This window comes from Odocoileus virginianus, chromosome 7, assembly GCF_023699985.2.
Source record: "Odocoileus virginianus isolate 20LAN1187 ecotype Illinois chromosome 7, Ovbor_1.2, whole genome shotgun sequence".
Classification (NCBI taxonomy): Eukaryota; Metazoa; Chordata; class Mammalia; order Artiodactyla; family Cervidae; genus Odocoileus; species Odocoileus virginianus.
In genome coordinates, this window is record NC_069680.1 from 58,132,271 (window position 1) to 58,352,902 (window position 220,632).

Here is a 220,632-nt window from a genome sequence, read left to right on the forward strand (position 1 = left end):
AAAGAACATCATGTGAAATGCTGGGCTGGTTGAAGCACAAGCTGAGATCAAGATTTCAGGGAGAAATATCAATAACCTCAGATTTGCAGATGATACCACCCTTATGGCAGAAAATGAAGAGGAACTAAAAGAGCCTCTTGATGAAGGTGAAAGAGGAGAGTGAAAAAGCTGGTTTAAAACTCAACATTCAAACAAATGAAGATCATGGCATCCAGTCCCATCACTTCATGGCAAGTAGATGGGGGAAACAATGGAAACAATGACAGACTTTATTTCCTTGGGCTCCAAAATCACTTTAGACGGTGACTAAAGCCATGAAATCAAAAGACACTTGCTCCTTAGAAGAAAAGCTATGACCAACCTAGGCAGCGTATTAAAATGCAGAGGCATTACTTTACCAAGAAAGTTTCCTATAGTCAAAGCTATGGTTTTTGCAGTAGTAATGTATGGATGTGAGAGTTGGACTGTAAAGAAGGCTGAATGCCAAAGAATTGGTGCTTTTGAAATTTGTGGTGTTGAGGAAGACTCTTGAGAGTACCTTGGACTGCAAGGAGATCCAGCCAGTCAGTCCTAAAGGAAATCAGTCCTGAATATTCATTGGAAGGACTGATGCTGAAGCTGAAGCTCCAATACTTTCGCCACTGAAGCAAAGAATTGACTCATTAGAAAGGTCCCTGACGCTGGGAAAAATTGAAGGCAGGAGGTAAGGAGACAACTGAGGACAAGATGGCTGGATGGCATTCCCGACTCAAGGGACATGAGTTTGAGCAAGCTCTGGGAGTGGGTTAAGGACAGGGAAGCCTGGCGTGCTGCGGTCCATGGGGCCACAAAGCGTCAGACACGACTGAGTGACTGAACACGACCAATAGCAACAATACCAATATGAATCCTGGTTAGATTTGTTCTTTTTACTTTGAAATTGTTTATGTTTCTCTCTTGTAGTGTGATCTTCTAAGTGCCACCATCTGTATCACTTATTTTGTCTACTTTATAAGGTTGTCTCTTGCATTGTCCACTGTGTAACCATCTTCATGTACATAAATATTTATATATGTATATAGATATCTGTGTCTATGTATATCTATAATAGATATTTACATCTGTATGTACTAGATATTTATGTCTTTATGTACATAGATACTTATATTTCTCTTTATGTAGATATTTATGTCTCTATGTAACCAGGCATTTATATCTCTATGTATCTAGACATTTATATATCTATATATCTACCTAGAATTTAGATTTTTATGTACCTAAACATTTATATCTCTATGTACCTAGACATTTATATCCATGTACACTTATTATAAACAAATAAATTTGTTTATAAATGTGTTTATAAACAAATAAAATAAACAAATAAAATGTGTTACGAGTTTAACAGGGCCCGGAGAAATGGGAACGCTCCTACAAAGAGAATCAGACCTGACGTGACGACTGAACAGCAACAAAGTAGGAATACATTCGATTCAACAGGAGCCAATAAAGCACTGTCACTGCTACAACAACATGAAATAAAGGTTAATTTAAACAAGAATGCTCAGGGGACTTCCCTGCAGTCCACTGGTTAAGATTCTGTGCTTTCCTGGATGAAATATGCAAAAAATTCCCATTGAAATTATACTTTTTTCAGGAAAATGTACTTACATATTCCTATCTAAGGCAAGGTTGTGAAAAACACAGAGAAAACTGCCTTAGGAAATCACATTTGTTTCATCTAAAATAAGACACAAATGGACTTATCTATGAAGCAGAAAGAGACTCACAATTCCAGAAACTAATGGATGCATATGGGGATTTGGTTGTAGGTGTCGCCAGATTGGGGAAGAAATTAAGAGATAAAGATCACTATGTATAATGTAAGAAAAATAATAGGATATAGTATTCAGCAGAGAGGAATATAGCCATGATTTTGTAATAACTTTAAATGGCACATATTCCATTAAAACATTGAATCACTGTGTTGTATCTCAAAGCAAATATAGTCATGTGAATCAACTGTACCTCAATTGAAAAAGAGTGAATGGATAGCTACAAGCACAAGAAGTAATCAGAATGAAGGTTAGCAAAATAAAAATGGGAAAATTTTAGGAATAGAAACTCCCATCAAGAAATTAATTTGGATTAATTAATTACTAAAAATGTCCATTGGTTCATCCACTAGAAAGAACAATATGAAGGATCTTTAAAAACCAAATATGGAAGTGCCCTAGGAAACAGCAATCATATGCCTGAACATAGAGTCAGGGAAAAGCAATGTTTTTGAAAACAAGGGTACCCATGCCATCCCTACTAGACTGGTTGCCATAGCAGGGACACTGTGACAACCTAAGTGTACAACACAAGAATGAATAAAGAAAATAGGCTATATACACACGATGGTATATTAATTAGCCATAATGAAGAATGAAGCAATGCCGCGCTCAGGCTCAGGCAAGAAGGCAGAGATGATCATTTCAAGTGAAGTAAGAGAGCTGCAGTCCATGGGGTCTCTAGGAGTAGGACACGACCGAGCGACTTCACTTTCACTCTTCACTTCCATGCATTGGAGAAGGAAATGGCAGCCCACTCCAGTGTTCTTGCCTGGAGAATCCCAGGGACGGGAGCCTGGTGGGCTGCCGTCTGTGGGGTCACACAGAGTCGGACACGACTGAAGAGACTTAGCAGCAGCAGCAGCAGGAGAGACAGGGAGGACAGACAGAGTCTGATGGCACTTCTGGGTGGAATCCAAAAATGCGTACACAGGAGCTCTTTGAGCCAAGATAAACAGTTCGCGGACTTAGAAAAACCTCTTCTCACTTACTACTCGTAGAGAAGAAAGGTGTTGGGCACATAGAAGTGAGCTACTTGACTAACATGTGCACATGTTAGAAAATAAGCCTCCAGGATCCCCTGGGTAACCCCGGGAATGAGCCTCCACTTTCTCTGATAATCGATAAAGGAGCAGCCCCGGAAAGACAACATATACACAGCTGTGTCTGAGCGAATTAAGTGGCTATGAATTAAAAAAAAAAAAAAACCCACTTCCTTGTAATTCACCTATACACTCAAGTTCAACTAACTGGATAAACACACTAAGTATGGAAACACATGCTGACTCTATTCCCCTCATCCCACGGTTACCTCGTCTGGGGTCACATCTCTGGAGACAGTGCAGGCCCCGAGACTGGATTATTGTTGGGCTCAGGGTCCACGATGTTCCCGCAATGCCTCTGGGTCTCTGCAGGAGCCCTCAATCTCTAGATACAGGCGAAGTAAATTAAAAGATTTGAATTTATGTAGACACCCATATATGTATCCAATAGATGATCGAAAACTATCTACTGAATTTTACTGAACACACTGTGCTGAACACGCTGCAATCACCTAGATGGGAACAAGGTCTTGTAAGAGAATAGATAAATGCTCACACGTTAATGAATCAAGTTCCCGCACACCTGAAACACACATAAAAATCAGAAATCACCTCTATTCCAAGAAAAAAACTCACACAAAAATGGGGGCGCGCGGCGCGGGGGAGGGCGGGGAGTGTGAGGCTGAATAATGCTGCCGCCTTGTGACCATTTTCTGTAACAATAGCTTGAAAAGGTGTGCTGATGGACATTGAGTATCCTCAAGGCCAAATGGTCTGTATGTCAAAAACAGCTGATTTCAACAAAAGTCCTAGGGGTGGTCGTCAGAAAAGAATTTAAAACAGGGCCCAGTTACAAGAAGCTTAATCAACAGGGAACCTGAACTCACCCTTGAAAAGAAATCACATGAAAAGAGGTCAGTCTCCCTAAATAATAGAAATGCAAATCGAAACCACAGGAAGGAATCACCTCGCAGCACTCAGAATGGCCATTGTCCAAAACTTAACAAACACTAACTGATGGAGAAGGTGTGGAGAAAAGGGAATATTCCGCCCCTGATGCTGGGGATATACACTGGTGAGAGACACTCTGAAGGAGCATGCGAGGGCTGTTAAAACAAAGAAAATGAGAATGAGGTTAGAACACTAACACCATACATGAAATTAACACCAGATAATAAATATCTAAAGCCAGGAGGGATTGTATGAAAGTCTTAAGGAAAATATAGGCAGGAAATGTGATGATATAAACTACAAGGTCTATTTGGGTTTGCATGACATCACTGCAAGGTCTTTTGGAATCCATCCCCTAGAGCAATGAGAAATAAACCAAAACTAGCAAAACGTGACCTACTTCAATTTCAAAGCAGGTGCCCAGCAAAGGAAACCTTAAGGAATGAAGAAGGCAGCCCAGAATGCAAAGAAATATTTGCAAACCAAGATATCCACAAGCAATTCATCTCTGAAACCAACAAACAGCTCACAATTTGGTAATATTTAAATAAAGTTTGTTCCGTGAAAATATTGAATTGGTATGTTGTATCGCAACACAAATACTGTACTTCAATTACAGAAAAATATTTGATGTATAGCTACAAACACAAAAGAAAAAAGAAGAAAAAAGGATCAAAATGAAAATGGAAAATTTTATGCAATAGAAAAACCAAATGAGAGGTTACTTTGGATGAGATTATTAAAAATCACATAAACTAGATTTACCAGTTTAATCTTTGCTGCAAAAAGAACTAAGTAGTTAAAACAGGCCAATGAATCTACCAACAAGATAAATATGGACAAGAAAGCCATGCAAAAGTCACATTTTACCAGGTTCATGTTCTGAAAATGAGTACCATTATAAGATACACAAAAATTTGGATGATTTTTTCAAAAACGATTCAAAAGGTGTTAACTCTGAAGATGTATTTCCCATATTTTTATCTGTGCCCCAAATTTCCAGCCTGAAATATGAAGAATTTCACATTTTGGGCCAGAAACTCTGTGCCCCAAGTTTCTCAGCTGAAATATGGAAAAGTTCGTATTTCAGGCAAGAAACTCTGTGCCCCAAGTTTGTAGGCTAAAATATGGAAAATTTCATATTTCCATATCCTCCAGCCAAAATTTAAAAATAGGGACTTCCCTGGTGGTCCAGTGGTTAAGAACTCTCCTTCCAATGCAGGGAACAAGGGTTCAATCCCAGGTTGGGGAGCTAAGACGCCACATGTGCAGAGCAACCAAGCCTGCTCACCACAAAAAAAAAGGAGCCTGTGCAGTCAAAATGGAGAATGAGAAAGCAATAATCTGACCGTGATTATCTCGCCTTGTCCAGGGAGGTCAGAAGTCTGTCTTGGACACGTTGGGAGATCATTGTCTAAGTTTCTACTACCTGCCTAGCCCAGTAAGTGTTAAGGGAGGGGAAGACTGGAAGAAATAAAGGAAGAAGCCCATATTTAGGGTCAAGGTCTTCAAACTGCAGTACTGGGAGAATTTCCAGGGGTATGTGCTATGCAGAATTTTTAAGAAATTCTATTCCCAGACCTTCAACTGTACCCTTTCCACGGCATGACTCAGGCTACCCTTTCCCATCCCCTTTCACAACAGCATTTCTCATAAATTAAAGAGAAAAGCCTCCTCACATCCATCCTGAATACTACTGTAGTGTAACAGTATCCCAAATGTGAGAACTTCTAAGATGCCATACACATAGACAATTGGAAATGGCCTCACTCATGTTTAATCAAGATGCCATATATCCTCCTTAGCTTCCAGCCTTCCTCAGATTAAACATATCTCTATTAATATACATCATTGGTTTATAAATGAGGTGTTCCAGTCTTGGAATGCTCTAAAATAAGCGTGGGCAATGGGTGTGGTGATGATTCTTGTTTAACAACCTCTTTTTTTAATCCCCCCAACTATTGTCCAAGTATGCACTGCTCATAACGGAAAGTCTGGCAAAGCAAAGAAAGCTTCAGTAAGAAATAGTGAAAGGCTTAAAATAGCTTTTCTCATGAATTTAAGCTTAAAAATTCTCATCTCTTTAACAGCACTAATCCTAAGTATATGTCATTAGCTGGAAAGAAAACAAAATTGAGTAACTGAAGCAGTACAGGTTAATAAGTTAAGTAAGTTCAGTCACTCAGTCGTGTCCAACTCTTTGCAACCCCATGGACTTCCCTAGGCCTCCCTGTCCATCACCAACTCCCGGAGTCTACTCAAAGTCATGTCCATTGAGTCAATGATGCCATCCAACCATCTCATCCTCTCTCATCCCCTTCTCCTCTCGCCTTCAATCTCTCCCAGCATTAGGGTCTTTTCCAATCAATCGGTTCGTCGCATCAAGTGGCCAAAGTATATTGGAGTTTCAGCTTCAGCATCAGTCCTTCTAATGAATATTGGACTGATTTCTTTTCGGATGGACTGGTTGGATCCCCTTGCAGTCCAAGGGACTCTCAAGAGTCTTCTCCAACACCACAGTTCAAAAGCATCAATTCTTCGGCGCTCAACTTTCTTTATAGTCCAACTTCACATCCATACATGACCACTGGAAAAACCATAGCTTTGACTAGATGGACCTTTGTTGGTAAAGTAATGTCTCTACTTTTTAATTTTCTGTCTAGGTTGTCATAGCTTTTCTTCCAAGGAGCAAGCGCCTTTTAATTTCATGGCTTCAGTCACAATCTTCAGTGATTTTTGGAGCCCACGAAAATAAAGTTTGTCACTGTTTCCATTGTTTCCCCATCTATTTGCCATGAAGTGATGGGATCAGATGCCATGAACTTAGTTTTCTGAATGTTGAGTTTTAAGCCAACTTTTTCAATCTCCTCTTTCACTTTCATCAAGAGGCTCTTTAGTTCTTCTTCACTTTCTGCCATAAGGGTTGTGTCATCTGCATATCTAAGATTCCAGCCTGTGCTTCATCCAGCCTGGCATTTCACATGATATACCCTGCATATAAGTTAAATAAGCAGGGTGACAATATACAGCCTTGACCTACTCCTTTCCCAATTTGGAATCAGTCTGTTGTTTCACGTCCAGTTCTAACTGTTGCTTCTTGACCTGCATACAGATTTCTCAAGAGGCAGGTCAGGTATTCCCATCTCTTTCAGAATTTTCCACAATTTATTGTGACCCACACAGTCAAAAGCTTTGGCATAGTCAATAAAGCAGAAGTAGATGTTTTTCTAGGAACTCTCTTGCTTTTTCGATGATCCAGTGGATGTTGGCAATTTGATCTTTGGTTCCTCTGCCTTTTCTAAATCCAGCTTGAACATCTGGAAGTTCACAGTTCACGTGTTGCTGAAGCCTGGCTTGGAGAATTTTGAGCATTACTTTACCAGTGTGTGAGATGAGTGCACCTGTGCGGTAGTTTGAGCATTCTTTGGCATTGCCTTTCTTTGGGATTGGAATGAAAACTGACCTTTTCCAGTCCCATGGCCACTGCTGAGTTTTCCAGATTTGTTGGCATATTGAATGCAGCACTTTCACAGCATCATCTTTTAAGATTTGAAATAGCTCAACTGGAATTCCATCACCTCCACTAGCTTTGTTCATAGTGATGTTTCCTAAGACCCACTTGACTTCACACTCCAGGATGTCTGACTCTAGGTGAGTGATCACACCATTGTGGTTATCTGGGTCGTGAAGATCTTTTTCTGTACAGTTCTTCTGTGTATTCTTGCCACCTCTTCTTAATATCTTCTGCTTCTGTTAGGTCCATACCATTTCTGTCCTTTATTGAGCCCATCTTTACATGAAATATTCCCTTGGTCTCTCTAATTTTCTTGAAATGATCTCTTGTCTTTCCCATTCTATTGTTTTCCTCTATTTCTTTGCATTGATCTCTGGGGAAGGCTTTCTTATCTCTCCTTGCCATTCTTTGGAATTCTGCATTCAAATGGGTATATCTAAATATAACCAGAAAGTTTCCTAAGAGTACCAAATTTTTCAAAAGTTTTTGACACCAGATTAAAACCCATAGATAAATATCATTAGTAATTTCTTTTAGATTTTGTGTGGATTATTAAATACCACAATTATAGCATCTTAATAAATCACATCCCAAATATTTATTATGTTAGTACAGGTTATATGTTTGTTTTCTTTGTTGCATAAAAAGTTACCATTGTTACCTAAAAACTGTGTTAGCCTCTTGGTGAGTGTTGAGTCAAAAGACACATCCAGCCAAAGAGCAGAAGGAAGGATTTCTTACTTGCAGCAAGCAAGAACATCCGGGGTCTCTCCCACAGCAGCATTTCCCTGAATCAGCAAAATTGGAGAATTTTTAAGCTAAGGGTATATCCATATTCATGAAGTGATTTGGGCTGGTGTGTGCATATACATGAAAGGGCTTGAGCAGAATCCAGCATAGAATTGAGGCAAGAGTTGCTAGAGTCCAATCACAAGGGTCAGATTGAAATCACAAGGGTCAGAAAATGTCAACATCATTGCTCCTTATATTTAGACCAGTTTGGGGTCTCAGCATCCTCTGGCTGGGTGGGGACCAAAGTTCCTGCAGAACCTGAAGTTCTCAATGGTGGCTCTAGTGGTAAAGAACCTGCCTGCTAACACAGGAGATGTAAGAGACGCAGGTTTGATTCCTGAGTCAGGAAGATCCCCTGCAGGAGGGCACGGCCACCCACTCCAGTGTTCTTGCCTGGAGAATCCCATGAACAGAGGAGCCTGGCAGGCGGCATCCCATAGGGTCACACGGAGTCGGACATGGCTGAAGCGACTTAGCATGTATACAGGCTTGAAGAGGAAGCACTGCATTTTATTGCTCACATATTGTTTCTTGACTGCTTGTCCTTTGTTCTTTCATTCCTTCACTTCTCTTTAGATCATTAATTACTGAGACCTGTAAAAGGGCAAGCAATGTGGCCAAGCTTGGATCACAAAATGGCTTAGGCAAAAAATGGCTTCTCGTGTCAAGAAAGCCGCGCCTAGTTCTCTTTCTTAGGGGACCTCCTATCCTATCTGCTTATATCAGATAAGTGTAAGCTTATAAGGTCAAAGAACATACATTTATTATTGCAGTTTCCACGAGTCCTGGCAGGGTTTAACTGACTATTACTCAGGTACTCAAAGGCTGCAATCAAGGTGTAATCTGGGGGTCTGATCTCATCTGAGGCTAGGAAATCCTCTTCCAAATTGCTAGTGGTTGCCAGAATTTAGCTTGTTGTAGTGCAACTATTTCCCTCAGACTGGTACTTGAACCCATGTGCTGGGACTTGAACCTGGCCAAAACCCACAGTCTTCCAACTGAGATCACAGACCTGTTTTCAGGACCTAATGAAGCTTAGGTTCTTGATGTCTAATTGGAGAAAGAATTCAGTGAGAGACAAAGTAACAGGTAAGAAGTGGATTTATTCAGAGAGAAATACACTCCGCAGAGTGTGGACCATTGGAGAGGGTGAGTGCAGCAGCCTCAGAATGTAGCATGGTTAGCTCTTATGGGCTGGGAATTTCACAGACTTCTGAGTGGGAGGGTTATTGGGCTTCCCTGATAGCTTAGTTGGTAAAGAATCCACCTGCAATGCAGGAGACCCTGGTTCGATTCCTGTGTTGGAAAGATCCACTGGAGAAGGGATAGGCTACCCACTCCAGTATTCTTGGGCTTCCCTTGTGGCTCAGCTGGTAAAGAATCTGTACACAATGTGGGAGAATTGGATTAGATCCTTGGGTTGGAAAGACCCCTTGGAGAAGGGAAAGAAGATCCCCATTCCACTATTCTGGCCTAGAGAATGCTGTGGACTCTCAAAGAGTAAGACACAACTGAGCAGCTTTCACTTTCATGAGTGGGAGTATTATTCCAACTATTTTGGGGAAGGGGTAAAGATTTCCAGGAATTAGGCCACCACTCAGTTTTTGGTCTTTTGATGGTAACTTGAAACTGTCATGGGTTTCCCTGGTGGCTCAGAGGGTAAAGCGTCTGCCTGCAATGCGGGAGACTTGGGTTTGATCCCTGGGTCAGGAAGATCCCCTGGAGAAGGAAATGGCAACCCACTCCAGTTTTCTTGCCTGGAAAATCCCATGGACGGAGGAAACTGGTAGGCCACAGCCCATGGGGTCCCAAAGAGTTGGACACGACTGAGCGACTTAGATTTTGCTTTGCAGAAACGGTCTTGGTGCCTCTGGGTGTGTCATTTAGCTTGCTGATTGAGGATCAAGGTCTATTTGAAGGTCTTGTCTGCCATCTTGGACTCCTTAGATTGTAATTGGTTTATGTTGTGTCCTCAGCCTATGTCATTCTTTCAAAAGTTGCGCCCTGCCCACTTCCCTCTTGTTTCAGTAGGACTGAGGTCCCAGCTCTCTTGCTGGCTGTCAGCTGGGGTCCACTCTCGTCTCTAGGGGCCCCTGCAACTCCTCGCCAGGTGGTCCTCTCATAAGCACTCCCACAAACATGGGGACCTTACTTCTTCAAAGCCAGAAAGTGAATTTTACTAGTCAGCAAAAACAGGCTTATAGAATGTAACCTAATCAAGGGAGTAGCTACCCTACCATTTTCCCAGGCCCCACCCAAACGCCAGAGGAGGGGATGATAGGTGTGTACACCAAGACTGGAATCATAAGGGATATTCTCTTTTTTTTTTTTAATTTTTTTTAAGGCAACAATAACTGGAGTGGGTTGCTGTTTCCTTCTTCAGTCCCTTTTATTTTTAAAACAGTTTATTTATTTATTTGACTATGCTTGGTCTTAGTTGTGGCATGAGGGATCTAGTTCCCTGACCAGGAATCGAGCGCAAGTCCCCTGCACTGGGAGTATGGCGTCTCTGCCGCTGGACCACCAGGAAAGTCCCTTCAGGGACATTTTTTTTTTTTTCCATTTATTTTTATTAGTTGGAGGCTAATTACTTTACAACATTGCAGTGGTTTTTGTCATACACTGAAATGAATTAGCCATGGATTTACATGTATTCCCCATCCCGGTCCCCCCTCCCACCTCCCTCTCCACCCGATCCCTCTGGGTCTTCCCAGTGCCTCAAGGGACATTTTAGAATTCTGCCTATCACACCATTTTTAACTTATTTCTATTTTTAAAATGTTTGAATTTTCTGCCTTCTATTGCCAAAAACAAACTTATATTTTAGTGGCTGGAGCAGCTGATTGATTAATTTTCAGTATTAGATAGCTTTCTCTTTTTGCTAAGTATATAGGAAAAAGGCAATGATGGTGTCCAGAAAAATTAGTGGAATAATTTCATCTTTAATTAATGGATGAAATTAAAGGCAGTTTCATCTTTAAATAATGGAACAGTTTCATCTTTACTTCATTAATCATAAATAAATAATTTTTATTTAATTATTCCTAAAAAATACCAGAGACAAATATGTACACATACATTTGCTTAGAAATGCCACATCTCTTATCATACCTCTAACTTTATAAATAGCATAATTTTAGCTGTAAATTATATTGCATTATTGCAAATTAAATTATAAAAGCCTTAAATTTAGGATCATGTTTTATCACTTATAATTCTAAAAGATTATTTTATATTAGAACTAAGGTGATTTAATCTTATTTGACTGTTTTTACTGACCTATTTTATGTGGTATAGCCTTATAAGTTTTTTTCTTTTTCAAACTTATCATATGTGAATCAATAACTGACTTGAACCCACAAAGTCAGGGGAGTAATCCTGCTTCAGAAACTAACGTGCTCCTAAGGCAGGGTTTTGACTACCCAAAAATTTTATCACTTGCCTGGAGGTAATTAATCTTCATGGTAACTTAATCTTCATGGTAATTTTCCTTACACAAGAAAATGATGAGTTAACTGTGACTTTAATTACCTGCCTTATTTTACCACTATTATCACAGATTAATATGGTTTATTAATTTAATTATTTGGTAGAGTTGCAGTCCACCTTGCTAATATTTTAATTATAATTACAACAAATGCCGTATTTTTTAATGCCACCTAACACAAAAAGTTTTCTCATGTAAATTCTATAAATAATTACTGAATGCCTTCTATCTGAATGATAAGCAATATATTCCCCAAGTTCCATATGGTCAGGAACTACATGGAATTATGTATTTCTATATATATTCTATATATTTCTATATTCAGGAACTATATATTTCTTGCCCGTGTTTATATCCCATTATGTATCACATTGCCCAACATGTAGTAAATACTTCATAGTATTGATTGAAAGATTGGTTGAAGACTAAATACAAAGATAACCTCAATATCCTTAAAAAGCTTGATACCAAATGGGTGAAATAATACAAATGTATAAATAACTATGATAGAGATAGATTTATGAAATAGAAAATATCACATAATGGGTTCTAGAGAGATATACTCTAAAATGAAGATAAGATTTCAAGTAGAAGTAATATTTATGGTGAAGTGGATTGAAAAATAGACCTCTAAGATTTTTTTTTTACTGAGCTGGGTCTTCTTTGTTGCGCGCTGGCTTTCTCCAGCTGCAGGGAGCAAGGCCGCTCTCACTGCAGAGCATGGGCTTCTTATTGCGGTGGCGTCTCTTGTTGCAGGACACAGCCTTTAGGACTCACAGACTTCAGTGGTCGCAGCAGAACTTAGCTGCTAAATAGCATGTGGAATCTTTCTGGATCAGGAATCGAACCTGTGTCCCCTACATTGGCAGGAGGAGTCTTAGCTACTGGACCACCAGCAAAGTCCAGCCTCAATAAAGTTTTAACTCAAACATATTTGTTGTTATTTGAACTGATAAAAATAGGTAGAAACATCAAAAAGTTCGGTGAAATATCAGAGGCAGCATACAAGAAATGTTAAATGTCAGAGGTGTTTCCAAGAAAACATCACCTGGTTTCTTGTCGATTTTTGAATTCTCTAGAAACTGGCCCAATAATTATAGCACACTCTGGTTACATTAGAGGACTTCACTGTGTCTTTGAAGATGAGCCAGTGCCCCCTCTGGCAACCCACAAGAGAAGTGCAAATCTCCTGTATCAGTATTTCCTCAGAAGTGTGTGTGTGTGTCCCTACTCAGTCATGCCCAACTCTTTGCTACCCCATAGGTTGTAGCCCACCAGGCTCCTCTGTTCATGGAATTTTCCAGACAAGAACACTGGAGTGGGTTGCCTTTTCCTTCTCCAGGGGATCTTCCCAACCCAGGGATCAAACCCACATCTTTTGTGTCTCCTTCATTGACAGGCTTCATTGCAGCATGCAGGATCTTGAGTTGTGGCTTGTGGGATCTAGTTCCCTGACTAGGAATTAAACACGGGCCCCCTGCACTGGGAGCAAGGAGATTTAGTGTCTGGACCACCAGAGACTTTTAGTAGTATGTGAGTTGCTCTTATAAAAATGTGACTAAATATTTGTTTATTCATTTACTTCTATTGAGATGTAGTTGACACATAAAATTATATTAATTTTGAGTATGCGATGTAATGATTTGATATATGTATATACAGTTGACCTTTGAACAACATAGGTTTGAACTGTGTGGATCCACTTCTGCATGGGTCTTTTTCAGTAAACATGTACTACAATACTATATAATCTGAGGTTGGTTTAATCTGCAGCTGCTGAATTATAGAAATGGAGGGCCAACTATAAAGTGGATTTTCAACGGTAGGGGTCAGTACCCCAACCTCAAGTTGTTCAAGGGCTGACTGTATTGTAAAATCATCATCACAATAAGTCTAGTTAACCTCCATTACCACACATAGTCACAACTTTTTTTTCTTGTGATGAGAATTTTTAAATTCTACTCTCTTCCTGCTGCTAAGTCACTTCAGTCGTGTCCAACTCCGTGCGATCCCATAGACGGCAGCCCACCAGGCTCCTCCATCCTTGGGATTCTCCAGGCAAGAACACTGGAGTGGGTTGCCATTTCCTTCTCCAATGCATGAAAGTGAAAAGTGAAAGTGAAGTCGCTCAGTTGTGTCTGACTCTTCACGACCCCATGGACTGCAGCCTATCAGGCTCCTCCGTCCTTGGGATTCTCCAGGCAAGAATGCTGGAGTAGGGTGCCATTGCCTTCTCTGTCTACTCTCTTAGCAACCTTTAAATAAAGAACACACTGTCAGGAAGTTCTGGTTCAAGATTGCGGAATAAAAGGATATGTGCTCATCTCTTCTGCAAGAGCACCAAAGTCACAACTAGCTGTTGAACAACCATCGACAGGAGGATGCTGGAACCTACAAAAAAAAAAAAGATATTTCACATCCAAAGATAAAGAAGAAGTCCCAATGAGATGTTAGGAGGGGCACAAATATGACAAAATCAAATCCCATACCCACTGGGTGGACAACCCATAATCTGGATAACAATAGAAGGTTCTAGGCAGCACATCAGACCTCCCAACCTGGGGATCTGGAAAAGGGACTGGGGATCCCCAGGAAACATGACTTTGAAGGCCAGTGGGATTTGATTACAGGGCTTCCACAGGACTGGGGGAAACAGAGACTCCACTCTTGGAGGGCACAAACAAAATCTTGTGTGCACCAAGAGCCAGGGGAAAGGAGCAGTGACCCCACACGAAACTGAACAGGCCTAACTTCTAGGATTGGGGGTTTTCTGGGGAGATGTAGGTCACTCTCCTGTGGAAATGTGGGTCAGTAGTGGCTTTCCATGAGGATGGGGATGTTGGTAGCAGCAGTCCTAGAAGACGCCCGTAAGTCCTCTTGGAGGTGCCATTAACCTTACTAGTTTTCATTCCAATTCCAAAGAAGGGCAATACCAAAGAATGTTCAAACTACTGCACAACTTCACTCATTTCACATGCTAACAAAGTAATGCTCAAAATTCTCCAACCTAGGCTTCAACAGTACGTGAACTGAGAACTTCCAGATGTTCAAGCTGGATTTAGAAAAGGCAGAGGAACCAGAGATTAAATTACCAGCATCTGTTGGATAATAGGAAAAGCAAAAGAATTTCAGAAAAATATCTGCTTCATTGACTATGCTAAAACCTTTGACTGTGTGAATCACAACAAACTGTGGAAAATTCTTAAAGAGATGGGAATACCAGACAACTTTACCTGCCTTCTGTGAAACCGGTATGCAGGTCAAGAAGAAACAGTTAGAACCAGACATGGAACAATGGACTGGTTCCAAATCAGGGAAGGAGTATATTGTCAAGACTATATATTGTCACCCTGCTTATTTAATTTATATACAGAGTACATCATATGAAATGCCCGTCTGGATGAAGCACAAGCTGGAATCAAGATTGTAGGGAGAAGTATCAATAACCTCAGATTTGAAGATGACACTACCCTTATTGCAGAAAGTGAAGAGGAACTAAAAGAGCCTCTTGATGAAGGTGAAAGAGGAGAGTGAAAAAGCTGGTTTAAAACTCAACATTCAAAAAATGAAGATCATTGCCTCCAGTCCCATCATTTCATGGCAAATATATGGTGAAACAATGGAAACAGTGACAGAATTTATTTTCTTGGGCTCCAAAATCACTGCAGATGGCATCTGCAACCATGAAATCAAAAGACACTTGCTCCTTGGAAGAAAAGCTATGACAACCTAGACAGCATATTAAAAATCAGAGACGTTACTTTACTGACAAAGGTCTGATTAATCAAAGCTATGGTTTTTCCAGTGGTCATGTATTGATATGAGAGTTGGACCATAAAGAAGGCTGAACACTGATGAGTTGATGCTTTTAAACTGTGGTGATGGAGAAGACTCTTGAGAGTCCCTTGGATGCAAGGAAAGCAAATCAGTCAATCCTAAAGGAAATCAATCCTGAATATTCATTAGAAGGACTGATGCTAAGGCTGAAGCACCAATACTTTGGCCACCTGATGGGAAGACTCATTAAAGAAGACCCTGATGCTGGGAAAGATTGAAGGCAGGAGGAGAAGGGGACTATAGAGGACAAGATGGTTGGATGGCGTCACTGACTCAATTGACGTGAGTCTGAGCAAGCTCCAGGAGATGGTGAAGGACAGGGAAGCCTGATGTGCTGCAGTCCATGGGGCGGCAAAGAGTCAGACAGACTGAGCCACTGGACAACCAGAACAACAGGGTTGAGTTGCTTCAGGCCAAACCACTAACTAGGGCTTCCCTAGTAGCTCAGATGGTAAAGCATTTGCCTGCAATGCAGGAGACCCGAGTTCGATCCCTGGGTTGGGAAGATCCCCTGGAGAAGGAAGTGGCAACCCACTCCAGTATCCTTGCCTGGAAAATCCCATGGACAGAAGAGCCTGGTGGGCTGTACAGTCCATGGGGGTCACAAAGAGCTGGACATGACAGACATGACTGAGCAACTAACACACAGAACACACAAACAGCTAACAGGGAGGGCAACCCCACCCATGAGCACATAATTGGATTAGTCTTATTGAGCCCTGCCTACCAGAACAAGACCCAGATGTTCCCACCATCATAGTCCCTCCCATCAGAAAACTTATACAAGCCACTTAGCCTCATCCATCAGAAGGCAGACAGAAGAAGCAAGAAGAACCACAGTCCTCCAGTGGCTAGAACCAAAACCACATCACAGCAAGCTATCCAGGGTGAAAAAGTAGGTTTTGTCCCAGATGAATGGGCAAGATAAAACCCCAGAAAAACAACCCAAAGAAGTGGAGATATGCTCTCTTCCAGAAAAAGAGTTCGGAATAATGATAGAGATGATCCAGGATCTCAGAAACAGAATGGAGATGATGCAAGAAATGTTTACCAAAAACCTAGAAGAACTAAAGAACAAATAAAGATGAAAAATACACTAGAAGGAATCAACAGCAGAATAACTAATGCAGAATAATTGATAAGTGACCTGGAGGACAGAATGGTGGAAATCACTGCAGCAGAACAGAATATTAAGAAAAGAATGAAAAAAAAGAAAATGAAGACTCCCTAAGAGATCTGTGGGACAACATTAAACACACCAACATTTGCATTATAGGGGTCCCATAAGGGAAAAAAAGGAAAAGGATCCAAGAAAATATTTGAGCACATCGTAGCTGAAACCCTCCCTAACATGGGAAAGGAAATAGCCAACTCCAGGAAGTACAGAGAGTCCCAGGCAGGATAAACCCAAGGAGAAACACACTTGAGACACACAGTAATCAAAATGGTGAAAATTAAAAATAAAGATAAAATATTAAAGCAACAAGGGAAAAATGACAAATAACATACAAGGAAACTCCCATAGGGTTATCTGCTGATTTCTCAACAGAAATTCTACAAGCCAGAAGGAAATGGCATGATATATTTCAAGTGATGGAAGGGAAGAACCTACAACCAAGAAAGTATACCCCACCCAGCAAGAACTCTCCTTCAGATATGCTGAAGAAATCAAAAGTTTTCAGCCAAATGAAAGTTAAGAGAACTCATCACCAGAAAACCAGCTTTACAACAAATACTAGATGAACTTTTCTAGTCAGGAAACACAAAAGAAAGAAAAGACTTACAGAAAATAAACCCAAAACAATTATGAAAATGGTAATAGAATCATGTACTGTACTTTACTTAGTTGCTCAATCATGTCCAACTCTTGGTGACCGCATGGGCTGTAGCCCACCAGGCTCCTCTGTCCATGGGGATTCTCCAGGCAAGAATTACTGGAGTGGATTGCCATGCCCTCCTCCAGGGCATCTTCCCAACCCAGGGATCAAATCCAGGTCTCCCACATTGCAAGGGGATTCTTTACCATCTGAGCTACCAGGGAAGCCCTCATATATACATATCGATAATTACCTTAACTCTAAATGGATTAAATGCACCAACCAAAAGACTGGCTGGCTGGATGAGACATAGACTGACTGGATGAATGAGAACATGTGCATATTTGCACTTTCATTTACCACATCACTCTAATTAACCCCCCAGATTGTATGTAATTATTTTATATTGTTAGGTTAATCATGTTTACATTATGACTTGTAATTGCAATTAATTTTAATTTTTAGTCTGGCAATTGATTGTAAAAACTGATAAACATCTTTTACTGTTGTGATTATGTAATTGTTATTCAATTAATGCCCTAGTTTCATGATTGGTCAACAGAAAATAATAGAATTCTGTATCACCAAAACTACCATTTAATACAAAAACCTGTAATCACTTTTTAAATTCCAGATGCATATCAGAGTTATCTCGGAATTTTTTGAAAAATACAAATGCCTAGATATTGCTGTTCTTCTCTAAAGCTCCAGATGTATTTTAATGAGCAGCCATGTTAAAAGCAACTGGACTATATGATGATCTTTTAATTTTATCTAGTTTGTTTCATTTTTTCTATTTCGTATTCAGTGCTCCCATTTCATTTAATTTATGTTTTTCAATTTCTGTCTTTTTTTGTTGCTGTTACTGTTCTTTCTCTAGCTTTTATCAAGAGTTGTAGAAAAGTTTTTGTATTCATATATATAGTGTGTATAATATTTATTTTAGAAAATTTATCGACTTTTGCCTAGCTAAAAAAATTTATGATATTTTGATTCTGCTTGTTTGACTTAGTTTGAATAGTATGCTAGATTTCTAATTTATAGTCACTCAAAAGTTTGATAAAGTTCCATGTATTTTGGCTTTACTACTAAAAGTCTAGAAAATTTATTATTTTAGTGATTAAAAAAAATTTTTTTAATGAGGCCTGAAACTTCTAACCCAATTATGATAATATAAAGAAATACTATGGTGGGGGGGGAAATACAGGAAATTAACAAGTGGTATAATATTGGTTAAAGTACAAATTTTGTTCAAATTTCACAAAATTTTACACTAATGCCTATTATTTGTTTTCATACCTTATTCGAGACTCCACATTGCATTTAATTGCATTGAGCAGCTTCAGTTGTATGCAACAAATTCTGATAAATTCTCTTTTCATTTTTACTCTATTACAAATATTTTCTAATTTTCCTTGTTCTGGCTTCTTAGGTACACCTATCATTTAAAACTGAACATTTTATTTCCAAATACATGGGATTTTGTTTAAACTATCTTCAATATTGATTTCTCATATTGATACTAATTTCTCACTTAAATGCTTTCTTCTCTGCAATCACCCTCTATGTTTTTTTCAGTCTAACTTAACTGAGACTTTTGATGGCTAAGTTGAAGATCTGTCTTGGTAAATGCCACATTGCACTTGAAAATATGTGCGTTATTTTCAAATATCTTTTGATATTGATTTCTAACATAATTCCACAGTGATAAGAGAACAGACTCTGTGTAATCTCAATACCTTTAGACCAGGAAATTTTTGCACCTTGCTTTATGTCCCTGGATATGTTCCAGTTTCCACTAGTTTACAGTGTTCGGGAATTTGAATTTGTATCATACGTACTCTTGTGTGAAAATTGTAAAAATCTTAATTATGCTGAATTGGTTCACAGTGCTTTTCAGGTCCACCATATTCTTCTACTTCTCTGTATGTTCATTCTATTAATTTTTGAGAGTTTGACACTGAATCTCTATATTATTAAACTTTTGTTTAATTTTTCTCCTGTTAATCTGTCTCATGTCAATTTAATTGTTAGACCAGCCTGAAGAACATAGAAGGGTAGAGGAAAGTTCTTCTTCCCAACACTAACTATAGTCACCATTGCTATATATTACATCCCCAGAATTTATTTACTTAAAACTAAAAGTTTGCTAATTTTGACCATTTTTAAAAGATTAAAAAGATTGAAGGCAGGAGGAGAAGGGGACGACAGAGGATAAGATGGTTGGATGGCATCACTGACTCAATGGATATGAGTTTGAGCAAGCTCCAGGAGTTGGTGATGGACAGGGAGGCCTGGCGTGCTGCAGTCCATGGGGTCAGAAAGAGTCAGACACTGAGCGACTGAACTGAACTGAGATTATGTGGCTGCTTTTAGCAATCTATTTTATATGTTTTTATAGTAATTTATAAAGTGTTACATAGTTTATATAGCTTATAAAATGTTATGATAATAGTTGTCACATTACACATTAACATAATTTTTACTTGAGAAATGAAGACTTTTTCTAACAGAAAGTAAATCTAATTTTGCTGATTAGGTTGATGATGAACACTAGCTTAGATTTGCACTTCCCAAGTGGCGCTAGTGATAAAGAACCCACCTGCCACTGCAGGAGATGTAAGAGATGCAGGTTCCATCCCTGGGTCAGGAAAGACCCTGGAGGAGGGCACCGCAACCCACTCCAGTCTTCTTGCCTGGAGAATCCACGGACAGAGGAGCCTCGTGAGCTATTGTCCATAGGGTCACAGAGTCAGACACGACTGAAGTGATGAGCAAGCACGAACACTTCCCAGCAGTAGCCACTATCCACACGTAGCTATTGAGCTGTTTCCATGTGACTAAGGTAACTGAGGAATTAAATTTTTAATTTTTAATGTGAAATCTAAAGCAATGTAAATGTTATGATAAAAAATGTGTTGAACTTAATAATATTTAATATTCTAGCTTTTATTAGATTAAACAAAGCACCTCTAATAGAACAAAACTGGGTACAGTTGGTCTCAGACATGGATAAGTCTTGCTAACCTGCTCATAAAATGAGATGAATGAATGATCACTAAGTAACAAACCCTTTAGAAAGTCAGTGAAAGTGAAAGTCGCTCAGTCATGTCCGACTCTTTGTGACCACAAGGACTATACAGTCCATGGAATTCTCTAGGCCAGAATACTGCAGTGGGTAGCTTATCTCTTTTCCAGGGGATCTTCCAGACCCAGGAATCAAACCGGAATCTCCTGCATTGCAGGCAGATTCTTTACCAGCTGAGCTACCAGGGAAACCTTTAGAATGTCAGGTAGTTTCTGATTCTTTCCTTCCAAAAACCTGAGAAATTAATGCTGCAGGGCTCTTGGGCATGGAGGCCTTTTTTGTCTTCCTTTCCTTGTGGGCTAGATTCCAGCCTCCAGGACTTTCTCTGAGTTTCAAAGAGCAGAACAGCTGTTAATCAAAGGAAGCGAGGCCAGGAAACCACCTGAAACAAGATTAAAGGGGACAGAGAGGCTCATCAACATTAGAAAGTGGACCACCTAAAACCCTGCACACACCCTAATCTTGTCAGCAACCGCACCCTCTTGAAACTTTGCAGAAGGAATGAAGACTGTTACTGCCCTGATCCTTATCAGTTCCCCTGCCTGACTATATATATAACCTCTCCCTACTCACCTAGACAGTGTTGAAAAACAGGGATATTATTCTGGCTGACAACGGTTTGTATGGTCAAGGCTATGGTCTTCCCAGTGGTCACATACTATTGTGAGAGCTGGACTGTGAAGAAGGCAGAACGCCAAAGAATTGATGCCTTTGAACTGTGGTGTTGGAGAAGACTCCTGAAAGTCCCTTGGACTGCAAGGAGATCAAACTAGTCAACCCTAAAGGAAATCAACCCTGAATATTCATTGGAATATTGGATGCTTAAGCTGAAGCTCCAGTATTTTGGTCATCTGATGCAAACGGCTGATTCATTGGAAAAGTCCCTGATGCTGGGAAAGATTGAAGGCAGAAGGAGAAGAGGGCATCAGAGGATGAGATGTCTGGATAGCATTACCTATGCAATGGACGTGAACTTGGGTAAACTTCGGGAGATGGTGAGAGACAGGGAGGGCTGGCGTGCTGCAATCCATGGGGTCACAAAGAGTCGGACATGACTGGGTGACTGAACAACACAACTCATCAGGGACCGGGACACAGTTCTTGAGGCAGTAGACTAAGCGTTCCTCCTTAGACTGGCAAGGTAATAAAGCCACTCTTTTCTTCTCCTCCATAACTCTGTCTCCATATTTCTGTTTGGCCTTGGTGCACAGAGAGCCCGGATTTTGGCACAAAACTATTCAAATTGACAAATCTTAAATCATTAAAAATAATTTTTGAAAATAGAAAATTATGTGATTTTTGGCATATAACTAGAAAAAAGTTCAAAGAATGGGTTACATAGCAACAACAGAATTCCTTGCATTTACATCTACTTATATAGATGGAGAAGGTGTTTCAGGGATGATTGAAACTGAACTTGTCCCACTCTAGTAATAACTGATATTCAATCACAGATATTAAAATAACTTTCTTAATTTAAAGCTCCCATTCATGTCATTAAGATATACTCTTGATTTTTTTTCTTAATAATTATGTATCAGAATAATATTACTGTTATTTTGACAAGTTATATAATATTGATAATGTTATCAGCAACTCAATCCAGAAGAAAGGCTTTTAACAATCAGAGGAATTTTTTAAAATAAATTTCAATGTAGATATATATTTTTATAATACAGAAGTATGATATGTGATCCATAAAAGACTTTTCAAGACTTCTGGTATTGACTCAGATAGAGTAAACTCTCTCCACCCTACCTTTCCCAGTGATTACAACTAAAAACTCTGGACAAAAATACAGAAAGCAACTACTTGAGTACTCTTTTTTTGTTTAATATGTATCTATTTGGCTGCATCAGGTTTTAGTTACAGCATGAAAACTGTTGGTTGTGGCATGTGGAATCTAGTTCCCTGACCAGGGATTGAACCCAGGCCCCCTGCATTGGGAGCACAGAGTCTTAGCCACTGTACCACCAGGCAAGACTCTTGAGGACTCTTTAAAAAGTAAATAGTAGCAGGCAGCTTGGGGAGAGACCCGAAAGGTGAAGAAGAGCATATAAAGGAGGGAGTTTCTCATGTTTTTAATGTTTCATCTCCTGGCTTTGACTCAAGGACAGCCACAGCACTTAACTAACTTCTAGAGAAATCCTGTATTTCTGGTTAGAAGGCCAGGAAAGGGTATTCCTAAAAGCAGGAGAATGTGGAGCAAGTAGAGGAATTATTGTCCTTTCTCCTCTTCTCCTGGCCCTACCGCAAGCACGGTCCCAGTCACAGAGCTACACTATGGTGGCAAGAGCACAGAAATTTAAAATCCCAATAAGAAACTTGTCCTTTAAGTCAGAAAAACTGAGATAAAGGAATCTAAAAAGTGTTAGGGAAATGCCTTTTCTTTTTTTCCCGCTCTTTTATTTCACTCCTTTGCCCCCAAAGTTAGCCCTAATCATGTAGAACTGTGTGGCAGCCTGGTGTTCCAAGAAAAAAACAATTTTAAAAACTCATCTTTCTAGCCACAAAACAGAAAATGTGGACTTGCCTAGTGGTCCAGTGGTTAAGACTCTGCATTTCCACTATAGGGGGCACATATTCAATTCCTAGTTGATCCAAGGTTGGGAAACTAAGATCCCTCATGCTACATGGTGGGGCCAAAAGAAAAAAAACAAACCAGAAAATGTGACCCTGGTTGCTGAAGAGGGTGGGGGAAATCTGGAGAAGAGAGAGCTGGAGAAGGAAATCCTCTATTCTGATCAGTAAAAGTAATAAACTTCTGGCCAGAATGACCAAAAAAAATGAAACAGAGAAGACACAAGTTACCAACAGCAGAAATGAAAGAGGATAAATTACTGTAGACCCTACAGACATCTAAAAGACAATTGCACTTCAAAGATTTTGTGTTTTTTACACATTGAAGATTTGTGGTTAGCATTTTTTGGCAGTAAATATTTTTAAAGTAAGATCTGTACTTGTTTTTTCTTTTGGCTGCATTACAAAGCATGCAGGATCTTAGTTCCCCGACCTGAGAGTGAACCCATACTCCCTGCAGTGAAAGTGTGGAGTCTTAACTACTGGACTGCCAGGTAATTCCCAGTTATCTGTTTTAAACATAGCAGTGTATACGTGTCAGTCCCAAACTCCCAATCTCTTCCTTCCGGCCACCACCCTGGTAACCGTAAGTTTGTTCTCTGTTAGCCTGTTTCTGTTTTGTACATAAGTTCATTTGTAAGCTTTATTTTTTAAGATTCCACATGTAAGTGATATCATATGATATTTGTCTTTCTCTTTCTGACTTGTTTCAACTTGGTATGATAATTTCCAGGTCCATCCATATTGCTGCAAATGGCATCATTTCATTCTTCTAATGGCTGGGTAATATTCCATTGTATGTATGTACCACATCTTCTTTATCCATCTCTCCATGGACGTTTAGGTTGCATCCAAGTCTTGGTTACTGTAAACTGTACTGCAGTAAACATTGGGGTGCATGTATCCTTTCGAGCCATGTTTTCTCCAGATATATGCTCAGGAATGGGATTACTAGATCATATGATAGCTCTATTTTTAGCTTTTTAAGGAACCTCCATACTGTTCTCCATAGTGGCTGTACAAAATTTATATTCCCACCAACAGTGTCAGAGGCTTCCCTTTTCTCCACACCATTTCCAGCATTTATGGTTTGTATAGACTTCTTTTTTTTTTTAATAATAACTTTTTTCCTTCTAACTTTAGTCTTTTTATTATTTGCCAATTCAAGTTGTTGTTGTTTAGTCGCTAAGTTGTGTCTGACTCTTTTGTAACCCTGTAGAGTGTAGTCTGTTGGGCTCCTCTGTCCTTGGGATTTCCCAGGCAAGAATACTGGAGTGGGTTGCCATTCCCTTCTCCATGTATAGACTTCTTGATGATGGCCATTCTGACCAGTGTAAAGTGATACTTCACTACACTTTTGATTTGCTCTTTTCTGATAATTAGTGACGTTGAGCATCTTTTCATATGCATTTTGGCCATCTGTATGTCTTCTTTGGAGAAATGCCTATTTAGATCTTCTGCCCATTTATTGATTGGGTTATTTGTTTCATTGCTATTGAGCTGCATGAGCTGTTTGTAAATTTTGGAGATTTTTTTCCATTTCAGTTATTTCTTTGTTCTTTTCTGTTTGGTCTTTCTTCAGTTCTAGTTCTTTGTTAAGCAGTTCTTTTATTTCTTGATCTGTACCTCTATTCTTCCCCCCAGAACTTAGATCATTTTTACTATCATTACTCGAATTCTTTTTCCAGTAGCTTGCCTATCTTCACCTTTGTCAGCTGTTGTTCTGGACCTTTAACTTGTTCCTTCAACTAGGACATATTCTTCTGCCATCTCATTTTTTCTAATTTTCTGTGATTGTAGTTTCTGTTCCATAGCCTGCAGGGTTGCATAGGCTGCAGTTCTTGCTCCTGCTGTCTTCCCCCTGGTGGATGAGGCTGGCAATGAGGCTTGTGCAGGCTTCCTGGTGGGAGGGACTTCTCCCTGACCTCTGATGGGTAGAGCTAGCTCTTGTCCCTCTAGTGGGTGGAGCCATGTCAAGGGTGTGTTTAGCGGACAGCTGTGTGCCCAGGAAGACTCTAAGCAGTCCATCTGCTGATGGGTAGGCCTGTCTTTCACCTGAGGAATCCCAGCACTGGAGCCCATATACTGTTGAGTGGGGCCAGATCCTTTCAAGAAAATGGCATCATGGCAGCGTCCAGGAGATCTCACGCCAATGAGTGCTCCCCAGAACTACCACCACCAATGTCTTTGTCCCCACAGTGAGCCACAGCTGTCCCCAGCTTCACCTCCACCAGAGACTCTCCACTACTAGCAAGTAGGTCTGACTCAGTTCTTACAAGGTCACTGCTTTTTTCCCTGGATTCTGGTGTACACAAGACCTTGCATGTACCCTCCAGGAGTGGAAATTCTCTTTCCCCCAGTCCTGTGGAATCCTTGTCATCAAACCCCACTGGACTTCAAAACCAGATTCTCTGGGGGCTCCTCTTCCCTTTGTCAGATCCTTAGACTGGGGAGCCCGACATGGGCTCCAAATTTGACTTCTATGGGAAAACTTCTGTGGCATAATTATTTTCTAGTTCGTAGGTTACCCACCCAGCAGGTATGAGATTTGACTTTATTGTGATTGCACCCCTCCTACCATCATGTTGTGGCTTCTTCTTTGTCCTTGGATGTAGGGTATCTTTTTGGTAGATTTCAGCCTTTTTTGGTTTTTTTTTTTGTTTTTTGTCAATGGTTGTTAAGCAGTTAGTTGTGATTTTGGTGTTTTCATGAAAGGAAGTGAGCTCATACTCTGCCATCTTGTCTCCATTTCCCTTGCAGCCTTTAAAAATTGGCTGCACTCTTATTTGTGGCATGTGGGATCTAGTTCCCTGACCAGGTACTGAACCTGTGCCCTTTGTATTGGGAGTGTGGAGTCTTAACCACTGGATTACCAGAGAAATCTCTCCTTCATAGCCTTTTAAAGTTTACCTGTAATAGGTTTTCAGTTGGTAGATGATGATTCAGTTTCCCACATGTTGCTTTGACACAATTCTGTGATTCAGTATATATCAGATACATATATGTAGTGTTCCAAATGGACCACTGAGGGATTTTTTTTTGACTCATTAGCATATTCCAAATGGTACTGGAGCTACTGAGATGGATTTTAAAGTAACTATTGACAGCTATATATTCATTGTCATTTTGTTACTTGTTTTCTGGCTGTTTTTATAGTTCTCTGTTCTTTTCTTATTCTCTCGGTTTCATTTCTTCTGGTTTGATGATTTTGTTTAGTAGTATGCTTGTTCCTTTCATTCTAGTTTTTGTGTATCTATTGTAGGCCTTTTTTTTTTTTTTTTAACGACACCATGTGGCTTTTGGCTTAGTTAGGTCCCCAACCAGGGATTGAACACGGGCCCTTGAGAGTGAAAGCATGGAGTCCTTTCCAGAGAACCACCAGGAAATTTCCTCTATTGTCAGATTTTCCTTTGTGGTTACCATGAGGTTCATCTATATTATCCTGTAACCATATATCTACTTATTTTAAACTGGGAGTCACTTAATTTCACACACTTAATTTTACACACTGTAAAAGATCTATATTTTTTTACTCCCCTCCTCTGTGTTTTGTTTTTGATGTCATATTTTACATCTTCATGTCTGTCCCTTAACTATTATAGTTACAGTTGATTTAAAAAAAATTTTTTTTGTTTTAATATTGGTACTAGCTTAAGTGGTTGATCCTCACCCTTTACTATATATTTGCCTTTACTATTGGGAGTCTTCCTTTCCAATAGATTATTAATCCTTGTAGCCTTTTCTTTTCCACTTTTAAACATTTCTTTTTGAGTTCCTTTAGTATTGGTGAACTCTTTTAGTTTTTGCTTTTCAGAGAAGTTCTTTATCTCTCCTTCAGTTGTAACTTATACTCTTGCATGGTAGAGTTGTAGCTTTTTCCCTTTCAGCACTTTAAAATAAAATCATGCCAGTCATTTCTGGCCTGCAAAGTTTTTTGCAGAGGAATCAGCTGATAATCTAATGGGTTATACATGATTCTTTGTTCTTTTCTTTCTGTGTTTACAATTCTTTCTTTCTCTTTAACTTTTGCCATTTTAAATTATGATATGCCTTGGTATGGGTCTGTTTGGGTTCATCTTGTTTGAGAGCCCCTCTGCCTCCTGTATCTGGATACCTGTTTCCTTCTTTAAGTTCTGGAAGTTTTCAACTATAATTTCATCAAATACATCATCTGTAATGTGAATATTGATATGTTCAATGTTGTGTGTGTGTGTGTTTGTTTTTTTTTTTTGACCACACAGCACATGGCACATGGGATCTTTTTTCCCAGACCAGGGATCGAACCCATGTCCCTGCATTGGAAGTGAAGGGTCTTAATCAATGGACCACCATGGAAGTCCCTGTTTGATGTTGTTCTGGAGGTCCCACTAACTGGTCTCATTTTAAAAATTCATTTTTCATGTTGCTGTTCCGATTGGGTGAGTTCCTTCATAAGTGGGCTTCCAGATCACTAGTGCATTCTTCTATATCACCTACTTTGCTCTTAATTCCTTTTGATTTCATTTATTGTGTTCTTCAGTTGTGATTGGTTCTTTTTTATATTTTCTAGTTCCTTGTCAAAATTCTCAGTGTGTTCATCCACTCTTCCCTATTGAGTTAGCTCTATTATTGCTAATGCTTTGAACTCCCTCTTCGGTAAATTACTTTTCTCTATTTCATTAGTTGTTTTTTCAGGGGTTTTCTCTCATTTTTCATTTGAAAGAAATTCCCCTGCCTCCTCATTTCTCTTAACTTTCTCTGCACCTGTGACATTAAGTGAAACAGTTACTTATCCTGGTCTTGAAAGAGTGTCCGTGTGTGAGAGCACACCTCCACAATGTGGTTATGCCCAGTAGCTTTGTTGGGAGAGTATATCTGACATGAACACGAGTCATGTCTTCCTCCACGGTGTCCTAGCAGCTATCATCTTAGTGGTAGGTAGGACTAGAGATGGAGGGGCCAGAGCAAGGGCAAGGTGTTTTTGGGGGTTCCTCCTCTGCTCAGTGGCCAGCACCAGCCTCCTGGGGGGTGGGAGTAAGGCTCAAGTTGCTGGAGTAAGAGCCTGGAGGCTTGGATACATGTTTGTTTTTTCCCCTCTAAATGTGTGCTCTCCCCACTCCCAACACTGATACTCTTAGCCCAGAAGGAAGCAGTGCTAGAGCAAGAGGGACCGAGCAGGTGCTTGGCTTGGGTTGGAACCAAGCGAGGGTGGTCCCGGCACCAGTCGGAGTTCTAGACCATTCCCGAACTGCTGCCACCACAAGTGCCAGCGATGTCTGCCCTCACCTGGCTCAGGTTCCTCGTAGGCCTGAGCCGGCTGTCCCCTACAAGTGCATGCTCTTCTTCTCTGCGGCAGTCTTGGTCCTGGAGTGGAGCTGTATTGTGGAGCCAATGGGGGTGGAGCTGGCACTCGACTCAGCCTAGGTCAAGTGCTAGCAGTTGCGGGAAACAGGCCAGAGCCCCAGGCAGTTTCAATCTGTTTGCACTGTCTTATTTCGGGAGTAAACAAGTGAGTGCACACTCTTCGTGAGCGGAGTCGAGGTTTCTTACAGCACTGTTGTAGTCCCACTTGTTTTTTAACCAGCTAAGGAGACTCAATCCACCCAATGTCATACCCCAGGGTAGGGTGCCCAGTATTTGGTTCAAACTTCTTACTCCCCAGGGAGGAACTCTGAGTAGATATAATTCCCCTCCTCTTCTGTGTCCACTCCAAGGGTGCAGGTCCCAACCCAATTGCTTTTTCTCCCACTCATCCAATTCTGCATGGATCTTTCTTACAGCTTTGGTTTTACAGGGGTCTTTCTACTGCCTCCAGTTTGCTTTTAGTGAGAATCGCTCCATATACAGATATATTTTTTATGTATTCGTGGAGGGAGGTAAACTCCAGGTCCTCCTACTCTCATGTTTGTCTCCTCCTACTTCACATTTCAGCGAACTAAAATGGACTGGAATGGTGTGAATTTAACTCAAATGAACATTATATCTACTACTGTGGGCAGGAATCCCGTAGAAGAAATGGAGTAGCCATCATAGTCAACAAAAGAGTCCAAAATGCAGTACTTTGATGCAATCTCAAAAAGGACAGAATGATCTTTGTTTGTTTCCAAGGCAAACCATTCAATATCATGATAATCCAAGTCTACGCCCCGACCAGTAACACTGAAGAAGCTGAAGTTGAACGGTTCTATGAAGACCTACAAGACCATTTAGAACCAACACCCCAAAAAGATGTCCTTTTCATTATAGGGGACTGGAATGCAAAACTAGGAAAGTCAAGAAACACCTGGACTAACAGGCAAATCTGGCCTTGGAGTACAGAACGAAGCAGAGCAAAGGCTCACAGAGTTTTGCCAAGAGAACGCTCTGGTCATAGCAAACACCCTCTTCCAACAATACAAGAGAAGACTCTATACATGGACATCACCAGATGGCCAACAATGAAATCAGATTGATCATATTCTTTGCAGCCAAAGATAGAGAAGTTCTATACAGTCAGCAAAAGCAAGACCAGGAGCTGACTGTGGCTCAGATCATGAACTCCTTATTGCCAAATTCAGACTTAAATTGAAGAAAGTAGGGAAAACCACTAGACCATTCATGTATGACCTAAAACAAATCCCTTATGATTATACAGTGGAAGTGAGAAATAGATTTAAGGGACTAGATCTTATAGACAGAGTGCTTGATGAACCATGGATGAAGGTTTGTGACATTGTACAGGAGACAGGGAGCAAGACCATCCCCAAGAAAAAGAAATGCAAAAGAGTAAAATGGCTGTCTGAGGAGGCCTTACAAATAGCTGTGAAAAGAAGAGAAGTGAAAAGCAAAGGAGAAAAGAGAAGATATACCCATTTGAATGCAGAGTTCCAAAGAATGGCAAGGAGAGACAAGAAAGCCTTTCTCAGCGATCAGTGCAAAGAAATAGAAGAAAATAATAGAATGGGAAAGACTGGAGATCTCTTCAAGAAAATTAGAGATACCAAGGGAACATTTCATGCAAAGATGGGCTCAATAAAGGACAGAAATGGTATGGACCTAACAGAAGCAGAAGATATTAAGAAGAGGTGGCAAGAATATACAGAAGAACTGTACAAAAAAGATCTTCACGACCCATATAATCACGATGGTGTGATTACTCACCTAGAGCCAGACATCCTGGAGTGTGAAGTCAAGTGGGCCTTAGGAAACATCAGTATGAACAAAGTTAGTGGAGGTGATGGAATCCCAGTTGAGCTATTTCAAATCCTAAAAGATGATGCTGTGAAAGTGCTGCACTCAATATGCCAACAAATCTAGAAAACTCAGCAGTGGCCACAGGACTGGAAAAGGTCAGTTTTCATTCCAATCCCAAAGAAAGGCAATGCCAAAGAATGCTCAAACTACTGCACAGGTGCAATCATCTCACACGCTAGCAAAGTAATGCTCAAAATTCTCCAAGCCAGACTTCAGCAATACGTGAACCGTAAACTTCCAGATGTTCAAGCTGGATTTAGAAAAGGCAGAGGAACCAGAGATTAAATTGCCAACATCTGCTGGATCATCAAAAAAGCAAGAGAGTTCCAGAAAAACATCTACGTCTGCTTTATTGACTATACCAAAGCCTTTGACTGTGTGGATTACAATAAACTGTGGGAAATGCTTAAAGAGATGGGAATATCAGACCACCTGACCTGCCTCTTGAGAAATCTGTATGCAGGTCAGGAAGCAACAGAACTGGACGTAGAACAGACTGGTTCCAAACAGGAAAAGGAGTACGTCAAGGCTGTATATTGTCACCCTGCTTATTTAACTTATATGCAGAGTACATCATGAGAAACTCAGCTGGATGAAGCACAAGCTGGAATCAAGATTGCTGAGGGAAATATCAATTACCTCAGATATGCAGATGATACCACCCTTATGGCAGAAAGTGAAGAAGAACTAGAGAGCCTCTTAAAGGAAGTGAAAAAGTTGTCTTAAAGCTCAACATTCAGAAAACTAAGATCATGGCATCCAGTCCCATCACTTCATGGCAAATAGGTGGGGAAACAGTGACTGACTTTATTTGGGGGGCTCCAAAATCACTGCAGATGGTAACTGAAGCCATGAAATTAAAAGACGCTTACTCCTTGGAAGGAAAGTTATAACCAACCTAGACAGCATATTAAAAAGCAGAGACATTACGTTGCCAACAAAGGTCCGTCTAGTCAAGGCTATGGTTTTTCCAGTGGTCATGTATGGATGTGAGAGTTGGACTATAAAGAAAGCTGAGCGCCGAAGAATTGATGCTTCTGAACTATGGTGTTGGAGACTCTTGAGAGTTCCTTGGATTGCAAGGAGATCCAACCAGCCCATCGTAAAGGAGATTAGTCCTGGGTGTTCACTGGAAGGACTGATGTTGAAGCTGAAACTCCAATACTTTGGCCACCTGATGCGAAGAGCTGACTCATTTGAAAAGACTCTGATGTTGGGAAAAACTGAGGGCAGGAGGAGAATGCGATGACAGAATGAGATGGTTGGATGGCATCACCAACTCAACGGACATGAGTTTGGATAAACTCCTGGAGTTGGTGATGGCCAGGGAGGCCTGGCGTGCTGAAGTCCATGGGGTTGCAAAGAGTCGGACATGACAGAGTGACTGAACTGAACTCTACATTTCAATGCTGACCATTGCCTTTTTGCCCTCAATTCCATTCTGTCACCCCAAATGATACAGCTTCTCAGGCTTCCTTGTGTGTAGGCACATGACAAAAGGCCAGAACTGTGCACTAAGTGACATTCTGGCTGGATAATTCTTTGTTGTGAGGGATTGTCCTCTGCCGTGTAGGCTGTTGAACAGTATCACGGGCGTCTAGCTGTTGAATGTCATTAGTACATTCTCCCTCAGAGTTGTGACAACCGAAAATGTCTCCAGTTGTCAAATATCCCCTGGAGGAAAGGGGGTCAAAATCATTTCAGAACCTTTATACTAAATCATCATATTGTTGTTGGAAGCCAGGCTACATTACCAAACTGTTTATTTGATTTGGTTTGGAAGTCCAACACAGCTTCCCAAGTGGTGTTTGATAAGGTGCAGAATGCTAAATTCTTTAGAGAAGTATAATACTTAGGCTATAACTCAATCAAAAGACAAAAGAAGATGCTGTGAAAGAATAACATCTGCTAAACTTGTGGTTATAGGTAGGAAATTTTAAAAAGTCATGTAAGACAAGAAAGTCAGCCAACTGTAAGTCAGGCCTTACAGAATAGGATGGGCTTTTTGTGGCCACCAGAACCCAGAGTCTAGCCCTCAGGCTGTAGTTTCAAAAAGTGGTTACTCTTTTGCTATTATATTTTTTTAAAATGTTCATTCTAATACATAATATTTTGGCAAGAAATATTTACCGAGGTGTCCTCAACCCTGCCAATAATTTCCACCCCCAATTCATCAAGGATGTTAAAATGTTGGCATTGTGATATGTACATTTCCATACTTTTTCCAAACCTCCACAGTGATACTTGTATACAGCTTTCTATAGTGGTGTTCTATTTGTTGTTGTTATTTGCTAAGTCACATCCAACTCTTTTGCAACCACGTGGACTGTAGCCTGCCAGGATCCTCCATCTGTGGGATTTTCAGGCAAGAATACTAGAGTGAGTTGCCATTTCCTTGTCCATGGAAACTTCCTGACCCAAGGATCAAACCGATGTCTCCTGCTTGGCAGGCAAATTCTTCATCATTAAGCCATCAGGGAAGCCCAGGTATTATATAGAGGTTTTTAAATAATAAAAGGTATACTTATTAAGTAATAAAAGTGGATCATAATATGCACATTTTTGTGCAACTTACTTTTGTTATTCCCAGTGTATCAGATAAACATTTCTCAAGAACCACCATTACAGATCTTTTTAAGGATTGCATAATATGCTACAGTATGTATACATCATAATTTAATCAACAGGTTTTCTATTGAAGACATCTGGATGTGTTTCTGGACTTTTTTCCCAACAACATGAATGCCATAATAAGTATTCTTGTATTCATAGACTTAGATATTCACACCAAAAACAAATAAATAAATAAAAGCTAAGGATTACTAGGACGAGAAAACAAGTTAAAAATCTTCAAAATCTTCTTAGTAATTAGTGTCTGAAGTCTATGACAGCCTTAGTATGATATATTTTGTTTTCCTCTCCTGTTCTAAACACAGAAATCCTAACACACTTGTAGTCTCCTGAGTGACAGGAGCATCTTTTCTTATTTCTAAGAAGGCCCTTCCACCACTTCTGAGTTTATGCTAATGAGGTAGCATAAAGTAGGTCTTAGGGTGGGACCCCCAAGACAGCTTTGAGATGGGGCTGGTCACCAGAAGGACCAAGTAACTAGAGAGTGGGAACTCTTCAGCTCTACTCCTGACCTCGAGTGAGGGGCAGGGTGTGCTGGAGACTTTAAGTTCTATAAAAACTCTTGAACAAGAAGCTTCAGATGGCTTCCAAGTTGGTGAACACAGTGAAGCGCAGGGAGGTTGGTGCACCCCAATTCCACATGGACTTTTGCTCAGCATCTTTGTGGACTTTGCCCTGTGTATCTCTTTATCTGGCTGTTCATATGTCTCCTTTGTAAGGATACAAAAGTTAATGCTTTCTTTGTAGATATAAGTAATGTGTCTTATTGGGTTCTGTGAGCCACCGGAGGAAATTATTGAACTTTAGGAGAGTTTCATGGGAACTCCAAATTCAAAGCCTGTTGGTCAGAAATCTATAACATCTTGGACTTGTGACTGGCATCTGAACTGGGGACAGTCCTGTGAGACTGAGACCTTCACCAGCTCCCAGTATTTAATGTCAAAAATGATTTGAATTGCTGAATATCCAGTTATTGTTTGAAGAATCAGAGATTTGGTTGTTGGTGTTGGGAAACACCACATAGGCCAGTACACCATGCTCATCCTCTTGAACAAGATATCAGAAATCTCATATGTTTTACTAACATTCTCATGTGAACTATGCTGGCCCCAAACTGATTTAGATTGCCTTTTTTTTTTTTTAAGGCACCTTTGTCACCTATCACCATTTTTTTCCCTTTTATTTTTAAAAAAATATTATTTGACTGCACCAGGTCTTAGCTGCACATGTGGAATCTGGTTCCCAGACCAGGGATCAAACCTGGGCCCCCTACATTGGGAGCTTGGAGTCTTAGCCACTGGGCAGGGAAGTCCCTGCCCAACACCTTTCATTCAACAATTCTTTTCCCATGTGGCAGGTTTCCTTTAGATTCTTCATTTAGTCTGTTGTTCAATAAATATATGTGCTAGCTCTCCACTAGATAGCTGATGATACAGAGGTGAGCCAGATAAACAAATTCCCTGCTGTAGTTGGGGGAGACAGTCAATAAAACACATAGAGAAAAATAAGTTAACAAATAAAATAGGGGAATGTGCTCTCTAATGTACTGAATAAGGAGTAGAGAGGATTTGTTCTAGGAAAGGAGGCGCAGGCAAAAAGTATGACAAATACGTGGCAGGCATGTGTGTACTTATTTCAAGTGATTCCAGTGTTATTTTATACATATCTATAAGCTAATGCATGCATCTGGTCTCACTTCCACACACCTTTTTTTTTTTAAACAAACAGCACTATCCTGCACACACTGTTTTACATCTTGCCCAATGCAGCTTGGAGATCATTCCATATGAGAATGTAAAGAGCTTTCCTCATTCTAAAAAAAGAAGCTTTGTAATATGAAAAGCACTATTTAGAGAATTATAATGCCAAAAATACTAATAAGAAGGTCAACGCTAGATTCATAGGAAATCTGAAAAACTGAACGTGAATTTCCAGCTTTAGGAACAGAGAATGAGCTGAATTTCATGCAAGTAATTTTCAACTACTGGTAAGGCCAGAAGAGGTGAGTTTGTTTTGTTTTGTAATACAACTTCTGTCTCTTGCTTATCCTACTGGCCATGTCTGTGCCATCTGATCTTTCAGTACACAAGTAATCACAGTGATCACACAGTATTTCATGACCACCATCAAGTGTCTTTGAGGTACAACATATACAAATGAATGAAGTAATAAGATGTTTATAAGCTTACAAATGTCTTGTTTTAAAAATCTGGAAGTTCTGTTTCTATTTTGATAGAATATTGACTTCAACATTTTATATATTATATCCTACCAACATAGTTGAGAAGCAATTTGAAATATTTTATGAGATAAGACAGATAAAGTGGAGACAGAATAGGATCAAGTATGAAAGCCAGGAAGGATGAGGTGTCTACCTAATTAAGCACTAAAAGGAGTGTAGGAGGGAAGAAAAGACCACAGGATTTGTTCACACACTGATTACAGGGCATCACTCTGAAGGAACACTTCAGTGATTTCAAGCCTTTTAGCATGAAAGAGATCATCACTTTCAGAAATGAAACCACCAGCTGTAGAGACTGTCAGTTTAACTCGAGGTACAAAGACTTTTGGGTTTAGATGGGACCTTCCAGTTACATTTTCAAAATTAGAACTGTTTGTTTTTAAAGGATGAAACACCTTAAGTTGCTTTCTTAAGTTCAAACAGTAATTGTCACTGTATAGACAGGACCCACTTAAAGCTTACGGACTGATAAACTATAAACTCACTACCCCTTAAGGGGGTAGAAGTGCTATGTTTCAGAGACAGATGCCTACGAAGTCCTTAGTTAAGGCTAGATGTGGAGTGAGAGTCCTAAAATTTCAGGAAAAGTGAACAGTAGAGGGACTTCAAGTAGGAAAGGAATTAATATTTTTAGCTACTATGTACACTCTTCACTTTACATCTGGCTATCTTTAATTCTCATCACAACCCTACAAAGTAGTTATTAACCATTTTACAGATGAAGATCTTGGGTTCAGAAAAGCTAAACTTCTCATGCTAAAAGGATCTCAAATTCTTACCCAAATCTACATGTTTGTAGCGGCCAAGTCATGCTCAGCCCAGTTATCTTCATACCACTCCACTTGACCCCATATACTCATTTTATGAAACCTATAGGAGGGAAATCACACATTTGGGGCCAAGCTGGGACCACAAAGCAGGTAGGCTGATCATCCCTCGGCCTCAAAGGTCTTTGCAGGGCGCACACATGCCTTTAAGGGACAACCTACACCACCCTACAAGGGATGGAGAGAGAAAGAAAGAGCAATAGTCTAAAGACAAAAGCAAAGAGAAAAGGAGCCAAAGAGAAGCTGTGCGGATGGGGTGTGGAGGATGACAAGTGAACCGTGCTGTCGCCTCTATTTCTCCAGCTGGTGAAGAATCCACCTGCAGTGCGGGAGACCTAGGTTCGATCCCTGGGTTGGGAAGATCACCTGGAGAAGGGAAAGGCTACTCATGCCAGTATTCTAGCCTAGAGAATGCCATGGACCTTATAGTCCATGGGGGTCACAGACAGGCGGACACGACTGAGCGAATTTCACTTCAGTAGTCCGTTAACAAACTGACCGATCACACATTTCGGGAAGTTTAGCCTTGGCCAGCTTCATTCCTTAACTCCTTTCAGGAACTTAGTATTAATCCTTAGCATAAGTCCAGAAAAGACAAAGACAGTCGAGCAAAGTGTGCTCTTCAGGCAGAAGTGGAAACTGGCGCTGCGAACCAAAACTTGAACCACCCCGCGGGCACTGATTTGAAGACTCTGAAAGACAAGTTTGGCTGCGAGACGCGCCTGCCTCCAAGGGGTGGGGCCGCAGCACCCAGGGCGGGGTTTCCTCCAGGCCCACGCCGCCTCCGCCGGCCACGTGACCCGCGGTGTTGTGGTCCGGCCCGCGTGGGTGGCGGGAGCTGCGGGAGGGCGGGGGCGAGGAGGGGCGCGTCACGTGACGGGGTTTAAATCTCCCGCAGCCCGAGCGGCGGGGGCGCCAGTGCCGCGAGTCGAGCGGGAGCAGAAGAGGCGAGGGAGGAGGGCCAGAGAGGCGGTTGAAAGATGGCGGACGAGGCGGCCCTCGCCCTTCAGCCCGGCGGCTCCCCCTCGGCAGTGGCGGCTGAGAGGGAGGCCCCGTCGCCGCCTGCTGGGGAGCCGCTCCGCAAGAGGCCGCGAAGAGACGGCTCCGGCGTCGGGCGGGGCCCGGGCGAGCCCGCTGGGACGGCCCCCGAGCGGGAACTGCCGGCGGCGGCCGGCGGCTGCCCGGCGGCGGCAGCGGCGCTGTGGCGGGAGGCCCAGGTGGCGGCGGCGGCGGCGGCCGGAGAAGGAGACAATGGGCCGGGCTTACAGGGCCTATCCCGGGAGGCGCCACCGGCCGACGACTTCTACGACGACGACGACGACGAGGGCGAGGAGGAGGAAGAGGCGGCGGCGGCTATTGGGTACCGAGGTGCGCCGGGCGCGGGCGGCTGGGACTGCGCATCCCCCCTCCTCCTCCCGGGGCCCCTCCTGGCGTCGGGTGGTGGAGTCTCGGGCGGCTTGGGGGTTCGGGCCTGACTCTGCGGCGTCCCCCTGCCGACCTGGGCCTTCTTCAGCCGCGCGCCTGCGGGGCTGAGGGCCGGGCTGCCGGAGCGGCCCGCGGACTCGCTCCCTTCCCTGCTCTCTACCTCCCCCCTTCCTCCCCGCGGCCCGCCCCAGCGGCCTCGCGTTTTGCGCAGCCGCGGGGCGGGCTACCCTCGCAGTCGGTTTTAAAATAAGTTTCTCTCCCCTCCTACCCCTTTAGCGTATTGCTTTTGTTAAATGTCCTTCGCTTCTCCGCCCCTCCCCGTCCCGCACACTTCAACCTGCAACTTTTTGACTGTACCTTGCGCCAGCCTTTTGCGGTTGCCGTGGCAAACTGACACCTGCGAAATTTCTTGGGGTTTTTTGCAGGGACTTTATTTTTAAACTTGTTTTAAAGAGTTGTTTATAAAGACATTACCCTTCTGTGGTGCAATTAATAGTGGGCGTAGGAGAGTAATAGTGTTTTAGACTACTTTGCCGTGAATAGTGTTTTTCCTCTAACCGTGTTCTTACAGTGGTTTTTACATGAACTGTCTTCGTGTGTGTATATGTCACCCTGAAACACGAATTGACATTTTTCTGACATGCTAAAGTAGGTGTGATAGTTGTGTGTCTTGTCATTCTTCAGTGTTTTCAGTTTTTATCTAGACAGATGTGCCTCTCTATTATTTGTACCAATAAATCCAATCAGTGGACCCTTTGACCATATGTAAAGATAACATGTGCCTTAGGGACTGGATTAGAAAAACGACACTGTTTTCAAGAAACATAGTTTAATAAGGGAAACAAATAATGCAAAGGTACCTTTGTAGATTTAACGTTATATAAGAGAAGTGCAAGTTGCCATAGCTTTGTTTGCATGACTCTTTGGGTAAATTTTTATTTGGTAAGTTTTATGAACCATTATTTGTGATCGATAAATTCAAGTAAGGTTGCTACTTTTTGTGTTTTGATTAAGAATTAATTTATTTCTAGATTTTGATGAAACTTAAGCTTCTGAGCAGAATCCCCAGAGGATATACTGTTCCTGTGAACGGTGTGAGTTGATCCAGTAGACATTTTTTAGCGGGGCAGTATGAGTAAATGTTAAGTGCTTTATTCACTGGAAATTGCTGCATAACAATAATTATAGAGCTTCATAATTTTAGATGCAGATTGTTTCCGCAACCTTGAGTTACCTTTGGTTTCTTTTGCAGATAACCTTCTGTTTGGTGATGAAATCATCACCAACGGTTTTCATTCGTGTGAAAGTGACGAAGATGATAGAGCCTCGCATGCGAGTTCTAGTGACTGGACTCCAAGACCTCGGATAGGTATGGTTTCACAGTTTAAGAACTGTCTTTTCTTTGGTATTTTCTTTTTATGTCAACGAAAAATATATTTCTTTCTTCCCTTATTGTCTTGTGATGAGGTTCTTAGGTGTTTACTGAGATTTAATGTCAGCTTGGTTTTAGGGAAAGTCTAGTACTTTGTTCTCTACTGTTTTTATTAAACAGCATGGGCCCATGGAAGCTGGCCTGTGTTATTTCTCAAAAACCAGGTCCTTTCCACTTGTACCCTCCATGTGGAATGGTCATCCTCCAAAGTATCTTGCTTGCTTCTTCATATCCTTCTATAATTTTTCTTCTTAACTCTTACCACTTGACAATTTCTGTATGTAACTTTTATTGCTGTATTAGAATATAAAGTCCCTGGGGGCCAGCGATTTCTGACTGGTTTGTATACTATTTAGTCAGTGCCTGGAAAAGTTTTCCCTCAGTAAATATTAAGTATTTTGATGAAATGGAAAAGTATTTTGAAGTAGAGAACACTATGAGGTTTTTATATCAAAGTAGTGACATGACTGTCTCAAAATATTCTTTTCCTTGACATGCTCTTTTTCCAGAAATGCCTTGACTATTTAAAGATAGTGGTGATTAGTTTCTCTTCAGTGTTTATATTGACTGTATTTTTGGTTTTCTTAAGCTAGGAACTGATTAAGAATTTAGGGCAAAGAATTATTAAAGCTCAGAACATTAGCATTGTACATATCATTGCAGAGACTGGTTAAGATGAAATTGAAATTGTTACTGGGAAAATTTTAAAGACAGTAGTTAAGTATAGATTTCATTTTTTCTGTGTTTTTAATGATAAATAGGGTGGGCTTTCATGATGGGTAAGATCTTTATTGATTTGCAGAGCTCTTTTGTACGTCTGTTGTATTTAAGTTATACTTGTTTAGGTTTTAACCAGAGAAATCTAGTTCTAGTAGTAAATTCACTTGACTCTTGCACGTGTTGTTGTTTAGTCAGTAAGTTGCATCTGATTCCACCTCATGAACTGTAGCTGGCCAGGTTCCTCTGTCCCTGGGATTATCCAGGCAATAATGCTGGATTGGGTTGCCATTTCATTTTCCAGGGGATCTTCTCTACCCAGGGATGGAACTAGGGCCTCCTGCATTGAAGGTCGATGGATTCTTTACCACTGAGCCACCGGAGAATCCCTTTAAAATATATACCTGGCATTTTATAGCTCAGGGGACAGGATATATAGCATTGGCTCTGAGTCTCAGCTCCTCATTTCATTGGGATATATAACATTAGCTTTGAAGATGTTCTGAATGAAACACCTTTGCAGTGCTTTTTTTTTTTTACTTTACAAAACAGCCGTAAGGATTGCTAATTAACTACTTCAGAAAATAAATGAGATTTTGAATGACTTGGAGTGGATTGATCTAGTTCTTTTCCCTTTTAATATAGGTCCATATACTTTTGTTCAGCAACATCTCATGATTGGCACAGATCCTCGGACAATTCTTAAAGATTTACTACCAGAAACAATTCCTCCACCTGAATTGGATGATATGACACTGTGGCAGATTGTTATTAATATCCTTTCAGAACCACCAAAAAGGAAAAAAAGGAAAGATATTAATACAATTGAAGATGCTGTGAAATTACTGCAAGAGTGCAAAAAAATTATAGTTCTAACTGGAGCTGGGGTATGTAAGATGGATGAGAATACTAGTAAAAGCAGGAAGGTGTGTATTTTCTCTTCAGCCTTGTCCTAGCCAGAAACACATTTCTGGTATAGAATTTATCCTTATATGATAATGGGCATTTGTGTTTGGAAACTGCTAAAAAGTGAGTGCAGCAGCAGTTACTAAATTGGTTCAGGATTTTTTAAACTTCTTAGTAACCTTAAAAAAGATGCCCTTCTGTTTATTGACACAGTAGGTAAGTGGGATTAAGGTAAGATTTTTACGTGCTTTATTATACCCAACTCCTAAAGAAGATGCAGGGAATTCTGCGTGTGTTACAGTGTCAGGGCCTAATGATAAAAATTGGTTATTTGCTCAGCCTTCATGGAGAAACTAGGAACCTAATGTGTATGTATTGGTAAGTGGAGAACTTAGTGTAGGAAAGGTAACAGATTCCTACCTCTCCTCCATCTTTTTTTTCCCCCAGTTACATAGAAGTTTTTTTTAACGTGAGATAGGGCACCATAAACAGAAGTGGAATACAGACAGCAGATTTTTATAAAAAGCACCATGTTTGACTTACAAAGGATTATTTCTCTAATGTACAGCTAGCTTCAATTGATTGAAAATAACGATAATACAATGGAAAAAAGGCAAAGACCATAGACAAACAAGATGGTTTGCAAATGATTGTAAAAGAGGCTCAATATCAGTACTCAGTGAATGCAAATTAAGTATTAGTGAGTTTTCACTTTTTTACCCATCAGCTTACTAAATTTTAAATGTTGATAATACTGTTACAGTGTGGAGCATTGTAAGCATTCTTATATATCGTCTCTCATCCATTTTAAATTAAGATGATGTGATTGTGGTGGCTTGACATTTTCCATTTGCCCCACTTTCCGTCTCAATTAACTAGTTACTTAGGCTATTTCATATTGTGTGTTGAATACAGAATATGTTACATGGAACTGACAGAACAGTTTTTGGAGTAAAGTTGAGTCCTACTTTCTGACCTGTTGAGTTCAGGGAGAGTGTTATTTAACATTAGATGATCGTGACAAATAGGTATGTTTTGCTTCCCCAATGTGACTTAGGCGTTTGTTTTTGCCCTGAGACCAAAATGGAGTAAACACAGGCAAAATTGTGAAATAGGTAACTTCTGAAATCCAAATTTGAAATTGTCAGTTTATTTGTAGAAAAAGCACAGAATCTAAATTTGTTCTTCAAAATTTTAAATTGCAGTATTGTACAGCATAGTTTTTTAAGGGAAATTAAGAAATTTAGTGTTTTTGAAGTAATAGAACCCTGATTTAGATGAGGGATTTTTTTTTTGGAAATACTTGACTGATTGAAACTCTTTCCCACTTTCTAGTTAAAATAATTTGAAATGGTTTACTTCCTTCCCAATCAAGTTGGAATTGCTTTAATTTGTTGGTTAAATGCTTATAAAGGTTTAAAGTTAGCCTTACCCCCTTATGAATTACCCACTTATGAATTCCTTACCCCCTTATGAAGGGAATATTGGTGGACTTAATTACACTGGTTTTCTGAGTATTTTATTTCTATTAGAAATTAAACTAAGGCAGTATCTGTATTCCCCAAAAGTTTCAAACTAAAAATATTTTCAGCTCTTCCCTAATTGTGTGATAAGAGGACTAGTAATTATTAAGGTAGCAGTAGAAGATTTAATTGTGCAAATTATGCCATGCGTATTTCAGGTTTCTGTTTCTTGTGGAATACCTGACTTCAGGTCAAGAGATGGTATTTATGCTCGCCTTGCAATAGACTTTCCAGACCTTCCAGATCCTCAAGCAATGTTTGATATTGAATATTTCAGAAAAGATCCAAGACCATTCTTCAAGTTTGCAAAGGTACTACGAACTTTTCTAGCTGTTTCTTTGTCCTCCTGTCATGAAAAATTATTTTGAATGGCTGTCTAGTAAATTGAATGCTAGTACTGTGGTGGAGTGAAATCACTGATATCAAAATCATTTTAGTCAGAAATCCCTTCTTCCCCATAGGGACTGTCATTTGCCTTTCTTCATTTTATGATTGTGCTTATTTTCAAAGAAGAGGCTATTTCATATTTCTCCGGTTTGCACTTCACTTTACATTGTCCTTTACATTGTCCAGGCTTTTTTTAGAGGTTAGTAGATCATATAAATGGAGAAGGCAATGGCAGCCCACTCCAGTACTCTTGCCTGGAGAATCCCATGGACGGAGGAGCCAGGTGGGCTGCAGTCCCTGGGGTTGCTAAGAGTCGGACACGACTGAGCAACTTCACTTTCACTTTCATGCATTGGAGAAGGAAATGGCAACCCACTCCAGTGTTGTTGCCTGGAGAATCCCAGGGATTGGGGAGCCTGATGGGCTGCCATCTATGGGGTCGCACAGAGTCGGACACGACTGAAGCTACTTAGCAGCAGCAGCAGATCATATAAAAGTAATACCACTGTTTTGATATTGAATTTTTTTTTTAATATTTATTTGGCTCTGCAGGGTCTTAGTTGTGGCATGAAGGATCTTCCTTCGATCTTTAGTTGCAGCACACAAACTCTTAGTTGTGGCATGTGGGATCTAGTTCCCTGATCAGGGATCGAACACCAGCCCTCTTCATTGGGAACGCAGAGTCTTAGCCACTGAACCACCAGGGAGATTCCCTGTTTTGATATTGAGTATTTTTTATGGATCACAAAGATTATAACATCTGCTCAGTATGTTTTATAGTGTGAGGAGATATGCCTGTGATTGGGGTAGAGAAGGCTCTTAGATTGCATTTTAGTCAGGGTTGATTCTGCGCTAGAGTAGGTAGAGCTGCTCTGTCCAGTTCAGAAGCCATTTGCCATGTGGGGCTATTGAGTACCTAAGTGTTCTGTACTGAGATATTATGTTAGCAAGTGTGGGAGGCATACCAGGTTTTGGAAACCTAGTATGAAAAACATACAAAATATTTTATTATATATAATGATTATATGTGTAAATAGCAATACTTTGGTATTGGGTTATAAATTGTGAAAATTTCACATTGTTAATGTGGTTACTAGAAAATCTGAATCGTGTATATGATTCAGATGTTTTTATTTGGCAGCTCTGGAGTTTAAAGTTTGACATCACAGTCATCCCTTGGTATCTGAGGTGGGGATTGGTTTAAGATTCCCTCAGATACCAAAATCTGAGGATGCTTAAGTCCTTTATATACAGTGGTATTTGCACACAGTCTATGCACATCCTCACTGTATGCTTTATTTAAGCGTTTCACCTCTCAGTTTTGGGGAGGCTGGGGCTACGCTGGGTCTTCATTGCTGCTCAAGGGCTTTCTATAGTTGTGCCGAGCAGGGACTACTCCGTGATGCACAGGCTTCTCATTGCTGCTCCTGTTGCAGAGCACAGGCTCTAGGGTGTTTTAGCTTCAGTAGTTGCACCTCATGGGTTTAGTTGCCCCAGCAGCATGTGGGATCTTCCTGGACCAGGGATCGAGTCTATGTCCCCTGTATTGGCCAGTGGACTTTTAGCCACTGGACCCCACCAGGGAAGCCCTTATCTCTGTATCCTTAACCTTCACAGATACTGTGAGCTTTTTTGTTTTTACAAATTTGAGGCATAATGGTAACCCTACATCAAGCAGATCTGTAGGTGTCATTTTTCCAATTGCACTTGCTTACATATGTCTCTGTGTCACCCACTGGTAATTCACAGTATTTGACTTTTTCATTATTTGTTAAAGTGGCCTGGAATCAGTGATCTTTGTTATTACCAAGGATGTAGTGATGGTTAGCATTCTTTTTAGCAATAAAATGTTTTTATTTAAGGAATGTACATTTTTTTGAGATATAATGCTATTGCACACTTAATGAATTACAGTATAGTATAAACATAACTTTCTATGAATGGGGAAACCAAAAAAATTCATTTAACTGACTTGATTGGGTTACTTGCTTTTTTGCTGTGGTCTGGAACCAAACTCATGGTGTCTCTGAGTTATGCTTGCATGATGTTAATAGTTGCGGTGCAGTAAATTCAAAATTTGGTAAATTGTTATTGCTAAACTTCAGTATACTTGAAAGGGTCTTTTGTATTACTGATTATTCTTTAATGGGCATAGAAATGAAATGGAATTGAATCTTAATTAAAGGATGACCTCAACTACTTTCAAATCATGTGGTGTGTTTATATAACTATAGGAAAACCTCTGCCAATTTAGAATACATGTGTTAGCTTAAATTGATGGACTATCTTAAATAATTTTGTTTTGTGCAAGTGTGCTTATAAACAGGAATTAGAATAAGATGGGGATATTACATTGGAATTTCTTAGAAAACTATTTACTTGCTAAAACTGAAAACTGAATTTGAAAACTTTCTGCAGGCTACTAAGGGAAATTTGAATCTTGCCAATAATCAACTTGAAACTTAGAAAACTTTTGAACTTCATATATCAGTAGTGATGATGGTCTGTCCTTTAGAATAGACTTCTGGTTCACAGTGAACTGAGCAAATAATGTAAAGTTAGTTTCTATTCGTTTTTCTTTGTTACAAGAATGTGACTTTGTGAAGATTTACTGTTTTTTATCTACTGGTGCTAGGGGTACTGCTGCAAGACTTTTTTTCTGACCTCACTCTGTGACCTTTGGGATCTTAGTTCGCTGACCAGGGGTGGAACTCATGCCTCCTGCAGTCTGCTGGGGGAGCGCAGAGTCCTAACCACCAGTTCCCCAAGGGGACTGCACAGGAATGAACTCTTTAAGAAAGCCATCAAGTAACTAGAAATTACTCTGATCTGGTATCTGAGTATAAGAGCTTGATTTACTGGTGCATGTATTTAATGCTTACAAGATTTTTGCTGTAAATTCTGTGTTCTGAGAGGAAACAAAAAACATGTCCAGACTAACTTCCCAGGTTTTTCAAAACCCTGTCACTTAAGTGTATATTAAATTGCCTAGTGAAGGTAGTAATCTCACACTTGGGGAAACTATGGTAACTGAGAATACAAATAGCAAGGTGAGAAAGAATGTAACCTTTGTTTAATGTACATAATGAATATTCAGTTTTAGCTTAAACTGGTTTTAGTAGGATATTCTTGTTCATTTATTTTTGGTGCTTTGACAGGGACTTGAACCTCAGATTAAAAATCTGATGCTCTACCAGCTGAGGTCTCCAGTCTATTTAAACTGGCTTTGATGTATAAGAATATACAGAAGCAATTAAGTATTACTCTTACAAAGACAGGTTATAAAAATGCACATGATAGAAATCTAGACAGGGCAAAAGAGAAAATAAGATCTGAATTGGGGCAAAAATGCTGCTGTGCCGTGCTCCGTCGCTGAGTCTTATCCAACTCTCTGTGACCCCGTGGACTGTAGCCCACCAGGCTCCTCTGTCCATGAGATTTCTCAGGCAAGAATACTGGAGTGGGTTGCCATTTCCTACTACAGGGGATCCTCCCCATCCAGGAATCAAACCTGTGTCTCCTGCATTGGCAGATTCTGCCACTGAGCCACCTGGGAAGCCCAGAGTAAAAATGGCAGTGTTAATTTGTGACAGTGTACAGATTTTATGGTGCCTGGGAGAAGAAAAAGTTGGGAGAGGCAGCATGTGTCACTTCTCTGTGAAAGCTGGAGCTAAACAAATGAATTAATCTTTATAACTTCTACTTACATAAGATTGTTGTTCAGTTCTCACATTAAAAACTACCAAAAGAAAAGCATCTAGTTGCTGAAGTACCGCTTAAAATGAATGGTAATAGGTAAGAGAGATTGAGTTAGAGTCTAAAAATGAATAAATAGGAAAAAGCTGAAGGACAAATAAGAAAGGACAAAGAATGAAGGACAGTGTTCAGAAATTAAGAATGGGGAGGATATGTAAATCTTGTAATATTTTACTAGATTCCAAAAAGAATACATGAGTAAAATACTCAGAATCTAAAATTTTCTACCAGTTTCTCTACTATGCAGAAAGTTAAAAAAGATGGTTACTTTCTAGTTGTGAGAGAAAATGAATTTAAGTTGATGTGTAGTTGATTTAAAATGGGTTTCAGGTGTATAGCACAGTGATCCAGTTGTATAACCTTTTTTTTTCCAGATTATTTACATTATAGGTTGTTATAAAATATTGAGTATAGTTCCCTGTGCTATACAGTAGGTCTTCATAGGCTCCCTATTTTTATTTATTTATTTGTGGCTGTCCTGGGTTTTGTTGCAGCAGGCAGGGGCTGCTCTTCCATTGTGGCACAAGGGCTGCTCGTGGCTCCCCCTGTCGCAGAGCAGAGCGCTGTAGCGCGTGCAGGCTCGGGAGCGCTGGTTCAGTAGCTGCGGTGCACGGGCTTAGTTGTTCCACAGCATGTGGGCTCTTCCCAGACCAGGAGTCAAACCCATGTCCTCTGCATTGGCAGGCAGATTGTGAACACTGGACTGCCAGGGAAGCCCCGGTTATCTATTTTATATACAGGAGCGAGCATATGTTAACCCCAGACTCCTCGTTTATAACCCCGTCTCCCCTTTGGTAACCACAAGTTTGTTTTCTGTGTCTTTGGGGTATTTCTGTTTAGTAAGTAAGTTAATTTGTTATTTTTATTTTTTAAAAGAAGTGATGTTTGATATTTGTCTCTCTGTCTGGCTTCACTTTAGTATGATAATCTCTGGGTCCATCCATTTTGGTGCAAATGACATTATTTCATTCTTTTTTATGGCTAAATAATATTCCACTGTATATATTTACCACATCTTTATCAGTCATCTGTTGATGGACGGTTAGGTTGTCTCCACGTCTTGGCTGTTGTAAATAATGCTACAGAACATTGAGATTTCATGTATCTGTTTGAATTACAGTTTTCTCTGGATATATGCCCAGGAGTGGGTTGTAGGATCACATGTCCGCTCTCTTAGGTTTTTAAGGAAACTCCATAGTGCTTGTACCAATTTACACCAACAGTGTAGGGGGGTTCCTTTTGAAAGAAAATGAATTTAATAATAAAGCCATGAAAAAAGGAAATATGGTGAATTTAGACCTTTTTGGAAGGAAAGTTTCTCTAGATATATCAAGCCATTGATTGTATATAGTGAAGAAGAAACAGATTTCTTCTAGACTGGGACCTCCAAGTAACAGGAGAGGTGTATGAAAGAGGTTATTGGTTCATTAGAGCAGTTTCTCAACCTGTTGGCAATTTGGGATGGATAATTCTTTGCAGTGAGTACTGTGCACTGTGAGATATTTAGCAGCAACCAATGGCCTCTTCCTATTAAATACCATTAGCACCTTCTCATCAGTGTTGACGATCAAAAATGTGTCCAGATGTTGCCAGACGTCTCCTGCAAAATTGCTCCCCGTTTGAGCCACTACTGTATCAACAGTGTGCCTAGCTATGGCACCACTTTGAATTCTTCTATCTGAGAACAATTAAGGCCAACATTAAAGCTATATATTCTTGTTTTGAACCATCGTCTTCTTGCATAAGGGCTTAAATTGATAATGAATTGTGGCCATGGTTCTCAGGAGTCCATGAAAACCAATCCTCCTATATGAGTGGCAGTTATAAAGATTAATTCATTTATCAGGGGCTAATAAATATGAGTGATTTTTATTAAGAGTTAGTGAAGGTGAAACTGAGGTTGTATAGAATAACTTTTTGTTTTTTAAAGGACTGTTTTCAAAGATATAGTTGCTCTCCAATACTGAGTACGGTGAATGTCCTTTCCCCTCAAGGGATAAAATTCAAGGAAAGGAGAGGGATAAATAACGAACTTCAAAAAATGTATATTTATTCAGTAAATTGTCACTTTATTGATAGGTACAAATATACCAGATTATGTAGTTACAAGGTTAAGGAATCTTAAAACCAGCTCATTTGTAGTGTTTTCCATTCAGTAAACTTTCTGTCAGATACTTGGAATACTTGATAACAATCACAGTGTTAGTCAGGTGGTTCATCATAGGCTCCATCTCTTGTAACTCATCTGGCAGGTGTTCATTTTGGATGTTTCCTGCTTTCTGTTACTAAAAATGTACTGCTGATTGTCCTTTTGGATAGGTTTCTAATGTTCTAAATTTCCTGAAAGCAAAATTGCTAATAGTTCTGGGTGGATAAAATGTACTCCCATCAGAAGTGTATTGGAAAGCTAAATTAGCATGCCCATGCCCTTTCCCCCACAGAAAAAGCCTCCCATGATACATTAGTATTGTTGGTTGTTTTTTTTTCTTTGTTTTTTTTTAAGAATGTCTGTGTGTTGTGTGTATGGTTTGAAAAGACTGAAAATGTAGAAAACATGTTAGTTGGCCTCTCCCTTCAGTTTTCCTATCTTTAATCTTTCTTAAAGGTTACCATGGTAAAATGTTTCACTGGGTTTCCTTCTAGGGAAAAAAAGAGTAAACCTGTTTGTGTGTGTAGGGGGGAGAAATGTTATTGTAAGTTTCTAATAATACTTTAAAAATGACTACCAACAAAATCACACTCTTTTCTCTGTATTGCTTTTTCCCCCACTTTCTTGGAAATAGTTTCATAATGGCTCTTAGATATACCTCATTTTAAAGAAAAGTCTGCATAGTGTTGTTTGGTAGTTGAACCACAGTATATCTTTAATCATCTGTTAATGGCTGAGTTTTTGTTATTAATACTAGGATAGATGACTGCTTCTTACTACTTGCCATGTGTATATCTTTGAATCGCTGTTGTTCTTAGTAATTTTTTTTTCTACTGAGATTGTTTTCTTCATACTGATTTGTGAGAATTTTTTTTTTTTCTTTGCAATGTAGAGCTTGTGGGATCTTAGTTTCCTGACCAGGGGTTGAACCTGGGCCATAGCAGTAAAAGTTGTGTGGAGTCCTAAACACTGGACTGCCAGGAAATTCCCAAGAACATGCATTTGTTAAAGTTATTTATTTTTGCTTGCACTGGGCCTTTGGTGCGTTCCTCAGACTTTCTGGAGCTGCAGCAAGTAGGGGCTGCTCTTCGTCCCAACGCGCTGGCTTCTCTGTTGGCAGAGCGCACGCTGCGGGTGCCTCGGCCTCAGTGCCTGCAGCGCACAGGCTCAGTAGTTGTGCGCCGGCTTCGTTGCTCTGTGCCATTTGAAATCTCCCTGGTGTAGGGATGAACCCATGTGCCTTGCATTGGCAAGTGGATTCTTATCCACTGTGCCATCAAGAAAGTTGTGAGAACATACGTTCTTGAAGAGTGTTGGTGGGTGATTAGAATTCGTCTCTAGTAATCCCATGCGGGGTGTGCAATGTGAAATATACTTAACTAGATTAGTCTCAGTAGACTGATTTTCAGTACCTAATAGAAATGGTACTTCACCTGAAGAAAAAACAGGGAACATGAAGTTGAGGAGTCAGAAATTGCATAGTGGCTAAGAGCTGCACTTTGGCATCAAAACTGGGTTTGAATGATAGTTCTGCTACTTACTGGCTTTTGTGACTTTTGGTGTTACTTCTGTGCTTTGGTTTTCTCACTTGCAAGATGGGGATGTATATGTCTAGAAAGGAGGATCAACAGATTTTTTCTGTACAGGTCTTGGTAGTAAATGTAACCTGCTTTGTGGGCCACATGGGAACTCTGTCATACTGTGTTCTTTTCCTTTACAGTCCTTGAAAATGTAAAATTCCAGTCCTCAGCCCAGTCTGCAGCATTATTATAAAGTGCTCCTGTTATACCTGGGACATAACATTACGTATTAATGAATAGCTTCACTAATTGAAATTCTCTTAATGTTATGTTAGTACAGGGGCCAGCAAACTACAGCCTGAGTCCAGATGGGGCCCACTGCCTGTTTATTTACAACTATGAGCTAAAACTTTTAAATGGATATGAAAAAGAATTAAAAAATTACATCATGTGAACGTTATATGAAATTCTGGTGTCAAGTCTCACTGGGACACAGCCGTGCTCCTTCATGGACACGTCCCTGTGGCTGCTTAAATGCTACAGTGGAGGACTTGGGTGGCTGTAATACGTACCATGGAGACAGGAGGCCAGATGGCCTGCAGAACCTTAGATACTTGGCATCTGGTGTCCCAGTGTGGAAAAAGTGGAGGAAACCAGCTTTTTAATGGGGGAAAAAGTAGTTAGATTTGTCAGGTGACTGATTTACAAGTTTTTGACTAGGATAAAGATCCTGAGTAGTCTATAATTTTGTGGAATGAGTGGAAGAAGACTAGGGATTATGAAGATTTTTCATTACTATGATGATTTGGTTTCACTTACTTTTTGGGACCTTGGAAAATTTAGATTCTAGTTTCTTAACAACTCTTCCTACTACCAATTGAAATTGTGGCATCTCAAACTTTGGTGAATCCTTCTACTTTCAAGGGGCTGCAGTTAACACCCCTGCCTTTGACTGGATTCTCATTCATGTTGGTAGAAATTGTGAGAAGCAAACAAGCAGAGAGCATCTGGAGAAAAACCATTATTCCTACATGAAAACTCACTATGGCGAAAACGAAGCTTTAGTTTTGGTCACTTTGGTTGCTTGTGGCCAATTACTGGATTGTTTGCACATTTCTGGACATAGCTTATAAAAGCAGCTTGTCATTTTAATAGCATTTCAAGCATTTGGTCCCAGCTCTGCTTCCAGTCTATTGTAAATGGATTCCTATGGCAATAACAGTGGTCCAACTGACGTGACTGGTTCCTTAATAGGACTTAAGGAGGTTCAGATTTAGGATGGCCTGTCTTAGAACAGATCTGGAATGTCACAATTCCAACAGGAAGAATTAATGTGTATTTTATCTGAAAGTTGTATTTCCTGCCAGCCAATTAGGTTTTTTTAATTTGTTTTTTTTGGTCTGTGCTGGATCTTCATTGCTGCCTGCAGGCTTTCTCTGGTTGTGGCAAGCGGAGGCTGCTCTTTATGGTGCCGCTCACTGGTGGCTTCTCTTGTTTGGGAGCACAAACTCTTGGGTGCTCAGGCCTCAGTAAGTTGTGGCATGTGAGCTCAGTAGTTGCGGCTGTCAGACTTCTAGAGCACCGGCTCAATAGTTGCAGTGCATGGGCTTAGTTGTCACACGGCATCTGGAATCTTCCTGGACCAGGGATTGAACCCACGTCTTCTACATTGGCAGGTGGATTCTTTATCACTGAGCCACCAGAGAAGCCCTCGATTGGATTTTTAACAAATTTTCCTTGTTAAGGGGTTGGTTGGGAGCTTAGACATTTAAATTGTAATTTCTTAACAACTTTTTGTACTGTCTGTTGAAATAGTGGCATCTCAAACTTTGGTGAGTCCTTATGCAGGGGTAGTTCTGTTAAAACAGTCCTTTCAGAGTAAATTTTTCCCATTATTTCAGATTATATCCCTTAGTTGGAATGCAGTACTTAAATCTAGTGATTCAGACATGGTCCATTGCATATTTGGAAGAAAATAGATAAAGTTTCAAATAACCATTAAACGTAAGCTTACAAAATAAAATAAACCTTTCATAAATTACTCCGAACTACAGGAATTGATTTGTAAGTCTAAGTACGGAATTACCCTGAATTGTTAGTGGGTTGGACATGAAGGGAAACTGGAGTACAGAGCTGAATCTAGTATCTCACAAATTTTTGTATTTTTTTTAACAGTTCTAGTTTATTAATTCTTTCATGACAAGTCTGCACAGTCACCACAGATAGGTCACTGCAGAAGCCTTACTCCTCTCTGCCAGCGCCAGCATTGGCCTCTGCAGTCTCCCTGACTTTTCTTCATTCTGTCCTAGCCTGCCGTTCGCTGTCTTCTTGAGATGTTTTTCTCCTCCTCCAGGCCATGTCTTGCAAGCCTGTGTTTGGGCTCATTCTTAATCCCATAATCCCAGGAATTGAAAATCATGCCAAAGCCATTTGTCTTGCCATCACCAAAATGGGTTCTGAATCCAAATACAAGGGTGACATCTGGTATGGTCTTGTACATTTTGGCTGGTGGTTTGTTTTTTTTTTTTCCTGAATTTCTGTCTTGGGTACTATTCCCTACCCATGGTGAAGATCATCGATGACCATTTGTTTCTACTGAAATAATCAGTTGGTCATAAACTTTCTACTCAGGATAGTGACTGTGTCGTTCATCATCTTCAAGCAGTCAGGGAGGAGAAGAGCTAGTGTCTCACAGGATCTTTTAAAAAGGGTGGGTAGTAAGGCACATGCAACTCCATTCTGTGGGGTGGAGTCCTGGTACTCTTGCCGCTGCTCAGCCTTGCTCTGAAGGTAGGCAGCCGTCTGTTCTTGCTGTTAGCACTTCCCTGACTACTGTTCTGTCCAATGCCTAGAATATTGTATTTGTTAAAAAAAATCCTAACAGCTATTTCTGGAGGGGAGATTCATAAGGTGCTGGTGTTAGAACAAAGTAATCTGATGAGAAAACAGTGGTTAATAGAGCATAACCTAGTTGTCCAAACATAATGTGACGTAATTTTTTCATAAACATTAGCTTTAATAAACTCTTCACTTGTTACTTCTCTCTATATGCATTGTCTTTTTGAATTGCAGAGTTGTTCATGAACTTTATGATAAAAATTTGGGAGGCAGAATTCTTGGGTTTTGTGTATGTAACATTTTCAGCAGCATATGGTCATGTATGTGATAGACCTTATTATGAGATTTATAATGAGATTTATAATGAGACATGCCAGTTATTCTCACCTAAAGGGTATCTTGGTAGATTGTTTTTTAAACTTGAAATATTAAGTAGGTTAAAAGTTAAAGTCATGTAGAATCTTTACTATTAAACTTTTTGTATAATATCAGAATCGAAGACTCCAACCCCCTTCCCAGTTTTATAGCTTGTTTCTATCCTTCCTGACTTGTTTAAATGAAAGTATCTATGCTTTGCATATATTTCCCATTTTTGCTTCTTTACAAAACAACAAAAACAAAACTATACACATTGGTGACTAACTTGACTTTTTTCACATGTCATGGGCCATCTTGCAGGTCACTCCCTCATTCAATTTAATGGCTGCACAATCCACTCTTCTGGATGTACCATATTTCTACAGCCAGTCCTCTGTTGGTGGACATATGGTTGTATCCAGTTTTTTGCTAGCACTTTAATAGGTTAGAGGCGGTAATGAATGGTAAGGAAGTAGTAGAAGTACTACTACAATTAAAAAGTAGAGAAGAAACTTCCTTTGCCATATTTACTTACTAAATGAAATTTAATAAAAACACTGTCAAAAGTTGAGAGGACCAAAATTGATACTTTTTTTTCTGATCTTTTTGCCATGTGTATATCTGAATTCTTTGTTTTTAAAGAAGAAACAGCATTGAAGCATTATTTGGGGGGAAAAACACACACACAAAATCCAGCAACTCAGCATTCATGAGCAGCCCTAGACTATGCCAGTATGTGCCTGTGCAGTGGAAGGAAAGCAAGTTTGGTAAGGAATTAAAACTTTAGCTTTAAACTTCCAACAGGTTGATATTTATAATGAATGATGAATCAAAAGTTTTAAATATTATGTTGACAGTGCCTTTTTTAGTTTTAAAAAAGAAGTCACCATATCTTTGGTATTTTTTACTTCAATATAAACTTTTCCCCTTTTCCTTTACCAAAAAAAAATCTGAATTTGCAGCCAACAAAAATTAGATATATATTAAGGTATGTATTCTTTTATTAAAATAACATTTATAAGAGATGTTTGCAGGTCGATTTTTATCCTTTTCGAGAGGCCATGTTCACTAATTGCTGAGTTTTATTTGTATTATAGAAACAATCCTTTTGTGTGTGTTGCATCCATCTAGATGCTTTGAGATTGTCATGTATTGTTTTCTAATTATCATTGGTAGTTTTTTGTTGTTGTTAAACCTAAACCTGTGACATTGGTTAACACTTAATGTTTTTTCTGGCTTTTGCATTATCTAGGAAATATATCCTGGACAATTCCAACCATCTCTTTGTCACAAATTCATAGCCTTGTCCGATAAGGAAGGAAAACTACTTCGCAACTATACTCAGAACATAGATACACTGGAGCAGGTTGCAGGAATCCAAAGGATAATTCAGTGTCATGGTTAGTAAACTTCAGAATTGCTTTTCCCGTTATATTAGTTTTGTAGGGAAAATTAGGATTAGTAAGTAGGCTGTCATTTAGGAATGGAGATTAAGCCTTATCATTTAATCATGTTACCTGATCAGGTGCAGATAAGGAAAGTAGACTGCAAAAATACGAAACCTGAAATACTGGCCTCAACTCTTAATTGTATCAAATGTCAAATATTAATTTGGATTTCAAAAGATGTAGCAGTTGTGTACATTCAAGTTTCAAATAGTGTGCTTAGTCATGTGCGACCCTTTGCAACTCTGGATTGTAGCCCACCAGGCTCCTCTCTGTCCATGGGATTTTTCAGGCAAGAATACTGGAGTGGGTTGTCATCTCCTTCTCTAGAGGATCTTCCTAACCTAGAGATCGAACCCACATTTCCTGCATTGCAGGTGGATTCTTTACCCACTGAGCCATCAGGGAAGCCTATTACATTCTTTTAAATAACCTTTTTTTATTACAAAAGTGATATTATGGATGAAAAAAACATGGCGTCTTGAGGAAATCAAGGGAACTGTTGATTTGGTCAGATGTACAGAATTCAGAAATTTGAAGACTTTAAAACAAGTTTGAATAGACTTTTATTGTATCTAAACTGTTCCTGAAACAAAACTGTTAAGCTAATACAATGGAAACCTTCCAAATCTGCAGTTTTAGTCCTGGAGGAGTTGGTTATTTTATTAAAAGAGTAGCTTTAGGGGAAGGGTCATTATATAAACATCTCTTTTGTGGAACCTCTTAAAATTTCTAAAGTCTCCAGCTTTTCTAGTATCAGATTTAATTATAACTTATTTAAGAAATGGAAAAATTTCTTTCATAAAACATGTATTTGTTGGTTGTTTTTAGGTTCCTTTGCAACAGCATCTTGCCTGATTTGTAAATATAAAGTTGACTGTGAAGCTGTACGAGGAGATATTTTCAATCAGGTAATTTATCACCCATATCTTAGGATTTGTGCTTGTCTCTGATCTGTTTCTTTCACCTCAATCCTTTTTTTCCCCCTTGAAAGTATTTATGTGGTACAGAAACATCCATGACTATGGGGGATTACAGAGAAGTACCTAAAAACCTTTCATTACCTTAAGTTGAAAACATCACTTCATAATCTTTTTAAAAAAATACTTATTTGACTGCGGCAGGTCTTAGTTGTGGATCTTTGTCCAGGATATTTATTGCAGCATGTGGGATTTTCCCTGGACAGAGGTGGAACCTGGGCCCCTGCGGTGGGAGGGCAGAGTCTTTGCCACTGGACCATCAAAGTCGTCCCCATAATCTGTTTTGAATGATGAAATTGACTTCCTAAACATTACAAAATATTTCATGTATGCTCATTACCAAAAAAATTTTAAGAAGATAATAGAGAATAAAAACCATCCAGAAATAAAACTCAGTGTGCTTAGCTGTATTATAAAATCATAAAATTATGAGAAGATGACATATTAGAAGGGAATTGTATTTTACAAACTCACTACTTTTTAAAATTTTACTTTGGCTGCGCGCAGACCTTGTCTAGTTGCAGTGAGCGGGGCTCCTGCTTGTGAAGTGCGGGCTCCTCACTGGTGACGACTCTTCCTGAATGGCCGCGTGTGCCTCGGTGCCCCGCGGCCTGTGATCTTCCTGGACCAGGAATCAAACCCATGTCCTCTGTGCTGACAGGTGGATTCCTAACCACCTGACCACCAGGAAGTCCCAAACTTTTATTTTATTTTATTTTATTTTATTTTTTTCCCATTTATTTTTATTAGTTGGAGGCTAATTACTTTACATCATTGCAGTGGTTTTTGTCATACATTGAAATGAATTAGCCATGGATTTACATGTATTCCCCATCCCGGTCCCCCCTCCCACCTCCCTCTCCACCCGATCCCTCTGGGTCTTCCCAGTGCACCAGGCCCGAGCACTTGTCTCATGCACCCAACCTGGGCTGGTGATCTGTTTCACCCTAGATAATATACATGTTTCGATGCTATTCTCTTGAAACATCCCACCCTCGCCTTCTCCCACAGAGTCCACAAGTCTGTTCTATACATCTGAGTCTCTTTTTCTGTTTTGCATATAGGGTTATCGTTACCATCTTTCTAAATTCCATATATATGTGTTAGTATACTGTAATGGTCTTTATCTTTCTGGCTTACTTCGCTCTGTATAATGGGCTCCAGTTTCATCCATCTCACTAGAACTGATTCAGACAAATTCTTTTTAATGGCTGAGTAATATTCCATGGTGTATATGTACCACAGCTTCCTCATCCATTCGTCTGCTGATGGGCATCTAGGTTGCTTCCATGTCCTGGCTATTATAAACAGTGCTGTGATGAACATTGGGGTGCACGTGTTTCTTTCAGATCTGGTTTCCTTGGTGTGTATGCCCAGAAGTGGGATTGCTGGGTCATATGGCAGTTCTATTTCCAGCTTTTTAAGAAATCTCCACACTTGTTTTCCATAGTGGCTGTACTAGTTTGCATTCCCACCAACAGTGTAAGAGGGTTCCCTTTTCTCCACACCCTCTCCAGCATTTATTGCTTGTAGACTTTTGGATAGCAGCCATCCTGACTGGCGTGTAATGGTACCTCATTGTGGTTTTGATTTGCATTTCTCTGATAATGAGTGATGTTGAGCATCTTTTCATGTGTTTTTGTGCCATCTGTATGTCTTCTTTGGAGAAATGTCTGTTGAGTTCTTTGGCCCATTTTTTGATTGGGTCATTTATTTTTCTGGAGTTGAGCTGGAGGAGTTGCTTGTATATTTTTGAGATTAATCCTTTGTCTGTTGCTTCGTTTGCTATTATTTTCTCCCAATCTGAGGGCTGTCTTTTCACCTTGCTTATAGTTTCCTTTGTTGTGCAAAAGCTTTTAAGTTTCATTAGGTCCCATTTGTTTATTTTTGCTTTTGTTTCTAAAATTCTGGGATGTGGGTCATAGAGAATCCTGCTGTGATTTATGTTGGAGAGTGTTTTGCCTATGTTCTCCTCTAGGAGTTTTATAGTTTCTGGTCTTACTTTTAGATCTTTAATCCATTTTGAGTTTATTTTTGTGTATGGTGTTAGAAAGTGTTCTAGTTTCATTCTTTTACAGGTGGTTGACCAGTTTTCCCAGCACCACTTGTTAAAGAGGTTGTCTTTTCTCCATTGTATATCCTTGCCTCCTTTGTCAAAGATAAGGTGACCATAGGTTCGTGGATTTATCTCTGGGCTTTCTATTCTGTTCCATTGATCTATATTTCTGTCTTTGTGCCAGTACCATACTGTCTTGATGACTGTGGCTTTGTAGTATAGTCTGAAGTCAGGCAGGTTGATTCCTCCAGTTCCATTCTTCTTTCTCAAGGTTACTTTGGCTATTCGAGGTTTTTTGTATTTCCATACAAATTGTGAAATTATTTGTTCTAGTTCTGTGAAAAATACTGTTGGTAGTTTGATAGGGATTGCATTGAATCTATAGATTGCTTTGGGTAGTATAGCCATTTTGACAATATTGATTCTTCCAATCCATGAACACGGTATATTTCTCCATCTGTTTGTGTCCTCTTTGATTTCTTTCATCAGTGTTTTATAGTTTTCTATGTATAGGTCTTTTGTTTCTTTAGGTAGATATACTCCTAAGTATTTTATTCTTTTTGTTGCAATGGTGAATGGTATTGTTTCCTTAATTTCTCTTTCTGTTTTCTCATTGCCAAACTTTTATTTTTTTAAATGTTAAGACTCATGTACATGTATACACATGTTGCTTTTTCCTCTTAATTTTCTTTAATGTCAAATGTGAATCTATACAGATATTAGCAGCAGATAATAGCACAACTGTATTTCATTGTATGTTAGTGAAATAAGTGGGGGGGTCATTTATAGTTGGTGTTTAGGTTTTATCCAGTTTTTCTGTTTTGATAAATTTGAAATGATTTCTTGCTAAGTGTGGAAATGTTCACTATTCTAACTTGGACTTGGCTTTCTCTTTCCGTCCTCAACCAAAACCTGGAACACATAGGTAGTTCCTCGATGTCCTAGATGCCCAGCTGATGAACCGCTTGCTATCATGAAACCAGAGATTGTCTTTTTTGGTGAAAATTTACCAGAACAGTTTCATAGAGCCATGAAGTATGACAAAGATGAAGTTGATCTTCTCATTGTTATTGGATCTTCCCTGAAAGTAAGACCAGTAGCACTAATTCCAAGTAAGTTGGTAATGATTTCTAGAGATCCATTTCTGTATATTTTGCCATGTGTTGTGGGTATGTAGAGTGTACCCCAGTGGTCTGTTTTTCATTAAGAGTGGTAAAGAGCCAAACTTTAGTTTTTAAAGGTGACATATTCTTGTTCATGAAGATTGTTTAATATGAAATTTCAATGGGAATAGAGGGTTTTCAAAACAGAAGTAATAACAAAGGGAAATACTTCAAAGTAACTTTTCAATGGGATGTGTTTTTAATGCAGTAGGAGTTCACATCAACTAATTTACATATACATGGGAAACATGAAAAATAATCTATTTTAATCTTAATTTGAGCCTGTTGCTAATGTTTCACATTCTACAGCTGTTCAGATGTACAGCTTGATATTGTGTAAGTACTCATGTAAGATAGAATTTTGGGACTCAAAATGATTGTTTTTGTAAGAACAGTCATAAGCATTATATGTAGATCAGCTCTAACCAGAAGGGTGTTCATATGTATAAAAATGCTCAAATACAACTGAATTCCCTGTTGAAATATTCTCAGGAATATTTTTTTAACCCATGCTCCTATGCTACATTTTTTCTCCCTCTAGTGAGCAAGTAAGGGGGAGGAGGATAGAGGGGCTAATTCAGTGGCATCACTTGTGCCATAAAAGTGAGGGAAGGGGCAGAGGAGAGAATATCAAACCCTTAACGAGAGAATTAGACCCTCACACCAGCAAATAGGCAGCTACCGTAAACTGCTGCTTTAATAGAAACTATTCATGTAGATTATAGGACAGTTTGTAACTAAAAAGAAAATTTAATGTCTAAGCTTAGTTTTGAGTTATTTTTTTCTATTTAAACATAGAGCAAGAACTTCTGACAGACTTTCTGTAGGATAGTATAATGTGTTGGTGATACTAGGCAAAAGTGGAGAGTAGACTGATATAAACTTTTACTCTTTATATCAGAAGCCATTTAAGTAGAGAAAATTCTCACCTACTAAGAGCCAAGAACTTTGCATATTATGTCACTTACTCCTCACTGCAATCTTGTGGAGCAGTAGTTAACCTATTATACAGACGAGGAAACTGAACACAGAATGTAGACGTTTCAGGCAGTTGCCCAGAGGTAATCAAGTGATAGAAGAAATTTTGCTGCTCATTTATTGACTTAATAGTGTGATGGTATATAATAGCTTGATTAGAGTTGCGTGTCTTTTTTTGGTATTGGAGAGCATTAGATTTTCTTTTGGCTTGCAGGAACTTATTTCCCTGAGCAGGAATAGGACCCTGGCCATGGCAGTGAAAGCAGAGTCCTAACCACTGAACTTGCCAGGAAATTCCCTGTTAAGATTTTACATATTGTGTTTGTTTTGGTTTTATAAGTGCACCTCCCTTCTTTTCTCTAATTCTTTATTTTGTCACTCTAATCTTAGGTTCCATACCCCATGAAGTGCCTCAGATATTAATTAATAGGGAACCTTTGCCTCATCTGCATTTTGATGTAGAGCTTCTTGGAGACTGTGACGTAATTATCAATGAACTGTGTCATAGGTTAGGTGGTGAATATGCCAAACTTTGCTGTAACCCTGTGAAGCTTTCAGAAATTACCGAAAAACCTCCTCGAATACAAAAAGAGTTGGCACATTTGTCAGAATTGCCACCCACACCCCTCAATATTTCAGAAGGCTCAAGTTCACCCGAAAGAACTTCACCACCAGATTCTTCAGTGATTATCACTCTTTTAGACCAAGAAACAAAGAGTAAGGTTGAAGATCCAGATGTGTCTGAAATAAAAGACTGTGTCACAGAAAAATCACAGGAAGTACAGACTTCTACTAGGAGCACTGAAAGTGTTAATGACCAGTTGGAGAGTCCAGATTTGAAGAATGCGGTCTCCAGTAGTGGTGAGAAAAATGAAAGAACTTCAGGTGCTGAAACAGTGAGAAAATGCTGGCCGGCTAGACTTGCAAAGGAGCAGATTAGTAAACGCCTTGATGGTAAGAAAGGTTGTTGGGCCGTTTTGAGGGTATAACTATTATTTTTTTTTGTAAATTTATTTATTTTCATTGGAGGCTAATTACTTTCCAATATTGTAGTGGTTTTTGCCATACATTCACATGAATCAGCCATGGGTGTACTCGTGTCCCACATCCTGAACCCCCCTCCCACCTCCCTCCCCATCCCATCCCTCTGGGTCATCCCAGTGATCAGCCCCGAGCACCCTGTCTCATGCATCAAACCTGGACTGGCGATCTGTTTCACATATGGTAATATACATGTTTCAGTGCTATTCTCTCACATCATCCAACCCTCGCTTTCTCTCAGAGTCCAAAAGTCTGTTCTTTACATGAATCTCTCTTGTGGTCTTGTGTATAGGGTCATCGTTACCATCTTTCTAAATTCCATATATCTGTGTTACTATACTGTATTGGTGTTTTTCTTTCTGACTGACTTCACTCTGTATAATAGGCTCCAGTTTCAATGGAATATTTGCAGGAAGTGAGCAATTTTGGCAACCTAGTTAGTGTGAACTTCATGCAGCTAAATTTTAATAGCTGATTGTGTTTAGAGAAACTGAAGTTGAGGTTTTAAGCTAGAAAAAGATAAACAGTATCTTCAGTAATATGGGGAAGAAATGGTATCCAACAGTGTCCTGTACCTTGAGTTTCCCTAGGAGTGAGAAGTTACGCATTTAATTGGGGACTACTGAGTGCTCCGCTGTTTCTGCTAAGAGCTTTAGATGGTGAAAATGATCAAGATTTGGTGCTTACTGAGGGTCAGTGATTTGACATATTTTCTGATTTCAGTATCTGATTTCAGTTAGGCAGGAAACTGTTACTTCTCAGGTACAGGTGGGAAAATGAGGACCAGTGAGGTTAAATCCCCTAAGGACACAACTCAAGTGTAGGAGAGCCGGGTAGAGTCCAGCTTCTGTTAGCCTGTTGTCTCAGATCTAGGGAAACAGCTGGCTCTTCTCCACTGACTGTCAGAAATAGCATCCGCTCTGTTTTGACTCACGGAAAGTCCTTACCAGTTTGTTATCAACATAGGTGGAATCACTTTCTAACTTTTAAAACCACTTACGCACAAGTATTAACCTATGGTGAAAAACCCTAATTAAGACAGAAAATTGTGCTCTTAGATGCAACAATTTTGTACTGCTTAAAACACTCTCTCACCATACATTGTGAAAACTGGCAAGAAATTTTAGACAAATGTATTACATGTTCATTTGCCATAAATAAATTTTAGTTCAGTTGAATAAGCCTTTGGGTATTTTCCAAACTAGGACTGCAGCAAGTTCTGGAAACACTCATCCAAGCAACTGATATTTGTGTATAATTACAAAAATGGGTGAATGGGAAAAAAATAGGTGAGAATTTTAAAAGGTAGATGCTGCTTAGTGGGCACTAGGTTATAGAAGGCTTTAACTGTAAGTTGGTGAAGTCTTCCATGGGGAAAATTAGAAAAAGTATAGAAGAATACTTAGCTTGTCAATGTGGCAAAAGTCAGAAGTAGAAAAATTGCTGTTGATTGAGTCAGCTAAGTCTGTCGTATACACAGTCTGCTTGTGTGTTGGTCCTTTGTGTCTCGACTCGTTTTTGATCCCATGGACCTGTAGCCTGCCAGGCCCCTCTGCCCATTGCATTCTCCAGGCAGGAACACTAGAGTGAGTTGTCATTTCCTTCTCCAAACTCTGCTTAGGCACTCACAATATTCTTTGGCTCTTTTTTGACAGATGGGTCAAACGTATAAAATTCTGCCCCAGAAACTGGTATACCTTGGTTTTATTCGGCTAATTTAGACCTTTAAAGATACAGGCTTCGGAATTTGATCTACCTCTCATAGCATTGTGAGCATTTGAAAAGATAACTGATGTAAAGAATGTAAAACTTAATTTTTAACTGTTTAAACCAAACAACTGGAGTTTACTCATTTTAGTTTGTTGTGAGGTCAGGGCTGAAAAGGAGGAAGTTGGAGCATGTAAGAAATAAAATGTGAATATCTTTTTTTTTTTTTTTTTTAAATGTGAATATCTTAAAGGTAAGATTGCCAAGAGGACAAAAACAGGTGCAGGGTACTTGGATGGAGAAATGGATTGTTCAGTTCTTCAGGGGGCCGGAGCAGAATGAACTGGTTTTTAATAAACCTGTAAAAGGGCAGGACACAGCCATGTGCTGGGACTGCTTAGAAGACTGGCTTCTAGGATGTGATTCAGAGGAGATGGTCCTGTTAGAATCACTAGATGTTGTCTGTCAGCAGCTAGAATGCAGGTACTCAAGTCCCTTCTCCAATCACTGACACAATGTGGTTTTCACACTGCAAAACATGCAGAGTGAGAACTGGGTCAAGGCAGGGTCTTGATGGGGAATACATGTAAATCCATGGCTGATTCATGTCAATGTATGGCAAAAACCACTACAATATTGTAAAGTAATTAGCTTTCAACTAATAAAAATAAATGAAAAAAATATATATTTAAACCAAAAAAAAAAAAACCTTGGAAGTCATTTTGAAGAGAAACTTAAGTATATATTACTCCAGATGAACCCTGTAGTAGTCAGCTTTTGTGAATCAGTCTGGGCTCTTAAGAGGAACACCCTTGACCTGGGAGAGAGTCACTCTCTGCTTAGAAGAGAGAGGGGAAGGCTCCTCACCATGAGAGGTCAAATCTTATACTGCGAATGCTAATTTGGGAGGGCTTTACAAAAGAAAGCTTAATAGTACTTCTCACACTTTAACATGATAGGACTCAGAAAAATAGCTTCTGATTCAGAGGGTGGGTGGTAGCTGGATACTTCATCTCACCAAATCTCAAAGGAGTTGGTTAAGTAAGCTTCGTTGAACATGGCTCTCTACAATTTTTTTTTTCATACTTACCTCATAGGGTCTGAAAATTACTTCATACCCAGATGAGGAGATTGAGGCACAGAGATAACACTTCCAATTTGCGAAGTTTATGAGTGGCAGAACTAAGATTTCTACCCAGGACTGAGTGCCTTTATAGCTTGGTTTTGAGAAACTGTATATAATAATAGCCTCTAGTAGTGATACTCAGGTAAAAGTTTAGAACCTACACTTATCTAAACAGCACAATCAGACTAAGTCTTAGAAAACTGGAAATAACCCATTTCTCTCCTATTACTGTATTTCAGATAATCAGTATCTGTTTATACCACCAAACCGTTATATTTTCCATGGCGCTGAGGTGTATTCAGACTCTGAAGATGATGTCTTATCCTCTAGTTCTTGCGGCAGTAACAGTGATAGTGGAACATGCCAGAGTCCAAGTTTAGAAGAACCCATGGAGGATGAAAGTGAGAATGAAGAATTTTACAATGGTTTGGAAGATGATGTTGATGAGAGCGCTGGAGGAACTGTATTTGAAGCTGATGGAGGTGATCAAGAGGCAGTTAATGAAGCTATATCCGTGAAACAGGAAGCAACATGCATTAACTATCCATCAAACAAATCATAATGTAGTAATTGTCCAGGTACAGAAATTGTTCCACCAGCATTAGGATCTTTAGCATGTCAAGTTGAATGTTTACTTGTGAACTCAATAGAGCAAAGAAACCAGAAAGGTATAATATTTATAGACTGGTAAAACAGATTTCCCCCCAATGGGTAATTTTTAACTCCTTATTTCTGTGCTTATACACTCAAACACTAACTTTTTTTTTTTAAACAAAGGTACGCAAGTATCTTTAGTCAGCTATTGGACTAGACTTTCTGTTAAAGGTTCATTTGTATGATACATCGACATGTATATATAATTTTGTTTTTGCCTAGTGAGTTTCAACATTTCAGAGTTTTCAAAAAGCCATTGGAATGTTAAAGGGAACAGCTTATCTAGACCAAAGAATGGTATTTTCACACTTTTCTTTGTAACATTGAATGGTTTGAAATCCTCAAATCTCTGTTCTGCTAAACGTTTGATTCTTTATTAGCACAATTACCTATTTTTAAACACTGGCATTTTCCAAAACTTGTGGCAGCTAACTTTTTAAAAATCTCATGACATGCAATGTGAGAAGGAAGTCAACAATATGTGGGAGAGCACTCAGTTGTCTTTGCTTTCTTAAAATGAGACTTGGTGCTAACAGTTTCAGAAGTGTATCGTTCAAATGAAGATGGCTTTTGTACTTCCTGTGGACATGTAGTAATGTCTATATTGGCTCATAAAACCAACTTAAAAAATATATGCTTTGGAAATGTTTCAGTTGCTTTAGAAACAATAGTACCTGCCTGGGTCCCCTTAGTTTTGAGAATATTTGCCATTGTTGTTTAAATACCTATCACTGTGGTAGAGCTTGCATTGATCCTTTCCACAAGTATTAAACTGCCAATGTGAATCTGCAAAGCCTTTATGAATCAATATAAATGGTACTTCAACTGGGGAGAGTGTAATATTTTGGACTGTTGCCTTTTTTCCCCATTAATGAGAGCAACAGACCCCGATTACGGTTCCAAAGCCAGTGAGTACATGTTTCCTGTTGGGAGGACTTGGTGTAGGAAACACCAAACATACTAGCCTAGTATTATGGAGATGAACGTGATGTAACTTGTTAATAGCAGAATAGTTAATGAAACTAGTTCCTATAATATATTTAAAAGCTTAGCCTGCCTTAAAACTAGAGAACAACTTTTTCAGCTGCAGAAGCTTCTAGCCTTTCAACAAAAGTTCATACTTTATAAAATTGCACAGTAATGATTAATTTTCCAGGCCTTTCCCCAACATTGCTTTCAAATAAAGAATTTTTATGTTGCTTTAGTATTTATTACAGTTTAACAAGGGTTTGAAATACAGCTGTTCTTTAAGCTTAAAATACCCAGCTTAGGACCATTACTGCCAGAGAAAAAAAATTTTATTGAATGACCATTTCCCTACCTAAAAGATGTTTCAATCTGAATTTATTTGACTACACTAAAGAATGCAGTATAATATTTAGTTTTCCATTTGCATGATCTGTGTTTGTGCTATAGATGATATTTTAAATTGAAAAATTTGTTTTAAATTATTTTTACAGTGAAGACTGTTTTCAGCTCTTTTTATATTGTACATAGTCTTTTATGTAATCTACTGGCATATGTTTTGTAGACTGTTTAATGACTGGATATCTTCCTCAAACTTTTGAAATACAAAACCAGTGTTTTATACTTGTACACTGTTTTAAAAGTCTATTAAAATTGTCATTTGACTTTTTTCTGTTAGCTTACATTGTTTAAGGTAAAAACTTTAAAAATTGTGCAGCTTTTATACAGCTTTGAGGGCTATTAGATGCTACATTTTTTTTTAGTTTATATACAACAGTTAATACTAAAATAGTACTAAAAGTGCTGGTTGTAGTAACTGGTACATCACCAAAACGTTTCAACTGTTCTAGACCAGGAGCCTTCCCCCCTTACTAACCCTGCCTAAGAATAACTGGGAAAGGTTGAAGGCAAGAGGAGGAGGCAGAGGATGAGATCTGAGCAAGCAGCAGAATTTGCGCACGTTCCGGGAGATACTAGAGGATGAGAGAGGAGCCTGGCGTGCTGAAGTCCATGGGGTTGCAGAGTTGGATATGAGTTAGCAACTAAAAGAACAGCTAATTTTTGACATGAAACACTTGACAAAGGACCAGGACTTTGGGATTGGGGGGGATGAGGGAATGGTGGAACTGTAGTGAACTCAAGACCCAAAGGAGTAGACAAAAAATGACTTGATCATATTTGGTGTGAACTTTCTTAAGGTGACCCAGAAATCTAGTATTCAGGAGGGCAGAAACATGCCCCTTTACAAAGATGTAATGAATAAATGTGGCAGTTTCCTGCCTTCAGGTCTCTTTTTGAAGTGAACTAAACAATTCAAAAAACTCTCTTCCCCTGTATATCTTGTTTGCACTAGAAAAAGTACCTGTGAAATCCTATATATGCAGAAAATAGAAAAGCAGTTCTTAATAAGGAGGGTATGTGGTCATTTCAAGTAATTGAAAACCTAGCAAAACCTGACTTTATACACATTGTTAATCAGCATCTTCCTCACTGGCACAAAAGAATTATGTACCTTCACCTACCTGCTAAGCATTATCTGATAAATTTTATTTGAAACAAGTTTCGGCTCCTAATCAAAAGCTCTCCCACTCCTTAAAAATGAAGTTACCCTTAGGATGCTAGGAGAAATGGTCTCATGACACCCCTCCCTCCCACCCCCCAACAGGGATTAAAAATAACCTGGGGAATTTTGGAAAGTAATCTCTTAAAAGATGACATCTAACTGGTCAAAGGTGGAGTTTACATAATAGTAAAAAGTAGCCCCAGGTGACTTAAGAGTTGAGAAGTGAAAGGAATAGGGTGAGTTCCTTCTGCATTTAACCCTCCATTCAGTGTGGCTGGCCCAACAGGGAAAGTAAGGTAGACGTACATAAAACAGACTAATCCCCAGTTTATACCTAGTAATGTTACAATGTGGGAGCAGGGAGCTACTGAATTACTGAGAAAGGAGGCCAAAATGAACGTAAGGAGTTTGGATGGCCAACAGCCCAGAGGCTGGGGATAGGAAGAAGTTGAGAGCAAGACCATTTTGCCTTTGCTTTCAGAGAATTCACCGTATGCAGGGGAAGACTGCCTTAGGCATATTACACACCATCATAAGACCTTGTTCAACTAAATGCAGTGAAAATCTTAGATAATGCAGGCAAAAACATGTTAGAAGTCAATCCCTGTGCAAAGGCTGGGGTTCTCAGTTTTGAAAACTACATTGTGGTTTTATTTCATGCCAGTTTAAAGGCTTGTATTGGGTCTACTGCCTTCTCTGAACAATGGCTATCAGTTAAAACTACTACTGACTTAAGGCATTAAAGACAATTACTCTTACAAATGTGGAGGCCAAATGTTTTCAAAGGTTAAGCCAATTCAACAATCATGGTCCTTAAAATTTAATGAACTCAGTATTTGCCTACTTTCTAATCTATCAACTCAGTCGTGTCCAACTCTGCAACCCCATGGACCAGCACACCAGGCTTCCCTGTCCATCACCAACTCCAAGAGCTTGCTCAAACTCATGTCCATCGAGTCAGTGACGCCATCCAACCATCTCATCCTCTGTCATCCCTTTCTTCTCCAGCCTTCAATCTTTCCCAGCATCAGGGTTGTTTCAAATCAATCAGTTCTTCGCATCAGGTGGCCAAAGTATTGGAGCTTCAGTATCAGTCCTTCCAATGAATATTCAGGACTGATTTCCTTTAGGACTGACTGGCTGGATCTCCTTGCAGTCCAAGGGACTCCCAAGAGTCTTCCCCAACGCCACAGTTCAAAAGCGTCAATTCTTTGGCGCTCAGCCTTCTGTATGGTCCAACTCTCACAGCCATACATGACCACTGGAAAAACCATAGCTTTGACTGGATGGACCTTTCTTGGCAAAGTAATGTCTGTGCTTTTTAATATGCTAAGTTGGTCATAGCTTTTCTTCCAAGGAGCAAGCATCTTTTAATTTCATGACTGCAGTTACCATCTGCAGTGATTTTTGAAAAGTAAAAGTGAAGTCGCTCAGTCGTGTCCGACTCTTTGCGACCCTGTGGACTATAGCCCACCAGGCTTCCCCATCCATGGGATTCTCCAGGCAGGAATACTGGAGTGGGTTGCCATTTCCTTCTCCAGGGGATCTTCCCAACCCAGGGACTGAACCTAGGACACTTTAACCTGAGCCATCAGGGAAGCCCCATTTAGGAGCCCCCCAAAATGAAGTCTCTCACTGTTCCCATTGTTTGCCCATCTATTTGCCATGAAGTGATGGGACTGGATGCAATGATCATTTTTTGAATGTTGAGTTTTAAACCAGCTTTTTCCCTCTCCTCTTTCACCTTCATCAAGAGGCTCTTTTAGTTCCTCTTCACTTTCTGCCATAAGGGTGGTGTCATCTGCATATCTGAGGTTATTGATAATTCTCCCTGAAATCTTGATTCCAGCTGGTGCTTCAACCAGCCCAACATTTCATATGATGTTCTCTGCATATAAATTAAATAAGCAGAGTGACAGTAAACAGCCCTGATGTACTTCTTTCCTGATTTGGAACCAGTCTTGTTTCAGGTCCAAGTCTTAACTGTTGCTACCTGACCTGCGTACAGATTTCTCAGGAGGCAGGTCAGGTGGTCTGGTATTCCCATCTCTTTAAGCATTTTCCACAGTTTATTGTAATCCACACAGTCAAAGGCTTTGGTGTAGTCAATAAAGCAGAAGTAGATGTTTTTCTGGAACTCTCTTGCTTTTTCGATGACCCAACAGATGTTGGCAATTTGATCTCTGGTTCCTCTGCCTTTTCTAAATCCAGCTTGAACATCTGAAGTTCACGGTTCACGTTCTGTTGAAGCCTGGCTTTGAGAATTTTGAGCATTACTTTGCTAGCATGTGAGAGGAGTGCAATTGTGCGGTAGTTGGAACATTCTTTGGCATTGCCTTTCTTTGGGATTGAAATGAAAACTGACCTTTTCCAGTCCTGTGGCCACAGCTGAGTTTTCTAAATTTGCTGGCATATGGAGTGCAGCACTTTCACAGCATCATCTTTTAGGGTTTAAAATAGCTCGACTGGAATTCATTCACCTCCACTAGCTTTGTTCATAGTGATGTGTCCTAAGGCCCACTTGACTTCACATTCCAGAATGTGTGATTCTAGGTGAGTGATCACACCATTGTGGTTATCTGGGTCATTAAGATGTTTTTTTGTATAGTTCTGTGTATTCTTGCTATAACTTCTTAGTATCTGCTTAAGTCCAAACCATTTCTAATCTGTAAAGCTTGGTATTTTTGTTACTTTTAAAAAGCAGCAAACAGCAATTTGAAAAATTTTCAATGGTATTTTTTCCCATGAATCTCCCTGCTGTTAATTCTACTGTAGGTCTGCAGTAACAGGGAGGAAAATAATACCAGAGTTACCCAAATTATGCCTTGCATTGTTGTATTCCCAGATAACAAGTCAGGCCTTGTTAAAACACCTGTTCAATGAACTCTACCTGTATTAATCCAAAGTGGCTGCTATTTTACAGACAAGCTTCATAGGAAATAGAGGTTACTAAGAAACCTGACACACACATCTGCCAGGGTCCACCTTCAGCAGGATCCAGGGGGTACCCTCAGGATGAATGGCATCGGCGAGAGAGAGAGGACACGTGAGACCAGCCTTGATAGGGCCAAGTCTCAGGATGACGAGACAGAGAAAGCGAGAGAGAGTGACCAGACCAGGGGTGTTTGCAGCAGGGTCTAGCAGAGTCTGGCAATCCTTTATTTTTTACCATAGCTTTTATACCCTAAGTTAGTACATTTCTAAGGGCAAGACAGTTTAACATTATATCAGCTTGTCCTTCACGAAACCAGGGTGTTTTCTGCATACTTCTTTGTTTATGAGTGTCTGTTATCTTCTGGCCTTGGGGCCTATTAACATTTTATGCTGGTCAGGTGAATGTAAACCTATTTTCTGTTTCTATGGTGACCTTAACTGAAAGGTAGCAGTCTCATAGGGCAACAGTACAGAGTAGAAGTATAACCTTGTTAACACAAAAATTAATCCTTCTGCAGAAGTTGTCAGTTGCGTTTATCTAAGAAGTTTACCCCACACAGACTCTGTGACTTTCGTGAGGCAGCAATTAACAACCATCTCATTGTTACCACACTAGGGCTAAGCTCTTATTTCTCTAGATCTTTAACTATATTAACAATGGTTTCTATAACAACCTTAGCACATTAAAAGCAAAAACACAGCAAGCAAACATCAACCCAGTAACCACCTTTAGAATAATTTTTCTTATGTTTTCTAATAGGGCTTCCTCACTCCCCGAAGGGCTCTATGTCTACTAGGGCCTTTATATGATAAGGTTCTTTATGCTATTTTATGATTAGGGTATTATGGGCAATCATGCATATTAGTACCAAGGGCATAAACGCATTTGCCAAACAAACTAAAATGGAGTCTAAATTAAAACACTCACCCTGGATAATCTCATAAAATACCAACCACCCAGGAAACTTATTAAAGTTCTAAATTGATTCTTATTTGGGAAGGCCTTCTGCCTGTGTCACAGAAATTAAGGAGTACTCTTGAAGTAAGCACCAGAAAGACAGATACCATCTTCAAGGTGAGCACTGGGGGGGCAGCTTTTCGGAATCCCTGCCTGTCAGCCTTTGTCATGGGTGGGATCTCGTGTGCTGGCTCCGGCACACATCTAAGTTTTCAATGTAAACAATCAATAGCCTGAAGGAATGGATGTGCACAGAAACAGTATAATACCAGATACCTGGAAGAATTTTACTGGGAAAAATGTCACTTTAAGGACAATTATTAAGGCTTTTATTAAAAGCCTATTAAAAAACACGAGAAGTTTAACTTAAACTAGTGAAAAGTACATGTCCACAACCCCTTTTCCAAAACCCCTGGACTCATTTGCGTTTTGGAATTATGAATGTTAAAAGAATTTTTAAAGCACACAAAGTGTAGCACCCCACACAGATCCGGCAGCACCCAGATCAAACACAAAACAAACACACCAACACTGCCACAGTCAAATGTGCAAACAGTCCCATCTAGTCCTATTTAATATCATAAACACCCTCAACAATGAGGTCAGGTTTTGCTGCAAAGTGATGTAGCACCCGCCTCCCCCCAACCCCCGCCCCGAGTTGTTCTGGGTTTTAGAATTACAGGTAAGGAGACTTGGGAGCGTCTATAAAACAGATAAATTTGTATGGGAATGGGAACTATCTGTCCAAAATTTAAGAGACCTTCTCTTAGATATTACTGTTTTTGAAGAATTTTGACTCTTATATGAGAACCAGTGAAAGTTTAAATATTAGGCCAATAAACCTTTATTATTTAAACAGTTTTCATGGCATTTAAAAAATAAATTTAAAAAATAAATATTTGCATTATAGCAGAAAGTCACATGTGTTGCATCACTCACTGTTACAATTTAATGAGATAACTAAGCATCAGCACCATAAAACTTAAAGATCTGTTAAGATTTGTCTCTTAAAATTCAAGTAAATGTTTCTGAAGCACTGAAAATTCTCTTTAAATACCAACCTGCAGCATCAATAGTTTTAAAAGCTTTAACCCAATGATTGGTTCTCATAGTCAACGACTATATTTCCAGCAACTGGACAGAGTTCTTCCATTACTAAATATTAAGCTTTCTGACAACTTCCCATTTATCAATTATATCTCAAGACTCATAAAAAGAACTATATGTTAATCAGGTAAATCCTATTTGTAATTTAGATTTGCACAAGGACATTATTCTAGCAAAAAAGCAAAGACTATATTTTCCACCATGCTAATTTTTTGCCTTCATAGATTGTCAGAATAAGATTTGTAATCTCAGTTCAAGTACAACCAGAGAAACTGCACTGGTATCAGAACATAACTATTTTATTACAAAACTTTAACATTATTTACAAAATGAAAAAATAATCGAATGACTATTGCAGGCCAAAGTTAAAGGCTTCTCATCCGTGATTGAAGAAAAATTAAGCAACATTTTCATGCACTCACACACCAGATCATTTGTGAAATATGCAAACTCTTAAAATTTATGTTAGTAAAACCTCAATGTAGTCACAACACTTGTATGTTTATTAGAAGATGGCAAAAAAAAAAAAAAAAACCCATGGTTCTGTACAGTGTTTAATATTAACACAGTCTGTTCATCTCTTTTAATATTTTTTGGCTTTCATGAATACTCACTGCATCGAACATTTTGCAAGTAAGAATTGTAATAGTACCTCTATCACCTTGCTGAATTCATCACCACAACAAAAACACAAATAATTAGTTTAATGCTTTTGCAGTAAACTGAATAGTTGTAACTCCAAAGTTATATTAAACTGAAGCCTTCATTGTGATCAATAGCTTGAATCAGTTTAGAGCGTAGAGTTTCTTTGTCTGTATATTTTGGAAGATCCAGAAGATTAAAACAGGTATGGGAAACTGGGAGATATTCCTCACCACCTCCTGTTGACTGGATGACTAGTATTAGACTCTTCATACCAAGAATGGGAATGCGATCACTACCTGTCAAAAATACTGCCAAGAAAAGAATCATTGAGTGAACCAACTACTTTTATCAACAATAAAAGTTTTAAACAACAATATGGAGTATCAAGTTACTTAAACAATCACTTATAGCAAAGCTTTACAGTAACATTTGCTCTAAGGTGTAAGCCTATCCTCAGAATTTGTGGAAGCATGATTCTGAGATACATCCAGTCTTTTTTCCTCAGTATTTTTTCTTTAAAAGTGTCATCTTAACATCAACACACAGAAAGGCTTAATATATGTTTGATACATGAATGACTGCTGTCCTTAATAAAAACATTTTGGGAGCCCCTCTTTTTTGAAAAGAGTAAAGCTATTTATTAAAAACACATGCAGTTTTGATTATAATTCCTTTCCTATTTGTCTTGCCATCTTTAAACAAATTCATACTTGGAAGCCAAAATTAAAATTGCTTTAAGAATGACCTGTCATCCTATGATAAGCAAAACAGACACAGATTAGGCATTAAGTTCAGGAACAGGAAAGTTCTATTTTCTACACCAACTACCAAAGTTTTCATACTGAAGCAAAGAAAGGAAACTGAAGACTGAAAACAGTTATACTACAGAGATCTTTTTAAAATCTAAATAATGTAGATTTTAAAAAATTACTCTGAAAATTAAAAACAGGACCTTGAATAATACAGAAAAACCCAACAAAGTGAATCAATTAGTCTAAGTTCAATAATTAGACTCCATTCTCATAAAACACAGAATTAGAAATACTTACACAAAAATTGTTTTTTCTTTTCCAATGGTAATTCGTGAAATACTTCCCAGAACATTTTTATTGTAGGATGTTCTGCCCAATATTCTCCTTTGTATTCTGTATTCTAAAAACAGCATAATCTTCTATTAATATTAAGGGATATTAGTTTTATCTTGAATCTGACAACTGGCTTCCTTAGCACAGAAAATTAACACTATCCAAGAGTTTGAAACTCATGTAATTCAGTTAATTATTACTTCCTGGGTATTTTGCAACTTGGAACTATTAGTTCCAGAGGAAAGGGAAGAAAATATGTATGAATCTGCAGAAACATCTCCCATGCTCCCAATTCAAAGAACATGATGTGATAGTAATATCATTTTCCAAAGTAAATATCTAAAGGATAAACCAAAATTAATGAAAGGCTAGCGGACTATTCAAGTTTAACACGGAATTAATTATCTGTAATAATCATGAAATTTTCTTTCCCTATATTGAACACAAGTCATAAGAATTATTTTGTATTATCCCATCTTCTCTTTAAAACATAAATGGTTCTAAGAGCAACACTAACAATTTTCTGTGGTAGTTTCCAAGAGGCCCTCAAAGATCTCTGCCTCCTGCTATTCATGGCCATGTCCGTCCCCCCCGCAACACTGAATAGGCTTGACCTCATTAGGATAGTGCAGATGTGAGAATACATGACTTCTGAGGCTAATCTTAAACAACTTGTATGGCTTTAGCTTTTTGATCACTCACCCCCAGGGGGAGCTAGCTGCCATTTCATGGAGACATTAAAACCACCCTACTCTCCTCCTCAAGCTGAGATCCTGAGGCCTTTGGTCCACAGCCATCTTGGAAGGGGAATTCTATCCAGCCATCTTCAGATGACTAAAGGCACTAGCTGGTACTTCGACTGCAACCTCATGAAAGATCTCCGAGTTTAAAATCACTGGACTAAACCACTTCTGAATTCTTGACCCACAGAAACTATGTGAGACAACAAATGTTCATCTTTAAGCCACTAAGTTTTGGTGCAACAAAACAGCGAATATATTTCCCAAACACTCCTCCTTTCTTTGTTCATCGGATTAATTTTTACTTATCCTTTAAGTTCAGATTAAATGTCACCTAATTCACTCATTGGCTCATTAGACAAATATATAATGAGATTCAGTCAAAGTCGGGAGTCCTGGGGAAATTGCAGTGAACAAAATTCTTACCTGGTAGAGATTCCCATTGAGTTGAGAGGCTTTCCCTGTTTGTGTAGGTTTCAACTTATGTATCACTCACTAAACACTCTTCCTTTATATTCATCGCAGTTCAATTATTTAATGTCCAGCCTCCTTACCAGAGGAGAAAGACCATGTCTCAAGCTTATTTACTGCAGTCTTCCTAATCTCTTGCATAGTATTAGGCATCTAGTAGAGGCTCAGTGAAGATTTATTTTCAGGTTCTTGAATTTGGAGCTCTATTTGTAGCCATGATTATCTCAATGACTGAACTCAAGAAATCGACAACATATCTGCTATTAATTTACAAACAGATTTGGAGATAATGGCTTCAATTCTAGCAATCAGCTAAAGTATTAACTTGTTTGAATTGAAGATTATGAGTATGTTAGTGGGGAAATGAAAGGTGGTTGACTTTTTTTTACTTCCTTTTTTTAAACCACAAAATGGTACTGGGGAAATGTGCACAGTCCTGATGAAGAACATTTAAAGTCACAAATCATAATTAGTGAAATTATAATGAATCAGATCAGTGGGAGAAACTAAGTATACTAAGTACACTAAAATATACTTTTAAAAAGTGTCCTGTCTGACTGACAAGGTTTTAAGTGCTTGCTGAATGCCCTTCTAGGCTCTGGGAACACAGCAGTGAATAGACAAATATCCTGACAGCAGTGAACAAAGAGACAAAAATCCTGCAGTTATAGTGCTTACACTGGAGTGGGGAGTAAGGAGCAGCAGACAGTAAAGACAATTAAGTAAAATTTTATTTAGTCAAATTTAGAGAAGAGAAGAGAGAAGGAAGATGGGGGTATGTATGTGTGTGTACATATGCAATTTTTAGTGGGTATCCAATGAAGATCTCTGAAAAGATATAAAGACATAAAGGAAGTGACAACTAGAAACATTTGAAATTATCAAGGTGAAGAGAATTCTAGGCACAGAAAACAGAAAGGCCACAGGACTAGAGTGTTCCTGGAGGGTTCTAGGCCCAGCGAAGAAGCCAATAAGGCTGAAGCAGAGTGAGAGGAGGAATGAAAGATGAGGCAAGAAGGATAAACTGTGTAAGATCTGAGGTGTGACAATTCTTAAAGTCATCTTTCTTCTCTTTAGCAAATTAATCTACCTCCCAAAGAAATCTTCAATCTCCTTCCTGGAGGATTCAAGCCTGCCTACCAGCTTTCTGAGTACCAGCCTCAGTTCTACATGCTTTCCCAGATTCTAGAGCCTCTCTCCAGAGTTCTATTTTGCCAGACAGGAAAGGGGATGTGAGAGGTCAATTAATTCCTTAATTTAGTTTTGAAGCAACTGTATTGCTTTCAGCCCAACCCTGTACCTCTGGTAACATGACGTGCTAATTCCTGTGCCTTTCACAAATTCTACAATGTGACAGGCTGCCTCTTGACAATCTAGTCCTCTGGAGGCTCAGAATTCAATTTTCTTTGTTCTAAGTCACTCATCCACCTATTTTCCATCTTCCAAAACTGTATTTTCTCTTGCTCACTGTATTTTCGGGGAGGGGGTTAGTCCTATGTTTAGTCCTTTACTGTAATTCTAATGAGATTCTGGGAGGGAGCAGAGAAAAATGTTTATTCCACTATTCTTAATCAGAAGTCCTATTTTTTAATTAAAAATATTTTTCCTTAAATTGTTACACAGTAAAATTGCCATTTTTTTACATGTGTACAGTTCTACAAGTTTAAACCACATATACAGATAAACCACCACTACAGGCAGGACACTCAGCAATTCTGTCGCCCTAAAGAACTCTCTCACGTTGCTCTCTGCAGTCACAGTCCCTCCTCAGCCCTAGCCCCCGTCCAGCACAGTGCCTGGCTTTTCAACACTGTCACATAAATGGAATCATACAGTATATAATTTTCTGAGACTGACTTCTTTCACCCAGCATAAGGACTCAGAGACTCTCAGGTGTTGAACGTATCAACAGTGCATCCAGTTTTAATGCACAATAGCATTATTTTTAAAACCTTAGTCAAATACACATAACATGAACATGAATACCATCAATACCAGAGACACAACCATCAACAAATTGCTTTCCTTTTGCTTTTCCATCTTAACAATATCATAGATTTGTTTTCCCCTACCTTTTCCAACTCCTTCCAATCGTAATTTGTGTTTCCAATAACCATTGCTTGTAGTTCATTAGGCTGAAAGAGCTGAAGGACTTTTCCTCCACAGACCTTATGAAAGCCCGCATGAAAAGCATCAAATAAGGAGGCCACTGATTTATTGAATATGTAATCCACATAAGCATCAACAAACTCTTGTCTAGAAATGAAAAAGCACACATGCACAAAATATAAAAAAAATGTTTATAGAGAATACATATTACAGTCTTATTAAACCTCTGAGTGTTACTGTACTTTTTGCTATTTAAGTACAAAACCGAGAAAGTTGAGTAGGATTCAAGGGACAAATCTTAATGAAGAAGTCTATTATTTTTCTATATAAAAATCTGGTAGATCTAGGAGGCATGTAGACAACCTCTCATTCACAGCCATTCTTAGCTTACTTCTAAGCGAAAGATGTCCTAATGGGAAGAATGATGATGCAAACGGCTATCAAAAATATTTTTAAATTATTCACAAATTATTGAGAATGTGTATGTATCACTCTGATACATCCCTAGTATAAAGTTAAAAAATAATAGGAGATTTTTTAAAAAGAGAGAGAGCACTTTGGGATTCGGACCGTTTCACAGATTGTACAGTCTGCTTTTCCTTGGGTTTCAAAGGAATCTGATGAAGCCATTTATTTAAAAACCCAAGAGAGGCATTTAGTATTCTTTCAGGATAATCATTAAAGACTACAAGTGAAGTTTCTTTTCAAGTGTATGTGTTCATACATATAAATACACATACAGGTGAACACTTCTGATGCTTTCCTCCCTGTTATGATACAAAAGGAAACAGTCATGAAAAAAGAAAACCCTTTACTCAGTAATTAGAACTACAGTTTTATTCCCATTTGTTCTGCTGGCCACAAACACTTTATGCAGCTATCTGGTTAAATCAATCATCAGAATGGGTGCTAAAGGATTTCAATATTTTACACTCTTGTTATCCAAATTAAAAAGGATGATTCTATAAATGGGAATACTGGTAAATTTAGTCATCTACAGATAATCACTTTAGCAAATTTTAAAATAATTCCAAACTCACTTTACAAAGAGGAAAAAAAAGGTTAAAGGGGGCCATTATAAAATAAAATTGGTGGCCCTAAGGAAAAATCAATAGCATATGCTTATCAGCATAAGGTTCTTATAAGAAGAAACAGGTAATTTTATAAGGCACAATTTTATAACTCAACTATTAATCAAATTTATACTACTAATAGTTAAGTCTCCTAAGTACAAAAGGCTAAATTGTTTTATGTGCTAACATTTTTGCATTCCACACTTTCATTATGCAACTAGGACTGGTGGTAAAAGATCAAAATTCTTTAAATTACTTCTAAACTAAATAATCTATGTGAAATAATATTTGTTAGAAACTTAAAGAATTAGTGCAACAATAGGAACTTGAAAAGTTGAAAAAAAATCTTTCTATATCATAGTCAAAGCTTTTCAAAACCAAGATTTTTTTTTAAAAAGTAGAAAGACCTAAAATTTTTCCACATTATTTTAAAAACAGTTTTATTTTTACCAAAGAAATAACATACATTTTAAAATGGCAAATAGTAATAGTCCTAACAGCCAACATTTACTGAGCACATACACGTGCTAGGTACTATTCTAAGCATTTTTAAATTATGGCCACATTTAATCCTCAAAATAACCCCATGAAGTAGGTATAATATATCATCTCACCTTACAGAAAAAGAGACTGAGGCATGTAGACACCAACTTATTAACCTAAAGTTACACAGCTTCTAAATAACAGAATCAGGATTATAATCATCTGGATCAAGTCTCTGGCAATTTGAAGAAAACTACTTGTTAACTCTGTCATTCCTTCTGGTATTTACCTTCAAACTTTAACAACAGAGTTCTGTTATCCCTTGATCTACCTTGATCTACAATTATAAAAATTATCTGATGAACTGAATACTGAATATTGGGTTAAATATTCATTGTTAACATTTTTAAATACTAAGTTAGGGAGTGTTCTACAATTACTTTTCTAAAGAAGAATTTTTGTGTCCCTCAGGTTGCTATCTCAACTCCAACTTCAACAGAAATGTCAATCTGCTTTAGATTCATTCAAATATACTAGGTTGCATTTTTTTCCTGAAGACATTCCTCCTGGAGCCCTCCATCTTCCTTATCTAACGCAGATTGATAGTTATTTCTAAATCTTGTGCACACCACTGTTTCTCTTTGTCTCTCTCTCTCTTTTTTTTGATCCCTTTTCCCTCATTCGTGGTTCAATTCCTTGTTTTGGTAGGACACATCCTCTAGTAACTTCTTGAGAAAACTGCATTGGAAGTAAATTCTCTGAGACTCTGCATATATAAAAATATTTTTACATACCACATACTTGTATGTATGGATGTGAGAGTTGGACTATAAAGAAAGCTGAGCGCCAAAGAATTGATGCTTTTGAACTGTGGTGTTGGAGAAGACTCTTGAGAGTCCCTTCGACTGCAAGGAGATCCAACCAGTCCATTCTAAAGGAAATCAGTCCTGAAAGTCAGTTCACTGGAAGGACTTATGTTGAAGCTGAAACACCAATACTTTGGCCACCTGATGTGGAGAGCTGACTCATTTGAAAAGACCCTGATGCTGAGAAAGACTGAGGGCAGGAGGAGAACGGGACGACAGAGGATGAGATGGTTGGATGGCATCACGGACTCAATGGACATGAGTATGAGTAAACTCTGGGAGTTGGTGATGGACAGGGAAGCCTGGCGTGCTGCAGTCCATGGGGTCGCAAAGAGTCAGACACGACTGAGCAACTGAACGGAACTGAACCACATATTTGGTAGTTTCAATATAGAACTCTGTTTAAAATAATTTTCTCCCAGAATGCTGATCTCCTAACTTCAGTGTTAATCTTTATAAATCTGATTATTATTTTGATTAATTCTTTGTGTATGGTCTATTTTTTTTTTCCCTGAAAGGTTTCAGGGTTCGTTTTTTTTTTCAGGTTGTGAAATTTCGTGTAATTTTGCTTTGTATCATGTTTTTTTTTTTTTCAGTTTCCATGCTGTCATTCTTAAAAGGCATGTCATTCAGTTCTGGAAATTTTGGGGGGTACCATTTGACAAATTACATTCATTCCATTTCTTCCAATTAAATTTTTTCAGTTTTTAATATTATCCTCATGGATGCTACTCTTACCAGTTTGAGGATACTGATTTCAATTTTTATTGATGTTTCTTCATCCTGCACAGCTTCTGTTTCTCTGGCATTGTTTTACCATTTTGGTCTTTTCTGAAATGTCTACTGATCTTTCATTATTCATTTACATTTAAAAGTTAGGCAGTTTTCCCAGAGAAGAATCTTCCAATACACAGTGTCAAGGAGGAGAGAGCTGCAGACTTTCACTTAATCTTCGTGTTTTCACTTCAGTGCTTTGCCTAACTGTCCTCAAATCCACAGTTCCTTTAGTTTGATCGGTAAATTTCCAGTCTGCCCAGCTGGAGAGGGAAATTTGTTAGGCCACGTGTGCACTATGGGAAATAGATCTCTAACTGCTTCTTATAACAGCCAATCTCTGTTTCCAGTTTCCCCTTAAAATCCATACACTTTTTAACCTATTTTCTTATTCTCAATGCCTGAACTATTGTTCTGCAATATGAACTGTCTGCCTTCATGGCTCCTAGTCCATCTCGAGCTGCAGCTTCTTCTGGCTGGCTGAAGTTAGGTACCACTGGTTTCTAGCTTCCAAAAATGTGTCTGTTGTTGTCTCCCCTTCCTTCTCATTGTTCCTGTTGATAATGATCTTTTTGTCCCTTTATTAATGTCTTACCAGGAGCAAAAGAAAGATTGATTACGTCCTTACCATTCAAAGAGTCAATTTATCTGAGTAAAAACTTAAGACTGTGACATATTTCTAAATACAGAAGAAAATGCCTACTGAATCTTATTACTACCACTGATGCTGCTATAAGCCACTTACCGATTTTGTTTGTTAACAGCTGTGTCTGCACCATTTAGAACCAGTTCTTTCACTTCTGTTGCACCAAAGTTTTCAACTGTGATCTATTAATTTAAATTTTTAAAAAAAGTCAATGTCAGACTCAAAACTTATTATTTTAATAACCTATTATAATCTACCTTTCTCTCATTAAATATAAGAAATAATAAGTTTGAGGTAAAATTCCGGTAGCATAAGCTTATTTGTGAATTCTGCATGAAGACACAACTAGAAATTTTCATCTTCTCTAGCAGTTTGAAATCCTACCTTGACTAATTACAAATTAATAAGGTTTTGGTTTGTTAATAACAGGAAACGGAGTAATTATCCCGTGTAAAACTTCAGAAGGGTCACTACAGGAGTAAAATATTAGGAAGGATGTTTTCCTTGGACAAGTAATAGACTCCAAGTCAGAATGCATTCAACTTTGGAACAGCTATGCATTCTTCCCACATGACAGGTGCCACTCTGATATTCCTTCTTGTTGCGTTCTTAACTACAGGTGGTTCTTCCAGTTTGCCATTAATTTGGTTTATGAAGAGTCATTTGTTTTGAAATTTCTTATTTCCCTTACTAGTGTGCTCATTTTCCTATACAGGTTATCATTCCCACCTCTGCATCTTTCCTCTTCCCATTCCCTCTTTTTTTGGGAATATTACTCTCTTCTATTAACATTTTTTTTAGTACCTGTTTATAAAACACTATACTAGGAGTGGGATGATAAAAGATGAATAAATCCCTGCTCTGGAATTTGCTACCCAATAAAGAAGGAGAAATGTGATATGTAAACAACTCATTAAAAATAAATGCTAAAATAGAGACATGAACAAAATACTATCAGACCATGGAAGAAAGGAAGCTTACTTCTAACAGAGAAAGTATAAGAAACCTTGAGGAAGAAATGTCATTTGAAAAGCATCTAAAAGGATGAGTAAGGCTTTGAAAGATTAGGAGAGGACAGAATTTCTGACTAAGGACAGTGATTGAACAAAAGGATAGACAGACCTAATATCAAAAAAACGCATGCCCCTAAAAAACAAGGAAGCTGAGGCATATAAAAGAATACTGTGAGACATGACAAAAGTTAGTATGAATGGAAGGATACAATGGAAGTTAGAAAGCCAGATTACAAATGATTTGAACTCCATTCTAAAGCTATTATTCTGTAAGTAGCAAAGAGCCGCTGAGTGTGTCTGGGAAAGAAATGACAGTGGGAAGGAATGTCTGAATTACTATATAGCTCTTACTAAACATTCACAAACTTAATGACTGATCAATTAAACTGCTTAGAATTCAATGCTTCTGTCAATTGAGATATTCAGTAAAGATCCAAAGAAAACTGACAGGGTTATTAAGTGCATCAACTGAAAAGAACTAAAATTTCATAGTAAATATGAATTCAAGGACGACTTTTTCTTGAAAAAAGTTAAACATTACTAAAAGAAATTAACCTATTTCCCTTTAAACCTATCAAATTTCTTATAACTGCACTATGTGCCAATTCTTAAAATGACCAAAGAATGGACATTTTTGAGGGGGCACATAATTTTTTTGGCAAACTGTATGATACAAGAATATGGCATCTTTTGTCAGCTTTGACTATAAAAACACAAAGAGAACAGTTTGAGGGTATGGGGGGCGAGGGGAGGAGGGTACATGACGTTTTTGATAAAAATAGACAGGAAAAAAGAAAAACTGAAGGCTTTTACCATTTTCCCAAGAGTCTAATATATAGTATTCAAACAGTTACTTCTGAAGTGCCTTATCATAATCCTTGCTGATTTTTCTCTCTTTTAATTATCAACTAGTCTACTTCTGCCAGATCCTCATTTATCAATGTTTCTGCATAAAGACTAGATGATTTATTGAACATCCCTCTCACTGAATTAAATTCTACATCTTTTTTAAGATTAGTAATTTCATTTTCCAAATAATATTTCAATGTATTTCCATTTATATTGCACTGCATCCAAGAGTAATACAAAATTTACAAGGATGAATGTTAGTATAAAAGGGATGTCTGAGCGGGAATTAATATTTTAGATGGCAAATTCATTAGTGGATATTCTCACATTACAATAACCTTTGCTTCTCTATTCTTGTGATTGCAGACTCAAAAAATGAACACTTGTATAAACAGGACCCCTTGTATCTGTAAAGATCTTTAGTATAATGTTAAACAACACAGGCTTATCCAGTCACAGAGCTGGATACAAATACTATCTCTGAAATGTGACAACTGTTTTCAGTTTTCTCATCTGTAAAATAAGGATAATAATACCGATCTCTTGGGATTATGAGGATTAAATGAAATAATGCATGTGACTAGCATATAGTTAATGCTCAATAAATGTTAGCTAAAGGGTTCTTTAAGAATTCCATTCATCAAAATAAAAACCATAAGGCATAGCCGATAAATAAAAGGGATTATGAACAATCAAGCTACTACTCTATGTCTTTCCATCTTACCGTAAAATTAAGACAAAATGTCTCTTCAACATCATCCTCGGGATAGTCCAGTAACTGTTGCATGCTTCTGAAAAACAATATGTATGTTGCTCTGAAGTAAAATATAATAATTGTGTATTTTGACTAATTTGCCTATGACTAGGTATATATTTCTCACTCATTCTTGGTCAAATCCTTTTGCTAATTTGTACTTTTATGTTTGTTTCAGAATGGTGGTTGTACAAGCAAATCTATAAACAATGTTGAAGAAAAAAAAAACTAAGATTTTTTTATCTCTTCCTTTGAATAAAAAGGCCATGTATCCACCCATTTTCAATATCTGTTCTTACATGTATGTTTTAGGGCTTCCCTGGTGACTGAGATGGTGAAGGATCTGCCTGCAACGCAGGAGACCCTGGTTCAATCCCTGGGTCATGAAGACCCCCTAAAATGGCAACTCATTCCAGGATTCTTGCCTGAATAATCCCATGGACAGGGGAGCCTGGTGGGCTGCAGTCCATGGGCTTACAAAGAGTTGAACACAACTGAGTGACTGGCAGATTTATAAACAATGCTGAAGAGAAAAAAACTAAGGTTTTTACCTCTTCCTTTGAATACAAAGGCCATGTATGCACCCATTTTCAATACTTGTTCTTACATATAATTTTTTATTCCATTTAATGTAATAAAAAGAAACTACATATTCTACCTAGGAATGAAGGCAATTAGAAGTAAAAGTCCAAATAAATTATTTAACTACATTCAGGAAACATTACCTTCCTAAATTTATTATCTGATATTCACAAAGTATTGTTAAACTAAAAATTTAGCACATGGCTTTATACATATAACTCTTTCAGTATAAAATTCTCACAATGGCTTTTTCCTTTATTAGAAGAGCTATTAGTTTTGAAAATTCAACAAGAACAACAGAAACATAATTATTCCTAAAAACAAACTTCTATACCTCCCCCATTCCTTATTTTCTAAACCCCATTCTTGCCACTTTTTACAACTAACCTCCCAACATCAGGGACCAGTTCTTTCAAATCTTCCAGGGATGGCTTCTTTTTCAGCAGTTTCTTATATAAAGCCAAAGGAAAATGGAGGTCCACAATAGTAAAATTATAAATTGCTAATCCACAGATAACACCAATCAAGTGGAATAAATCACTGTCTTCAAATGTCTGAAAATACAGAAAAAATTAATGAATAACAAGAAAAAAGTGCATTCTCATTCCTATCTCCCTGGGGCAATATTATTGTTAGTATTTTTGCACATTTTCATTCAGTGTACTTTCTAGGAGAGACAAAATTAAAATCCAGTTGAGATGATACTATATATATAATTTCACAACTAACTTTACCCCCAGAAATATAATCATTTTCATATCACTAAGCATTATATTAATAAATGATTACTAGAACTTTTTTCTGATTTAAAAATTATACACATTCAAAATTTGAAAAATAAAAAGCTTATGGAAGAAACTGAATTAAATACCCATAACTCAATCACTTAGAAACACCTGGGACAATGATTTTAGAAGTTTTTAATGTATTTCTGTCTACTATAAGTTCAGAAAAATAATATAAAACATATTCAAGGTTTTCTCATTTTTCTAATTACAACACAAGTATTTTCTTATGTCATTACTCTTCCAGAACATGATTTTTAATGGCTGCATATTAATAACATAAAAGTATCATGGCTTGCTAAATTAGCTATTAAGGCTTGCTAAATTAGCTATTAATAACTATAGTTGGACATCTAGATAATTAAAATATTAAAAACAATGCTTGTTTCCTTCAGTAATCTTTAAAGAATTAAAGATTCAATGATTTTTAAAGAATTAATATACGGTCACAGGAAAACTCTGTGAGCATGTAATTAACAGCAAGAAAATTTTAAATTAGATCTGGGGCTCCAGGCACAGTTCATTCACTATAGAGTCTCAGTGTTCTCAAGACACAAGCTGTATTAATCTTATAAGGTTATTGTGAGGATTAAGTGGAATAATATATGTAAAATGCTTTTAGCATAGTTCTTACAGCACACAGTAAAGGTTCAATAAATATTCTAATTAGCTAGTAATTTTCAAAATAAGATGGGTATCTTTTTTGCATATATATATATGTATATGTATATATACTGGTCCATAGTTTGAAATATTTCCATAGAAGAAATTCTGCTTTGCAAGGAAGAATTTCAAAGTCAAAGGAATGCTAAGCATACCATAAAAACTCTTTTCCTCCACCACTGTTCTAGCTTATACTGCCGTTGTAGTCCAGGAAAATGACTATCTTTCTACATTTTCATCTAAATACACACATAAAATATATTTGAGTTAAAAAATGACAAGCTGTTTCACTGTACATTTTTTACTACTAGTGATACTAAAAATTATAGACTTGTGTGTGCTTTTGAAAAGTCTTTTTGTGTACTTGGCCCATTTATCTTTTAGGGGCTAGTGTTTTCTTATATGTTTATATTTGAATACATCATATGTTAGGGTTATTACCCTGTGTCATATTCAGTACATACATGCCTTTTATGTTTTGTTATCTCATATTTTTCATTGGTCAGATTTATCTTTTTCTTCTGTGATGTCCCTACATTGTATTGAAGTTCAAAAAGTCCTTAAATAGGGCAGACTAAATAGGTGTTAATATCTCTTCTTCCAGAAATCCCTCCAGATGAGAATACAGGAATAAATGGCATAAATTCACAAGAAAAAAGAATAGGGAAGAGTTTCAACAGCACAAAAGAGATCTCATTATCTCAAAACATGAAAATAAGTCTCTGGTTTGATTTGGTGAAGCAGAAAAAACGGAAACAGTAGCTTGCAGAGAAAGCCAGTAAAAAAAAACGCAAGCTCATCTATGCCGCAGGCTCAGGACCGATAGGGCCAGTCTCTCCCTGTGAAGTCAGAGGTACTCCAGCAGCTCAGCCAGTAAAACCTAACTCTGCGAGTCACGTATCAGAGAGGGGCTGACAACAGGATGCTTGACGGGAGAGGCCTTTGACTTTCTAGAAAGGATGAATCAAAGAAGCTCTGGAATCTGAGACAACTGATGCTTGGGGTCCTGCTTCAAAAACAAAGGGATCAAACGGAAGTCTACACAGTGAACAACAGGAATCCTAGCTTCCCTTTCCAGTGTCTAGAACACTACTAGAACATTGTAGCCAGGGCTACAACCTTCCCTGTAAACATAAACAGTAAAAAACTTAAACATGCTGACATATGCAGGTTCATCCTTGAAAGACCTCTACCTAATCACTTTACGAGTGGGGTCCATAAACATAAATGGTTTAGTGCATATGACCATACACAAAAGTATCTAGGTAGCATTTCAGTGTCACACTCTAAAATAATAAACAGCCAAGAATTATAAGGAAAAGACAAAAGAGACAAACACAAGAAAACTGGATGAGTAAGAAACAAAACCAACAAATGATGAATTTTAAATGGTTACATTTTAAAAGAATAAAGTCATAAAATAAACCTTTACAGGACATAATGGAATGAAACTAGAAATCAACATAGAAGGAAATATGGAAAATTAACAGAGACGTGGAGATTAAATAACACATTTTTTAAAAAACCCATTAGTCAAAGAAGGTACCACCACAAGGGCAATCAGAGGATACTTGGAATCCTAAAAATGAAAACACATCATCAAAAAACTTGTGGAAGACAGGGAAAGCAGTGTTCAAAAACAAATTTTTATAGTTGTAAGCATCTAAATTTAAAAAGAAACAATACCTCAAATAAATAACTTTATATCCTAAGGAACTACAAAAAGAAGAGTAAACCGAACTCAAACCTAGCAGACGGGGAAATCAGTAAAAGTTAAAGTAGAGATCAACAAAATTAACAAACCTCTATTAGAGTGACCAAGAAAAAAACAGAGAAAACTTACTAGATTCAGGACTGGAAATGTGGACATTACTACTGACTTTATTTAAAAAAAAAAAAAAAAAAGGATTATAAGACAATAATGAGTAATTAGGCCACAACTATGAATAACTGAATGCCACCAAAATAGATAATATAGATGAAATGGATAAATTCCTACAAAACACACAAACTTACATAAGAAGAATTAGAAAACCTAAAGAAACTTTTAACAAGAGATTGAACCATCAATCAAACACCTTCCAACAAAAGCCTGAGACCAGATTCTACCAAACATTTAGAAGAATTAACATCTATCAATCTCAAAGTCTTAGAAAAGGAAGAGAAACAGTTCTTAACCTCATTCTATGAGGTTAGGGATACCATGATAACAAAGCCAGACAAAGACATCTCTCTCACACACACCCCCCCCAAAGAAAACCATAAAGCAGTATTCATAATAACAACAGAATAATTGTCAACAGAATACTAGCAAACTGAATCCAGCAGCATATAAAAAGAATTACACACCATGACCAAGTCCAGGAATGCAAGGTGGTTGAACATAAGAAAATCAACCAATGTAATACAACACATAATGGAACGAAGGAAAGAAACCACAAGATCACTTCAACTGATGCAGGAAAAAAAAAAAAATCTGAAAAATAAACGACCCAATCAAAAAGTGGGCCAAAGAACTCAACAGACATTTCTCCAAAGAAGACATACAGATGGCTAACAAACACATGAAAAGATGCTCAACATCACTCATTAACAGAGAAATGCAAATCAAAACCACAATGAGGTACCATTTCACGCCAGTCAGAATGGCTGCTATCCAAAAGTCTACAAGCAATAAATGCTGGAGAGGGTGTGGAGAAAAGGGAACCCTCTTACACTGTTGGTGGGAATGCAAACTAGTACAGTCACTATGGAGAACAGTGTGGAGATGCCTTAAGAAACTGGAAACAGAACTGCCATATATGACCCAGCAGTCCCATTGCTGGGCATACACACTGAGGAAACCAGAACTGAAAGAGACACGTGCACCCCAACGTTCATCACAGCACTGTTTATAATAGCCAGGACATGGAAGCAACCTAGATGCCCATCAGCAGACATACGGATAAGAAAGCTGTGGTACATATACACAATGGAGTATTACTCAGCCATTAAAAAGAATACATTCGAGTCAGTTCTAATAAGGTAGATGAAACTGGAGCCTATTATACAGAGTGAAGTAAGCCAGAAAGATAAACACCAATACAGTATACTAATGCATATATATATGGGATTTAGAAAGATGGTAACAATAACCCTGTATGCGAGATAGCAAAAGAGACACAGATGTATAGAACAGACTTTTGGACTCTGTGGGAGAGGGCAAGGGCGGGATGATATGGAAGGATGACATTGAAAAACATAAATTATCATGTGTGAAATGAACTGCCAATCCAGGTTCTGTTTCTTTTTCTTATCTAGTGGCCCTGCCTAGAACTTCCAATGTTTTCAAATGCAAATAGTGAGAGTGGACACGCTTCTCAATTTTTCCTGATCTGAGTGGAATGTCAGCTGTGGATTTTCATAAACTCCTTGAGTCATGTTAAGGAAATTCACTTATATGCCTAGTTTGTTGAGTTTATTTATCATGAACGGGTGTTAGATTTTTTTTTCAGTTTTATTTATTAACTTTTTAACTTTACAATATTGTATTGGTTTTGCTATACATTGACATGAATCTGCCATGGGTATACATGTGTTCCCCCCTCCCACGTCCCTCCCCATCCCATCCCTCAGGGTCATCCTAGCGCACCAGCCCCGAGCACCCTTATCATGCATTGAACCGGATTAAGAAAACAATTCCAGTTACAGCAGCATCAAAAAGAACAAAATAATTAGAAATAAATATAACCACAGAAGTGTAAGACTTGTACACTGAAAACTACAAAATGGTGCTGAAAGAAATTAAAAGACCTAAATAACTGGAAAGATATTCCATGTCCATAGACTAGAAGATAATACTCCCCAAACTGATGTACAGATTCAATGTATTCTCTAGCAAAATCTCAATGGTCTTTTTTTTTTTTTTTTTGCAGAAATGGAAAGCTAACTGAAAATTCATACAGAATTGCAAAGGATTCCTAATAGTCAAAAGAATCTTGAATAGGAAGAAGTAGGAGAACTCACACATTGCAATTTGAAAATCTACAAAGCTATAATAAACAAGACAGTGTAGTACTAGCATAAGAATAGACATATACATTTGAATAAAATTGAGAGTCCAGAAATAAATCCATATAATGACAGACAATTAATTTTCAACAAGGATGCCAAGACTATTCAATGGGGAAATATTAGTCTCTTTAATAATGGTGAGACAACCAGGTATTAACATACAAAGAATGAAGTTGCACTCTTACCTCAAACCAGAGTCAAATGAACTCATGATCTATCAAAGACCTAAATATAACAGCAAAAACTATAAAACTTTTATAAAGAAAACTCAGGGGTCAATCTTCATGGCCTTGAATTTGTACATGGTTTCAGAGTTGTAACACCAAAAAGCACAAGCAACAATACATGAAACAGATCCAGAAAAGACTTTACCAGTATTTAAAACTTTTGATACCAAAGGACATGATCAAGAAAGTGAAAAGTTAATTCACAGAGTGGGAGAGAGTATTTGCAAATCATATATTTCTCAAAGATTCAGTATCCAGAATACATAAAAGAACTCTTAAAATAGCCACAACAACAGAAATCCAACTTAAAAATGACATTTTGCTAAAGAAGGTATACAAATGGCCAAACAAATACATCATTAGTCAGCAGGGGATGAAAACTGAATCACAATGAGATACCACTTCAAACCCACTACAGTAAGAAGAAATAAATACATATGCATAAAATACATTTTAAAATATATTTTTTAAAAAAAGAAAGTAGCAAAGGTTGAAACTAGAATCCTCATATATTCCTAATGGAAATGTAAAATGGTTCAGCCATTGTGGAAAACAACCTGGCGGTTCCTCAAAAAGTCAAACAGAATGATCACATCACCTAACAATTCCACTCATAAGTACATATCCAAAATAACTGCAAACAATAACTTGCACACAAGTTTTCATACTAGTACTATTCAAGAGTATTTCTCCAAAAGAGGTAAACAACCCAAAATGTCCATCAACTAAGGAACGAAAAAACGGATGTGGTATAGCTATGCAACATAGTATCATTCAGCTGCAAAAAGGAATAAAGTACTGACACATGATACAAGTGGATGAGCCTTGGAAACTTTATCCTAATTGAGAGAAGTCAGATACCAAAGGCCATTAAATTATACGGTTTCCATTAACAGCAAATATCAAGAACAGACAAACCCATGGAAGTAAGATAGTAAAGCACTGATTGTCTGAGGATGAAAGGATACAGGGAGAAACTGCTTATGTCTACAAGCTTCATTTTGAGGTGATGAAATAGAACCAGATAGTGGTGAGGGCTGCACAACACTGTGAATGTACTAAATGCCCCTGAACTGTGTATTTAAAAAATTCTTAAAAGGAAGAACTTAGTTATGTAAATTTTACCTCATTAAAAAATAATAGTAAATTAAAAAGAACATACAGCCCTCTGCATTCCTCCCTCCTTCCCTACACCTTCTCTGAGGCGGTGATCCAGTATGTCTGGGGCTGAGCTTTTAGCCAAGATAGCCAGCAGACTAGCTACTAACTGTGAAGTTTTTCACTTGTGACTTAAGTGAAAAGGAGAAGGCCAAAGTAAACTCTGTAGTGTTTGTACAGAATTAGAGGTATCAGTATCATCTCATGGTTTTACATGTGTGTATATGTACATGTATACATAAATATCCATAATATGTTGAAAGCCAGGAGATATGTGCCATGTGACATATATACATATAGTTCATAGTTTTGTCTGCTGTGAGACTCTGAAAGCAATGATCCTTGGTACCAATGAGTACACTTAGCATCCACAATTGTATTTCTAAATACCATTTTATACTTAAAAGAAGTCAGGGTCCTTAGAAGAAATGGCTAGTGTCAGGACTAGGGTATGGAAAACAGAAAACCAGCATGGAACATTTTCTGTACCAAACTGTATACCAAATGTAAAGAATAATGAAAGAAAAACGGGGACATGTCAAGTACACTAAGAAGGCATCGGCTCTAGGGGCTCCTATTGTCCAAATCAAGATATAACTGAAAAGGTAAGAGAGATCCACTCCCTTGGGTTATTATTTCACTCTTTCTCCTTTCTCCTTCAAGATTCCAACAACCTTCCCTGTACTCTAACTTTCTAACAAACATGCATCTTATTTCACCGTGAAGTAGAAATAACTCTAAGTGAACTTTCACAACGTCCCACCATCAAATCTAACCAAGAGATTTGTATTTACATATACATTTGGCTTTGCCTCATGATATTATTGGTCTGTGTCTAACACAGGCCGATCTCCACTAGGATACCCAACTCTATCCTTTCTTCACAACTCAAGGACTCTGCTCCTGCAGTTTATAACCCCTCTCACATGACTGATTTTCTATTTTCCAAGTAATTAATCACAACAACAAGCAAACATGCTTCACTTTCTCTTGTAAATAAAGTACCCTTTCTTGATGGAGGAAAAAATATGTATAGTATACCATTTCTTTAAAAAAAATACTACTTATTTTAAAATACTTTATGACTCCCGAGAAATTACAGAAATAGTACAGTATATATTGTAGCCTTTACTCAGATTTACCCAATGATAACAACGTAAATAACCATAGTTAAAACCAAGAATCTGACACTGGTACTTATATTTATTTTTTTTCAAAAAAGGATAAACCATAACATTTCTTTTCAAAAAATACCTTTAAGAAGAGGGAGGAAATACAGTGGAGAGGGTAGAAACAAAAGCTAGACTTCTTTTAGATACCTTATTTTGTAGACTTGACTTTGGAGCTATATAAATATTTCATATAATTATAAAACTAAATTAAAATAAGCAATCCCTGAAAATCAAAATTAAATTCTACAAGTTAACCTAAGTATGCATCCACTTGATATAATGATATAGAGTGTACCAATTTCAAGTGATATCAAAATAGTTATTTGATTGCTTCTCTCCTAGGGTATACTCAACAGGCAAAAAACCCAGAAAATACTTAAAACAAAACAGAACTACAGTTGACCCTTGAACATCTCAGGGGTTAGGAACGCTGATCCCCTGTGCAGTCAAAAACTTGAGTATAATCTTCTAGTTGGTCTTCTATCTGCAGATTCAACCAACTGAGGATAGTGTAGAATCACAGTATATATTTGTTGAAAAGAATGTGCATATAAGTGAAAATACACAGTTCAAATCTCTATTGTTCAAGGGTCAACTGTATTTTCAGTCATCATCATATTGGTTGAAAGGCTGATATTGTTAGGCAGTAATGTACAAGTCTAGAACATTTCATCATACCAAGTACACCAGGGAGCAAGGAAATTACTTAAAAGAGTATTAGTGCTGAGACACTCAGTCGTGTCTGACTCTCTGTGACCTCATGGACTGCAGCAGACCACCAGACTTCTCTGTCCATGGGATTATTGCAGGAAGAATACTGGAGTGGAGTGTCATTCACTCCAGGGGATCTTCCCAACCTAGGGACTGAACCCATGTCTCTTACGTCTCCTACAATGGCACGAGAATTCTTTACCCCTAGTACCACCTGGGAAGCTTGAGTATTATTATCTGGGAAGCAGAGTATAAAGACTGTATCAAAAGGACTCAGGTGCCAAGTTGAAGAGCCCTCCTGACAAAAACGGGATAATATCAGTAAAGATAATAACTGCAATGGATTGAAGGGCTTCCCTAGTGGCTCGGCAGGAAAGAATCCACCGGAGATGCAAGAGACGTAGGTTTGATCCCTGGGCTGGGAAGATCTCCTGGAGTAGGGCATGGCAACCCACTCCAGTATTCTCGTTGGAATAATCCCACAGACAGAGAAGCCTGTTGGGCAATGGTCTGTGGAGTTGCAAAGAGTTGGACACAGCTGAAGCGACTCAGCACAGCATACAGCAACGGATTGAAAAACATCAAATATGTTTAACCCATGAATATACAAGAATATCTGAAAACAAAATCAAAAGATGAATTGTCACCCCTGGAGTATGCTAATGAACAGATTCATTCTTTTGAAAAATAAGAACTACAGAGAGAGAATGTAAAAGATCCCATATGAACTGTATTACTAAGGATCAAATAGTAGATGAGGAAATTTCCTTAAAGTATTTAAGCTACAAAAATGAAAAAGAAATGTCAGAATTAAGAGTAGCATCATTTTGCAACCCCTAATACATTAACTAGTCTAGGCACTGATCATAATGACTGCTAACGTCACAAAGGACAGTCTCCTGGAAGAAATGACTAAATAATACATCAAGGTTTTTAGAACAAATAGTACATAATTTAAATTTCTTTCAACTCAAGAGTTCTACAAACTGAACCACCCATTTCACTTAGTTTCTAAATTAGGGGCCAGCAAACTTTTTCTGTAAAGGGGCAGATAGTAAATATTTTAGGTCTGTTGGCCACAGGGGCTCTGTCATAACTACTCAACTCTGCCTCTGCCAGTTTTAGCTAGAAAGTGGAGGGCTGCTCAGTGGTAAAGAATCTACCTACCAATGCAGGAGATAAAGGAGACGTGGGTTTGATCCCTGGGTTGGGAAGATTCCCTAGAAAAGGGAAACGGTAATCCACTCCAGTATTCCTGCCTGGAAAAACCCATGCACAGAGGAGCCTGGTGGGCTCCAGTCCATTGGGCTGCACAGAGTTGGACATGACTTAGTGACTGAGCATGCACACATAGCAATGGAAAATAGGTAAATGAGCAGGCACTGACTTTATGTGATGGGAAGAACTCAGATCATGAAATGTAGTTTGCTGCATAGTTATCTCTGCCCTATATGATACAGGAGAGAAATCGATGACCCCTAATGATAAATTAATTCTCCCCAGAATGAAAGTTAATCTGGGAGCTATTCAATCCTCAAATCTAACTCATCAGAACAGTCAACATCATTTTTCAGGCTGACCATTCCTTAATTAATTTTGCTAATTTGAAATGTGTGATAAGCATAATCTGTTTTGATGACTCTAAGTCCAGAAGTTTATGATTTTTAAAATTGTGATAAAACAGACTTGTGAATGTTAGGAAGCTAGTGATAACTCCTATTTATTACTGAGTTAAGTTGAAATATATATAGGGGTGTGCGTGTGTATTTATTTACAAAAGTAATTCAGATGTTTGGACTTTTTACCTTATCAGAAAACCAAATGAGTCTGGAATCTTCGTAATACCTAAACATGCCATATTTAGGATCCAATAATTCCCTCATGATAAGCAAGAAAAATTCCTTGCGTACCCCTCCTGCATCAACAGCATCTTCTCCAACAAATATAACCTAAAAGAGGATAATGCAAACACTGAGTGTAAAGAAATGAAAGTATACTCTGGAGACTCTCTAACACATTATTTATTATGAATAAATGTTCATCAATTAATAACTATAATTTTGTTTCAGTATATTTTTATTAAGATTCAAAGATACTAAAAATAAACAGGAAAACTTTAAACATATTTTCTGAATAAACTTCAAATTATATAACAGAAAATGTTAAATTACCTTGAGTGGCTTTTTGTAGTCTATATTTTTTGTTTTCCTAAGGACTTCCATTGCATCTCCTACAATATTTTCCCTACGTACCACCAGAATTAAGCAAGGGTTCACAGATTCAATCACTGGGAGAAAAAGAGAGGAGACATTCTGTCTGTGGGCCTGGTCAATAGCCATCTAGAAAACAAAAGATTAAAAATTCAGTAACAATGCTATGAAGAAGCTACTATGACTGGATAAGCTAACCTCTACTTATTTATAGATATCTACAGCCCATAAGATTGTGAAGAGTTGGACACAACTCAGCAACTAACAATAAAAACAAATTCCTGTACTACTGAATTCACTTAGCACCTAACAGTATTTAGCACAGCATCAGAGCTTAATAAACTATATTCTTCTGAGAAATAAAGTGTCCTTTTGAAATTTTTATAGTAATGTATAATTGATGATACCATTAAATAAGCATGGAACTATAATGATAAATCTGAACACTGTTGTCTCTCAAAAAATAACTAGGATAGAGAGTGTGGAGAAAAAGAAAATAGCATTAAAACATACCTTTCCATAGAGTAAGAAACAGCCTGGTCAACTAAAAGGTTTATAGGAAGTCATCTAATAGATTGATCACCATGTTGTTATTAGTCACTAAATTATGTCTGACTCTTCTGCAACCCCATGGACTACAGCCCACCCGGTTCCTCTGTGCATGGGATTCCCCAGGCAAGCTTACTGCAGTGGGTTGCCATTTCCTCTTCTAAGGCATCTTCCTGACCCAGGGCCCTGCGTAGCAGGTGGATTCTTTACTGCTGAGTCACAGGGAAGCGCAAAGTGATCACCTTTTGTACTCACACTCCAAACACTTGGCTTTTACCATTTAAGGCTTTTTTTTTCCCTGTGATTTTCTATGTGTTCTTGCTCTAAAATGAAATATCCTACATTGAAAGCACCAAGTAATTGTTTTAACAAAGACTGCTAAAAAAAATCAGCAATCCAATTGTTAGTATAGAACCTTGCAAAAATACTTATTTCTTCCATTGATGAAAACAGAAATAAGTGCAGCTCTAAAATTCCTCCTTGTATTACTTATTGTTTAAAAATACAGAAGAATTTAGAATATCAAATGCATTTATTTTAAAGGAATAGAAACGGCTAACAAAACTGGGACAGGAGTTATTTTTAAAAGCATTTTTAGAATATTAAGTACCCAAGGTCTCATCTCATCCTTTCTTAGTCCTCAGCCTCTATAGTCTGATATTCTATATCAGAGGAAAAAACTAAAACCTTTTTAATTTACAGGTTCAAAAGGTAAAGTAAACTTGTTGTATTCCTTCATATTCACAATGTCAACTAGTTTTTAAAATTCTCATTATAAAGGAAAAAATACTCAACATAAGTGGGGGGAGGAAAAGAGCAAAGAAGAGGAGACAACCAACCTCAAGAAAACACCTTATTATTACTAAAACATTCTTCACAGAAATTTCATACCCTCCTCCCAACGTGTGATCAAATGCCTCCTACTTTAACATCATTTCATCTCTACTCACTTTCATCTTCTACTAAGTACATAAGTAGGGAATATATAATACAGCAAGATTTTAAACAAACCAATAGTTTATTAAGAAAACAAATCAAACTGTTTATAAAGGCTACATATTTCTGTATGAAAAATTATACCATTTTAAGATATAAAATGATAAAAATCTAAATTCTATTTCCTTATATCCTATATATATTATTCTATTTCCTTTTACATATATTTAAGTATCCCTTATAAGAACGCACAATTTACATCCAACAGTCTTATAGGTACTAAAGATACCTTGGTAAAAGTACCTTTGCAAAAGACAGACTACAAAGGTACAAAGTAACCCCAAAGACATTTCAAATATTTAAGAAAACACCTCAGAAACAATTCAAAAACTACTCTCAAGTTAAACTAGTACTATACAACATTTTACCTGCATCTGTAAGACTGCATCTGTTTGTAACAGAGTAGTTTTTGCTTGGGCATCAAATACAAATGGATATGTGCAGATTGTAACAGGGATATCTGCCAACTGGAAATAAAAAATTAGCTTATTAGTACAAACTGGTTTGTGACGTATTTCTTGTAGGTACTGTCATTTCTTATGTAAAGTTGATCATATTCTTGGTTTACTTGCTTTGGGTCATTCAGGAATTATACTGATAATTACATGAAGCACTGGAATAAAGAACCCTAATTCCCAATTTGGGGAGAGAACTGTATACTTAGGAACCCATAAAATTGTAAATTACAGATATCTTTTGCTTAACCTATATTAAACTCGAAGTTTCAGTGAACTAGATTGGAAATTTATTCTAAATTTGGGGATCCTCTGTTAAATACAGTACCCAGTTCTTATATGTTAGGGCTACTCTAGCAACTGAGGCCAATGATAAGCAATCTACTTATTCATTCAACAGATATTTACTGCATGCCGTAGGGTGCCAACATTATTGTGAGCCCCAAAATTTGTTCATTCAACATACAAAATAAGCATGATTAGTACTATTATTTTCTGTCAACCTACAAGCTGATCAATAATAGTTGATCTTTTATTATCATTATCAGATATTAGTCACTTTATCGATAATTATTTATCCTAGCAGATGAAGTAGTGATTGACTGCCAAGTTTTTAATAGGCCAGAAAAATACAAAGAGCTATGAACTGCCAGTCACAGATCAGCTAGAGCATGTATTTCTACCGTGTATCCAACAAAGCAAAATTTTTGTGCTAGTTCTGACACAGAGCCCCTTCTCCTTGTAAGGCTTCCAGTGAAGACTTAATATACCAAGAAGCAACTCTCTTCAAGTTCTTAGAAAGCTTTTTATGTTAAGTCTGAATCTGCATTTTTATATATCACTTTGTTTTGTATTTCAATCTTCATTCTGCCCCTACAGGGAAGTTTATGTGGTTTAGATACTTCATGCTGCCATGTTCTCCCTAAGTTGTCTTTTTTCCACACTAAACATGCCCAGTCTTTCCAACCATCCTGAAAAATATGGTTTCCAACTCTACTTCATCCCATTCCAACTTCATCCCAACCACCATCTTTTAAATATATTTCAATCTGTCCAGGCCTCTTTTAACTATGGCCATCAAAAACAATGAAATAATTCAATAACGCCCTATCCATATAGGACACAAGATTATCAATTTGTTGTTCTCAACATGTAAGACAATATGCTGAGTTATATTAATCCTTAAGTAAGTTATCATTCTTGGCTATTTTTCATATGACAATTTTACCCTCCGCCCTGTATTTGTGTCACTAACCAGCTATTGATAACTTTTCTAGTCTTTTTACTACTCTGAAACTAGAAGACTGAGACAATTTCTAAAGTCGTCGTCAGCCCCAGAACTCTTTGATTTCATAATTTTACATGTTGCTTTTATTTGAGGGTGAGGAAGCAAACCATGTTGGGCCTATAATTTAAAGCTAATTCTAAATATGTCATTGATTCAAGTGCTGGGAAAAAAAGCAAAGTAAACAATAAAACCTAATGTATTCTGTAACAGAAGTATAATACAAAATTCCCAAGTGTTAAAAAAAGGTGGTTCAGGATTGATGATTATGTAAGCCAAAATGCTAGAACTTTGAAAGTTTATTCAATTTTATGACCATGTTGAATTTCAATTATTAGTTTAAAAACTGAAGATAATTCTACTTCTCCAACATAAAATATTTTCTGCCCTCTGGGTAGGCACTCATTAAATTTTACAAGTTTGCTTTTTTTTGTATTCTGAGGACACTATAAATTTTATTCTGAAAGACTTTAAAAGGATAGGAAATATTTTAAAACAAACATTGTTAAAAGGCATCATATAGGTGTAATGTTAACTAAAGAAAAAAGGGTCTAATTTTATTCAGAAAATTCCTCTGAAATGTTAAATAGGGCAAGTTCTATATACTCATTCATATATATATATATATATATATATATAAAATATATATATGTTTATACAGTCACAAAAAAGAGGAAGCTTGGGATCTCCAATCACTTAAGACAACACAGAGTATATCTTACTCTGAACAGGAGACTTTATTACACCAAACTTACCTCAGTTAATCCATGGTTGACATCCTAAGACGGCAGTGCAGAATGTAACAGTAATGAGGAAAGAGCAATGTTAGTGTCCAAATTTAACCATTTCTATTCAAAGTAGCATTTCATTTATTCTGCTACAGTAGAATACTGAATTAATGAAGTAGACCAAAATATATCTACAACAAAACTTACCCTTTCTACATATACCTTATATATCTATATTAAGTGTAGTAAGAGCTTTCTTTCAGATATCTTGTGGTCAGAAAATCATTGAGGCTTGAACATAATGAAATTTGGTTTCAGCAAGTAACTACGTCATTTGCAGAATTTAAGCAGAACAGAAAAACTACTCTTACAACTAATTTGGTCTTGAAATAATTTTATGGCCCAATTTCTCCACTTGGAAAATGGGAGAAAATATTCCTCAAAGACTTGGTTAATCTTGACAAAATGTTTAAAAAGTGTTTAGTAGATTAAAGAGCTACATGGAGAAAATAAGCCATAAGTTGTTGTTATTCATCAGAAATAACCAGTGAAATGCAGGTATCTAAATACTAAGGATTCTTTAACATTAAATTAGCTTAAAATAGGAAGTACAAGACAGGGCATAGGTGTTGTTAAGTAGAAACAAGAAATGAAGGGAGAGATATTCATGAAGGACATAATAACGAAAATTACAATGAAAGCTTACCACTGCATTGAAGAGAAATGTACAACACTTTCTTGAAAAAAGTTTTCACGTATGTTTAGAGTGTAGACTCAAATAAAGGGTTAAAATCTCCAAAAGTATGTTACTAAATTTGCAGATGGTACCTTGTACAGTGAGGAGTTAATCTTACCCAAAGAGATCATCTCCCAGTAGTGATTTTGCCCTGGAAGACAATCTATAGGGCTTTGGAATTTCATACCTCAACAGGAATATCATTGTTTGCCTGGAGACTCTGGGATATGCGGTTACCAGTTCTTACTACAAAAGGGTTGGCAAGGCCGGCCATATAGGCAGTATGTGATGGAGCCTCAGTAAAAACTCTGGGCACCAAGGCTCTAGTGAGCTGCCTTGGTTGGCAATACTCTGTGAGTATTGACACAAACAGATGTTAGGAAAGTAACTTGTCCATGACTCCTCAGGGAGAGGAAGACAAAAGTTCAGTCTTTGGTACCTTTCCCAGACTCTACCCTACGCACTTTTCCCCTTGGCTGATTTTAATCTGAATTCTTTCCTTATAATAAACTGTAAATGTCAATGTAATACTTTCCAATTAGTTCTGTGAAGTTTTGTAGCAAATTATTGAACCTGAGAATGGTTCCAGGAATCTTCCAACCTCGCAATTGGTATCAGAAGTGAGGGCAGTCTTTGTGAATTGTTCTAACTCTGCAGGTGGCTAGATTCTTGCATATGCCTCAAGGGGTATCATTGGAAACTTTAATATATTAGCAAACATTTACAGTTTATTCACTATATTGTGCCAAATAAAGCCAAGACAATATAAGCATAAGTAAGTATGACTTTAACTTCCTATTCTGAGAAAGAGAAATATTTACAATCGTTTAATTAAAAAATACATGTAAATCCATGGCTAATTCATTTCAATGTATGACAAAAACTACTGTAATGATGTAAAGTAATTAGCCTACAACTAATAAAAATAAATGGAAAAAAAAATGGGAAAAAATATTTGCAAATTATTAAAAAAAAAAAACTCTGAGTACCAAATTATCACTACATACGCATCCCAATGGCAGTGCTAGCAATACATTATAGAAGCTGTCCTGCAGAAAAAGCCATTTAGATTACACTCAGTTTAATTTAAAGCAACTTAACAGGAACACCTGAAATACTTGTATAGTACTAAACATATCCTGTGGGATGTTTTTAAAGTCCTACTACAACTAAGAAAGTGTGAGTAAGAAACCTTTCAACATTTTTCTGACTACCTATGGCCAATTTGATAACTATGTTTCATACCTGGTATCATGGAAGATGGATTTTACTATTAATAATGAAACACTAACCTATATGTACTTTGTTGCTACATGTAAATAGAGAAAGATTCTAGGCATATGATTTTGCATTGGGAAGACTGTCAGAATTTACAGTGCAACTAAACCATAAGTCTGATTGTAGAGAGAGATGTAAGCTAGAAGAAATATGAAAAAATAACGGGACGTGGATAACTTGGGAAAAGAAGAGAGATTACAAGATACCAAGCAAAATGATTTACCTAGGGAAGAAGCATCAAAGGAAAAACCAGATTAAGATCATCATTAGAAATTGCAATTTAAGTATTAAGAAACCTAAGACAAAAGCTTAAACATTGAAAACAAAGTAAACAGGTAAAAAAGCAAGGGTAAACTCCTCTGGGAAATATCATATTAGTTTCAAGTCTAACTGAGCCACAGTAGCATTTCCAAGGGAAATTTAAAAGAAAAAGTAAGTGGTAGTGGCGGGGTGGGGCAGGGGGGCAGTATGGGGACAAGATACTAGCAAAATACGTGTGGTCAACTAAAGGTCCATTGCTGAAAATTCACTGTATCATTTAACCCGCAGTCTACTCTTGGCTCCAAATCCACATACCCAAGCACTATCTTTTGGCTGTTTGTAGACTGGGGCCCATGAAATTAGGTCAAGGTACGCCTAATTTTATTTACCCAATGTCCTAGAAACCAGAGTGAGAAAGGCCAGAAAGAATGTTCAAAAGTCAGGGTCTCATTGTCTGAAGCAAACTTCACTAAGAGTGCTTTAAACATCAACAGTGAATGATAATTTGCTTAGTTTTAGACAAAAAAAGATGCAATCCCTTGGCACGTTTTAGTTTCAACATATTACTTATGACAAAACACTGTATCATTGCTGGTGACATCATTATTTAAGGGTGAAACACAGAATTACTCTAAGTATAAACAGAGGATACCGAAGTTACTGAAGTAATTCAAATAAATATTAAAGTGTTGGTGACTAGACAGAAATATAAAAGATACTCCTAAAACATGAAGAAAATGAAAAACATACAAATATAACTTGGTAATCCAAGGCACAAGGAATCAGTCCAAGAATCCACAAAATATTAATGCCATTAAAGATGACAAGGGGGCTTTAAAAGCAAGTGAGAACGTTCTGGGAAATATTACAGCTACGAGGTTTATAATGCAAGTATTAAATGTATCACAAATATTAAAGTATGCAAATGTACTTTTATTTCTTCATTTCATTAAATGAGGAAGAAGCTCAACCCCAGGAAGTACCAGCTGGTCTTCCCAGCTGTTACCATCAGTTTATCTTCCTGGTTTGCTGGTGAGCATGTCATGTCATTAGCTCAACATTGTCCACAGTTAAAGTATAAAACCTTAACTCCACAGAACAAATACAGTAATGACTTATAAACATGGCAAAATTAATACTGAAACAAAAGTTATGACTTAAAAATATATAAAGTATAATATCAAAGACTAAAAATTTCACCAATTTATCAAATGTATTTAATTAGTACTTACTTGTATCTGACATAGGCATACACAGTTCTTGAAATAAGTGAATATAAACTTTAAAAAATGCTTAATTTGATTCAATTATAACAGGCAAAGACTCAGCACAGACCTGTCTATACATTCATCGATTTTTGCTAGATATATATTGATATTGTATAGTAACAAAAAGGATAAGAAAGGGAAGAAAAAGCAGCAAAAATATTAGTTGTAACCACTAAAGTAATTTTGTCTTTTGACTATGCCTCACAGCTTGCCGGAACCTAGCTCCCTGATCAGGGATCGAACCCGGCCCTTGGCAGTGAGAACCAGAACTACTGGACCACTAGGGAATTCCTCACTAAAGTATTTTTAGAAAAAATTTTAGAGCAAAATTAAAAGAAGTAAGCAAATAAACTAAGAATAATATCTAGAAAGTGGGGGGGGGGGGGAAACATCAAATAGTAGAAGATAAAGAGAAAACTCACATACCCTTGCCATGAAACTATTTACTGTAGAGGGAGAAAAACAGATAAAAAGCAAAAGGGATCCAACTGAAAAAAAGTTTCATATCCTAATATCAGAGTCTGCAAAAACAAAACAGAGAAGCTTATATAGTAATAGTAAGTGGCAGGAGTAGGAGGATCAAGCAAAAACTTCACGGAAACGTGTAGAGGGAAACAGATGAAAGAGGATGGGAAAATAGGAGAGGATGAGGTGAAAAGTTAGTCTCAGCCATACAAAAGGACATTATAAGGGGTGCAAAAAATTCACAGAATTAGTTTTTAATGTTTAGAGACAAGGAAAGCATATACCTGATGAATTCTTAGAAGTATACACCTAATGGATTTTTTTTCCTTCTGGTTCTATTGAATTATAAATGACATATAGCTCTGTGTTTAAGGTTTATATACCTGATGGATTCTTAAATACTTGACTGGGAAAGAAAATCTGAGAAAAAAAAAATCTCAACAGACTATAGCATAAAGAGAAGTATACTAAAAGCAATATAATGAAGGTGAAATAACCTCCTTGCGGTGTTTAGAACGGGGTGAAGTCTCACAGACACATGTGCATATATTTTGTCTCCCTGGTGGCTGAGACGATAAGGAATCTGTTTGCAAAGAACGAGACCTGGCTTCAATCTCTGGGTTGGGAATACCCCCTGGCGGAGGGCATGGCAACCGACTCCAGTGTTCTTGCCTGGAGAATCCCATGGACAGAGGAGCCTGGCGGGCTACAGCTCATGGGGCTGCAAGGAGTCAGACATGACTGAGCAACTCAGCACAGCACAGCACAGTGTATATATTTACATACATATGTAAAATACATGTTTATATAAATAAAATTTACAGACATTTTTTTATAATTCATAGTAACTATGTTCTATCAAGGAATATTTTAAACTTTCACACCAAAGGAATGGAATTATTTCAAGATCATAACTGTTATTCAATAATGTTATACATATGTATGTTGTATACATAAAGTACATATATATGTGTATATATCTGTTAGTTATATAAATACACATATACATATCTATATCATCACAAAATAACTTGGATCTTTAGGACAGACTCTTTAAACTTTACTAACTTTACTTACAAGGCCAATATGATGTTCAACCTAGTGTCAACACCAGTAATCCAAGTATGAATTTTATTAAACAGTCTCAGGGGAAAAAAGCCTTTAGCATTACATGTAAATGTCGAAGTGGTCTGAATTCTCCCACAGAATGCTCCTTCAGATATCATAATATAAATTAATAAACTACTTGAGTTAGTCAAAGACCTTCAAAGTAAATTGTCAGCCTTCTATTTCCAGAAGACCAGAAGAACCCAAATCATGTGTTCTAGATTCTGATTTCAAAGATGTGATATTAAATCCACTGTGCCAATTAAAGAACAAGTTTCCACTGCCACAACCACATATTCAATACCAGTCTGTCTATAAATGGAGAAAAAGGAAAATCATGTGGTTGAAAGAGCAGAGTATTAGAAAGCAATTCTCAAGTACAGCAACTTGGAAAATCTTGAAATAAGATGGTCCTCTACTGTCTCCCTCTTACCAGAAAACAGTGGCACTGAAAGAGTTCCTAAGGAAATTCAATTTGATATCATCACAGTTATACACAAAGAGAAGTTTGGATATAAGCCTGCAAGGTTTAAAAGCAAACATTCAAACCACAGCTTTATCACAAAGCACAAGATTACTGTTACCTTAAGAGTTCTATTAGACTGCCATTTTCTCTTAACCTGATCAGAATGGTTTTATAACCTACATACTAGGTTAAAAATTCAGATGTCAAAAGACATCAGATCTAATTCACGGTGACCCAAGAGGATATAATTCTTCAGGAGAGAGTGAAATGCTTAGTCAGAAATGCTTAGTCTGAAATAAGTCAGACAGAAATACAGATACTATATAAGTTACATGTGGAATCTAAAATATAGTACAACTGCATCTATGTACAAAACGGAAACAGACTCACATACAAAACAACTTATAGTTACCAAGGCCGGGGGAGTAGGAGGAACAAATGGAGCAGGGTATTACAGCTGTAAACTACTGTACATAAAATAGAGAAGCAACAAGGATTTATTGTATACCACAAGGAATTAGATTTAATAAAAAAGAAAAACACTAAAAGAATGTTGGGGTGATATAGGAACCTAAGTGCTCTTATGTTACACTCCTTTCTTATAATCAGGTTGTGAGCGGAGATTCCTGATCAAGACAACATAATCATCCTCCATACTAAATAACCTCATTTTAAAATCTGTAGTGTTATAATTAATTTACGAAGTTGTTATGGCTTTAGAATTCTTTTAAAAGCTAAGAACCAGGAGTTTAGAACTAGTTCAGTATTTGTATACATTTAAATAAGAAGGTCATAAATGGGGTAAGTGAACACTAAGCTTCTTAAAGGAATTGTTTTATTTTAAAAGAAGTCTATATATTAATGCAGTCTCAAAAACATTGCTCAAAGACCGAGGTTACCGAGGTGGTATGTCAGTGTTTACATGCAAAGTCTTAAGAATAAAAAAAGTTCATTGTCTGAGTCATCAGTGTTCCTCAATGAATTCCTTTTACAATAAATATTTATTAAGTCTGAAATCTGCATTCACTCAAAGATGAAATATGAGACTTCAAACAAGTCTTGCAGAGGGAAAATTAATAACCTCAAGAAATATGTTTTCTCTCCTGTCTTAGGAGTTCTCTAGAGGAAGACTGTGAAAAGCTTTACCTAGATAAGAGATTTAGTTAAAACAGAGAAGGAAAAAGGAAATGTTTATTCAAAGCTTTCCAGAAGACAAGGATTTTCTTTCTCACAACACTGCTGTCCCTTGACTCCAGCTATAGCTCTACTTTTCTTACCCCCTCCTCTCAAGTGCAGAACTCTGTGAAAGTACTGCCTGTGAAGGCCGTTCCCTATTCCTCACCCCTAAATTTCTCTTAAGCATAACCTACCCTAGACTGGCATCATCAAGGTTACCAGTGACCTTCATGAAACCAAATTCACTGCTCAATTCCATGGTTTTATCCTGTTTCTCAACAGCATTCAATACAGATTTCTCCTTCCCTTTTTTAGTTTCCACAATACTACTCTAGTTTTCCTTCTACCTTTCATCTCATTTGTTGATTTCTCTCCTTTCCTCATTTCATATCCATCAATAATTCTTGTCCCTTTTACCTCCAAGAGGTACTCAAGACCATTTATTTCCTCCTTCCATTATACAACTACCAACCATGGCCAAACTCATCATTTTCTCTCCCCTAACCTACTAAAACTATCTTCTAACTGGTCTCCCTTTAACTTTTTGTTCCATCCCCCTCATTCCTACCTCCACACAGCTGACATGGTAGTTATTTCAGAATATAAACTGCACTGTACAATATTCACCTTAGGTTCACCAGCACCCAACAGCTAACCATAACACTTCAGATTAAAACCGTATTTCTGATCTTAATCTACTAAGCTTTCCATAACCTGGCACCTGCCCGTTTCTCTGATTGTTTCTCAGAACTCTCCCCATTCCCTTATTCTTAGCCATGTGTGTGCTCAGTCTGTCAGTTATGTACAACATTTTGCAACCCCAGGGACTGTAGCCCACCAGGCTCCTCTGTCCATGGGGTTTCCCAGGCAAGAACACTGGAGTGGGCTACCATTTCTTACTCCGGGGGATCTTCCCAACCCTAGGATCAAACCCGTGTCTCCTGTGTCTCTTGCATTGGTAAGTGCATTCCTTACCACTGAGCCACCTTGGAAGCCCATTTTATATTCGCCTTTTTCTATCCTTAAAACATATCAAACTTGTTCTCACCTAAGGTCTTTTACTAGATATTCAATTTTCCTGAAATTTTCCTTGCACTGATCTTACATGGCTGCTTTTTCTCATTTAGATTACAGATCATACTTCATTAGAAAAGACATTTCTGATTACCCAACTGCAAGAAACCATCCAGTCTTTATTACCTTATTTTCATCCTCTATATAGTGCATATTATTAGCTTTTTATGGCAGGGGAAGAAGGGTGCGCATTACTTGATTACTATTCATCTTGCCTACTAGACTGTAAGTTTCATGAGAACAGGCCTTATCCATCTGCTTCAGCACTGTATTTCTAATACCTAAATAAGTGCTTGTTACATGTGTTTTCAGTTGCTCAGTCGTGTCTGACTTCGGCCTGTCAGACTCCTCTGTTCATGGAATTTCCCAGGTAAGAATCATGGATTGGGGGTATCATTTCTTACGCCAGGGGATCTTCCAACCCAGGGACTGAACCCTCGTCTCTCACATCTCCTACATTGGTAGGTGAATTCTTTACCACGAGCACCACCTGGGAAGCCTATCTGTTACACAGTAGATTCTTACTAAGAATTTGCTGAATGAGCAAACGGGTAGAGATAAATCTGTAGGATGGTTGTAAACCTGACTGAGTCTCCTAGTGATTCTGGGGAAAATAAATCAACAAGTCTGTCCCAATGAAGATCTAAGTACCTAGGGAAGTCTTTGCTATCTTCTAGAAAGTGTTCAAGATGTTCCGGAAGTCACCTTATTCCTATAGGCAAGAGTACCCTAAAAAGAGCATGCAGTAAACTGCACTGCCATTCAAAAACTACTGTACTTTCTAAGGGTCTATAAGACATGTATGAGACACTATAAAAAGTACAGGTGAATAAATTGACAGAGTGCCTGTTCACAAGGAGCTTGCAGTTGGTACCTAGCAACCAACGAAAGGCCTTGCTAGAATTCAGTTCAGTTCAGTCATTCAGTCACATCTGACTCTTTGTGACCCATGGACTGCAGCACGCCAGGCTTCCCTGTTCATCACCAACTCCTGGAGTTTACTCAAACTCACATCCATTGAGTCAGTGGTGCCATCCAACCATCTCATCTCTGTCATCCCCTTCTCCTCCTGCTTTCAATCTTTCCCAGCATCAGGGTCTTTTCTGATGAGTCAGTTCTTGAAATCCGGTGGCCAAAGTATTGGAGCTTTAGCATCAGTCCTTCCAGTGAATATTCAAGACTGATTTATTTTAGGATTGATTGTTTTGATCTCCTTGCAGTCCAAGGGACTCTCAAGAGTCTTCTCCAACACCACAGTTCAAAAGCATCAGTTCTTTGGTGCTCAGCCTTCTTTACGGTCCAACTCTCACATCTACACCTGACTACTGAAAAAAACCACAGCTTTGACTAGACGGACCTTTGTTGAACCTTTCCTTCTTGACCTGCATACAGGTTTTGTAGGAGGCAGATAAGGTGGTCTGCTATTCCCATCTCTTGAAGAATTTTCCAGTTTGTTGTGAGCCACACTAAAGAGGCTCTTTAGTTCCTCTTAGCTTTCTGCCATAAGGGTGGTGTCATCTGTCTATCTGAGGTTACTGATATTTCTCCCGACAACCTTGATTCCAATTTGTGCTTCATCCTGCCCAGCATTTCACATGATGGTCTCTGCATTTAAGTTAAATAGGCAGTGTGACAATATACAGCCTTGATGTACTCCTTTCTCAATTTGGAACCAGTCCATTATTCCATGTTTGATTCTAATTGTAGCTTCCTGACCTGCATACAGGTTTCACAGGAGGCAGGTAAGGTGGTCTGCTATTTCCATCTCTTGAAGAATTTTCCACAGTTTGCTGTGATCCACACAGTCGAAAGGCTTTAGCACAGTCAGTGAAACAGAAGTAGATGTTTTTTTGGAATTTTATTGCTTTTTCAATGCCACAACGGATGTTGGCAATTTGATCTCTGGTTCCTCTGCCTTTTCTAAATCCAGCTTGAACATCTGGAAGTTCTCAGTTCACATACTGTAAGCCTGGCTTGGAGAATTTTGAGCATTACTTTGCTAGTGTGTGAGATGAGCCAGGAGAATTTTGAGCATTACTTTGCTAGTGTGTGAGATGAGTGTAATTGTGCGGTAGTTTGAACATTCTTTGGCATTAGGAACTGGAATGAAAACTGACCTTTTCCAGTCCAGTGGCCACTGCTGAGTTTTCGAAATTTGCTGGCATATTGAATGCAGCACTTTCACAGAACAATCTTTCAGGATTTGAAACAGCTCAACTGGAATTCAATCACCTCCACTAGCTTTGTTTGTAGTGATGCTTCCTAAGGCCCACTTGACTTCATACTTCAGGATGTCTGGCTCTAAGTGAGGGATCACACCATTGTGGTTATCTGGGTCATGAAGATGACCTTTTTTGTATATTCTTGCCACCTCTTCTTAACATCTTCTGCTTGTTAGGTTCATGCCATTTCTGTCCTTAATTGTGCCCATTTTTGCATGAAATATTCCCTTGAAGAGATCTCTAGCCTTTCCCATTTTATTGTTTTCCTCTATTTCTCTGCACTGATCACTTAGGAAGACTTTCTTATCTCTCCCTGCTATTATTTGGAACTGTGCATTCAGATGTGCCTATCTTTTCTTTTCTCCTTTACCTTCTCTTCTTTTTTCAGCTATTTGTAAGGCCTTCCCAGACTACCATTTTGCCTTTTTGCATTTCTTTTTCTTGGTGATGGTTCTGATCATTGCCTCCTGTGTAATGTTATTTACATCCGTCCATAGTTCTTCAGGCATTCTATCAGATCTAATCCCTTGAATCTAGTTGTCACTTCCATTGTATAATCATAAAGGATTTAATTTAGGTTATACCTGAATGGTCTAGTGGTTTTCCCTACTTTCTCCTATATAAGTTTGAATTTTGCAATAAGGAGTTCATGATCTGAGCCACAGTCAGCTCCCAGTCTTGTTTTTGCTGACTGTTTAGAGCTTCTCCATCTTCTACTGCAAAGAATATAATCAATCTGATTTTGGTATTGACCATCTGGTAATGTGCATGTGCATCCTCTTGTGCTGTTGGAAGAGGGCATTTGCTATGACCAGTGCGTTTTCTTGGCAAAACACTATTAGCCTTTGTCCTGCTTCATTTTGTACTCGAGGCCCAAACTTGCCTGTTACTCCAGGTATCTCTTGACTTCCTACTTTTGCATTCCAGTCCCCTATGATGAAAAGGACATCTTTTTTTTGGTGTTATTTCTAGAAGGTCTTGTAGGTCTTCACAGAACTGTTCAACTTCAGCTTCTTCAGCATTAGTGGCTGTGGCATAGACTTGGATTACTGTGATCTTCAACAGTCTGCCTTGGAAACGAACAAAGATCATTCTGTCATTTTTGAGATTGTACCCAACTACTGCATTTCGGACTCTTTTGTTGACTATGAGGGCTACTCCATTTCTTCTAAGGGATTCTCTCCCACAGTAGTAGATATAATGGTCATCTGAATTAAATTTGCCCATTCTGGTCCATTTTAGTTCACTGATTCCTAAAATGTTGATGTTCATTCTGGCCATCTCCTGACTGACCACTTCCAATTTACCTTGACTCAAGGACCTAACATTCCAGGTTCCTATGCGATATTGTTCTTTATAGCATCGGACTTTACTTCCATCACCAGTCACATCCACAACTGTGTGTTGTTTTTGCTTTGGCTCAGCCTCTTCATTCTTTCTGGAGTGATTTCTCCACTGTTCTCCAGTAGCACACTGGGCACCTACCGACCTGGGAAGTCCATCTTTCAGTGTTATATCCTTTTGCCTTTTCATACTGTTTATGGGGTTCTCAAGGTAAAAATACTGCTGGGCAGGGCCAAGCTCAGTGAATCTTTAATCCAATTTTCTGTAGATGGGTGAGGCTGTGTTCCCTCTCTCAGGCCAAATTATGGTAGAGGTAACTTCCTTCAAAAAGACTTATACCAGCATACCACAACTCCCAGGACTTATGTATTCAGCGCCCTACACCTCACGGCAGGCCGCTGTCGACCCACATCTCCACTGGAGACTCCCGGACAGTCACAGGCAAGTCTGGCTCAGTCTCTTGTGGGGTCATTGCTCCTTTCTCCTTTCTAGAACTGCTACATGCATATTACTTCGAGTATCTGCTTCACAGATGAAAAAGTTGGCCTTAAGTATATTACAAAGGTTAGCAAATAAGAGTATTAAACCTGTTTTGTATCTAGCTGCTTATCCAGTTCTATATTGAAATTTCACATGACTAATTAAAGTTTTATAAGACTACATTATTATTTTTATGTTTTTTGGACCACACAGATCTTTGGAGATCTTAGTTTCCTGACCAGGAACTGAACCCACACACCCTGGGATGGAAATGTGGAGTCTTAACCATGGGATCACCAGGAAGTCCCCATGCTATTATTTTAACAGAACTGGTTAACAGAAGTGTCTAGTTATTAGAGACTTAGCCACATGGAAAGAAATATGTACACTAGTGGATAAACAACAAAAAACTGAAATCAAATTAAATACATGAAAGAGGGGGAAAAAAAGAAAGAATGAATGGTTGCACAGCTCTCTTCTGGTAGTTTTGAGGCACTGACCTCAAAATTTTAATATACTCTTAAGAGTTTAAGTATCAGCACTCCAGTATTCTCAGCATTAGTGAATTAAGAGACAACCTCATAGAAAACAAATGAGACTAAAACCTATATTATATTTGCATTTTTCTGTAAAAAAGTGTAATCTATGTCTTTGGTTTGGCTTTATATAAAAGCTGAACACTTACTTATAAACACTGCATAATATATATATATATAGCTGCTATATTGCAGTATGTTTTTATTTAAAAAATGAGTTCTGGATAAAAGCTCTGCTATTTCAATAATATACAACTGTTCACATTGTATTAAAACAAATGATACAAAAAAAAAATCATAAAATGCAATAAATAACATACCATTCCATAGGCCTGCTGTTGGACCCAGATGATATAATCATTCCGTATGTCTATCAATTCTTGTACTTCATGTATATAAAATTTATCATACTGAATAATCTGTCCAGATTTCTCATTTACCTACAAAAAATAAAAATGTTAATTAACATTAAATTTAACCAGTACCTAAGAAAGAGCCTGAAAAGTATTTAAATAGAAAAAGGTTTTGAGATTTCTTATTTTCTCTTCCTATAAAAAATAATTTACTGAGTGCCTACCGTATGTAAAATGCTAGTTAAGTGCTATGAGAAATACAAAGATTTATAAGATGTGATATCTGTATTTAGTACATCAAAATCAAGTAAAAAATAAAACATTTATGTAACACCACATGAGATATACCATTAAATATGTATATATGTATATATATACACTATACAAACTAGAAACTGTAAAGTCTTCTGATTGAGAATGGAACTTAAATAATAGTTAAGAATAGCTAAAGCTCCAAAATCTGAATGTAAACTCCCCCTTCATCTTTGGCAAACTCTTAAACCATGAAAGCACAAGTGAGACTTGGTGGGGGATATCCCAATGGAAAGCACCAACTTTCTGAGACTACTCAGAGCAGATTTCAAGACAAGACAAGATTTCCAGAGAAAAAAAGGCCCATTTAGTAATGCTAAAAGAATTCATTCATCAAGAAGTCATGACAATCCCTGGGCTTGTGGTAGCTCAGTGGTAAAGAATTTGCCTGCCAGTGCAGGAGGCCCGGGTTTGATCCCTGACCCAGGAAGATCCCACAGGCCATGGAGCAACTAAGGCTGTGCACCACAACCGCTGATGCTGTGCACTAGAGCCTGCACGCTGCAACTACTGAAGCCCAAGCGCCTAGAGCCGATGCTTCGCAACAAGAACAGCCATCGCAACAAAACTGAAGAGTAACCCCCACCCCTACCCCATCCCCGGCTTGCTGCAACTAGAGAAAGTCCACAAGCAACAAAGACTCAGGTGAGTCAAAAATAAGTAAATAATTAATAATAAAAACTCAACTCCAGATTGACTACAGATTAGACTAGCCTGAATCCCGAAACTAACAACCACACAAGAGGTATACAAATTTACAGAAATAAATTCAGCTTTTACTATTTTACAGACATCCAAAATTTGTGAGACATATCCAAAATCAGATAAGTAAATAAAACAAAGGACACGTAAAAAAAAGTCTAAGAGAAAAAGCAATCAACAGAGCCAGACTCAGAGATGACCTAGAGGCTGGAGTACGCAGAAAGGTGCTTTGGGAAGGTATTTTGAGCTTATTGAAAATAAAAACAAAGCCGATCAAAATTTGTGGAATGCTGGTAAAGCAGAGCATAGAAGGAAACTGACAGCATTTAATGATCATGCTAAAATAAAAGGTCTAAAATCAATAGCCTAATAAGGTTCAGCTCAGGAATTCCCTGGTGGTCTAGTAGTTAGGACTCAGTGCTTTCACTGCCACAGACTGGGTTCAATCTCACCAACTGTGTGGTATTGCCACCAAAAAAAAAAAAAATTCTCAGCTTTAAGAACCTCGAAAATCAAATTAAGGACAATCAAGTAGAGGAAAAGAAAGATAAGAAATACGAAACACTATGGTTTTTAAATTTAATGTTATTAATGAAGATTTACATTTTTCAAAAGAAAAGTCCAGGCCAAGATGGCTTCACTGGTGAATTCTATCAAAAATTTAATAATACCAATCTTAAACTCAGAACACAGAGAAGAGGGATCATTTCTTAATTCATTTTATGATGCTAGGATAACCCTGATGCTAAGAAGCTGATGAGAAACAAAATTTAGCCAATCAACATCCCTAATAAACACAGACACAAAACTCTCAACAAAATATGAGCAAATTAAATCAACAATATATATAAAATAATATAAAATGTCTAAGTGGAGTTCATCCCAGGAATATAACTATTGAGTCAACTAACACAAATGAATTTCACTACATTTCAGGGAAAAAAAATAATAATAATTTGTTCATCTCAACAGATGCAGAAAAAAAGCATCTAACAAAGTTCAACATCCCTTCATAGTAACAACTCTCAGCAAACCAGGAATAGAAAGGAAGTTCTTCAAACAGATAAAGCTAACCTTAAAAACAAAACAAAAACTTTACAGCTAACATCATGCTTCTGAGTAAAACATTAAAAACTTTCTAAGATGAAGACTTAGACAAGAATTGTCCACTGCAACCATTTATATTCAACATTGTACTGGGAAGTCTTAGCCAATTAAATAAGGAAAGAAAATATCACGACTGTGTTCATAAAAAATGCAAATGAATCTAGGAGAGAACTATTAATTTACCAAGGTCACAAAGTGAAAATTCAACTGAATTTCTCCACATGAGCAACAAAACTAAATTTTTCCATACTACTAACAATCAAAACTAATTTTAATTATCATTTATAACAACATAAAAAACATTAAAAATAGAGTTGAGCAGTTATAAGAGAAACCACAAGTTCACAAAGTATAAAACATTACTATCTAAACCTCCAGAGAAAAAGTTTACAATTCTTGCCTTACAGCTTAACTCTTTCTACTACTAAAAGAGAAAATAAACCCAGCAATTACACACAAAAACTCATTGGCTTTTCCTTCTCCAATACTTTTGTATTGTTGTTGTTGTTTAATCACTAAGTTGTGTCCAACTCTTTTGTGATCCCATGGACTGTAGTCTGCCAGACTCCTCTGTCCATGGGATTTCCCAGACAAGAATACTAGAGTGGGCTGCCATTTCCTTCTCTAGGCGATCTTCCAGACCCAGTGTCTCCTGTAAATCTTTACTACTGAGCTACCTAGGAATTAACTATTACATTAGACTCTTTAAAAATTTAATGAATCTTGTTGAAAATGATCCACATCCTATTGACCTCTGATGTATTTTTATCTGAAACATTTATTTTAAAAGGTAAACTGCAGTTTCCCTCACCAGTAGCAACCAGTGTTTATAGCTTTTATATCATGCAGATATGACATACGTTTTTGATAAGACATGCTATGTTAGAATGTGTGTATATACGCCCTCAGTTGTGTCCTACTCTTTGCAACTCACTAGACTGTAGCCTGCCAGAATCCTCTGTCCATGGAATTTTCCAGGCAAAAACATTGGAGTGGGTTGCCATTTCCTACTCTAGAGGATCTTCCCAACTCAGGGATCAAACCCATGTCTCTTGTGTCTCCTGCTTTGGCGGGTGGATTCTATACCACTGAGCTGCCTGAGAAGACCATCAAGTTAGAATAAAAACTAACAATTTAGAAATCAGGTTTCATTCAGGAACAGACAAATTTCAGTCAAACTTAAGACATGGGGGGAAATGATGGTTAACAGTTAAGTTAATTCACTCACAATGATTTAATAACTAAAGACAAAATCAGTTGTTAGTCTTTTAAAAATAGAGAAATATTTAGGCACTGAATAGAAGACCGATCCAGAAGACCTGTATACAGATTTACACATAAAACCAACGGTTTTAAAAACTATAAATAAAAATACACTTGTATGGAAGGTAACACTGACGAGGTATTATTTTCTTCAGGAAGTCTTCTTTAATTCTTTTGCGTTATATGCCCTCCTATGTGTTTCCACAGCGCCCATCCTTTTGCTTAATCTACACTTACCATGCTATACCATAAACAATTATTTATTTGTATTATACAACTGGTCCACATTTACAATCTTAACAAGGGCAGAAATCACATCTTTTCCTTATAACAGCATCACTAAAGCTTATAACTGCACCAAATATGCACACAGTAGGCACTCAGTAAATGTTTGTAAAATGAATTTTAAAAATTACATGACAGAAGTTCAAAACAACCTACACATTCAATACTGCTGTCTAAAATGTAAAAAATAGAAACTATATATGTGTGATCATAACACTTCATATATTCATTACAGTTTAGTACTCTCATTTATATACCTGAGTTCAGAGGTGGTATATGGTATGTAAACATATCCCTTATTTGTTTGGGTTTAAGGGTCCCTTGAAAAAAAAATTTTTGATAATCACTGACTTAGAGGATTAGCATGATATGCAACACTTAGGCTAGTCAGACCAAGCAAGTCTTTTCTTTTGGCATATTAGTATCTCTGTAATGTACTGTGTGAAAACTCAGAAACTACTAAACAACCCAATTTCTTGCCAGCAAATTCATTTATCTGGTAACACATTCATTCCTGACAGCAGGTACCAAAATTATCTTTCTTGCGATGCCATTTGGAGCACTGGGAGTGATTTCTAATTCAAAAGCTTTCCAAAGGACATGACAATAAGGGAGGAACAAGTCATTTATATATCCTCAAAAGATCAAGAGAAAGAGAGACTAGTTCTACAGTTCTTAATCCTGTTCTAAATTTGGTTAGGAAAGAAACCCTTTTAGGAAACTTCTAATTCTTAACTATGGAGCAGAGAGAAGAAATATATACAGCTGTCAGACATAAGGTGTCTTCTTAAACACAAATCTTTGATAAGCAATTTAGGTTCCACTATAGATGAAAATAAATCATCCCTGACAATGATCTATGACAGGTTAGGACCAAGTAAAGTTTTCTCCAAAGTAAGAGGTAAAAGAAAGGTAACTGATTGTCCTAAGAACTCTAAGAGATGCCTAAGAAACTAAGATACCATTACTACCTTACTTCTGAGTTTGTAACAACTTCAAACAGGAACTCAATTTCCTCATGATCAAATAAACTGAGTTAAAAGCTGCAGTTTCCCATTCAAACGGTGGTGGTAACAAAATCTCTGCCTTATGAATGTATAGTATTTGTATATATATTCCATAATCTAAACAACGCATCAATCCTGGGAAAGCAGGCCATTATTTCAATCCTTATTTTATAGATAACTATCTGCATATGTGATAAAGAAGACTTGTTCAAAATCACATCAGTAAGAAGCAGCATAGATGGAATCAGAATTAGTCTTTTTAACAATTCAATGCTATCCACAATTATGGAAGTATAAGCCTCCAGATTTAGAGGCATAAAACGAAACCAAATCCCCTTCTGAACAAGTTATACTACCATACTGATACAGAAGTACATTAGAAACACCAGGGACTTTAGAAGTAGATTTGTATTTCAATTCTGCTACTTACTGGTTTATAACCTTTGATACTCAGATTAAGGGGCAAGATATAACTATAAAAAGTTAAATGAGGAATTCATGTAAAGTGCTCACAGGAATTAATGTACAAGGGAGGTTTTTAATCTTGGCTACCTCATGTGACTTCATCTAACTTTCTGAACTTATTTTCCTCTCCCTTTCAGCGAGCAATAATTTAGGATCCTAGTTCCAGCATGGCTCCATCAAAAAGGTCTCTGGACACAGAACCCCACAGGGTTCTCCTCAAGAGACTGAGGCTTCTGAGCTGGGCACACAAGTTACTAGCTGGAGTTCTGCCTGTAATTATGAAAGACAAAGGGTCCAATTTCCTTTCCTTTTCACTTGTGGAAAAAGATATAGCTAAGGAAAAAAAATTTTTAAGAGGTAATAAAGATAAGCAGACAAGGAAGAGGGGAAGTGAATAATTAATTACTTGGGGAAAACGTCCTGCTGACAAAGGATGGTTCACTGAAATAGTAGGAAAAGAGAGTCCAGAGAAAGGAAAGAATCTAATCACTCATTTAAATCCTAGGCAAAAGGCATACAGAAAAGTAGAGACCCATATCATGAAGACAGAAGATTTTAATAGCAGTTTACTGCAGAATCCAGTTTACCTTAAAGTGCTGCAAGAAAGTCTTGGACTGGGGAAGGCAAACATAAGAATAACCTATTTCCCCCTAAGAAAAAAAATGGCTATCATAGCCTCAGCTATAGTAAGAGAAATGACTTGTTTTTTCTAAAGAGCTTGGAAATACTAAATACAAAAGAAAAAAAGTTCAAGAAGCAGTAGAGAAAGGAACTTCATGAAATGAACCAGGAACTTCATTAATGAACCAGGAACTTCATCAAAAGAATAAAAAGGAAAAAAAATCATCCATATGGGCTCTTTCTTACAGAGAACACAGGCCTGTTTCCTTTACCCTCTATCACTAACCATAATCGCAAGCAAGAGCGGTCTGAAGACACTGAAGAAGCTGCTAAGGGGAGGAAACTGAAGGTTCACATGAGTTTTTCAGACATTCTAGAGGCTGGAAACATATGCTCCTCCCTTAGGTCATGTCTTCCAAGATAGTATCTTAATAACAAATGGCAGAACAGAGATATACCTACCAGCTGTCAGGGAGGTCTCAAAACCGTCTTTAATCAAACAGCTGAGACTCTCCTTCTTCATATAACTTTGAACTGCTGCTACAAGTGTAAAGGGTACTATTTCTTCCACTGGGAAGAAGGGCAGGAAAGACCAACAGGCAAATTAATGAATTATATATGGTTCCAATTTCAATTAGTCATCTGTTTCAAATGTTCTACTTTGATTGAAGTCATCAGTAGCCAATAGCGAAAGGAACATGAGTTTTAAATGTTCACAATCCTAAGTAGGATGAAATCTCTTTTGTATTATAACCATCTATAAATAACAAGTGTATTATTTATATAACAAATCATGTTCTTCAGAAAAAACATAAGGAGACTCTGATTCATTAGTATGCTATTGTTCTGCCCAACTATAGACAAGTTATTCATAAATGCCTAACAAAGTCAAGACCAAAGCACTAACGTATACATTCTTTCTTTTAAGGAAAATTTAGATAACTTCTCCAAATTCCTATAATATCTTTTATGCTAATCTAATTCTGTAATATAGTCATGTTAAAATAAACATCATCAATCTGTTAGTGGCAATGGGGGAAGAGTAAAATAAATGAACTACTGGACATACCCTATGTAATATTTCTAAAACCTTTAATGCAGTATGAAGAAAACTGTTGAAAATTCTTCTCTCAGAAGGGGGAATGCCGATCTTGTAGAGTTTCAAAAGATGTACCACAACCTCCTTAAAAAGTTCTACAATCTTGAGGAATAGCGGAGGTTCAAGTACTGACCACCAGTTTTCTGTTATTAAAGGGTGAACACACAAATAAAATAAAATTTAAAAAGTCACAATTTTCAAAATCATACTGATTTTTCCTAAAGCAGTGGCTCTTAACCCTTTGAAAATCTCAAGAAGATACATGTACTATGATATATTATGTAACATTTCTAGGGTTGATAGACACTACTCCACATTCAAGTTAAATAATACGGTTCTAAAAGCTCTCAAAAGCAAAAATCAAGTAAAAAAGGTCTATTGAATTTACATTCTTAGCTTTCTAAGCTGTATTAAAAACTTAACCACTATCCCTCATATTAAACCAGGTGTTTCAAAGTGCTTTGTAAATTAGACGTTTAATTTTTAAAAACACTAAAAAACTGTATTGCTCCAGTATTTACAGGTATCTCCAACTTCTACCTGTCAACTTAAAGTTGAAATGTGAAGCACCACCTGAATGCAAGGTACTCCTAAATATCAAATACAGAAACTGAATAATGTAAAGTATGCCATGTCTGTCTTTCTCCATGTTCACTATTTATAGCTATTAACTACAAACATGACAGTCTTGTGCAGGAGACAGGAAAAGGAAAACTTCTGACAACATGGGAACAATAATTGTTGAGTCCCTGCTTCACTCTTCTAACCACTCACTGGCTCATTCCCTCAGATTCCAGGATTCTACCCACTGCTTGTTACTTCCTCTGCTCACTCTCAGCCTAAAACAACTTCTACTGATTTTATTACTCTTATGTATCTCAGACTGACATATCTAACAAATACTATTAGGAAGGAAGGAAAGCACCACTACTAAATGTAGCAGGCAAACTATAATAGCCAACAGATAGAGAGGAAATCTATACAATTAGAAAAATCAAAGTGAGAAACGTTTATGCCAAAAACCCACAGGAATAAGATCAAATGAAGAGTGGACTCACATAGAGAGACATCAGAAAATTAGCAAACAAGGCAAAGGGCTAATAAATAAAGTTCAAGAGGGATTTAATATCCAGGTTTGCTCAGGTTTAACTGTCCCCTTTCCTTTACTCTTTAACAATAAGATCACTCTGGAGTGAATGAGGAAGTTTCTGTTCAGTTGCTCAGTCATGTCTGACTCTTTGCGACCCCATGGACTGCAGCCCTCCAGGCTCCTCTGTCCATGGGATTCTCCAGGCAAGAATACTGGAATGGGCTGCCATTTAGAGAAATACGAAAAACAGTTTTTATCTTTCCTGATATTGTCTCCACCGTTGTGTTTGATCAAAATTTTAATATTTAACATGCTTTGCCTCCAGCAACTCTTAACTAGCATCAGATGATTAGCAAAAAGTAATGAACTGAAAAACAGGTTTACCTTTCCCTGAGATTAATGTCAAAATAATTCAGGGTAACAAAATTTCAAACAGCAAAAAGTAAGAACTTAACGAGCATTTTCATTTAAAGAAAAAAGGTTACAAAAGAAAAAAGTATTAAAATTCTTACCAAGTACTTTCAGCGGTGCCTTTTCTAAGTTCACAAGAGCTGTACCAAAGGGAATTGCTATTGTGGTGAAATTGTTGGAATCGCTCATCAGGGGACATTCTGGCAGAGTAAGATAAAATCTCAATGCTTCAACATCAGGTAAGGAGCTAGTCAGTTTAGGAATAAGATTCTTTTCCAAGCTAGCTGCCACCTACATTTTGACAAAAAGTGAAATCTACTTCATTTAAAATGAACGCATATTCAAAAAAAACAGAGAGAAAAAGAAATTCTTATACCACAGGAAACATTAAATGGTGAAGGGAAAAGAAAAAAATAAACCATCTTATGATGAATCAATGAATGTACTCTGGCGCACAATGAAAATTAATGCATACACAATATAAGAGAATATTTTTTAATTATTTATTTTAATTGGAGGCTAATTACTTTACAATATTTTGGTGATTTTTACCATACACTGACATGAATCAGCCACGGGTGTACATGTGTCCCCCATCCTGAATCCTCCTCCCATCCCTCTGGTTGTTCCAGTGCACTGGCTTTGACAGTCCTGTTTCATGCATCAAACTTGGACTGGTCATCTATTTCACATATGGTAATAATATACATGTTTCAATGCTATTTGTAAGAGAATCTTAAAAATCTTATGTACAAATCTCAATTTAAACTCTCTGCATCTACAGCTATGTAGACTTAATCAACATGGTAATGTTAAGTAATTAAGGGTCTGCTCTGAACATCTGGAAAGATTTACAGATGTCTGACAGCTAAATTACAAACAGTTAAAAATAATACCTGATTTAAATTCTTACATTAGTTTATACAAAGACATCATAATAAAGTATATGAAACTGTAAAGTTAATCAGGCAACAAAGCTTTAGGATAACATGGAATAAAAAACTCAACAGGGAACATAATACAAATACAAAATACTTTAAAAACAAACCTGTTGAGATATCTGAGGATGATCAGGTTGTATAAGTTTGTGGAATAAAAGTCTAGCAGCATTCATATCAACACCTGAAAATCTAGCGCCCGTTCTATAGTGATCATCATTGCTATTGTTAAAAAAAGAGAGAGAAAAAAATGATAAAATAAGCTTTAAATTCATTTCATTTGTTTAATGACATTATTATTTAATATAATAAATTCAAAAAATTCAGTATAACAAAGAATTGTCACTTACCTAACAGCTAAAAAACTTCCATTCAGACAACCAGATGAAGAAAATGTTCCATCAATTTCACTAAAAAGAAATTTAAAAATCTCCAAATCACAAAATGAGAAATCTATTTACCTTCATTTTTTAATAAAAATTAAAGTTAAACTAATATTTAATGCTACAGAGCATTCCTCCAATCAACATTCAGAATAAATCAGAATTCTATAGATTACTATAGATTAAGTAAATCTTGATAGAAGTATTACTGTTCACCCTAGACTCTCTTGAACATTACCATCATCCTCAGATTCACCAAATAAATCTGATATTCCTAAAATAAATTTTTTTTTATAAATAAATGCACATTTAAGTTTCTTAATTCCACACAGTGGTAAATCTAATCTAGAAAGTTATTTTTCTGAAGACTACTCTTCAGGCTGTTAAGAAAAATTTTAGTTTGGGAACATAATCTAGAACTAAAAAACAGCTGATCAGCTACAATCCCTCATCCCAAATACCTACACCACCTTCAACAACAAAAATTTAAAGTACTAAACAAGTCCATCTGCAAGCAAAATATTCAAGAAGGAAGCAATATTCAACTCTTCCAGGAATACAGATGTTAAAACAAAAAGACCAGTATAAAGCCAGAAAGAACTTTTTTGAAAATCCAATCTCTAAAGCAGCTATATTTAATATTTTAAGAATGGCATATTCTTATATATTTTTATATATTTAAAGTATATAACAATTTTAAATGAGATCTCCTAAAATATCCATTATAGAAATTCCAGACATTCAAACTTCTGTATATAAACCATTCAGTAAATGATACTTAATGAAATATTTATTTAAATAAAACTTCTAAGTACAGGTTCCTCTACCATAGAGTCGAGAGATTTTGTCTTTGCGTAGATAAAACATTTTTCTTACTTGGCTATCTCTACAGGAAATCTTCCAGAGGGGTAGCTGAGCCATTTTTGAATTAGAGCTTCATTCACAGTCCAGATCTGCTTTGAAGGATCAGGATATCTAAAGTCATCTGGTGGCCCACAGTTCTAAAGTTTAAAATTAGTAGATGAGTTTGAGGGAAGAGGATTATATACAAAGCATTCTGCATCTGGAAGTTAATCTCTACTACACACCTGAAAACAAAACTTGAAAAAAAACTGGAACAAAATCTTGTCAAATAGATCCGAAAATATTTGTAGACTTGAGGGAAAAAATTAAGGCCATTACTTTGTAACATATAAAGAATATTAATATGAAATTATCTGAGCTTATTAATTATTCATATGATTTCTATTACCTGGGGATTAGAATAATGTGAAAAGCTTTGATCTCCACCCGAGAAAATTCTTTTCACGCAGAAATATTCTTCAGAATCTGTAATAAAAATAAAATATTAAAAAATTCAAGATTTATAGATATATTTTTAGAGCATCAAATATGCTACTGGACTTTCTCTTAATCTCTAACTTAATGAGACCTCCCAATCATGGGCTCAATGACGCAAAATGACTGAGAATGTTGACCGACCAAGTTAATGGAACATTAAATGATCCCACAAGCACATCCAGCATTTGCTAAGCTTTTTGGTTGGTCTTTTTTTTCCTGATCCTAAGTTTTGTTTTGATTTGTTTTCCCAACTGGAGGATAAATTGCTTCACAATGTTGTATTGGATTCTGTTGTACAGTCTTCTTTTTGATGTGCATATCAAACAATGGCATTTTTTAATCTAGATCTTTATTATCTCAATATATTTTAAACTGATGACGGTGTAAAAACTGAATCAAAGGTATAAAAGATAGCTCGGAAGAAAATAAAAAGTAAGAATATTCATTTTGGGGAATTCCCTGGTGTGGTCAGGACTCAGCATTCTCATTGCTGTGACCCAGAGTTCAATCCCGGGTTGGGTAACTAAGATCCTGCAAGTGTGTGGGACGTGGCCAAAGAAAAAAAGGAACAATCATTTTAAAAAGAATGACAACAAGAAACAAGTATCAGTGTATGTTAAATCTTCTTGGGTAATGCAAAATTCTTTTCTCTCTCAGCAAAGCTATATATACAAAAGTAAAGTGACACACACAGCTCTTTATTAGAAATTATTTATCAATAACATCCAAATCAGGTCCAAAAATATAAATATTAATAAATTTAGTAGAAATAGAAGAAGAAACAATAAAGTCCCTTTTCAAAAAGACATTCAAAGCCTCTTCCTCTTTCTCCTCTTCTTTATCTCAAAATGGAAAGACTATATTAACAAGCGTATCACTAGACTAGTATTTATAAGTATCAAATACCAAAACACTATAGCGCTACAATGTAACTTAAGGCTTTGTTGCTGTTGTTGTTTAGTCTGTAAGTCATGTCCAACTCTTATGCAACCCCATGGACGGTAGACCACCAAGCTCCTCTTTCCATAGCATTTCCCAGACAAGAATGCTGGAGTGGGTTGCCATTTCCTCCTCCAGGGGAATCTCCTTAACCCAGGGATAGAAACCACGTTTTCTGGTCTCCTACACTGGCAGGTGGGTTCTTTACCATTGAACCACCAGGGAAGCCCAGCTTAAGTCTAGTTATTTCCAAACATAATCCACTTCTGTGTTCCTACTCCTGACCCTCCACTCTTCAGCTGACTAGACTAATTCTTCACCTGTATTATTTGTGACCATCACTGCTACAGAATTATGAAATTCTTAAGGAAGGGATCACATCTTAATTTCCTTGGATCATTCCCTACTATTAAGCATAATGTTTTATTTGTAAAAGCACCGAGTAAATGTTTTATAATATAAAAATTACCTAGCTTAGAAAATACCAATAGTAAGAGCTTCAGAGATCGTAACATTAATGACCAAATTTTCCACAACAAGAATGTTCTAAGGTCAAACATTTTAAAGAACAGATTGAAAGGGTAAATTTAAAATATTAAATAAACCAATAATTCAACTTAAAATCTTTTCTCTACATCATCTTCACAAGTCCACATGAAGTCATGCACTTTCTTCAAAAGACTGAGCAAATGTTATTCATTTGCTTCTAAAAGGTGATTCTGCCCTCTTTAAATAATCGTCAAGTAAATGGATAGACTAGAGTACATGAATAGGTTTCTGGAGGCTGTGAATAAGTCACCAAAAATTATTTTCCTTAATTTTCTTTTAATTACAACTCTAAAAACGTCTGTGGAACCTAGTCATTTGTCCTACGCAGCTTCCTGCAGATTGGATTTTGGTGATTATATCCTTGAGGATTCTCCTAACATTTTCCTCAGCCTTCTGTATATTTCTATAAATTAGTAGTTGGATCTAGAGAGGATTTCATTAGATTAATTACTCAATTATTTTGACGAAACTATTACATGGTAGTGGAAAGGGCTATTCTTCATCAGGAAGCACATAATATATGGTTTTGTTCCTTTTTGTGATGTTAGTAACCACTGACACCCACAGACCATTAATTCATTGTGGGCTGAAAAATGATACACTAATATTACTTCCTCATCTTATGGTTGGACCATTAGCATCCCCTTATCCACCACATTGCCCTGTAATAGGAAAAATTAATGCTTGTTCTTTTCCACTTATTTACTATTGCTTGGCTTTTTGAATTTGCATTTCTCTTTGATGATAATTTTTACATGTTTCTTAGTAACCTGGATTTCCTCACTGGGAATTTCCATTAACTACCTTTATCTATTACACATCTAAATGTTTGTCCTATTTACTAGGTATTTTACTATTTTTCACACCAATATATATGAGTACTTTGGCTACTATCTCAGGTTATATCTGTTACATTTTTCCTAAATAATTATTTAATTTCAACTCAGATTTTCTTCCATTAAATCAAATGTATTTGTTTCATTCTTTATGATGTGTTTCATTGCCATAATGCTAAGAAATGTGTTTCCCATCCTCAAATTACAGAATTGTCTTAAGAACTTTTTAATATTTAACTTTAATCCATCTATAATTTCCTTTAGAATATGTTGTTAGTTTAGGATCTAAACTGACATTTTCCTACCAATTCTCATGTGTTGAGTAATTCTTTCCCCTTCTCCACATATTTATTAGTGACGTCCTGTTTTAAAGTTATGAAGAGACAATATACCTCTTTTACCTATAACACACAACCCTCAACAACTTTGGCACTCCTCTCCACCCCAAAAGTGTTCTCAAAGTCCTTCTCATAACTTCCACTTCATAAGGTCCTTCCTATAACTCCAAGAGAAGCTGCCAATCAACTGCAGTTTGAATCTGAAACAAAACCTATATACAACGCCAATACATGGATCCTCCTCTCCCTCCCCAGGATCTCCCTTAAACTATAATAATCTAAATGTCTGTTTTACCAATAATCAGATTTAACTGTTACAGTTTTATGATATACATTGTCACATCTAGGCGGGCTAGTTCACCTTCTCCTCATTCTCTACAAAATACATTGTCAGGAAAAACTGAGAAGACTTTGAAATAGGCTCTCCTGAACTCCCTTCCCCATTTACCGAGTCTTGTTTAGGGCACCCTTCAGAAACATAGTTACCTAAAAGGTGTCTCTGAGCTACTCACAATTCTGTAAAGCATACTATTTAGGAGCAATACTGACAGAGATACAACTATGTACGTGCCTTTGATTTACAAGGAAAAGTAGTTTTTGATGATCTCTCAATCCCTTTGCACACTTAGGACTTATTCAGAATCCCAAAGGGCTTAAAAGCACTAATATATACCATATCAGAATGGAAAATTAAGAGATTTAAAAAATACTCATTGATTTATTTGAAAATGAACAAGAACAAAAGCACTGCATATTAACACAGACAACATTTTAGTACTAATATGAAAGTCATTGGACCCTCTGAGACAATACGACTGCCCTTGAAAAACTATCAGCTTGTCCACAACATGGAAGAGCATAACTGAAGACACAGCATGCTAAGTGAATTTTATCTGCCTCGGTTTATACGTGACTATGAAAAAGGTTTTCAATATGTTAAAATCTTAGCAAAGTCCACTTCAATTTTAAGGGTGTGTTCCCGTACCTTCACCTATATGTTGTTCTTTACTTTTGTGTAATCTGCCAAAGAGCAAAAATTCTGCATCTTACTAGAATAACTTTCTATACTACATGTCAATTTTATTGTCTTTCATTATTTAAGGGGAAAAAAAGAACCAAGACTCCTCACTTATGAATAAGCTAAAGTTCTTTTCAATCACATTACCATTTACATTTATTTTGAAATGTTTTAATTTCACTTCAGTAAAATAGGTAACCAGGTATTATTTCTCAAGCATCAAAGGTTACATCTTTTAACAAAGTGTTCCAACCTTCTTTCACAACTTTTCTGATTTCTGTCTTCCTGTTATGGGCTGAACAGTTTCCCCTGCTCAAATTCTTATGTTGAAGCCATAAGCCCCAGTACCTCAGAATATGGCTGCATTTGGAGACAGGGCCTTCAGAAAGGTGATTAAGGAAAAATGAGACTGTTAGGATGGTGTCCTAATCCAACATTCCTGCTGCCTTTACAAGAACAAGAAGAGACACGAGCAAAATACATACACACAAACACACAATCATACAGTAAGAAGGTAGCCGTTTGCAAGCTGTCTTTATAAGAAGAAGAAACAACAGCAGCTCACACGCACACACAGTCACAGAGTAAGAAGGCAGCTGCTCACAAGCTATCCTTATAAGAACAGGAAGAGACACCAGCAACTCACACACATGGTCTTACAGTAAGAAGGCAGCCGTTTGCAAGCCAAGGAGGGAGGCTTCAGAAGAAACCACACCTGCTGACAGGGTAATCCTAGACATCTAGCTTCCAAAACTGTAAGAAAATCAAGTTCTGCTGTTTAAGCCACCCAATCTGTGGTATTTTGGCAGTCTTAGCAAACTAACACACTTCACCAAATCACATCCTAAACACAGAAAAATAGAACTTCCAGATACTTTACATTTGTTAGTGAAAATTCCTTTGAGATATCCCAGAGAGGCTATGGAGAATCACAAAGATCTGCCATTTCAACATATAAGAAGAGATGCTAGAAATAATTAGGCTGATTTGATGTGTTACTATTGTTAAAGAATTGCATGGGAAGAGTTGTCAAATCAGAAGGTACTCAACCTTCCATAGGTTAAATTTCTTTGGTAAATGTAAATATAAAATTTTCACTTCTCTCAGTTCAATTCAGCCATTTAGTCGTGTCTGACTCTTTGCAACCCCACGAATCGCAGCACACCAGGCCTCCCTGTCTATCACAAACTCCTGGAGTTTACTCAAACTCATGCCCATCGAGTTGGTGATGCCATCCAGCCATCTCATCCTCTGTCGTCCCTTTCTCCTCCTGCCCCCAATCCCTCCCAGCATCAGGGTCTTTTCCAACGAGTCCATGAGGTGGCCAAAATATTGGAGTTTCAGCTTCAGCATCAGTCCTTCCAATGAACCCCCAGGACTAATCTCCTTTAGGATGGACTGGTTGGATCTCCTTGCAGTCCAAGGGACTCTCAAGAGTCTTCTCCAACACCACAGTTCAAAAGCATCAATTTTTCGGCGCTCAGCTTTCTTCACAGTCCAACTCTCAACATCCTTACATGACCACTGGAAAAACCATAGCCTTGACTAGGCGAATCTTTGTTGGCAAAGTAATGTCTCTGCTTTTTAATATGCTATCTAGGTTGGTCATAACTTTCCTTCCAAGGAGTAAGCATCTTTTAATTTCATGGCTGCAGTCACCATCTGCAGTGATTTTGGAGCCCCCCAAAATAAAGTCTGACACTGTTTCCACTGTCTCCCCATCTATTTCCCATGAGGTGATGGGACCAGATGCCATGATCTTAGTTTTCTGAATGTTGAGCTTTAAGCCAACTTTTTCACTCTCCTCTTTCACTTTGACCAAGAGGCTTTTAGCTCCTCTTCACTTTCTGCCATAAGGGTGGTGTCATCTGCATATCTGAGGTGATTGATATTTCTCCCAGCAATCTTCATTCCAGTTTGTGCTTCTTCCAGCCCAGTGTTTCTCATGATGTACTCTCTCCATATAAGTTAAATAAGCAGGGTGACAATATACAGCCTTGATGTACTCCTTTTCCCATTTGGAACCAGTCTGTTGTTCTACGTCCAGTTCTAACTGTTGCACACAGGTTTCTCAAGAGGCAGGTCAGGTGGTCTGGTATGCCCATCTCTTGAAGAATTTTCCACAGTTTATTGTGATCCACACAGTCAAAGGCTTTGGTATAGTCAATAAAGCAGAAATAGATGTTTTTCTGGACCTCTCTTGCTTTTTTAATGATCCAGTGGACATTGGCAATTGATCTCTGACTCCTCTGCCTTCCAGCTCAAACAACTGGAAGTTCATGGTTCATATATTGCTGAAGCCTGGCTTGCAGAATTTTCAGCATTACTTTGCTAGCGTGTGAGACGAGTGCAATTGTGCAGTAGTTTGAGCATTCTTTGGGACTGGAATGAAAACTGACCTTTTCCAGTCCTGTGGCCACTGCTGAGTTTCCCAAATTTGCTGGCATATTGAGTGCAGCACTTTCACAGCATCATCTTTCAGGATTTGAAATAGCTCAACTGGAATTCCATCACCTCCACTAGCTTTGTTCGTAGTGATGCTTTCTAAGGCCCACCTGACTTCACATTCCAGGATGTCTGGCTCTAGGTGAGTGATCACACCTTTGTGATTATCTGGGTCGTGAAGATCTTTTCTGTACAGTTCCTCTGTGTATTCTTGCCACCTATTCTTAATATCTTCTGCTTCTGTTAGGTCCATACCATTTCTGTCCTTTATCCAACCCATCTTTGCATGAAATCTTCCCCTGCTATCTCTAATTTTTTGAAGAGATCTCTAGTCACTTCTCTAAATTAATAAAAAATATTTCAAAATGCAATTATTATAAATTTTTCTAATTTACATGGTAAATATAAAAATTTCATAAATTAATAAATTTCAAAAAGTGTTTGTTTTATGAGAAGTCCATGGAGATTCAGTTATGTCGTTGCTTTGGGGAAACATTACTCAAAACTCATGAATAGTTCTGTCAAGTTTTCCTGTATTTATGAAAGTGCCAGTGGTAAGTGGTATCAGTTCTAATTTCCGTTATTACTGAACTTTCATTTTTATTTACATCTATCATCTTCTAGGCCAGTGATTTTCAAGTGGGGTTCTACAAAAATATAGATATCTAATGACCCCTGATTGCTGACTCTCTTTACTTGATCCTCTTGGCGTTATTTCTGGTATTAGGTCTCAGGATTATCATGCTGTAACTCAAAGCTTTCTTCATCTATAAAAAGTAATATTCATTCATCTTTATAAATCAGATATAAGAATCACTGACTTCTTTGTAAACAGGCTTAATCATCATCATTAGAAACATTCTTGTTTAAAAACCTTTTTGGAATACAGGCATAACTCACTTTACTGTGTTTTACGGATACTGTGACATTTACAAATTAATGATGATTTTTATTATCAGACAATGGTAAGCATTTTTTAATAATAAAATATTTTGAATTAAGATACATATATTTTTTAAAGAAATAATGCTACAGTACATTTAACAGACTACAGAATAATGTAAACATAACATTTATAGGTACCAAGAAATGAAAATATTTATCTGACTCACTTAATAGAGGTGTTCTGGAATCAAATGGCAGTATCTCCAAAAGACGCCTGTAATGTGCTCTGTATGTCACAGATACAATAGATATAAATTTCCCTGTTAAATTTACTCTTATTATGGACCCTCATCATATCCTTCCACTTGACAATTGCCAGTAATAAAAAAGCCACAGTTATTCTAAGCGACTATTCAGTAGATTTACTGAATAGTTTTTGTTTTACTCTTACGCTTGTCTGAAAGCTTTTCTATAAGCTACAGGCCAGAGTTTGTACTACCGACAAATAAGGATAGTCTCATAGTCCTGGGAAAATGACTGTAGCTCGTATTTTAAATCATTTATATGTCAAGTAGACACTTGGGTACAGGTTTCTGAGGAGCCATGGCTTAGAGAACTTTCAGAAGACACCAGTGGACTACAGTAGGATTTCTCATATACTCTTTTTAAGTTGATAAGCCATTTTACAAACCTAACAATCCAAGATCTATAATGTTTAACTTAGTTTTAATTTCACAGGGGAGCTTGTATTCCAATCTGGTAATCCCATTTCTGTGGCTATCACTTAATGATTCCCCTTCATTGCCTGGTTCTGGTGGACAGCTGGGTTTGTATCCTGGATCCCATGGGATTTTAACAACCAGAGAAACAGTTCTTGGCTGGCTACCACCCCTAGTGCCCAGCATAAACAGCAAGTGGAAACATACCCCAGTTTTCTGTGAAAAGGCCTACAAGCTTGTCCTGGAGCTTTAGCAACCTACTGAGGTGATCTCTGGGAACAGAAGCTGGTGGATGCTATCTCTGCACTCTCCCTCTATCTTAAGTTGCTAGATTCTCCTGCAAAGGACCCTGTACCTTTAACTGGGCCCTGATTTCCACAGCTGCTGCCCAAGAAACATCTCTAGGTTGCCTGGTACTGCCAGCCACTGTGACTTTCCCTTGTGGTCCCACAGGATGATATATATTTACTTTCTTAAAAGCTGTTGCCTGAGAGTCTGGCATCCAATCAGCCTCAATCTAGGTGCTTGTTGAAACTCTCCCCTTTGGGAAACTGACAGGTCTCGGCATATCCTCAACTAACTGGGAGGGAGTCACTGAAAATAAGACAGACTTCCCGGACATTAACAAAGGTTTGAGAGACAACCAAGAGTGAGGGCAGGGTTGAACTATATTACAACACTACAATAATCAAAACAGTATGGTAACGGCATTAAAAATAAGACACGGGTCACTGGAACAGAATAGACAGCCCAGAAATAAGCCAAAGCACATATGAGCAGTTTATTTAAGATAAAGGAGCCAAGAATACACAATGGGGCATGCTAAGTCACTTCGGTCATGCCTGACTCTTCTGAGACCCCATGGGTGCATGTCAGGTTCCTCTGACCATGAATTCTCCAGTCAAGAATACTGGAGTGGTTGCCAGGCCCTCCTCCAGGGGATCTTCCCTACCCAGGGATCAAACCCACATTTCTTTATGTCTACTGCATTGCCAGGTGGGTTCTTTACTGCTAGTGCCACCTGGGAAGCCCCACACAATGGACGACAGCCTTTTCAACGAACAGTGCTGGAAAAATCGGACAGCCACATGCAAAAGAATGAAACTGAACCACTATCTTATACCACACACAAAAACTAACTCAAAATACTAAAGATTTGAATGTATGACCTAAACCATAAAACTCTTAGAAGAAAACACAAGCAGCAAGCTCCTTGACATCAGTCTTGAGGATGACTGAATTTGACCAAAAAGTAAAGGTATCAAAAGCAAAAAATAAGCAATAGGACTGCACACCAAACTAAAAAAATTCTACAGAGCAAAGGAAATCATCATCATGGATTAAAGACCAAAACGTTAAGATCAGAAACCACAAAACTCCTAGAAGAAAACAGGTGGATCACTCTTTGACATAAATCGTAGCAACATTTTTTGGATCTGTCTCCTAAGGCAAGGGAACAAAAGTGAAAATAAACAGGACTTAATTAGACTTAAAAGCTTTTGCACAGCAAGGGAAACCACTGACATAACAAAGAGACCTATTAGATGGCAGGAACATTTGCAAATGATATGGCCAATAAGGAGTTAATAGCCAAAATACATAAACAGTTCCTATTATTCAACATTAAGAAAACAAACAGCCTGGTTAAAAAAAAAAATTGGCAGAAGACCTGAACCAACATTCTTCCAAAGAAGACATACAGAAGGTCAATAGGAAAATGAAAAGATACTCATTAATCATCAGTGAAACACAAAACACACCAAAATATCAACCTGTTAGATTGGCTATTATCCAAAAGACAAGAAACAACAAATGTTAGTGAAGATGTGTAGAAAAGGAAAGCCTCATATACTGCTAGTGGGAATGTTAATTGGTAGAGCCACTATGGAAACAGTATGGAAGTTCTTCAAGAAATTAAAAATAGAACTACCATATGATCCAGAAATTCTACTTCTGGGTAAAACAAAAACACCAATTTGAAAAGATGTATGTACCACCGTGTTCATTTTACAATAGCCAAAATATGGAAACAATCTAAGTTTCCAGTGATGGATGAATGGATAAAGAAAATACGAGATGTGTGTATACATACACACACAAATAATATATACACAGCCATATACATGCAATAGAATACTAGCCATAAAAAAGGAAATATTGCCATTTGTGACAACACAAATTCCCAAGGGTATTATGCTAAGTGAAATAAGTCAGAAAAATAAACACTATACAATCCTACTTACACATGGCATCTAAAAAGCAAACCACCACCAACTGAAAACAAGTTCATGGATACAGAGAACAGATTAGTGGTTGTATATATTGCAAATGATCACCACAGTAAGTCCAGTTAACATCTGTCACCAGTTACAAAACTGTTATGAAACTGTTAAGATTTATTCTCTTAGAAAGTTTCAAATATGACTGGAAATTTGTATCTTTTCAGCCCCTTTATCCATTGTGTCTGCCCCTACCCCCAGCCACCCCTGGCTGGGGCTCAAAAGGTACAAATTTCCAGTCATATTTTAAACTTGGTAAGAGATTAAATCTTAGTTTCATGACAAGAAAAAAAAAATTGTAACTATGGTGACAGATGTTTAACTTAACTTACTGTGGTGATCATCTGTTATACCTGAAACAAAATATAGTCTGTCAATTAAAAAATTTTATCTGATTCTTGCTGATCCCCAGAATTCAGTGAGTATTCAAACATACTAGGTTTCCCTTCTTTCGATAGTAATGCTGCTGTCTGCATAGGTTCAGTAAAAGTATGTTCCCCTTTTCACTAGTTCGTACTTCTTTCATAAAGGGTTGAACAATCAATTATATAACCAAGGGCTTACGTGAAATGTCATATTTGAGAATGATAGCTATTGAATTAGATACGACAAGTCATTTTAAGGAATAAAGTTGGCTGTACTTATGGAGCCAATGCTTATGATGCTTCGGGCCCAGTAAAAGATTACTTTGTCAGGTCTGGGACATTGTCATGGGAAGAACTGTGTTCCCCCCAAATTCTTGTTTGAAGTCCTAATTCCCAGAGGCTTCAGAAAGTCACCTTATTCAGAAATAGGGTCACTGCAAATATAATTACTTAAGCTGAAGTCATAATCGAGTAGGGTGGTCCACTAATACAAAACGACTGGTGTCCTTATAAAACGGCAAAATTTGGACACACATAAGCACACAGAGAGAATGAAGGCAGAGACTACTAGCCAAGGAATACCAAAGACGGCCAGCAAACCACCAAAAGCTAAGAGACACACGGAACTCTTACAGCCCTCAGAAGGAAGCAACACTGCCAACACCTTGATCTTGAACTTCAAGGCGAGAGGACTGTGAATCAATAAATTCGTACTGCTCAAGCAACCAAGCTTGTGATATCTTATTATAGCCGCCCTAGCATACACATCTATTTCTGCTTTATTGACTATGCCAAAGCCTTTGACTGTGTGGATCACAATAAACTGTGGAAAATTCTTCAAGAGATGGGCATACCAGACCACCTGACCTGCCTCTTCAGAAATCTGTGTACAGGTCAGGAAGCAATAGTTAGAACTGGACATGGAACAACAGACTGGTTCCAAATGGGAAAAGGAGTACGTCAAGGCTGTATATTGTCACCCTGCTTATTTAACTTATATGCAGAGTACATCATGAGAAACGCTGGGCTGGAAGAAGCACAAGCTGGAATGAAGACTGCTGGGAGAAATATCAATCACCTCAGATATGCAGATGACACCACCCTTATGGCAGAAAGTGAAGAGGAGCTAAAAGCCTCTTGGTCAAAGTGAAAGAAGAGAGTGAAAAAGTTGGCTTAAAGCTCAACATTCAGAAAACTAAGATCATGGCATCTGGTCCCATCACCTCATGGGAAATAGATGGGGAGACAGTGGAAACAGTGTCAGACTTTATTTTGTGGGGCTCCAAAATCACTGCAGATGGTGACTGCAGCCATGAAATTAAAAGATGCTTACTCCTTGGAAGGAAAGTTATGACCAACCTAGATAGCATATTAAAAAGCAGAGACATTACTTTGCCAACAAAGATTCGCCTAGTCAAGGCTATGGTTTTTCCAGTGGTCATGTAAGGATGTTGAGAGTTGGACTGTGAAGAAAGCTGAGCGCCGAAAAATTGATGCTTTTGAACTGTGGTGTTGGAGAGGACTCTTGAGAGTCCCTTGGACTGCAAGGAGATCCAACCAGTCCATCCTAAAGGAGATTAGTCCTGGGGGTTCATTGGAAGGACTGATGCTGAAGCTGAAACTCCAATATTTTGGCCACCTCATGGACTCGTTGGAAAAGACCCTGATGCTGGGAGGGATTGGGGGCAGGAGGAGAAAGGGGACCACAGAGGATGAGATGGCTGGATGGCATCACCAACTCGATGGGCATGAGTTTGAGTAAACTCCAGGAGTTTGTGATGGACAGGGAGGCCTGGCGTGCTGCGATTCGTGGGGTCGCAAAGAGTCGGACACAACTGAGCAACTGACCTGAGCATACAGATTCTAAAGAAAGGTTTACCCTTTGCCCAGTTCCAAGGATAGAGTCTCAAAGTCTTGGGAATATCCTATTAAGTGTGTCTTTGTTTATTTGTGGCCTTGAGACCATATCAGATAGTTTATGCTAAAAATGTGATTTATGGTAGGGGCCACAGACTCCTAGAGCAGCTGAGTAAATAAAATTCACATTTAACTAATTTCTATCCTACACAGCTTTAGTACAGTACAAAGTAATTATAAGCCATAAAATTGTGGTAGAATACACATAGTAGAAAATTTGACTGTTTTAACCATTTTAAAGTGTTAATTTCTGGCATTAAGTAGATTCACAGTGTTATGCAACTACTATCATTGTTCATCTCCAGAATATTTTATTATCCCAAACAGAAACTTTGTACCCATTAAAGAAGTCCTCATTCTCCCCTCTCTCAAGCACCTGGTAACCACTGTTCTCTCGTTCTCTATAAATTTGTTCTAGGTACCTCATGTAAGAGGGATCATATAATATTTGTCCTTTTGTGACTGGATTCTTTCACTTAGCATAATAATGTTTTAAAGGTTCTTCCATACTGTGGCACGTACCAATATCTTATTCCTCTATATGACTAATACTCAATTACATGCATATTCCATATTTATCTATCTATTCATCTGTTGATAGACAAATGAATTGTTTATACATTTTGGCTACTGTGCGTAAACAGTTTTTTAATGAGACTAAATAGGAGCAATAATGACTACCTTTAGAATTCTATTTCCTTTCCCACTTTAATACAAATAATCTCAAAGTATGCAGTTTTAAAGGCAACAAAATGCACCTATAGGTGACTAAACTTTATGAACAGAAATACATGATTCCTTGCAATAGCCATGCTGCTTTAAATGACAAAAATCTCTTTTTTAGGTTATTAATGGTGCCTTGTGGAAGAAACTGATATGATGAAATAACAACATGTTCCTACGGACATAAGAAAAAGAACGATACTATTAAAATAAATGCAAGTTCCAAACCTAAGAATGACTGGAAGAAAGTAAAGCCATATTCTAACACAAAATCAAACATTAAGAAGAAAAAAACAGTATCATATTCTGATCTTTGTTAAATAAGTATATAACTGAGATAGCCTTTCAGCTACAAAAAAAAAAATCTTCAAAGGTAATTCATATTAAAAAGTTATGGATCTTTTCAAATGTTGATCTTCATAGCAGGTTCATCACTAAATAGTCTCAAGTCCCACAGCTCAGAGAAAAATCCCAAAGAAAATCAAATACAGATAACATAAATAAAAAAAATTTCTGAGGTATAGTTCAGGATGGTAAAGAAAATATTTTATAAAGTACATTTTGGTTGCAGCATGTCAAAGAAGTGAATGAGAAAACAGCATTTGAGTACTTCAAATTTTTTAGTAGTAAATTAATATCAATGAAGAGATAACCAGATCTATTGAAAGAGTAACAGAAAATAAATTATACATTTGGCTAAAACAGTGGGATATAAAAGCAAATTTTAAAGTTTAATATTTTCAATAAATAATATATACATATGTTCAAATTTCAGAGAAGCAGACAAGGTTATATATACTAAAGCCTCATATATACCCAAGACTGTTATAGTAATTGTTAAAGTCTCGCATATACCCAAAAGAACTGAAAGAAGGATCTTACAGAGATATTTATACCCCCATGTTTATAGCACTATTCACAGCTGTTGAAAGGTAGAAACAATCCAAATATCCATCAGCAATTAGTAGATAAAATATAGTCTACACACACATGCTGTTAATAGCTTTACTATTAACATTCATTCTGTAACATGGATGAACTTTAAGGACATTAACGCTAAGTTGATAAAATAAGCCAATCACAAAAAGGCAAATACTACATGATTCCACTTATGAGGGGAAACTGAAAGTTAGTTGCTCAGTCGTGTCCAACTCTTTGTGACCCCATGGACTATAGCCCACCAGACTCCTCTTGTCCATGGGATTCTCCAGGCAAGAATACTGGAGTGGGTTGCCACTCCTTTCTCCAGGGGATCCTCCCAACCCAGGAATCAAACCAGGTCTCCTGCACTGTAGGCAGATTCTGAACCATGTGAGCTACCTAAGAAGCCTTATGAGGTAGAATCAAGTCAAATTCTGAGAGACAGAATGCAGAATGACTGCCAGCTAGTGGGAAGAGTGAATGGAGAATTGTTTAATGAACAAGGAGTTTTAGTTTTGCAAGATGCAACAAGCTCTGGAGGTAGCTGCACAACGGTGTAAACGTACTTAACACTACTGAACTGAGCACTTTAAAAATGGGTAAGTTCATAAACTTTGTTAAGTGTATTTTACTGTAATTAAAAATAAAAAACCAAAAATATTTCCCTCCCACTGGTCTCTAACCACCATTTGGTTTCCACCCTCTGAAACCACTTTCATTATTTTATTTATCCTGTGCTTCCTTATGCATATACAAGCAAATATAAATAAACTAAATCACAGCATATAGTATTCTGTATCTTACTATTTTCCCTAAACAATGCATCTTGGAATTCTTTCATTTCAAATTGTAGAAAAGTTCATCTCTTAAGAGCAACATTTAAACAACAGTTTTAGCATGTGCTGCCAAGTTTTAAAAGAACTTACCAAAATCTGGTGGACACTGCCCATTATAAGGAAACCAATTTCCTTTCACAGTGAATGGACTTTTCCTGTTGCTTGTTGAACCAGTTCCTAGCTGTCCATTACCACCAAGTCCAAAAGAATAAATTCGTCCTGATGAAGGAACAAAAGCAGAAGTGTGCTGCCTAGAGTAAAATGACAGAAAACCTCAGACTTAATGTTACCTTTCATGTAAATATAAAAATAGTTTACATTTAGAAAAGCACAGTGAACATTACTGGTATAATTTTTCTCTTCAAAAGTAAATTAATAAATTAGAGTTTTCAAGTTTTCTGTACAAAATTTTATTAAGAGCCTTATTCTATACTGAATGAATTCTGTATCACACAGGTAGACTGCTTAAGTATGGTCCAGAAAATTCCCACAAATGTCCAAATTTAAAAAGGCCCTGCTCTATACTGATATCTCTTACACTATATGATTCAGCACTAGAGGCAGCATCTAACTGCTGTCCAAGGAAATCACCCAATCACCTTTTCGATCAGGTTCTAGCTTAAAGCTGTAGTCTGTAAGGGCCTACACCATGTGGGTATCACTCAAAAGCTTTAGGGTAAGAACCAGGCAGAAGACTGGTATATATAAACATGTATGGTAAGACAATGTTTCCTTTCTTCAAAAGGAACTGATTCTTATGTATACACACTCAGATTTCTCTAAAGGTACCAGAGTTGAAGCAAACAAATTACAAACCTAAGAAACTACAAAACTGAAGCTAGCGAAAACCCACTAATCCTGAATCTGTCCAACTCCCTCTGATGCTTCATCACTATATATTTAGGAATGGGCTAAAGGGGATCATCCAGCTCAGGTGTTGTGTTCCTCAGTTTCATGGATTCAATCAAGTCTGGCAAATTCTTATGTTATTTCTGTAAATACTGTCTCTCTCCCATGTATTCAAGGCTCTTCTTGATAATATTAGACAAATGTTTTATCTTCCCAACTCTGTAACAGTCTTTTAACGTCTCCTAAATATCCATATCCCTTGTGACTAACTTCCCTGTATCTGTTTTTCATATTATTACTTTTCTCTTTAGCAGTATGTCCAACCTGCTGTTTCCACTATCCACTGAATTTAAAAATTTAATGACTATGTTTTACCCATTTCTAGTTCTTCTTTTCAAATCATGCAGACAGTTACTTCATTTAAAACCCTTAATACATTGTGAAACATAATACATATACATCAATTCAGGACTATTCTGGTAAGTCCCAAGCCTACTTTAGGACAGTCTTGTGGTTAAAAATTCTGAGGGAAGATCCAAACAAGAAACTAAGCCAAGGCCAGAAAAGTCTCCTTAAACTAGCAAGAGAATACTTCACTGTGGACTCTTCCCATGAGGTGGCTTTACTGGGAGGAGACGGTTTCACAGGCCTCACTACTGCCTCTACCACTTCTTCGGTCCTACCTCCTATTCCAAATTTCCTTGCCATCTGTGGTATATTGCTTATAAAAAGTGCCAGAGTTATTCCGTTCCCTATACCCATTACCCTTACAATATGACTTTTGTAGGGGTTCCCATAAAGATGAGGAATCTATTTCTCCATGTCTTAAAACTGGTCTCTGGCCTATGGCTTGCTTTGAACAGAATGAAGCAGAAATGACAGTGCATGAGGTGACCCTAAGCCTAACAGGTGGCTTTGCATTCTTTACCTCTCTTTTGGAACCCTGCTATACTATTATGAGCATAACTTAAGGTTAGCTTGAAGGATAATATACAATCTGGAGCAGAGATAAGCTGACCCAGCTAAAGACCCCACAGACTACCCCAGCCCCTATCCAGATCATCAACTGATTAACTGAGTTCAGCTAAGATGAGAATTGCCCAACGAAGCCCAGCTCAAATTACTAAGCCACAGAATTACTAGCTAAATAGGTAATTATGTCAGTAACTCGGGGGTGGTTTGTCAAGCAAAATAAGCTAATTAATACATTACCCAGATTGGCAAATTTTTTCAGAGTAGCTCCACAGTCAGTTCAAACTAACAGGTATTATTTTCAGACTTCCTTGTTTTTGCCCAGTGGAATTCTCTTTACTTCCTTGCGAACTAATCTATGATATTTACTTAAAAGGAACTTTTGATTCCACAGAGTTTTCAAGTTATCTAGCCTGTCATATAACTAAAAAACTAAGGAGAATCTAACAACCATCTCATCTCACAGCCAGGTGAGCTAAAGTTAATAAAAATTTTTTAAATCAAGGATACACATTTAACAAAATAAACCATAAATGAACTCGTAGCAAGGCTATGACAAACACACAGAGCTCCTTGAAAAGACATCACTTTGCTGACAAAGGTCTGCACAGTCAAAGCTATGGTTTTTCCTGTAGTCATGTACGCATGTGAAACTTGGACCATAAAGAAGGCTGAACGCGGAAGAATTGATGCTTTTGAACTGTGGTGCTGGAGAAGACTCTTTGGAGTCCCTTGGACAGCAAGGAGATCAAACCAGTCAACCCTAAAGGAAATCAACCCTGAATATTAATTGGAAGGACTGATGCTGAAGCTGAAACTCCAATACTTCAGCCACGTGATGCAAAGAACTGACTCATTTGAAAAGACACTAATGCTAGAAAAGACTGAAAGCGGGAGGAGAAGGGGACGAAAGAGGATGAGATGGTTGGATGGCATTACCGACTAGATGGACATGAGTTTGAGCAAGCCCTGGGAGTTGGTGATGGACAGGGAAGCCTGGTGTGCTGCAGTCCATGGGGTCACAAAGAGTCGGACATGACTGAGCAACTGAACTGAACTAAACTGATGCAGAAATGACTCACTAGGAAAGACCCTGATGCTGGGAAAAATTGATGGCAGGAGGAGAAGGGGGCGACAGAGGATGAGATGGCTGGGTGGCATCATCGACTCAATGGACATGAGTCTGAGCAAACTCTGGGAGATAGTGAAGGACAGGGAAGCCTGTCTGGCATGCCACAGTCCATGTGGTTGCAAAGAGTTGGACACCACTGAGCAACTGAACAACAACAAGCATATAAAACAAACTGCTGTGGCTGAAGAAGGGCTTAACGTTGCCCAGTCTGCCTCCTTCAGGAAGTACTACTGTGATATTTTAAAGGAACATATCAATAATTTGAAAATTACTGTTCAATACTAGTTCATTAAATTCTTCAACACACTGGTCTACTAAAGGTGTGGTTCTTAATCCTGGACACATTTTGGAATTGCCTAGGAGTGAGCCTAGGCAACAACATATTACTAAAAACTCTCCGAAGGATTACAGCATAGTTAGACCCACTGAACAAACATAACTATCTCAAGTCCTATATTTGTTGTAATAGTTCAAAAACAGTACAATACTGTACTACTGGAATTTGAACTCTTTCCTTTTAGATAATATCCCTTGATGAGTTCATATTTCTGGTATCTCTTGGCTGCTTCCTTCAAGAAGTTCCTGACAATTATTTGTTAAGGAAATAATACACAGTTCTTGTAATACCAACTACCTGCAAATCAAACCAGTGAAGATATCAACTGACATTCCCTCTGTAGATAAGTTCTTACATTTCTATCAATATATAACTGAAATTCCTCCGCAAATCCAACAGTTAAATAAATGAAATTATCGGAAAGAACTAAGTTTACAGAGCTAAGAGTAACTGTTCAAATCATGCTCATCTTAACAATGAAGAATTATAAAACTGGACAGGGGAAGGTTATCTTAAAAGTGCTGAAAGCAAACGTCAAGCTACAATACTATAACCAACAAAATCATTCATGAATGAAGGTGCAATACAGGCATTTTTAAATATGCAAAGAATCTGCCACCTGCAAATCTACATAAAGGAAATTCCAGACAGTGGTTGACAAATGGAAAATGATACCAATTATTATAAAAATAAAAGAGAAAAGAATGTTGTAAATGGATGTACAGCCATTTCTAAATGTGCACTGACTATATGAAGCAAAGTTTTTCTGGGGTTTAATTATATAGAATGAAAATTAGGAAAGGTAAATGGAGGCCTTACAACTCCTGGGAAAGTATTAATATAAATTAAAGATTAATGCTATTTCTAGAGTAACAATTTAAAAAGTTTCCAAATTTCCAAATGGGTATAGGGAATTCAGTCCAGTTCAGTCGTTCAATAGTGTCAGACTCTGCGAGCCCAGGGACTGCAGCATGCCAGGCCTCCCACCCATCACGAACTCCAGGACCTTGCTCAAACTCATGTCCATCGAGTTGGTGACGCCATTTAACCATCTCATCCTCTGTCGTCCCCTTCTCCTCCCGCCTTCAATCAGGGTCTTTTCCACTGAGATCGTTTTTCGCATCACATAGTCAAAGTACTGGAGCTTCAGCTTTAGCATTAGTCCAATGAATAGTCATCTGTCCAATGAATCTTCAGGACTGATTTCCTTTACGATTGACTGGTTTGATCTTGCTGTCCAAGGGATTCTCAAGAGTCTTCTCCAATCCCACAGTTCAAAAGCATCAATTCTTCAGTGCTCCGTTTTTTTTTATGGTCCATACAGGACCATTTTTTCTCATCCATACATGACCACTGGAAAAACCATAGCTTTGATTAGACGAACATTTGTCAGTAAAGTAATGTCTCTGCTTTTTAATACGCTGTCTAGCTTTGTCATAGCTTTTCTTCCAAGGAGCAAGTGTCTTTTAATTTCATAGCTGCAGTCACCATCCACAGTAATTTTGGAGCCCAAGAAAATAAAGTCTCTCACTGTTTCCCTTGTTTCCCTATCTACTTGCCATGAAGTGATGGGACCGGATGCCATGATCTTAGTTTTCTGAAAGTTTTAAGCCAGCTTTTTCACTCTCTTTCACTTTCATCAAGAGGCTCTTTAGTTCTCCTTCACTTTCTGCCATAAGGGTAGTATCACCTGCATATCTGAGGTTATCAGTATCTCTCCCAGAAATCTTGATTCCAGCTTGTGCTTTATCCAGCCCAGCATTTTACATGATGTACTCTGCATGTGAGCTAAATAAACAAGGTGACAACATACAGCCTTGTCACACTACTTTTCCAATTTTGAACCAGTCTGTTGTTCCATGTCCAGTTCTAACTATTGCTTCTTGACCTGCACACAGGTTTCTGAAGAGGCAGGTCAGGTGGTCTGGTATTCCTGTCTTTTGAAGACTTTTCCAGTTTGTTGTGATCCACACAAAGGCTTTGGTATAGTCAATATAGCAGAAGTACATGCTTTTCTGGAATGTTCTTGCTTGCTTTTTCTATGATCTAGCAGATGTTGGCAATTTGATCTCTGGTTCCTCTACTTTTCTTAAATCCACTTGAACATCTGGAAATCCTTGGTTCATGTACTGTTGAAGCCTAACTTGGAGAATTTTGAGCATTACTTGGCTAGTGTGTGAGGTGAGTGCAATTGTGCAGTAGTCTGAACATTCTTTGGCACTGTCTTTCTTTGGGACTGGAATGACCTTTTCCAGTCCTGTGGCCACTGCTGAGCTTTCCAGATTTGTTAGTGTACTAAGTGCAGCACTTTCACAGCATCATCTTTTAGGATTTGAAATTGCTGATGCTCTACCGACTGAGCTATCCGGGCTCTGAAATTGCTCAGCTGGAATTCCATCACCTCCACTAGCTTGTTCATAGTGATGCTTCCTAAGGCCCATTGACTTTGCACTCCAGGATATCTGGCTTGAGGTGAGTGATAACACCATAGTGGTTATCTGGGTCATTAAGATCTTTTTTGTATAGTTCTTCTGGGTACTCTTGCCACCCCTTCTTAATATTCTGCTTCTGTTAGGTCTATACTGTTTTTGTCTTAATTGTATCCACCTTTGCATGAAATGTTCCCGTGGTATCTCTAATTTTTCTGAAGAGATCTCTAGTCTTTCCCGTGCTATTGTTTTCCTCTGTTTCTTTGCATTCACTTAGGAAGGCTTTCTTATCTCTCCTTGCTACTCTTTGGAACTCTGCATTCAGACAGATATATCTTTCCTTTACTCCTCCTGCCTTTTGCAATTTCCAAAGGAAGGCTTGGATGGTAAACTGCAATTAATTTTGATTAATTTCAGCACTCTGCACAGTATTAGCCACCTACCCCTTCACCTTCAACCCTCTGAGAGACAGTTATCCAATGATCCAGGAGTATCCTGGACACAGCTTGTGGGAGCCAGAGCAGGCTATACAGATTCTGTCCTTCTATATGAGATCAGTCCTCTGATCACCAATTGCTGTTTTTGATTACAGAGGAACAGACACAAGAGGAGGATAACTCTTTTCTGTAACCCTTCTGACCATTGTCACAAGCCTATTCTCCTCCAGCTGAAGAGACTTCCAGGACTGAAAGGGTTGGGTGTGTGTGTGTGTGAATTTTATCTTCTTCTATTTTCTGCCTTTTATTTCTTTTGCCCCTTTTAGAAGTCAGTTGTTTAAGATCTAGGACATTCAAATGTAACTGCATATAGAGGGGAATTCAGAAAGTCATTCTGTATGCCCAGGAAAAGGTACAGTCTCAAAAAAGAGCTGAGAAGATCTTAGGCTTACAGTTCAGTCTGATCCTTGGCACAGAGACAATCTGTAACAATCAAAACAAAACGTGCACCCCAATGCTCATCGCAGCACTGTTTATAATTGCCAGGACATGGAAGGAACCTAGATACCCATCAGCAGACGAATGGATAAGGAAGCTATGGTACATACACACAATGGAATATTACTCAGCCATTAAAAAGAATTCATTTGAATCAGTTCTAATGAGATGGATGAAACTGGAGCCCATTATACATAGTGAAGTAAGCCAGAAAGATAAACACCAATACAGTATACTAATGTATATATATGGAATTTAAAAAGATGGTAATGATAACCCTACATGCAAAACAGGAAAAGAGACACAGATGTACAGAACAGACTTTTGGACCCTGTGGGAGAAGGTGAGGGTGGGATATTCTGAGAGAATAGCTTTGAAACAAGTATACTATCAAGGGTGAAACAGATCAGCAGCCCAGGTTGGATGCATGAGACAAGTGCTCGGGGCTGGTGCACTGGGAAGACCCAGAAGGATCAGATGGGGAGGGAGGCGGGAGGAGGGATCGGGATGGGGAACACATGTAAATCCATGGCTGATTCATGTCAATGTATGGCAAAAAAGACTACAATATACAGTATTTTACAAATACTTTACAAAGTAATTAGCCTCCAACTAATAAAAATAGATGAAAAAACAAAACAAAATAAAAATCAGCAAACCATATAGAAGGAGAACCTTTTTTCCAGAGTTACCACATTTTAGGTTCAAAGGTCCAGTTTTCAAAAAGAAAAAAAATCTGAGAATATTAAAAATTACAAAAGCCCAATCAAAGAAAAAAACCAACATGGGAATGCAAAATGATACAGCTACTCTGAAAGGCAGTTTGATAGTTTCTTACAAAGCTAAACTATTACAATATGATCCAGCAAAAGTGCTCTTCATTATTTATCCAAAGTAGTTAAAAAACCTGTGTCTATAAAAAACTTAAACACAGATGCTCATAACAGCTTTATTTGTAACTGCCAAACCTTAGAAGCAATCAAAATTTCCTTCAGTAGGTGAATGGATAAACAAACTTCTATCGAGACAGTGGAACATTATTTAGCATTAAAAAAAAAATCAGCAACCAAGTTATGAAAAAACACAGAGGAACCATAAATACATATTACTAAGGGAAAGAAGACAATCTGAGAAAGCTACAAAGTATGTGATTCCAACTGTGATACTCTGGAAAAGGCAAAACTATGAAAGTAAAAGTCAGTGATTGCTAAGAGTTAGGGTGTGAGGGGGATGAATAAGAGGAGCATAAAGTATTTTTAGTAAAGTGAAAATACTCTATATAATACTACAAGAGTGGATGCACATCAATATACACTTGTCCAAATCAACAGAATAAACCCTAATGTACAATATGTATACTTGCAATAAACTATCAATGTAGTGGCAAAAAGAAATTTTCACAAATTGAGATATGGGAAGTCATTCTGGCTCACACCTAAGATAACACAAATTTAATGCTAATTAAACCAGCTGGTTTGTGGCCTATCAAACATACATTCTACACCTGCTCTAATTATTAAAGAAAAGGACACAATGACCAGAACAATGTCCATGGTAAGAATAAAGATTAAATCCCTGCTCCCTTCCTGGGATGCCAAACCTGGCATTCCTTCAATGATAAAAGACTCTTTTCCCAGGTGTCAAGGCCACAGGGACATGGCTGTGTACATGCTCATCTCTTTTTTAGAAATCTAGAAGGAAATCTATTCATGACTTGTTTGATGGATCTTTGTTCTGACAAGATATAAAACTGTGTTGAAAAGCATGCTTTTCTGGAGCAGTTCCTCAGTTATCTGAGAATGTCTTCCAGGCTAACTGTCCTCACTTTGGCTTAAATGAAACTCGTTTCCTTTTTCCTATTATGGACTGCTTAATGATTATTTTTGTCAACAGCAGGTTCATCACCTAAAACAAATACACTAATTAATTTTCTTGTGAACCTAAAAATGCTGTAAAAAAAGTCTACTTTGGAAAAATGAAACAACCAGATGATGAACCTTAATAGACTAAAACAATTTTCCTAAAGATACTCAAATAACTAAAGAAAGACATGAAAATAGTCAAGAAAACAGTATATGAAGAGAATGAAAATACCAATAAAAAAACAGAAAGCCTGAAAACAAACCAAAAGTAAATTATGGAGATGAGAAATACAATAACCAAAATTAAAAGTTCAGTAGAAGAATTCAAAGGCAGATTTGAGCAGAAAGAAAAATGAATAAGGGAACTTGAAGATAAAACAACTAAAATTACTAAGTCTCAAGGGGAAAAAAAAAATGGAGAAAAGGAAACAAAACCTAAGGAACCTATGAAACATCATGAAGCAGACCAAAAAGGCACTGCAGGAGTTCCAGAAGGTAAAAAGAGATAGAGAGAGATCATTTGAAGAATAACCAAAAAGTTCCCAAATTTGATGAAAAACACAAATATCCAAGAAACTCCAAGTAGGATGAACTGAAAGAGATCCATACTGAGACACATTACAATCAAACTGTTGAAAGACCAAGAGAGAAACTTGAAAGAAGCAAGAGAGAAGTGACTTGTCACATACAAGGAATCCTCAATAGGAGTATCAGCAGATTTCTTAGCAGAGACTTTGCAGATCCGAAAGCAGTAGTCTTATCTATTCAAACTACAGAAAGAAAAACCTATCAACCATGAATTTGATACTCCCTCATAGCTCAGTCAGTAAAGAATCTGCCTGCAATGGAGGAGACTCAGGTTCAATTCCTGGGTTGGGAAGGTTCCCTGGAGAAAGAAATGGCAACCTACTCTAGTATTCTTGCCTGGAGAATCCCATGGACAGAGGAGCCTGGCAGGCTACAGTCCATAGGGTTGCAAGAGTCGGACACGACTTAGCAACTAAACCACCACCAAAATTCTCCTTCAAAAATGAGAGAGAAATTAAGACATTTATAGATAAAAGCTGAAGGAGTCTGTTAACACCAAACTTGTCCTTTAAAAAATACTAAAAATCCTACAGTTGAAATGAAAGAATGCCAGATAGTTACTCATTAAAGTTACTCATTAAGCTGTATTAAAAAAATAAAGATCTCAGTAAAGGTAAATATGGGGTTTCCCTGAGAGCTCAGCTGGTGAAGAATCCACCTGCAATGCAGGAGACTCCGGTTGATTCCTGGGTTGGGAAGATCCCCTGGAGAAGGGAAAGACTACCCACTCTACTATTCTGGCATAGAGAATTCCATGAACTATATAGTACACATGGTCACAAACAGTCAGACACGACTGAGGAACTTTCACAAGTAAATATATGGGTGATTATAAAAGCTAGTACTATTCTAACTTTGGGCTTTTTCCTCCAAATTTTGTTTTCTACAGAATTCTAGAGACTAATGCATAAAATTATTAATTTTTTTGGACACATAATGTATATAAAAGTTATCTTGTGACACCAGTAACTGAAACTGAGTGGGGACAGAGCCATCTAGAAACACAGTGTGTTATTGAAATTGACTTTGTATAAATTTGAGTTAGTGTGTAACTTTAGGATATTAAATGTAATCCCCATGGTAACCACAAAAAAACAGCTACAGAATATACAGAAAAGGAAATAAGGAAAGTAAAACTTTTCACTGCAAAAAATAAACACAAAAGACAGTAATGTAGGAAAATCAGCAAAAAGACATACAATGAAAACTAAAAAATATTGCTGAAAGAACTTAAAATAAATGAAAAGATCCCACATTCATGGATTAAAAGACTTATTATTAAGATGTCATTACTTCTGAAAGTGATCTACAGACTCAATGCAATCCCTAACAAACCATGGAGATACAAATTAAAATCATGATTAAGGCCACTATATATCCAAGAGACTAGCAAAAATTTTAAAGTGTAAGAATACCAAATTGATAGTGATGGGAAGGTAACTTGGAGTAACCATTCTGGTAAAAAGGATAACATTAACCTGTAAAATTCAAGTATACTCTATGACCCTGGGAAGCCCTGGTGGCTCAGCAGTAAAGAATCTGGCTGCTAATGCAGGAGACAGAGGTTGAAATTCTGGGTCAGAAACATCCCCTAGAGAAGGAAATGGCAACTCACTCCAGTATTCCTGCCTGGGAAATTCCATAGACTGAGGAGCCTGGCAAGTTACAGTCCGCAGGGTCACAAATAGTCAGACATGACTTAGTAATTAAACAACAACAAATGACCCAGAAATTCCATTCTAACCATACACTTTAGAAATATTAAAGTTTATGTATATCAAATAATAAATGTTCAAAGCAAAATTATTTGCAATTGCCAAAAATGGAAATACCCAAGAGTCCATGAGGAATAGACTGAGTAAATAATTATAGATGCATGCAGTTGAGGAAAACATAGCAGTAAGACCTAACGATGGAGAACCATGGCTATACATAGGCGGATAATCATACACATGATGTTAAAAAAAGAAAGAAAAGGAAGTCACCAAAGGCTACGTGCAGCATAATTCTGTGTATCTGAATTAACTGTTGGAAAACTAAATTATATTATATAGAGATATATACTAGCTGGAAAAAAAATTAAGCTAAGTGGTCAAAACCAAGTTAGTCAAGCAAAGGCTATTTTGCCTCTGGGGACCAAAGGTGAAGCTCAATGACAAAGCTCAGACTCCCACTTACTCCCAAGAACTGGGGATGGGGAAATCAGTATTCCAGTTCAACTTTCACCACTGATTAATCTTATGTCTTAAGTAATTAATTGGTCAATTTTTTCATTCTTTAAAGAAAAAGGTGGACAAGCAAAAGAAAAAAAAGACTAAAACTTGAAGTGTAATGTCACATGGAACAGCACTGTTCAAAAAGGAATGACCCACAGATATTACCATAGCAAAAGTGGAAGAATCTACAATGTTACCCTGCATGCTACTGGCATAATATAAACAAACAAGTCAAGGGCAAAATCCTTCTTGCCAAGAGAATTAATGTATACATCGAGCAAAAAGCACCCTAAGAGCCAAGACAGTTTCCTAAAACATGTGAATAAAAATGATCAGGGGGAAAAAAAGGAAGCCAAAAAAAAAAAAAGTACTCAAGTTCATCTGAAATGCTACCAAAGAAGCACACTTTGTGAGAACCAGTGGAAAGGAGCCAGAGCTGCTGGAAGTCATTCCCTATGAATTCATGGTATAATAATAGTAATAATTAAAAGACCCCTGGATTGTTTAAAAAAAAAAACTTAATAATTGGGTTATAGATCAAAATACTCTTTTCTATAACCGCTTACCTTCCACAAGCAATCTGAGTGACAATGCTTCCCATAAGCTCAAAAACTTTCCTTGGATTTATTTCATGACTGGTAGAGTTATGACCCAACTGACCATACCCTCCAGCTCCGAAAGTAAACACTCCACCTTCCTAAAAAGAAGACAAAATCCTTTGTGATTAGAAAGCCTGATAAAAGGAAATAATCTTCAGGAAATTAAGTTAATCTTTAATATAACTATGGGGTCAATTTTCTTTTCTATTGTCTTCTTAATTTAATGGATGATAAGATAGCTAACTTTTCAAGGCAATACATCTTAAAACTAAAAGTTTTAGATTGATACTGCTGATTATTTTCACATATTTAGAAGTATTTATGGCCATCATCAAACCAATGATGACAATAATGATGACAAAGTCATCATTAAATCAATACTATTTTTGCACTGCCTTTTACTATCCTTATATTCTTGTCAAATCACATAAAATTTCATAAAACCTAAAAATGGTATCATTTTCAGTTTCCAAAGTAGCTCTGCAAAGGAAAAAAAAAATATGTGTAAACAGAGCACACAAATATACCTACTCTTAGCATACTGTTACTAAACTATAGACAATCTTTAAAATATCTATCATAAAATACATAACTGGATTAAAGGCAATATTTTTTAAAAAGTTAATTCATGATGACAGTTCAACAAAAGCACAATTAGTATTTTCTCAGTTCAATTGCTTTTCTTCATAGTTGCAGCTATGTAAACAAATTTAAGTGGAATAAGAGTGTTTATACAGACTTCTATATCAGGAAATTGATTTTTCTGTTTAAAATCTTTTTATCATGGGAAATTTCAACAAAGACACAATAGTAAAGACAAATATGTATGTATATGTGTGTGTGTGTGTGTATTTATCTACATACTAAATTGTCACATAAACATCACTCAGTTTCAACTTGTAAAACTTAAGACAACCCTGGTTCACTGATGCCCTTCCCACCCCGCTTTGAGGGGTATTTCAAAGCAGAAAACTGTATCAGAGGTACTTTAAACTAGCAAACTGTGGTCAAAAAATCATTTCACCTATAAATGTGTATGTATTCTCAATGGAACATATCTCTAACAGATAAAAATATATAACACAATACTATTATACACAAAAAACATTAATTTCCTTTTTTGGACAGAAATAGCAAGTGTTAAGTTTTATTTCTCAGGTTTTTTCATCTTACTGACATTACTGACTTGATATAAGATTGTGAATATTTAAAATATACAACATGACATATATATATACTCTGTGGAATTACTACTACAGTCAATAAATTAACACATCCATCACCTCACACACTTTTTTGGGGGGAGGAAAAAGCTCAGATCTACTCTCAGCAAATTTTAAGTACAGAATACTGTATTGTTAATAGTCACTATGTTGTACATTAGATCCTCAGAATTTAAAAATCTTGTAAGAGGAAGTTTGTACCCTCTGACCATATATCCCCATTTTCCTCACACCCCACACCCTGGGAACCACCATTCTACTTCGTTTCTGTGAATTTGACTTTCTATTCCTAATTGCCTTCCCGCTCATATTTTTTTAAACAATTCCATGTATAAGTGATACCATTTAGTATTTGTCCTTGCCTGGCTTATTTCACTTAGCATAAGGCCTCCAGGTTCATTTATGTAGTTACAAATTAAAGTATTTCCCCTTCTTATGACTGAGTAATATTCCAGTATATGTATGCATGCCCATGCACACAGGTACACATCACATTTCCTTTATCCACTCATTTGTCAGTGGACACTTTGGTTGTTTAAATAACTTGGCTATTGTGAACAATGCTTCAGTAAAAATGAGCGTAATCTCTTTAAGATCCTGTTTTCATGTCCTTCAGACATACATCCAAAAGTGGAATTGCTGGATTTATAGTAGTTCTATTTTTAATATTCTGAGGAATCTTCATACTGTTTTCTATAATGGCTGCACCAAGTTGTATTTCCAACAGCAGTGTATAGGGTTCCCCTTTCTCCATATACCTGTTTTGTTTTTGTTTTAACTATAGTGATCATAACAGATGTGAGTTTGTGGTCTTGACTTGCATTTCCTAATGATTGTGATGTTGATACTGAGTACCTTTTTCATGGTCTTTTGGTCATTTGTGTATCTCCTTCAGAAAATGTCTATTCAAGCCCTTTGCCCATTTTTAAATTAGACTGTTCCTCAGTCACGAGTTATGTATTTTAGATATTAACCCCTAACCAGATACATGATTTACAAATATCTTCTCTCATTTCACAGGATGACTTTTCATTTTGTTGACTGTTTCCTTTGCTGTGCAGAAGCTTTTAGTTTATTTTTGCTTTTGTTATCTGTGTGCTTTTGGTGTCATATCCAAGAAATGACTACCAAGACTCATGCCAAGAAACTTTCTCCCCAGGTTTTCTCCTAGGAGTTTTACAGTTTCAGGCCTTACATTTAAGTCTTTATTCCCTTTTGAGCTACATTTTGTTAAGTGGTGTGAATTAGGGAGTCAGCTTTTGAATGTGGATGTTCAGATTTCCCAGCATCATTTATTAATGATGATGTGTGCTCTAAGCACCTTGTCAAGGATTTGCTGCATTTATTTCTATCTATTCTGTTTGATTGGTATTAATATATGTGCTTGCTTTGACACCACTATCATGCAGTTTTGGTTACCATAGCTTTGTAATACAGCTTAAAATCAGGAACTACGATGCCTCTACTTCATTGCTCTTTCTCAAGATTGCTTTGGCTATTCTGGGTCTCTCGTGGTTCTGTATGAATTTTCAGATTGTTCTATTTCTGTGAAAACTGCCGCTGGAATTTGAATACAGATTACACTGAATCTGTAGATCACTTTGAGTATACAGACATTTTAACAATATTTGTTCTTCAAATCCAAGAACATGAGAAATCTTTCCATTTATTTCTGTCTTCTTCAATTTCTTTCATTGATGCCATATAGTTATCAGTGTACAGGTCTTTCCTCTGTTTGGTCTACCTTTATTCCTAAGCATTATACTGTTTTTAATGCTACTGCAAATGGGGCTGGTGCTTAATTTCTCTTTTTAGACAGTTCGGTAGTGTATAAAACACAACCCACTTTCAATGTTAATTTGTTGCAACGTCACTGAATTTGTTTATTGGTTCTAACAGATTTTTCAAGGAGTCTTTAGGGTTTTCTCTTTATAGTATCAAGTCATCTGCAGAGACAACTTTACTTTTTCCTTCCTAATTTGAATGTCTTTAATTTTTCTCATGACTAACTGCTATGGCTAGGACTTCCAGTACTTTTTTTTGGCCATGCAGCAAGCGGGATCTTAGTTCCCCAACCAGGGATAGAACCCATATCCTCCCACAGAGGAAGCATGGAGTTCCAACGACTAGACTCCCATGGAACTCCCCTTCCAATAATATCTTAAAGAGCAGTAGTGAAAGTGGGCATCCTGTCTTGTCCCTAATCTCAAAGGAAAAACTTTCAAATTTTCACTTTTCAAACTTTTCACCATTAATTATTATATCAGTGATAGGTTTGGCCTTTATTATGTTGAGGCATGTTCCCTCCATACAACACTTTGTACAGTCTTTATCATAAAAGGATGCTGAACTCTGTCAAATGCTTTTCCTACAACTACTGAGATGATAATATAATTTTTATCCTTCATTCTATTAATGTGGTGTACAACACTGACTTTCAAATGATGAACCATCCTTGCATCCCAGGGATAAATCCCACTTGCTCACTGGATATATAATCATCTGAATGTGCTACTGATTTTAGTTTGCTAGTATTGAATAGTTCTGCATCTACATTCATCAAGGATGTTGGCTTGTAACTTTCTTTCCTTGCAGTGACTTTGTGTGGCTTTTTTATCAGGATGATGCTGGACTTACAAAATAAGTTTGAAAGTGTTCCCTCCTCTTCTATTTTTCAGAGGAGTTTGAGATGGATTGGTGTTAATTATTTTTCAAATAGTAGAATTCACCAGTAAAGACATCTGATCCTGGGCTTTTCATTCTTGGGGGACTTTTGATTACAATCCCCTTACTCATTAGAGGCATATTTCAATTTTGTTTCTTTTGGTAAACAGTTTTGATAGTTTGTATGTTTCCAGTATGTACCCACTTCATCTAGGCTATCTGATAAATTTGTTAATATATAATTATTGATAGTAATACCTTACGAACCTTTGTATCTTGGCATATCAACAATCATATGTTTGATGGGTAACATTAAAAATAGGTGGGACAGTGTGCTTCAGGCTTATCTATTCCCATTAAGCTTAATGCTGATATTTGTCTAGATTCATCACTTCATTAAGGAGTATAAAATGGGTATAAAATGAGTATTAAAAAATATTTCTTCTAAATTTAATTAGTTGAAATTCTTCTATAGAAAACTTAACTCATCACTATTAAGTCATCATGAAATACAATAAAAATGCTTTTCTCATTTACTAATTTTTAGAAAATGAGTTGTTCCAGCAACTTCCAAGGATAAGCAATAAACTTCGTTTTGTACTGATCTGGGTAAAACGAGGATCATTATGAAGTCAGAGATTTTTTATAATTGGTACATTTCCACATATTAAAGATATTATTTCTTTTTTTTGACCACTGAACACACTTCTTCAAGTTGTCCTTCTGACATGATCTTAGTAGTCTTTGCTTTTTTGTAACACAAAATACCCAAGGCTATTTTCATACTTTTTTGGTTCCAGATATGAGATCAGACTCCTTTCTAAGAAGCCTTGGTTCTTTTTAATAGAGAATCTACAACAATCAAAGAATATTCACTGCTTCTAGATCACACCTATTGACTTACATCTCATATCTTTCACTGGTCATAGCAAACAAACAAATTTATCTTAGAAGGAGAAAAGTAAGAATTCACACTGATACTTATGAGTCAAAGCAAAGATTACTGAGTTTTAATTTGATTGCTACTATTTTATGTCTTTTCTCTTAAGCTGAAAATCATGGTTTCTAACAACAATAAAATAAATACTTATTTGCTTTATCCTACTCTATATGCAATATAGTGAAAATAACACTACTAATTTTCCTCATAACAATAAGACTGCAGAATGCAATTTAAGAGGCTCTCTGTGAATTCAATTTATCTTTAGGCTATTTCCCACTAGTGATGTACAACAAAATACTATACTTTAAAATGACCTAAAAGAAATCTTCTATAGTTGTGCTACTAGTAATTTTGTAGAACTGTTTTAATATACAAATATAAGCTAGCTTTTTAATTATGTATAAGAGTTTCTAGGTTTCAAAGTCAAAACATAAGGCAAGGCTCATTTGGTCTACCTTTTCTTTTCAAATATAAATAACATGTATCTTCTTTTTCCTTAATGGTAATATGTCCTAAAAATCATTCTACAACAAAATAGAGATCTTTCTCATTCTGTTTTACAGGGTATGGCACTACACACAGTGGAATTACCATAGTTTATTCAATTAGGCTGCTACCAATAGGTATTTGGATTTCTTCTATTCTTTTGTTATTAAAATATTACCACAGCAAACAGCCTTGTATATACATAATTTTGTATCTTTGGAATAGATTCTTAAATTGCTAAGGGATTGATAAGTCAAAGGTATATGTACATGTAATCTGCATAATGAATTTATAAAAGAACTTGAGAAAATTGACATCTTTATGGTAGTGTCTTCATATCAATTAACATGCATCTCTTTCTATTTATCCTGCTTTTAAAATTTTGTGGGATTTTTTATTTTTCCTGTTTGTTTTGCGCAAGGAAACTGCATTGTAAAGTAATCCTAATCTGTCTTCAAGAAGTTCTTCCAGAAAAGCAAAAGGCACTGATATACAACTAGATTTTAATTTTGAAACACAGAAAACTAAAAAATATCTTACTTTTGAATACTTAAAACTATCTAATTTTGTTGAAAATAATATACACCAAAAATTCCAGTGATAAGTATCTATTTTTCTCTCAAAAGAGAAAAATATTGACACTGTTTTGAGAGAAAAATACAGAAGATTAATAGAATTCTCATTTAAAAAAAAAGATATAAAAAAAAAAAAAAAGATATAAAGACTTAGAAATCTTGGGAAAATAAGATGAGTGCTTATCTGAAAGGATGAATTTGAAAAGCATTAACATGTGAATATTTCTACCACAAAGTAATCCTAAAGAATAATATCATACAAAATATTCTTTACTATCATGTTCAACAGAGCTTATTTCTTCTAAGTATCAATGACAGAAGAGAATCACTAAAATTTGTAACTTGCCAACAGTGATTACATCTGTAATTTGAATGTAACTGAATTTTTAAAAAAATCAATAAAATATGGTAATAAGATTAGCAGAGATAATAAAACGTCCTTATTCAAAAGCAAGTACAATAAAATTTTTCTAAAAATTAACTTTTGTAATTGGTCATTATAAGATTTTTTAAAATTTCTTTAGTACACTGTATTTGATAAGGACTGAGAATAATTCTTATTTTGAAATTTCCAGTGGGGGGGTAAATGTGTAGAATTTTTACAAATCTGATGAGAAGTAATTTTTTCTTGCCAATTTTATCTACTATGCAGGATAAAGAAAGATAAAGATGCAAAAATATTAATCTCTAATTCAGTCAATGATAATTTGCTAGTTCCTTTATGTTAACATGACTATAATAAACAGCACTACTGGTAAAAGCTTAGCCTATTTTCATTTTACTTCTAATTGCTAGAGAAGTATACAGTATTCATACTGAACTGGTACATATTCAAGAAAGTGAGAGGTCTGAGTTAAAACCATTAGCAAGACTGTGATAAAAGCTCATTATAACTCCTTGCATAATACTGATTCTTGGCTTAGGGATAATAGAGGAATTCAGTCTCCTCTGTTACTTGTTATACTTATAAGCCACATGGAAGCTAAATTAAATTAGGCAGTTATGCAATATAAATGAGACTGATACACAAAGCACAGTAAGCCTGACAAACTAAAAAGAAATTATTTCATTCACAATATTATTCAGCAGTGTTTAACATTAAGTTGAAAACCTCAACAATATGAATCATCACCACACGAACAGCAGATCACAATTCACATTTCATAACATAAAACATTTGAAATATAAGGTAAACTGTTTTTGAGAACAGATGATAACCTAAGCCCCTTTTTCAAAATAAATTATTTTTTAGACATCAATAACCCTCAAGGTTTCAATATACATATCATTAAGATATTCACTAATTACAAAATAACTACCATAAATATTAATAAAAAAGTTTTACAGGAGTACAATACCTTGGTTAGTGCAGCAGTATGATCTTCTCCACAACAAATATAAACTATTTTCTGAGTTCTTAGTGACTTTAGTAAATTAGGAACATACCTATCTGAAAATTTCAATAAGAGAACAGTTAACGAACATATTAACAAACAGTATTTTTAAAATTAATATTATTCTACAATGTATTTCCTCTACAGCTTCCCAAATGGTGGAAGACAGTGATAATTAAACCATTTTAACAATTCAATACTTTTGTAGTAAAAGGCTCAGTTGGGTTGCCAAGTCTTTCTATTCTTAACTACAGTGATAAAAGGTCTAAAAAGGGGAATTTAAATCTAATCTGCCTCAGTGCCTATCTACACTCAGGAATCAAGGAATTTCAAAGCTTTTTGACTGCTTCTAATACATATACATCATTCTTTATATCTACCTCATGATAATTAAGCTCATAGCATCCTACTTTGAAGCCTAAAATTATACTTCCTGATGTTTTATAGCAGGAAAGATATAATGTCCTAATCTGACATTAGGAAATAGAAACAGGAAATAGAAAACTATTTCTAAGGCAGAATAAAATATTTTCAAATTCAAAGAGTATTATTTGTTAACATTTCCAGTTGTTATAAATCAACAACTCACTTTTGTCTAACTCATTATAATTATGCTGAACTTTATTAAATCAGTTTTTGTATTTCAAATACTGGCATTCAACCTAATACAGCTATGAAAAATCAGTTCCCAAGATCCCAATTTAAGTAGTCATAATTTTTTAAAATTCAAAAAGCTTATTTGTAAGACATTAGCATCACCATTAACAGATTAATCAAATGACTCAGACATAAATAATTCTTTGAAATACTCAAATAGATGAACACTTCATGTTACTTTTCAGGATAATTTTACAACATTTTTTAACTGATGGTAGCTATAATGTGGTTACCAAAATGAAGTAATGTTTTCCTCAATTTTCCTTTAACAACCATTCAACAAAGAAGATTTTTGTCCAGATGTACTTTCTCCATTTTATTTTAGAACAAAATAATATTTTTGGCCTTCCCACAATCTCCTAAAAATATTATCAGGTGAATTTTTAAACTAATCTCTCCATCCCCACCTAAATCCCAAGGAAGATTTGGGTATACTTCTGACACTAAGAATCACTAATATCTCAAAAAATCATCTCTCTTTAAAAGTATATCTATTAAAAATGCAAACCTACCATTTTCATCATTAAGACCTAGTTGACCAAATTTGTTGCGTCCCCATCCAAAGATAGCTCCAGAAAGAGTGAGTACAAAACTATGGGCTCCTCCAGCCGCAATTTGCATGAAAGGGATTCCAAGTAAAGACTTAATCAGCTGTGGTGAAGCTTGCTTTTTACAGTCAATGCCTAAACCCAATTGACCATATTTATTCTGTCCCCAGCAGAAGACTTCACTTGCTGTAAAACGAAAATCACAAATTACTATTTTTTTCACACACAAAAAAATTCCATTTGAAAATCATCAGTTATTTGGGGACATTCTTCCTTACATTGGATGAAAATACATATTTCTCCTTACAATTATTTCTTATATGATACTATCTAGAACAATCCATATTAGTAGAGTTTTAGTTTGACTCACTTTACTAATGAATAGGGTAAGTCACATAATTGAGTGTAATCTCATTTCCTGATGTTCCTTTAGAGTTTTAGTTCAACTTACTTTACTAATGAATGGGGTAAGTCACATAACTGAGGGTAATCTCATTTCCTGATGTTCCTTAAGAAAGTACCATCTCTTATCAATATTCCTCAGGTCTCATTTTTATTCTATGATTTCTCACAAGAGGGACTCATTTAAGCTCAAGGCTTCAGTTATCAATTACATGCGGAATACCTTCAAAATTTATCACTACCCTTTATCTCTTCTCTGAGCAATAAACCCATGTATCAAATAGATTATCTGACAGCTATACTTCAATATTTGAAAAATACTTCCAGTTCAGCATGCCCTAAACTCAATTCATGATCCCCTTCCTACCTCCCATACCTGGATCTCTTCCTGATGTTCCTCATTTTCAGTAAATAAGCATCTTAACTGAGTCAGCAGCACAAGTCATAAACATAAGGAGTCATCCTTCATATTCCCCTCCTCTTACCTTACATACAGGTTTTTATTAATTAATCTATCACCTATCAATGAAGTCACATAGTTTTCTTTCTAAAGAAAAATATGGCTAATAGATCCACACCTACCCATTTCACCAGGTTTTTATAATACTTCTCTCTTAGTTCAGGTCAGTTCAGTCGCTCAGTTGTGTCCGACTCTCTGCGACTCAATGAACCACAGCACACCAGGCTTCCCTGTCCGTCACCAACTCCCGGAGTCCACCCAAACCCATGTCCATTGAGTTGGTGATGACATCCAACCATCTTATCTTCTGTCATCCCCTTCTCCTCCTGCCCTCAATCTTTCCCAGCATCAGGGTCTTTTCCAATGAGTCAGCTCTTCGCATCAGGTGGCCAAAGTATTGGAGTTTCAGCTTCAACATCAGTCCTGCCAATGAACACCCAGGACTGATCTCCTTTAGGATGGACTGGTTGGATCTCCTTGCAATCTAAGGAACTCTCAAGAGTCTTCTCCAACACTACAGTTCAAAAGCATCAATTCTTCAGTGCTCAGCTTTCTTTATAGTCCAACTCTCACATCCATACATGACCACTAGAAAAACCATAGCCTTGACTAGACAGACCTTTGTTGGCAAAGTAATGTCTCTGCTTTTTAATATGCTGTCTAGGGTGGTCATAACTTTCCTTCCAAGGAGTAAGTGTCTTTTAATTTCATGGCTGCAATCGCCATTTGCAGTGATTTTGGAGCCCCCAAAAATAAAGTCAGACACTGTTTCCCCATCTATCTGCCATGAAGTGATGGGACCGGATGCCATGATCTTAGTTCTCTGAATGTTGAGCTTTAAGCCAACTTTTTCACTCTCCTCTTTCACTTTCATCAAGAGGCTTTTTAGTTCCTCTTCACTTTCTGCCATAAGGGTGGTGTCATCTGCATATTGATAGTTATTGATATTTCTTCCGGCAATCTTGATTCCAGCTTGTGCTTCCTCCAGCCCAGCATTTCTCATGATGTACTCTGCATATAAGTTAAATAAGCAGGGTGACAATATACAGCCTTGACATACTCCTTTCCCAATTTGGAACCAGTCTGTTGGTCCAAGTCCAGTTCTAACTGCTGCTTCCTGACCTGCATACAGGTTTCTCAAGAGGCAGGTCAGGTGGTCTAGTATTCCCATCTCTTGAAGAATTTTCCACAGTTTATTGTGATCCACACAGTCAAAGGCTTTGGCGTAGGCAATAAAGCAGAAACAGATGTGTTTCTGGAACTCTCTTGCTTTTTCGATGGTCTTGCAATTTGATCTCTGGTTCCTCTGCCTTTTCTAAAACCAGCTTGAACATCTGGAAGTTCACAGTTCACGTATTGCTGAAGTCTCACTTGGAGAATTTTGAGCATTACTTCACTAGCGTGTGAGATGAGTGCAATTGTGCGGTAGTCTGAACATTCTTTGGCAAGCCTTTCTTTGGGATTGGAATGAAAACTGACCTTTTCCAGTCCTGTGGCCACTGCTGAGTTTTCCAAATTTGCTGGCATATTGAGTGCTGCACTTTCATAGCATCATCTTTCAGGATTTGAAATAGCTCAACTGGAATTCCATCACCTCCACTAGCTTTGTTCATAGTGATGTTTCCTAAGACCCACTTGACTTCACACTCCAGGATGTCTGGCTCTAAGTGAGTGATCACACCATCATGATTATCTGGGTCATGAAGATCTTTTCTGTAGAGTTCTTCTGTGTATTCTTGCCATCTCTTCTTAATACCTTCTGCTTCTGTTAGATCCCTACCATTTCTGTCCTTTATTGTGCCCATCTTTGCATGAAATGTTCCCTTGGTATCTCTAATTTTCTTGAAGAGATCTCTAGTTCTCTCTACTTGGCCTCATTTGCTCACCCATTGCTACATTTTATTTAACAACTCTAAACATCTTTTACTTATCTTTATAAAATAAATGGCACTAATAGTTGATATACTAATAAGTGATTTTTAAAAATTCATACCATAATAGTACATACTTACTAAGTTTCTCTCCAAACTAGATTACCAGTTCCTCTCCCAAAAGACAAGCACTCTTACCAACAGCTGATATGCACGTGCAAAAATACTCTATGGATATAACTAGCAGACATTTGCATATACAGAGATATAAAAATGTAGATCTGATATATGGTAGACACCATAATAATGTTCTGTATAAGTTTCAAATTCATTGTTCTATAAATTTATATGTTCATGTCTTTATTTCATAATGAAACTCAAATGAGCTAATTTTTTTTAAAAACACAGATTCGAAATGTTGCTCACCTGAGAAAAATTTGTCAGTTACTTCTCACTGCTCTTGGGATAAACACTTTTTACGAGGCTTCTAAGGTTCTACAAAATCTACCTATGTTTCTGAGCTCATTTCACACCAACGCTTCCCTCATTTACTATACTTTGGCCATACTCACCTTCCTTCGTATTTTCCAAAGCCTGTTTCTTACACACTTTCTGTCTCACACACTCTGCCTAAACCTTCCCCTCACCCTTGTCTAATTTACTTCTATTCTCTCCCAGCAAGTAGCCTTCCTTAATCTTCAAGATTAAGTTCAGGCCCCCTATTACGGGATCTGAGTATCCCAAACCTTTTTCTTTACAGTCTTATTTTGTAGTATATGACTATACTGTTATCTGTATGACTGAACCGTAAGGGCTAGGCTAGTCCCTAAGGATGACTCAGTGGTAAAGAATCCACCTACCAATGCAGGAGACAAGGCTTTGCTCCTTGGGTCAGGAAGATTCCCTGGGGAAGGAAATGACCACCCATTCCAGTTTTCTTGCCTGGGAAATCCCACGGCTAGAGCAGCTTGGTGAGCTACAGTTCACAGGGTCACAAAACAGTCGGATACAACTTAGCAACTAAACAACCACCATAAAGGCTAGTACTATATTGCTTACCACTGTGCCTAATTCATACTGAGCGATCTGCTTCCCACCCCAAAAATTTGTTTTTCACTAAATGGATAAGACATTGCTAAAACATTAAGCTGAATAAGGCAAAAGAATACTTGTTGAGACAGAAAAACTGTCCTATCAGTAAAGCCTTCGGGTATAAGTTTATCTTGAATTTATCTACCAAAGTATCAAAAGAGAAGTTGACATGGTAACATCAAAAAATATAGGGATGCCAGCCCACCCCTCATTTTATTCCTTAAATGGAATAAATCCAAATCCATTAACATAGCATGTAAGGCCCTCTATAACAGATTCGTTTTTACTTCAGCCACTACTGATGCTCTGAAAATACCTCCCATGCTCTGAAAATATCCACGTAAAATTATATGCTGATACACAAATACACAAAATACTTTCCTTCTATGCCCTCACTAGTACTATTACTATAGCCAATCCTTAACATTTCCCCCTAGCTGCTTCTCAACAGATCTCCAATTCTGAATTATATTCATCTTTCAAGACTTGCAGCAAATATGAATCCCTTCTTTATTGTTACCAATTGTATTGACAAACTACACTTTTTCCCTTATTCCCACAGTATTTTACTTTTATCTTGACCAAAAATAGTATATATTTTTTCTGCCTCAATTTATAATATTTGTACATCTGCCTCTTCTATTAGGTTACATGGTCCCTAAAACTGTCTCTTACTTTATCAGTATTCCCCTATAGTTCTAGTCTACTGTTTCCTTCACAATAGGCCTCACAAGGCATTTAATAAGTTTAAACTAATAATAATAAAGCCACTGAAACTTACTTCTATAAATGATATAACAAATACACGGGGCTTCCTGGTGCATGTGTGCCGGCTCAGTGGTAAAGAATCTGCCTGCCAACACAGGAGACATGGGTTTGGTCCCTGATCTGGGAAGACTCCACATGCCACAGAGCAACTAAGCCTGTGCGCCACAACTACTAAGCTATGCCTTAGAGCCCAGGAGCCACAATTAATAAGCTCATGGGCTGCAACCACTGAAGCCCCTGCCCTAGAGCCTGCGCTCTGCAATAAGAGAAGCCACACCACAATGAGAAGCCTGCACACCACACCTAGAGAGTAGCCCCTGTTTGCCACAACTAGAGAAAGCCTGTGCAGAGAAACAAAGTCCCAGCAAAGATAAAAATAAATAAAAATTTTAAAACTATAAAAAAATAAACTTATATGGCAGGTTCTCTACTAACTCATAATTGTTAGTGAGCACAGGAAGAAGTCAAAAGAAATAAGCAAAGGTAACAGGATTCTTAGACGACTTCCTCTGTTCCTAGTCATAAAAAGTTTATCTGTGAGATCAAATGAATTTGGGCAAGTTATAAACTTCCCCAGCTATGAAGGAATAATGTTCAGCAAGCTAAAGAACAATCAGATGCAGAAAATCAATTTCATGTCTACATTCTTGCAAAAAATGATTTGAGAATGACACCATTCAGAATAACAAAAAACATCAAACATCTATGGAAAAATCTAACGAAATGTTAAGACCTCTCCACAGAAAAGAACAAAATATTCTTGAGACAGATTAAAAGGAGATTAAAATGAATGGGGACATATCACTAGTTGCTGCTGCTAAGTCACTGCAGTCATGTCTGACTCTGTGTGAACCCACAGACGGCAGCCCACCAGGCTCCCCCATCCCTGGGATTCTCCAGGCAATAACACTCGAGAGGGTTGCCATTTCCTTCTCCAATGTGTCAAAGTGAAGTCGCTCAGTCCTGTCTGACTCTTAGCAACCCCACAGACTGCAGCCTACCAGGCTCCTCCGTCCACAGGATTTTCCAGGCAAGAGTACTGGAATGGGTTGCTATTGCCTTCTCCAATATCACCAGTTGAAGAACTGAAAGACGCAGTATTACAAAGATTTTCCTCAATTCAATTTAGAGACAATGTGCAATCCCAAACAAAATCCCAATAGTTTAATAAGTGTCTGTGAAAACCGCCAAACTAATTCTAAAATGTATACAGAAATGTAAAGGATAAAGAAGAACCAGGGCAATCTTTAATAAGGATGAAGTTGAAGGAATTTCGTCTTTAAATAAGAAAGCTGAAAAGGCTAAAGAAAATAGAAGCAACGCTTACCTTTAGAAAGTGCAAGTGAATGATAGTAACCACAAGCAACCTGTACTATCTGGATATCCGACAAACTTTTAATATTTCTAGAAAAGAAGAAGAGATCAGATTAGTTAATTCCATTTAATAAATGGATCCTGAATGCTATTTATGCTATTTATTGACCACCTACTATGTGCAAAGAGTTTCCTTACCAGCAGTTCCTTACTAGCATAACCTAGCAGTTTATGCTTTTTTCACACAAGCCCAATTTATAAAAAATTTATGCTAAAATCAGTAAACAAAATCTAAGTATGAAAAATTAAGAGGTGTGATGAGAAAACACTTTGAAAGGACAATATTTAAGCACAGTAATCTATACTTACACTTCAGTGCTCTTGTATGTTTTTATTATCAAAATTTGAAAAAACTTAACTTGACGTACGAAACCTGGTAATATATTTCTAAGACAGATGTACATGATCTAATTTGTCGAAAATTGGTGTTTGGCCCAGTTTAGTACATGCTCTCCTCCATCAGGTTCCTTAAGAACCAGCAGGGATTCCTATCATGTGATGCTACCAATCACAAATTATGAAACCTGTTCCCTCTGGACTATCCTTCTGCCTTGCATCTAAATCAATGATATTAAATGTATTTAATTCTTTACTACAGAAATTTAATTAATTCATATCTATTATGATCACTGATGTGTGAGGTCCTATTTCTGCCATCTCATGTTTCTGCCTTACATTTTTTTAGCTTCCTTTCCCCCCCAATTTCTGATTTTTCCTTAACTGTAATATAACTCTAAAGGCTAAGTGTTAAAACATCATGAAAATCAAGTAACTCTGTGCATGAATCACCCGAGGTTTTATATAGTTCACCTTCACCTGGTCATTCTGTTTTTCCTGAATTAACATTTTCAAGAAAACAGGGGGGTGGGAAAATACAGTATGTTTTTTATTTCCCTTTACCTGATACTGCCACCTGACCTGATTCTGCCATATGAGAGTCCGGAGCAAGTTCTGACCAGAGTGTCGATACCCATGATTTTCGGGAGGCAGCTTCAGCAAACCAAATTTTGAGCGGGAAAAAGGAGAGTTATTCTAATCCATATTGTTGTATTAAAAGTAATTTATTAAGTGGATTTATGTTCTTAACTACAAAACTTGAGAGTTGTACTGCTACCATTTAGCAGGATCCAACAAGTTAACAGGGTCCAACATATTTTCAGATTTTCAAATATAGCAAAAGGCTAAATGTACACTGGCAAAGCAAAAACGGGAATAAAAAATACATGGATATGTACAACTGTGAAGTTATTAAACATTTACTGTTACTGCTTATGCATATTAGGTACATCATACATTGACGAGTAAACGGTACTGAATGATTTTAAAAAAAGAACTGTTCCTGGTATCAAGCCCAATCTGCAAAACTAAGTAAAATCTTTTCAAATTCTACATTCTCACAGCACGCTGTTTTCTCCTTCACAGCATTTATCTCTATAAATTACTGGAATACTTATTCATTTAATTATTACTAGTATACTCTGCTAAACAATAAGCTCTTTAAGAGTGGAATATTATCTTCTACCCATGGAATCCCAAGCACCTACCACAGTGTCTGGCAAAACGTATGGGGAAACAAAGGTATGTCAAGTGTCCACTGTTTGAGGATAAGTGAATCTGTAACTTCTTTGAGGTTTTAGTATTAAACTACGTATAAAGTTTGCCCCCCAAACTTCTAAATTTGCATGGCAATTTACACTCAGTGACTCTCATTACCAAAATATTATCATGCAGCTTAGAATACAGAATGAATTTTTCAGTTTTGTCTGCTCAAGACAAGTGAGGATATTCTTCTGTGGCATTACTGTATTAAAGGAAAGAAATCTCTGTTTTTGTCTCTATGGAGATGTAATACTCTGAAGATGCGGGAGTGGAAGTGGGAAAGAGAAGAGGGTTTGCTTTTTTTTTTTTAAGCTTTTGGGAATTTAAAAAACAAACAAAAATACTATGATGTATATGAATAGTAAAACAATTTTACCATGGTGCATTTTTCCTGAAGAGACAAATCAGAAAATTCTTAATGAAACAAAGTCTTACAGAATTCATCAAAAATAATCCCCAATGAGTAAAAAAGATAATGTAAATGTTTTTCAGTTTTCAATTTTTAAAAGGATTCAAATCAAGTTAATAGGAAAGTCAAAACAAAAGAAATTTTGTAAATAAAAATATATTTACACATGTACATGAAGAGTCCTAATTAATAAGAACTATGAAAAGAAAATCAAAATTTCAGATGTCTAGGGTAAATATTTTATAAATACTTATAAATTTAACTCCCTAAAGTTTAGAGTTCTTGTCAAACATTTTTAAATGGCCATGACATCACTAAAATTATTCATTGTAAAGAAAATAATTATTTCTTTACTGAATTTTGAAAGATGTTTGAAATTTTAAGAAAATAGTGCATAAACTTGGAAATAAGATTTATACACCCCTCCCTTGAGAAGCCTTTAAGTCAAAACATAAGTTGTTGAGAATATGTGTACTGTTGTGTTGTTACATTTTTCCAACTTAATGCACAGTGGCAATATGGGCAGAAACCAGGCATTTCCAATTTGTCTGTGAAGGTAAAATTCTTTAACAACCATTAACAAGAAACAGTGAAAAGTTTGAATATAATCAAGAATTTAGTATGAAATCAAGACTTTGAAGAACTAAAGCATTAAATATTTTGCCAATTAGAAAATCATCAAGGTGTATAAACTACAAAAATAAAGCTTTTTGTATGCCAAACGTACCTCAAGAAAGTGGTTTTAAAAATAAATTTCCCAGTAAAACATAATCAACAATTTTGTATTTCCCAATTAAGCCGCAACTTTCTTATTCATCTGAGAAAAGTCGTAGCTGATTTTGAAAAATTTAGGCTAACAACTGATCTAGTCTCCCATTAAATATTCTTTAATTTTCTCTGCACTTTCATATGCTAATATTAGGCAGAAACTGTAACATATTTTTTGGCCATGCCATGCAACGTGCAGGATCTTAGCTCCCCTGCCAGAGATCCAACATGGCCTATAGGTGAAAGCAGAATCCTAACCACTGGACCGCCTGGTAACACTCTGCAATATGCTTTCAAAATTGAGTTAAATCAAGAAAATCTATTCATATGTCTGAGCTTCCTCCTATCATATGTTTTATTCAAAACGTATGTGAAAGTTATAAAGCTGGCTGACATTTCTAAGCACCTAGAAAAAGATTTGGATCTAAAAAATTACTTGGTGTTGAGATTTAAAAAGAAAAAAAAAAATCACTGGTGGTCTTTCATAAAAACATACTCCTACTGTATTGAAATACTAAACTGCCCTTTAAAATATGAAGTACCAGTAAAAATTTATATATATATATATATATATATATGTATATGTATGTGTGTGTCACAACAGATCCAAATAAGATTAGCCCATTGAAAAACTGAGAAAGTTCAACAGGAACGACGCCCTTATACACAGCTTAAAACTAACAGAGAAGTTTAAACCAAAGAATTCAATTAAGATCTTTTACAGGTCCCCATTCAGGTTCATAAAAGAGCAAAGTCACAAATAACAGGATTATTGGGCAACCTTCAAATAAACTGTCACATAATAAAATTTCCTCCTTATCTTTCTCTCTTTACAAAGCATCTATGGATTACTGTCTCTTATACCAGAACTGAACAGGAAAAAAAAAAGGAAAATTCAGTGGAGTGAAGAATATGGGAAACTAGACAGCCTTGCTGTGAATCATGGTTTTGAAAATAAGGACTTAGAAAATCTAACATTTAACTCTCTTTTCAATCCTAAAAACAAAAAGTTCTTAAAAATCTTAAATAGAAAAACCCCATTCTACAATAATTACTTATGGAAGGAAATAAAGGCAGTAGAGAATGTGACAAATGTGAGATCACTCTGTTTCTATGAATGCTTTGCATTTTTGTAGCCAATAGCCATTTGGCTGCAAATTAACATTTTCTAAAAGAAATCAAAATTGAAATGACTAAAAAAATTCAATTTACTTAGCTTAAGGAAAAAACTCTCTCTCCCAACAGCACCATCATTAAAGAGGCACTAAAAGCATAATGGGAAATGTGTCTGCTATTTAATTGTTATTACAGAAGAAACAAAAAGAGAAGAAATTTGTTTGGGGAGTTTTGCAGAATTTGATTACAGGTTAAAGAAAACACATTAATGAGACATATCCCAAAGTCTCAACAGACAGCTCATTACGAGAACAAATATAAAGCATCAAACTAAAGATGAAAAAAATCTTTTAATATGCTAAAACAAAACAAATACTTCAAATGTATACTTTAAGTTTTCAACAGACATACACACACACACATATATATATTTGATAAAAGGATATGGGCTTACTGAAGGAACTAGATACCATCTCTACTTTAAAAAAATTTAAAAAGGTCATTTCTAATGATAAGAGCTCTGTTCTGATTTTTTTTTGTTTTGTGGTTGTTTTTGTTTTTTAGCACCATTTAACTTAAAGGATCTTAGTTCCCTGACCAGGGATTGAAACTGTGCCCTTAGCAATGAAAGCATGGAGTCCTCACTGGACCGCCAGGGAATTCCCTCCTGTTCTGAAATGTATTATTTCCTGTGCTCCAATTTCTTATCCTAGCAGTTATCTATTTCTTAAGCCAGGGCAAACATTAATAATGTTAAAAACAAAATATTTAAATGTATATATTATAAAAATGGTACCTTGAATAAATCTAAAATTAGTGTAATACCCTGGTTCCCTAGAGAGTTCTCTTTTGTCCCTATAACTATTACCAGGGGGAAAACAAAAGTTTAAGGAGACAAGAATTTGTATAATTTTAAACACTAAGAATGAGTTAGTGTATTAATTATGTACCCAAAAGAACTGGATATTCTTCTTAAAACCTTTATGTTCAGGATTACAGTTTTTAATATTAAAGCAATGGTTATGCCCTATATAATTCTGTAAAACTACAATATTGATGAAGTATTGCTTATTTTTAAACTTTGAAATAATTCTATGATGAGTCAGTGGTTAGCATAAATTAAATTGTGGTCAGTGCTATGTAAAAATGTAGCAAGTGAATTATTCTTTTTATTCTAAGCATGTGGGACTTTGACATTCAATAAAAACAATAAAGACTAAAAAAACAAGAGAAAGAAATATACAACCAACCAATATTTAAAGGTTTAGTCTTAATCCACCTAATTTCAGTGAGAAAATTTCTAACAAAGAGTGCGTTCTCTACCCCTTATCTTTACAAACAAACATAATCTGGGAGAAAACATGAAATACACAACAAACAGCATTCAATACAAACTAAAGGCAAGCACCCAATAAATGCCTTTAGAGCTTAAAGGGGAGAAGTGATTGTATATCAAATTTTAAATGCCCAGTAGTAAGCAGAATGATTCAGATACCAAATTTATTATAAAAGATTGTTAAAGACCCCTTTGTCGGTCACCTTTGTTACCTGGGTACTCTGATACATTCCTCTGATCCTAGCAGGCCAAGCTGTCCATCAGAATCGAGACCCCAAGCATACACCTGGCCCTTGTCATTTAGTGCTAATGTATGAGCTTCTCCACATGAAACAGCTACAATATTTTGGGCATCCAGGGCAACAACCTGCTCTACAGAAATGAGAAACAGAGACATTACATTCTAGTTTTAAATTTCTAATAAGAATAAAACTATAGTCTTCATCTTGTACAAAAAAGTTAAGGAAATGCTGAAATACAGACTGTAATTTAGTTATTCTACAAAACCTAACAAATGCATTCCACACAAAATTCTCACTGTAGTAAATACAGATATACGCCACAGGGCATAATCAACTCAAGATTATTAAGCAACTTGAATATTTGGAAGAAATTAAGGTTGTATAAAACTTTTCTCGGAAATTGCTCTTCATTCAAAACCATTACTAATAAAAGGAATCCAGCTGAAAAGGAATCATTTGAATAAACTGGCTGTTTTTTAACAATAAAATCATAACCAACATAGGTATTACCATATGGGGTACTACTATGGAGTGATTCTGAAACAAATGGAATAATCTGAATTAGCAATTTCTGATAGGAAACAAATTATTTACAGATCTCATAAAGTATCTACTAGATATGCTGAGGAGAGAACTGAAAGGCAATGTAACCATAACAAACAGATTTCAGTTTATAGGCTGCTATTTTAATGTGAAAGATATAAAAACTCTACATGTGGTTAAAATATGTTCAAGTTTTAAATCAGAAATTAATTTAAAATATTGGCCCTCATAAGACTGTCAACAGTCACTGACAAATCAGTAAAGAAAATGAAATTGCTTCCTTAGTCTCTTTAAGATGTGCACTATCAGTTTTTTACTAGTACACAAGTTTTCTTAAAGACATCATTTAAAATTAACCTTTAAAAAAATTAACCTTTTTTAGCCTAACAATAAAGCTCTGTCTTCTATAAACTGAAAGTCTCTTACTGCAGAGCTGCTAAAACTGAACCAATAAGAGTTTCCTCATAAGCATATTTTAGCTCAGTGTACAAACACAGCTGCTCAATAAGACGACAGACTACATCACAGAGGTTTGAATCCCTAAGTAACAAGAGAAATTCAAATTGCATCTGCATTACTTATTCTGCATTTTGGGGTGGGAAGTTAGCCCTTAGACAGCCTTAAGAATTTGTATAACTCTAATGATATGTCTTTTTAAGTACTTACCTTAAAATACTATGAGTTCATAATCCGTGAAGTTGATAAATAGTACGTGGAAATTCACACTATATGAATCTCTCACTTTTTTGTGTATATTTTATATATATACATGTTTTTATAAAATTATATTGCAGAAACATATGAGAACAAAACATATATAACATACTGCCCCTCCTCCCAAAAAATAAAAGGACTTAAAACTATGGTATCATTTATTTACATCAAAACACTCCCATAAATCTTAATTATGAAGAAAGTAAAATGCAAAAGATCTATTAATCTTTCACAGAGGACCCCAAAATGAACCAACGTCTCTCCAGAACAATCCTCAGAGGAGATGGAATAAAGAGCAAAAAATAAGAGAATGATAAGAAGGATGAGTAAGACTGGTTGGTTCAACAATAATATAGGTTGGTTCAATAATAATACAGGAAGAGTACTTAAATTTGATATCAATTGCTATAAAATCAAAGACACCAAAAAGCCAAGAAACAAAGAAGACACAATCATTCATGCCAAATATTAATATTTACTGTATATTTCTTGTGCTCTAAGTACTAGAGAAAGATAGATAAAACAGTTCTAGTCCTCAATGAGTTTACAGTCTATAGAAAAACAAGTGAGGTAAGGAGTCTTATTAAAGGCAAAGGTAAAGATATACAAAAGGCACCAGGGGAACATGAAGTACTTTTAAAAGATACTAGGAAGAATTTTGGAAGACACTGACGCTAAGTTAAGTATGTGAGGAAAGAGAAAGAGATGCCATCTATCTGTTAAAGAGAAAATTCCAATTACTTCTTCAAATATAGCAAAACAAACTAAAAGCAAACTGAAATGGCTGATCTTAAAAAAGAGGGAAAATGTTGTTGATATGTCAAATAAAAAAATAACCTCCCTAATATTTAAAGACTAAACAGGAGGAGGGGGGAGCAGCAGCTCAGTGAAAAAATGGGCAAAAGATGTGACCTGATTGTCCACACAAAAAAGGAAGAGAAGTGGCTCTTAATCCTATGAAAAGATGTCAAATTCATTGATGAGAGAAATGAAAATTCAAACTACGCTGAGAAGTCAACAATATACTCACCTGGAAAATTCATAAAGCCATAAACTTTTAATTTGTATACTTCTCTATTTGATTACAAAAGTTTACACTTATCAAAAGAATGAGAAGACAAGCCACTGACTGGAGAAATTATCTACAAAAAGACACACCTAATAAAAGACTGTCACCCGTTCCCCCAAAATACACCTATATATTAAACGTTCTTAGAACTCAAAAACAAAAAAATAAACCCCCAAAAAAATAAATAAATAAATAAACCCAATTAAAAAATAGTGCAAATGACCTGAAATAACACCACACCAAGAAGACAAAGATGGCAAGTCATTACCTACCAACAGAGAATTGCAAATTTAAATGAGCTACCATTATAAGCCTATTAAAATGGTCAAAACCCAAAACACTGACAATACCACTGGTGAGGATATAGAGCAACAACAGCTCTCATTCACTGATGATGGACGTGTAAAATGGTACAGATATTTTGGAAGACAGTTTGGCAGTTTCTTATAAAACAAACCATACCATTATATGATCCAGCAACTGTGCTCTTTCACATTTACCCAAAGGAGCTTAAAATTTATGTCCACACAAAACCCTGCACATGGATGTTTATAGCATCTTTATTCTTTCCAAAACTTAGAAGTAACAAAAATGTCCTTCAGTAAGTGAATGGATAAACTGTGGTATATCCAGACAGTGGAATATTTTTCAGCGCTGAAGAAATGAGTTATCAAGCCATAAAAACACATGGAGGAGATTTAAATGCATATTACTAAGTGAAAGAAGCCAATCTGAAAAGACTACAAAATGTATTCTCCAACCATATGACATTCTGGAAAAGGCAAACTCTGGAGACAGTAAAAAGATTACTGGCTGCTTGGGTTTAATGGGAGGGAGGGATGAACAGGTAAAGCAGAGGGGATTTTTAGGGTACTGAAACTATTCTGTATGATATTATTACTATTCTGTACAATACTAAGTGAGCTTCCCTGGTGGTTTAGATAGTAAAGAATCTGGCTGCAATGCAGGAGACCCAGGTTCAATCCCTCGGTCGGGAAGATCCCCTGGAAGAGGGCATGGCAACCCACTCCAGTATTCCTGCCTGGAGAATTCCATGGACAGAGGAGCCTGCTGGGCTCATTTCATTATATAGTCGTCAAACCCATCAAATGTACAACACAGACAATGTCACAGTAAACTATGAGTGTGGATGATATGATGTGTCAATGTAGGTATATGAATGGTAAGAAACGTGCCCCTGTGGTACAGTCTGTGGACAGTGTGTGTGTGGGGGGGAGGGGGTTTGTCTATGTGTAGTATAGAGTACATGGGAATTCTCTGTACTTACTGCTCAATTTTGCTATGAACTTAAAACTGCTCTTAAAAAGTAATTTTTTGAAAAAGCTTATTTATAAAAACACACATACACCAAGATAACATTTTTCATCTCATAAAATTCAAAAGTCAGATAACAATCTGTTGGGGGGAAAGGCACTCTTGTATACTCATAGTGGAAGTACAAAATAGAACCACCCTTATGAAAGAAAAAAAAATGTGCCAAACCTAGCAAAACATACACAATTACCTTTTGGTTCCAGATCTAGCTTACAGATACATCTGTGTACTAAAGGGCAGCAGAATATGCCAACTCAAAATATGCCATTTTGGCATAAGGATTATCTTGAACTGAAGGCCACTAAGAAGAAAAGCTCTTTGCTCTCTTTCGATGTGCCTAAAAGCAGGACATAAATCTGTAGAGGTGTCCTACCTTTCCTCTCTACCAGGAAGGATAGGGGTTAATCACTGAAGACAACTCTAGACCCTTATCAGCTGAGAGACAGTACCAGTACAAACTATGTAACAAACTTTACTCAATAGCCCTTAAGTTTCCCCACACATTTACCTCCCCCAAATTGCCAACCCAGAAACTCAAAAGGCCCTTTTCATCTTGTTACTTCTCTATTTATTGTTCTTTTAAGATGCTAGATAAGCCCATGTTCTACCATCCCCTTGAGTTACTCATTACTGAGTGCTAACACACGTGAACACACGGCAATACATTTATTTTGCTTTTCTCCTTGTTGATCTGTCCTTTGTCTATAGAGGACCCAGCTGGAGAATCTAGGTATACATGCATGCTACGCTGCTTCAGCTGTGTCCGAATCTTTGCAACCCTATGGACTGTAGCCTGCCAGGCTCCTCTGTCCATGCGATTCTCCAGGCAAGGTATGGATTCTTCAACTGGAGTGGATTGCCATGTCCTCCTCCAGGGGATCTTCCTGACCCAGGGACTGAAACTGAGTCTCTCATGTCTCCTACAATGGCAGGCTGGTTTCCGTTTTGTTTTTTTTTTTTTACCATTAGCGCCACCTGGGAACCATACAAATATACAAATATGCACGTGTGTGAATGTGTGTTTTTACATATATCTGCAGTACTGTATAAAATAACAAAAGACTGGAAATATTCCAAATACCCATCAATAAAGGATTCTGTCCACACACTGGGATTCTATGCTCTGAAAAATAAAGAGGAAATGCTGCAAGCTGATGTGGAAAGATCTCAAGGGTATATTATCAAGGGAGGAAAAAAATCAAGATGTGAAATAATGTACATGATTTGTTATTTTCTGTCACAGTTACCTATGTTTATTATACCTACAGGGGATGTGGATAGAGGGAAATAGGGTGGTCAAATAAATATAAGAGCAAAGCTTCTCAATGTGTATTTATATTATTTTGATTTCTGAACCACATGAATATATTCTCTATTCAAATTTGAATAATTTTAAAAATTTTCACTAAAACTTAACTGAGCTCTTTAAGATTTCTCTACATACTAAAAACTCAAGATAAATAACTTTGATTCTCTTAGAATTTGAGCCCCATCAAATTACTAAGATACCTATTTTGAGTATGAATAATTATTATATGCCTTGGGAAAAGTACTCAACACAGGTTTTTCTGACAACAAATATACAAACTGATAAGTTCTCTGTACAATTTTTTTAAATTACTCTTTTTTTCCAAATGGCCAATCAGAATGACAAGCCTCAACCATTTTTCCCCAGTATGCTAGAAAAGTCAGACCAATGTTAAATTGAAACATTCACATTCAGGACAAATTCTGGTTGAATGCTTGAAACAAGATGGCCTGCAAAGAGAGTAAATGATAAGCAAGAATAAAGAGGGAATACATAAATCCAGCAAAACAAACCAAAAAATTCACTAGAAAATCTGGCTTCATGTCTTGTATGAGAAAAAGAAAAACAAACAACTCATAACAAACCTAAACAGTTAATATTTGTTGAGTTTATTATAGACTAGGTACTATGCTAACTCTATTAAAGTTTTAATCACCAAGCTATTGAATACATTTGACTTTCAAGGCCTAAGAACACAGAAAAGGGAAGAAAAAGTGAGAATTAAATTCACTTTAATTTAGGCTGAGTATGGAAATATAAGGAGGATATATAAGAGGACAGAAAACAAAAGAAAACCTGTCAAGCAAGCCAATTTAAAAAAACTATTACTCCTTTGATAAATGGGAGCTACAGGAAGATGTTAGAATTATGAACATACAATGCTAAACTTGCTGGGAAAGGCTTAAAGTAGCACATGATTATTACAACTGACTATAATTCAGAAATAAAGTATTTTTTTTAATATAAATACATACAGACAAAAAATATGTGGCAAAATACTAACTGTTGGCCACTGTGCTATTCCTTCAACTTTTCTTTATGCTTCAAAATGTTCACAGAAAAATTTGATAAATGTAACACTGCTCATATCAGTATTTAGAGTTCACAATATTTCCCTTAAGAAAAGAAAAAAGGGCCATTTGATTTGGGGAGGCAGAAAAAAGCAAAGAAAACTTAAAAGAGTAGGAGACTGTCTTGAGAAAAGCAGAAAAAAAACATTTTCAGAGACAGGAGCAAAAACAAAAAAGATAAAGCACTAGAGAAAAGTAGCATAGCATATCCATAAATACTGTCAGGCAGATATACTCCAAATACAAATCTAACAAGTCCAAGCTCACTGTTACTTCTGGTTCTTCTTACACTTGCACTGTTAAAATGCAGTGTTTCTGAAAACTGATGGGGCATCATTTCACTAAGGAGAAAAAGGCCATCTTTGCCCCATAAATCCAAAACACTGTCATTCTTAAATTTATAAAAACTAATTAAAATGTTTAACCTAATGCCAGTTTTCATTTGTACATCATTTTGCTGCACAAACATCATAGAAGAAGAATATGGTTGCACATCCTTTTAGCAAAACGTTCCCGTTCTTACTGTAAAACGTTACGTGACAAAATCCTTCCATTTGGGTAAGTAACTAAGAACAACCTATTTCCTTTGGGATCTAACAAACATGTTCATCAATTCTTGAGTTTGTGAAAATTCATGTAGAATATCACCTCCTCCAGAATTCACTATTAAGAGTTCATTTATATGATCAATTTCATCATATTCATACAGTGGTGTATCTACATTCACCTTCTGATCTGTCCTGTAATTATGAACATGTTCCTCTGTCAGTTTTCTTCTCTTTGCCATTATGGACAGAAAAAAAAATTTTTTTTTTCATTCTCAACTGTGGCTAATGAAAGGTACAAAAAGAGAAAAATGAAAATGACAAAAACTGACTCCAAACTTCTTTCACATTTTCTTGAAAGATAATTTAAAACTCTGCACAATATATGAAAAAAAGAATGCTAAATATGGTGGTTTATTTCACCACTGCACCACCCTTTTAAGAAACCCCACCACTGTTCCACTTGTAATTTTTTTAGTCTAGTTGGGAATACAGATTCTCATTATTCACAGTAGTTATGTTTCATGAAGTCACCACAAATACTTATTTAGCCAATACTGAATCACTGCCCCTAGAGAAAATATAAGATTAGGGTGCTACAAGTCTCCAAGTCTCTTACCACAACACTTTATCAATCAATCATTCATAACCTTGTTTTGTGTTTCCATTTAAAGATATCTTAATTAATATATTATAATTCATTAACACTGAATTCACTGCCAAAACACTGTAAACTCATGCCTCAATGACTTTTTTCCAGCCTTCTTGTGTTTAGGAACACTAGACAAAACCTCAGCAGTATGCACAGGGGCCATTTTAAACAGTAAAATTGCCCAAGGTACAAAAATGCAAAAAATGTGGCACCAAATATATTGCAAAAAGGACATATTGTAACAGGAAGGCAAATCACTGCTTTGTTGAACCTCCGCTGGGAATCTACTTGTATTTTGCAGCTCTGCATGTGCATGTCCAGGAATCACCATGAAAAGCTTCAAGATATTGACCTACCGTGATCCATTCTGATTTAATAATATACATAAACACTTCTTCCTAGACAACCAATCACAAGATATACAAGATGGTCTATTAAGAGTCTTTTGCTTAATGGATTTTAACCTGATAATAGCAGCTTCCCTGATAGCTCAATTGGTAAAGAACCCTGGGTCGGGACGACCAGCTGGAGAAGAGACAGGGTACCCACTCCAGTCTTCTTGGGCTTCCCTTGTGGCTCAGCTGGTAAAGAATCTGCCTGTAATGAGGGAGACCTGGGTTCAATCCCTGGGTTGCTAAAATCCCCTAGAGAAGGAAAACGCTACCCATTCCAGGATTCTGGCCTGGAGAATCCTGGACAGAGTCAGACACCACTGAGCAACTTTCATTTCACTTTCAAGATATAATCACCAACAGCATGCTCTAAGAACCTTGAAACAATGCAAACAATAAGTAAAAACTGAGCTGTGTTTTGGTTATAAAGATAATGCTATAAAAAACATATTCACAACATATTCACAACAAACTTCTCTTAAAAGTTGCACCTTATTCAAAATTCTAGAACAGCTATTTGAAGGAAAATACATTATCATGTTACTCTGTATCCTCTTTCCTCTACAGATTTCAAAATCTTGCTATGGGATAAACTGGGTTACCCCAAAATTCATATGCTCAAAGTCATAATCCACAGTAGCCAAGAATGTGACCTTATTTGGGAAAGTGGTCATCAAAGCTGTAATCAGTTAAGATGAGGTCTGATGGGAGCAGGGTAGCCCCTAATCTGACTTGTGTCCTAACAAAAGAGGAAACAACCCTACTTGACACCTTGATATTGGATTTCCAGCCTCCAGAACTGTGCTAATATATTTCTGTTACTTAAGCCACCCAGGTTGTGGTACTTTGTTTCGCAGCCCAAACAAACAAATACATTTACCTAAATATTTTTGGGTTCAAAACATTCCTGTCAAGTTAGCCAAGTAGCACCATCTGTATTTTAAAAGTGGTTCACAGAAATAAACAACTTATTCTGAATAATTCAATCACAGATAAATTTGACTTTGAAATTTAAAGTTTCTATTAATAGTTCAAATTACATTATTTTCATGCCAAACAATTTTTCAAAGTTGGCAAAAGACACACTTCTCTAAGCAATCTTTAAATACAAGTATAAGGGGGAAAAAAAGCTTTTGAGAGAGCAAGTTGGCAGTATGTATTACAATTTTAAACATGCATGCCCTCTGACCCAGAAACTTTCCTTCTGGGAAACAACAGGAAATAACATGATTTCCAGTAACAGGTACATAAATAAATATGGAATATCCATGTAACAGAAACAGGTGCTTCTATTAAAATAAATGTCTATGTAGTAAAACATGAAAATATAAAAACATATTAAATGAAAATGCAAACCACAGCATTCTATGTAACGTGTACAGGACTATGTATTTTAATACAGGTATAAAGTTATGAAAATATAAAAAATAGTAGTAGTCAGCTTTAGGATGCAGGGGAAAAAGTGGCTTCTACTTTTTAAAACATTTCTGTAACTTCTAAAAACTTATAGAAATATATTATTTCAGCAATTAGAAAAAAAGAACTTTTTAAGATATTTGAAGTCTCAAAATTATAAATGACCCAAACCCCATAGGAAGAAACGTCCTGTTTCCCAAAATCAAAATACTAGGGAAATAATTAACACAGACTTATAAATTTTCTTCCCTAAGAGACAGTAGCAGTCAAGTATTATTTATATTTAAAATGTGATATATAGTTAAGTTAAATGTTGCTCACAAAAATTTATCCTAAGCTTTGTGGAACCAATAAAGCAAGAGAGCCAAACAAGCCAGGATAGATGATGGGTAGAGATAAATTCCAATACCCTAATGTAAAACTTCAATGAATTTTTCTATAGAAAATATTACAAAGGTTAAATATAATTATTGATAGAATATTATACTTAGGTATAATGTGTTTTAAAGACTGGTTTGAAAACCTATTTATGACATGTAGCAGTATTTGCACGAGCAAAGAAAAATTTAGCTTTTAAAAACAATTCATTCATAAATCAGGGACTATCCGGTATAAAAAGTACAATTACCAAGCACGACCAAAGGCCACAATTAATCTCAACTCTTAATATGGTATATGAATTGAATGAATTTCTATGTATATTTTTAATTAAAAAAAAACTTGAATTCAACAGAATTTGCAAAGCTGTCAATGTTTTATACACAGAACAAAAATCTTGGTTGTTAACATTTAATGCTCAAGTTATCAGGGTCTAGAAAACAACAGTTATGAATAGCAACAAGCACAGTCATATTAATAACAATTACAAAACTGGAGGTCAGAAGGATATACTTGGTAAAAAGCTAATTTTAAGAACCTCCATTTCAATTACTTAGTAAATGTTTAATTCAGTCAGAGCTTAAGTTTCAAAAGCCTCTGCCTACCATGTTTCACTAGTTGCTATATAGATTTTCCCCTTCCCTCCTGAATAACTCAGAACTCCAACTAAAGCAATGCAAAGCACACTTAATATCTCTAGAAATTTAATGTTCACAAAATGCTATACTATGAAATTTAAAAGGTAATGCATAATTTCATTCGTGTAAAAAAATATGTCACACACAGCCAAGTATACGTGCAAAGAAAAGAATGGAAAAATAGGGTTTCCCTGGTGGCTCAGTGGTGAAGAATCCACCTGCCAATGCAGGAGACAAAGATTCAATCCCTGGTCTGTAAGATTCCAGAGGACAACCTGGGCCAAAGGACAACTGGGCCCGTGTGCGCCACAGCAACTGAGCAAGTGGTTACAGAGCCCAGGAGCTGTAACTACTGAGCCCACGTGTCAAAACAACGGAATCCGGATGCTCTAGAGCCCATGCTCTACAACAAGAGAAGCCACCGCAATGAGAAGCCTGGGAACCGTAACTAGAGAGTAGCCCCCTGCCCACCTCAATTAGAGAAAAGCCCAGGCAGCAACACTCAGCACAGCCAGATAAATCAAAAATGTTTAAAATAAAAAAGACTGGGTAAAGAAACACTAAATTGTCAACACTGATTATCTACCAGTGGTTTTCTTTCTTTCATGGTTCTTCAACTGTTTAACTGAACCAGTGAAAGTGAGTTGATGCATTTTATGATTCTGATTTTTTAAAAGATGAAGACGTTAACTACTTGGGATTAGTGAATAATACCAATAAATAATTCAGAATGCTTTTTTTACTTTAATAAATAATGATATTGCTAACTGTGTGACAGAGCTAACAAATTACCAAATGGCTACTTCACTCAAGGCCTTTTATTTCCCTACTCCTAAAGTAAAACTGTTTACTGAAACTTTTTAAAGGATCACTAATATAATCATATAATGATCATAAAATATGAAAAATTAAGAAAAAAATAAAGCCTAAACATAAAATATTTAATGAAAATGCTTATTCTCTAAAATTATTACCAATAATTATCAATAGGAATTTGGAATAGTACAACTCATCATGAAAATATTTTAGTAAGTTTTCTGATAAAATCAAAATATACAGTAACTTACATGTCTTAGCTGACAGCACACAGTACTATTCATATGGAGATGTAACTAACTAGATTAAAAAATTCTTTATAATGGATATGTTTACAAATCCATACCCCTTTTATGCATTCTTATCTACATACAGGTATACCGTTAACATACACAGAGAACTTACTATGTGCCTGGCACTGTGCTAAGCACTTTATTTAATCTCATTTAATCCTTATAGCCCGATAAGGCAGGTGTACCACCATCCCTACTTCAAAGGCACTAAAATATAAACATTTCCCTATTGAACAACTGTCCTTTTGCTTATAATACTTAAGCAGCAAGGTTATGTTTTAATAATTTACTTTCAATATATACTTAAAACTGTACTTGTACTAGAGCTTCACAACATTTTTGCTTCAGAATTCCTTTCTGGATGGCTAGGAACTGCTGAAATTGATTTCTCTGAAGCAGAAAGGAGAAGTAAAATGAAAATATAAAGATTCCAATTAAAAAAAAAAAGAGACTCCAATATAAATATATCAACCAAATAGCTGTTTTAATCTCTAAGACCAGCAAGAATGAACCCTCAAAATATACTGGAAGATTTTTTGTTGTGTTTTCTTAGATTCTTTCTTGTATATTTGGAATTCATTCATCTCAGAGACAATTAACTATATTTTCTTACTTTCTTTATTCTTGTTGATGACCTAGGAAAGGTGGGGGGAGGGGTTTACAGACACCGGAAGAGTTAAACCCTCTCAGAACTGGCTAATTCCTAAAGATAACTTGCCTACCAACATGCCTTTCATACGCAAACTGACCAAACCAGAGATTATTCCACCAACTACATCCTTATCTAATTCTCACACACCAAACCAGAATTTCCCATACCTTAAATCATCCCAGAACCAGGTACCAGGAAATAAGAAACCTATCCTATAGAACAAAGCGTGGGAAGAATTAATCAAATTAGTCACTTCTAAACTGTTTATTCTGCCCAGTTTGCCTCTCCCTAGAAAACCTCAATAAAGGCTACAGTCTTAAGATCTTCCCTGGGCTCTTCTCTGCCTCCTGATGACCCTATATCTTCCTCCTCAGCTCTGGGTGGCATGCGGTGACCTCCTCTCTCTAGAATCAGTGAGCATCATCAGCTTCTTCCAAGCCTCATTCTCATTACCCCTTACAGCCGCAATGACCTTACCTTACCACTTCCAATATGTACATTCTCAGAACAGGTATAAATTTTAAATTTTTCATTATAAAGGAGCTGATGACCACAAACTTACCAAAACAATAGTCTTAACTGTAACTTTCTTCCCTTTCTACGGCACATCCAACAAAATGGTCATCGTGTTCATTCAACACCTTGTGTTCCTTCTGTGATAAAGATATGTAAGACAAGGTGTTTAACCGGCAGTTACTGACATGGTAGAGAAGACTTTTACCCAAATAATTACATAATATGAAGATAGCAATGCAACTTACTAATGTACTGAATGACACAGAACTGTACTAGATACTGTGCAAAATATATGACTTAAGTTCCTATACAACACACCAGGGAGATGTAGGAGATGGCACTTGATCTGGGCAATATTCAAGAGACAGAAATATGCCTTAGAAAGATTCAAGATGGATGGATTGGAATGGGAAGATCAGGTAGAAAGCTACTGCCACAGTTCTTACATAGACTAGTAATGATCTAAACTAAAGCAAAGAATTTTAATTGAGATAGGAGGAAACTAGGGCCCCAGGGTTTAAGATAATTAGCTCAAGATAACATATTTAGCCACTTGCAAATGCAATGAAAAAACACAAGAAAGTTACTGAGGGAAGTAAGATTTTGGCAACTGAGTCAACACTGTTGCTACAGGTTAGGAAGCTGACTCTAAGGTGAATCTAAGGTTTGAAGCTAAGTGAACTGAAGAAGCATCAATAAACAAGAGAGGCTATCTCAGCAGCTTGTTGTGGAGCTGGAGACAGCTAACTGACAGTGCAGTGGCCTCCATTTAAACTTTTCCTGTTTTATTCTCCACATTTTTTCTTCTCATTTTAAAGCTCCACATTATATCTTCACATCTTATAATCTCAGAAATGTCTCTTATAATCTCATAAATCTCAGAAATGTGTCTTTCTTGATTTTCTTAACGTATAAATTTTTCCCACAGTCAAGCACAATATAAGCAGCAAATGTCCCATTTTCTATTAACAGCCTATTTATATACTAAGCAAATAAATTTAGGCATACTTTTATTAAAATAATTATGTATGCAAAAATAAGAGTAGAAAGCTGCAGCCAAATGCATTTATTTTCAATTTAAAAGGCTGCTTATCACTTTGGGAGGGGCAGGTTTAAAAGTGTGAATAAGCAGGGGGAAAAAAAAAGATTTAAGTGTCTTTTCCTCAAACTACCAGTACACAAACTATACCTTCTGTCACAGACTGAGTACTTGTGTCCTGCCCCTGCTTCCCAAATTCACATTGAAATTCTATCCTCCCAAGTGACAGTACTACTAGGAGGTAGGCCTTTGGGAGATAATTAGATCATAAGGGTGAAGGCCTCATTGATGAGATTAGTGTACTTTTTTAGACAGCTCCCTCACTCTTCTGCCATGAGGACACAATGAAAAGATGGCCATCTGTGAACCAAGAAGCAAGTTATCAACAGATAATAAATCTAAGCACCCTAATCCTGTTATTACCCAGACTCAAAAACCAAGAGAAATATGTTTGTTGTGTTACGTCACCCAGACTATAGAATTTATGTTTGTAGCAACCTGAATAGACTAAGAAATCTTCTAATTAAGTATTCATTAAATTTTGAAAATAAACAATGAATCTAACTTCTATCATTTATGTAATTCTCACAAAAACAAGGAAAAATCTGTTTTTTCTGTTATTACTATGTATCTTTAAAGTCTAACAGTAAAGGAATGTATTTTATATCTTGCTCCAATACAACACTACCTTTAAGTGAAATAAACATACATTCTGGAGAAATTGGGGTATAACTTTTTAATATAAGCTTCAACAAGATAAATGAAAACTAAACATAAAGAAGTATATGTTTTTATGGTTAGCACGTTTAGGATAAAGTAGATATTCTGTTGAATAAATGCCTGAGTTTCAGTTATAAATATACTGTCTATCTCAAAGCAAATACAGAAATAGCGTATTTTAGCTACTTCAGTGTTAAGACTTACTTTTCTTTTTTTTTTTTTTACTTACTTTTCTTTTAAGAAAACATTTACTGAGCATTTTCCACATGCCAGGCATTGTTCTTTGCACTTCAGTGTGATGGCTCACTTAATCCCTACAACTACCCCTGGCATGATTATCCTCATTTTACAGACGAGAATACTTAACACAAAAAGACTAAGCTATGTGCCCTAGATAACATAGCTAAAAAGTAAAAGTTAAGTGCCTAAGATAACATAGCTACAAGGGTACAGGGTTTGTACCAAATCACTCTAATTTCAGAGCCTACCCTTTTATTTTATTTGGGTTTCCCTGGTGGCTCAAGCGGTAAAGAATCTGCCTGCAATGCAGGAGACCTGGTTATAATCCCTGGGTTGGGAAGATCCCCTGGAGATGGAAATGGCAGCCCACTCCAGTACTCAGGCAAGAGTATGTATGAGCAAATATATCTATAAGCAAATACATCTTTTTTCTAATCCAAAATATATCTTTATACACCATGCTCTACACCTTGCTCTTTTCACTCAATTTATCTTATAATAATGTGCAAACTCCTCCCTCATTCTCTTCCTAACTACACAGTATTTACATAACACTGACTGAATTATTTTACCAGTTCCCAACAGACTGTCACGGGGGCTTCCCTGGTAGCTCAGATGGTAAAGAATCTGCCTGTAATGCAGGAGACCTGGGTTCGATTCCTGAGTCAGGAAGATCCCTTGGAGAAGGGAATGGCAACCCACCCCAGTATTCCTGCCTGAAGAATTCCACGGACAGACCATGGGGTTGCCAAGTTGGGCATGAATGAGTGACTAACACACAACTGTCGGGGTTTCCCAGATGGTGCTAGTGGTAAAGAACCCACCTGCCAATGCAGGAGACCTAAGAGATGTGGGTGTGATTCTTCGGTTGGCAAGATCCTCTGGAGACAGGCACAGAAACCCACTGAAGTAATCTTGCCTGGAGAATCCCATGGACAGAGGAGCCAGGCAGGCCCCAGTCCATGGGGCCGCACAGTCAGACACGACTGAAGCAACTCAGTACACACAGACTGTCACTACGTTGTTTCTAAGGTTTTGCTGTTATAAACAATGCTGCAGTCTCACTCACTTTGTATACATACAAATGCAGCTATCAAGTCAACAGCTGTACTCTTGGATTTCTTGAAGAAAGGGTATGTACATTTGTAATTCTGATATATGATGGCAAAATAACCATTGTAAAAACCTATGAACACTTCTTTACTGACAGCCTCACTGCAGAGATGGTACTCCAGTAATTCACAGGTCTTCTGCACTTTTTAGTATGAATGAGGCTGAAGAGTACTCACGGTTTAAAAGTCAGTTGTATATCCTTTTCTGTGAAGTGCCTGTTCTTATCAACTGCCATTCTGCTGTTTTTACCTCATCAATATTTAGAAGTGCTTTATATCTCAGAGATTTACACTTTGATTTTAATAAATATTAAACTTTATATTTTCCTGTGTCTTTTACCTTTGTCTTTTACCGTGACTTCTGTCTAGCAAAATTATTTTTACTTCCATGCAACTCACCTTTTCTATGCCTATTCACAATTCAGAAAGTATTTCCTGACTCCAACACAACCATTATTTGTGAGGGATATACATTTTATTGGAAACCTTAAATACTCTTCAGACAGAACACAGTGTCTTCAATCAAGGCTCTCATGTGGCCTACAGGGAAAACTGCAATTTCTGAACTAGGGGCAAGGAGAGGGACAGCACAGAGGATGAGTGCTTAATTTGCCAAAAGGACCTCCTCACGAGTTCCCAAAATAATTTTTTAAAAATCAGTCCATGTTTTCTTCAAGCACATTTTTATCATTATAGCCTGTACATTTAAATATTTGATTCATCTGGAATTTATCCAATATATACATGGCATGAGGTAAATCCAACTTTTTATACACTAGATGATGCTCCTACTTATACCAAGATCATTTATTGAATATCTCTCACTTGAATTTTTTTCTCCATGCTTATGTCTGGACTCTATATTGTTTTATTCATTTTAAATGTCCATATGTAGGCCTACCAAGGTTTTAAACTACCAAGGTTTTAAAATTAAAACATGCTATTAATGATATGCATATATATACTTTTTTTTTCTGCTCTTATTTTTCAATTTTCCTGACTTCTCTGGTTTATTTTTTCCATATGAACTAGAAAATCCATTTGTCCAGTTCCTGGGAGAAAAAATCATTTGGTATTTTTATTAGGATCACATTAAATTGACATTAATTTTAGAGAAACTGATAGGGTTATGTAGGTTAAGCATTCCTGTCCACAAATGTGGTTAACATTTACTGAAGCTTTCTGTATCTCTCATAAGTGCTCTCACGTTGTCTTCAAATTCCAGGTGCTGCACATTTCTTAGCTAATTCCTAAGTCATTGTACCTTTTTCTTGCTCTTGTTAAGTACTGACTTTTGACTGTTGACATCTAATTGAACCTTCCTTCCACTAGGTTTGGTTTTGTTTTCTAATTGAGGTACAGCTGATTTATAATATTATCTGTTTCAACTTTACAACAGTGATTCACAATTTTTAAAGATTATATTCCATTTATGGTTATTATAAATTATATTTACATATATTCAAACAAATATATGTAAATATAATTTATATATTATTGGCTATATTCCCTATGCTGCACAATATAGCCTTAGAGCTTTATGTCATACAAAGTAGTGCCTCTAACCATATTCCGCCTCTTCCTTCTCCCCACTGGTACTCACTAGCTTGTTTTCTGTATCCGTAAGTCTGTTTCTTTTTTATTATATTCATATTTTTTAGATTCCACATAGAAGTGATATCATAGTTTTTGTTTTTATCTGACTTATTTCACTAAGCATAATATCCACATACATCCATGTTGTTGCAAATGACAAAATTTCATTCTTTTCGTGGCTGAGTAGTATTCCATTGTGTGTATGTATACACACACACACACACACACACACACACGTCTTCTTCATCCATTCATCTGTTGATAGACACTTAGATTGCTTCCATATATTGGTGACTATAAATCATGTTGCTGTGAACACTGGATTACATGTACCTTTTCAAACTAGTGTTTTCATTTTCTTTGAATATATGGCCAGGAATAGAATCAGTAGTCCTTTTTTCTTTCTTTGAAGAACCCCCATACTGCTTTCCACAATGACAGCATCAATTTACACTCCCATCAACAGTGTACAAAGCTTCCCTTTTCTCCATATACTTGCCAACATGTTATCTGTGGTGTTTTTGATGGTAGTCATTCTGACAAGTGTGAGGTGATAACCCATTGTAGTTTTCATCTGCATTTCTCCAATGATTAGTGATGTAGAGAATCTTTTCACAGGCCTAATGGCCATCTGGATGTTTTCTTTGGAAAAATGTCTATTCAGGTCTTCTGCCCATTTTTAAATCAAGTTGTTTGCTTTCTGACATTGAAATGTATGAGCTATTTATATATTTTGAGTATTAACCCCTTATGGGCCATATTATTTGCAAATATTTTCTCCCATTCAGTAGGTTATTTCCCTTTTGTCAAAGATTTCCTTTGCGGTGTTCACCAGGTGGATGTTTTTTTCTCTTTTGCTTTTTTAATATTTATTTGGTTTTTCCAGGTCTCAGTTGTGGCATGTGGGATCTAGTTCCCTGACTAGGAAGTGAACCCAGGTCCCCTGCCTTGGGAGTACAGTCTCAGCCACTGGACCACCAGGTTTTAATTTTGACTTTGGGCAAGTTATTTAACCTCCTGAAGTTCTATCTCCCTCACCTATAAAACTAAGCCAACTGTACTCTGCAGGATGGATTTATGCTTTTGGATAATGTATAAAGGATTCAGCACAGTGCCTGGCACATAATGGTGCTTACATTATTTTCAATGTCTGCATCCTTGTACCTAATATATTCCAAATAATATTTCTCATTAGTAAGTTTCTCCAACTACGAGGTTGGTATCTTTCTTCTCTCCTTTACACTGTCATATTAACTTCTAAGTGTTTCCTTCCCCCCTTAGTCCTAGTAGCAGAGGCTTACTCAGCTCCCTAGCTGAGTACAGAAATAATCTTAGGTTCAGGCAAAAGTAACAGCAATCTTGCAGAATTTCACCTAATCATTCTTCAAGAAATAAGTGTAAGTCTACAAAGTTCATTCTTGTTAGATAGTCTAGTTATGTCATCTATAGCTGAGCAATAACTTGAACAAAAATCAGAAAGTATACATGTGCTGATTCACAAAGACTTGGGACCAACAATGAGAAGCCATCACAAATTCCTTCAAAGAACTTACAGGTAAAGAATCAAAATTTCCTCCAATTGTTTGCAGAAGCTCTGCTTCTGGAATTAAAACCTGGTAGGGACTTCCGCGGTGGTCCAGTGCCTGATACTCTGGGCTCCCAATGCAGTGGGCCCAAATTCAATTCCTAGGCAGGGAACTAGATCCCACATGCTACAGCTAAGACCTGGAACAACCAAATTCTGCTTAGGATCTGTTTTAGCCTTACTTTATTCCTTTTCTCACTTTCATTTCCCTCTCACAAAAGCAAGGTCATTATCTCAGAAGGCACATTTCTCAGGGGCTCTTGCCTACATTCCAGCACACACACAATTAATAGTTAAAACTATTTCAGCTTTCAACTATTTCACAACTTCTATGTGACATCTTGTGACTTCAAAACCTTTGTTTCCAATAAAATCTGGAAATCATAAAGTCAGACATAATTAACTAATAGGTTTCTGTCAGTTAAATGAAGCAAATGAACCTATTAATAAAACTCAAATAAGCAGTCTATCAAATGGCACCTTATAAATACAAACATTTTAATTTTATCTATATGTAAAAATTCAAGTTTACAAAACATGAAATAGAGCAGGCAACCATTTAGATTACTTCAAATTTACAAAGGTGTTATATTGCTAGGTACTTCAAAACAGTCTTCCAAAACCACAAAATTAAGTATCATTAGTGGATTATTAATTTCTTGAAAGGTTGAAACCAAGAATGCTAAACTACTATGAACCGAAGAGTAAACAAAATATAAAATAAAACATTCCATGCCATTAGTTCTATTCTTTTTCCTCACAGTACTGAATTTACTGATTAAATATTGTTACCAAGTTCAAAACACAATTCACCTCACCAAATCTTTTCTCTCTCCTCCTAAAATAAAAGTTAACATTCCTCCTCTTCCAGGATTCCCTATTTCTATTCATGAGTCAACCAAGGATCATACCTGGCTCTTCCCTTTACCCTTACCATTCACTTCCATCTGGTTACCAAAGCCTGTCCATTCTGTCTCCCTCATCTCATGCTCCCTTCTTGTTTTAAAGAGCTACTCTCATAGTCTAATTAATTTCTTTACCTCCAAATTCTCTCCCTTCTATAAAAACCAGATATGACCCATTGCAAACTACAGATATCAAAGGATATCTACCAAGTTAAATTCAGGCTCCCTAGTTTCATTAACTCTATAATCTGACCTCAGTTTTACTTTTCTAACCTTCTAGTTCACTATTCGCAGACATTTCAGTTAACTAAACTACTATTCTCTCAATAGGCCTCATATCTGCCTATTTCCATTTGAGGTGCTTTACCTATAAAGCACTCTTCTTCATTCTTTCCTCCTTGAAATACTATATATTCTTCAGTTCATATGTTATCTTCCCTTTAGAAACTCATCTACAATCCACTCCATCCCAAACGGTTATACTATTCATCCCAACACAGAACTCTGTTTATGCATTTATAACACAGCATATTTTATATCCATTTCTATCTATGCACTTAAAAGAATTCTTCCCTTCTAGATCTTTAACTGATAATGATCACATTACACTTAGAAGCTTATCAAACAATACATATTTTTAAAGTTTCATTTATAAATATTTTCTAATGAGTTTATCAACTTTGTAAAGTGAGAAAAAACTGTTAAATTTTTAAAAATAAATTTAGTTATTGTTCCTTTTAGATACGCTAAAATTAAAGATGTTCTTTCTCCTTAAGAAATAAACACGGGAGGAAATAAAGACTAAACTGATGTATATGTTTGTGGTGGCATTACTTACAACAAAAATCTGGAAACAAATTGCAGAAAATAAGAGAACGCAAATTTTTATATATTTAAATAATGAAATGTTAAATAATCATTAACAAAATCCCCAAACCATAATACCATTTTAAAATGGTATTTTAAAACCATAGAGAAATACTTACTAAATTGTTACTCAATTATTACTGAAAAATAGTTGAGAAACAAGAATATATTCCCAGTCCATAATCAGAAATATGTTAATATATGAACACAGGAAAACTGTCAAATGACAGCACTATTTATCTGTGCATGACAGCATTATGGTTGATTTTTATTTTCCCTATATTTCCTGATTTCACTACTGAGAATATGTAATAAAACCATCAAAACCTAAAAATGTGTTATTTTAAAACAGTGACACCCAGCAAAAGAATGAGACTAAACTTAGATATTAATAAAGAAATAAGGTATTTTAAAGTAATGTGAAAAACACATTACTAAAGGATTACAGAATGTATTCTTCATGGCCTAGAAAAGCTGAAATTAAATTCTGCAGTGCTAGAACTGAAGAAAAATGAGTAATTCATATATACAAAATATTATGGCTTAAAGAAAGCCATCAAAATTCAAGAAATTTCCCTTTTAACCAAATTAACTCCAATAATACAATTATACTCAGCAGAGATTTTTTTGCATGTAAAGTAACCATAACAGTTCATCAAGATATAAAAATAATTATTGCCTTTTAAATTCCATCAGCATGGGGAAAAAAAAAATCTATAGAAACTGAAAGGAGAAAACCATGGGCCCTTTAATATGGTTTATTTATTAATGATTTCCACTTTTCTACTTACAAACACAATCCTAGTCCAAAGAAACCTATAACAATGGCTGAATATATTTCCTCCATTGTTTTCATGTGTCTCACATATCTGACACACCTTTTGCCTAGGAAAATTTAATATCTATGAAGTCAGACTTTATTTCTTCAAAACCATTTTAAAAATACATGAGGTTTGTGAAAAATGCCCTTTTACAACAATGCTATGCTCATATGACATATTGGGGACATAGAACCCAGAATACAGTCAGCCCTCCTTTTCCTTGAGTTCCTCATCTCAGCATTCAACCAACATGTGAATGGAAAACAGCTGACCCTTAAACAACATGTGTTTGAACTGCACAGATCCACTTATACATGAGTTTACTTCAACAAATACTTGTATTTTCATTTTACAGATCTTTAAGTGTAGGGTAAAGTTTATGTTCAATTAGAGATCACAATATGTGGAATCATAAAACTAGGGTTTGAGTTCTGATTCTATCCAAATTGTTACTGCTTCTTGCCCTTGGATGAGTCACTTCAATTTCTTTGTTTTTAAGGTAGAGAGAACAGTATGGGGATTTTCAACTGCATGGAAGATCAGTACACCTAATACTCATGTTGTTCAAGGGTCAACTACATTTGGGGGAAAAAAAATTCCAGAAATTTCCAAAAAGCAAAACTTGAATTTGCCATGCCAGTTATTTACACATCATTTACATTGTATTTATAACTATTTACATTGTACTAGGTACTACAATCCAGAAATGATTTAAAATATATGCAAAGGTTATATGCAAACACTATGCCAGTTTATATAAGGGACTTGAGCGTCCATGGATTTTGGTATCTGCGAGGGTACTGGAACTAATCCTCCATGGATACTGAGACACAGACTGTACTTATTCAAAAGCAATGGAAACTAGACCACCTAGGCTGCCATCTGTAACAAGAATCCTTAGTAACTGCTCAAACTGTGAAACTGAAATCTTCATACTCCTATTCTTTCAAGGAAAATATGTGGCTCCATTTCCAATCAGATAAAACACTAACATATCAAACACAAAGACAAAATCATTGGTTCCAAATCCTTTTAAAAAGCTTCTATTTGTTAGACTGCTCAGATTAGGCATCTACTACTATTACTGCTTCTCTACTGGTTAATGGTTTTATAAAGCATTCTCCAAACCAATGCATCCTACAGAGATACCATGGAAGACTTGATACAATATAATTAAACCACAGTTCCAATGTTAGCCACCAAATCTGTTGTGCCAGGCAGCTACTATGGACCTTGGATAGTAGCACAGCATAGCATTAGCACAAAGGGATACAGAATAAGATATATAACAGAACAAAGAGAAAGAACTGGGTGTTACCATAGTTAAGGTTTTGCTCCTTGGTTTAAATATTCTTCATACCACACACGGTTATAATGAAGTACCAAAGTGGTATCACAATGCAAGCATCTCAGTAAAATGATTCATTTCAATGAGCCATCAACAGAATGGCAAAAAAAAAAAACACCTGTGCATTAGAATTTGATCTGCCTCAAATAGAATATACTATTGTAAATAATTTTAAACACAAGCACAATTTAGTGAATACGGTAGGAGACTGGGAGACTTAAATTTTCAGGTTCAGTTTATAGCTTTTCACCAGTCACCTGCTGTTTTGACAAGTTACTTACCAACTTGTGCTGCCATTTCTCCGTAAATTTATCCCCTAAGATGAGGATAATTCTTGCAAACTGTGTCACAAGCATTTTGAAAGGAACCATGAGTTATTGTGTAATGCTCTTGAAATTCCTCAGATGTAGGTCCTACACAAAGTAAAGTATTATTATACATCTCTCTAACAGTAGTCAACTGTTTGCATTATGATTTTTTTCCCTACCCTCGACACTGTGACTCTTGGACACTAACCTTTCCTCATAGTAAGGCGTCCAAAGCAAGCCTCCATTCCTGACCCAAGTAATCATTTTTTCAAGTTTTCATATCATCCACATCTCTCTCTTCATTAGAAATGTATTGTGAAAATTGGGAGTTATAAAACAGCTTCTTTGGTATTATATGCTTTGATTCATTAAGCAATATATGGGATAATTTGGAATTTTTAACCTACTCTAATGTGAATAATTGTATTTCCCATATTTATACATCTATTTTCCTATATTATTTTTTAAATTTCAACTTTTTTTTAAGGAAGTCATTTATAGATTTATGCTTTATGAACAGAGAAAACAAGTCAGGAAATGAAGAAACAAGAGAGGCAAGCAAATTACTGCTATATGACCAAAGTGTTTTCATCGCAATGATCAACAGCAGAAATTACCATTTAGGGACACAAAAAAACAGAATCAATGTTCATAATCTTTTTATCTTCTGTAGAAGAGTTGAGCACAAGCTATAATAAATTTTCTCATACTATTCAAAACTTTATCTACTGCTGGCTTTGCAATGAAGTTAGTCTTTGGTTCAAGAATAAAATATACATATTTGAATTTTTAGTTTCTGTTGACAGGAGTATTATATCTGAAACAGAATTCTCACCCTTCTTACATGGCTCCTAAAATGGCTTCACTTTGAATTTATGCACAGGGAAGAGACTGGGGATGGATAATAAAACATGATGTCTTCACTGTATAACCTTAGTTATAAAATAGTAATTTTTGAGAGATTTTTTTAAAGCCCTCAGAATTACATTAAAATAATGATGGAAACTAGCTTCATCCAATATGAATAAATATTCCTCTACATTCTAAACATGGCAGGGGCAAAACTGTAGGATAAAGATAAAAACCACAGAATTTAGAGTGATCTAATATTTGCTAATCTAGTGATTAAACTCTTTTAAATTTCAGTTTCCTCATCTGGAAAAGGAGGACCATAACACCTGTCAGCTGATATGCAAGGCTGCTGTGAGGATTGAGAGATGCATAATCTATTTGAAAGAACTTTGTACACCATAAAAAGTTATTAAAACAGTCATTTTAACATAACTATCAAATTATTTGCAAATTATGGATGTAAAAGTTTAGCACTATGTCTAACAGAAAACAAAATTAGATGTGTAAAACATATATCTAGGAGCATGGACACCAAATCTTCTCTATGGCTAGATAGTGAGTAAATAATCTTAATAAGAAAAGTACACTTCCTAAATGTTATCTTAAAATTTCAGAAGCAAATTTAGAAGTACAAAAATAAAACAATTTTACTTAGACGGACTGACCTAACACTTTGAAGATTAAATATACTATCTACCTGTGAGCTATGAATTAAGGAGGAAATTGAGAGGTTCTAAATTTTAAAAGGTTTAAAAAAATTCCTATGAAGGAAAAATATATACAAGAAAGTGAAATAGATATACACTTCTCTGCAAGTAGTTCAGAAAGTAGTAGTAGTGATAGCAAGGAATATGCACATACAAGAGAACGAAGATGACCATGGACTTAATCTGCATTCTTGGTACAATAAAGGAAATCAGTGAGCTCTCCCCAAGTGGTTACTAGAATGTCCATAATGGAAACTTCTCCCAACAGGCCATAGGACAAATCTATTTACTACACTGTAAGGGTAGAGTCCTCCAGTAGGTTATCATGCCTCTCAAGAATAGCTTATCTATGAATAAGGCCACCTCTTCCTCTTTTACTCCTTAATATTTAGTATGCTTATAAAGCAAATCTCTGTAAGAAAATAATTCTTAGCTCTCTGCCTCCTTTCTTCATGACTCAAGTTTAAGACTCTGATGAAGTGAATGATGTTTATTATATGCTCCTAAAATTCAACCAGGCTCACTCTGTTCCCAGGAGACTTTAAAACGAATTAAATAAGAAAACCTCCAAATCTTCTAATTCACTTCTCAAACTCACAAATGTTTTAAAAATGGTTAGGGAAGAAGCACATTTATATCATTAAGGAATTATTCCAAAGAGAAATAATTTTAGTTAAAAACATTATTACATTTCCCACCCAATCCCCTTAAATCAAAACTGAGGTTAAAAGATTAAGTCCCTGTGGGAGCAACTACCTCTGTTCGACATTTTACTTTTCCTACCTATGTAACTCGGTACACTTCAATACATCATTTAATTTGACCTTCTAGTAATAAAAGTTTTCCTCAGGATAAAGACTCTCTGCTATAAAGCTAAGCTATTTCAGCTCCAGATTTACTTTCTGGGTATTTATGTGATCAGTCATCGAATTAAACTTAAGACTTCATTTTTCCCAGAAATCTTCAATTCTATCCAAAGACATTTCTCATCATTTAAACTTCACAGTCTCAAAATACATGCCATGTCATGTAGAATTTCAATACTCTCTAGCTATTTCATTTACGTATGCCTTAGTGCCCAACCAAGGCTCTAAATTTTTTAAAGATAAAGTTTATGCCTTTCATTTTTCTATCCCATAGACTGTGACGTACTCTGAACGAACAATAAGGCAACCGTAAAGAGGTATCAAAACTTAGGTAAACCCACCCTCCCAACTTTATATTGCCAAATGGTTCCAGGATGAAGCAACAGTGATATAAAGGTCACAATGCAATCATCACAATGTCAACATGACCACAAAGAAGCCTCTTCTGGCGAGTTTCTCAGAACCTCACCTATAGGGTTAAAAGCTGTTTCAGGTACTAAGTTATTATACTATTAGCACACAGTGTCTACCACCCTTGTCTTGGACACAGAATAGATGCTAAGTAACATTTAAAGAATTTAAATCTTAGTAAATTTTAGTAACCATACTGGTAATTTCTATGTGCTAGATTTGTACTTTCTACTTGCCCTGTAGCCTCTCAGAAATTACTAAAGCAAAACAGAGATACGTTCAGTTACATTTGTGGGGCATGGTAAGTGTAAGAATAGTAACAGCCCCATTACCATGAAAATCTCAACCTGAGGCAGTATTCCAAGCTAAGTAAAAAAAGGTAAAGGACCCATCTGCCTCTGAAGCAGTGATTACAAATATGTATCAATAAATTACCACTCATGTTTAACAACATGACAATCTCAATGTCTAAGATTATGAAAATCTGATGATTCCATAGAATACTCTTCATGAGGCAGAGTACAAGAAAACTACCATTTACCTTGTTTTGCAATAATTAAACCTCTTGTATTAAGCATCACTACCATTCATCCAAAAAAAAAATTAAGTTACAAACTACAGCAGAAGAAAAGAGATTAAAACTCAATCAACAAAAAAAAAGGTGAAAACTACACAGTAATTTACAAGTTAGGAGGATGAGGTTGGGTATGGTGTGAAATGATTATGAAAAATGAGTAACATGCTCTAACACCTTTAATATCTTATGCCTTCATTAACCTCTTAAAAGACTAACAAGAAAAAACCACGTAAATAATGATGTGGTAAAGAAAACTAATTGCCATAGAAAATACCTAGATGCCATTATTGTTAAAGTTAAAATAAATTGTGAATCAGTACAGCTGTAATCTTATCTGAATTTACCATCTTAAGAATTAACTTTTAGTTAACACAACTGAAAAAAAACTCACACATTTCTAAGTGTGGTAATATTTGACTTTAAAATACATATAACAAGGAAAACAGAACATGAAATATGACCCAATTCCTCAAAATTCTCATTATCCTACAAATTATTTTAAATTTGGTTTGTATGGCTACTACATTATCAGGACATCTCATAGACAAAATTTTCAATAGCTAGTGTTACTATTTGAAAGTAGGAGACTAGAAAAATAAAAAACATGTCAAACTAAATAAAATCATGTATTTAAAATACAACAGAGAGAACAACAGAATAATTAGGATTATGTTTTAGTCAAGTAGAAAGGTTTCATCTTAATTTCCCCCCTCTTTCTGATATATGGAAAGCACACAGTAAATTATACATTTAAAATCTGTTCAGTGTGCCTGAACAGTGCTTAGAAAAAAGGACCTACATACTGTATATTCTTTATCAATATACTCAGTATCAAAGAAGATCTATATACTGCAGGGTAGTTTTCTCTACTGTTTTACATCACCAAAAATAATTTCAGAAACCACCGCTTCACACAATAAGGATTTATAACAGCAGCAGTTAAAAAAAGAAAACTCAAAATAAGTTTTTAGAAGCATGCAAACTGTAAAGGATATATTTCATGCCCAGTTTGCTTTTAAAGCTTGGTAAAAAAAAAAAAACATGAGTTTAGCAAAATTGTATGACATTTCAAACTTATTATAACTATTACAGCAAACAAAAAGTTTTTCAACTTACCTGGTTTCTTTCTGGATTTTTCATGACCTAGCTGCCCTAGATCATTACATCCACACGTGTATACGGTTCCATCATCCAGAACAAATACAGTATGTCTGAGTCCACATCCTACATCTCGAACCTTTTTGTTTATAAAAAAGTCACTTTTCCTGGGCTCTAGTACAATTTCTTCATCAATTCCACCCAAACCTAGCTGTCCAAAAGAAGCATTTCCCCAGCACAACATGTTTGTGATTCTTCTGGTCTTCCAGTTTCAATAAAAAACTCCCTTCTGAAACACTGAAAGCTGGAGGTGTCCCTACGTCTAAGAAGATAGAAAACAGTTAGTATGACTTCAAAGAAAACATAATGTATAACTGCTCTTTCAAGTGCTAGGCTACAATAATCACTTTATATTAAACATGAAATCTATAATGTGCTACGTAAGTATTATTCAGTTTCCAAAACCAGTCAATGGGATATTCTTAAAATTATTACATAGAAACGTTTAGGAAAAATACATCACTCCCCATGACTACAAAACTTAACTAGTTTGACTTTGTGTTATCTTCTGATAGACTACTCTAATTGAAATATTAAGTATCTTGACAAAGTTAATTTTTTTTGCTTTTTGCTTTGGATAATTTCAGTGGGAGTAAGATATAAGACATCTGTCCACTGCCCCCAAAATCAGATGTATACTCAGTGAAAAACTTAAGACTACAGAAAAGAAACATAAACCCTTGCAATCTCCCTCAAGTCACAGAATAAGTGAATAATTAGACTAATAATACCTACCTCCACATTAACAGAAAACTGAAGTTCTTATCTGTACTAGAAAAAGCCAATAACGGAAACTGTGAGTTTCCCACAATTTAAAGACTCTCTCAACTATTCATAGTAAGAGGTCCCAGGGAAAATTATAGTTCTCTAGTTAAACTCTGATCTTAAGAAAACCACCTCCAAAGATCATACCTTACAAATCAAAATATTAACACTCTGATCTCACAATTAAATTTAAAAACTAAACCAGTGTACCTAATTATAATACAAAAGTATGCAGTTTAAAGATCAAGACTTCTCCCCCAAAATTCAACATTTTCTATTACGAGTGGTTAACCCTGACTGAAAAATATCTCCCCAAGGCAATCTACGTCTATCTATACGCCTGAGACAATTATTTGAAGATGGGAGGAAGAAACTGCAAATAACATTGGCACTGTCGATTTTTCAAGAACAGAAATGGGGACTGGGACACTGATAGTCTGATGGCGAAATCTGTAGAACTTTCCAGTACACTGACTGAATATTTCTTCGCTTACATAGACACGGTAACAAAGAGCTCACTTCATCTAAACCTACACAGATTTTTAGACACATCGCATACTAAATAACACAATTACAGGAAGCCCGTCTCATTCCCGTTGTAGTCACCCACATTCCTTATACCGAACCTAAGAAGTTTCCAAACCCAACTTTCCTACGTTCAGGCTAGCACAAATGCTGAAGCTGTCTCGTTCCATCCACGACCCACCCGTCAAGAAAAGTTTCATTTCATTCTTTTGGGGCATCTGAACCCGATAGTTCCCGTGAGTTATGCATTGTCTGATCGGGTTTTGCTCTGTTTTTTCAAGGAGAGGACAGGAAAACACCCTTAATTTCAGTGCACGAGGTTTATCCATCCTTTTCTTTAAAAAGTCAGAGGGATAATGAGAAAGACGTCCTCTCGCCAGCAACAGGTAGGGGAAAGAGAAACACTTTATTCCCATCATTCCCTGAACATGCACTCAGAACAGCTCAGGAGGACCGCGGGACAGAAATCATCTGCACACACCCAACCTCACGGGCAGACCAGTCAACTACGGCAGCCGCCCGTTCGCAGCAGCCGCAGAGGCCAGCGGACGAAGCTCCGCACCTCGGCGGCCCTCGTCCCAAGGAAGCCCTTCCCCAGAGAGGTGCGACATTCCAGCCCCCGGGCCAAGGGGCCCGGCACTGCCCTCGTCCCCCACCCCCCACCCCGAGGAAACGCTGAGAAAGCACCCAGCGCCAGGCTGGCCTGTATCCGCCCAGCCTGGCCTGCCCCCTCCCTAACGCCGTCACACGCCCCCGAACCCGCCCGGGCAACGACTCACCGGGCCCCTCAAGGCAGGGAAGACCAGGGCGGCTGGGGGCGGCGCCTCCCCCGAGAGCGAGGCAGCGCGGCAGCTGAGGCAGGTCTCCAGCTCCTGGACCCTCCTCCTTCAGCCAGTGGCGGCGAACACCAGCGCTCCTCCGGCGTCGGTGAAGGTGCTCCTCTCTTCGGCTCCTGTGAAACTTTACCAGGCTCCTCGGAGAAAAGCAGCCGCCACTGCTGTCCAGTCCAGAGCCAGCCGTCAGCTACCCGGATGGAGCGGGAGGGGAAGGACGGGAGGAGAGAGAAGCGGAGAGGACTAGGGGTGGGGAGACCTGGGGGAGAGACTGGGGAGGAGAAGGGAGAGGGGGAGGTGGTAACGCGGAGAGGGGGAGGGGCTGGCCGGAAGTGAGTCGCAGAGCACGCGCGCGAGCCCGCCCACTTCCCGGCCCGCGCGCCTGCGCCGGAATCCTCCCAGGGTACACCGACCCAGGCGCCTGCGTACTGTGCTGTTTTGCGTTGCCTTTAGAGGAAAAAGCTAAATGCAGAAGTTAGGGTTTGCACGCCGAGCGGAGGCGTTTGATGTGTCTTGTAACAGCGTTTCAGCGTGCACAAGGACCTTTTATTGAAGAAATCTCTTCGTTTTTTGGCTAGGTTGTCTTTTTCCCTGTTGGCTCCAGTCTATTATTTTATTCCACCTTTATCCAAGGTGAATTTGAAGTCGCAGAAAAAACCATCGCAAACATGTAAATAAAGGCTGGTGAAGTCTTATTTTATCCCTTAGCCTCACATGGAGCTAATCTGAGCACTCCAGATGTATTCACAGCAATGATGGAGCCTCCTGGCGTTAAATATCAACACAAGTTCATGCTCCCGATAAAGTGTTGGCTGCCATCACTTTCTGCACTCTTTCTTGAAGATAAACATATTATGCAGGGCCTCTTTCATTCAGAGAAAATTAACCAATGTGTGTGACTGGAGTTCCAGCCTCACATAAACAAACTGCATTTCCTAGACCAGTCAAGGGGGGAAACTTAAAACAAGGCACTCTTGAAACTTTGTCACACTTTTCTAGTACCTTGACTTCAGAATGTTGAGAACCTAGAAAAAATTACATAGTAAGCCATTATTTCTTTTATCTCATTGAAAAATATATCTCAGGTTGGAAAGTGTGCTAGACTACGTATGTGTATTAGTTCCTTAGGGCTGCCATAACACAATACCACAAACTGGATTTCTGCTTGGCTTAAAACAACAAATGTATTGTCTCACAGTTGTGGAAGCCAGAAGTCTGAAATCAGAGTGGCAGCAGGACTGGCTGTCTCCTGGGATCTCAGAGAATTTTCTCCATACTTATCTCCTAGACTGTGATGGTTGCTGACAGTTCTTGGCATTCTTTAGCTTGTAGAGGTAACACTCTAATTCCTGCCTCCATTTCCACATGATTTTCTTCTCTGTGCCTCTGTGTCCTTCCCTCTTATAAAGACATCAGTCATTGGATTAACTCCCACCTTAATCGATTGTGACCTCTTTTTTAACTGCATTGCATCTGCAATGACCCTATTTCCAAATAAGGTCACATCCTCAGGTACTGAAAGTGAGGACTTCAATTGTCTCTGGGCAACCCAATTCAACCCAGAATCTTATTTCTGTATATTACAGAAATAAGAGTAAAAATTACAAGGTACTTAAACAAAGAAAGCATAATTTCAATGTTGGGAGTGGTGATGATGCTCATGAAACATACTTAATTCTTATTCTGATAGCTTCATTGACCTTGTAGGGCTTTTGTTATCTTTTAACCTTCAGGACTTTATGCCTTGGAATGTATCATTAAAAGGGAAGTTGTGGGATTTGAGTCTTCAAGGTATGTAATAGATGCTGCAACAAATAGACACTAAATATGAGTGTTAATGTGATGAGTGTTTTTTTTACCGTTTAAACATTTTTTACCTTTTAAACATTCCAGTGAGTATTCCTAATGAGTGAAAACTGATTTCCAGGAGCTCCAGGAGATGAGGTCACCAGGAGCTTCTTAAAAGTTTTGTCTGGTCACAGACTTAGAAAAGGACCGTATGGAGGGGGGAGGGATAGTTAGGAAGTTTGGGATGATCATGTACACACTGCTGTATTTAAAATGGATAACCAACAAGGACCTATTGTATACCACATGGAACTCTGCTCAACGTTATGCGGCAGCTTGGATGGAAGTGGGGTTTGGGGGAGAATGGATATATGTATGGGATACATGTGTATGTATGGCCGAGTTCTTCCCTGTTCACCTGGAACTACCACAAAATTGTTAATTGGCTATACCCCAGTACCAAATAAAAAATTCAAAGTGTGGGGGGAAAAAAAAGAAAAAAAATTTGTCTGGGGAGGTGCCACATACTACTTCACATCTACACTCATAATGTTAGGAAGAACTATACACCTAGATGCAAGGGGACTGGGAAACATAACCTCTGCTGAGTTTCAGGTACTACTTTATACCAGAGAAGAGAGCATGAATTGGTGGGCAGCTATCTCTGCTATGTGGGTGCATCTCTACAATATTTTACAATATAGATCCTGCTTGTAGAAAGTGGAATAGACTTTTGTAGATGTCCCTTTTAACCTTATAAATCTATGAAACTGTGATGTAAGATATCAGAAAAAAGGCTATGATTACCTTTAAAGTGAAATAAGCATAGGGTCAGAAGGTTATTAGGATAATATAAATTTTTCATATAAAAGCAGCATGAGTAACTGATCATCAGTAATATGGCCCGTGGTGCTGGTTTGTCTGGAATCAGAGCCTGAACTTACAGGCCACTCAGACCTCTGTCCTTCTATCCTCTCAAAGATACCTACAGACATTTACTAATGGTCTGTTTTACAGAAAATTACTTCTCAGTCACAGTTTCTATGAATGGGGGAAATTAATAATCCTTCTCACTAGGTTGTGGGAATTTAATAAGATAACATGTACAATACCTTGAACTTGGCCAGTGTTTTGTAAATGTCAGCTTTACTATTACTAATATTACCTCTCCTGAACTACCAGTAGTAAGAGAACATTTGGGAAAGCATTCCATATCACAATGATATAATTTTAATATAGAACAAAAGTAAAATATGTTTTACATATTGTGTTATTTTCACTCAAAAAAATGCTCAGACTGTTGAGAAATAGGTGTTCATTCTGTCCCACTCTTTCCCTTGCTCCCTTCCATCTAGCCATATCACTTGTGCTGTATACCACCTGACCTCCTTCATTCAATTCTGTAGTCATGTTACCGCCTCAGTCTTCCCTTATATCCCTACCCAAAAAACCAGCCCTCACTTTCTATAACTTACCCTGTTTTGTTTTCTCTGTCTATTATCACTACCTGATATCTATGTGTATAATACATAAATGTATATTATATTTATTATATATGCCATGTATAGCCTGTGCTCTGAAACAAGAGAAGCCACCACAAAGAGTGGCCTCAGCTCACCACCAAAAATAAAAATTAATTAATAAATTAAAACATACTTTGAGATTAGAATTAACAGAGTTGGGATGGATGGTTTGTAGGGGATCAGAGAATGGGAGGATTACTGGGCCACTACGAGCTTGCTGACTTGAGGACATTTACCACAATGAGGATGGCTGATGAGGGAAGAAGAACAAATTTTGCCTAGTAAAAATGAAATGGTCTGTTTTGGCCTTAAGTCTGAAAAATCAAGAGTGTGTTTCTATATTAGTTTCCTAGGGCTGCCATAACAAAATCCCACAGACTGGGTGGCTTAAACAACAAAAATTGATTTACAATTCTAGAGGCTAGAAGTTAGATATCAGGGTATTGGCAGGTTTCTTCTGAGGTCTCTCTTCTTTTTTTTTTTTTTTCTATTTATTTTTGTTAGTTGGAGGCTAATTACTTTACATCATTGCAGTAGTTTTTGTCATACATTGAAATGAATTAGCCATGGATTTACATGTATTCCCCATCCCGACCCCCCTCCCACCTCCCTCTCCACCCGATCCCTCTGCAGATGACTACCTTCTCCCTGGGTGTTCACAAGGCCGTTCCCGCCTCTGTGCATTCTCTCTGTCCTAGTCTCTTCTTACAGAAGCACCAGGTATAATGGGTTGGAGCCCACTCGTTTTACCTTAATTACCTCTTTAAAGCCCTATCCCTGAATACAATCACATTCTAACTTACTGGAGATTAGGATTTCAGCATATGAATTGGGGGGAGGTGGGGGACAGAATTCAGCCCATAAATTTTTTTCTTCCTTCTGAATTGCATTATAAAAAGTCCTTTTACTGTTGTCTTACTGGGTATGGACCTAGCCCTGAAGTGACTGAGATGAAAGAAACAATTCTGTTCTGCCACATAAATGAGAAAGCACAGAAGAAATTTGCTCTTCTTTTTAATAGATTCAAGCAAAACAATTTTGTTGATAATATTATATGTTATATGCCACTTAATCAACAACATGAAGAATAATAATCCTAGATATTTATTATAGAATCCTTCTCAACTTTCACTCTCACATTTATACTAATCTCATTTGCTGCTCTAAATGTACATTCTAACTCAAATTTCCTTCTCAGTATCCCAGTGTGAAACAGTAGTAATTATCATATTATAATAACCTGAAACATTTTTTAATGCTCCCTTTTATAACTCTCTATAATTTCTTTCTGTTTTCTATCCCCTTATTACAAGAATTCAGCTGGCATTCAAACAGGCATAAGCCTGAAAAAAATCACATGTAATGTGGCTATTGACCAGTATGTGGAGATGTGTCCATGCCTTTGAAATTACAGCATGATTATTCCAGTTATTATACTTTCTAAACAGAGAGAGTGCTCAAAATGACTGTACTGATTTGTGGGGTTTTTTTTTTCTTTTTGTGCAGTGTGGGCAATAAAAAATAAAAACTTTTTTTAAAAAAATTCTTAGCTTATGATAAACTATGCTTTTAAATTAATTTTATCCCACAGCAATCATGAGAAATCTGTAAGTTCTAATTAATAATGAGCATCACAAAAGAAATACAGTATGAAGTGTAGAATCTATATATATGTGAATCTTTTAAGTCTATCTGTTTTTCTTTTAAAGGAAACAATTAAAATAGCAACAAAGAGAAGAAATCTCAATATTAGAGCTTAACAGTCAAACTTTGGGTTACAAATCGAGCTATTTTGTTGCTACTGATTTCAAAGGGTCTTATAAAGATATTTGAGGTTGAAAAGTTCTAATTCAGCTGTCAGAAATATGAAATCTGGAAAGTTTGCTTTATTTTCTTCTTTGTGCCGGGTTCCATACCAAAGTAAATCAGCACTATAACCCTCATCACATCAAAGAGTGAGACTGTACGTATCTATGTATACACAAACACAAACATATGTACACACATATATATATGTATATTTTTAAGTGGAATGCCTCACAGCCTTCAAATAGGATCAGGACTAAAACTAATGGTAACTACAGGTTTTAGTCAAATTAACAGTACTAATTCTTTTTTAGACATCAACCACAGTATGAGTATCCTCATCTATAGAATCCTTTATTAATAACTTGTGAACTAAGGATATAAAGGAAACAGACTTGCTGTGCATCTTATTCAATTATCACTTTTTACACAGGAAATTGACAGTGTGTTTGGTTTTCTTTTTTTGGCCTCGTGGCATGCAAGATCTTAGGTCCCTGTCCAGGGATCAAACCAGCGGCTCCTGTAATGGAAGCACAGAGTCCTAACCACTGGATTGCCAGGGGATTCCCAACAACACATGGCCACAAAAGTAAGGAGATTGAAAAGCTTTTTAAACTCCATTCCCTCTTCCCCTACCTCCTGGAACTCCTGTGCTCTAGAACAGTGTTGGTGCCAACATACAGATAACTTTTATACATATTGATTGCAAGTTTTTTAAAAAATGTATACTGCTACTCATGCTTCTTTTGGAAAATTGAAATAGATTGCCAAAATAACAGGCACTTAGATAACACAGAGACATTTTTATGGACAGGTTTTCATTAGGGTTTGAAAATGTATTTTTATATGCTTCAGTGTAAGATCTGATAGCCTGATGTAACAGTTGAGCAGTAGTGACTAGGAAGGACAGAGTGTTCCTAGAAGACAAATTATAGTTGCCACCTCCACATTGCCTAAATACAGTTTAACCACATTAAAATGACAGAAATGTTTGCCCAAGAAAAATGCCATGCAGTTCAAGCTGCTATTTTACTTTAAAAAAGAGAGAGAGAGAAGAAAAATTACTCTTTGTCAACATAGGGATATTAAGAGGTGAACTGAAGGATTCTGTGCTGCTCACTTTCAACAAACTTCATCTGTTCAATCTTTAAAAGGAAGCTTTACCCAGCAAGCTAACTTCCAAAGAGAGTCTTTCAAACTGCTCCCATTTGCAAGCATTCAGAGTGTTGACCATAAAATAGAAATCCTCTGAATTGGTAAATGTTAGAATCTATTCCTAGTGTGGAAAGCACTTTTTTTTTTTACAGTATTGCATCATCAGAGAATAAAATTGTACACTGAATCTACAGTAAGGATGAAACACCTTATCATCCTTTTCCTAGTTACAAATAGGGAGACTGAATAAGATGGTTTCTTTCTTTTAACACAAAACTATTCTGTTTAAATGTGCTTAGTATGGGAAATTCTCATTTAAAAAATTAAAATAGATTTTATCGTAGCAAGATCCTCTATGACCTACCTCCTAGAGTAATGGAAATAAAAACAAAAATAAACAAGTGAGACTTAATTAAACCTAGAAGCTTTTGCACAGCAAAGGAAACTATAAGCAAGATGAAACGACAATCCTCAGAATGGAAGAAAACAATAGCAAATGAAACAACTGACAGAGGATTGATTTTCAAAATATACAAGCAGTTCATGCAACTCAATACCAGAAAAACAACCTAATCAAGAAGTGGGCAGACCCAGAAGGATCGGGTGGAGAGGGAGGTGGGAGGGGGGATCGGGATGGGGAATACATGTAAATCCATGGCTGATTCATGTCTATGTATGGCAAAAACCACTACAATATTGTAAAGTAATTAGCCTCCAACTAATAAAAAAAAAAAATTAAAAAAAAAAAAGAAGTGGACAGAAGACCTAAACATACATTTATCCAAAGAAGACATACAGATGGTTAGTAAGCACATGAAAATATGCTTAACATTGCTCTTAACATTGCTCATTATTAGAGAAATGCAAATCAAAACTACGATGAGATATCACCTCACACTGGTCAGAATGGCCATCATCAAAAAAATCTACAAACAATAAATGCTGGAGAGGATGTGGATAAATAGGTACCCTCTTGCACTGTTGGTGAGAGTGTCAATTGACATGGTCACTATGGAGAATAGTATGGAAATTTCTTAAAAATCTAGAAATAAATCTACCATGTGACCCAGCAATCCCACTACTGGGCATATACCCTTGAGGAAACCATAAATGAAAAAGACACATGTACCCCAGTGTTCTTTGCAGCACTGTTTACAATAGCTAGGACATGGAAGTAACCTAGATGTTGATTGACAGAAAAATGGATAAAGAAGTTGTGGTACATATATACAATGGAGTATTACTCAGCCATAAAAAGGAACACATTTGAGTCAGTTCTAATGAGGTGGATGAACTTAGAGTCTATTATACAGAGTGAAGTAAGTCAGAAAGAGAAAAACAAATATCATATATTAACACATATATATGGATCTAGAAGGATGGTACTGGTGAACCTATTTGCAGGGAACAATGGAGATGCAGACATAGAGACAGACTTGTGGACACGGTGGGTGGGGAAGGAGAGGGTGAGATGAACGGAGAGAGTAGCATGGAAACATATACACTGCCATATGTAAACTAGATAGCCAGTAGGAATTAACTGTGTGACTCAGGGAGCGCAAACAGGTCCTCCGTGACAACCTAGAGGGGAGGGATGGGGTGGGAGGTGGGAGGGTGGTTCTAGAGGGAAGGAACATATGTACACCTATGGCTGATTCATGTTGCTGTATGGCAGATACCAACACAATATTGTACAGCAATTATCTTTCAATTAAAATATTCTAAATGTGAAAAAAAGATTTTAAAATATTAATGATTATTGTTAATAATTCAAAAAATTTGGTAAAATATAAAGAAGAAAATATCAGAAATACCACCTCAGGAGATATATCACTAGATAGACACTAATAATATTTACTGAACATCACTGATGTTTTTTCATCCTCCTAAATATGTTGCACAGACATAGAAATTGGTATATTAACCCAAAGGATCTTGGACCTTTGTAAACTATTTTTACCCAACAACATGCTAAGGACCTCTTTCCAAATATGGGGAGCTTAGTTATGTTCATATAGATGACATGTAAAGACCATGAACTTCTACAGGGCCAATTATCCACATATATAAATAAATAATGGATATGTTCATTCTTATTCTGTTCAAGTAGAATAAAATCTTTAGTTGCATGTATTTAGGTGTGTCTTATTATATTGATAAGCATCATCTGTGCAGAGTAAGCATAATTCTGGAAGATATTTTACTGACTACTGAAAAATAGCTCAGTTATACAGAGATGGGTTGGGGAGGAGAAGAGAGAGAAGTTGTAACAAGCATATGAGACTTGGAGGAGAAAATAGCTCCTCTGAGGGGAGCCACATGCTCTGATACTCAAGGCAGCCACATGAGGAAGCAGCCTAAAATTAGCAGGATGGGCAAGCCCACGGAGGGAAGGCCACAGCAGATTTCCCTGCACTCAACAAGTGAGGTGAAGGACCAGGAGCCCCGGCGGAACCCTCCTTCGCGTGTGGCGATCCACTACAGTTTGTGCCAGGTAAGGCACTTCTTCAGAACTCACCTTGGGGGGTAAAGCAAGTGATTTCTTAAGGGAATGTGCAGAAATGGGATGATTTAATACCGCCTAGTAAAGAGGTACCTTTCAGGAATCTAATGATTAAAAGAGCAATAAACCTATTCTTATATCCATCCTCCTCCAAGCTATTTATCCGAACCACCCCTTTTTACCTTGTTGAATTGGGGCTCTCTGGGGTATGTAGGTGCTGTTTTTTTCTCACCTTGTTGCTGTTTTTTTCCCTTACCTCCTCGCTTGTTGGAATAAAGGGAGGAGCCTGTCCTAGGAAATTTGTAAAACCAGATGGAAGAACAGTAAGGAAAGAGTAATTCCAAGTGATATTTAAAGAATGGATGAGAGCAGAGCTAAAAAGGAAAGATCAGAGATACCAAAATAGGACTCGGTGGGCAACCGTGTTCTTTGATCATGGGCAAAGTACAGAGTCATTGAGCTGGTCAAAGACAGACAACAGAATCCTGGAACAGGCCAGGATTTTCTGTGTTGTTGTTTCACAAAGAACTAGATCAGTGATTTACTTTATGTCACATGTGAGTTATTCCCAATTACGGTATTTATCTATCACTCATCATATTTTCTGTATGTTCCCATCTTCTGTGCTGGACTTCATTTTTACATTACCTATTTTTTTGAAGTTCAGTTCAGTCAGTTCATTCGCTCAGTCGTGTCCAACTCTTTGCGACCCCGTGAACCACAGCACACCAGGACTACCTATGCATCGCCAGCTGCCGGAGTCTACCCAAACCGATGTCCACTGAGTCAGTAATACCATCCAACCATCTCATCCTCTGTCATCCCCTTCTCCTGCCCTCAATCTTTCCCACCATCAGGGTCTTTTCCAATGAGTCAGCTCTTCGCATCAGGTGGCCAAAGTATTGGAGTTTCAGCTTCAACATCAGTCCTTCCAATGAACAACCAGGACTAATCTGCTTTAGGATGGACTGGTTGAATCTCCTTGCAGTCCAAGGGATTCTTGCTAATTGTAAAACCCTCCATTCTCTTAAGAGGGTATCTCAGGATTGATCTGAATGGACAGCAGAAATGCAGAACTTCAAAAATAATTACAGCTATATTGAGATAGAATTCACATACCATACAATTCATCTATTTAAAGTATACAATTCAGTGGTTTTTATCATATCTACAGACTTACACACCATTGCCACAATCAATTGTAGGATACTTTATTATCTTCCCCAACAAAATCCATACTCAACAGCTGTCACCTCCTCTTTTCTTCCAACACTCCCCTTACCCACAACCCTAGGCAACCACAAATGTACTGTTTCTGCAGATTTGCCTATTCTGGATATTTCATATAAATGGGATCAGACATAGTGGTCTTTTGTGAGCTATTTTGGGGGCAGCTGGGGAGCTCAGTGCATAGCAAGAGAGAAAAGAACCTCTTCTGTTTTAGTTCTGTAACAATACCCTAAACCAATGTACTTCACTGCATCAAGCCCTATCCAAGATTATTATTAAATAAATACTGTCATTATTGAAAAGAATTTAATCATATAATAAATGCAAATAAGATGCCATGTATCTAGAACAGTGACTGACAGATATTAGATTCTTGGTAAACAATCATATTTTTTCCTCTATCCTATTCCCAGTGTTAAACATTTACTCATATTATAAAACATATAGAGCAGATTTGAAGAAAATCTTAACTTAGCAGGCTGCTTTGAACATACTAGCTACTCAATAAATACCTTTTAAAATAGGAAAGGCAGGTATAGTCAAGGATGTATGCATTTTACAGTTATAATATTATTTCATAAAGGCTATGGAAAATAGCTTTATTTGCTGGACTAGGAGGCACCAATTATAATTTCAAGTCTGAGCTGATATTAACTACAATCTTAAATAACTGACTGACTTTCTTTGGTCCTCAATTTATCTACAACTCCAGCCCAAGAAAGATAGGCTGGATCATAGCTAAAATGCCGTCCCCATCATTCATATTGTGGAAATATCTTATGGCAGGGTCTCCAAGACACACCTACCTTTTGTATATTTCAAACTAAAGGTCACACATTGGATTATAGGACTCCTTCTTAGGGAGGTTCAGTTGGTTGACTGTCATTAGATCTTGCTGCTTGTAATTACCTTGATGAAATCACCAGGTTCCATTGTCTGGTCCTCAGGTATCCCAGGTCAGAAACTTAATTTGGTTTTCAGAAATTCTTATAGTGATCCAGTCCTTTTGAGAGGTTATTTACATTAAACAAACTCCCAAGTAATGCAGCATCCAAAATTCCAATTTGTTAATTTACAGTGAGAAAGATGGCTTGAGAGCAAACTAAATGTTATATTTCCCTATCAACTTATTATTTAAAAGAAGCCTGTTAAAAAAAAAAGCTCAATTGAAATTAGAATGCTGTGGCATCCAGAATTCCAATTTGTTAATTTGTAATGAGAAAGATGACTTCAGAGAAAACTAAATGTCATATTCTCCTATCAACTTATTATTTTAAAGAAGTCTATTTTAAAAACTCAATTGAAATTAGAATGCTGTTGCATGAGAATGCTGTTGCACCAGGATAAGCAATTGGTCACGGCTCCTGGCAGTATTGTTCCGAGTTGCCAACACCACCATCAGGAGCAGATAAGACTCTCTTGGATGAATATTGCTGATTCTTTCCTCTTTGACTTCCCTTTCCTACTTGTCATTCCAATTATCTCTTCAGATATAGATGCAGATATAGATATGTGCTAGTCCTTTCAGCTGTGTCCAACTCTCTGGGATCCTGTGGACCGTAGCCCACCAGGCTGCTCTGTCCATGGGGTTCTCCAGGCAAGAATACTGGAGTGGGTTGCCATGCCCTCCTCCAGGGTATCTTCCGAGGTATGGATATAAATATTTATATACACACATATATTTGATAGATAGGTAGGTAGGTAGGTAGATATTATCAGTTAGGCTACAGTCAAATTACACTTCTTTTTACTACTGATGGCCTTGAAGCTTTTTTTTTTTTTTTTTTTGCCTTGGGGGCAATTTTTACAACTTTTTTTTACTTTTATAAATATCATACACCCTTATTAGAAGTTTTGTTGTTTTTTTTTAAAGTACAGCTAAGAAAAATATGAGGGAAAAATCTTCCACAGTTCTACCACCTAGTTATAACCAATTGACATTTTGGAATACTGTACTCCAGAATCAAAAAAATAAAACAGGGTCATATTACAAGTGTTATTTTGAAGACTATTTTGGGTTTTTTTAAATCTTATACAAACTTTATTGCTCTTTAAAAATGAGTAACTTTAAAGTTTAAAGAGGTATATACAAGTATGGGCTTCAAAGTCTCAGAACTGAACCAATTCTCTCTCATTGAACTAATTTTTTTTTTTAAACTAGTTAAAATTTTACTCTTTAATTAAAAACTTCAGAGGAAAAAAAAGTCACAGTAGCACTTAGAAACCAGTGCTTTCATCTTTGCTAGGGTTCACTGTATTTGCTTTTAAGTATTATTTTTGTTGTTTAGTCACTAAGGCGTGTGTAACTCTTTGCAACCCCATGGACTACAGCACGCCAGGCTTCCTGTCCTTCAGTATCTTCCACAGTTGGCTCAAACTCATGACCATTAAGTCGGTGATGCCACCCAACCATCTCATCCTCTGTTGCCCCCTTCTCCTCCTGCCCTCAATCTTTCCCAGCATCTGGGTCTTTTCCAATGAGTTGGCTCTTCACATCAGGTGGCCAAAGTATTGGAGTTTCATCTTCAGCATCAGTCCTCCCAGTGAATATTCAGTATTATAAAATGGCTTAAACCTCTTTACAAAACTATGCCATAGATATATAGCCATCAGTATTTTATCACAAATAAAATTTCCCTTCTGATATGTAACTTATGCTGCCCTAAAATAATCTTACCAAGTCCTGTTCATTAGAACTTACAAAGAAAACAAATGAAAAAAAAAAAGGTGGTTGTAACGGTGTAAAGATGTAAGACATGAGACAAGAAACACAGTATATGCAAATAACTCTTTCTTGCCATAGTGTGCAGAAGTATCTCGGGCACTGTCATGGTTGGAGAACCAACCATAAGTCAGATTGCAGAATGGAGGCCCCTGCCTCACTTCAGACACACCAGCTATTTCACAACTCTACAAACTCAGAGTACCTAGAACAAGCTTAACATAGACCCTCAAGGCAGAAACCTTCTCAAATCTTACTTCCAAGACTAATCAGAAATGAACAATTTAAGGAATTTCCCCCCAAGCTTCCTTTAAGAACAAAAAACAAGTTTGAATGTTCATAATAGGTGTCCCTATTAAATAGTTTCCCTATTGAACTGTCAAATAGTCAACTTCATAGGGACAGGAAGTAGAATGGTGGTTGCCAGGGTCTGGAGGTAAAGGGGGATGGGGAGTTATTATTTAATTAGTGCAAAGTTTCAGTTTTGCAAAATGAGAAAAAGTTCTGGAGGTGGAAGATGGTGATGGTTGCACAACATGAATGAACTTAATGCTACAGAACTGTATGGTCATTAGAATTAAAAATAAATAATTTTTTCTAAAAAGAATAGGTACCTGGAGATCAAAGTTCAAAATAAATTTTTGATTAAGACCTTTTCTCACAGTGTCAACATAGAATAGAATTATGCTAAGACATGTCATTTATTGGTATGAAGTTGATCCACAGATGGATAAAAGATGATATATACAAATCAACTAATATTTCTAATAATTCTTAAATCATATTATCCTATGTATGTGGACACAATTCACTAAAACTTAAATACAATACATAGTGATCTTTGCAAATAAAAACTCTTAATGCTCAGGTTGTTCTTTGGTTCTATTTTTAGTATTGAGATGCTATATAACTCTAGCTAGTTAATTATTCTTTATGTCAGCTTCCTCACATATAAAATGTGAGTATTAAAGCAGATCTACTGACGGGACTCTGATGAGAAATAGCTAATAAAAAATAATAAAACACTTTTCAAATGTAGTGTTAGTACAAAAGATCATTTAAATAACAGTATTAAAAACATCATTGCTCTTTGTATTTGACATATACCCCAGTTCATCATCATTATCATTAGCAGCATTTACTTAGTAGATCTAAATCTTCTTTATTTTATTCCATGTGGTGTTTATATACACTCAACATTAGTCTATTAGACAATTCAGGATCATGGGAATACTAATATGTCCCTCACTTCCCTAGATTTCTCCTCTCTAAATCACTTGACCTTAACAATAGTTTTGTCAACTTAAAGTTTTATACTAATCTTATGCTAATATGCTTTCCTAGATCAGATGAAAAAGAAAATATTTACAAATAAACTCAATTATTTCCTGTCATAAAGCACATACCACAGAGTGGATATACCCATCTGATATTTGTCACCACTCTACTTATTTGGCTAAAGAAGGCTTGTTTGATACCTGGGTTGTCAGATCAAATTATAATTTAAACCCTTTGCTATGTTTAGCCCCTTGGCAGTAGCTGAGTTGAGAATTTAGAATTCAGAAGCAGATGGTTCAGGAGCACAGTAAATACATACGAAGCATTTACCTCCATGTCATTGGTTTAAACCGGAACTTGGTTGATCACTATTGGTGTCCTATACAAGATGTAAGTGATCTGGTTTGAATCTCTAATGAATAACACCCATGTTAAAAAACACTCATCACTCTTGGCACTAATTGGCATTCTTGTTGTCAGCGTCAGGACAGAAGCCAAGGACTGAATCAGTCTGGAAACCCGAACTGCGGCTGTGTCTGAGTCATCAGTCTAGGTGGCCCATTCAGCCTTTGGCCTTTCCTTAGAGTTTACAGCTCAGCGCAATTGTGTATACTTCACTCCCTGGGACTTCAGAAGCCAGATTAAAAGATGTTTACTTAAAATACATCTGTTTATGATAAGAATGGTAATAATGATAGCTGACATTTATTGGCCACTTGCTAGGAGCCAGGTATTCTTCCAAGAGTATTTACTTAACTCTCACAGCAATCCCATGAGATCGGTACTATTATTTCCCTCATTTTTAGAGATAAGGAAACTGAGGCAGAAGAACTTAAATAACCTGCCTAAGGCTTCTCAGATAATAAGTGGAGGCAGAATCTAGCTCTAAATACAATCTCTCTGCCTAATTATAGCATTTATTTGACTTCTTTTAACATCTTACAATACCACTGATACAAAGTTTAAACATTCTATGTTCAAATCAAACAGGGCACATATCAATGTCTCAATTTAAAAACTGCTCACTTTTCTGTGCTAGTTATTTTTATTCTTTGTTTCTGAAAAGAGGCAATGGATTGCTCTTAAATTTGATTCACATGCATCCTTATTCTGATTTTAAGATACTTGAAGACCTTGATTTGGACTTCCCTGATGGTCCAGTGGTTAAGATTCCTCACTTCCAATGCAGGGGGCAGGGCCTGGATACCTGGTTGGGGAATTAATATATCCCACATGTGGTGAGGTACAGCCAAGAAAAAAATAAAAAGGACCTTGATTTTACAATGGATTAATGTTCACCTATTTTCTGTTGTTGTCATTTGAGCGAAACATTACCTGAACTTGGAAACATCCTCTGACCTTAACGTTTCTAAGTTAATAGAGAAGAGAGAACTAAGTCAAATAAAAGCCTATCTACTATTACATCCCAATATAAACATAGTGAATGATCACCAAATAAGCAATCCAGCTGCCCTTTTTTGTTAACATAGTAATTGAGTTTCTTCTACCTACTCTTCATGCAAAATTAAAACGCAGATAAGAATTTTTTTGAAAATCTGAGTCTCCATTTTATGAGACTTTGCATAGTAGCTAGGAAGGAACATTTTAGTATACTGAGATAAATGAACTTTAAAGTTCATGAGCAATTTGATTATTTTAATGAATAAAAGAAATTAATCTGGTTCTCACAGAAAGTTTTAATATAATAAGATATTATTTGCCATAATCACCAGCTAGAAATAGAAAAATAGAAATGGAAAAGAATCACTTTTTATGTTTCTTTCAGTCACCATCCATACTTAGTTATTAAAAGCATGTTCGAAGGCTCATTTAACACATATTTATTGCTCCCAGTTTTGCTAAAAGATAAACTTTGGGGTATTTCCCCCTCAAAAGCTCTTGTTAGACTAAATTAATAATGTAAACTTAGTGATCTGGGTTTTACTGTAGATTTACATTTACATGCCCACTCTAGTGTTTCATTTTCCAATATACAAACTAATCATAATAAAGACGAAATTCAAGAAAAGTGGTGTTGTTTTATGTAGTTATTAGACCATAATAACCAAAGCATGATTGTAAATAACTTCAAAAAGATAAAACGGTAAGTAAACATCTCCTTAAGATGCAGTCTCTTGTGCCTAATTTCACTGCGTGTAGTAATTTGCAGATAGAGATGCGCCATGAGAGTCGTTTATTTGTGGTTGCTTTGAGTTCTTTTCTTTCTGTAAAAGCTTTGGTTGGACTGGGTCTTCGCTGCTGCGTGCGGGCTTTCTCTAGCCGTGGAGAGTAGGGGTTCTCATTGTGGTGGCTCATCTTGCTGCAGGGTACAGGCTCTAGGCACTCAGGCTCAGTAGTTGTGGCTCACGGGCATGTGGGATCTTCCTAGACCGGGGATCAAAACCAAGTTGTCTGCATCGGCAGGTGGATTCTTATCCACTGTACCATCAGGGAAGTGCTCAATTCATTTCTCCTACCAGGGTGGAACGAGTGGTAAAGAACCCGCCTGCCAATGCAGGAGACTTAAGAGACATCAGTTCGACCCCTAGTTGAGGAAGATCCCCTGGAGAAGGAAATGGCAACCCACTCCAGTATCCTTGCCTGGAGAATCCTATGGACAGAGGAGCCTGGCAGGCTGCAGTCCATAGGGTCACAAAGAGTCAGACATGACTGAAGTGACTTAGCACACACAGACTTGGGTGTTAATCACAGCTCTGAGTGGCCTTGAGCAAATTTTTACTCTGGTCTTCGGTTTCCTCCTCTATAAAAAGAAGATGATGATATAGAACACCTTGGACAATCTCAAAGTATACCTCCTGAGACTTTTTCAGATCCTTGAATTTGCAAAACCCACAGTAGCATACAATTTTTTTCAGTTTTAGTCTCCATAAAATGGAGATAATGATTCATACTTCCTGGGTTCTTGCATTAAATTATGTATTAAATATATGAATGATAAAGCTTGGTTGGTGTAGTCACTGGGCTGGGTCAGCTAGGATCACTCAGAGAGCTGAGTAATTCATTCTGGTTTATCTGCATTTTAATAAGTCTAATTTGCAGTCAGTCACAAATAGTTGAAATCTTGATCTATGTTAGAGAATAAATGCATGTTTTAAATGTACTGTACTCTTTATTTCACAGGCAACTCAGTCTGTGACTTGAGCTGGAATCTCAAAAACCAGGGCATAAGAACAGACAAAATTGCCTCTTAACTATGAGTAGTAGGGTTTTAAAGTTCAAAACAAAAAGAAGTCTATAGAAGCAGAAAAGAGTTTGATTCTAAAGGATTGGACAGAAAAGACCTGATGTAAAACAAAGGTTGTTCCAAGGTGGGCAGGAAAAATAGTGGTAAGCCAGTTCTGCCTACCAGGCTTCTCAGTCCATGGGATTTTCCAGGCAAGAGTACTAGAGTGGGTAGCCATTTCCTTCTCCAGGGGATCTTCCTGACACAGGGATCAAACCCAGGTCTCCCGCATTGTAGGCAGACGCTTTACCCTCTGAGCCACCAGGGAAGCCCAAGCCAGTTCAGGAGGATGCAAAAGTATGACAGTGCCTCTTATGGCGCACCTATAGAAGAACTCTAGGACAAGGTGGGTACTGTCAACAGCCCCAATCCTTTTCCAAAAGCAAAAGTCCCCCATATCAGTTAGCTCAGGAATTGTGAGCATCCACTAAGCCAAATCACATATACTTCCTTATTCAATGACTGGTATACAAACAGCATCCAAACATTTTTAGCTCCTTTTCTCATTTGAATTGATGCTTAATAATATTTCTGTATTAAACTAATATTATAATTGTTAATGACAACTAAATCAGCTGATGTTGCTGAGAATTTGGTCATTCAATCTTTCCTGGCACACAAAAGCATTCATTAAATATCTATTGAATTGTGTGAATAATTTAGGACAACTCAACAATTAATACATTATTTTTATAGCATGCTATATAAAAATATCTTTTAAGTCACTATTTTGTGCCATGCCTTGAGACTGAAACTGTGTGGCCTACATAAAAATTTTTATGGCTTCAATTCTCAAGGAGCTGGTCTAGTTAAATAGATAAAGCATAAATGCATAAATGAAAACTCAGTTTAATTCAGCAATATAAGAAATGTTTCACTAGTTGTTTAATTACCTAATATTTGGAAGGAAAGATAAGAAAGAAGGAAAGATAAAGGCAAGAAGGAAAGATAAAGCAAGGAAATATTGCTGAAATTTTTGGAGACAAGAATTTGTGTAGAAGAGTAGCAGATCAGACCAGAAAGACTAATATTTTACAGGATCAAGATGATCACATTTCTAACTATACTAATATTTTTCTTATTCCTAGTTGAAATTTGCAGAATACTGTCTGGCCAGTGGGCTGACTACAAAAAGATTTATCCCCAGCTCAGTTTACTCTGTGGGAAATTTTTGTATTTAATTCCCCTTTGACATTACCTATTTGCTTATTCCTTTTATTGACATTATCACCTACTTTTTTTTTTTAGTATTTTTTTTTTTATTTTTATTTTTTTATTAGTTGGAGGCTAATTACTTTACAATGTTGTAGTGGTTTTTGTCATACATTGACATGAATCAGCCATGGATATACATGTATTCCCCATCCCGATCCCCCCTCCCACCTCCCTCTCCACCCGATCCCTCTGGGTCTTCCCAGTGCACCAGGTCCGAGCACTTGTCTCATGCATCCAACCTGGGCTGGTGATCTGTTTAACCCTAGATAATATACATGTTTCAATGCTGTTCTCTTGAAACATCCCACCCTCGCCTTCTCCCACAGAGTCCGAAAGTCTGTTTTTACTGCACCATGTGGCTTGCAGGATCTTAGTTACTTGACCAGGGATCAAATCCAGGCCCATGGCAATGAAAGTGCCAAGTCCTAACCACTGGATCACCAGGGAATTGCCTCACCCATATTTTTCATTAAAGTTTATTGTCTAGGTTAGAAGATGAAAGAAGAGGATCTCAAGGATATTAATGGGAGACCTCTTGATTAGACTAGGTTTTAACTAATCTGTTCTCAGTTTGGAATGAAAAACAATTGGGTGAAGAGGCAAAATAAAAAAGGTTTTCCAGGTCTTCCTCTGTTAAAATACACTGCCTTTATTTGATAGGAAGTTTGTTAATGCAAGACACACCAAATGGGTAGGTAGGTCCACTTATGCAAATAAAAATGTGAACTTGATTAGCGGTATAAAATACAAATTCATTTTGATAGACTTCATGTAATAAGATAACTTCTCAGAAATGTGTATTAGTCCTTGCTATTTTAGTCAACCAATTTTATTGAGTCGTCTTTGTGAAAACAGTCCAAGTCTTAGTCATATGCTATTTTTCTGTTCTCTTCTAGATTCTGTTAAATAAACACCAAGTCCCTAAAATTAAAGTGATAGCTTCAATAATCCTTTGTCCATCAATACATATGAAAATAATAGCGAGTTTCCTTCTTTGGATGATTTCTGATTTTTTAACTAGCCTGTATAATCACTCTTCATGAGAAGGCAGTGGAGGCCAATGAAAAAAGAATATGTTTAAAACTAAGAGGCCTCTGTCTGAGTTCACCAGCCGCGCAGCTCAGCCGTTGGGTAACTTTGGGAAAGCTAAACTTCTTTAAGTGTTAGCTTCCTCCTCGTGGGCTTCCCTGGTGCCTCAGACAATAAAGAATCTGCCGGCAATGCGGGAGGATTAGATCCCCGGATCGGAAGGGCCCCTGGAGAAGGGAACGGCTGCACACTCCAGTACTCCTGCCTGGAGAACTCCATGGACAGAGGAGCCTGGCGGACTATAGTCCATGGGGTCCCAAAGAGTCGGACGCTGCCGAGCGCGACTAACAACACACTTCCTTCTTAGAACAAGCAAATGAGAATACCTTTTCAGGCTTGCTGTGAATGTTGAATAAGAGATAAAGGCTGCTCCTGTCAGAGTACACTAGGATGAAAAGTTCATTCCCATTTCCTTTCCTTCAGGTAACTAGTGTTAGTGCAATTATTCGGGTCATGCACAAGAACAGTGAACTCTGGATTCAGCTTTCTGAGATGTCCAAACTGCCCAAAAATAGAATCTGAGTGGAACCCCCCAGAGCCTAGCACACTGGCATTTAAAATATTCTGTGATACTGTTATGAAGAGAATATATTTCAACTGTTATTTTTCTACCCTTAATTTGCAAAAAAATTACTGACCCATGTTGATGTTCTAAGAAATAACACAAAGCATTTAAACTTACTTTCAAAAGAAGAAAGCTTTTAAATTGTCTGAGCAAAATGATTATCATAAATAGAAAAAAAAAATAGATCTTTCAAAGCATTGAGACTGACATCCAATGTCCTATCTTTCAGCATTAATACCTCATGTTTTGGTCTATATATCAATTCATGTTCTCAGCTAAAATATTGCAGATAGAATGTTTCTGAAAGCATTTGCTTTTTTTCTTTCTCTTTTTTTCTCTTTTTGCTTGTTTGTTTAGTCATACAAAAGAATCTCAGCGTTGGTTTCTGTCAGAAAAATTATAAACAAAATTCTACATGTTTCCTTAAAATACTTACTTAAAGGAAGAGTAGGTTTTGTGCTTATTTTTACCCTTTAAAATTTTTTTTGCAAGTACCACAGAAATGTGAACTTTTAATATGTGCAGTAAAAGAACACAGACTTAGTCTTAGGTTTAATCCTGGCTCAGTCACTCACCCATTGTGTGACCCTAAGCAAGTTTTTAACTTCTTTCTAAGCCCCAGGTTCTTAAATATAAAATGAGAATTCTAACAGTACCTACTTCATAGATTGTTGAAGGAATATGTAAAATAAAGCACAATATCCAAAAGCAACTATACTCCAGTAAAACGTAATATTTAAAAAGCACAATGTCCATAAAGAGCCTAGCATAGTGCCTAGCAGGCAGTTAAGGAATGTTAACTTATTTCTACTGAAATGATAAGCTTCTATGTGCATTGATACAAGCATTACATCAATGTGGGGAGTAGTAGGAATCAATTGTAGACCTCAGATGCCTGATACTAATTGTCTTGGATTTCTTCAATAACTTAATGTGAATCATAGATGCTCTTTTTAAAATTAAAAAACTCTAGGAACAGATTTTCTTCATGGAAGTACTTCCTTAAAAGTGTAAATGTTGATATGTTCTCCACATCAAAACCACAAGTAAAGGAAGACTTAATGTGCTTTCATGGAAACCATACAGTAAGCCTTTAACCTACCCCCAAATTGGGCACACATTTAAGTATTACAATAATTGATTATTTTCCCATATTTACTTTAATTAAACTATCAACCATACTTTCAGTTTTGTATCAAGTAAAGATGTTTACACATGTCACATGCATCCTGCGCATGGCTATTTTGTACATTCCTTACATTTTACTCTTTAAAATGTTATCATTATTATTCTATTCATCTAAGAAGAAATCAAGAAAGTCTTCTTTCCTTAGTCATCTTAGTCATTATCCACCCCCACCCTCAATCCAGGCTAAGAACACCATGCAGACTGAGTTATTAAAGTCGATCTGAAAGAGCAATCTGTTCTAAATGACTGTCCCTGGATCTGCCACGGAACCCTGTAAATACTCTTCATTACTCTGGCAGGGCAATATCACATTTCCTTCATGCTACTTTTGTGGCTGACTCAAGTTAGGCAGTGAGATTTGGGCTTTGGCTGATCCTGGTTGATTGATATAAGAATGGTCCTTCTCCTGGGACAGGTAATCAAATTTACTTTTCAGGATAATAAGTATTCTGTTTATAGTTTTTAAAAATGCTTTCAGTTTGTAAAACTAAAAAGGTTTTGAACTTACAGCTTTTTAAATTCTTTTTTTATTTTTAGTTTTAAGCAAATGTTTTCAGTACCGTTGAAAGGAGAAAGACATTTCTTAGGATTTAACTGTAGCTCTCAATTACATTGTATCATGTTTGTATAAGGCCTTCTATAATCTACCATGCATACATTGTTTTGGATGGTCAAGAATTTGTCTATATTGTGTTTTTCTCATTAGCAAAGATTAGAAAATAATATATGTCTCTGTTCTTT

At 36.9% G+C, this 220,632-nt stretch overlaps 2 protein-coding genes and 1 pseudogene across 10 annotated transcripts; 1 reads left to right on the forward strand and 2 right to left on the reverse strand.

The window, feature by feature from the left end:
• Positions 1-36,733: 36,733 nt before the first annotated feature.
• On the forward strand, positions 36,734-65,626 carry SIRT1 (sirtuin 1). 3 transcript variants are annotated; one of them, XM_070470730.1, is made up of 9 exons: positions 36,734-37,203; positions 38,513-38,629; positions 40,055-40,335; positions 41,997-42,149; positions 54,098-54,245; positions 55,122-55,201; positions 58,252-58,438; positions 59,858-60,421; positions 63,581-65,626. In XM_070470730.1, the coding sequence occupies exons 1-9, from the start codon at positions 36,816-36,818 to the stop codon at positions 63,901-63,903; spliced, it is 2,241 nt and encodes a 746-aa protein (XP_070326831.1). In that variant the 5' UTR covers positions 36,734-36,815; the 3' UTR covers positions 63,904-65,626. The 3 variants fall into 3 exon arrangements, with proteins under 3 accessions (XP_070326831.1, XP_020725514.2, XP_070326832.1); XM_020869855.2 differs by having other exon boundaries at positions 40,055-40,296; XM_070470731.1 differs by lacking the exons at positions 36,734-37,203; positions 38,513-38,629; positions 40,055-40,335; positions 41,997-42,149 and adding an exon at positions 53,507-53,612.
• LOC110122381 (small ribosomal subunit protein eS24 pseudogene) lies at positions 51,848-52,401 on the reverse strand (annotated as a pseudogene).
• Positions 65,627-71,802: 6,176 nt separating the features above from the next.
• Positions 71,803-198,916, reverse strand: HERC4 (HECT and RLD domain containing E3 ubiquitin protein ligase 4). 7 transcript variants are annotated; one of them, XM_020869901.2, is made up of 26 exons: positions 198,532-198,914; positions 196,421-196,724; positions 168,983-169,142; positions 164,461-164,532; positions 163,496-163,572; positions 157,540-157,761; positions 156,335-156,426; positions 149,053-149,183; positions 137,257-137,417; positions 122,308-122,384; positions 121,932-122,056; positions 121,023-121,082; positions 120,783-120,894; positions 119,836-120,025; positions 118,204-118,376; positions 111,340-111,459; positions 98,634-98,657; positions 96,507-96,605; positions 94,555-94,722; positions 94,189-94,332; positions 84,002-84,168; positions 83,003-83,069; positions 80,516-80,598; positions 76,538-76,721; positions 73,219-73,321; positions 71,803-72,477 (listed from the first exon to the last, which is right to left on the reverse strand). In XM_020869901.2, the coding sequence occupies exons 2-26, from the start codon at positions 196,644-196,646 to the stop codon at positions 72,269-72,271; spliced, it is 3,246 nt and encodes a 1,081-aa protein (XP_020725560.1). In that variant the 5' UTR covers positions 196,647-196,724; positions 198,532-198,914; the 3' UTR covers positions 71,803-72,268. The 7 variants fall into 7 exon arrangements, with proteins under 7 accessions (XP_020725560.1, XP_020725558.1, XP_020725562.1 ...); XM_020869899.2 differs by having other exon boundaries at positions 164,443-164,532; XM_020869903.2 differs by lacking the exon at positions 164,461-164,532.
• Between the last annotated feature and the right edge of the window lie 21,716 nt (positions 198,917-220,632).

Bases quoted from the DNA above. Each gene is read 5' to 3' on its own strand.
- SIRT1 (XM_070470730.1), top strand. From the start codon at position 36,816: ATGGCGGACGAGGCGGCCCTCGCCCTTCAGCCCGGCGGCTCCCCCTCG. The intron at 54,246-55,121 runs GTTAGTAAACTT...GGTTGTTTTTAG, and splicing joins AAGGATAATTCAGTGTCATG to GTTCCTTTGCAACAGCATCT. The intron at 58,439-59,857 runs GTAAGTTGGTAA...CTCTAATCTTAG, and splicing joins ACCAGTAGCACTAATTCCAA to GTTCCATACCCCATGAAGTG.
- HERC4 (XM_020869899.2), bottom strand. From the start codon at position 196,646: ATGTTGTGCTGGGGAAATGCTTCTTTTGGACAGCTAGGTTTGGGTGGA. The intron at 120,026-120,782 runs GTTTGTTTTTAA...GTCAAAATGTAG, and splicing joins ATCCTCAGATATCTCAACAG to GTGGCAGCTAGCTTGGAAAA. The intron at 72,478-73,218 runs GTAAGTATTTCT...TTTTCTTGGCAG, and splicing joins AAAGAAAAAACAATTTTTGT to TATTTTTGACAGGTAGTGAT.